The following is a 277,738-nucleotide window of genomic DNA, read 5'->3' as shown; positions in this document are numbered from 1 at the left end:
TTTAAAATGGTTTTGAAGAGTATAATGTGGCTAGAGCCTTAGTTGCAACAGTTTTAGACCTCCACCCAACTGTGCAAATGATCATTACAAATAATGCACCTTATTTAACTTTTCTCTTGCCAGTCTGTGTACTGCCAAAATAGGGTGAGTGAGATTTGCTGATAGAGCCATCAGAAGCTGTGTCAACTGGCTGGCCCAGGGCCTTTTTGTAGAACAGAGATTCTGTCCTTATACAGTTAATTTTAGCACATGTAGTTCAGGGAGATACATAGTTCCTATGTGACATGCTGCCAAGCATTTCCTTATGAAAAGTGATGTTTATAGATATTAATTTAATTTTTAAAGTGACACTTCTCTTAATTGCTTTCCTGGCAAGGCAAGGGAGACCAGGGTAGTTAGTTCTGGGAAGCAGCTGCCTCAGGAGAATTGACCTCACAGTTCATGAGCTGACTAAAACATTGTACCTGCACAAGGAAGCCTTTTCATGCATGCACAATTTGTATGCTGCAGGACTCACCTTTGGTGCATCTACAGCTGTGTGTGAAAATTCATGCTCATCTTTGACATGTGCTGACATCATACAGGTGTTCAGTCCTTCATCAGAGAAAAGCAAACTTAGTAATCTTGGCTTTTGAAAGTAACATATCTGAAGGAATTCCAAGTGAACAGTTCCTCTGCAAGTTTGCAGAGAAATGACGGCATATTAGACTCTATTAACAGTTCTGATCATTATGGTAGGATGACGCGCACAATATACATTTCTTTCCTAGTCACTGTTATTTAGTTTACACAACTATTTTGCACGTGGAAAATATTGTATTTAAATTGATTTGCTTTTTTGTAAACTTCACATGTCATAGTTCCTAATTAAAATGTATAAATTGGGGTTTATTTTTGTCATTACCTATGAAAACTTTCCCCCCAGAAACCTCTTTTATACTGACCAATTCCCCAACCCTTCTGCCCCTCCATTTTTGTCTCTACCCCCCCCCCATGAAAATTGTCTTGCTACACTCCAGCCTCTAAGGCAGCCAGAGTGGTGTCCTCCACATGTTGCTGGGTCCCTGACCATTGGCCATGCTGGCTGCTGAGGCTCATGGGACTTGGAGTTCACAGCATCTACCATGGAAGGAACTCCCTTCTTTGCCCCACCACCAGCCAGACCCACTGGAAGCATTCAGGGCAGATAGAGACGGTCACATGGCTTCTGCTTTGCTTGGGCTAGATTGCATGAGGTGCATCTGAAAGGGCACCTGGCTCTGCCAGAGGGATCAGGCCATGGCTCATTGCATCATTTCTCCTCTGAGTGATTCAACGAACTCGACTGAATGATTAACTGGTCTGCTCCCCCCAACCGGCTGCCCATCTGGCTCTGTGCTCAGGTTGATTTACTCCTGCAAGCTGGCAGGAACCGTACCTGGCATCCTCCTCCCATCACATTGGGCAAAGTGGCACAGCCTGGCTGGTTGCTTGGGAGGATCAAAGGCTCTGGGAACAGAAGGAAATAGAAATGGACTGCCTTCAAGTCAATCCCGACTTATGGCAACCCTATGAATAGGGTGTTCATGGTAAGCGGTATTCAGAGGGGGTTTACCATTGCCTTCCTCTGAGGCTAGTTCTCCCCAGCTGGCTAGGGCCTGCTCAGCATGCCACCGCTGCACAAGCCAGCCCCTTCCTTGTCCGCGACTGCCAGGTGGGGGGCAACTGGGCTGCTTGGGACTATGCAGCTTGCCCACTGCTGCACAGGTGGCAGGGCACGTAACCCCTGAGCCACTCCCTGTGGGGGTGATCTTTAGCTGGCCCTTGACACCAGGAGACATGAGCAGGGATTTGAACTCACAGACTCTGGACTCCCAGCCAGGCTGTCCTGGAACCTGTCCTAAAGTGATCCTTCTTTAATCAGACCCACACCACTAGGAGGCTCCACTCCCAGCCCTCCTAACACACTGCTGTGGCTGCCACTTCCTCCCACAACACAACACAACCATCCCTGAAGCTGAAATTATAAGATGAAATGGGGGTGGGTGGGGGTGATGATGAAATGTATCACCTGCCCTTCTCCAGGAGCTCCCAGGACGAGTCACAACATATAAAATACATTATTACAAATATTATCTCTGCATCTCCCAGAAAGTGGCCAGGGGAGGGGGGGGAGAAACGGATGTCCCAATATCTGCCCCATCTTTTCCAGGGGTTCCCAAACTGGTCCATGGACCAACAGTGGTCCGCAAGCTTCATTCAGGTGGTCTGTAGCTTGTCTGTGGATTTATGGTTGAAGATAGGTGGCGCCACACCCATTGCACTGAATATTCATGCTTACATGTGAGTAATCCCCAGTGAACTCAGTGCAACATGTCTAAGTAGGCCTACATAGGACTGCTGTACATACCCCACCCACACCTCTTTCTCAGGTGACCAGATGCAAAAGGGGGGGGGCTCCTGCGCTTTCCAGCAATTACACATTGAAAAAATATTGCTAATTGTTCAGCAATTGTATGCTAAACTAGCATTGGTGTGTAATTAATGAGATTCATTGCAGATAAACAAAACCACCTTAAGAGGAATTTCCCTTTAAATGTTTTTGTATGGCTTTTAAATGGTTTTACATGGCTTTTAATTGCTGTTAAATTCTAAACATATTTTAAATTCTATTTTTAAATTTTACTGTTTTCAACATTTTGAATGTATGGGCTCCTTTGGGAGGAAGGACAAGGTACCCATTTAATAAAGAAAGCAAACCTGCTTACAAGAAGAGTAGCGGCTCAGCAGCAGAGCATTTGTTCTGCATGCAGGAAGCCCTTGGTTCAGTCCCCAGTGGCATTGCCAGGAAGGGCTGGGAACGGCTTTCTTTGTGGGAGTCCGTCTGGTGTAGCAGTTAAAGTGTCAGACTGGGACCTGGGAGACCAGGGTTCAAAGCCTCACTCCGGCATGAAGACCTCTGGGTGCTCTTGGGCCAGTCAGTGTCTCCCAGCCTCACATACCTCACAGGGTTGTTTCCTTGTGAAGAAAATTAGAGAGACAAGGAAGAGAGGAGCTGAGCCAAGAGCTCTCAGGCATCTTTTGGGGGTGCAGGAACCTCTCCCAAGGCATCTGCTGGGGGGCAGTCAGTGACTGGCTGTGGAAGGAAGGCAGTGCAGCTGGCCTCTGCCCACATTCAGCTCAGTAATATTTGGGCTGATTTGCAAATATGCAAAAGAACTGCAGGTCTCCAGTGATCTCTTATTCCCAAAGGACATAAGAAGAGTCTAGCTGCTGGAGCAGACCAGGCCCACCGGGTCCATCGTTGTGTTCTCACAGTGGACAACCTAAGTTGGTGGCCATCACTGCATCTTGTGGTAGCAGATCTGCGCTGTGCGAAGGAGGACTTCCTCTCGTCTCTCCTGCATCTTCTGCCATTCCGCTTCAGCTGCTGGCTCTTTCTAGCATTATAAGAGAGGGAGAAAACCCTCTTCCTCAACGTCACCATCCATAATGTTACACACCTCTATTGTGTCTCCTTTTACTGACTTACTTTCTAAACCAAGCAATGCATTGTTGCCGGTAATTTCTCACTGCTTGAGGATGTGGAGAGGAAGTAAAGCTGGTAGGAATCTGTAAAATGCTGCTATTAGAAGCATTTTAGGTACTGATGGACACGAAGGACTGAAAGCCATGAGATCCAGAGACTGCTGCAACAGAGGAAGCACATCTAGGGAATGGCTTTACCTGCACAGGGTGGTTTGCCCGCGGCATCCCCTATCTGGATAGAAACAGCCTGTCCCCAGAGATCCATATTCTAGTAAAAACTGACAAACTGACATATTCTATATAAAAACTGACAAATCACCGGGCCCGGATGGCATCCACCCGAGAGTTCTCAAAGAACTCAAAGGTGAAATTGCTGATCTGCTAACTAAAATATGTAACTTGTCCCTTGGGTCCTCCTCTGTGCCTGAGGACTGGAAAGTGGCAAATGTAACGCCAATCTTCAAAAAGGGATCCAGAGGGGATCCCGGAAATTACAGGCCAGTTAGCTTAACTTCTGTCCCTGGAAAACTGGTAGAAAGTATTATTAAAGCTAGATTAACTAAGCACATAGAAGAACAACCCTTGCTGAAGCAGAGCCAGCATGGCTTCTGCAAGGGAAAGTCCTGTCTCAGTAACCTATTAGAATTCTTTGAGAGTGTCAACAAGCATATAGATAGAGGTGATCCAGTGGACATAGTGTACTTAGACTTTCAAAAAGCGTTTGACAAGGTACCTCACCAAAGGCTTCTGAGGAAGCTTAGCAGTCATGGAATAAGAGGAGAGGTCCTCTTGTGGATAAGGAATTGGTTAAGAAGCAGAAAGCAGAAAGCAGAGAGTAGGAATAAACGGACAGTTCTCCCAATGGAGGGCTGTAGAAAGTGGAGTCCCTCAAGGATCGGTATTGGGACCTGTACTTTTCAACTTGTTCATTAATGACCTAGAATTAGGAGTGAGCAGTGAAGTGGCCAAGTTTGCTGACGACACTAAATTGTTCAGGGTTGTTAAAACAAAAAGGGATTGCGAAGAGCTCCAAAAAGATCTCTCCAAACTGAGTGAATGGGCGGAAAAATGGCAAATGCAATTCAATATAAACAAGTGTAAAATTATGCATATTGGAGCAAAAAATCTTAATTTCACATATACGCTCATGGGGTCTGAACTGGCGGTGACCGACCAGGAGAGAGACCTTGGGGTTGTGGTGGACAGCACGATGAAAATGTCAACCCAGTGTGCGGCAGCTGTGAAAAAGGCAAATTCCTTGCTAGCAATAATTAGGAAAGGTATTGAAAATAAAACAGCCGATATCATAATGCCGTTGTATAAATCTATGGTGCGGCCGCATTTGGAATACTGTGTACAGTTCTGGTCGCCTCATCTCAGAAAGGATATTCTAGAGTTGGAAAAGGTTCAGAAGAGGGCAACCAGAATGATCAAGGGGATGGAGCGACTCCCTTACGAGGAAAGGTTGCAGCATTTGGGGCTTTTTAGTTTAGAGAAAAGGCGGGTCAGAGGAGACATGATAGAAGTGTATAAAATTATGCATGGCATTGAGAAAGTGGATAGAGAAAAGTTCTTCTCCCTCTCTCATAATACTAGAACTCGTGGACATTCAAAGAAGCTGAATGTTGGAAGATTCAGGACAGACAAAAGGAAGTACTTCTTTGCTCAGCGCATAGTTAAACTATGGAATTTGCTCCCACAAGATGCAGTAATGGCCACCAGCTTGGATGGCTTTAAAAGAAGATTAGACAAATTCATGGAGGACAGGGCTATCAATGGCTACTAGCCATGATGGCTGTGCTCTGCCACCCTAGTCAGAGGCAGCATGCTTCTGAAAACCAGTTGCCGGAAGCCTCAGGAGGGGAGAGTGTTCTTGCACTCGGGTCCTGCTTGCGGGCTTCCCCCAGGCACCTGGTAGGCCACTGTGAGAACAGGATGCTGGACTAGATGGGCCACTGGCCTGATCCAGCAGGCTCTTCTTATGTTCTTATGTTCTTATGTTCTTAACCTCCATAGTAGACTGCTGTAATGTGTTCTATGTGGGGCTGCCTCTGAAGATGGTTCAGAAAGTGCAGTTAGCTCAGAATAAGGCCGTAGGCAGGAGGCTGCTAACTGAAAGCAGCAAGTGCCATGAGTCTATGACACCCCTCCTTTGCTGACTGCACTGGCTCCCATTTGGTTCATGAGCCCAATTCACAGTGCTGGTCTTGACCTTTAAAGCTCTTCATTGCTTATGGTCAGGATACCTGAAGGATTGCCTTTTCTCCCGCTGTGTTCATGCCCACACATCGATGTCCTCATCTGCAAAGCACGGCATTTGCCAGGCCCCAACAGCAGCAGAGCACCACCACATCAGTCCTGCACAGAGTTGCCAAGTGGATCAGGTGCAGCCTGAGAGGATCCTGCTTGGCATGCCCCTCCCACCACTAGCACGTTAGAGGGGGACCCCCCAGGGGACCACCAGCACTGTTCAACAGAACCTCCCTCTAGGTCCCCCCACCTTCTGAGGAGCAGCAGTTGGTTACCCAGGAGGGGACCTTTCAAAGGTTCTCCCAAGGCCCATTCCCATGCCTTGCCAGCGCCAGACGGATACGCTTGTCTTGCCTTCTTGAGACACTTTTGCTGATTTGTTTCACTCAAACTCTGATGTTTGTAAGCTGCTTTTATAGATACGCTGTTTTAATCTTTTGAATGCATTCATTATTTTTACTGTGCTTAATATTTGATTGGACACCACCCTGGTTAATGTGTTATAAATCATAATAAAAATAACAGATAGGGGCACCTCCTGGTACTGTTGCAGTGGCACCAGCTGGAGTGGAGTTTGCAAAGGGCAACATGAGCTCTGTCACTGTTGAAGCACATTCAGCTGGGAAGGGAAGCCACAACACAGTAGGCCATCCCAAGTAGGTCTGCCCAGGTCAGGGCTGGGGGCTGTTGACATTGCAGCTCAGGAACTTTGCCCAGGGCACTGTACACGCTGGACCTCTGCTAGCGGAACAGAGACCCTCCACCACCAGCTGGGCAGCTGCAGCACCAGCACTAGGCAATCAGCAAGGCAACAAGCCCTTTGGAGCATGCCAGCAGCTGAACCAGTGCCAGGCATTCATTCAGGAACCCAGGCTAGGGGCTGCCTCTGCACACCCTCTCTTGCCCTGCCAGCCCAGTTCCCAGCCCACTTCCTTTCCAGATGACCAGACCTGCCCGCAGAATGGAGATGCTCACTTCCCAAGAGTTGGGCGTTTCCCCACACTGCTTGTGTGAACGCCCAATGGCTGCTCTTCCCAAGAAGAGAGGCATTTGTAGTGCAAGTGAGCACACTGGCCGCGATGGGCCTTCCATTCCCATGACAAAGTCCACCTGTCAGCTCTGAACACAGGAAGCTGCCATATACCCAGCCAGGCCACTGATTCCATGATCTGGCACAGCGTTGTCTACACTGACTGGCAACAGAGCCCAGTACAGGCCAGGGGCAGGGAACTGATGACCCCCAGGCATCGCTGGACCACAGCACCTGTCCCTGACCCCCAGGGCTATTCTGCACTGGAGAACCACAACTTTCTCCCTTCCAGCCTACTCTGGCTGGCAGCAGCTTCCCAGGGTTTCATGTATGGGTCCTCCCCAGCCCTGCCAGGGATTTAACGTGGTCCTTCTGCATGCAAAGCAGGCGCTCTCCCACGGAGCTACGGCCTTACCCCCTCAGCACAGCAGTGTCAGATGCGCAGCACAGGCTCAGATGGCCTCCATACAAATTCTTCTTGCTCCTGTTCCCCCCCCACACACAAACACACACCTGAGTACTGTACACACCACACCCCTCTGCACAGCCTCCAGCCTGGCCAAGCAGCCCCACAGCACAACCCCTCCCAGCAGGGTGCAAGGCCACGCAGGTCACTGAAGGGCAGAAGCTGCTCTTGAAGGTCAGGCCAACCTGCTGCCCTCCAAAAGTTTTAGACCGCAACCTTCCTCATCTACAGCCTGCACAACTCCTCTGGTCGGGGCTGATGGGAATCGCAGTCCAGACCATGTGGAGGACACCAGCTTGGCCAAGGCCAGCCTACCACTCCCAGGCCCTCCTAGGCTGTGGGTCAGGAGCAGGTGCTTCTGGGACTCCCTCCCTGGTCCCATTCCGGGGGGGGTGTCCTTCCTTCCTCCCCTCCTTCCCCAAATCAGAGGCTACAGCCCTCTTTAGCAAAAGAAACCAGATTTATTTACATGATCTCATTTAAATACACCAGACAATAAATAGGAAGCTATCCCAGCTGATTAGCAAGCAATTCATTCGGGTCTGGGCAGGCTACAGCCCTGCTAAGGAAGATGAAGGCCAAACAAGACAGGCCCAGAGGGAGACAAAGGAGGTGCTGTGGCCCACCGCCATGTGCAAGGCAAGGCGACTGCCAGAGCTGTCTCCAGGCACAGCCTTTAAAGTGTGCAGGTCAGAGGGAAAGGAAAGGGGGCTGCGCTGGAGAGAAGCCTCGGTCCCCACTCTCAGCCAGCAGTGCTTCGAGGAGCAGGAGCTATAAGAGATCAGCGCATGAGGGGCAACCCTACGCCAGGTGCCCTCTGAAGCTAGCAGAAGTAGCCGGCCCTCCTAAGCGGCCTCACGCAGCACTCAAAGGGGCCTCTGGCCAGCCCCATCTCCACCCTGGCACCAACCCAAGTTCAGCTTTAAAACATTCACTCCAACCTCTATTCCCAGAAAAAGACTTTTTACAAAACTCCCCATACTGGGAAGTGGGGGTGGGGGGCTCTCATGCCAGACATCTCCCCCCCCCCAAAGTCATGTTTTTTTAAAAAATCCTTCAGCATTCCACTGGTTAACATCTCCCAACATTGCCGGTGACCATTTCAGTGTAGCTTTATTTGCGCAGTGAGAGGAGGATACAAGGCAGCCAATCCAAGAGGAAGCAAGAGCACAGCATGGAGCGAAGTGGCCGGAAGAGGAGGAACAGGAACGCGGGCTCAGAGCGCCCAGAGAGACACCGCAGGGCTTGCTGGTGGCCAAGGGGCAGGGAGGAGTGGACATCGCCACCGAACGCCCCAGAGGCAGCAGGACTCCTCCCCACTCCTCTGTCCAGAGTTTGCAGACATGTGGTGGGGTTTTTATTCCTCACTCCTGGGGACAGATGAGAAGCAGCAGGCAAACTCCTGGGCCAAAGACAAGGCTGGATCCCAACCTCAAGAAGACCCCCGAGGCAAACAGCTCTTTGCTGCTCCCGGCTGCTGCACACACAACTTCCCAGAAAAAGATAAGGCACAATTTGTTCTGTGAGAGGAATCTGTTGCTCAAGGAAGATACCCGGCGGGGCCCCAAACATGCCCAGAGAGAGAAGGTGCAAGGCAAACACCCCCTGCCTGGTGCCCACATCCACCCCATAGCATCCCCCTTCCAATGGCAAAGCTATGCTTTCTTCAGACCCCTCACACAGGGTTTGGCATGATGAAGGCATCTTAGTGATCCGCCCAGGACAGCCTCTTCCTTTAGAAAAGAAAATGAAGAGGACAGCTTGCCAACAGGTGCATAAAAATCCTTCTGTAAAACAGCCCAGCAAAAGTTGCATGTCTATCATGTCACTGGGAAGGGAGATGAAAAGCAGCCAAGTTTTATTAAAATCTGGAACCTCTCTTGGTGCACCTGTAAGAAAATACAAACTTGAAAAGCTGAACATTAGGCAAAGCAGAGCAAACCGGTTCTACAGCACAAGGAATCATAGCCAGAAGATATGGGGAGGCGGACTGTGGCCTGGGGATGCCCCAGCCATGGTGAGGATGAGGGTCTCCCTGTGGAACCCAGAGAGAGAGAGAGAGAGAGAGAGAGAGAGAGAGAGAGAGAGAGAGAGAGAGTTATTTCACTAGCGGCAGGTGCAGGACTTGGCAATCATGTCCTCATACACCTTGTAGAGGATGTTCCCGTTCTGCTCCATCATGAGGACACTGATGGGGCTGTAGGCGTAGGGGACGCAGGAGGGGCGGGGGACACTCTGATTCACCAGCTCATTGATGAAGTTCTGGACAATGGCATGGTTGGGGGAGTTGTAGGCACCATGCAGAACACGGGGACAGTTGCCCTTACAGTACTGGGGCCGGTACCAATGGGGGGCAATGATCCAGTGGTCCCAGCCCAGCTGGCTGAAGCTCACGCGGAAGGGATGGAGGGCACACTCGGTCTGCTTGATACTGTCTGCGCGGCGATAGCTAGGGAGGTCCAGGGCCAGCCTGCCTGCCTGGCGAGCCCGGCGAAGGTGGACGTGACTCCTGGGTGGCATCTCATGCAAGGGAAAGTACTCTGACGCTGGGAGCCCCAGTCTGCCCCGCAGGCCTCGTCGGGTGTCGTTGAGGAACAGCAGCAAGAAGGGGTCACTCAGGGACACGGTGTCCTCCCCGCCAGAGCCAGGTGCCAAGGAGCCCCCAGGCTGCCCCAGGAAGGCACAGGCGTGGCTCACACGGAGCACGAGGCTCTTCTGGCTGGCCCTGGCCTGGACGTGGGAAGAGAGGTCCATTTCCACCCAGCTTTCTTTGGCAGAAGCGGTGACTGCATCCCTCTTGTAGGCATGGGAGGGAGCAGCAAGGGTGATGCTGACCTGAGGGGTGGTGCTTCCGCCAGAGAGCAGCTCAGCTCTGCACACAAACTGGCCAAGAGGGGAAGAGAGAATCTGGGAATAGACCACCGTGGCTCTCACCAAGTGCTCTGCTTGTGGCTGGACTTCTAGGTGGTAGTCGAGGTTCCAGACCAGCCAAGGACCTGCAAGAACAAAAGGCAGGAGTCAGAATCTCAGCCCCACCTCCAAACAGGAGACAGGAGGAGGAGCACAGTCTATAGTGGCCTTCACCAACCTGCTGCCCCCCCCGATGTTTTGGGCACAAATAGGGTTCGGCAGACTGGCCAATTTTGGTTCCTCATTATTTCAGCCACTCGTTCAGTTTGTCTCATTTCTACGTTGGTTTGCAAAACGCTTTTTAGGAAGCCCTCACAAAAATTCATCAGCATTTTACTGTGCATTTCTCTTAGTACATATATTTGCATGCAATTTCCTCTAATGTAATGTATTTTGATTTAATCTGTCATTAATATATGCATTTCCGTGCACACTTTCACCTAATAGACACATTTTTGTAGGCTTTGTTTGGCTGGAGAACTGCATTACAAAATTCAGAGAAGTGCAACTTTTGAAGGACGGCTGCATTTAAGTTCACACAATTTCAAAACCTGGAAATCTGACAGTTTGCATTAAAAAGAGAACTGAATCAAATCTCCGGCCCCCATCTCTTAACTGCACAGATGCCAACTGATGAGAGTTGTAGTTCATAACTTCTGGAGGTCACCACATTGACAATGTCTGCAGACGTTTAGGATCCTCCATTACACGCGGCTTTTTCTCTCTACATGCCCCCTTATTTTGCTTATCCTGCCTGAAGATGAGCTCAGGAGACTTCAGAAGCTAGCCCTAATAAAGGCAACCCTGCTGTGATTTTAGGATCCCCCCCCCAATTGGGCCAACGCAGCTATCTCCAACATTTGCAGACTGGGGAAAAGTGAATGGAAGAAGCCTCCGCTGTCAGGACACCCCAAGCATTTCCCAAAGGTTGCCAGGGAGGGAGGCAGCAGAGGCAAAGTGTTAGAACTAATCACCCTGTAGAAATTTAGCACCTTGGAAACCTAGACTAACTACTTTGTGTTGTAGTAAACCAGCTCATGTCATTTCAATATATGGAAATAGGAGAATGCAACATGTTCCAGATTACCTGACAATCACATGACTGCTTTAAAACATGGCCAGGTTTTTTTTTTGGGGGGGGGTTAATCTGCCACCTCTTGCTTTGATGGGATCAACCGGTTTTTGTGAAAGCTTCAACTTTTCCAAGCCACAGTTCAGCAGATCCTGGAAAAGTTTGAAAAGAGCAACTTCAGAAGCGCCTGGCAAGGCACAGTCTAGATCTGCTTCCTCCAGGGGGAGCCAAATCCGCTCTGCTTGTTACCAGTCTGTTACTTTGTTTACACCTCAGCCCTGTGCATGTTTACTCACAAGTAAATGCCACAGAATTCAAGGAAGCCTACTTTAAGGCAAGCATGAATAGGTTTGTAGCTTTTGTTCTGTACAAGACAGCCTTTGAGATCACCTTGCAGTGGACAGCCAGAGAGCCAGCCTGTGTTTGTCAGCCAATGTAGAATAATCTCACTGAATTAGGACTAGCCTGAAGCCTACTTCTTGCAAAACCCAAACCCTGAGCTGATTCCCCACGGAAGACTGGAAACCATGTCCCACCAGCCCTCTTTAGGGAAGCAAAACCCAGGCTGCAAGTCCGGGCACACAAGAGCACAGGCCTAATCTGAAAAGCATTTTCTTTAACTGGCTTCTTCTGGAGTTTAATGGTGAATCAAGGCCATTCTTCAGCTTTCTCCTCCTCCTCACACACACACACCCAGTCTTTTGCTGCAGAAAGCCTCCCCCCCCCCCCCGGCACCTGCCAGTGTAGCAGCTAATCACTTTACAACAATCCTTAATTGATATCCTGTGTGCCGTTCTTGCAAGCAGTAGAAGCAGGCTTTTGAGTCACACAGGACTCTTCTCTCTGGGCAATTAAGTTAGGCTCCATTACAAACCAGAAGCAAACATGCCCTGTAGCTAGAGATTGGTTTGATTAGGACCCCCTCCCTTCCCCACAAGTTAGTAGCACTCTTATCATCTTAAAGCTATCTAGTTGCCTAGCTCACAAACCACTCAATACCTGCTAGGAAGTCTCTTTCATGGGGGTCTGTTAATTGGAGTGTAAAAGGGTCAGAGCAGGATTCTGGGAGACTCTGTGTGGTTCCCTCACACTTGATAGTCAAGCTGCTCCCGCCGCATATCTACCTACCTGCCTGGTTCTACAAGGTCCTGCAGACTTTTTGATATTCCAAAGGAAGCCAAGCCAATTTTACACAATGGCCCACCCTTGGGAAGCTCCAGAGACCAACCCAAACAGGCACACTCGCAGAGCTCCTCCCAGCTGCAAGGAAATACCCCCTCGCTGGGCTGGCGCCCCCTCCAACTCACCTGCCCTTGGCTGGCGTGCTTTGGCAAAGGGCCGGACCAGGCGGATAGTATTGGTGGCGGGCTGGCGGTTCCTGCGGGGGTTGCCATGCCGGTCAGCCATGCTGCGGTACAGGTCTAGCATGTAGCGCAGCGGCTGTCCCCCCGCCTGTCTCTTGCGCCGGCCCTGAGGCCTGGCTTGGGGTGGGGCCTGGTTCAGGAGCATCTGGATGAGCGGGAGGGAAGCAGCCCCAGAGACAGCCCCCTCTGGATCAGGACCCCCCCTTCCTTCTCCCACAGGGAGCTCCGAGTGCAGGAACAGGGCCAATAGGAACAGGACACCCCAGGGGCATGAGGCACCCAGGGCAGCCATAGCAGGGCCTGGCTGCAGGGAGGGGGCCAGGGGGTCACAGGGCAGGAGCTATGGGGCCCACAGGACCCGGCTGAGCATTCTCTCCCTGCTCAGGGAAGCGCAAGGCCAGGCTGCCCCCCAGAGCCCCACGCCTGCCCTCACAGCACTGGCCCCATGCCAGGGTCCCCCCAAATGGTCACAGCAGGAAGGGCTGACACTCAGTTCACACCACCCAAGATGGGGCAAAGGAGGGCACAAGGAACATCCCCTCTCCCTGCTAGTTGCTGGAGGGCACCAGCCAGTGGGCCAGGCTGGGGGAGCCTTCAAATGCCAAGCAAACCAACTCAGCTAGAGGACCTTCCTCTTCCTCCTCGACCTTTGCCTACTGGGCTTAGGAGGGAGGGGGCTGCTTCCTCCATTTTAAAGGCACTCCATCAGCCAGGATTTAAAGGGGCAACAGACACCCTTGCCTGGATGAGGGGAAGTTTAGGTGGGCAGGCAGAGACCATTCATGCCTTTGGGCCTCTGTCGTCTGCTGCAGCAAGTGGACCCAGAGGGACCCCAAAATACAACATCTGGGGGGATGAGATGGGGAGCACCTGAAAGCCTAAGTGCTTCACTGCAGCCAGAGACAGGCTTTCTGCACCCACAGAAGTGGACTCTGGGGCAGGAAGTGGGGGTTCCCATCAGAGCCAGCCAGCATAGCTAATGGTCATGGGGTGATGGAGGCGGAGGAGTTCAATGGCCACCTGCTGGGCCACCGCTTCCCAACCCCTCCTCTAGCACAGGACAGGCCCTGCCAGAGTGAATCTGCTAGTTCCAGGCCGAAGTTATGGAAGAATCTTGGGCGTGGGGATTGGTGCTGCTGGGTGACGTTGCCCTATGCTAAATGCTGCCTGGCACCACAGTCTTAATTCTGCTTGAAGAAGATGGCAGAAAAGCAATCCCTGAGCAGTGTTCAAGGGCCCTAACATGAAAGCAACCCTCATATTTTGAGTCTGGTGTGGTGAACCTTTTGCCCTGCAGGTGTTGCTGAACTACAGCTCCCATCATCCCTGAACATTGACCTTTCCTGTCGGGGCTAATGGGAGTTGCAGTTCAGCAACATCTGGAGGGCCACGTATGCCCCCTCGCCTGCTCTCTTAGGTGCTACAAGAACACCCTTGGCTGTTTAAATGCAGCTGTTACACATAACTATTGAGCAACGTCCTGCTGCCCCCTATTGGCTAGAAGTGGGCATGCACAACGGTGGGTGTGTTGAGCCTGGCCTGAGTGCCTCTTCCGTTTGAAGAGTCTCACTTTCCTCCTTCTCCACCCACTATCACTTTCAGCCCCACCTACTCTCCGCATCACAAACAACTGGGGTCTTGTATGGTGTAAACTGCTGTGGGCTAGCATTTGCTACTTCATCAGATGCATGAAGGTTATCCTCACAGGGCTGCAAGAGGCTGATCCCAGCTGCCCATCTGGGGGGGGTTCTCATGAAGTCACAAAAAGAATTTAAAAGAATCCTAATGCAACAAAATAAGGAGGAGGAAGAAAAAGAATGGGGGGGGACCCTACCATATGAACAACATAATTGCAGTGTTGCCCAAAAAATAGCCACTGCAATAAAGGTTGTTTAAAAGCAGGCAAAGAGGGCAGACAAACCTCTGTTAAGAGGCGGCTCTGTGACTTTGGTGCCACCACTGGTGAGGCCCTCTCTCTTGTTCTCACCAGCCACACATCAGCTGACAGAGCCAGCCCAAGCGGCAAAGGACAAGAGTGGCATCCCTCTCCCGTTCCTTGTACAAAATCCCATCAGGCTGGCAGTTCAGTCTTGCTTTAATGGGTCCAATGGAACAGCCTCCTCCCCTGTGCTTGAAAGCAGCTGGCTAGGTTAGGGGGCAAAGGCAGACCATGTGGCACACCCAGCTCTGTTCTCCATCAACTCCCCACCCTGCAACCCATCCTGCCTAATGGTTGGGCCAGTCCTGTCAGCTGGCAGAGGGACATCGACGAGGACCACAGGCCTCAAGAAGGCCCGTATAGTTCTCCTGCCCTCCCCCAAGGCCCTTATGTAGACACTGGACCAGATCACACAGCAATCCAGGCTGCAGCCCTCCTGCTCAACCCAGTGGTGCAGTGGCAAATTCTGAAGTGCAGGCTCCCTTCATGATAGTCACTCCATGCCTCCTTCTAAGATTATACAATAAAATGAGCTTCAGAATTCTGTTGTGCAATGAATGTAGTCCGAGGGCATGTCTTTTTGAGGTTAAGCGAGCAGAAGGCAATGATAACTTCCAGAAGACTCTTCTCCGTGGCTAACATGCTCCCCTTTCATGCTGATGGTCTCGTAGGCTGCTGGGACCCTGCTCCCAAAAAAGTAAGGGGTCTATGCCCCCCCCGTTACCCCAGGCGACTACACCCTTAGCTGACCCCATCCCTTCACGCCTGCTTCCGCCTTTGGCGTTAGCTCTCCATTGTCTCGCGGGGAGTGTGTCTGCCTCTCTGTACTTGGCTCCCAGGTCTGAGGGAGGGGGCTGAGCACGCAAGCAAAGAGCTCTCCTATTGCCCCAAGGAGCTTCGAGGCCACCTCTCCAGGGGAAGGGAGTTGGATCCGGGTCCAGGGTTTCCTGCCTGAGTTTGCATCAACATCAGCTGCACCAAGAGGAGGCGGCCTGGTGGAGAAGGCAGAAAGAGGGGCCAGGCATGCAGCAGCTGCCTTTCTGCAGGGCTGGCTTTGTGGGGCCGCATCCAGTAGGGCAGCTGCGGCTCCTGAGAAGCTGAGGCTTCATCAGGCCAATCACTTTGGGGATGGGGGGGCAGGACAGCAGGGCTGCGCAGGCTACAACTACTGTGCCTGCATGTGCAGGCCTGGCATCCGCCAAAGAGATGCCCATCAGGAAGGGAGGGCGAATCCTGCACACCTGTCTCTCAGCAGCCCACCACACACAGGCCCAGCACATGACTGGACGAGGGCTGGGTGGATCTCTCCGGTTTGTTTCTCTCCCTTTCCCATGATTCCATTTATATAATATATGCAATTTTATGCACACTTTCCCCTAATACACACAGGTTTTGGTTGGAGAACTGCATTGCAAAGTTCAGGGGAGTGCAAATGTGAAAGGGTGTCTGTTTTTCATTTCTCATGTTGTTTTGGGCACTGTAGATTAGAATCAAATCTCCTTCCCCATCCGTATTCTGGGCAGAAGGCTGGATCCAGAGTCCAGAGCGGGACAGGCTTCTATCTCCCCCACTCAGCCTCTCTGCCTGGTGCCCTTCGGCAAGTCTGACTCTGCCTCTCAGCTGTAAAGGGGGGGCATCCGTGACTGACTCAGCCGTCTGGTGGCGACTGCTTTGCACACTGGAATGGCTGTAAAGATGATTTGTACTAAGCAAATCGGTGCTGGTGGTGGCTGCAACCTGGCATTGCTCGTGTCTGTCCTTTCTCACCCCTAGCCTGAAATCTTCCAGCTTGGGGGTTGCATGTTTGGCGAGACTGCGCAGCTCACCCGCAAGGCTGTGGTGCTCCCTCTCCGGGCGCCTGGCTGCAGGAGCGAGTAGGCCCTTCTCCTGGTGCTGCCAGCAAGACAGAAGCTGTAGGGATGCGACTGTTGACACGACACGCCCAGGAGCTGAGCACCCTCGTGCCAGCCAGCTGCTGCGGCCCCGGCCTCGAGTCTGTGGGCACCCGGCTGGCTCCCACCCCACCCCCGCCCGTGAACACTAGCAACAGGGCCCCAGAGGAGCGAGTCGGAGACACTCCCTCCAACATCACAGCCGTGTTGTGAGGCTGGCAAAGCGCTTGGCCAAACCGGGCTGTTGCATCATCAGGTGGGGGGAGGTCTGGGACAGGAGGTGAGTCCCAGGAGAAGGGGGGAAGCGGGGGGGCAGGTCTGAGGAGCGCCCGGCGCGCAGGGCAGAAAGGGAGAGCGGGGGATGCCCTGCGCGCGTAGGACCCTCCCTTGAGCATCTGGGCAGAAGTGCAAGAGCACCAGACGCATCTTCTTACCGTTTTTGCTTTCACTTGCAAGGTTTGCATGTAGGTTAAAAGAAAGAAAGAAAATGTTTATTTTGCTTTCACAGTCTCAGCAGCAACAAATGTAAACATGGCACGACCTCCAGGGCGAGTCTGTGCATATGCGCCTTGTCCTCTCTCCTGCAACGAGCAACTTCGCCAACCTGGAAGCCGAACCTCCCTGAAAAGCCCTCCCGACTATGTCCTGAGGGTGGGACTTCCTGTCCCCTTGGTCTCCCCGGCAGCCTATTAGGCTCCCAGGCAGGGACCCCCACCCTGGCACGAGAGGCAATCGAGGCGGTGGCCGTGAGCAAGCGGAGATGCCCTCTGGCTTTCGAAGATCAATGATTTCACGGGGAAATGCATCTTGTCCGATGGCCAGCGGCGCAAAGGGTTATCGGCCAGTCATCAATTAAAACATGCAGATTCGCAGCCCAAAACCTACCTGAGAAATGCTCGGCAGGTGAGTGTTCGCCCAGTGATAGCTCCCCTCGCCAGGTGCCTCGACCAGCCTTCGCCAACCTGCTGCCCTTCAGATGTTGTGGGCCGCTAATCCCGTCCTCCTCAGCCGGCGAACCCTGACCTAGCTGCTTGGCGAGTTGGTCGTCTGAAGTGCCCTGCCAAAGTGGCGAGTGGAACCTCACCTGCTCCCTTCCTGGACTTCTGCCCATGTGCAGAGGCCCGGCAAGGTCTTCTGGAAGGATGAATGCAGATGATGGGATTATCGAGGGTTTATAGTCAGCTTGCCCTGGTCAGCACTGGATGCCCCATTGTCTGCCTCGTTCTTGTTCGTCAAAGAACCAGGGCGGCGGGGGCTCATCTGAAGGGCCCATCTCAGCACTCCTAGCCAATGGGCTGCACATTTAATGCAGAAGGCATTTCCACCCATTTGAGAGGAGCCCTGCTGCAGCAAAGTAAACTACGAGCCCAGCAGCACCGTGAAGTTTGCCTGGCACCGACATTGCGTTCTTTTCAGCGCCAGCTCAAGACTTTCCTTTTCTCCCAGCCATTCTCACGGCATGTGCTGAGCTCTGACCCCAGGTCTTTTACCTCGTTTATCTGTGTTTTACGGTTTTTAAACTTTGTATGGTTTTAAAATTGTATATTTGTTTTTAATGTTCAATGTTCTTCATTTTTGCAAACCGCCCAGAGATCTTTGGCTATGGGGCGGTATATAAATGCAATATATATAAAAAGTAATAATAATTGAAGAGTAACCAATCTTTTGGGCACTGAGCACTTAGAGGCAAAGGTTCACAGAAGCAACTGGAGGCACTGGCTGTCCTTTCAGCCAGCCAGCCAGCAGATATAATGCACAGAAACACCCACAAGGGGCCACGACACCTCCTCTGGCCTCTTAATGGAGCCAAAAGAAGCTCATCCTGCAATACAGTAACCTTTAAGGTACCACAGGACTCTTTGTCGCCTTGATTTGTTTAAAATTTAAACAACTCAAGAAGGATGGTGCATCCTGTACATTTCAACTTTAAACGTACGGTGAACACAAACCATTCCAGAGATCCGTGTGCAAGGGATCTCACTAAACAGGTGCAGATTTCAGAACACTATTCTCTTAACAGTAGGACTCCAAATGAGAATGTAAGAAGCGTCTGCCCACCTCCTCCAGCATCATTTTATCATAATGGCCAGCCAGATGCCCGTTATGGGAAGCCTGCAACCAGGGCTTGAATGCAACACTCTTGTCTCCACTTGCTATTCCCAGCAGCTTGTATTTGGGGCACACAGTTCCCACACTGGAGCTGGTACAAGCCCATTGTGGCTAGCAGCCTTTGATAGCCTTCTCTTCCATGGCTGTGTCTAGTCCTCTTTTAAAGCCATCCACGTTGGTGGGCATCACTAAATCTTATGGGAATGAATTCCATAGTTTACTTACGGGCTGCATAAATAAATTCTTTTCTTCTGTCCTGAATCTTCCAGGTCTGCTGCAGGCAGGATTCAGCAACAACTCTATGTTCTAGAACGGAGGGAATACCAGCAGTGAAATCAAGCTCTAGGGCCGGCTACGGGTTCAAATGCAAATGCCTCCTCTGCCCCTCATGTCCAGGTTAATAGTCTCTGGCCAAATAGCAGAGTCCAGCCATGGAGAGAAAACAATCCTGCATCCAGAGGGACACCCCCCCCCGCGCCTTTCCTGGCCTTCCTGCAGAGTAATGCCAAAGAGCTCTCGTTTCCCAGGGTTAATGATTGGCTGCCTCCTTTTGCTGAAGGAATTGTGGGCAGCCACTGGAAAAGGGGTGTTCTGGGAGCTTTAAGTTCACAGTGGGTACGTGGATCTTCAGAGACAGCTTGCCCCCCCCCCAATTCTGGCTGGGCACATATGCTGTGGGCAATGAAGCCAGCAGGACTTGGTGTGCTTTCACATCCCCACCCAGCAGGTCAGCCTCATGCAGCTGCTCTCTCAGCAGGGTTATAAACTGCCCTTGTGCAGGGGAGAAAGTCCAGGTTCTCGGGACAAAGGGAATAATTCACACGGGACCTGAGAAACAGCCAGGCAGCTGGGCGAGTCACGTCAGAAGAGCCCAAAGGTCCATCTTCTCAGTGGCCAGCCCGATGCATTTTGAAAGACCGCAAGTGGGGCTTGAAAGCAACAGTGCCCCCTGTTGTTGCTCCCCAACAACTGGCACTCAGAGGTGCCCTGCCGCTCAGGATGGGGCTTTTACATTTGTTCTTACATTTATGCCCCACCTTTCTTCCAAGGCGCTCAAGCTGCTATATATGTACATGGTTTAACCCTTTTTAAAAGATGTTTTTAAACCTTTTTTTAAAAAATGTTTTTAACGTTGTTTTGTTTTAATGTATTTTAAAGTCTGTTTTTATGATGTTTTAAAGTGTTTTTAGCATTTCCATTTACCACCCTGGGCTCCTGCTGGGAGGAAGGGTGAGATATAAATAAATAATAAATATAAATAAATAAATGGTTCTCCCCCTCCTCATTTTGTCCTCACAACAACCCTGTGAGGGAGGTAAGGCTGAGTCTCTGTGACTGGCCCAAGGCCATGCAGTGAGCTTTATGGTTATGTGGGGATTTGAACCCGGGTCTCCCAGGTCCCAGTTTGACACCCAACCAGTGCATCATGCTGGCTCTGTCTGGGTGCATCTGGCTGTGAGGAATAACATGACCTTGAGCCCAGAGTGGCAGCCACGTCACGTGGCTCCCAATGTCAGACTAAAAACATCTTTTTCATTGGGCCTTTTTCCAGCAGTGGCAATTAATTTCTTGAGCTGCCAGACAAAGAGGTGGTGGCTTCTCTCTAACCGAGCTGTACTCAGAGTAGGCCTATTGCAAATGAAGGCACCTAAGTTAGTCACATCCTCTCACTGCAATGGGTCTATTCTTGAGCAGGACTAGCACTGGCTTCCACCCTATATATCAATATTTTAATGGGTATTTAATAATGCTTGTGCTCTTTTGTGTTTTGGATTCAAGGGCATCCACCCTGAGGCCCTGCAGTGAATGAAGGGTGAGCTATGAACCCCCTAAATAAACAGACAGCCTGCTGGTAGAGCCCCTATCCTCCATGAGCCTACTTGGCTTCCCTCTGAAGCCAAGGGGAAGCCCCACATTTATTTATGTGGCCAACCCTGCCCCTCCATCTCCTGTGGCAGCAACTCCCAAAGACTGCTTATGTGCTGTGTGAGGGAAGATTCTCCTGAATCTGGTACCACCTTGCAGGGTTATTCTCCACATCAGGCAGAATTTCATAAACCTCTGTCACATGCCACCACCCCCACCACCCCCGGGCACTTTTGTTCCAAACAAATAAAGACACCCAAGAATGTAAGCCGAGCCTTTGCCAACCTGGTGCTCACAGCTGTTTTGGACTACAATGCCCACTGGCCCCAGCCAGCTCAGTGGGAGCTGTAGTCCGCAGCAGCTGCAGGGCACAGGGTTGGCGAAGGCTGCTTGAGTCCTGTCTCGCAGGGAAAGCGTTGCAGGCCCCTGACCCTTCCGGCTGCCCTTCTCTGCACCATTCCCTGCACCATTCCCACTTTGCAAAACCCTTTTTGAGATGGGCAGCCTAAACTGCAGCCACAGAAGCAGGTCTCCAGCCCCACAAGCTGACCAAGCCCTCTTTTGCTGACTCCTCTGCGGGGCCCCATAGGCCACATCCCCGATGATCCCTTCCCTTCCTTCACTGCATCTTCTCCACACACCTCTTGAAGCCCACAAAGCAAGGCCATCGGGTGGGCATCCCAGCTGCGGGGAGGGGAAGGCGTCCTCCTCATGTTGGGGGGGAACCTCTGTCACCTTCCCGATGTGCTTGGACTCTGAGCTCCTGTCAGCAGCAGGCCAGTGGTCAGGCAGGAGGACGGGCCTGGGAGTCCAGCAGCATCTTGCATTTCCCAGCCTGCAGCTTTACGCAAAGCACATGCCCCCCTCTCCCGGCTAGGGTGCCAATCCCCCACAAGGATGGGTGGTGCATGAAAGAAGAGGGGCTTTTATGTGAGGAGACCGCAAGCAGAAGGCATGCGTGCAAGGTGTGCCTCTCCGGGCAACTTACTTCCGAGTAAATACATGCACACTGAGCTGTGTATATATATGCACAGGAGCATGAGAGGGGAGGGCGGTGCACCCCTAAGGAGAGACGTCTGCCTCCTCGCCTGGCAAGCCTTAAGCCCACGGGTTGTAGGTCAAGAGGGGGGCTGCCACCCAGCACAGCCGCCTCCAGGCTCAGGCAGTGCTTCAGTCTGTCTGTTTCCCCTTAGCTGTCTCCACTCCCGCAGAGTTAGACCATCATGCCTCGTTGGGCCTCTGTGGACAAAACGGGCAGAAGAGAATTCTTAAAGGGCACCGACAGCAGATTATCCCCACCCCCCACCTCTTGCAAGCAACATTAGTGGCTACAGAGCGAGGGGGGATTTATGGCAGGTATCTCAGACAGGATGGAGGATACCAGGCGAGGGAGTGGTAGCTACTCTGGAGTAATCGGGAACAAAGGAGCATTATGTGAACACCCTGAACATTGAACCTGCCTTGGGAAAAATCTTGGCACCCGTTGAGAGAGGAGGCGGTGGCAGCAGCTGTGGCAGAACCTGTTCTTGGTGCTCTGGCTTACCTCTGGGAAATGGAGGGAACAAAGGCAGAAAAGTTCACAATCCCTGCACGCACCAGCAAGAGAGTCAGCCTCGTGGGACGCCCTGGGATTTACTTCCAAGGAAATATGCTTAGGGTTGTGCTATAAGACATCTGAGCATGTGTAGAGTGTCATTGGTCAGGGAAGCCTCAGCCAGCTAGGAGCCTCGAGCTCCACCTCCCTTGCTCGATTGCAACTGCTTCGCTTCCATCTCGTGGCCATTTCCACAGCCCAGGGTGCATGGCAAAACGCCTCCCGTTTGCCTCGCATTGTTAATCCGGAGGAGTATCTGTCACGGATTAGAACCACTGGAGGTGGGATTAGAAACAATCCCAACTCCGTTTCTGCTTCCTGAATTCTGTGAGTGGAAGGAAGGCTACGAATCGGGGTTGCCCTCTCGTGCCGCGGCGGATGAGGGCTCCCACACTCCGAATCGTGGGCACGGGCGAGAGAGTTTGTCCCTGACAGCCCCGCCCTCCGGGCGCCCTGTGTACAAACTCAGCTGAAGCGTGTGAAGGGAGGGGGCGCTAATCCGCGGGAAGACCGAGTTTCCGAGCGGGAGGAGGAGGAGGACGACGACGAGGGGCGCCTGTGCGCGCGCGAGGGGCTGGCCAACCAATCCACTCTCCAGGCCGGCCGCGTCCGCTTCTCGGCCCTTGCGCGCCGGCCCACCCACGACACGCCCCGCGCGGGCGCCTCCGTCTGTTCCGTCCCGCCCCTGGAGCAGCCAGACACGTCCCACCGATGCCGAGGAGCCCGCGCCGCGGCCCGGCCGGCACTTTCGTTGGCTGCCGCCGCTGAGGGCTCCTCCTCTGGGGCCGGCCGCCGCCGCCGCCGCCGCCGCGTGTCTGCCCTACGGAATGGTGCCATGGAGCGGCCGTCGGGGGAGGCGCAGCGTCCCGAGCCCGAGCAGCCGCCGCCGCCGCCGCAAGAGGCGCCCCTGGCCAGCCGGCTGCTGGTCTCCTTCCAGTACGTGCACGTGCAGCTGGCCGGCGGCGCGCCCTGGGGCTTCACCCTCAAGGGGGGGCTGGAGCACGGCGAGCCCCTCATCGTCTCCAAGGTGAGCTTTGCGCGGGAGCGGAAGCCCCTTTGCTCCGGCCCGGCCCGGCTCCCCCGCTCTTACACGTAGCGGGCGCCCCGGGCTTTGGGCCCGCCCGCCGGGCAAGGAAGGGCTCCTGGCTTTGGCTGCCCCGCCCCCCTCTCCGCCCGGGGAGCCGCGGTGTGCTGCGGGGGCCCGGCCGCGACGCTGCGCCCTCCCTGCGAGTCAGGGCTGGCCTCCGGCGCCGCGAGCGGGGACTCGCCCCCTGGTCCTCGGGGTGGCCGCCCCCCACGCTTGCCTGTTGGAGCGCTTACGTAGAAGTTGCCTCTCTCGAAAGTGATACATCCGCGGCTCTTTGTGTGGAGCTGTTTGCGCCTAAGCCAGGCAGCTTCGCCCGCCCGGCCGCCCGCGTGCCTTGTGCTCGCCTCGGGAGGTCTGGCTCGCCCAGCAGTAAACCCGGGGCGGGGGAGGAGAGCGCCCGGCCCGGGCTGGCAAGGGGAGGCCGTCCTCTCCTGGGATGATGCAGGCGGGGGCACCGCCCCTTGCGAGGGCCTTCTGCCCGCTGCCTGCTTGGAGACGGGGGGGGGGAGGCAGGTTAGGTGGGCCGTTGCAGGGGGAAGGACCCTGCCGGCGCGGAAAGATTTGGCCCCTTTCGTTCCTTCGGGAAGCTCAGCGCATTTCCAGGCGGGAGCAGGATTGTGCCTGACTGCCGAGCGGGGGCGCTTTCGCCATCGCCTTTTGGGGGGAGGGTCTCTCACCTTTGCCGACACTTGTACTCGGCAGATTCACAGTCCTGGGGCCGCATGCATCCCGGGCTGGGGCCCTCTGTGTTTTGAAACCACAGTGGATCTCTCACTTTCCAGGTGGCCCTATAGATGCCCCTTTTCCATGGGTGTCGCTTGTGTGGCTGGCTGATGCAGCCTCTGGCGGAGGTGGCATTCGGGGCTTGGCCTTCCTGTTGGGGCCGCTGGCTGGCTGCTCATAGCAGCAGGTTGTTGGCTTGGACGGGCCAGCCTCGGGCAGGTGGCTGTTACGCTCTTAGGACTGTGTGCCACAAAGCCACTCAGTGATTGCCATCAAAGCCAGCTGTGGCTTGAGGGTAGGTTGGCATGTTGGCTGCGCACAGCATGTTGATGAGATAAAAACAGCCAGGTGTGATGTTGAGTGGGCAGTGGAGTGAAGGGAGGCTGGTCCAGCAAGAGCCCAGTGCCCCCCCCACCAGACTCCGGCTTGCCCCTTCCTTTTCCCTTGGCTCCCCTCGCTCCCCCTTGCACCATAAGGTTCTTCCGCATGGCATGAGCTCCAGGGGGTGTGTGGCTGCTGCTGTGGCTCTAGTAGGTGGGGATTCAGGCTCAGTCAGCAGAAGGAGAGACCACCCAAGGGAGCTCTCACCTCTCTGCTCTGCTGCCCTTGTTGGGTCATCTCCCGCTTTGGTTAAAGAGGCAAAGCCCCATGGGGTGTGGGAGACTCATCCCGTAGTCTCCAAACTGTCAGCCCATATCTGCAGTAGTCATGGCAACAGCCAGGAGTTGCCAAAGGGCAGGTGACTTGTGAGCAGCAAAGTGCTTTGGCTCCTCGGGGTGGGCCGGGATGTCAGGGAGTGTGGCAACCCTTATGAGAATGGCGGGAGTGGCCGGTGTTATTTCCATCTGGATAATGGGGGGCAAAACTGACAAAAGGGGGGTTTCCTGCTGATAGGGGTAGCCGTTCTCTTCCCCCTCCCTCTTCTGGGACCATGTGGAAAGTCTACCAGTTGTGCTGCCTTAGAAGCCTCTTTGGGGACGTGGAAGGGACTGTGAGCTCGGGAGACGGAGTCCCGCTTGCAAATGCAGCAGTGGCCCTGCGAGCCCCACATCAAAGTCCCTAATCCAACCCCATCCTTTGGGGGCTGATCTGCAGTGTGTTGTTTTCCTGCCTTGCCTTGGGGAGGCTCCTTTGGCCTGAATTTGCCTTAGCAAGAGAGACCTGCTGCCTTTTGGGTTTGGGTTTGGTAAATGGGACTTCCCCCTCACTTAAAAACCTTTCCTGAAATATTGGCTTGCCCCACTTGCGTTGACTGTAACCCTCCACAGAAGTTTCCTTCTCGGCCAGTGGGAAGGCCAATAATACCAGGAATACCAGCAGTGCTCGCCGTGGGGATGTTCAGCGCTCCAAGAGCCCTTATGTGCTGCTGGCAATATTGCAGAGGTGCCAGGCACGTTCCATGGGAGTCCTGTTGGTGCATGCAAGGGAAGAGCCCAGCCTTAACTACCACACAGCAGCTCCCCTTCTTTGCCCCCCTTCCCCAACCACCTGAGGCCCTTCCTGCTTTCCAGGTTAGGTCATCCGCCACAGGTCTGTCCTCTCCGAAAGCTGCATCCGAGGCACTGTGGGCTCAGTCTGCTGCAAAGCCAGGGAGCTTCCCTGGGATTACATCTGGCTAAGGCAACTCTGAGTGGGGCACCTGCCCTGCCTTGTGCAATGCAGATGGCGACTGTCCTCCCCACTGCCTCAGGGGCAAGAGGACTAAGAGCGTTCCTGCTTGCTGCCCGCTTTACAGCTCTCCATGGAGATCCCGATCAAAGGCTTCCAGCCTAAAACGAGTGATGAGCTCCCAGCAATGGGTGTTCTGGAGAGGCTCCTTCACACCTGCAAGAGTGGTGCTGCAGGTGGGTGGGCAGAGCACATGGTTTGCAGAGAGAAGGCCTCAGCCCTTGGCATCCCCGGGGGCAGGGGGTTGGTGGGAGGACCCTGTTCTGTCTGGGACCTTGCAGAGGCACTGCCGGACACAGCAGACTGTCCTGGACTGACTTGGTGCAGGACAGCTTCCTATTTCCCAGTGTCTGGAGAAGCGGGCAAGGCACCTCTTCTGCCTGCAGATGGTCCCCAGTTAAAAGGGTCTGGTGTTGCAGGGTTGGGAAGGAGCCCAACTCTGGAGAGGCGCAGCTGGTTGGAGCAGGCGGCGCTGGGCTCTGAGTAAACCACCATGCCGAGGTCAAATCCCCACCTGAAGCTGCTGTCGGCATCAAGCGTTAAACCTGCATGTGTGAACAGGCCATCAGTGGTGGTGAGTACAGCAGCAGCTGACAGGAAGACTTCAAACTGGGGACAGTGCACTTCACGTTCTGGGCATAATTCCAGATTCTCAAGGCTTCTCCTTAACACCGGAAACAAAATCAAAACTCTTTGAGGGGATCAGCTGCGCCTCCCTACCCCCCTTCCTCCAAGTCTGCCTTGTTTTGGTCTTGTGAAGGTTTTCCTAGGACAGTCCCTTTGCCTAGCTCTGTCAGCTTTACATGGGCAGGTGTGTGTGTGTAACAGATGGGAGTTTGGGCTCACCTGAGCCTGATGGGGTTCTGATGAAGCTCTGGAGCAGGACCTCCTGGTTCCTCCCTGCCACCAGCTGCAACCCCCTCCTCCCGCTGCACCCCAGGAAGCTGCAGACAGGCAGCTGGGAGAGGCTGGAGGCGGCTCAGGAGGCCTCACTTGGGCAAGCAGCAACAGGAGATGTGTCAGGTCCAACATGGGGGCAGGGCAGAGGGCTGCTGCATCCCCACCGAGTCCCTCAGTGGCACTCTGTGTGGTGCTGCTTGCCTGGCTCAGTGGACAAGTCCTTGGGCTGGAACGGTGCCCCTTCCAGGACAGGCATTGAAGAGTCTCTGTCTCCAGTCGCTCTGCGCTTGCCAGATGGCTGGGGCCTGGGATGGGTGGCTCTGTGCCAGGCTGTGGTGTCTCTGGTTGTGTTCCCTGGGGCTGGGCGCTGAGCAGTAACAGCCACTAGGCAGTGAATGATTAACTGCCCTTGTCCCTCTGCTGCCAGCATTGGTGGTGCTGGGCTCCCAGAGCGGCAGCAGTGAGGCCGCTCCCCTGGGTGGAGTGCCCTGTTGACGCTATGGCTGGGTTGGTCCCGGGGGAGGAGTGTCTGAGGAAATATTCCAGGGAGGTGGCGTTTGAGGGGAGCTTTTGTGATGTACCTCCGATTCCCTTGCCTCTCTTCTTCCAGTGAAGTGCCCCTCGTGTGTGCTGGCTGGTCTGTCCAGGCCTGCGCTCAGGACCACTTCAGGATGTGAAGGCAAGAGCTGCTGTTTGGCCTCTGCATTCCTGCTGCAGGATTTAGCTGTGGAACAGCAGCCTTTAGAGTGGCATGCCAAGAGGTGGATTGCCACAAGATTGGGTTGGCACCATCTGGGAGACAGTCAGGCCTGTTCTCTCCCCCCCCCCAAAAAAAATCTATTCCATGCCGACCTGGTTGCGTCAATGAGCTGATCCCGGTTGCGTCAATGAGCTGATCCCGGTTGCGTCAATGAGCTGATCCCGGTTGCGTCAGTGAGCTGATCCCGGTTGCGTCAGTGAGCTGATCCCGGTTGCGTCAGTGAGCTGATCCCGGTTGCGTCAGTGAGCTGATCCCGGTTGCGTCAGTGAGCTGATCCCGGTTGCGTCAGTGAGCTGATCCCGGTTGCGTCAGTGAGCTGATCCCGGTTGCGTCAGTGAGCTGATCCCGGTTGCGTCAGTGAGCTGATCCCGGTTGCGTCAGTGAGCTGATCCCGGTTGCGTCAGTGAGCTGATCCCGGTTGCGTCAGTGAGCTGATCCCGGTTGCGTCAGTGAGCTGATCCCGGTTGCGTCAGTGAGCTGATCCCGGTTGCGTCAGTGAGCTGATCCCGGTTGCGTCAGTGAGCTGATCCCGGTTGCGTCAGTGAGCTGATCCCGGTTGCGTCAGTGAGCTGATCCTGGTTGCTTCAATGAGCTGGCTTTGTTGCAGTTCTGGCTACCACCCATTTGTAAATATCGGGAGTTTCCTCCTCATCTTGTGTGGAAGTGAGCTGAGTTGTGGGCCTGGGAGCTCTTTGCTATCCTAAAGTTCAGCTCTGTGGCAATAGTGAGAAAGGAGAGGATGCATTTCCGCCTGTGCAGGGTCACTTTCTCTAGGTATTCGGTAGCCCTCATCAATATGGTCGGCCTGGAGATGTTGCAGATTGAACCTGGCACCTTCTATATGCAAAGCAGATGCTCTGCCACTGAGCTACTGCTTAACACAGAAATAGCAACATGGTGCCCTCCAGATGATGTTGGATTACAGCTCCCATCACCCCTCACTGTTGGCCATCTTGGCTGGGGCTGATGGGAACTGTAGTCTAACAACACCTGGAGGTTTCCCTCTTAGCTATCCCTGGCTTAACATAATAGCCCAGAGGTAACTAACCTGATTCCCTCCAGATGTTCCTTGACTACAACTCCCATCATCCCTGAGTGTTGGCCAAGTTCATGATGGGAGTTGGAGTCCAACAACATCTGGGTGGTTCCCCACTGGCCAAGCGTTTGCTCTGAGGTCAACTCCTTTCTCCCATGGGGTCTGGCAGGGGACTCTGAGCCAGGGTGGTCTTGAACGTCAAGTATCAAAGGTGGATTCCCTTAATACTTCCGTTTCCTCCTTCCTGCTCCAAACAGCAGCAGCAAAGGTCCTACTCTCAAGGTGTGTATGGTGAAAAGGGACAACCAACATCTGGCAAAGGCTCAAGGCTTCTAGAGGTGACCCAGGTTCCCTCTTTCTCCCAGTAGCTTCCTGTCTAGACCTCCCAGCGCTCAAGCCCTTTTTGTGCATTCCAAATGTGCATTATTTGCATAGAGCATGTTTGGCTGATCATATAGTTGGTGCTAATCCGAACAGCTTTACTGCATTTTGTGTGTGCCTGAGAGATGCTGGGTGGGTGGGGCACAAGTGCCAGGGGTTTTTCTTTAGGGAGTGGGGGTGCCAGAGATATCTCCTTGGTGCAAAGGGAGCCCCTCCCTGGGCTGATGTGGCAGACCAAGATGCCAAGGCCAGCAAGCGTCTTCCTTTCTGCTCTCTGGCAAAGTCACCCACAGTCCGAGCACAGGAACAAGGGCCTCTTTGTGCCATAATTAGCTGGCAGGCTCCCTTCTCTCCCTCTGTGCATGCACGGAGGGCCAGCCCTGCCCTTTCCTCTCCCTGCTCCCTTCTAGAAGTTGGGGCTGGCCTGCCATCAGGCCAGAATGCAGTTGCTGTTGCTTCATTCTCCACATGTTCAGGTGCAGCCCCGGACTCTGGCTACCCTGACAGACAAATGTTGGTTCCAGAGGCCATCTCCTCCTCCTCCTCCTCATCTTTGGCCAGCATTGCCCAGGAGACCTGCACTGTACACATCCTCGGGAGCCCTTGGGGGCTTACAGGGAGTTGGTTGGCCTGCTCTGCCCTTCCCTGCTCCAATTGCAATGATCTGCTGTTAAGACGTGGCTGGCCTGAGAGGAGCCAAGCACCCTATCTTGACTGGTTATTTTCCTGAAAGATCCTGGAGCAGCCTTCCACAGCCTGGTGCCCCCCATCTGTTTGGACTACAACTTCCATCAGCCCCTGCCAGCCTAGCCGCAGGATGCCTGGGCTGATGGGAGTTGTCGTCCAAAACACACAGAGGGCACCAGATTGGGGAAGGCTGTCTTGGAGGCTTGGTCCTCATAGCTGCCTCCAAGGGCAACCTCTTCTCAGAAGTGAAGAGCAGCGGCTGGCAAGAAGGACTGTAGTCCACAAAGTGGGGAGGGGGAGGCCGCGTTTCCTCCCACAGCATGGGGTCTGTGGCTTCTGCCCAGCCAGAGTCTAGCAGCTGTTTTCTGTGGGGGCCACATGTGTGTTCCTCTTCTGAGTTTGCAGTGAAGTGTGGAACAACAGGAATGCAGGAGCACAAGCTGGACAGTGACGGCAAAGAGCTGAACGCTGTTCCCCCTCCTGCTGGAAAAGCGCTTCCAGGCCCTTCTTAGGTTTAGACAAAAACTGAGAAATGGGGGGGACCCCATGTGCTTTCCCCTAGTTCTTCAGGGGGGCTTCTGGGAAAAATATAAAAAAGGGAGAAGCAGGGGGAACTTGGGGAAAAGCCATTTCCTCCCTTCACTTTTCTGTTCCCCCCCCCCCCCAGCCTTCACATCTCTGCTTAGGTTCGGTGTACCCGCCCCACCTCGACCTGGAAAGTCTCAGGACACACCTTCCTTTTCCTACATATTTGAACCCAGTGTTGAATGATGTACGTTAAATCCTTGCATGCTTAGGTAATGTATTTTAGTTTTCTGGTGGTGTGTGTGTGAGAGAGAAAGAGAGCCAGTAGGGATCTGTGGGCTAAGAGTGCCCCATGCCTAGTGCTCTTGGCATTCACCCCTTTCCCTTGGGCATAGCTGCCTGAAGGGTAAGGCAGTTGCCCTGCTCTCCCTGGCTTGGGCTCTCATCTGCCTTGGACTAAGAGGTTAGCAGCGGTCGTCTTCACTCACTGTGCTTGAAGGTGGACACTTTGAACGTGATTTCTTAGGGGCCGAGTAATTGTTATCACTTCACTGGGCAATCCATCACTCCTTCATGGTCAGGTACATAAGACTTGCCTTGTTGGATCAGGACAAAGGCCTGCTGAGTGCAGCCTCTGTTCTCTTCTAGGAAGCCCACCAGCAGGGCCTGAGTGCAAGGGCACACTGCCCACCTGTGATTCCCAGCAACTGGTATTTGAAGGCACACTCCTTCCAACAGTGGAGGCAGAACACAACCATCATGGCTAGTAGCCATTATCCTCCATGAATTTGACTAATCCTTTTTTGAAACAAGCCACGCTGGTGACCACATCACTGCCTCCTGTGGAAGCAGATTTGCGAGTTTAACTGTGCTCTGTGTGACGAAGTACTTCCTTTTGTCTGGCCTGAACCTTTGTCAGTTTTGGCAGATGCCCAGACCTCTTTTGCACCAAGATCCCTCTTTGACCCAGTGCCTGCAGGAAGAAGGAGAACATCGCCACCCAGGGAAGGAGAGCCTGCTGTTGCTGCTGCTGTTGGAACATCACTTCCACCACCCTTCCCAGTGGGACTGCTGCCTGGCAGACGTGCCTCCTGCAGGACCAGGTCCCAGGTACCCAGCCAGCTGTGACTGATTCCCATCACCTGTCCCTCTTGGGAGGGATACATAAGCCGGCTGGCTGAGGTGGCCTGGGAGACCCAGTGCCTGCAGGAAGAAGGAGAACATCGCCACCCAGGGAAGGAGAGCCTGCTGTTGCTGCTGCTGTTGGAACACCACCTCCACCACCCTTCCCAGTGGGACTGCTGCCTGGCAGACGTGCCTCCTGCAGGACCAGGTCCCAGGCACCCAGCCAGCTGTGACTAATTTCCATCACCTGTCCCTCTTGGGAGGGATACATAAGCCGGCTGGCTGAGGTGGCCTGGGAGACCCAGTGCCTGCAGGAAGAAGAGAACATCGCCACCCAGGGAAGGAGAGCCTGCTGTTGCTGCTGCTGCTGTTGGAACACCACCTCCACCACCCTTCCCAGTGGGACTGCTGCCTGGCAGACGTGCCTCCTGCAGGACCAGGTCCCAGGTACCCAGCCAGCTGTGACTGATTCCCATCACCTGTCCCTCTTGGGAGGGATACATAAGCCGGCTGGCTGAGGTGGCCTGGGAGACCCAGTACCTGCAGGAAGAAGGAGAACATCGCCACCCAGGGAAGGAGAGCCTGCTGTTGCTGCTGCTGTTGGAACATCACCTCCACCACCCTTCCCAGTGGGACTGCTGCCTGGCAGACGTGCCTCCTGCAGGACCAGATCCCAGGTACCCAGCCAGCTGTGACTGATTCCCATCACCTGTCCCTCTTGGGAGGGATACATAAGCCGGCTGGCTGAGGTGGCCTGGGAGACCCAGTGCCTGCAGGAAGAAGGAGAACATCGCCACCCAGGGAAGGAGAGCCTGCTGTTGCTGCTGCTGTTGGAACACCACCTCCACCACCCTTCCCAGTGGGACTGCTGCCTGGCAGACGTGCCTCCTGCAGGACCAGGTCCCAGGTACCCAGCCAGCTGTGACTGATTCCCATCACCTGTCCCTCTTGGGAGGGATACATAAGCCGGCTGGCTGAGGTGGCCTGGGAGACCCAGTGCCTGCAGGAAGAAGGAGAACATCGCCACCCAGGGAAGGAGAGCCTGCTGTTGCTGCTGCTGTTGGAACACCACCTCCACCACCCTTCCCAGTGGGACTGCTGCCTGGCAGACGTGCCTCCTGCAGGACCAGGTCCCAGGTACCCAGCCAGCTGTGACTGATTCCCATCACCTGTCCCTCTTGGGAGGGATACATAAGCCGGCTGGCTGAGGTGGCCTGGGAGACCCAGTGCCTGCAGGAAGAAGGAGAACATCGCCACCCAGGGAAGGAGAGCCTGCTGTTGCTGCTGCTGTTGGAACACCACCTCCACCACCCTTCCCAGTGGGACTGCTGCCTGGCAGACGTGCCTCCTGCAGGACCAGGTCCCAGGCACCCAGCCAGCTGTGACTAATTTCCATCACCTGTCCCTCTTGGGAGGGATACATAAGCCGGCTGGCTGAGGTGGCCTGGGGTTTTGTCTTTTGTTTTGTTTTCTTTTGGGTGCCATTGGTTTTAGCTATGGGTGGGTTCGGTTTCGTTTTATATTGTAGTTCTTGGGTTTTTATGTAGTTTGTATGTTGCATTTTACTTGATCTTGTACGCCGCCTAGAGTGGCCGCTTGTGCGGCCAGATAGGCGGCCTAGAAATAAAATTTATTATTATTATTATTATTATTATTATTGATGAATGACTCCATCCTCTGCTGGTGCTGGAGGCATCTGCTGCTCTGTGGATCCGAGGCTGGTGCTCGGCTAACGTAGGGAGGACTCTGCAGGGCTTGGCTGATACTTCACAAGGTGTCTTAAACGTATGGATTCACTGCCCTAAAGTGTGGTGGTGGCCACCACAAGTTTGGGTATGTGTTGAGGGCTGTGGAGTGACTTAGAATGCCCTCTCCTGAAAAATGCCCTGTGCTGCTTTGTGGCACCCCGTGGGAGAACGTGAAGGGTGGGTCCTTTGCTTCTGGGGCAGTTTCCACGGCTACCTGGCTAGCCGGGATCCAAAGGGGCCTGTTCTTCCCCATCCCATGCCTGAGCAGCTTGTTTTCGAGACAGAGCAGGAGCAGCTTCCTAATTGGTGTGCCAGGCCCTGCAGCTCATCAGCAGCCGACTGATGTGCTTCCAAGATTGACAAGGCAGGCGGAGCATCCAGCCAACCCACTCCAGCCCTGGTTTCTCTGCCTCTGTTGCTGCTGCCTTGCCTGCTTTTGGCCTCCTGCACCCAGGCAGGCATCGTGCCGCCTGCCTGCCTCTTCCCCTGAGCTTCCCTGCTCCGTTTGCATGAGACCCCAAGCCTGTGATGGGGAGCCTGCATTTGGAAACTCGGGAAGTTGCCAGGCAGATGTAGCAATGTGGACGGTGTGTGGGAAAAGGATGCCGAATTGGGTGCTCCTCACATAGCCCCATATCCTGAGAATCTCAGCATTCCACCCCCAACCTCCTTTTCCCCCTTTTGATTTTGGTAAGCGTTTCACACATACAGCCATCAAAGTAGGCAGCGAGAATGTAAGGGCAAAAGCTCCTTGGGTAGGAGGACTTCTGACTAGATCTTGGGCCCCCCTCATCTGTGACGAGAAGCAGCAGAAAAAGAAATATACCCTGCATTCTAGGCACAGACAAAAGAGTCCTTCACACAACAGAGAATTTGTTTATGGAATTGGCTGCTACATTTGGGGCAGCCACTAGCTTAGGTGCAGAGGATGTTAGCCATCTGACAGCTATTGATAGGCCTCTACTAAGTCGTGGAGGCTCAAAGAAGCTTCTGGGTTTAGTGTCAGTGGTGTTCTGTGTGGACCAGTGGCTGGCTGGCAACTGTGGGGAGTGCTGCTGCCTTCATGCCTTGCTTGTGAGCTTCCCGGAGGCATCTGATTGGCAGCTGCGGGGAACAGGATGCTGGACTAGACGGGGCCGCCTTGGCCTGATCTGGCAGGGCTGCTTTTGTGATCTTCCACGATGGATCTCAAGGCAGTGCATGTGGGTTCTGTTCAGTTTTGGTTGTTTAGCTTCATGAAACTGTGTTGCTAAGAGTTGGAAGGGACCTTGGCTGGGCAGAAAGTAGATCAGAATCTCCTGGCAGAGTTCTGAGTGATTTGCAGGAGATCAGCGAGGATTCAGACTCCCATTTCTTTAACAATAGCAACAATTAAAAGGCTTTTTCTCTCCCCCCCCCAGGAAGAAAGCTTGGTAAAGGGAGGGGAGAACCAGGAGTGGGTTTTTGTGTGGCAGGACTGTGAGCTCAGTTGTGGAACCAGAAAACAAATGGAAAAGCAAATTCCTGTGCAGGAGTCTGTGCCCGGAGGCTGCACCCTGTCTCTCACTTAAGAGTCATATATGCCCCTCCCTCAGCTGCTGCTTTGCACCTGGCTCAGGTTGGTAGACCTTCAGGGTTCTTGTAAAAAAAAACATGCCCTCTGTCCATCCCACAAGTCTGAAGCCCGCCTGACCCTGGCCTAGTTCCCTTCGCCTGCCCCTCCGCCCATCCCTGAGTCGATCTTCCCATTGCAGCATCCCTATAGAATGCTAGAAGGATTCAGGAAATCATCTTTGCTGGCATTGCACGACTTAGGAAGGTATTAGAATTGGGGGGGGGGGTTGACCACAGGACCTGACATTGTCCGGGTGTGTTGAGTGTCTTGCCGAAGAGTTTTTGAATGGGAAGAAGCCCCCCCTCAAGAAATGCCCATCCAGGCTCTCTCTTTGGGCTATCTGTACTAAGCCAAGCCCTTGCGGGAGGCTGAGGGTCCCTGAGGCAGAGCGAAAAAGGAGGGACCGGGCCGCCCCAGCTGCTGCTGGCGAGGCTTGTATGAATCTGCTGGTGAAAACATTTCTGCGGGTGCGGGGAGGACGAGAGGCTTTGATCTTGGCTTGGCTGGCTGTTGGCGCTTTCCGGGACTGTACAGGCGGGGGAGGATTCAAACTTTACACCTCCGGGAAACGCTTTTGCACCTTGGCTCATCCGCCGAGGTAAGCCTGTAGGTGCCCGCGTGGCCCATTTGGGAGGGACCTCTTGCAGCTGCATATGTTGCGGGGGTGAAGAGGGCAGCGGGCTTCCGGGGAAATTCTCCTGAGAAGAGAGGGGGTTGAACTTGGTGGCCTTATAGGCTCCTTCCAACTCTACTATTCTATGACGCACACCCCGGGGTCTCTGGGCACGGAGCTGGAAAGACACGCCGTCGGCAGCCTCCGCATTAGTCCAGGCCGGCTGTTCCGTCCCTCCGCAGCAGCCTCTGGGCTCCCGGTTACCTCCAGCGGTGAGTAGAGGAACAAGCTCGGCGAAGGCGGGCAGTGAGAGGCCCGCCCCAAGGTCGGCCTGCGCGCCCGCCCGCCGCATCTGGACTCTATTTCCGAAAGGCGTCGGCGGCGTCGAGGACGGGCTGCGGGGCCGGAGCGCAGCGAGGGCGAAAGGGCTGTTTGTTTTCTTTCTGAGCCGAGCTCCGCCTCAGGCCGCCTGCGGAGGGAATGTGCTGATGTGGGTCCATACTTGTGCTCCGGAGCGGCCTCCTGGCTGATCCGGAGCGGGGCTGGAAGTGCCTCCCTTTCTCCAGGGCCAGCTCCAGGCGGGCTGTTTCTCTTCCTCCCCCCCCCCCCCGCAACTTGGCTTCTTTGCGCTGCAAACCAGACCTGGGTCTCCCTCAGAGTTGCGAGGAGGCTTTCTCTCTATGCCCCACACTACAAAGTCCGGGTTATATTACTTTCACAGACGGAGGGGGGGGGGAGAGAGAGAGAAGGCTCTTCATTTCTTCCCCCCCCCCAGCGAGATTGTGATGTTCTTAGAAAGATCCAGTCCTGTTTTGACGACAGAAAAAAGTTCTTTGTTTCCAGTACTTTTTGCCCATGGGCATGGCAGGCCCCCTGGGATAGCTAGCTTCCAGGGTAAGAAGTGCCTTCATGGTCAGCTTTGCAGGGCTACCCAGAGGGTTTGTGGGGCCGGTGTAGGTGTGAAGTTGAGGGCCCTGCTGCTGCCTCCTACAAATACCCATGCATGTGTGTACAAAGCTGGGGGGCACATGCAAGAATTATTGAGTGCACAGACATGTGAGAATTCCCACCTGCAGTTCCTCCCTGCCCTCCTGGCATCAGACAGGTCTTCTGGTTGTGACCTGCTGCTGGCCTTTTCCACTACTCACTGGAGAAGGATTCCTACCTTCCTGCCTTAAAGCCTAGCCTCACATCACTCCTACACCTTTCCCCATAGTAACTGTCCCAGAAAATTACTCTCCAGTGGCACCTGGTCTGGAAAGCTTAGGTGGCATTCACTCACTACTTGAACTCTTTTCCTGAGTTCTTTCTGTGACAAGAACAGGCTGCCTGCTGTGCCACAGAATTCCTCAAAGACTTCCCAGTTTCTTCTCTCCTTTCAACAAACTAACTTTGGGCTACTTGGCCTGGGCCAATCAAGCCTGCCTGACCAAACTTAGCTCTATTCATTCAGACATAAAGAAAGATTTTACCTTACTGTGATTAGTTTAGACTCCCTTACAGTTTGGCTACAGACCCGTTCAACGTCCCAAGGATACATTTTACAGCCAGCTTAAGCCTCAAATTAGCATATGTTCTGTTTCATGCACAACTTTGTAAAATATTTACTTCATGATGAGGAAGAGGTCCCCTTATGTCACAATTATATGTTGAGATTGTGTCATCTTACACCCTAATATACAATTTTCTTCCTTTTATGAAAACTAAACAAAATAACAAGAATTCTGGTGAGCAATGTGGCAGGGTCAAGGCAGGGGCCAGTGGTACATACAGGAACTGAGACGGGGTCACTTGTTTTGTGGGGGCCTGGGACAAATTTTCTCAGCTGTCTCTCCTCTTTGTGCAGCCCTGCAGTGTTACCAAGTTGTATGGCTTGTGCAGGATTGCATAACATAGCAGTCTAACAAGGCAGCACACTGCAACACAGCAGAGCTATTGCAGGCTTTACCTGATTTTGTTCTGTTTTGTAGCAATTCCTATCTTTTGATAAGTGTTCTCTATTTTAGAATATCCATTATTTTTATCTTTCAAAATAATAAAGAAAAGTTTTAAATAAAAAAGGTATCCAGCTGATTTCTTACAGCTTAGGACTTTATTGTTTTATACGGTGTTTATAGTATTTGAAAGTGCTCTGTAACGTTGCTTCAGAGTAAAGTGTTTTATCTAGGTCAAATGACATCAAAGTGAAAATTGAAAAAGAAACATACTTTGAAGCTAATTGAAGGAAGATCATTTTTGTAGTTAGTACCTAGACAACCTGTGGAACCTTTTTGCCACCCTCGCTCATTCAAAAAAGCACAGCCACGCATTCCTATACTTGCTTTTTGCCACCCTCGCTCATTCAAAAAAGCACAGCTGCTGAGCTCAGGTGGATCTGCATCTTGGGCAACTGCTCAGCTCCTTCATGAAAAGCAAAGGTGGGCTGGCCTGGGGGTGGGTCTGTCTGTGTGGCTGAGACCTGCCCCTCCCTGTGTGTCAGCCTTGGTCTTGTCTGGTTGCCTGTATGGTATAGGTGAAAAGGTAGAAGAGGTTTGAGACTACTTGCCGTGGGCCATGGTTGGCTAACAAGACTGGGCATGGGATGGGGGAAGTGTGTGCCTTCCTTGTGGGCTAGTAACTTTTCTGGTCGTCTTTGCAAAGCTGATCTTCACAGCTATTGGAGCTTGCTTCAAAATGCAGAGTTGGAATCCAGCAGCCAAATGGGGTTTCACTTCCATTTCCTTTCCCTCCCCCAAGAAAGCTCTGACAGTCTTGGAGGCAGAGCAGAACAGTCTGGTTAAGAAATAGTCATCAGTTCCAGTCTAAATTATTACAAGAGGGATAGATGATGGACCCCGCCCTCAAAAAATGGCAGCATGTCAAGCTGTATGCACCATCAACAACATTTGGATTTAAAAAAAATCAAATTGAAGACACCAGTTTCCATTGGATGGAAAAAGTTTGTTGCTTTTATACGAGATGGTTCTAGAGCAGGGTCTTCTCAAGATGTTTTGAATTTGAATGAACTCAGAACGGCAGAATTACTTCCAGCGAAATTTGTTTAAATATATCCTCTCCTCCCCCTTGGGGTTGGAGTGCATGGTCAGCAGTTAAGAGTTCAGCTTTAACAACAACAAAAAGGGAGGGGGTTACCATTTTTAAAAAAATTGTTCAGTGGAGGGGTGAGGTCCAGCGGTGGAGCTGTGCTCTTCTTGAGCACATGCTGAAGGTCCACTCCAGTGGCAACGTCACAGCAAAGACACCAGGAAGCAGCTTTTAAGGGGTGTGTGTGTGTGTGTGTGTGTGTTTCCTTTTTCCATTTATTTTGTTGCATTTTACAATGTGTTAATGCAGTGGTTGGCCATATGGTGCCCTGTAGACACTGCTAGACACCACCTCTCATTATCCCTGACCATCAGCCACTCTGGCCAGGGTGGATGGGAGTTGGGAATCCACATTGGTGGCCTCTCTGTTAATGATTCTTATTGTGTTGCCTTGCACTATCTTTGTTATGAGATGGCAGCTTATAAATGCGGTTATCTAAACAAATAAAATAAATGTTATTTAAGGAATCTGTTCCTGGCATTTGGTGATGTCACTCATCACATCCTTTTCACTCCCCTGCCAGCAGGTGTTTGATTTCAGAGGAAGAACGGTGGGGGAGTTGGCTTCGGTGCCCTTGTGCTCTGTAACCACAGGGGTGTATTGTGGGGGAGGGGTCAGTTGGGGGAATCCCCAGACACAGAAGATGATCCATATCCTGGGTGAGGCTGTCCTGATCTCATCTCAGGCTTGGCAAACTCTTTTCAGGTGGGGGATTCCCAGCTTTTTCGACTAAAGGGCTCCTTGAACAGAATTTGGTCTCTCTTTGGGAGCTGCAGCCAGTTCCTGCGTGGGTGTCCCTCTCCACTCCTTTGGTTTGGCAGCACATTATTGTGTCCTGCTCTGAACTAGCTGGATCATCCAGAAGAGGTCAGCGACAACAGGCCTGCCCTGGGTTCCACCTTGGCCTATCCTAGACTGGGGCCTTGTCTCATTCTGTGGCTTGGAGGCACTTGCGGCGCTGGGCCTTTTTGCATCCCCTGAGCCGTTCCTGGACCAATCATGCCATTGCTTAGGGCAGGGATGGGGAAGCTGTGCCCCTCCAGATGTGGCTGGGCTTTGTTTCCCATTGCGCCAGCCGGGGGTGGGGTGGGGGCGGCACTGAGTTCCTTTCCAACAACATCTGGAGGGCCACAGCTTCCCATCCCTGGCTTAGGGAATCAATCTGGTCTGTGCTTTAATTCTTTATGTTCTGTGCTGGGCTCTTTTCTGAATTTGAGAGCGGGGGAGGGCTATCCCGCCAACTCCTTTCCAAACTATCTGGCTTGGGGTTCTCATAAAGGACTCTCGCACTCGTGTGCACACCCCAACTTGCATCATGCTCCTCTCCGCTGTATCGTGTGTGTCTGTGTTTTGGGAAGGACTTGGCAACAACATTTTCCTGCAATGGCAGCACCTGACACAGTTTTGGAAGTGTTGCAGCTGGGTGCCTGTGTCCCTTTGTAGCCCCTGGGGGCTCTCGCCTTGGCTAAGTCCAGGAGGTAGTTCAGTGGGTGCAAATGATGGGGAGCAGTGGCTTCGCTTCCGCTCTGTGCTGAGCTTCTGTTGTGGGGAAAGAGAGAAGCTTGCTCTGGTCAGTGGCCCTTTTCTGTGAGCCAGAGAACAGGGCTTGGGAGCAGCCCTGTAGCTGAATCAGGCCAAAGGGGGCCCATCTACCTAGTTCAGCCTCCTGGCCTCGCAGTGGCCCACGTGCAGGAGCCGAGGGCAAGAATTGTCCTCTCCAGCAACGGGTAATTCAGAGGCCCGTCACCTCTGATTCTGGAGGTAATAGCCAGGACTAGGAGCCAGTGATGGCCTTATCCATGAAGGCTGAACATGGGAGTGTAGGGCAGCCTGACACGAGTGGGAAACTGTTTGGCTCTGCCCTCAAAGTACCTGCATCCCTGGAGTAGACTCGGCCACCTGCCGAAACCTGCAGGTTGGTGGCCGAGCCATTAGCATTAAGGGTGGTGGCCCCTCTGCTTAAGGGTTAAATAACGTCTTGCCCGTGTGCCCGTCCTGCCCCGCTGCTGCCTGTCCATTAGCTGCTGGGTGTGGCCGGGTGGGGACTCCTCTGCAGGCAGCTGTGCAAGGACTCCGTGGGCTCCGGACTGTCCTGCTGGCATTTGGGCAGCACAAAGGGCCCTTGTCTTGGCCAGACCCCGGGGGGGGCAGCTGGGGGAGCTCCCTGCCCTTGCTGTCTCGTTCATGTGACTGTGGCAGCAGGGAAGGGCGGCCCAGCTCAGCTCAGTGCTGCTGTCCCAGCCTGGCCCTGGATCCTCTCCACTTGAGGTTTAGGGCTCTGCAGCCGGCCGGCCTTCCTGCGGGAAGGATCTGATCCCTTGTTTGTCACCCACGTAGGCATCTGGCTCCCTCTCCAGGGCTCTGAGTGTGAGTAAAAAGGGGGTCAAGCAAAGGGAAGGGTCCTGAAGTGCATGTGGGGTGATTCTAAAGTGGAGGGGATCCCTCTCCCTGGTCATGAGATGGGATTGTTATAGGGGTTGTTATTGGGGGCTGTTTTTAGGAACAAAGGGGACCCTGTGGGTGGAGGGTGCAAGGATTTTTATAACTCAGTGGAAAAGTAGGATGCAGGTGTCTTGGGCAAATCCTGCTGCAAAGGGAAGGGCTTACAGCCCTGTTGCAGGCCATGCATGTAGGTGTATCTGCCAGCCCTGTCGTCTGAGGATGAGGTGTGCAGAGAGTGGCAACAATCCCGGATGGGGGGCGGATGGTCTGTGGCTTGTTGCTCTTTGCTGGATTCCTACTTTGAGAATTATAATTCTGTCCTCTCTAGCTGCTGCCAACAGGGAGAAGGAGAATCCCTGGAGGAGCAGAGGGTCAGCCTTTCTCCTCTGCAAGCACTTCTAACCGTGGCTGGTGAAGTTTTGCCTCAGCATTGTTTCTGGGGCTTGTGCAGCACTTAACACCAAGTGCCTGGACTAGAGGATGGCTTGTAGGGAGGGAAGGGCTTGTGGCCTGCAGAGTGAGCCCTTCCGGAAGGCTGCGGTAGACAAGTGCCTGGTGAGCCCTGGGCAGGTTGGGCTGCCCTTGCACTTTGGATAACCCCCCCCCCAAGTGAAAGCTCATCCTGGCCTGCCTGCATGCCTACTCTGACGCGTCTGGCTGTGTCTTTGTCCAGGTGGAGGATGGCGGGAAGGCAGCCTTGTCGCAGAAGATGTGCTCCGGGGATGAGCTGGTGAACATCAATGGGACCCCCTTGTATGGCTCTCGGCAGGAGGCTCTCATTCTCATCAAGGGCTCTTACCGCACCCTCAAGATGATCATCCGTAGGTGAGCGCTTCACAAACATTCAAGAGGTTCTGTTTTGCCCCACATCCAATCCTCCTCTTCCTCTTCCTCCCTTGTGCATCAGGCTTGCAGGTGCTGAAGGTGCATCCTTGCTCCTCCTTAGAGGGGCCTGAGAAATGCATGCCTAACCAGGTTAGTTGGTAAAGGGATCCCCTCCAGACCCGGGTAGTCCTGCCAGGTTTTCCAGCTCCTTTGTCAGATATGGCACTGCCTTGACTGAATGGCTGCTGCCCTCCTGTGGCAGGAATTAGGATTTAGGAATTAGGCTGATTGCTGCAGGCCTAGAAAAACAGTGGGGCACATGGCGCATCTTGCCTTTAAACACTCCCTCCCCCCCCCCAAAAAAAATACTGGAATGAACTAGGATTGGCCAGAAGCAACCAGTGTTTCACTCTCCAGAATATCTCTCATCCCTCCCATAAGATACCAACAGTAAGTTTAGGAGCTTTAAAATTTTGACACTGCAGGACAGAATAATTTAATGAATGTGAAATGCAACATAGCACTCTGCCTTCTTTCGTGGGACCAGCTACAAGTGGCAGAAGAATATGCTTTTGAGCCATGCAGAACTTTCTTTCTTTCTTTCTGGAAGAGAAACTAGTTCACAGCAATAGAGAGTGCAAATATTTACGGACTTTTCCCTAAGTGCACTGATAATCAAAGCTTGGGGGTGGGGAAGAGAAATATTCCCTGCGCTGCTTCCCTTCTGGAGGATAGCAGAGTGAGGCCAGTGGCTAGCTTGCCCATCTCTTTCTCCCTCCTGCTTGCTCCAAGGGTGTGGATATGTCACATGGTCGCCAGAGAACTTTGGGCTACCGTTCTCCCTGGCATACTAGCTGGCTGCTTTGCAGGGTGATGCTCTCATCCCCAGAAGGGAATACACATTTTCCCAGGGTGGGGGGTTGGTCGAGAGCTTGTGAAAACAGGAGGGACATGGATGCTCCACTCTGTGGCCACATGAAGTCCTGACCAGTTCGCTCCAGCATCTGCTGCTGCTAGGAGGGCTCAATCCTTGTTTTGCCTGATGAGAATCCTGTGCTGCCAAACTCTGTGTGAGCCTTTGAATTGGAGTTTCTTTGGTGATGCCATGGCTGCATGGAATATTTCTTTATTTTAGAAAACATCCGCTTTGCCTTTCCAATGCATTTGCATCAATTGGGGGGATTGCGACCATTAAAGAGAGCCAGTGTGGCGTAGTGGTTAAGGTGCTGGACTATGACCTGGGAGACCAGGGTTCGAATCCCCACACAGCCGTGAAGCTCACTGGGTGACCTTGGGCCAGTCACTGCCTCTCAGCCTCAGAGGAAGGCCATGGGGAAACCCCTCTGAATGCCGCTTGCCATGAAAACCCTATTCACAGGGTCGCCGTAAATCGGGATTGACTTGAAAGCAATCCCATGAAAGAAATAAAACAGAACAAAAACTACAATAGGCTCGACATATAAACGTATTCTAAATGAGAGTCCACCACATAAACACCACATGCCTGGCAAGACAAATGCTAGCTGGAACAGGGAAACTGAACCAGTTGGCAAAACGGTGGAAGACCAAAGGGGCCCAAACAGATCTCATGGATGAGATATTCTGCAGTCTGGCATGCAGATCTGGCTGTTGTCAGTTTTGCCATTTGATAGAAGGGCTGCAGGTTGTCTCTGTGGAGCGAGCAGAGAGTTTGGCTCCGGGACCGCTTGTGCTGTGCACTGGGAAACCAGGCTGTGACTGTGCCGCCTCCCCTCCCCTGCCCAGTCCTCCCCCTTTTTTCAGAAGAGGGCTGGCTGGAGAAGCCTGGGGTGTGGGAAGATGTCTGCTCTTGCAAAGGGAAGAGCTGGAGCCAGCAGCATCAAGACCACCTGCAGGGTCTTCGTAGCTATAGGGAAAGCAGCACAGGTTTCTGTTGCCCCTCTGGGCGTGTGGCATTAGGACCGGTGTCACAGGATTTACACGGGGCCCCACAGATTTCCTTTTTCCAGCCTTGTGTGGCACGTGATGTGAACCCTTGGGGCTCTATTGGCCTAGCGCGCGCGCGCGCGCGTGTGTGTGTGTGTTTTCTCCTTTGGGGCTAAACTTGTCTTGTGATCCTCTCTGTTCCTTTGGTTCAGCCGACCCTGCCTGTGCACAGCCAGCCACAGGCCGGCCTCCTCCTCATTGCAAGCCAAGAATAGCTGCCAGCCTAGACAGTTGCAGGGGCTGCTGGCCCCTGGGCTTGTGGCCACTGCTAGTCCCCTGTCACCGTCCTCTTCTCCTGCTCCCCCATGTGCATGCCAAGACTCCTTTACCCCGCACCACTGCAGAGCCAGCAATGATGGTGACCTCATTCTTCCTGCCCTCTGTCCCAGCCGCTTCCTGTGTGGGGTGAGTGTTCAGGCGAGGCTAGGAGGAGGAGGTGGTGGCGGCTGCAGCCATTCCTACAAAAGAAGCCCTGGCACCCCCCTGCCAGGCTAGAGCTGCCTCTGCCCTCTTGGGGAGCCTCCCCACCTCCCAGCCCCCTGACAACCGCAGCCCCCTCCCTAGCTCTGTTGGCCTCCCTCTCGAGGTGTCCCCTGGCCAGCAGGGGGTCTGCACTGTGGGAGGGCCCAGAGAGAGGAGGGGTGTTTGCTTTCCTGAGCTGCCTTTTGTCCCAGAGTCCTGCTCCTCAAAGAGCCAGGAAGCCCCATTTCCCTGGGGGGGGGCGTTGGGCCTCTGATATTCCCACTGTCTGCTCCATGTGCCGCGTTATCTCCCTGGACATCACTTCCTCCCCACTTCCTGGCTGGGAGGTGATGAGAATGGCGTCTGGTTTGGGGATGGGGGGGGGACAGGAAACTCTTGCCCAGCAAGGAGCCCCTCCCTGTTGAATGGGGCTGGCTTGGAGGTTCCAGCCCTCTGAGCGGCGTGTGGGGTGGAGATCTAGGGCACTCTTTTGTCCTGCTAGGTCTCTGCACTGCCCAGGGACAGGTGAGTATGGTGCCTGCACAGCTTGCGCCGAGTTGGTCCCTTTTTGGGAGGGGAAAGGGGTGAGAGGACCCCCCCTCTCTGGACCAAACCAGAGTGTTGCAGGGCTGAATCCCTTTGCCTTTGCTGCAAGGTGCTGAGTGCTGCTTTCCTTGGGGGTGTCTAGGCACGTGCATGTGGCTCCTGTTGGGGCTGGCTCAGCCGGCTGACTCTGCGAGTGCCCTCACCAGGGCCCCCCTCAGCAGACCTCCTTGGTTCTCTTTTTGGATTTTTCATTGGCGTTAGCCAGACAGAGGACAGACAAGGCAGTGTCTGACTCTTAAATCTCCCCAACTTTGGTCTGCAAATAGGCTGTGCTGCCTTTCCTGGGGGAGAGCTGACTCCCTGGGACCCTCTGGCCTCTGTTGTGCTCTGGCTGTGACACGGAGGAGGACTGGCACTCGCTCAGCTGGCCTTGTGTGCCCTTCCTCCAGGGAGCCTGTTGCCTTGCTTGTGTAGCATTGCAGTTAACAGTATGAGCTGTGAGCTGGGAAGTTCCTGATTCAAATCCCAGCTCAAGCCTGAGCTCACTGGCTGGGCTTTGGTAAGCTGCTAGCAGGAACTCAGGGTGTGTCCGTGCTTTGGATGGGACACGGTGGTTTTTCATGGGCCTGTGGGCAAGTGGTGGGTGGGGCTTTGGCAGGGACTTGCACCTTTTCCGGGGCTCTTTGAAGCAGCTCGCAGTCAGCCTCCTCCTTGCTTTGGCCAACGGTAGCCTCTGAGCTCTCTCTGCTACAGGCTTCCCCTGCTCCTTCTCGGACTGGGGCCACATTTGGCCTCCCCGCCCCTTGCCATGCACAACAAAACAGTCTTGCTCCATGCCTGCTTTCTCCCCAAAGTGTCTGCCTTGGCAGAAGGGCTGCGGCTGAGGGACAGAGCAGCTGCTCTACATGCAGACAAGGTCCCGGGTTCAGTCTCAGTGGCACCTCCAGGTGGGGCTGGGAGCCTCCCTGCACAAAACCCTGGAGAGCTGCTGCCAATCAGTGCAGACAGTATGGGGTTAGATGGGCCTATGGTCTGACTCTGAATGAAGCTGCTTCTGATGTTCCCGTGTGTTTCACATCACGGGCTGCCTCTGGGCTCTTTGTGGGGAATGTGTCCCCTTTTCATGGTAGCCCCCCCCTCGCGATGAGAGAGGCAGGCTGGCCCTGCAGTTTCTTACTTGGCTGCCAGTAGAAAATGTTGTCCTGTCTGAGCTGCGCAGATAGGATTGCAGATGCAATGGGCTTGCAGCTCACAAAGCCCACAAACCGAACCCTTAAAAAACAGTTTTTATATAAGAGACTTGGGTGCTTTTTCATTAGACTTCTGATCCCTGGGCAGTTCCCCAGGGTTTTTATTTGCAACCCAGAACAACGGCTGTATGTTTATTAATCCCACCCTTTCCTTCCAGTGAGATTCTTGCCCCTCCCCTGCTCATTGTGTCTCACAACAACCCTGCCAGGTAGGTTAGGCTGAGGGGCGCTGGCTAGCCCAAGCTCATCCAGAAAGCTCTGTGGCCTGGCGGGCATGTGAATTATGCCCATGGAAAAATGCTCCAGTTCACTTCCCTGTTTGCAGGGGAGCAAGTCCAGGCAGGGCATTTTGCCAGCTTTGGGGGAGTGGGTCAACAGTGTTTGAGGTGGGGTGACCAGCACACAGAGGTTAGCTTCCTAAGGCTGCAATCCAATACATGTCAACTCAGAAGAAAGCTGCACTGGGTTCAATGGGACTTGCTCCCAGGTAAATGTGCATTGGGTGCAGCCTAAAGCAGGGAGATCCGCAGTGGCTTCCCATTCTCCCTCCCCCCACCTCCCTTTCCTTTTGGGTGGGGGTGGAGGGGGCTAAGAAGTGGGCTGCCAGCAAAGGCCAGAGATTTTCTGTGGCTGAATGACACACACACACACAGAGAAAGCGGGGCATGGGAAGCTGCTGCCCCCCCCGAGTATTTTCTTCCATCCCAAAATAACACACACACACACTGTTCTTTTTTGGGGGGACAGGTTCACTGCTGTTGCCCAACTTGCCAAAATGGGCTTTTTCAGCAGGCTTAGAGACACCTGTAATTTGAACCCGGGCCTCTTCCTGCCCCCCTCCCCGCCTGTGATAGTCAGACAGAGGTGGGCAACCTGTGGTGGCCCTTCTGATGTTGCTGGGGTCCCATCATCTCCAACCATTGGCCCTGCTGGCTGCTGCCCGGATGACCGGCTCCTGATCCCAGCACTCCCCTTGCTGGCTTCTGAAAAGGGCTCTGGCAAAGGCTGCAGTGAAATGCGGGGGGGGGAGCAGGGGGTTACTTCTCAGCTGGAAGAGGGGCGGTGGGGCTTTGGGTGTGGGAAAGAGGCGACAGGTGTGTGAGTGGGTGTGAAAAGGGGCTGGAGAGCGAGAGGGCAGGGACTCTCTTGGCACAGAGGTGGCCTCAGTCAAGGAGCCACAATTCCAAGGCTGGCAGCGAGGGGGCTCAGGCGGCTCCCTGGGCAGCCTGCAGGAGCGGTCCCCGGTGGCGGGGGGCACAATCTGTGGGCTGCTTCCTCCTGCTCATCACCACCCTGTCTGCCCGGCAGGAGGAACGTGCCCGTCATCAGGCCCCACTCATGGCACCTGGCCAAGCTCGCCGAGGTCCGGACTGAGGCCGCCACCATGCCCTTCCCTGCCGATGCCTTCAGCCTCTCCTGGCCCTCGGGATGCGACACAAGGTGAGTGGCTGGCGGAGGGGGTGCCTGGGCCAGTCAGTTTCCCCCTCCCTGGGTGCAGTTCCTGGGCCCCACTTCTGGGTTGGCACCCCTTCAGCCCTGTGGGGGAGTGGAGCATGGAGCATGTTGCTCCTCTGGACAGTTTGGCTCCGCCAGGTCCTCCTCTCCCCCAGCCCCCCCTGCAATTTGGGGTGCCTCTCCTCCCCCCCAATCCTTGGGCAGCCTCCCTTCCCATTTCTTTTTCCTTTGTCTCTTTGTCTCTTGCATGGCAGCGCAGGAGTGCCTGGTCTCCAGAGCAGGGGCCTCAGCCGGACCCTGGCCGGGTTGCAGCACCCATCAGCGGTGGGGCTGGATGTCCCAGCTGGTCTGTTGTTGGCGGTGGCTGCCCAGCCCTCGTCTGGGAACAGAGAGGAGGAAGAGGAGGGTGTGGAGTTGGTGGCTGTGCTCCAGGCTGCCTCCATCCCTCCCCTGCCTGCTCTGCAGTGCGCGTGGGCTGGCCTGGAAGCTCCCCCTGGCCAGCTGGTTCCTTCCCTTCCCAAAGCCGTTGTCCCCATTTGGAGGCTGGACGTGGGACCTCCTGGGGGTGGCTTCTCCGTGAGGCTTGGCTGGCCCCCGCCCCTGATGCCCCCCCCACCCCTGCCCCGTCTCAGATGCCTGTTTGGGTGGAGCTTTCCCGTCAGGAAGGGAGGTGGTTTGGGAGTCACTGTGGCTGCCAGCAGAGGAGGTAATAAGTTCCAGATCTCTTGCCCAAGCGATGGAAGCAGAGCTGCCAACTGTCTCTGGGTTGGAGCGGAGCGGGCACAAGTCCCCCGTGAGCCCCTCCCTGGCATGAAAGGGCTCTTCCTGGCTCCAGACGGAGCTGGCTGTTTCTCGGGGTGCTGGGGGTGACGTCTAGTTCCCCTCCCCTCTTACACACACACACACACACACACACACACACACACACACACACACACCTGGATTATGACATAAAACGGGCAGTCCAGGAGAAGATGCCTGGAGCATGTCAGAAGGGCCTGGCTGCTGGATCAGGCCACAGACGGCCAGTCTAGTCCAGCATCCTATTCTCAGATGCCACAGCAGGAAGCCCACAAGCAGGACCTGAGGGCCACGGTGCTCTCCTCTCTTGCGGTTTCCAGCGATGGTTATTCAGAAGCATCCTGCCCCAGCAGTGGAGCTAGAACTGGGCCAACCTTAATGTCAGCCCCCCCCCCGGAGGACTCTGTACGGTGAAATCACTGACTGACCCTTTAGAGGAGCATTGAGGGGGCTGTTTGGAGGGTCTGGGGTGCAGGAGTGGGTGCCCCCTGTGGGGCGTTAAGGGGCAGGAATCCTTACAGCTAGACATTCTCATAAGGCAGGTAGGGGGCAAATGAAATTGGAGGGGGCTTGCAAGGGAGGAGGCCTTTCTTCCCAAGGGTGGATTGAAGGCAAAGGGGCTGGTTGGTTAGTCCCCCCATCCCTAAGCCAGACTGGATCAGCCTGTCCTGGCCCTCTGCGGCTGTGCTGTTTGGCTGCTGCCTTTCCTTGACCGTCAAAAGCCTTATAAACCACCCCCATCACCATAACAGCATTTACATTTATTAGATTACTCTCCAGACCCAGTGTGGTGTAGTGGTTAAGGCAGCCTTTCCCAACCAGTGTGCCTCCAAATGTTGTTGGACCACAACTCCCATCAGCCTCAGCCAGCATTGCCAATGGTCAGGAAGATGGGAGTTGTGGTCCAACATCATCTGGAGGCACACTGGTTTGGAAAGGCTGGGTTAAGGTGTTGGACTACAACAGGGTTCGAATCCCCACCCAACCATGAAGCACACTGGGCGACCTTGGGCCAGTCGCTCCTCTCAGCCTCAGAGGAAGGCAATGGGAAACCCCCTCTGAATTCCGCTTGCCTTGAAAAACCTATTCCTTGGGTCGCCATAAGTCAGGAGCGACTTGAAGGCAGTCCATTTCATTTTTTTCTGTAGAAACTCAAGATTGCCTCTGGAGGAGGTGAGCATCAACTCCTAAACTCACAGACGCTGAGGAAGCCCAGGAGCTGCCTTATACTGAGTCAGGCCTATTGGTCCAGCTCAATGTTGTTGACACTGACTGGCAGCAGCTCTTCAGGGTTTCAGGCCGTAGATTTTCCCAGCTGCCATTGAGGATTGGACCTCAGACCTCCCGCATGCAGGGTGGTGCTGTGCCGCTGAGCTGCGATGGCCCCTCCCCAAGCTTGCATTGCTGCATGAGAGGCAGTCACATGCTCGTCAAGAAGAGCCCAGGAACTCAGAAGTTGAAACTAAACTAAAGAGACAGTAAACTCTGGGAGGACTTTTTTGTTTTGCTCCAGCGATGAGGTCAGGCCTGAGGTCAGTGGAGTTGCCCGAGTTGTGCCATTTGCTGTCTCACAGGGTAGGAGGGGGCACTCCCACTGCCCCACCCTGGCAGGGTGTTGATCAAGCCCTGAGAGACCTGCCATCGCTTGCTTAAGTATGACTATGGGTTCGGGTGCCATCCCGGCTGAAATATTGCCCTGTTATTGGTGGTGTCTCTTGCGGCCTCCTGTGGCCTTCGGTCTCCTACGGATAGGTGCTGCTTGGTGGAGGCTTGCTCAGTCTCTGGGCTTTGGTGCAAGGAGCTGCTCCCTTGTGGCATGGTGGGGCCGGCCCCTTTGTTAGACAGCTGGGGCATTTGTGCTTCTGGCACCAAGTGGTCACCTGCTATGCCGTTCTCTTCCTGTGACCATGTGGGTCCTCCCTCTCCTACTTCCAGGGGCGTCACTACCGGGGTGCCGAGGGTGCGGACTGCACCCGGGTGACACCCTGAGGGGGGTGACACCCAGAGCCGCCCCGCCCAGCGCTGTTGCCCAGCAAAGGAACCGAGAAGCGCTCCGGGTCGGCGCAGCCAACTCCTCCTCGGAGGCGGGTGGGTGAGACAGAAAGCAGGCGCCTGCTTGCTGGCGGTGAAGCCGGGACAGGCCTTCCACCGCCAACCTGGAGCGCGTGCATTCGGGAGGGCGCGCGCCGGAGGTCCACACCCCCCCGCACCCCCCCCCCGCACTCCCACTAGTGACGCTGCTGCCTACTTCCAAGTCAGCCCCTGGAAGGAAGGAACCATGGAATGGTCCTCCCCATGTCTGGGCCAGGCCAGAGGTGAATCCATAGCAAGGAGGCAAGAGGGGGAGGGGGAAAGCAGAGGGATGCACACTGAGGGAGATGCTGGTGGCACATGGCCAGTTTAAGGGGAGGGAGGAATGCGGGTCAGCTGGATGGGAAGGTGATCTGGGCAAAAGGGAGCTGGCTTGCTGGCAGACACCCTTGCTTCAAGCCTTCTAACGGAGGTCTCTCTCTCCCCCCCAGTGAGCTCCCCTTGGCGTGGAACCCCTTGGCGCGCCACGGCAGCACAGACAAGAGCAGTTCCCTCGGGAGCATGGAAAGCCTGGACCAACCTGGCCAGACTTACTACGAGGGCAGCCTCTCCCCCATCGACCAGGCCATGGACCAGAACAAACGGGACTCTGCCTATAGCTCTTTCTCGGCCAGCTCCAACACCTCCGACTCTGCCCTGAGGCCTGAGGAGAACAGCGCCACTGAGAGCAACCAGCCAGGCCAGCTGCTGGACCCCCGTTACCTGCAGACGAGCAGCGAAGGCGGTGAGGCCGCGGCTGGAGCAGGCCTGCATTCCGTGGCTACCCAGCCAGCCTCCTGCTCTCGGGAAAGCCACTGTCCCGGCTCTGCTGAAGCCACCTCCACCGCCCCTCCCCAGCCCCCTGTGAGGCAGGACAGCCTGCGAGCCTACAACCCGCTACCAGCTAGTACACACAGGAAGGATTCCCTGCACCCCAAGGGCCGGTGGAGCTCAGACACTTTCCTCTCCGTACGTGGCAGAGAGCCTGAGGGGCCGAGTGGGCAGCTGGCCACTGCGGGTCACACCAAGGAGCCTCTGCCCACTGACCAGTACTACTTGCTGAGCTCTCACACCGACCATTACCTCCCTATGGAGAAGGAAGCCCAAAGCACTGAGTCCCTCCTGCACGAGGAGAGCGGGGGGATCTCCTTGGACCAGCCTTGCCAGGGCACGGGCAGCCAGGCATCCCACGAGGCCAAGCCAGCCAGCCCCAATGGCTGCCCGCCCCCCTGGAAGGCCTGCTGGCCAGGAGCGCTGGGTCACCACCGGCACAGCGCCCCGGAGCATTTGCTGGCCGCCCAGCTGCAGGCCCTAGATGTCTCCCCCAGCCAGGAGGACCCTCGCTGGACGGTCTCTCCACTGCACAGGGAACAAAAGAGCCCCCAGGCCCCAGAGTCATGGCAGAACCAGGGCTCCCCTGGGCCGGCAGAAGTGCCAGGGGAAAGCTCCTGTTCCCCGGCCCACAGCCGCACAGGGCCAGAGAGACCCAGGAGCGCCTCAGTCGAGTTGGGCCCTTCCCTGTCACTGCACCCTGCTGGCGATGCTGGAGCAGGGGGCCTCAAGTCAGCCCCCAGCATGGAGACCCTGATGGAGGGAAGGCGGGACGTGGAAGGGAGCCACCTGGCCACCAGGAAGGGGGGCCCATCCCAACACCGCTCAGCCCAGATGCGTCGGCGTAGTGACCGCTTCGCCACCAACCTGCGGAATGAGATCCAGTGGCACAAGGCCCAGCTGCAGAAGGGCAAAGGCTCTGCTGTGTTGCTGGCTGGGGAGGAGCCGGTCCAGGAGGCAGAGGAGCCCCCTGACAGCCCCTCTGCTCTGCCCCCCCCTTCCCCACCGCCCCCTGCACCTTGTCCTCCTTCTCCGCCCGGCATGGCCCCAGGCAGGGCCATCCCCCCCAGGCGCTGGGGCTCTGAGCTGAGTGTCTTTGCGGGAGGGAGCACTCCTCACAGCCCCAGCAGGGCAGCCCCAGAGCCCAAGTGGAAGGCCCCCGTGCCAGAGCCCAAGGAGCCGCAGAAGGCTCTGTCGCCACCTGTGGGAGGAGGGCACGGTGGCCGCTGGCGTTGGTCACCGGAGCACAAGCTGCAGCCGCACAGTCGGAGCTTGCAGGTGGCTGAGCCGGGCTCACCTTCGCGGCTTCCTGAAGAGGAGTCTGGCCTCCTGCCGTTCGCTGACCGGAGAAAGTTCTTTGAGGAGACGAGCAAGGCCTGGTCCTCTGTGCACTTCAGCCGCCAGCGCGGCAGGCCGGTGGGGTTGCCACTCCCCAGGCCGGCGGAGCACAGCACCTTCCAGCCAGTCAGCTCCGAGCGCAAGGACCAGCGGCGCCACTCCGTGGACCAGTCTTACAGGCCCTCAGTGTCTCCCCCTGCCTACCAAGACTTCCACACGGAGGTGCCCGGGTTCTACAAGCCGCTGGCTCAATGCGGGGGGGACTGCGAGTGTTGGCGGCCCCTGCCCTGCTCATGTGCTGCCCGAGAGGCCTGCGCTTACTGCGGTGGGGACAGGTGCTCCACCTTGCACCAGAGGAACGTGCCGGCAGCACCATCCAGCCACTGTGCCCACCACTGCTACCCTCGCACCTGGAGTCGCTGCGGTGACTGCTGTTGCCCGGCTCAGCACAAGTTCTTGGAGGACGGGGGCTCCTGGCGCGCTAGGAAGACTTTTCAGGCGGTAAGAGATCTGTTGGGCATTTAGGGATGTTGTGTTGTACTGTGGAAGGGTGGAAAACATTCTGAGGAGCTGCAGCCCTCCAGATGTTGTTGGACTCCTGCTGCAGGGGTCAGCGATGGTGAAGGGAGTTGTAGTCCTACACCACCTGGTGGGCCACAGGTGTTCCCCAGGTAGAGTGGATGCTCTGGGCTAGGTGGGCTGCTGGGTCTGGGAGAGTGCAGGCCTCTTCGTTGCTGTCGGGCCACGTTGCTGAAGAGAGAAACCTTCCTCTGAAGGGCATTCTTGCAAGCTTTCCTGGGGATTGGCTTGCCCTCCTTGAAGAGGGGGAACAAATGGATCCTTTGGGGAATCTTTCGGCTACAGGCAGAAGAGAGCCCTGAAGCTAGAGGGAGGGAAGTGTGTGGTCTGGGTCTGTAAATCAAGCCTGAGAAGTGTGCCTTGCAGGTGTAGCTAATCTGGTGCCCTCCAGATGTTGTGTACTACTATGCCCATCACCCCCAGTCAGCATGGTCAGCGGTTAGGAATGGTGAGAGATGTTGCCTACAACATCTGGAGACAACCATATTTGGCTGCCCTTGCAAAACCTGAGTGCGGGAGCACTCTCCACTCCTGCGGCTTCTGGCAACTGGTTTTCAAAAGCAAACCACCTCCAATTATGAAGGCAGAGCATAGGCATCATGGCTACTAGCCACTGGTAGCCTTTTCCTCCATGAGGAAATGTTTCTAAACCTTCTTTTTTAAATAATAGATGTTTAAAGCTTTTAAAAGTGTTTTTAATGATGTTTTGTTTTAATATATCTTCATCGAGATATCCATGAAGACCTCAAGGTCTCGTTCCTGGTCAGTCATTGCCACTTTTGACCCCAGGAGCACATATGCAAAATTAAGATTTTTTACTCCATTATGCACAACTTTACACTTTACAGAATATGCATAACTTTATCCCTGAACCAGCGGTCATGGATGATGGGAGATATAGTCCTAGAAATTGGGAGGGCCACACTTTCCTCACCCCTGCCCTAGTCGGACACCCTAACTGCTATCCTGGCTCTCAGGTGCCTTCCCTCCGATGATGGTGGGACCCAAAGGGGCCTCTGGACTGAGATGAGGGGCAGCTGTTCCCCCCTCCTTCCGTGTGGGCTTCCCGTTGGGGCATCTGCTTAGCTACTGTGGGAAATGGAATGCTCGACTAGTCTGGATGGGCCCCCTTTGGCCTGACCCAGTTGTGGGTCTCATCAGCTCAGTTCCTCTTCCTTGTGGGTTTTGCTCCCCTCTGCCATAAAACTCCCCACTCTCAATCTGTAGGGGAGGCTTACCCTATGCCCCCAGCTCACCTCTTTTCACCTGCAACACCCCACTTCTGCCAGTAATGCAGCCATGCCAACAGCCTAACTGGCTGCATGCTAAACAAGGCAATGGGACATGCTTGTTCTGAGGAGGTATTTACTGGGGCCTCCATTGCTGTTGCCTGGGCCGAAAGGCCGCCTCTGAACTGACCAGCCTCCGGGATCCAACCCCAGCCACCTCCCTCTCTGATTTCTTTTCTCCAGGACTTTCCTGTGGATGAATGGGAGCCTCCAGCAATAAACAGGAAGACAAGCCAGTCGATGAGGTAGGTGGTGGGCGGGAATTTGACTGGAGGGGAAATGCTTGAGGTCGGCTGCTGGGGCTGGCAGACAGAAGAGAGGGCAGCATCCTGGCAACACTGTACCTGCTCTGCTGCATGTGCCAAAGTGCTTTGTGCGGGTGCTTGTCTCGGGAGACACCGGCTTGCAAGACGCTAGACCTTTTCTCCCACTCTGGCCTTGCCCAGGGCCTGTGCGAGGCTCCAAGGCCGGCGCCCTGCAGAGGCAATTCTTGTTGGCTGGAGGGCAGGAGAGCAATTCCTTTTTGCCTCTCTTGAGCTGTGTGTTTGCTGCCAATACATTGTGGGGAAGGATGTGCCTGATTTCGTTTCACTTTGTGGTTGGATGCCATTTGTTTGTGGCATCCTTGGCCCCTCGGTGTTCACCCCATCGGAGATCAATGAGGGCCTTTCTTTGGATGTCCAGCACCGCCCACGAGCAACCCCTGCAAGCGTGGGAACTGAGCAGGCAAGTGTCGAAGCGATCACAGCCAGGAATGCAGCACACAAACAAGTTGTGTGTGGCGACACTGCACAGCCCTTCTCCTGGTCTGAAGGGCAACTGTGCCCATGGCTGTAGCAACCCAGGGAGGTGGCAGAGGGCAAGGCAGACTACTGGCATCTGGAAGACTCTTTTCTGGAAGCTTCTTCCTGAGCGGTTGAGGCAGATCTTGTGTTAACCTAGAGGAGATATTGGGTGGAGCAAAATGCCAGCAAACTTGGCCTTTTAAGGTCCCACTGAAGCCAGCAGTGTGGCCGGGGCAATTGTCTCCACTTTGGACGTTTGTATTCCCTGAGTTCTTTCGGTTGTACCTGCCAAGCATCTGTTTTGATGCTGCTGCTGTGGGCTGAAAATCGTATAGCTGTGTAGCTCTGCAAAGAGGCTTCATGGAAAGCAGCTAAAAATGCCTGTGAATCTGGAAGTTGCCCTTTTTAGTAGCAGATTTCTTTGGGACAGAGACCAAACTGCAGAGCAAGCCAGCATCTAACGTGACTCCTGGCTGCAGTTGAATCTCTGCTTCTTTCTCAGAGCTGACATTTGATTTTAGTAGGCTGGATCTTTGCCAAAATTAATTGAGCTCATTGAGTTCTGCAGCTGAAATCAGTCCACCTTCTCCCCTCTGGGGGGGGGGCGGCTTCCAGACTGTGTTCTGTATGACTGTGTTCAGTGCACTCAGTGTTGCTTGGCTGCTGCTGCCCTCTGGATTGTGCCGTCAGCCTGTCTCTCCTGCTTTTTCCTCCCAGCGAACTTGCCCAGCACAAGACAGGCTTTCTGAGGGTCAGCCCCTTCTGGACCTGCTTTGAGGACACGGAGCGAGAGTGGCCTCCTTCCTGCCGCGCCGTCTCCACACACAACCTCTCCTGGGACTGCGAGAGGCCTGGGCGCGCCTCGGAGGCCAGTGAGGAGGGCCCCGATGAGCCGCACAAGCACCCCCTGCGTGAAAGGGCCTACTCAGAAAGCCACCTCTGCACGGAGGAGCTGGCCGGCACTTCTGGGAGGGAGAGGCGAGAAGCCCCCCTGGCGAAGTGGGAGGAGCCTCTGCGTGCAGCCAAACAGAAGGGCCCACCCCCTCCACGGCCCCCACCCCCAAAGTGGGAGAGGTACCGCCCCCGCCGTGCCTCCCACAGCCAGCTGCTTCCCCCCAGGGCCGGCCTGTGCCCCCTCCTAGAAGACTCCCGCGCCCTTGGCCAGAGCAGCAGTGAAGCAGCCAGGCAGCGGTCCCAGAGCCTCCCTCTGGAGCAGCTCTGGGATGAGGCCGGCCGGCAGCCCAGCCCCCGGCCTGGGGAAGCCCCCTCCCCTGTGGAGCAGGGCACCCTCCGCTGCTCCTACTTCCATCATGGCTCCCCACACCGGACCCCGGAGTGGCCCATGCCGGATGCGAGTGACAGGAGCAGGTCTTCCAGGCAAGTGGTACCATGTTTTGCATCTTGTGGGCTGGAGGTGGTGAGGATCTCTGCTGGGGGAGCAAATAGGGAAGGTGAGGGTGGGTGGGCAGGGCGGAGAATTGGCAAGATGGCCCTGGGAGGGACTAGCTGGACAGAGCCTGGAGGGATCAGCCCCTCCCCCGGCTCCTGTCTCCAGTGATACACTAAGATGGAATGGGCAGCGTGTGCCCCCTTTAAAGCGGTTCAGTTTGTGCCACGCCAAGCCTGTGGCAAGAGACTTCGTAATATATGGAAATGGGGGGTGAGGCAGAGGGAGCACTAAAGAGGGCACAAGTATCAGAAGAGCAGGAATCTCAGGACAAGTAACCCCATGTGTGCTGTTGGCGTTGCGGTGTTTTCTTAAATCAAGAATGGCCCTCCCAATGTCCCAGCATCCTGCACGGCCGAGGGCCAGGGATGATGGGAGTTGTAGGCCAACAGTATCTAGAGGACCACATCACAGGTTTCCTCTTTAAAACAAGACCTGAACATTCCAGGACTGTCGCTGCTTGTGATGTCTGTGTGTCTGTTTATTTCTGATGTGCCTGTCTAAACTTTTAAAAAATAAAATAAAAATCCAAGATTTTAGCAAAAAAGGAAAATAGCAATTCACCAGTACACAGTGTAGGCAGCATCATACGGACTGAAAACACCCCGGCAAGAATCTAATAGGAGTCTGGAGGACGGATACAGCAAATGCTGCTGTTGGCACCTTTGGTTTGTCTCTAACTGAAGCCCAGTTGGTTTTGTGTCTTAAGGCCTGTGAGTTCCCTGGAGGAGGGAGCAATACCTGAGTCCCCGTGGGACAAGGGGCAGAACAGATTGGCCAGAAGAACACCCGGCCAGACGCGGAGCAGCAGCCCCACCGGTCTGCGTAAGTGTGGCCTTCTGCCGGGGATGCCAGTGCCTCTGTCTTCCCAGCAGCTCTGCCAACTGAAATACCCCCTCTGTCTTTTCGTGCAGCCTCTGCAGAGCAGGCATCTGTGCAAGAGGGCCCCCAAGGGGAGAGCTGCCCCCCAGGCATGGTGGCCCCAGCCCCTCCCTTCCGTCTGAACTCGGAGGAGCTGATGAGGGACGTGGCGGGCAGGGACCGCTCCCTGGCCGGAGTGCTGAGCCCCACCTTGGGGCAGGTGACGGCGGCTGAGCTGATGGGCAGCCTCTTCTCCCCTAGTGAGGGCCTTGCATGGAAGGGGCAAGACTGGCGCCCACAGACGGGTGGCGTGGTGCTCCCTGAGAGGTAAGCACTACTTGGTGTACTGGGTTTAAGAGACAAAAGTGCCGGCTCTGTTGATATACAGCAGCAGGAGCCATGGGAGTCTGGGTGGCCTCAGGTGTGAGCAGCAGGAGGGGAGAGCGCTCAGGCCCTGTTTGGGGGCTTCCCATGGGGGCTTCTGGTTGGCCACTGAGAGCAGGATGCTGGATGAGACGGGCCCCCATGGCCTGATCCGGCAGTCGGGCTCTTACGTTCTTCTGTAGAGCAGCCTTCACCAACCCTCCAGATGCTCACATCAGCCCTGTCCAGCTCGGCCAGTGGGATGATGGGAACTGTAGTCCCAAGAACATCTGGAAGGCAGCCAGTTGGCTAGAGTGGACTGTAGATTCTCAGGTTCAAATTTCCCCCTGGCAGTGCATCTCAGTGAGCAGACTTGCACCACTGACTCTTTCTCAGCCTAGCCCACCTCACAGGAGTGTTGTAAGTGTAAATTGGGGGAGGGAAAGAAAGCCCTGTAGGATGGGTTATTAATATAAAGAAATGAACTCAGCAACTGTGGAGTTATGTTTACCTCAAGCCCCAGCATCCATTTTCCTTCCTCTGAGGAAAAGATGCACACAGGAACTGCAAAGAAGGGCAGCGGGCGGGTGGTGGTGGTGGTCTTGTGCCTGGGGTCTCTGTAGAGGTCTCCTCCAGCTGGTGCACCCCCTCGGACACCTGTTCCTACCTATGATTCCCTTTTGTGGGGATCTGGGTCTTGTGGCTGGTGCCAAGTTCCTATAATGCCCCCCACTGTTTTTTTTAATTGTAAATTGATTGACCGTGCAAGATAGAATACATAGCAAATGCTTTAGAAAGGTCTCCTCTTTTGTATTGATGTCAACCATTAGCAACATCTTCACCATTCTTTATTATGTAGGATAGCTCTAATTCGAAAGCTGAAACAAGAAATACAAGTGTTAACCACCTGAAAATATTTATGATGGCCATTAAAAGCAAATCCTTAATTTACAAATAAAATTGTTAAGAAAACCAAACACAAAGACATCAACAGTGCCACCTGGTTTTAATGCATCATAAAGTTGCCAAGAGTCAGAAATCATAAAGGGCTCTAAAAGGCATCGACTGAGCCTCCGTTTCCCCCCACCCGAGGCACTTGCATCAAGTACATTCCCTTTTGCGTGCTTTGTTGTCCCCCCCCCCTTTTAAATGGGGAGTCTTCTGTTCTTCCACTATTTTGCAAGGGCTTCGTCCTGCTGTCCATTTTATCATGTGTAAGTCAAGTGCCGCTTCGCCTGCCCCTTTTAAACTGCTTCTCCCATAATTCCCTCTGTTGATGCAGGCAGCAGAGCCAGCCTGTCTCCCCAACCTGTGCGGGGGCTGTCAGCCCCACCACCTGTTCGGCCTACTACAACATGTCGGCAGGGAAGGCCGAGCTGCTGAACAAGATGAAGGAGCTGCCTGAGGGGGCTGGAGCCAGTTTGGAGGAGGAGGAGGAGCTGGACCACAACCTGGCCCAGAAAAAGGTGAGGGGGGGGCAGCAGGCCTTTCCTTTTCAGTCTCTGGGCCCTGTTGAGCTCTTGCAGAGTGAGGCGTTGGGGGCAGACGTGCCCAGGCTCCTTGGCTGAAGTTGAGCCCCAGCGGCTCGTGTCATTTTGAGGGATGGGCTGCGAAAGCCCTCAGCAGGATCCCCAGTGTATTTGGGACCCTGGTCCATTTCTATTCATAGCCACGGTGGTGTGTTCTTGCTTAAAATTTAATTGTTGTAAACCGCCCAGAGAGCTTCGGCTATGGGGAGGTATACAAATGAATAAATAAATAAAAAACAAATAAATATTCTGCACAAATGTAACCCAAACTCTGTGCACCATGAAAGCTGAATCCTGCAAATGAATGCAACATAGATTTGCATACATTTCTTTGTGTCATCTGCTTCTGCTGGTCATGTGGAAAAGTAAAAGGTATGCAGGATCCTGAACTTCCACCTTGAGCCATCAGAGTCTGCTTGCTCCCTCCTCCCTCCTCAGTCACCTGGGGCATCTGGGAGCTCATGAAGCTTTGCCATGAGGGCTAGAATCATGCTCTTTATTTAAGCAAAATGTAAAAGTCAGCACACAACCCCCACAGCTCTGAAGGCAACTGCCCACAACCATCAGCTTGGGAAGTGGCCTTGCCTGGTTAAGGAGGAAGGGTCTTCTTTGGGAATAACTGGGAGCCTGGTTCCTATGGTGGTTGCCTAGAGTGGGGGTGGAGCTGCTTGGTGGATTAAAGCCTCTGGGGAGGCCTTTTTGCTCCTTGGTGCCGCGGATGCACTTCTGCTGCATCACTGCTGTTTGCAACTTCTGCTGTTTTCTGTGCCTGGTGGGGAAGCTTGGTGCCCTGGCTGGGTGCGAAATGCCCACATCTGTCCCACTGGAGGCCCCCAAAGTTCACTCTAAAGACCAAGGGATGCCCTCATGTGCCGGGGGTGGGGAGAGAAACACTGCCGTGTGTTACACCCATGTGTGCATTCAGAATCCAAGCTCTTGCCAATCTGAGATGGGCCACGGCAGATTTCAAAGCCCAGGAAGGAACTCAGCGAGGGTGGAAGCAAGTTGGCACCCCTGCCTGATCTCGCCATCTGTTTTTCTGAATTTGGCTTTTAAAACGTGAACAACGCCTAGCAGAAGGTTCTAGTCTGCTCTGATGCTGCATCTGAGCCTGAAGAAAAGGAGCTTGCTTTGTTGCTCAGTTTTCCAGCCGTAAGCTGGCCCCGCTTAAGAAAGGGCATCTTCACCCGCTCAAGGAAGAACAGCCTGTCTGCACTGTACACCCCAACCCGGCTGAAGCTGCTCTAACTAGCAGTGGGCTCCCCCAGAAAATCAGACCGGTTGTGGCTTGCAGAGTGTGCTGGGAAGAGGCCCAGCTCTGTTACGGAATTGCAAATCCCAGGATAGCTCGGCTGGGAGGGCACCAATGATTTAAACAAGTTTGAAACCATGGAACTGTCTCTGGCAGGTACAGGGAATGCCTGTGGTCCTTTAGATGGTGTTGGCTTACAGCTCTTACCAGCTTGTGGCCATGCCACACGTGAGCATGCCTGATCTCAGGTGCTAAGTTGGGTCAGGCCTGTTTGCTGGTTTGTATGGATGGGGGACTGCCCACAACAAGTGCACCCCAGCCAGCGCGGATGGTGGCAGTTGCAGTCTAACAACTTCAGGAAGGCCACAGGCCCCACCTCCGCACCCCCAATTCTTTTCCATGATGTGGGTGATGCCTACCAGTTCAGATGGGTTCAAAAGGGGATTTGGGATTTTAACAATAATATTGATTCATTTCATAATTTATATCCCACCTTTTGCCTTAAGACCCCTGAGCAGGTTGCAACATGATTTGGCACATGGAGGACAAGGCTAGTGGTGATGACTAGTTGTGATGGCTGTATGCTGTCTCCAAGATCAAAAGCAGTATGCCTCTGAGATTCTGGGGTGCACAGGTGGGGAGGCTGCTGTTGGGCTTTTGTCCTCCTTGTGGGCTTCCCATTGGGGCATCTGGTTGGCCGCTGTGAGAACAGGAGGATGGACTAGGTGGCCCCCCTTTGGCCTGAGCCATCCAGAGGTCTTAGGATGCTGCAACTCCAACCCCACAACCAAAGCCTTTGCTAACCGTGCCCTGGCCTTGATCTTTTCCCTTCCCAGGTGCAGCTGATTGAGAGCATCAGCCGGAAGTTGGGGGTGCTGCAGGAGGCTCAGCGGGGTCTGCAGGACGACATGAATGCGAACGTGGCACTGGGGAAAGATGTGGAGAGCCACGTCAAGAGAGTCTGCAAGCCGCACGAATGCGAGAAGTTCCGCCTCTTTATCGGAGACCTGGACAAAGTGGTCAACCTGCTGCTGTCTCTCTCGGGGCGGCTGGCCCGGGTGGAGAACGCCCTCAGTGGCCTGGACTCAGATGCCCCTGCAGAGGAGGAGAAGGTACTGAGGGAATGGGGCTGGCAGCGTCCTGAAAGGCCACTTTGGAAGCCGTTCTCTCCTGTGGGAGGGGCCCTTGTTCCCAGACCCGACAAGCCATTTGTCTCCTCCTCGTTATCCCTACCTCTGGTGCCATAAGGCACATCCTTTTCAGACTGCTGTGACCAGCAAAACGAAAAATAAATGGTGCAGAAATGCACCATTATAACCTGCATGGGTTGCGTGTTAGAGGGTTGCAGAATTGTGCTCCTCTTGATGCAGAACGCAGAGCCAAACTAAACGTCAATGCTGTTCACCCTTTCATAGAGCAGGCTTCAACTGGCCTCTTTTATTTGAAGAAAAAGCAGTCACGGACTCTCAAGTAAGGGTCCTGCACCACTTTCCTGCTGAAAATTCTCTCTCCCCTGCCCCGCTGCAATGCCCCTAAAAGAGCTGTTTACTGTGAATGTGTCATTTGACTCTGAGTCACCTTGGTGATGCAGCTTTAAAAAAAATGCTGCACATTGAAAGCAGGTTTAAGAATCATCTGCCAAAATTTGGGGAGTGGGAAGGAAGGGAGACCCCCTCCCCAGCCTTCCTAGCAGATGTCGTGGAGATTTACTGGTGCTATGATTGAATGATAGGGAGCATCTGTAGCTATGATATTTAGAAGGCTGAGGGGCGGGAGGATGTCATGATTTGGGGTGTGGGATTGCAGCCTTCATGAAGGGCCTCCTCCCTCCCTCAGTCTGAGCACTGATGATGTGCCTTGAATTCAGCTCTGCTGTGGTTCTTGAACTGCCCTTTGCTTCTCCAGGGTGAGGGCGGGAGGCTCTTGTGCGTTCTGTGCTTGCTCCGGTCTTGACTGTTTCCTCCCTTCCCCAAACAAGCTGGCCCTCCTGGAGAAGAAGCGGCAGCTGACGGCGCAGCTTGAGGACGCCAAGGAACTGCAGGAACATGTGGCCCGGCGGGAGCGTCTCGTCTTCGCCAGCGTCTCGCGCTGCCTGCCCAGCGAGCAGCTGCAGGACTACCAGCACTTTGTGCGGATGAAGTCGGCCCTTGCCATCCAGCAGCGGCAGCTGGACGACAAGATCAAGCTGGGCGAGGAGCAGCTGCGCTGCCTGCGAGAGAGCCTGCGCAGGTTGCCCAGGGAGTACTAGTTGAGGCCTGCCCGCTGGCGCACCTTTGCTCTTGATGCCACCCGGGGCCTTCTTGCCCTCAGGATAATAATGATCGTTGCCAAAGACCGCCGTGCCAGATCACTGCATCCCCACCCTCCGTGGCTGGGGGAGGATGAGGGGCTCGCCAAAGCACCCTTTGCCGGGAAGACGATGCCTGCAGCTGGGATCAGTTGTTACCGCTGCGCAGGAAGATGGTGCTGGGATTCCTGGAGCCACACTGGAATGCAGGCGCCTGCCCTCCCTCTCTGCCAGCCTGGAGAGGACTGTCCTGAGAGAACTCGCTGCCTTCTGCCCTCTGGGGTCACCCGTGACCTAGCAAAGGAAGCTCTCCGGAGCCTCCCTCCCTTCCCCCATAAGCAGTGGTGTATTCCCAGGTGCCTCAGCTTACTTCACAGCCAGGCTGTGGGACCTCACCTTATGTGCCTTCTCTTCCTCCTGCTGCAGTTTTATTTATTTATCCCTCTCTTAGAGTTGCTTTCCTTAACTTAAGCGAGGAATTGTGCTAGGTAGTGGGTGGGAGTGGCTGTGACCTGTTGACGTAGAACACATCCTTTTAGGCTGCTGGCATCCAATGCTGCCCACGAAGCCCCTGATACATGTGGCAGCCACCGAGGAGGCTGTGCCCTTTCCCTGCCTCCTGGGAGGGGCTTCTCTGCAAAGGGGGTGCTGGGGGCGAGGCCCTGAGCATAGAAGCCGTTGCTGCAGCTTCCTCTTCCTCTTGTTCCAGGGAGACACCCTCCCCTCCCCCCCCCCCCTAAGTGCCTTGATCTAAAGTAGCTCTTCCTCGTTCAAGGACAGGAAAAGACTCTCTGCCTTTCCCAGCAGAGTTTCTAGCTGGGGAGGAGTATTGAAAGTTGTTTTGACCATTAACTCATTTCCCACACTTCCATGTAGGGAAAAAGTTGAAGAACTGTTTGTAGATCACCCTCATTGTCTCTCTCTCTCCCTCTCCCTCTGTGTCCCTGAAGGTCTGAGCTCACGCAAGCAGGCTGCAGCCCCCGCCCCCCAGGAGCCTTTAAAGGAGCTGGTGCACTTTGCAGATCAGCCGCAGCTCTCTTGAGCTGCTGTTCAGCCTCCCAGCCCCAGAATAATAATAATTATTATTTTAAAAAACCCTTCCCACTGATACAGCCAGCCTCACCTTCCCCCCACCCCACAGCTGTGTCTTGGGGGGGGTCCTAGACCGTGCCCATTTAAAAGGATGCAGACTCAGTGCCAGCAGCAGTATGTATGCCCTAAGCAGGTGCAGCCCCTTTCCTTGCAGAAGCCTTGGTGGGGTGGGGTGCGGTCTGCAGTGACCCTTCTTGAGAGATCCTTGCCTGCAGCCCAGCTCTCTCTGGGTAGGCCAGGGCTCAGGATTACGTGTGGGCTGGGGAGCTCTGCTGCAGCTGCCAGCCAGACTGGGCCCATCTCCCCATACCAGTGCCTTAATATGTGCCTGTCTAATGGACACAAAGGGAGGGCCGCCCACGCTAGCTTGGGTATAAATCCCCTTTTCTGCCTCCTCCATAACTCCTGCTTGCAAACCAGGCTTGGGAGGCCTTTTTTCCATATCCATGCTCCTCAGAGGCATTGCATGGACTGGAGTTTAACTTTTACCAGCAAGGAAGCTCCTTTTAGGGGGAGAGGGGACTGCTATGGGCACCACTGTGTTGACTGGAGGGAGCTGATGGTGTCTCTCCCCCCCCTCCTCCCCCACCCCAAAGCACATGTTGCCAAAGGAATGTGCTGGGTTCCTGCCACAGATATTCCTGCCTGACATCCTCTTCCTCTGCATTGTGTTTGGAACAATGTTGGAAGGTCTGAGCTTCTCGGGTTAACCCTCTCTGTGCTCTGCTGCCCTGAGCCCCTCTCATGCCAGAAATAGTCCTGCCAAGGCCTGCAAACTAGCTGCTGTGGCAAGGAGGGGGGATTTCCTAGCTGGCCCTACCGGCTGCTTCGTGGCGTGGCTGCTGTGGAGGGCTGGAGGGAGCCGTTCCGTGGCAGGGGCAAAGTTACTAGCTCTCAGGCCCCCAGAGAGCTCCTGCCCCAGTTGGCCCCCTATGCCCTGAGACTTCACTCTCAGCCTAGCCTCTCTTGTGCAGGAGCGTGCAAATGTCTTTAGAAAGGAGAGCCCCCTTGGTTTAGAAAGAAAGCCGGTCTCAGTTGGGAAGGGCAGCAGCTTCTGATCAGCAACTGGGAAGAACCAGGTCTTGAACTCCCCCCCCTTTAAACCACCAGAGGTGCGTCAGTGACCCCCAGCTGTTGTGGACTGCAACCCCCATCAGCTGCAGCCAGCGTGGCTCTTGGCAAGGGATGATGGTAGTTGTACTCTAACAGCATCTGGATGGCCTCAGGGATCCCCCTCCATGCTTTTAAACCATCCCTACGGCGACCTCACAAGGAGGCTGCTATCTTTGCTTCCCACCCCCCGGCCTCCTCTGCTCTTCAGCACAGCAATAAACATCCTCTGCAGAGCTTTGCATGTTGCACAGAGCGAGACCCTTTTTGCTACCTTCTGCCAAGCAAGTGCCAGAAATATCTTGACAAACTCCTTTGGCCCAGAGGCAGAAAAAGGGCACCTGAGTGGCCCACAGCTGCTGCCTGCTGTCAGGGATTGCCAAGGCAGGAAATGCTCTCTTTGCCTGGGTCCTGCTGCTGCTGCTGCCGTGGTGTGTTTTGTCTTACAAATGAGAGAACATTCCTGGAATTCGCATCGTGATTGAGCAGAAGGTCCGGTGGGAGCAGCGCTGTCCAGCACTCGTTGTAAGGCAGGGGGCGACCCCTGCAAATCCCATGCAGGGCTGTGGGTCACTCCCTTGGAGGATGCAGCCTGCGGCTATGTTTTGCACAGAGGTGCAATGCTGCTGATGTTCACAGCCCTGCAATGAAAGTGGGATTCTGCCTGACCTTTGAGCAAATTTGAATGCCTGCCTTATTTTAACATTTTGGAGTGCTGCTTAGACATCCTTGCCCTTGAAAATAGACTGTAGTTTGATCTTTGGTCCCTGTGGGCATTCTGCTTTAATCTCTGCTGCCTGTGGGGCTGGGAACAAGTTCCCGGGGGTCAGATTCCCCTCCATTCTGGTGTTCCATCGCTTATTGTTTGGTACTGCCAAGAAGAGATGGACTGTCCCTACCGGTGCTCCCAACTGCAGCCTCCACAAACCGTTTGCCTTCCTGTCCATCTTTGCCATTCCAGGCCAGGCTGCACAGCTGCCTCCTGCCCAAACCAGCCCCCCCTTCCTCCTCCTCCTCCTCCGTGCAGGTGGAGCCAAAGTGCCAACTCTGTATGTTGCTATGTTATTAAATGCATGCATTGCCGCTGGGTGCAATTTTGTGCTTCCTACACACTAAAGGAATCGGTGGTTGCTTTCCACGTTTCCACAGTGAGAGCCTTTCAGTTGCATTTCTGACGGTGTCAAATTCTGTTCTGGCAACCAACGCCTCGAGTAGCTTGTGCTTTGGGTTCAGTGGGGGGGGGGGAGGTGAAAGGAGACAGAGAATCACACTTTGCATTATTAAATGGTGCTAATGATGACGAGCCTCTCTGGGTCCTGTGTCATCCTTTGTGCTGAAGAGTGAGGGGGCGCCTCTGGCCGCCTGGGGCAGGTCTGCTGGGGCTGAGTCCACAAAGGCACAGCCTGTCCTCTTTCACCTGTAAAAGGAGGCAAAGCAGAATGTGTGTGTGGGGGGGTTCCTCCATACTGGACAGAGGTGTAGTCATCCAGGGTCTTGGGGTGGCCTTAGACCCTTTACTTTTTTAGGAGCGGGGTCCCAGTAGAGTCCCTATGTCTCCAGCATCATGTGACCCGATCAGCATGAAAGGGGAGTGTGTCAGCCGCTGAGAAGAGTCTTCTAACATGCTTCCTTCTCCTTTCCTGCTGACTGGAAGCAATCAGAGTGAAAGAAGGTGAGTCAACCACTGAGAAGACTCTTCTCAGTCACTAACACTCCCCCCTCTCATGCTTACTGAGTCCTAGGGATGTCTGTTGTGGGAGGAAGGCATGAACAAGGATCTCATTCTCAACCCTGCAGCAAAAAAAAGGGTGGTGGTGGCTGTGCCTAATGTGAAGAGACCCTCCACTTCTGAATTTGCCACTATGCGGCTGCTACTGGATGAAGCTGCTTAATCTCCCGGCTTCCTGAAGGAAAGGCTGCTTGCATTTCTGGCTTGGGGCAGCTGCGCCAGCAGGGGGCTCTGCAGCACAGCATCATGGCTGATGCCTACAAGCACACAAGGCCTGAATGCGGACAGGGGACCATCTCCTTGCACACAAGGGTTGCAGCTCTTGCATCATCACCTGCTTCTTTTGAGGCTTCCGATGACTCACAGTGACAAAAGTCTTTGAAGGACAAAGAACTCCCATGTGACCCTGCCTGGTTTCGCAATCCTGAGGATGGAGTCGTCAGTGGTCCACTTAATGTTTTTGACAAGTAGCTGGTATGTTTGGCTAAGCTATTCTGCCACACATTTCAACCTGCAAACTGGTCCATCCTAAGTGACCCCCTCCCTTGTGGGGGATGGAAGATGAGAGGTGGCGATGCTGTGGCCAAACGTTTCTGGGAAATGCCACTGTAATCATTAAGAACATAAGAAGGATTCTTAATTATTGCATGGTTGGAGGCGGTATGGTGCTGAATACCAGTTGCTGCAAACTGCAGGAGCAAAGAGTGCTCTTGCGCTCAGGTCCTATTTGCGGGCCTCTTCCCATAGGGCATCTGGTTGGCCACTGTGAGAACAGACGCTGGACTAGGTGGGCCCCCTTTGGCCTGAGCCAGCAGGCTCCTAACATGCTTCAGAGCCTGGCTGCTGAAAGCAGGCCAAAGACCCATCTTGTCTAGCAGTCTGTTCTGTCAGTGCTAACAGGATGCCCCAATGAGAATTAAACTCTACAGTCATAGCAAGCAGTACTCATTGACAAAATGAATCCACTGAATCCCGATTGCACAACAGCAGATACAGACAAGCTTTACTGCGGGGGTGGTTCTGTACCCTTTAGGAGCTGTGTGGAAAAGGGAATCTCAAGAGGTGCTTTTTGTCACATCAGACAAGTGCAGCTTTGGATACCCCCTCCCTCCGTAAACATGATGCCATTACTTCCTCATTTATGTAATCATGAATGGTGCAGGGGATCCTGTTGGACATGGGCCATCCCTGCACAACCGGGATGAGCATTCATAGCTGCTGAGAAATGGGATGTTTCACAATCAGGTTTTGCACAACTGGAGGTGACCTTCCACACTGGACAAATAAAGGAAATGAATTTTGAACTTCATCAACCATTTAGCACAAGTCAGGACATTATTTTACCCTTCTCCTCCCTGGATGGATTTTGGGATTTTAGGCGAGAGCCAACTTTTCAAAGAGGTGCCCCTTGTTTGTTTTTGCTGCTTCTTAGAGATTGGGAGGTGGGATTAGATATAGAAAGAGTAATGGCATTTTCAGCTGTGATCCTAAAAGAGCTCTGAGCTTTTCTCATGCTGAGTGTGTGCTGAAAGCCTTGATCATTTAGGATAGGGAGCGGAAGAGTTAATTCCAACATTCAAACGTCCGCTCCAATACTTCTGCATAACTTAGCACAGTCCTATACAGTAGACTGTTGTTGCTATCCTGAGATCACAGAGGTGGGATAGTGGGGCTGAGGGGGTGTCTTTACAAGGGACACCAAGTGAATCTGTGGTAGAGGCCAGACTTGAACTTCCTGGCTTGCAAGTAATTCTGGTTGCCACTTGGCTATCCTTTCAGGATACTGCTGGAAGCCATTGTAGGCTGTACAGGTAATGGGAGGCAGACACTGGTTAAAGTGCGGAGATGGTCTTGTTCCCAGCCAGCTCAATATGGTCTACACTGACCAGCTGCTCTCTAGGATTTCAGACAGTCCTTTCCTAATCCTGAGAGCCAGTGTGGTATAGTGGTTAGAGTGTTGGACTACAACCTGGGAGACCAGAGTTTGAATCCCCACACAGCCATGAAGCTCACTGAGTGACCTTGGCCCAGTCACTGCCTCTCAGCCTCAGAGGGAGGCAATGGTAAACCCCCTCTGAATACCGCTTACCATGAAAACCCTATTCATAGGGTCGCCACTTGAAGGCAGTCCATTTCCATTTATTCCTAGCCTTAGTTGGTGATGGCAGGGTTTGAACCAGGGACCTTCTGCATGCAAAACAGGTGCTCTGTGGCTACCCTGTGGCCCTTCTTAATTCCCAGTGGTGCCCACTCTGTGTTTCTCCTCAAGATGGGCTTGCTTTTAGGGGAGGAGGCAGTCAGGCTCTCCCTGGAAGGAAGAAAAGCTGGTCTGAAGTGCCGGTGTGGTGCTATCTGCATTTCTTGGCGTCAGCAGCAAGACAGAAACGAGTGCCATCTCCTTCACCCCACCACTCCCGGGGAGCCCTGCGACTGCCTAGCAATACAGCCTAATGCTAGTAATAAGCCCATTAGCTGCAGTGACTGACAACCCTGCTCACACACACACACACACGGTATGAGTGGAGGCAGAGAGTGCGGAAGCAGCAGCCTCTCTGTGGGTAGCACTTGGCACGGGGATGACGGGAGAGTTCGTGACTGCTGCTGTCTGAGGCAAGTGCTCTTATGGAACCTGGCGTTCCTATTTTTGCAGGATGCACCCCTCCAGTGGGAGGTCAATGGGCACTTTCAGACTTTCTAGGCCAGCAGTGGTGGATCTTGTCAGCTTCACAACTCACTTGTAGGCCATACCTTTTTCCGCAGGGAGAGGATGAGGATCTTCATATCACCAGGAGTGCTCAGGCTCTGTTGAAAACTGAGGTGGTCTCACGATGGGCCCCAAATGCTTCTTACTGGAGTCTCATGGGCGCTGCTCTTCTCTCTCCATCAGTCCACACGTTCCATTGTGACTTGAAGGACAGTTTCTCTGGACAGCAGAATCCTCCACTGTCCATGTGCACATCACAGCTTGGCAACTAACTGGTGCTATCTGGGAGCTGCTTTAACCCTCTGCTGCCTGGTATTCCCCAGCCTTGCCTGGGGCAGTTCTGGAGTGTTGGTAACTTGCCGGATGGGCTGGGCAGAGAGGCCCTGGGGATCAGCATCTGCTTGCCACTTCAATTCACGTTTTGGCCCTAAGACCTTCACATCCCCTCCCTTTTCTACCTTAGCCCATTTCCTCTCCTTCCACTTCCCCTGCTCTTCCCTCTTCAACCCTAACCAAGGACCACCTGCAACTGCTGAAGAATGGGCCTGGAACCTCCTGCAGGCACAGCAGGTCCCTTACCAGAGGGCTATGGACCTCTCCCCAAATTATGCTGCCATTCGTCATTTCTCTGTTTTTAGCAACTTCCAGAAGGGATGGCTATGCTAATCTGTTGCAGCAACAACAGCAATGGGAGCAATCCTATATATGACCACTTGGAAGTAAGCACCACTGGGTTCAGTGGGATGTACTCCCAGGTAAGTATGTATAGGACTGCAGTCTTGCGGCATCCAAAAGACTTAACAGATGTATTTTTGCTTTCATGGACTAGATTCCATAATACATCTGTTCATCTTTAAGGTGCCACAAGACTCTGGTACTGTTAAATTAACAACACACTTTATCATCTTTATGCCTTCCTCCACACAACAACCCCAAAACTATTGTTGCTCCCATTTCACAGCCTGCAGAACTGAGTCGGAGTGAGTGCTGCCTAGCAATCCATGGTTGATAAGTTATATGACCTTAAATTTGCTATCCACTCTGACTCTCCTATTATGAGAAAAACATAAAGATGAGCCTGGCTACTGGAGCAGGCCAAAGGCCCATGTAGTCCAACACCCTGTTCCCATACTGGCCAGCCAGTTAGTCCAGTGGGAAGCCTGCAAGCAGGACCTGGATACAACAGCAGCTCTCCCCACTTACGATTTCCAGCCACTTGTATTCAGAGACATACTGCCTCTGACAGTGGAGGAGAGCACTATTGCTCTCAGGTCTTGCTTCCTGGCTTCCTCGAAGCGGCACCTGGCTCGCCACTGTGAGAACAGAAAGAGGCAGATGCAGAGGTGGGTGTTTGGCCTGTCGAGCTGGACTAGCTAGATGGGCATTTGGCCTGATCCAGCAACCAGGCTCTTCTTATGTTCTCTGCAAAGGGAATCTGGAAGAGTCAGTTTTTACAGTCAAAATCCAGGCATCTTTTCTGCTAATGCTGTACCTATCCCTGGACTGGGGAATAACAAAGTGTTGCAACACTGAGACTGCATGAAGTGGCAACACAACGGGCCACAATCCAGCACTGTTGGAAGTGGGGCAAGAGCAACTCCTGTTTTGTTCTTTTGTTTATGTTCCAGAAGGGAGATAGAGTGAGGGTCCTCCAGATGGATAGGCTTTGTTTACCTTTTACCTATGATGCTCTGACTGACTTCCTTCTGTCGCTAGACTGTGACGCCTTTAGGGAAGCTTACCTGCCCCTCCTCCTTCTGCCCTTTCCATTCCTTTCTTCCACGACTGTCCGGGAGAGAGGAGACACCCTTTTGTCTCTGCTCTCTCTCTCCTAGCCATGAGGGCAATTCTCAAGCCTGGGTATTGTGCCTCCACCTTAGTCAGAACTAGGTATGCCTTTCTACCTACTATATATTTCTATAAATAAAGTAGCTTTTCTTATTTTACTAAGTCTCAAGTCTCAGTGATCCTGATGCAGGGTAAAAGCCTGCTTTCTTAGGTAAACGCACGCACACGCTGGCACACTCACATTTCTAACCGCTGTTACTCTCTGCTGCTGTGCTGCTTAAACAAATTTAGCGCGCACACAGCAACAAGCACAACAAGGCATTCAGAGTCGGATGGGCAGTTACTAAAGGGCTGCAAATGGTCCAGTATGTAGCTTTTGGTTGGCATGTTTTTACTTCTAAGTGGGACCCAACAGGGCTCCATCTGCATCTTCTACTACAGGAAAGCCCCCAGATCTTTTGGACCATCTCTGCCCCACTCTTCCCCTTCTGGTTTCAGTAGGCTTTCAGGGTATGTAACTGTGCACTGGATCAGAGTGTTGTTCCCTCTGGCCTTCAGCCAGGAACGTAGGAAGCGGCCTTATACCAAGTTAGACCGTTGATCCATTTAGCTCAGTATTGTCTACACTCACTGGCAGCAGCTCTCTGGGTTTTCAGACAGGGTATTCTCTCAGCCCAGCTGGAGATGTTGGCGGCTGACTTGGGGCCTCCTGCATGCAAGGCAGACACGCTGCCACTGAGCAACGTTCCTTCCCCTGACTTCACAATCCTCGCAGGTTCTGCTCATCCTAACCAGAACTGCTACCCTGTGACGGGGAAGTTTTCCTACATTTCGCACCCTGTCTCCGATCAGTGCAGCTTCAAAAGACTTTGCCGGTGGTCCAGTCTGGCCCGTCTGGCTTTCACTACTGCTAGGAAGGTGGGCAGCAGAGCACAGTTTGGATCTGACCTTTATAGGAGTGCATATCTAAGATCTCTGCTTGCCATCACTCTTTAAATCCAAAAGCATGGATCCAGAATAACAGCCACTCCCTGTTGCTGACCTTACATTCTATGAGGCAGACTAGGACCACTCTGTCCATCAGGCTATAGTAGAGGGGCTGATGGGACTGAAGCTCAAGGCCTCTCCATCTGCTCTGCTGAAAGACCAGAAACTTTGGCTGCCTCCTGTGCTTTACATTTTTCTAATCCAGCTGATCATTACATGAACTCTGCAACTAAGAAATCGTTTCTGAGCTTGTTTTCTTCCTCCTCCCTCACAATCTTTTATCCTTTTATGCCATGTCTTTTTGATTGTAAGCCTGAGGATGGGGACTATCTCATCACTGATATTGGTATACCCCTCGGGGAGCCTTTTTTATTTTTATTATTATTATTAGATTGATTAGCTGCTTGACACCCAAAGGTCCCCAGGTGACTCAAAAAAATAAAATGGACCGCCTTTAAGTCGATTCCGACTTATGGCAACCCTATGAATGGGGTTTTAATAGTAAGTGGTATTCAGAGGTGGTTTCCCATTGCCTTCCTCTGAGGCTGAGAGGCAGTGACTGGGCCAAGGTCACCCAGTGAGCTTCATGGCTGTGTGGGGATTTGAACCCTGGTCTCCAGGTCGTAGTCCAACACACTGACTGCTATACCACACTGGCTCTCCCTCAGGCAACTTACACAATGTTAAAACAAAACAAAACACAAACTATAAAAACCTAACAATAAGCAACCACAAAACAACAACAATAGCACCCCCACGCAGCCACAGGAAGGTTTGGCAGCATATTAAACATAATAATCTCAATCTATCAAATGCCTGGGACAAAAGCTACATCTTTACTTGGCAGCGAAAATATGTCAGTGAAGGCACAAGGCAGACACTGGAGTAGGATAAAAATATGCTTGAAATAAACAAGTCCACACCCCATCTGTGTTTTTTGCCTCCTCCCATCCCCTACAACTGTCCTGAACCCCATTGAAAGCCAGGACCAAGAGCTTGCTCTTGGCAAGCAAAAGGAGAAGGGCCCTTGGCTTCAGGTCCTGGGCATCTGGCCAGTCCCCAAAGGAGCAAGCCAGGGCAAGCCTGGGAGAGGGGGTGTAAGGGCTCCTCCTCCCCCTGGACAGCTGCTGGGATGTGGTTCTTTGGCACCTTGGGGATGTTGTTTTAAAAAATAATGTTTTTATTGAATTTTGAATGTAATGCAATACAAGACTTAACTTTTTAAATTTACGTATCTTCATGTAATAACAAAGCAAGTGGAGGAAACAATATTACAGATAGCACACGTGTATGGCCATGGGATATCCAGTGTTGGTCCACATAAGTAAAAATGAGGGTTGTCTTTTTTGTTTAGGAGAAATCATCCCAATATGGATCTTCACAAGTGACGGTGAGAGGCGGAGGGGTGGCCAGTTGCCCTCTCATCGGCACACAGGAGTGATAAAGCGATGCCATCTCTCCTCAAAACTCTGGCCATGGTCTTCTTGTCTCAGGGCTACAGGCCAGCTTTTCCACAAGGGCTCCTTTCCACACCTCTTGATGCCATCTTTGCAAGAGCATTCCAGGCTGAGGGCACGCTGGGGTGGTGAATGCAGATCCAGCGGACGGAAGTTATTCCAGGTTCATTAATCCGGATTAAAGCTCCCCAAAAGCTGCTTGCCCGCACGGTGGACTGATTGGGGGGAGAGAAAAAGGTCCCCCCCTTTTGTGTGTGTGTGTGTATGTGGATAAGGCACTGCAGTCCTGGCTGGGGGAGGAAGGGAGCGCTCGCGGCTGCAAAGCTCAGGCCGGGGGCCAGGAAGCAACACGTGCGGCGGCGGCGGCAGCGCCTGGTGGTGCTGATTGGAGCGTTCCCCCCGCTGGTCCTTTCTCGCCGCCGCCAGGCGCTCAGAGGCTCCGTTGAGCTGCGGCGGGCGGGCACGCGCTCCCCTCCCCCACGCAGCTCTGCGGGAGCCGGAGAGGCGGATCCGTGCGCGGTACGAGGCGGGCAGGCGGACAGGCTCGGGCCAACGCTCGATCCCGTCCCGTCGGCTGCCAGGTAGGTCGTCTGCGTGCCTGGAGGGAGGAGGGCGGCCCGGAGGCGCATCCCGAGCGATTTCGCCGTCGCCGCCACGACCAACCACCTGTTCGCCCGAGCAGCCGCGCGGGGGGGGGGACGTTGTGGGCTCTCTCTAGAAAAAGAGTAGGAGCCCTCCTTCTCCTCCTCCAAAGGGGGTGAATGGAGATGGGGGAGGGGAGGGGGAGAGGGGGAGGGGGGGAGGGGCGGAGAAGAGACGGAAAGACCGGCTGGGCCCAGTCTTGGGGGTCCAAGGGTACAAACGAGGAAGCAGGCGCCGTGCCGCGGCCGGGCGGCCCCTTGGGCGAGTCCGGCGCCCGCCCAGGCTGGCCGGCGTCTCCGCTCCTCGCCGCGTGGGAGCCCTCCCTCAAGCCAGCCCCTCCCTCCTGTCTGCGCGCAGGTGAAGCGAGGCGGGCTCCGGCGGCGGCGCTGAAGATGGCCGGGAAGCTGGCGCCCCCGGGGGAGCTGTTCCTGCGCAAGGGCCGCGAGTCGGTCTCCTCGCTCGAGGTGGACCGGCTGGCTCCCGGCGAGGCGACCGGCGAGGAGTCCTCGGACAGCGAAGGCGAGCAGGAGGGCGGCTCCCACAAGCTCATCCGCAAAGTCTCCACCTCGGGCCAGATGAGGACCAAGGTAAGGATCGGATCCGGCCCTGGGCTTCTGCCGCTTGCGCGGGGGAGGGAAGACGACCAGACCGGACTCCTGGATCAGCCATGACCATGACTTTCTGCCGGGTGAAATCCCCCCAAGGGTGCCCGGCGGCTTCCAGAGCTGGCCAGAAAAGCACCCTTGCCCTAACTCTGTGCCCATCGATCCCCACGTGACAAAACTGCCTTCTGACTGGGAGGGAGGGATTGGGATGGGGTGGCTGGCCAGGCTGTCAGCTGCTCCCCGAGTGCTTCCTGCCAGGGCCATGAGCACCCTGCCTGAGCATCCCTCTGAGGCACTGACTCTCTCTACTGTGCCTGCTGACTCAGATGTGCAGGCCGGCAATGGGTACGGTTTAAATAAGAAGAGTGGGTCAGGGTGCCCTTTGCTCCCAACAGGAGCAGAGCAGGGTTGGCTGCCAGTTTTCCTTGTGCCTCCATCAGGGCCACAGCAGGCGGAGGGAGGCCTTGGGCCACCTTGGGTGGATTGGTCCAGGGGGTTGACCTCTCCAGTGCTTGGTCCTCCCCTCCCCTCCCCTCTGTTGCACCTGCTGAGTCTGAAGATGTTCTGAGGGTGCCTGGCAGAGGATTCAGGACTAATTGCCTAGCAGAGTCCTTCCTTCAGCAAAGGTGATTGGAGCTCAGTCCCCAAATGTCAGCACCCTCTAAAGAGATGTTCCTTGAGGAAAACGTGGGTCCCTGGTGGTGGCTCTGCCGTTTCACACTTCCTGGGCTACATTCACTTCCTCTGAATGGATTTTGAGACACTTCAGTAAAGTCAGCCATAAAATAATGGCCTGGCTTGATTGGAAATAGCTTTAGGATTTCAGTCCTCCATTTTCATTGCTGCTGATTTAAAAAACAAAACCTTTCCAGCTTCGGATGAGTTCTTGGCTGTTTGGGGCAAATCTGAGTGTGGGTTTTGACACACAACACATTTCTTCCGCAGAGGAACACCTGTGAATTGCAAGAGATTCAGGTGGTATTTTTCAGGAATGATCCATTTAGACGCTGGACTGTTCCTACTTGTGGATTTGCTGTGCAGAATCTGTGTGGATCTTGTATTCCAAAACAGCATCTTTTGAGAGCCTTTTTCTGTGAGGGATGGAGAAAAATGATTGTTGTGGAATAGTCCTTCAAGAGGCAGGAACACTAAGCCTTCACCTGCGTGGTTGTGCCTGCCTACGCTGAAAGAGCCGCACAGACTCTGGTGACAGAGAGGCAACTGAGAGAGAAAAGGAGTGAGAGGAAGATGTTTTATTGTTTCTTGGAGAGAAACCAGATCTGAGCTATTACAAAATTATCTGACAAGCGTTCTTTGAAATCCAACCCCAGCCAAAGGTCTGTAGCAGCCTTGAGGCAGGGAGGGTTATTAGTGATGAATGATCAGGTGGGTATGTGTGCAAAGGCAGCAGCAATGCCTATCTGCGGCTTCTCATGTTGGGCTGTCAGTCACAGGACCTTCCAGTGCCATCTTTCAAGGCATCTGCTGGCCCCTGGCTGAGAGGGTGCTTTGCTCTGGGAATGTCAGTGGTGCCTTCTCCATGCCCCCAAAGGAACAGCAGTGGCAGCCGAGGAGCTGGGCGTTGGTGGGTGCCAGTGTGGGGTTTGGGCTGGACGACCACCAGAGTGTTTTCCTGTCTGGATGGCAGTGCAGCTTGCCTGCAAGTGGACAGATGAGCATGGCAAACCAAGCTCCGCTCAGGCGTGTTGCACAGAAGTGGCGTGGGGGAGGAACTGCGAAATATGCCAGGAAAGATGGCCAAGGCAGAGGCTCAGGGGATGGGAACATGGCGAGCCCTGCTGTTAATTCCCTAATAGCATCTGCAGGCTTGTCATTTCTTGACCCTGTTAGCATCCTTCAGAACAGCTCCCTTTTACAAGATTCAGGCTTGCGCCATACACTCTGTGGCACGGACAGGGCACCTGTGCCTCTCTGCTCCCATCAGCCTCAGACAGCGTGGCCCAATGGTCAAGGCCATGGGAGCTGTAGTCGAGCAACATCTGGAGGGCCAAGGGTTCCCCACTCTGGCTTATGGGATACTTTGGGGTGGAAGGAAGTCACCTTGCTGCTCCCGACAGCGCCAGTATCGGAGTGGCTCTGCTCCAGAGTCCAAGCCCAGGTGAGCAAAAGCACCAGCTCAACAAGTCTCACTGATTCTTGTCCCCCAGAGCATTTTGCTCTCTAGTTTTATTGTTTGTTTTCCCATGAAGGGGGGCTTAGTGTTTCCCCCCAATATGGAAAGGGTTAAATCAAGCAATTAGTAAGCCAGGCAAATCCCACCAGATTCCAACCCAGGCCTGTAGGGAAGGTCTGCTCATCCAAGGATTTGGTTGAAATCTCTCTGCCCAGCCCAGTGCCATCTGTATTTTGGGGTTTTTGCCACCTCTACCAAAATTGGCAGTGTCTTGAGGAACCAAATCAGGCCCCTGAGATAGGGGTGAGCCACAGCAATCACACCAGAAAAAAAATGCAGGGGGAATAGAAGAGGCAAAGTATATTTCTAGGTGGGCAAAATATACTAGGTGGGGATGACTTTCTTGAGGGGGTACTTGTCCCCCTGCCCCCCCCGGCACTGCCCTGGCTAGTCATCCAACTGTGCTGCACAAGTGGTGCCCCGGGGTAGAACTTTGGAGCAGAATGAGCAGGAGCCCCCCCAAAAAATGCAGCAGGACATGCTTGCCACTTTGGGGAGTAAGTGAAGTAATATACACAGGGCCATCTAAAGAGGGAAGGCCCCCATAACACGATTACACCCAGAGTCTAAAAGTACCTTCCTGCACCACAACTTCCACATGAAAGTGATCCCAGCAATCATCCTGGCATGTCAGGAAAGAGGTTCCGAGACCTCTCCCCCTCTCCCTGCCTGCTGTACTGGGTTCATAAGCAGGGCCCCTCACCCTAACCCTGCAGCCCACTCTATCTTTTGCAAGGGCTTGACCTTTTGTCTCAGCTAAACGGCAATGAAAATGGGGGAGGATCAGCAGGGACATCTTGGGAGCTCAGGGAGAGTGTTGGATGCAGCTTCAGGTGCCTTCCTTTTGAATGCTTCATGTTTGCCCCAATCAGGAGTGGCTATTGGGATGGTGCTTGGCCTTGTGTGTATGTGTGGGGGGGCAGATCTTGCTTGGGAACTTAGGATGGGAGTCGTTGCTCAAAAGGAGGATTGCGGTGGCTTGGTGCAGCAGCCCAGGTGGGCAAGGGGATGCTGTCCTGATGAGGCGAGTGCTTTGGAAAGATGTGCTTGGGCAGCTCCTTTGTCTGTCCATGGCCTTAGTGCTTAGCAGGACTTTGCTGGGTAGTTGCAGGCTGATGCCTCTCCAGTGGTGCATGCCTGGCTGATGCTATGGGGATGCCACTGAGTTGCTGAGGCATGCTAGTAGGACCGTGAAGAGAGAGGGGAGCTGCTGGGGGGGGCAGGTAGCAGAGCTGCTCTCTTGCCAACTGTTTCACTGGTGATGGTTTGTGAAGCAAAGGCACAGACATGATGGGATTTAGGGGATACATAATATTTGGGGTGGGTAGGAAATTTTGCCTTCCTATTCATTATACGCAGGGGTGTAGTCATTCAGGGTCACGGGGGGTCAGACCCCTTACGTTTTTGGGAGCAGGATTCCTATGTCTCCAGCATCTTATGAGGCAATCAGCATGAAAGGGGAGTGTGTTAGCCACTGAGGAGAGTCTTCTAACATGCTTCCTTGTCCTTTCCTGCTGATTGGAGGCAGTCTGAGTGAAGGGAGGTGAGTCTTCTCAGTGGCTCTTTTGTGCTTATTGGCTCCTAGGGACCTCTGTCATTGTGGGAGAAGACATTAACAAGGATCTCTTTCTCAACCCAGCAGCAAAAAAGCAGGGAGGGGCATGGTTGTAACTAACATGAAGGGACCCTGCCCTTCTGAATTTGCCTGTACACTATCTCTTGCCCACCTTTCTCTGAACTGTAGAGAAATAGGGTGGGGTTCAAATGCAGGATGGGGAGTGTTTTTGGAGGGGGGTTGCAGCTGGGGTAAACAGGTTCATCCTTCCCTCCTCAACTGAGAATCCCCCAACAGTCCCCCACACCACATTTTAAGTTTTTTTTGGGGGGGGAGAACCTCCATTAGCTTACATAGAAGGTTTTTAAAAGCTTACTTGTAGCACTGGGGCCATAAGGGCTGAGAAATAGAGGTTCTGAACCAGTTGGGAGTGCCAGAGACTATAAAATATAGACTCGGGGGGTGTCTTCTGAAGCCTGTATTGAAAACTAATATACGCTGTGTCGGAACATAAGAAAAGCCTTGTTGGATCAGGCCAAGATCCTCTTTCCCACAGCAACCAGGGAACCAATGAACATAGGGGAGGTTTCAGAGTGTCTTGTCATATATTGACAATAACCTTGTGAAGGTGTGTGGGGTGTCTCTGTGAGCAGGGCATGAAAGCAACAACCCTACTTTGTTGTAAGCCCCCAGCATATCATCCTTAGAGTTCAGACTGCCTCTGAACATGGAGGCTCCATTTCGCTCAATGGCTTTTAAATTTTTGTTTGAATTGCAGTTACGTTGAAGAAAATAGAAAGAAAGAAACTCTGTCAGCTCATATATTAACAGAACATCTAAGCATCTATACATCGATTCAGTTTACACATATGGATCAATATATGCCTTTCCAAATGTCCAAATATGTATCTGGACAAAGTTAGTGTTTGTAGAAGGTACACTCAAATGTAGTAAGGGCGTTTCGGTCATTAAGCCATTGCACAATAGTTGGTGGGTGGGTGGCCTTCCAGTGGCCAATAAGGCACATATAGTCCATTCTTGTTGTTCAAAGGCTGATAGATCTCCTCCTCCTTTCTCCAACAACTAGTCTAATCTTCTTTTCAAGGACCACCTAACGCAGAGACACAGCCCTGCATCCTATGTTAGGAAATTCCACATGTTTAATTATATGCTGTATGAAGAAGTGCTCTCCTTTGTCTGTTTCAAATCTTCTGCTCCAGTGGGTGGAATGCTGCGTTTTGACACTGGGGCATCACATATTGCTTCTTTCTACCGTAAGTTGGGGGGTGGATGCCGGATGGAACTCTTTGCTACCCTAAGAAAGAGATACTGCAAGTTCCAAACTGATGTTGATTCTTAAGCTGCCAGTCATCACTGCAAGATTAGAATGGCCTTGGCATACCAAGATGGTGGCCAGTAAGAGGCTCAAGGAGTAACACACTGAGTAAACAGGTGCCATTAGACAGTCTCCTCCAACAGTCTTCTTCTGGTGCATTTTTTGTGGTTTGCAACTAACAGTGGAGAACTCCTTCCCCCGAATGACAAATCTTCACTGGCGAAGGCTTGGCATTCTCCCCCAGGTGAACACATCATTGTTGTCTGAATTGAAAGTGGTTGTGTGGTCCTCTGTGAATTGCCACAAATCACTAGCAGCAGCTGCAAATGTTAGGGCTGGGTCAATGGTTACCTCAAGTCATGGTTAGTAAAAGTCTACAACAATTAAATCTTCCTTGCCCAGAAAAGGCAGGGGTTGCTTCGAGAGGGACTCTTTGTTGAGCATTCAGTGTGATTTGTGTGCAAGGAGATTAGACAACTTGGCTATTTAATGAACATTCATTCTGATTTGTTTGTGGGGAGGTTACCTGACTGTTGCATCAAAGCAAGTGTCATTCCACGCTTGCCAGGGGGCATTTTCCCATCAGTTTCCTTATCACAAGAAGTCTGATCTCATGTGGAAGCAGGTTTGTTGTGCAAGACCTCCCAGTGAGCTATAACCAGAATTTGCTGGAATGTGATTGAATTCCACCCCAAAATAGTGAGAGTCTGGAATTGCCCAGGGTCACTCTGGATGGGAAACCACTGCTCAGCCACTTTCTGAGGGCTTCCTGGTGCCTTTAGTAGGTCATGACAGGTGGCTTGAAAAGTGCTATTCTCTTGTCACAATCCTTGTGCGTTTCCTTTAAGATCTGAGGCAGATCTGGGTAATAGCCAGACTTTGTGTTTTCAAAAAATGGGAGCAGCTACTTGCTTCTGTATCTCCAAAACCTAAGTGTGTGACCTGATACCTGCAGCCCTTAGAAGAGATTTATTCAGTCTGCAGTTGCCATCTTGAAACTGAGTCTACTAGCTAACCTTACAATAACATCAGCCAACCTAATTTTTGTACCTTTGGCTTTTTATTTTTCCTTGTCTCCTCCTCTTCTGTTTGGTGTGACATCTTGCCTGAGGAAGAGTTAAAAAGCTTGCCACACTTTTGTGACATTTTAGTTGGTACTGCTTAACTGTGGACTTCAGAGGTTCTCCCCTGCCCCCTGGACCATCATGGCTACTCGTGCCATTCTATGTAACTGTCATTGCAAGATTTCTGCGCTGAGCTGACAATTGGGCTAGAACACCTCCAGGATCCCTGCCACCTGTAACATTCTATGACTGTCCATCCCTGGCTGTTGAACATCACTTCCAGCTGGCTCTTTCATCTGAATGATGATGCCTTTGTGTACTACATTCATGTTTTTGACAGAACAATCTAGTGTCCTGTTTCTGAAATTACTGCATCATTTCCCCAAAGAAGATGACTTTTATGACCAGTTGCCACTGATGTGGTGAAAGTGTATTTTTTCTTCAGCCAATGTCTTATGAGACCATCTGCTAATATGGTGACCCCAGAATTCTACTATTACCAAAGAGGGAGAAGAATTCTCTCTCTCTCCCCATAACTCCATAAGCCTCATATTCTGAACTACAAAGCACCAAATGCTTTATCTGTTTCCTAATACAGAAGATGCTCCAATCCTCTGGCTGTTTTATGCCTCTTCCAGTTCTATATTATTTTTCTAAGAAGAAGTCATCTTATAACTGTGCATAGTATTCCTAATATGACTGCACCATATATTGATATAAAGGCATCATGACACCAGCACTTTTCAATCCTTTCCCCAGTAACTCCTACCACAAAGCTTCCTTCAGTACTGCACACTGACTTGGCATTGGCAGTGAACTGTCCACCTTGCAGGGTAATCACAGCCAACTGGATCCTATCAGCTATATGAAGTTAAGTTTGGAGAGATCTTTCTGGGGTCCACAGTCTGCTTTGGATTTTGCTATCCTGAATTATCTGGTGCCACTCACAAACTTGGCCACTGCTGACTCCAGATAATTCATGAGCTAGTGAAATAGGACTGGTTCCAACACAGGTCCCTGGGAGATCTCACTCCTTGCTTGTTTGCTTCTAGTGAGAAAGCTACCCAATCTTCCCTATCCTTGGCTTCCTGATCATTAGCAAGTTACTGATGTTGCATGCAGAAGGTCAGTCCTTGGCAGCATCTCCAGGCAGGGCTGGGAGAGACTCCTTGCCTGAAACATCAAAGAGCCACCGCTAGACAACGAGGATCTAGAATAGTGATTCTCAAACGGTGCGCCCAGGCACACTGGTGCGCCCTAAGAGGTGGCTAGGTGTGCTTCAAATATTATGAAAGTATGTTTTAAAAATGAGAAGAAACCTGTTTGTATAGGGTAAGTAATAGTTTTCTATAGTTTATTTTTATTCATAGTTTAAAATACATTAATATATTTTTAATTGTGTGCACGAAGTGCGCCAGAAAATTTTTGTATGTTTTACAGTGCGCCGCGAACCAAAAAAGTTTAAGAACCACTGATCTAGAATCAGTAGTTTTCAACCTTTTCAGATCCAGGACTCTCTTTTAATCCAAACACTCATTTGGGGACCCATTTCTTCATTCATTCATTTATTTTTTACTCTAAATGTCTGCAAATATCGAGTGCTGCTGCTGTTGCAAACAACCTTAGATTGTGCCATGACCCAGCAGGGGCTCCCAATCCACCAGCTGAAGACCAAAGAGTCAGATGGACCAAAACAGATGGTCCATATCTTCAGGTGTGGATAATACCCAACATTTTTCCACAGTGAAGGCTGTTGCAGAGAGTCCAAATGGCTGCTTCCCTGCCTTTGTTCAGTGTCAAAACAGCATTCTCTGCCCCAGGTTTAATTGGTTTTTTTACTTAAATAAGGGTTGCTGTTTTTAGCTGCTTTGTGATCAATGTTTAAGCACTGATGAGGATCAAGATTGCAAAAATATCTATCTATATAACATCTTCATTGATCTGAGGACAATGAACTGACAGAAAGGTGTAGAATCTGTTCATCCTGTGTGCTTGGGTGAAGCAAAAGCTCATTTCCACCAGACTTTTGGGGGCTTTCTTCTTCCGTTGGGCTTCTGAAAGCAAGGAATCCATTAGATGTGATTGATCTGGCTATTGGTTTAGGCAGCTCTTTTTCTAATTGTTTTGCTTTTAACAAATGGCTTAAATGTATTTTTAAAGAGCTGCTATTATACAAGCAGTTTCAAGGGGCTCTGACAGGCAGAAGGGAATGTAAAGGAGACCTCCTCTGTGTCCCCTGGGCCAGTCTGTTTGCCTTGGTAGTGGTGGTGGGGGCTTACTTGTGGGGAGGGGATCACGTCTGCAGCAACAATGCAGGATGAGAATTGGAGGAGTCCTCTTGGGGCTATGGAATCAGCAAAGCACATCCCTTGGTGCTTTACTTGTGATGAGTCACCACTGCAGTCTCCAGCAGAGAGAGAGAGAGAGAGAGAGAGAGAGAGAAGCATTATTGCCTGGAGCTGCCATCTGCCTGAGCCATTGCAAGTCATGAGGTTTTGCTTGTGCTCTGGAGATGCTAGGGTTAACCGTGTGTGTGTGTGTGTGTGTGTGTGTGTGTGTGTGTGTGTGTGTGTGTGTGCAGTCCTTTGCTTCACTTCCACACCTAGATGAGGCGTGCCAAGCTAATCCTCTTAGGGTAGCCCCCAACATCTGCTCTGTTGTACTTTTCACTACAGAGGGATGCACAGGTGTGCCAGAAGCAGGATTTGGAAGCGCTGTTCATGTGGCATAGTGGAGGAGCATGCAGGAGGGATGCAAGGGAGCATTTCTTGTTCAGTAAAGGGTATCCCATCACTGTGGCTGCTCCCAGCACCTTGGAGAGCGCTCCTGTAGCAGAGGCCTTTGAAGCCAGTGAGAATGGCAAGCAGCTGGAATATCTGCACAGGAGTGGAAATCCTGAGCCTAGGCTGACTCCATCTTCAGTTCTAGGCTTGTATTCTATGGCCTGTTCAACAAACTCAGAGCCAGGGCTGGCCCAAGACATTTTGCTGCCTGAGGCAGAGTAACAAATGCCACTCTGTCTCCCCACACCTCAAAGACAAGGTGCACAGTACCCATGGTCAGCCAAGTTCTTTGACCTCCCAACATACAAAATTAGGCTACCATGAAAGAACAGCTTGCTGAAAGCCCAACCATCACCACCACCATGGAGCATCATGGTTTGAGATTTTTTTAAATCCATATTACTGCATCCTAATGCATGGTCTTTCCTGTGGACCAGGTCTTGTCCTTTGCCATCTGCAGGCACAGGCTGGGTAATAGGTTGGTCACAAATGTTGCTGCATGGGCACTGCAAGGGAACCTTGGTCTCTGAACAATGCTAGCAATTCACACCCATTATTTCAGTGGTCCTCGTAACAGCACTGCAGTGTTAGCCAACATTGGTATGCCTATATTAGAGACTAGGGGGGTGATGTGGATAACTTGCCTGAAGCCACCCACCCATTGGGTTCCAGCTTGTGCTCTCAACCTTTGTATGATATCAGGTCTAGCTAATAGTGTGTGGGTGTGGGGTGTGTGTCTGCTTGCAAGTCTTAAAGTTTTACCGAACTCCTCTGCAGGCAGAAGCTGAGGGTTGGCATTCCTGTGTACATCCTTGAAGGATGCTGCCCAGACTTATTGTAGTATCGTGAAACCTCTTCCCCACCACTGTTTGCTCTTCACTGTCCAAATATGATAATTGGCCCCCTGGGGAATCCTTAGTTTTGCCAAATGCATTGAACAGGTATGTCTTAGGGGAGTAGTTAAGCAGGCTTCCTTTCTCCAAAGCAGCCAATGGGCCCACCTGTCAGAAAGTGTTTATTCATTAATTTTATTATTACATTTATATCCCACCTTTCCTCCGAGGAGCTCAAGGTGGCATACAAACATGGTTCTCCTGCTCCTACTTTTATCCTCACAATAACCCTGTGAGGTAGGTTAGGCTGAGAGGCAGCAACTGGCCCAGGGTCACCCAGTGAGCTTCATGGCAGTGCAGGGATTGGAACCCTGGTCTTCCAGGTCCCAGTCTGACACCACTACACCATATTGGCTAACCTTACAGTGTGCTTTCTTTGCCTCTTGCGGCTTCCTCGGCAACCCCTCCCCCTGTGCTTTTGGGTCTTCCAGAAACAGAACAAAACAAAAATCAAACTCTGCATTCTGAAAGGAGCCACCACAATGAAATATGCAGTTGGGAAATGAAAATAAGCAGGTGTGGCTGCCATGCATACTTTTTCCCAATAACAGAATTTGAATTTCCTGGTGGGAGAAACTGAGGTGTTTTTTTCAAGCAGGAAATTTCCATCCCCGTTCTGGTAACGAGCAAACTGTCTTGTAGGCTTCCCCCAGGCAACTTGTTGGCCACTGTGAGAACAGGATGCTGGACTAGATGCGCCACTGGCCTGATCCAGCAGGCTCTTCCGATGTTCTTATGTCCTTATGTCTTCTCCTTGTGAATAAGCCAGATCTCAAGTTCTGATGGAGCAAGCTGAACAGGGGCAACTCTCCTGAGCTGGGTCCCGCCTGCATTCTCCCCACTGGAGGGGCAGGTATCTTCTGCAAGAAAAGAAGGTTGAAAGGTGTGAAGAGTGGGGGAGGGGAAGTGGCCTTTTTCCTCCCTCTGAGCTGCTGCCAGGGGGATGGGCGGTGGGCTAATCATAGCTTAATGAGTTTGGGCTTTGGAGGCTGCATCCTTGCTCTGAAAGGGATGCTCCTCCCTCCCTCAGGGCCAGGACTTGATTTTGCAATAGAAGATGGTGACCCACTTACAGGTCCAAGATCCAATTAGAGGCATTTCAGTTGGGAACCCTTGAGGGGGGAAGAGGAGGAGGGAGACCATCATGTCATCCAGTCAGAGTAGGACTCTAAAGGCAAACCCTTCTCTGTTCTCCCTAAGGCTGGCCGGCCTAGGAAGAGGAGCACAGGTTTAGGAAGGGAGCTATTTCCAGATGAAAGGCCCAACTTAAGAGGCACCTTGAAGCTGGATCAGTCCAGTGGCCCATCTGGTCCAGCATCCTTTTCTCACAGTGGCCAACCAGGTGCCTGTTCTTGGAAGCCCAAAAGCATCACCTGAGTGCAAGAGCACTCTCCCCTCTTGTGATGCTCAGCAAGTGGCAATCAGGGGCATGCTTGCTTGTAGCCACTGATAGCCTTATCCTCCATCAGTTTGCCTAACCCTCTTTTGAAGCCACCCAAGTTGGTGGCCATCACTGCCTCCTCTTGTGGGAGCAAATTCCAGAGTTTAACTCCATCCTGGTTGAAGAATGACTTCCTTCTGTATGTCCTGAATCTTCCAACGTTCGGTTTCATTGGATGTCTCCAAGTTCCAGCGTTAGGCAAGAGGGAGAAAACCTTTTCTCTGTCCATTCTCCACATGCCATCTTGGCACACTTCAGAGCCTCCGGTCAACCCCACACATTTACTAGCCTTATTGAGCATTTGGCCCATCCCTCCCAATGAAGGACGGCGCAGTTTCTCACGGCAAGGTGATGCATAAGCCCTGGGAGGTGCTGCAGCTCAGTGTTAGAGGACCTGCTTTACATGAGGAAGGTCCCAGTTCAACCCCCAGCATCATGTCCAGGCAGAGCATGGAGAGAGAGCCACTGCTGCTCAGGGTAGGCAAGTGAGCAAGAGGATCTAACTGGGAATATGGTATTTATATAGTTTTGGCAACCTGGGACTTAGCACGGCTCCTATAGCAGATGTACTGGGAGAAGGCCCCTCCCCCCTGGAACCAGCTGTGCAATTGAGGCCCCTTTCATGTTTGAAGCCAGAAGGCTTCCTAGTCTCACTACACCCACTAAGCAAAACATGGAGACACCCTCCTCTCTTGTGGCTCCTCCTATCCCTGAGACCTCCTAACGTGGTTCACTGTGTGTGAGGTTCAGACCAGAAAGGTAATGGTCAGTAGCCCTGAGTGTCTCTTGAGGCTTTGGCTTCTGGAACTGGGGGATCCTGAGTGAGTCTTGGTTTCCATTTCTCAACTTGTTTGAGTCTTCTGATAGCAGCAGTGAAAAGATGCCATCACCCAATCCTTAAAATGTTAGCAGCCGACAAATGAATGGGCTTGAAACATCAATCATTTTGGAAATGCCCATTTGCCAAATCTAATGATTTATGAGAGATCTGAAGATAGGTTCTGTGGAGGTGCCTCATCTACTGCTTTTCTAAACCCTTGTCCAATGCAGGTGCCCAAGTCCAAGCCCCCCTTCTCTCCCCCCCCAGTGTTGCTCTGTTGTTTTAGGGTCTCCCAAATTGCAACATGCCACTCTATAAGGGTGGCATGTGCAGGAAAGGAGGCCTATAATATAAATGAAACCTGCCTGCTTGCTCTTGTTCTGAACTTCCACAATGGTGAGATTGAGTGTGACATTGTGTGGCAGCCCCCTCCTGCCAAGCCCAAATCTCTCTCTCTCTCTCTGCATTCAGCTCCCTGATGGGGAGGTGGGCTGGGACCACCTTACAGGCTGGGAAGCAAGGAAGCACAGACAGAGCCAGGGAAATGGCACTACCAAGGGGCACCTTGCCACACCCAAGCCCACAGGAAATGTTCTTGTAGGGTTTTGGCCCTGCTGCCCAAGGCTTACCTCTTGCTCCCTGTGGGGCACAACAGTGAAGGTTAAGAGGCAGCTCTCCTCCTCCAGGTTTGCCATCTCCTGAGCATGCTGCAATTAGCAGGCAGCAGAAAGCCTTACTGTAATGGGCTTTATTGTACTGTTGGAAAGCTTGCAGGAAACAGTTTATTATGCAGATGGGAGGCGCAAGCAAGGCTGGCTGGCGATAAATAAGGCTTATGAGGCACTTGACTGCTTTGTGACAGCCCATCCATGAACAACACGTCGTGATTTCTTTCAGAATCAGCTCTGCATTGTTGTTTCTTTGAAAGGGGAGGGCTGGGAGGTGCCAGTCCCCTTCCTCTCCCTCTCCACCCCCAAGAGCCCTTGGTTGGCATGGCAAGTTGTAGAGATATTGCCTAAATACCGGGCATAGGTGGGGTGTCCTGATACCCAGCAAGGGAGTTTGCTCCCAAGCTGTACACTCTGGAAAGAGCCAGCCCAGTGCATTTATTTAAAAGTATTTGTGAGTTTGCACTCAGTCTTCAATAGCCAGCGCAGTTTTCCAAACTCAGAGTGGAGCATATTGCTGTGAATTTGGCAGGTGCAGGAAGGTGTACATATTTAAATGATTGATCTGCAATTATTGAGGGTAATGCAGGAGATTTGGCAGCCCGTGATACCTCTTCCATTCTGGTACGTGGCCCGGAATCCACGGGGATTCCCTCCCAAATGCCTGGTCACAAGGCAAAGTGTATGCTGCTCTGTAAAAGGTAAATTAAAAAAAATGTACAAATTGCATGGGTGGGAGCCAACAGCCTTGGGAGATGGATATATTTTGTGAACTAACTTGTGATTATTAATGTGGACATCTTGGTTGTGGATTCAGAGGGATCATTCTCCCTCAGTCCCCAGCACCAGGACACCAGGGACACTGTTTTTAAATGATCTTATATCAGTAATGTCACTTTGAGACATAGTATGGTGGGTGGCCATAATGCATTGCACCCACTCCAGGCTCCTAGGAAAAGCCTGCTGGGCAGGTGGGCTGCAAAGGGAAGGAATTTCCTTTCCTCCTAGTCAGATTTGCTGGTGACCCTGAGCGTCATTTGTTCTCTGACTCCTGCTCCCTTTCCATTCCAAAGCCTAGCTGGGAGCAGGAGTGATGATGGACAGCCGAGAACCCTGGTGCATCAGGATGCTAAAGCAGAACGGTCATTCATGGCCCAGAGGTCATCTCAATAACACTTTTTTGACTGTCCTTAACCAAGAGGTTGGTCGTCCTTTTACAAATGAATGCGGGCAGCCTTCAGCCCCTCAGGTTGGCTGAGATTTCTCCTGATGTCACCACTGAGTAGCAGTCATTTGGAATGTGGTTGTTCCTGGCTTCTGTCTCCTCCCCTCTCCCACCCCACCCCACTCCCTCCTTATCAAAATCTATACAATGAAAACAGCTTTGCAGGACAGCAGATGAGCAGCTTGGGAACGAGAGGACTTGGAAGGTGGAGCCACCAAAAACCACCAGCAGGTGGCTTTATAAGCGTGCTATGACCGGAACATATAACCCTCTCTGGTTTCAGGGTGTTGGTAGTGTGGAATGCAGATCAGGGCCCCACTGAGCCACACCAAAAGAAAGATTCTCTCCATTAAAGGGAAGCCTTTGCAAGAGAAGGCTCAGTGCTTAGCAGGCAAGTAGAAACTGGCTCCTTTTCAGCATCTGAACAAAGAGCCCTTTGCCTCGGTGCATGTTAAGCAAACAGGATTTAGAGCATGGTGGAAAGCGAGACACAGGACCATAGTTCAGTGGTGGAGCATCTGCCTGACATGCAGAAAGTCCCAGGTTCAGTCCCTTGTCTCTCCAGGTAGGGTTCCTGCCTGAAACCCTGGAGAGGGGCTGCCAGTTAGAGCAGACAGTATTGAGCTTGATGGACTGATGATCTGACTGGATATAAGGCAGCTTCGTACATTTCTAACCGCTTCCACAGGGGTCTGTCGGCAGGCCCTTTCACAAAGGGCCTGAAATCCTCACAATGCATGAAGCCAGCCTTTCCTATCTGAAGGGTCTAAATGGGTTCATTTGTCTGGTCTTGTGCCCAGAATACTAACGTGAGAATTCCAAAGCATAGCACAGTAACACGAGGTCAGGTGCCCCTGGCAGGTGAAGGTGACCCAGAACTGCAGTCACACTCTGTGCATGTCAGCAACAGTCTAGTGAAAAGGCAACAAGCCCCACAGCCCAGGGAAAAGGCCATGCCGGCTCGATGGCCCACTATCCTCAATGATCTTGCCCAAGCCCACTTTTGGATTGAGAAATTGGGTGAGGTTGCAGCCTGGTAGGCTGTTGGAGGCTGCCCATTAGGTCATCTGGTTGGCCATTATGAGAACAGGGTGCTGGACTAAATGGGCGCCCTTTGGCCTGAGTCCTCAGTATGTGCTTCAGAGAACAAGAATGGTCCTTGCTGTGGTGATCTTGCAGTCTAAGGGCTGACAGACAGGAAATGACAGAAGAAAAGTGGAGGTGGCCAGGGGGGACGGGGAGGATAAACAGAGAAGCAATATGTGGCGTTTCAGGTGTGCGTGCTTGGGCTACATTGCGGTAAGGTAAGGAAACTAGGAAGTTGTGCCAAAAACTTCATGGAAAGCGGGAAGGGCCACAGCTTAGCGATAGAACACCCTCTTTGCATGCAGAAGGTCCCAAGTTCAACCCTTGACAGCTCCAAGTAGGATTGGGAATGTCCCTGCCCGAAATCCTGGAGAGCTGCTGCCGGTCAGTGTAGACCTGAGTGATGCTCTCCTCAGTGAGGGGTGTCTGTCTCCCTCATTATTGACTTCCAGGAGGAATTTAGAAACATTCCTGTTTGCTCAGACATTTGATGGTTGAAGGAGACTGTTCCCAGCAACCCAGAGATCACTGGATAGAATAATGTTTTTATCTGTACCTGTTTTTAATTGCTTTGCTGTTGTTGCTGCTGTTAAAATGTTTTGTTGATGTGTTTGTTACCCTGGGCTTCTTCAGGAGGAAAACAGACCAGGAAAGGAGAACTTTGGCCTTCCAGATGTTGCTGAACCACAACTCTCCTCATCCTTGGTCGTTGGCCATGCTTGGTAGGGCAGTCAGGCATTGTAGTTCAGCAACACCTGGAGGGCCAAAGGTTCCTCCACACCTCGGGGAGACAAGACTGAGCTAGACAGACCAAGGGCCTGGCTCTGTGTAAGACAGCTTTCTGTGTTCCTAAAAGCTGGATTCGAAGGGGTCTCTTTTAAGAGCCCCTTTCGAACAGGTGCGGGCTCTCTCTTCCTCACCCTTGCATGCAGAAACATGGCTTCTCATTGGCACACAGCTCCAAATCCCTGAACTCATGACCTCCTCCCTCTCAACATGGTGGTGGCACTTCTAGGCCAGCCTGAGGGACTATTTTTAGCTGTTTCTCCCCCAAAAGATTGCACCCTTCCACCTCTGTTGTTTTGCTGCCTGGAACTGTTATGAATGACTCAGCCATTGCAGCTTGTGATCAGCAAGCTGACAGTTTAAATCCTGGGCTTGCCGGCTGCCCTATTTGGGAGGAGGAGAAGGAGGGACCTTGCAGTGGGAGTTGGCCATTCCTGGTGACTCCCAGCACTTGACCATCCTTGGAGCCTTCACCAACCTGGGGCCTTCCAGATGTTTTGGACTACAACTCCCATCAGCCCCAGCCAGCAGAACTGATGGGGTTGATGGGAGATGTAGTCCAAATGACTGCAAGGCGCCTGGTTGGTGAAGGCTGTGGCACAGCCAGACTTGGGGTCAAGCTATGCATGATGCTCAGTGCTTTACCCCAAAGCACCTGCAATTTTAAGCAGAAGACTGCACATGTGTGGGTCTGCTCAACTTGTTTCTTCGTGGACTGTTCAAGCTGGTTTTTCTTCCCAAAGGGAGGGGGGAAAGAGATGCAGCACTTGCCTCTTTTTTGGGGGGGGGTTGGCATGATAAGGAAAACAGTCCATAGGGAAAGAGATGAGCACCCCACCTTCCCCAGCATGATTTTTTTTATCCCAAATTGCAGCCTCCTGCAGCTGCTTTGACTAAAAATAAGTCTGTGATGGTGCAGAACCTTTTACCTGACTGGTTACTATGTGTGGTTTGAACCCACCCCTCCCCCAAGGCTAGCATGCAAGGTGGGGAAATGGCCTCATGTTGCTTTCTGCATCTTGCAGTGATCCAGAAGTCTCCTTGCAGAGGCATGCATGTGTGGGGGCATTTGGAGTGCCCATATTATGAGGGGCTTTGATGTTGCCACACCATTGAGCAAGCATCTTGCAGCCTGGAGATCTTTTTTCCTTTTGGCCCCTTGGCACAGCATATTGGGGTCCTGCTTGCTCTCTTCCCCCTCTCCCCATCTTCTTGCCTTCCTGCACCCGGAGAAAGGGCTGTTGCCCAGAGGTGCATTGCAAAGCAGGTGCTTCCCAAGTTCTCAGATTCAGTCCCAGGCAGCATCTCCAGGACCGGTTGGGAGGGACCCCTGCCGGAATCCCTGGAGAGCCTCTGCCAGTCGGTGTTGACAATACTGAGCTAGATGGACTGGTGAACTGGTTCTCCATAAGGCCGCTTCCTATGGGATGACTCACACTGTTGCTTTCTCAGCTCTGCCTCACCCTGAGCACCTCTTCCCTCAAAGGAAGACTCTGGGAAGGAGCAGGGAACTCTAGTTTCGGACACTGTGCATAGCGTTCCATCCTGGCCCTACTCAGAGCAGACCCACTGAAGCTGATGGACATGACTAAGGTAGGCTCATTAATGCCAATGTGCCTACTCTGAGTAGGACTTCCACCCTGTAGTACCAACCTCACTAGAACAAGCATCACATTTGTGTGGCCGCACTTGATTTTGCAACGCTGGTCTGATGACGAGAGATAGGGAGGGAGTGGGCGGAAGTTGCAGAGCAGAACTGGAAATTGCACCCACATTTCCTGAGTCGCACAGTGAGGACAGGCCTGTCATTTTTAGAACAGAGGGGCCGCCCTTGACTTTTCATCCTTCCATCCAGCCCAAGGTGTCTTTTCTTTTGTAGGGTTGTCATCAGGCAGCTCCCCTCCCCCCAAAAAACTATTTTCTGTAAAAACAAAACCAGAGGAGCTTTGCACAGAAAAAACACACCATCGTCTTTTTCTTTAACTCGGGGAGGGGGGAGGCGGCAATGAATGCAATTAAGGGATAAAGAGATGAAACTTTCTGTGCTTTCTCTTTAAAGAAATCCCACCTGAAGCAAACTGGGGCGGGTCATGCTTTGGTGCCTTGGGTGCTATGCGTGCCTGCCATTTCAGTTGTGAAGCTGGTCTAACTCTGCAACTTGCTGGGTCTTCCTGCTCTGCCTCAGTGTCTAACCTGCCTGTCCAGAGCCTTGGAGAAGAAGGCAGTTCAGAAACAAATACAGGCCAGACAATTAAAATCAGGCGGCCAGGCGCTCAGACCCGTCTCCATCTCCGCTTCTGGATTAATTGCCCACACCACCCCATAGTCTCACCAACCCCAAATGAAAAGGATTCAGGCCTGTTCTTTGGCAAGAGCAGTGGCAGGAGCTTCTAGGAAAGTCAGAGCAGGCAGCTGCTTGCCTGTGTGGGATGTCATGCCAGGCTGCGCCCATGCCACCACAGCCTGCCCAAGGGTTTTGTAACTGGCAGTCAGCAGCCAAATGGGCTTGTTGAAAATGAACCGTGGTGGCTTCTCAGGTTTTGAAAGGAAGATGCAACAACCACACATGTAGTTTTCCACCTGGTAAAGGGCAAAGCTAGAGTGGTGGGCAGGAGATGGACTTCTGCTGGCTCCTGCTGGGGGCTCAGTTACACCCTGCTTGGCCCTGAAGAGGCTGGATGGAGAGCCTGAGTCACTTTTGCTCAGGTGAATGACCAGCCAGGGTTCTCTCTCTCTCTTTCGCACACACTCACCCCCACCCCCCAGCAGGAAGGAAGTGGGGCTCAGCCTGGGTGAGGAGGATGGCCTGATCTGCCCTCAAGGAGGAACAGGAAGGACGGAGTCAGCGGCGGGCTTCATTCACACGTGATGTGGCTGCAAAGGGGGCAGGGCAGGGCAGGGCAGGGCCCAGGTCTGGGCTACCAGTACCTGGAGGATAATGTCTCATTTACACATTACATTTTTAGTTTTTGTTTAATTTTTTAACGGTAGACCTCTGGACAAAGGTAATGTGTGGAAGAGCTTCCTTCACGAGAGCGCTGCCCTGCCTCTGGTGGGCCGCTGTGTTTTGTTGCGGGCAGCGCCTCCCCACCGGCCGCTGCTGCCCCGCAAAGCCTCGGGAGGGCGCCAGTGCTCCCTGTGGGGCGTGCGGGGGGGGGGGCTCTTCCTCCCTCTTCTCAGCGTTCTCCTCTCCCATTTCCGTCTGCGGCCCAAGGGCCCGACGGAGGAGCTGTCGCGTGTTTTGGCCCCGCGGCCGGCGCAGCGCACGTGTGAAGGTGTTCAATCTCCGAGGAGATGGGAATGGGATTAGACAGGGCTGCGCAGCCCCTCTCCCCGCGGGCCGGGGCCGGGGGGGCTAGTGGCGCAGCTGAAGCGCCCGCCCCGACGCGGGCAGAAAGCCACGGGGACTTTTCGTCCTCCTCGTGTTTTTGCCCGGCGAGGAAGCTGGCTTTGCACGGGACCCTGTTCGACAGGAACGGACGCGGGACACACGACAAAGCCCCAAACGCCGGCGGTGGTCCAGACAGCGACCTGCTGGCACAGCCTGGGTGCGGCCTTTCGGAGGTGCGTGCTCTTCCTTTCTGCTGCGTTTCGTGTGGAAATGACCAACGGCAGGCAGCGGGTGCAATTTCCCCGGGCTTCGCGCGCGGCCTGCATTCCTCGCCCGCCCTGTCTGGTCCTCCGCCGGCCGCGACTTCCCCCTCCGTCTACCTGCAGCCCGGCGGGCAAGGTAGGCGCGAGTCATTTGCATGCGAGCCTCCCATTGGCTGGCCGCGCTCCGTGCTAGGGGCGCTGGTCCCCCCCCCTCGAACGGTGGGGGGCCGGGCTGGGCGGGCGAGGCCAGCAGGGCCGGAGAGCGCGTGGGGTGTGTGTGCTCGTGGGCAGCCCTCGCCCTTCCTCGCACCGAGGTGCTTGTTTGCACTTTAAGCCCTTTAAGGTGTTTAAGTCTGTACCTGAGAGCAGGCAAGCTCTTAAAGCCGCGTGAAAGCAAATCTTCTCCCTTGGAGGTTCCTTGCCGAAGGGCGCAACGAAGGAACGCGCTGGGCAGGGCAGGCTGCGTTTTTTCTAGCCTGTGCTTGGTTTGTGGGAGGCTGCCGTGACTTGAGGATGCCGTCTGGGTAGCCTGGGCTTGCCCCTCTTCCTGCTGCTCTCCTAGACACGGGCGGGCGTAGTGCTCTAGAGGGCCGCCTGCAGGTGCGCAGGTGCAGAGACGCCTGTCCGGTGCATTGGCGGCTCCGCATCGGTATAACCTTCGCTCAATGGCCGCAGCATTCTGAAGGTGAGGAATGCTTTAGTAAGTTTATGGGCCATAAAGGGGCTCTGCTTGCATCTGATGGTAGGCAGGCCAGGATCATGGGATGCTCCCCAGAGACAGGTGGATGTGCATGCTGTGTGCACAGCTGTTAAGGCAGACTTCCCCCAACTTGGCTCCCTCCAGATGCCCTGGATGACAACTCCCATCAGCCCCAGCATCATGTGGCCGTCCTGGCCTGAGGCTGATGGGAATTGCAGTCCAAAACATCTGGAGGGCACCAGGTTGGGGGAGGCTGCATTAAGGCCTTTGAAAGGAGACAAGTCCCCTTGAGTGGCACCCTCTTCCTTTGGCCTCTCTCTGCACAAGTCAGATTTACTTCCTTCTCAGGTCTCTGGCGGCCCGAACGGGAGAGGTGGGTGAGCTGCTGCCTGAGTGAGCCAAACAAGGCAGAGGCCGGGAGCGAGGGAGAGAAGCCTCAGCCTTCCGCCCGGTGGGGCAGGAGTGGGCATCTGCATTAAGCTTCTTTTTCATCAGAATTGTTCATTTGGACGTATCGCCATTCCAGTACAGCTGGTCTCAGTGTTTTTTAGAAAGTCTAGGGTATCCACCGCACTTCAGGGGTGGTCCATTTGGGTCTTAGTCCTCCTCTCTGTCACAGGCAGAGCTGACTTGAGGGCCCCATCTGCACCCTACATTAAAAGCAGTATTATACGGTTTTGGAAATGTGAAGGCCTGGAAAAAGACTGCAAAAATTCAGGGGGGAAATGATCCCCCCCTGTTTCCCCCCCTGAATTTTCCCTTCCCCCACCCCAGCTATGACTTCCCCCAAAGAATCCCAGGAACTCTAGTTTGTAAAAGGGGGCTGAGAGTTGTGCAGAGATCCCTATTCCCCGCGCAGAGCTGCAGTTTCCAGAGTTTCCTGGGAAGAGGGACTGATGGTTCAACCACTCTGGGAATTGTATCTCTAAGGGGTGAGATTCAGGTGCCTGGTGGGGAAGGGCTGTTGTAGCTCAGGGGCAGAGCACCTGCCTGGCATGCAGAAGGTCCCCGGTTCAATCCCCAGTGGCATCTCCTGGTAGGGCGGGGAGAGACTCCCTGCCTGGAACCTTGGAGAGCTGCTGCCAGTCCGTGTAGACTGTAGACAGTCCTGAGCTAGGTAGACCAGTGAGCCTAACTCCGTATAAGCGGCTTCCTGTGTCCTGCGCTACTCTTCCTGGTATCAGTGCAGGTTGCTGCAGCCATTGCCATCTATTTCCACCGCCAGAGCCTCTGGGCCCTGGTGCAGCATTGCAGAGATGTGCAGTTGAGGGCAGAGCCCAGAGGCGCTGTGGGAGGCCATGGTGGCTGTGGCTGCAGCTGCTCAGCCCAGGGCTTCTGCTCCCGGTGCTGGGCCCTTAATGGAACAAGAATGGAAGGGGTGCTGGTGTCAGCTGCGTGTGGGCCCCCGGGGCCCCAGCATTTGCCCAGCTGTACCACATGCTGGCGCTCGGCCTGGTCAGGTCTGGCCTGGGCACCATCATGCTTCGTGAAAGTCCCACGATGGAGACAGGTTGCTGGTCCAGGCAAGCCAGAGAGCCACTTCCCTATGAAGTAGTGGCGGCCATCAATTTGTGTGGCTTTAGACAAATTCATGGAGGAGGAGGAGGCTATCAACGGCTACTAGCCGCAGTGGCTCTGCTCTCCCTCCGCTGTCAGAGGCAGAGGGCCCCTGAACACCAGGGCTGGGCATCCCAAGGAGGGAGAGGGCTACTCTTGTGCTCAGGCACTACTTTTGGGCTTCCTATTGGGGCATCTGGCAGGCCATTGTGAGGCCAGGCCACTGGACTAGATGGGCCTCTTTGGGCCTGGTCCAGTTCTTATGTCTGCTCTTATCTCTGTTGATACATGTATGTGTGAGAGAGAGAGACTTCCTGGAGTTTTACAAGGGGCTTCCATACATGATAATGAATCTGCTGGTCAAAAGAAGCACTTCCTCACGTGAAGAATAATTAACAAATGCAATGAATAGTTAACTTGCGGCATTCAGCACTGTCCACTGGAATGGACAGCTTTAAGAGCAGATCAAGCAGATCTCCAGAGTGTGAGAGGTCTGTCAGCGTGACTGCCAAACACAGGCTCCCTGCATCCACGGGGGTGTGTGGCAGTCCCCCCCCCCCGTGATAATCCCTAATCTCCAGATTGCCAGCTCTTTCGGTCTCTCTCTTTTTAAAAGTGCATGTTTCTAACATTTGTAGAAACTGAGAAATATGAAGCAAAATGTCCAGGCACTATTCGTGTGTTGTGTGTGTCAGAAACCAGCCTGCTCCCCCACTTTCAGTATATTACTTTGCCCCCACCCCAGAAAAAAAATCCTGCAGATGCCCATGTCTCTGTGTGGAGAAGCAGTATGCCTCTGAGTAACAGTTGATTGGTGGGGAGGGGGTGCCAAACAGGTGGCCCACCTCAGTCTGACACAGCAGGGCTCTTCCCTTTTGTTCTTCCCTAATTTCCTTTTGGGGGCATCGCTAGTTCGTAGGCTTCTCTGGAGTCCATAATGCGATGCAGCGCACAAATTGGAGTGACTGGAGAGCCAGTGTGGTGTAGTGGTTAATGTGTTGGACTACGACCTGGGAGACCAGGTTTTGAAACCCCACATAGCCATGAAGCTCACTGGGTGACCTTGGGCCAGTCACTGCCTCTCAGCCTCATGAAAACCCTATTCATAGGGTCACCATAAGTCGGAATCGACTTGAAGGCAGTACATTAACATTGGTCCTATAAAGTGATCTGACGTCTAGTGGCATCCTTGCAAGTTAAAGCCTGCTGGGCCGTATGCTCTCCCCTCCTGCCCCCCCTGCCCCCCCAGTCCTTTTTCTACACAGCCTGCTGAGTTGATCCTGGTTCAATATGTATTTTATCATTCATTGGTAATTATTGGTCCTGGTTACCTGGGAAAGACACGGCTGGAATAGGATTGTGATTTGCATCTGATTTAAATACCAGTCGGATACTGCAGGCAACAGGTGGGGTGGCGGAGAGTTCAAGGAGCAGCTCGTGTTTGGCAAACAAGGAGTAATCCTTTGCAAACTCATCCCTGAACTGAGCAAAGAGCACCTGGGCATATCGCTGGTGTGCCTAGCAGGAGCCCAGCCCTCTCTCGCAGGCACTGGGACTCCGGTTCTCCGGTCTCAGAAGGCGGCGAATGCGGAGGTAAATGGGACTCTGGGTGCCAAACTTCACATGATGTAGGTGCACCTCTTTCCTTTTTCCTTGTGGGTGGACTGGGTGGGCCCCTTTGGTGGCCTGATCCAGCTGCTGCTGCAGGGCTGGCCTTAGATTCAAGTCTGCATTTATTACTGCAGTCCTGGTGTACTTACCAGGAAGTAGGTGCCATTGGGCTCAGTGGGGCTTAGGAGACATGTAGGATTACACTTCCAGAGGCCCTTGCACATGTAATCCTCAAAACAGCCTCGTAAACTTGGTCAGTGTTGTTATCCCAATAGAGCCCTCGGGCTTAGAGAGGGGTGGGGGGGTGGAGGAGAGGCTTGCAAAAAGGCCACCAACACCCTCACTCCCACCTCCAAGGTCACCCTCATATCAGCAGCGTGTGTGGCAAACACCTTCCTGGTCAAGTGTGCCTGGTGGGTTAATTGATCCTCCTTTAGGGCAGCTTGGAGGATCCTCTAGGATCCTTCCACCTTCTGAAGGATCAGGTTTTTCTGGTTAATGCTCTCTGTGTGTGATTTTGGTGGGTTATTTATTTATTTATTTTAAAATAATTGCTGTGTGTGCTTGTGGCAGTTGTCTTTCCAATAAAAAAAAGCCACCTTTGTCCACCTTTGCTTGGAACATCCCCTGCCTGGTCTAAAGGTCCAAGTCTCACTGCAGTCTTCAAAGCATCCAGAAGCTCATGCAGCAGTCTGAGGGAGGTGGTGGCAGTGTGAGCGGCAGCACCAGGGGAAACAAAAGTCTGCTGATCAGCCGTGCCTTGTGGCCTGTTGTTTCTGCTGCTTGGACTCGCCAAGGGATGAACTGCAGGGAGGCAGCAGGACCTGATACTGTACAGGCAGGGGTGTAGTTGTCCAGGATCTTGGGGGGGGTGTCTTAGACCTTTTACTTTTGGGGGGCAGGGTCCCTATGTCTCCAGCATCCTATGAGACAAATCAGCATGAAAGGGAAATGTGTTAGCTGCTAAGAAGAGTCTTCTGACATGCTTCCTTTTATTGGAGCCAATCAGAGTGAAAGGAGGTGAGTCAGCCATTGAGAAGGCTCTTAGCAGCTAACACTCCCCTTTCATGCTTATTGGTTCCTAGGGATATCTGTTGTTGTGGGAGAAGGCATGAACAAGTATTCTCAACCCAGCAGCAAAATAAGGGTCTCTGTGTGGCTGTGACTAACGTGAAGGGACCCTGCACTTCTGAATTTGCCACTATACTCCTGTGTGCCAACCTGGTGATTTTGCCCACCAACCCCAGCCAGCACGGATTGTACAGCCACGCTAGCTGGGGCTGATGGGAGTGGCAGTGCAAAGTATCTGGAGGGTAGCAGGTTAGTATAGTATGGGGGAGATTTGAGCCTAACAGGCAAGGGGTCCCAGTGCTAGTGGCAGGGGGCAGGAAATTGTCTCTGTGCAGACAACAGAGGCTGGCTGGTGTTGTATGTGAGCAGCAAGTGACCAGACGGCAGTGGCATGTTGGGCCTGGGTTGCTTGTAGAGGGCGTGCACTCCCACATTTTTTAAAATGTGAACTCACACTTGGATTATTTTTAATTTTGTCTGTGTTTATGCCGCTTTTCAAGTTGTCCCCCTGTCCCAGTAAAAGCATCCCACACAATTATGTTCAAAACAGGGATTGATCTTCTCATCAGAACAATCTACTGCCTCTTTATGAAGAATCTAGCTATTATTAAGCTTTCAGTTATTCCTAACCAGATTGCACTAGTCTTGTACCCAGCAGGATCTACCAATGCATGGTTGATAAAAGGTATAGTTCTTAACTTTGCATTAGAAATGAATCTTACTGTTCTGAAACAAAAACGCCATCAATTATTGGAAAAAAATTAGGCCTCCCCTAAAAAAAGTGGTATAGAAGAGGACTGTGATTCAGCCCAGTCCTTGGGGACGCATCCAGACAATGTTGGTTAGAGTGGTGGGCTTGGGAGGGGGGCTGTGCGTGCCCTTCCCTGGAAGGCTCCGATGCAAAGGAGCTGAGTTTTTTCTTGATCTGCCTGCAGAAGAGCGTGAAGGAGGGGCTGCTGCTGAAGCAGACGAGCTCCTTCCAGCGGTGGAAAAGGAGGTACTTCAAGCTGCGAGGACGGACCCTGTACTACGCCAAGGACTCCAAGGTGAGTGGCCTTTGGGCACGGAAAGGATCTTGGTAGAATGCCAAGTTCCACTTAGGAGAAAGGCTCCTCTGCCTTTCAGAGAGAATGGTTCCCAAGATTTCCTGCAGCGGTGGATGAAGAAACTCCTGCTGAGCTTCTCTTCTGAGCACTTGGGGGCCGCCCTCTGTTGAACTCCGACAACCTGACTTAGGGGGCGAGGAGGGAAAGGGTCATTGCGCAGTGGCAGAGCCTCTGCCTTGTGTGCAGAGGGTCCCAGGTTCAGTCCCCACTGGCATCTCCAGGGAGGGCTGGAACCCTTGGGAGCCCCTGCCAGTTTGTGTAGGGCAGACATCACTGAACTAGATGGCCAGTTGGTGTGCCTTGCAGAAGGCGCTTCCTCTGTTTCCAGGTATTCATCTAAGGAGCGACGCAGGGACCTCGATCGTGCTGTCACCTCAGGGTGCTACAGCCACAGGCTCTGCCTTTTTAAAAAAAACAAACTCTTCTAGAGTAGGTGAAATCTATACTAAAGATACGGAGAAATCTGCTCCCCCAAACCTGTGTAGTTGGTACTAGATTGCATTTGGATGAGTAAGGGCCGTCGCTCCTGGGCAGAGCATCTGCTTTGCAGGCAGAAAGTCCCAAGTAGGGCTGTAGATGTCCCCTGCTTGAAGCCCCAGAGAGCCGCTGCCAGCCAGTGTATGGTCTGAGGCATCTTCCTACGTTCACCCATTTGCTTGATCTGTGCAATGTTCTGATTCAGGACAGGCATTCTGAGACTGTTTTAAAAGGGCTGGGTTGACTGGAAGCGAGGGCGGAAGGTACTCCTTGTGGTGGGGATGGAAGGACCGGCAGGCCAGTTCTTGCCTCTGACGTGCCGCTCTTTGTTTCTCCAGTCACTCATCTTTGACGAAGTGGACTTGTCGGATGCCAGCGTAGCTGAAACCAGCACCAAGAACATCAACAACAGCTTTACGGTTTGTCTCCCACCAGGAATTGGCTGCTTTGCTCATGAGGGTGCCTAAGGCTTTTTAATAGCAGGCTTTGGCTCAGCATTCCTGGAAGTCTCTCTTTGCCTCCTTCAGTCCTGCTGGCTTGGGCAAGGATGTACTAGACCAGCCTTCGCCAGCCCGGTGCCCTCTAGACATTGGAGGAAGGCTGTACAAGACTAAGGAGGCAATATTGGGAGCGGTCCTATAACTCTGTGGCAGAGCGCATGCGTGCCAAAGGTCCCAGGTTCAATCCCTGGAAACATCTCCATTTAGAAAGGACTTCTGGTAGCAGGTGATGGGGAAAGACCCGTCTCTGCTCGAGAGCTGCTGCCTGTCAGAGTAGACAAGACTGGCCTAGATGGGGAAACAGTCTGACCTCGTATAAGGTGGCTTCCTACGAACGTAAAATAATGCATGATGCAAAGAGAGTGGCCAGACAGGTGTCTCCCCACCCCAGATTCTCATAATATTAGCGTCTGTGGCCACCCAGTGAAAACCATTGATGGGAGACTCAGGATTTGGCGTCCTCCTTTGCATGGTGCGTAATTATGTTATGGAATTTAGTGTGCAGGATGTGATGAGGGGCAAGAGCTTAAGTGGCTTTAAAACAGATTAATCATGGGGGAGGAGATGCTGACCGTGGCTATATGGAGCCTCCAGGACCACAGGCAATCTACCTCTAAATACATGTTGCTGGGGACAAAGAACAAGGGAGAGCTACTGCTGTCGCACCCTGCTCATGGGCTTTCCAGAGGCATCTGATTGGCCACTGTGGGAAATGGATTTTGGCCTATTGGTCTGATCAAGTAGGGCTCTTCTGATTGTCCTCCTCTTAGGTGATCACCCCATTCCGAAAACTCATCCTGTGTGCAGAGAACCGGAAGGAGATGGAAGACTGGATTGGTGCCCTGAAGTCTGTCCAGAAATGGGAAATCAATGAGGTGACAGTGTGAGAGATGCCCCTGGGGTGGGGTGGGGGGTGGGAGTAGTGCTGGGCCTCGAGGGGGTGCCAAAGAACTGGGGGGGAAGCATATTTGGAGGAGGAAAGAGTTTGCTGTTGCACTGGCTGGTTTTACTCTTATGATGACTCCTGGGCTTTGCACTCCCATGCGATTAATGTTTGATGCAGCCTTCCATAGTATAGGCTGGGGGTCTTGTGGCCACATCTGGTCCCTAGGGGGCACCAGCAGCCTCTTTCCCCAGTTGCTAATCCAGGGGCAAGAGTGGAGCATGCAGGGAGCTTTTGCTAGGGCAACAGGGCATTCCGGCAGCCCGCTTTGGAAGGTGCACTTTTCTCTAATTGGTCCTGCGTCGAGCCTCGTTGCTGACCACAGAGGTGAAGCTGCATCTCTAGCAGAGAGAAGGGGAGGGTCCTTTAATCAGAAACAGCTTGGACTCAGGTCCTTTGTCCCTCCAGGGGAGAGAAATCCTTGTAGTGCAGGGCTCTGTCCTTTCGCATCATCTCCCTTGTCAACGCCCCCTGGTCTCCTGTGGCATTTCAGGCCTCCCAGTTCAACATGGAACACTTTTCCGGCATGCACAACTGGTACGCCTGCTCCCATGCCCGGCCCACCTTCTGCAACGTCTGCCGGGAAGCCCTCTCTGGCGTCACCTCCCATGGCCTCTCCTGCGAAGGTAACTGGCCATCATCATCATCATCACTTGTTAGTTGCTTGTTACATTTAAAAGGCCTCCAAGAACTTTCAACCTATGAAGAGTATAAGTAAAAATACATCATTAAAAAACCCACATTTACACAAAAGCACATGTAATTCATAAAAAGTACACAAAACGACCCCTTATAACAGGAGCAAAAAGCTCCAGCAGCATAGGTAATAGCAATCAACATCATCATAGCCTGTCAAAAGCCTGGCCCTAAAAATATGTCAGTAAAGGTGCCAGGCGGGCATCACTGGGGAGAGTGTTCTGCAAAAGGGGACACTCAGCTGAAAATATCCTCTTGTCTCTTGCCTGTTAACTTTTTCCTTTGGTTAGACAGGTGTAGGAAATGGAAGGGTTATCCCAAGATTAGACTGTAGAGCAGTGGGGTGAGAAAAGGGGGGAATTTGGGGCTGATCTTGTCTTCCCCCCCATCCCTCCCCTTGCTTTCTGTCCTGCCTCTAGCATCAGTGGGAAGGTGTCCACAGCAGAAGGTCAAGCCCTTTGCCTTGCAAACGTGACTGCTTAGGAGCCCACCCTTGGTGCAGGATCATTCCTCCCATCAGGACTGCTGCTGTTAATATATTCTTGTTTTCTATCATGCTGTCATCAACTGCTCTGTGTGTGTCCCGCCCCCAGTGTGCAAGTTCAAAGCCCACAAGCGCTGTGCTGTGAGAGCCACCAACAACTGCAAGTGGACCACGCTGGCCTCCATCGGAAATGAAATCATTGAGGATGAAGATGGGGTAATGCAGAGAATGCTTCCTCACAGCCTCCTTCCTGCATTGTATCTGCATCGCTGCTGGAGTCTGGGTGCTTTGGGGGCAGCAAAGGCAATTGCTGCCTTGCAGTGGCCGCTGGGCCACTGTGCCCCTGTTGCACCTCCCTGAGGCCTTCTGCAAAGGAGATGGCCGGACCTGCAGGTGCACAGCTCCCACATGCTCTCTCCCTTCTCTTTGCAGGTGGCCATGCCTCATCAGTGGCTAGAGGGGAACCTGCCCGTCAGTGCCCGCTGTGCCGTGTGTGACAAGACGTGCGGGAGCGTGCGGAGGCTGCAGGACTGGCGCTGCCTTTGGTGCAAAGCAATTGTAAGAGCTCCTCCATCTCTCCCTCTATTCCCTCCCTCTCGCCTTTCTCCAAGTCTCCCTCCTGCAGCCATTACAGGAGCGGAATCTTGGGTATCTCCCACAGAAACTGTAGGCCATGGATGGGGAGCCTGTGGCCCTCCAGATCTTTCTGGACTCCAGCTCCCAGCATCCTTTGACCACTAGCCTTGCTGGCTGGGACTTGGGAGTCCAACAAAACCTGGAGGTCTGCTGGTTCTTGTCTGTGCTCTAGACTGTATCCAGATTAATAGTAGCTTGATTGGAGCATGTGCTGAAGGATGTAGGGAGGGAGGGCACTTGGGTGCCAGTAGCTCACTTTTAAAAAAGAAAAAGTGGATTCAGCAAATGCACATGAGTGACTTCCAAGCCGTATGGAAGAGAACAGGAACGTTTCGCTTTCCTGTTCCCTTTATGCTGAGAGGGAAGGACAACTGAGGCTGCAGCTGAATGAATGAATGAATGAATGAATAGGGGGAGCACGAGATAGGGGGCCGCACAGGAGGCTTTGCCAAGCACATGGGAGGAGAGAAAAGGCACTTTTGAGGCAAGTGGGTGTGCTGTAGCTTCCAGAAAGAAATGTTCCCCTTGCAGTAGGTAGGTCTATTGCTGCACGTTTAGAAGACCTGGTCCAGTTTTCTGCACCTTCGCTCCGTAGACAGCAGGGATGTGGGAGGCCATAAAGTAGGGGAAACAGCCTTTGATTGGCCTAGCTTAGACTAGGCAAGCGTGCCAGGAAGTCTTCCTCTGGCAAAAGGGGAAATGACTGGGAACTCAGTGCTGCGCAGAGGGTGGGAGGGAGGCTGCAGGGGATGAAAGCGTTTGTGTGGCTCACAACGGGCCATTTACAGAGCTTTGACAGTGGCAGTTTGGAAGGGCTGCCGTAGCTGAGTGGCAGAGCATGTGCTTTGCATGCAGAAGGTCCCAGGTTCAATCCCTGGCGTCTTCAGACAGGGCCGGTAGAAACTCTGGTCTGAAATCCGGGAGAGCTGCTGCCTGTCAGTGTAGGCGTAGTGAAATAGATGGCCCCATGGCCTGGCTTGGCTTAAGGCAGCTTTCTATATTACCAGGGTTTGTTACAAGTGACTTAAGACCATTTTGGCTGTGTGCTTTTTCTGCCTGCCACAGAGGCTTGTGTGGCTGCAAGATCTGCACTCTCCACCTGCCAACAGAAAGGAGCCTTTTTGCCTGCGTTGTGTCTTGCAATATGTTCTAATCAGGCCAGGGGGGTGCATGTTTTTAGTGCCTGGGCTGGCTCCAGGGGGGCAAAGTCCCTCCCCTGTCTCGTCTCTAGAAGTTGCATCTTGCACGAGCTCCCTGGCAGGGTTGTTGTCAATGCGGTGGGTGGCACTGAGTAGCCCCCACTCCCCTGCCAAATCCTGCTGCCTCTGGGAGGACTGTCTATTTATTTCCTTCCTTCCCTCTCCCTGCATCCTGCCCAGGTCCACAGTGCCTGCAAGGAGCAGTTGGGCAAGAAGTGCCCCCTGGGGCAGTACAAGGTCTCCATCATCCCCCCCACCGCCCTCAACAGTATTGACTCAGATGGTAAGTAGGGGAGGCTGGCAGAGGGGGAGGGAGGGGGGCCCAGGCAGACCCAGGAAGGGTCGCACAGGGCACATGGACCGGGGACTCCGTCGTTTTCCTTAACTTGCTGCTGCTCCAGTTTTGAAAGGCCCTTGAGAGCTTCACCGTAAGCAGTGGAGAGGGGGGAGAGCTACCTTCGCTTCCTCTGCCCCCCCAACCCCTGGCTATCTTGTGATGCTTCTCTGGGCACTGCCATTCTCTCTGGGGGGGCGCTATCTGTTCAGCAGTGATGGAGATTGTGATGATCCCACAGCTGGCTCTACCTGTGATACTCCCACCAGGGCCACCACCTGTCAGGATCTTGGTTTTTATTTGTTCTCTCACACGCTCTAGCACAGATCTCACAAGATCCCACTGCTAGGCAGCACTACCAGCCACTTCCTGTAAACAATACTGCCTGAGACTTCGCCTTTAGTCTCCTTCTGGCTTCTTGTTACTATGTGTCTGAGTGCCCTTGCCGTCCACAACCCCCCTGTACTTTGTCTCTAAAGTATACAGCCCTGGGTTGCCCTACATATGCTTGACGATGTTACAATATTTCTCTCTTCACCACTGCCGCCATTTGATACTGTTTCTCTCCAGCCTTTGGTAATTACCCTGCCCACCCTTCTGGTCTGTATCAACCCCAGCCAAGGATCAGGCTTTGGGTAAACCAATAAAATATTTATTTATAAACACCAGGAAATAACAAGATTATGTAAGGTAGATTTAACAAGCGTATGGTTTCATACAGTGTCACTCTTTATGTTTCTGGTCTTATATAATTTGCCTAAATATCAGCCAAATACAATCCAAGCCTCCCTCAGAACTCTGCCAATCACTCCTCTCCAACAACTCCCCCAGAACTCAACTGTCATCCTCTCATTTATACCTTCAGCCATTCAAACACTCAGCCAATCATCATCCAACATTCTCCAGCATTCTAGCCCATGTACTCCCCCCTCTTACTCAGTCACTTACCATATATCACTTAATAAACCCGCACTTACCATATTTACAGATATTAAAATACAGGGACATCACAGAGACACTTGCTGCCCCCCCCCAAATGTGGGGCTCCCACAAAAAGCTCTGGGAGATGGAGGGAGTTGGACTGAATGTTTGACTCGGCTGCCCAGCGCAGCTTCAGTGCCACTCAGCACTCTGCTGAATTGCTGCCAGGCTAGTCTTTTAGGCACTTTCTCCTGGGGAGGGGCCATGGGGGTGTCTTTCCCAGGCCGTGGCCCTGTTCCCTCATGCCCAAGGGACCCGGCCTGGCTCTGGCTTGGAGTTTTTGGCTGCTCAACATGATGGAGCCCCCACCTGTTCTCTCTTCGCTCAGAGACCTGGCTCTGCTTATTTGTTAGTGATTTTGCTGTTTCCTCCAGGGCAGGGGTTCTTAACCTGTAGTCCATGCACCCAGAGGCTTAAGGGGGTCAGTGAACCAGGCACACACACACAAAAATCAATTTCCAATGCAATAAAATTAATTTTATTTATTTATTTATGGGGGTCCACAGCTTTCATCAGATTCTCAAAGGGTCTGTGACCCAAACAAGATTAAGAAACGCTGTTCTAGGTGGTGGGGGGCATTGTGGAGAGACATCCCCAGGCAGCTGCGAAAGGCAGGCTACCTGCCGTTAAGATAATTTCTGTTTTGAATTTCAAAGTCTGAAGTTCGATTTGAACAGAGAGACTTGACGGGGTTGGGAGGGAGGGCGCTAAGCGATCTGGGGCTGGTGGTGAGGGCGATCCCATAGTAGCAGGAAGGGTCTGAGAGTGGACAAGGGGGCCTGCCCAGGGGGGCTGTTTGTTCTGCTCTGGCATTGCAAACCCTGCCAACTGGCTCCGGGCACAGCCACAGATCCTGAGGCTGGCAGAGACGCTCAGCCAGTTATTGATCCACCATTGTGGCGCCACCTTGCTCCATGCATGCATTTTGCTCCTAATCTAATTTCTTTTAAAGTGCCTGCTGACTGCACTCCCTTTGTGGCTTCTCAGATGGTTGGCCTTGTTTTTTTGTGGCTTGTGAGAGGATTTCTAGTGAGAGGGTTTGGAGCAGTTTCCAAACAGCCTGCAGGGGAGGTTTTTGCTGTTCTTGTTTGTGTAAAAGGGTCTGTTCTCAGCCAGGACTGGCTTGCAGCTCTTCACCTGCCTCAGGTGACTCCGCTGTGCACACACGCCCAATTTGCGTAGGCTGGAGAATTGCCCCATCTCCAACATTGGCAAGCTCTGGGCCAGCAACCGGGCCGTTCTGGCACTCTTGGGGAATGAGCTGGAGGAGTGGCTGTGAAGGTGGCTGGTGGCCTGCCCTGCTGCTGACGGACTGGGGTCTTCCTCCTGTTGTGGCAGGCTTCTGGAAGGCCACGTGCCCTTCATCCTGCTCCAGCCCTTTGCTGGCCTTCGTCAACTCCAAGAGCGGGGACAACCAGGGGGTGAAATTCCTGCGCAAGTTCAAGCAGTTCCTCAACCCGGCACAAGTCTTTGACCTGATGAATGGGGGCCCACACTTGGGGTAGGTGCCCTTTCAAAGCTCCCTGCAAGCTCCTCTTCCCAGCTGAGTGGGGCGTGTCCTATGGCTGAGCGTCTGCTTGGCATGCAGAAGGGCCCAGGTTCAGTCCCCAGCAGCACCTCCAGACAGGACTGCCTGCCTGGAACCCTGGGGAGCTGTTGCTGCCAGTCTGTGTAGGCGATACTGAACTAGATGTGTCAATGGTCTGACTCAGCGTATGGCAGCTTCCTGTCTCCTGTGGCAGCCCAGGTCGGCATTCTCTCTCCTGGCCACTGTTGCCCAGAGCGCTCTGTGGAACTGGGCTACAGAGCAGCCTGTCTTTCATGCCAGACTGGGTGGAGCTTCTGTAGAGTTGGGTGATGCCAGCTCTGGTCCTGTGGGCTTATCCTCACCGGTTCAGATCTGCAGGACAAGCTGCACTGACTGCATGCCATTGTGGGACCCGCTCATGTGGGCTCCACTGTGCCAGGAGCTGGCTGCTCCTCCACTTGGTGAAAATGACCAGCTCGGTGGGCAGCCAAGAAAGAACCAGAGCCCAGGCAGACAGGCAGGCAGCTGTCCAGCACATTTGCTGATGCCTTTGCTGGCCTGATGCCCATGCCAACACTTTCCTTTCCTCTTCCTGCCAGGCTGCGTCTCTTTCAGAAGTTCTCTACTTTCCGGATCTTGGTGTGCGGGGGCGATGGCAGTGTGGGCTGGGTGCTGTCTGAAATTGACTCGCTGGGACTGCACAAGCAGGTGGAAATCCATTATTTCGCTGCCACCCCCACCCCCTGATTGTGCTTCACCCCATTTTTACATTGGTTTGGGCAATGGCAGCAATTGGGCAGTCGCAGCACATGCTGCTCTTGCTAGCAAAGACAAGATGAGATGGTCCCAAGATGCTGAACGGCAAATCCTGTTCCCCTTATATACCCAATTGCTGTGCTCTGCAGGTGAGGGCTTCCTGCACATCTCATCTTACCAGGAGGTCCATTCCACACAATATAGTGTGGTGTTAAATATTAGGCAGGGGCTGTGCTGTTCTGTTGTCTTCGGCCTGCTGAAGACCTTCCTCTTCAAACAAGCCTTTTAAGTCGATATATTTTCCCCAGTCTTCATGCTTTCATTATTTTATCGTTTGTGTATTTGCTGCACTGGGTTCCTTTGGGAAGAAGGGCGGGATATAAATTTAGCAAATAAAATAGTCAATTCCATGTTAGGAAGACCCATTCTGTAATCTGAATAAGTTATAGGAATGAGATATATTTCTTCCATTTTGCTAAGGTTTTCCCTTCTCTCTCTCTCACACACACACTCTCTCTCTTTATCTCCAAGGAGAGCGTGAGAGAGTTCAGACTCCTTGTGACGAGGGCTGTATGAACTCTGTGCTGAAACAGATTGCGGATATTTCTCAGAGATCATAGAATCATAGAGTTGGAAGGGGCCTGCCTATAAGGCCCGCGAGTCCAACCCCCTGCTCAGTGTAGGAATCCAAAAGTCTAGATGTCTAGGTCTAGGTTTCGTGCTCAGTGCATTGCCCCCCCCCCATCTGCATAATTCTGACTCCTGGATTTTCATGGAGAGTGTCCTGCGGGAGGGGGGAGGAGGAAGAAAGGGCTGGGATCGGTAATGCATGATACCAGGTCAGCAGGAGCCTCAGCCAGATGTTCTTTGGCTCTTAAGTTTTGAATTGGTGTTTCTTCTCAACAAAAATGAAGATCTGGAGGGCTGACTGTGTGTGTGTGTGTGTGTGTGTGAGAGAGAGAGAGAGAGAGAGAGAGAGAGAGAGAGAGAGAGAGAGAGAGACAGACAGACAGACAGAAGGGGGCTCCTGGCTGTGGGGTGGGCATGGGCACAAAAGGAGCAGGGGTGAGGGTTGGACAGCTAAATTTTGTGCACCTCAGTGGCATTGTATTTCTCAGAGTCTGGAGTGTGGTGATGTCTACCTACAACTGCGCCCCCACTGACTCCCCCTCTTGTTTGTGCCAGTGTCAGCTTGGGGTCCTTCCGCTGGGGACCGGGAACGACTTGGCCCGGGTCCTAGGTTGGGGCAGCCTCTGTGATGACGACACACAGCTGCTGCAGGTCCTGGAGAAGTTGGAACGAGCCACCACCAAAATGCTGGACAGGTAAAAAGCGCCCAGGTCGAAGCCACCTCCCAAATGGTCAGGAGGGCAAAAGGTCCCTGGCAGCCATGGCCTGGCAAAGAAATGGAGCCTCGTGCAGGGAGAGAGGGAGGGAGGGAGGAGGGGGGGAGACACTTGTAGCCGTCAGCTCCTTGAGATACATTTGTTTAAAAGGTCAAGAACATCCACAGCCCCTTTAAATGTGCGAAGGAGGCTCCCTTTCCACGCTGACGCAAGAGCTTTGCCAGGGATTGGGGAGGCGGGGGGAGATGGCAGAAGCAGCCCAGTCCCAGCACTGGTGGAGGCCTGACACTCCGTGACTGGGGCTTGAGCCACTTTGGAGAGGTTGGTGCTTTCCCAGGGGCAGGAGGCAAGGTGGCTGTTTTGTGCTGCCCTCCCCGCTCCCTTGTGCCGTCACCTGCGCAGGGGTCCCCCTGATGTCTCTGCCTTCTCTGCAGGTGGAGCGTTCTGACCTACGAGGCCCCCAAGCAGTCCCCACCAGCCATTAAAGAAGAGGAGGGTGATGATTCCAGCATACAGGTTAGGATATCACTGGGTCCCTTCGGGGTCTGCTCTGAGCAGTCGTGCAGGCTGCAGTGGAGGTAGGCAGACTTCAGGCTTCTGGGATCCATTTTTGTTTTTTACTAGAGCCCCAAGATCCAATAACCAAGGCCAGGTGCAAAAAGCCCCAAACAGTTAGAGTGAACAGGGCGCCTCTGAGCAGATTCTGAGCCTGGGAGTTTGTTTCCTGTACCAGAACTGAATTGGGTGCAGTCTTTTCACATGCAAGTCCACACCTGGATAGATTACTTCTTTTCATCAGCCATTTAATGTAGGTGGGAAAAATTATTTTGTTGATAAACAGTTGGGAAACTTGTCCCGTTCTGCTGAAAATTGCCCAGTGATCTACTGATAGATTCTGCACTAGCTTCTTCCGTGCCTGGGATGAGGAGGGGGCTTTTTGAGCTGAGAATGTAGGAGGTGCAGCCCTTGCCTCAGCATCTGTCCTCCAGCAGGAGCCACAGAGTCCCCCCCCGGAGGGGAGGGGGGCATTGCCTTCTGCTCAGGTGCCCCAGCTTTGCCGTCTTCCACAGACTCAGATTTCCCACTATGCTGACTCCGTGGCATTACACTTGGCAAAGATTCTGGAGTCTGACAAGCACTCGGTGGTGATTTCCTCGGCAAAGTAAGTGAGGGGACTCAGACCCCACCTTTATTTATTTATGTCTGTTTATTAAATGTGTATCTGGGCTTTCCTCCAAGGAGCTCAAGGTAGCATAAATGGTTCCCCCTCCTCCCATTTTTGTCCTTGCAACAGCCCTGTAGGGTAAGCTTGGTTTGAGAGATCATGCCTGGCTCACATTTCCCCACTGAGAGAGAGCTTCACTGGCTGAGTGGAGATCTGAACTTGATTCTCCTGAGTCCAAGTCTGACCCTCAAACCACTACACTGGTCTCGCTTCCCGGAGCTCTGTCTGTCTGTGTGGTGAAAGGCTTCCAGCATACCCAGGCTGTCTGTGGCCTTGTCAGAGAGGCCTGGATTTGCTTCCCACTGTGCTGTGGGCTCCTCAGGTGGGCATATTGCTTGGCCTCAGTTTCTTATTTCTATATTGGGAATATTAGTGACTTATTCATTCATTCATATCTAGGCCCAGTAAAGATTGTTGAAGCACTGTGTATGTTAAAAAGGGATGCAAATCTGCTTAGTTGCAGTCTCCACCACCCCTGGTCTTTTGCAAGCAGCTGATGCGTGGGCAGACCTGAAGTACCACCCCACTCCCCCAGTCTCCTGTGTTCCGGCTGTGTGGGGAGGAGTAGCTGAACTCTTCCTTTTTCAGTGAGAAGTTCCCAGTGGGGTCCCCTCGATGGAGTGGTCTGCCCGTTCTTCTCCTTGTTTGGGCAGATGTGACCTCAACTGTTTTTCACTCCTGGACTATCTCTGTTCAGATAATGGATCCAATGAAAAAGAGGAGGGGGGAATGTATGTTTTAAGATCGACTGAGGGTATCTTCCAGCAGTTTAAAACAATTTGCAGAAAGAGGTAACGACAACATATGATCAAATGTATGCACTAAAGCGATGTGTGATATAAACAAGCTTCGTGTAAACTAATATTTTATTTAAAATAAAAGGCTTGGTTTTTAAAGTCTATATATAGTTGGGGACTGCTGCCTACCCTTTTTAAGCCCAGGATATTTGGGGCGAATGGAGCCTTTGGCATTTCTGTGACTGCCTTGGTGGCATGTGGTTGGTGCACACACACACCTCGTTTCTCCCACAGCTGGAGGTGGCTCTCCAGGCCTGACTACTGTGGGGGGCAAAGAGGGGCTGGTTTTTGTGGGCCCTGAAGGAGGTGGTGTGGAAGATGCGCCTTCAGCATTCCCTTCCTCGCAGCTTCCTCTGTGGGACGGTGAACAACTTTGTGGCTGACGTAGGCAAAGCGTATGAGCGGGCAGCCGACAACAAGCAGGAAGCGGACACAATGGCCCGCAAGGCAAGTGTGGGTGCAGCTCCACTGATTGCACAGTTGGCTCCTCAGGGTGCACGGAGCAGGCACGGCAGAGTGGGTGCAAAGTCCCCTTGGGGCTCAAGAGTGGAGTTTTATGCCCTGGAATCTGCAGCTGCAGCAGCGTAGAAGCTGGTGCTGTCTTGCGAGAAGGTGGGAGTGAAGATCTCTCACATCTCTCGCCTTCCAGTGCGCCATGCTGAGCAAGAAGCTGGACTCCCTGGTTCGTGAGCTGAATGAGGAGTCGCAGGCCGTTGTGGTCCCCGAAGGCACCTCCCCAGCACCCTTGCCCAGCCCTGAAGCCACGGATGGCAGCAAAGGGGGCACCTTCCACCCCAGCCTGGTGCCCAGGATTTTCAAGTCCAAGGAGCAGCTCATCCTGAGGGCCAACAGCCTGAAGAAGGCCTTGCGGCAGATCATTGAACAGGCTGAGAAAGGTGACAAACCAGGCTTTTGTGGCTTCAGTCTTGCTCAGACGCTGGGAAATTTGTGAAAGAGGAACTGCTTTTAGACAGCCTCCTATTGTCTGCTCTGACTGGCAGCAGCTCAGTGGCTGTGAGCCATGATGCCTTTGTTATCCCTTCACTGTTGGAAGCAGTATGCCTCTGGGCGCCAGTTGCTGGAAATCACAAGGAGGGAGACTTGCAGCTGTGCTCAGGGCCTGCTTGCGGGCTTCCCCCTGGGGCATCTGGTTGGCCACTGGGAGAAGAGGGCACTGGCCTATATGGCCCCCTTTGGCCTGATCCAGCCACAGGGCTCTTTTTGCATTCTTGTACAGCGCACAGGCCCACAAAGTGCAGGCATACATTGGCAGTGGTAACGTCTTTTCTGTGGCACTTGAGTCTGGGAGCTCTCCTTGGGGAGGCCTCCCCAGGTAGATCAGCTTTGGCCATGGCACAAAGACCTTTGTTACTTGCCCAGGGTTTTAGTACTGAAACTGCAGCTGCTACCGCCGCCCTGGAGTCTTGGTTGGATGTTGGATGTTGATTTCAACAGCTGAGTTCAGTGCTGTGTCTTGCTTCTGTGCCATTCGTAGTATGTATTACAAGTTTTACTTTAAATCTGTGGATGATGTCAGTTGCTTGGAAAACCGTTGTGACTGTAAGGCAGATTGTGTGTTTAAAGCCCCAAACAAATGGTTCTTCCTTTCATTGCCTCCTTCGGTCTAGCGGTGGACGAACAGAACAAGCAGACTCAGAGCTATAGAAGCATCATGGTGGGCACCAAGAAGGACAGCAACGAGGACTTCAGCAAGGAGACAGAAAAGCTCAGTAAGACCCTCTGTGCTGTGGCTCTGGGTGCGAGGGGTGGGCGGAAGGGGCAGGGGCTTGGGCAGCCAGCTGGAGGGCCTGGTGGGACTGGGGTTGGAGGGATTGGTGACCACAGAGTAAGCAGAGTTTTGTGCTAGCTGTCAGTCTGTCTGTGTCTGCGGGACAGACTCGCTAAGGAAGGGAGCACCTTCATACGCAGGCTTTTGCTTGATCTTGAGGCTCTGGATGAAAGCCTCCCTGTGAGTGGGGCAGCCCTTCCCTCGGCACCTCTCCTGAGATGCTCTTTTGAGGAGTGTTGCTGGCACTGGCAGAGCTGTGGTGAGGGCTGCAGCTGGGTGGTTTGAGGCTTGGCAACCCTCTGGCTTCTTTTCTGACTCCAGAGTCCCGCCGGGACACGGTCATCTCCACCACCTCCTCCATCATCCTGGACAGACCCGAGAGCTTCAGCCCAGTCTACTTCACGGAGGACCCTGGTGCTGTGTGAGTATGTGTGTGTGCACGCAGGCAGGTATCGGGGCCTCTCCTGGGGTGATCTGCTCCTGCCTTGGGCCTTGGCCACTGGGAAATGGGGAAGGCGGTGATGCTCTTCACAAGGCTGGCACTTGGCAGGTGGCTGGCAGCGAAGCCCTTTTAACACCCTGGAAGAGCCACACAGGTAGATGTGAAGAGGAGGACTCTGAACAGGAGGCTTCTGGCATTTATTTATTTTATTATTTGATTCATATCCCACCCTTCCTCCCAGCAGGAACCAATCATAAAAAGACCTTAAATTACATTAAAACAAAACAGCGTTAAAAACATGTTTTTAAAGGGTTAAAAACATATTATTAAAGAAAACATATTAAAAGCAATTGTAACAGAGATGCAGACTGGGATAGGTCTCAACTTAAAAGGCTTGTTGAAGAGGAAAGTCTTCAAAAGGCGCCGAAAAGATAGCAGAGATGGTGCCTGCCTAATATTCAAGGGGAGGGAATTCCCCTTAAACTCTGAACTCTGAACGGGCTCACAGGAGGCTTCTGGCATTGGGAAGGTGATTTCTGTAATTGTATTTATGTCAAGCAGGAACAGGGAACCTCGGGCCTCAGGGGCCACAAATGGCCCTCCAGGATACCTCTCATTAGCCTCGCCACATCCTTGAGTGTCATTGCCTGACTGGAGCGTGTCCATGAACTGCAGAAATGCCTCCTGGTTGCTTGGCTGGAGTGTAGAGAGCGGGGTGTGATTGTGTGCAGAAAGCGAACCCTAACCCTGCCCTCCTTTGTAAGGAAGGGCAGTATGTCAGCTTGATAATTCATAAAAAATAAAAGTAGCTTACTGTACAAAGGCAACCGTTACATTAGTTGCTCCACCCACTTTTGCCTCTATCACCTCCCACCACTGGCATGTGGCCCTCAGAAGGTTGCCCAGAATGACATGTGGCCCTTGGCTGAAGACGTTTCCCCGCCCTGATTTAAAGCAAATGTTTACCCTGCCGCTCTATCTCATAAACGCTCAAGACAGCTGACAATGTGAATGTGTGTGCGTGTGTGTGAATTAAAATCAAAACCTGCACAAAAACAACTAAAACAAGTTACAATGCTAGCAGATAAAACCTAAATCATACTAACCAGATACTCAAAACCGGCTGGGATAAGTAAGTTTTAAGGAGGTAGCCAGAAAAACCAATGGAGGGGCCAGAATGGGTCTCTTTGAGGTAGGATATGGTTATTAGTGTTTAGAGAGCATGATTGTTTCTCCACTCTGTCTTTTTGCTTCTTGAAATATCCAACGCTGGTTGCTTCTCACTGGTGTAAATGGAGGGAAATGGCGAGGAGTGTTTGGGAGACGGAGAGGGTCTTGGGAGATGTCAGCTCAGCAGGGAGTATGGTCGGGAGCCCCTGACTGGCCGCTCTCTGTTCTGGCTGGGGTCTCTCAACAGATGCTCCCCACTGCTGAGGAAGAAAGTCGCTCAGATCCAACAACCTTGAAAAGCCCAGCCTGGCTTGTCCCATTGGCATCACACAGCGAGATGAATGAATATGGATCTGGAAAGGCAGCCAGGACTCTGTGTAATTTTAGAAATGCTTTTAGAAACCTGGAAGTGACATCATTCACAGCCAATCAGATGTGAATGTCCTTTAGCTGTCATCAAGCCAAAATCCCTATTCCCCCGCTCCTGGAACAGGTCTTCTCAAACCATTTTCTAGCTTCTTGTCATGCTTGGAAGGAGGGTGAAGTCAGAGGGGCCGGGCATTTTGTATTCTGAGAGCATCTTGGTGGTTCTGCTTCACTGGACGTTTCTGAACTATTTCCTTTCTCCCATCTGCTGGTTTCAGACAATTCTCTGAAAGATGTGTTATGAATAATTATTTTGGCATCGGCCTGGATGCAAAGATCTCTCTAGAATTCAACAACAAAAGGGATGAGCATCCCAAGAAATGCAGGTAAGGTTAAAGTTCCCCATCACCTGCACAAAAAACCCGAGGACCACGGCTTGTGGCACAGAGATGCACTGGCAGGTGTCTTCGCTGTCATGCTAGCAGGAAAACAAACTTTTGAGCCAGTTTGTTGTGACCCCATCCTCCCACACGCATGTGCACATGTACACGTACACACACATCACATTTGCAAACTGATTAAGAATCTTCCCTCCTTCACAACCATTTCCTCTGGAGTGCTGTGAAATCTCCACTGACCCAGGATGCCAGGAGTCTTTGTTGCACTTCTTGCCTGTTCTGTGCATATGGCATGTGTGAAAAAATGAAGTGCAGGTCCCCATATCTTGATAAAAGTGCCATGGGTGGCAGCACAAAATGGCTGCAATGGGCAGCAAAAAAAAGAGGTGCCGGTTCTCCATCCCGGCGAGTACTGTCACCCACACACGAAAAAGCCCTGGACCTTCAGACCAAGGAGCCTCTGACTGCATAGCCCTTGAGTTGCAAGTGGGGCTAGGCCCTTACAGATGGGGAGGAATGGAAGGAGCCTTCTCCCACCGTGCAGGTGCTCCGAAGAAGGAAAAGAAATGGAGTTTCTGGCCTCTTCTCCTCAAAACTGGAGCATAGGCAGGTGCCTGATGCAGAGTCAGAAGGCCATCTAGCTCAGTGTAACTATCTGCACTGACTGGCAGCGGGTTTCAAAAGGGAGTCTCCCCACCCTACCTGGAGATGCCTGGGATTGAACATGAAACATTCTGCATGCAGAGGAGAAGCTCTGCCACTGAGCTTACTGCCCTTTCCTTACTCTGCCGAGCCTCCAGCTTTTAACTGCAATACCTTGCTGTAAAGCCTGTGCTTTCAGGGCCGGCCCTTTGAATGGAGCTTTGTGCGTTCTTTCACAATTGTGGGTGGAAGTTCCATTTCTGCCTTCCATCAGCGCCCTTTGTTCAAGGACTCTGCAAACTCTCAATAGTTAGGCTTCTCATTGGTAGCCTTGGGGAGCAAGGAAATTAGGCTCCAACGCCTTATAAACCCCGGGCAATCACAGTAGGAGCTGGGCCTAGATAGTGATCTGGAATCAGCACACAGGAGCAACGAAGCACCTGGAGTCTCCAGGAGCTCTGGGAGAGAGCCTAATCGTGCCACTTAATTATCCTTAATTGCTTGCCCTGGAAAGGTCCTAATAAGGCATGAAGGAGACTGCTGATTGTTCTAGCCTCAAGAAGAGATTATGATCAGGCTTTGCCATGGTGGAAGGGGCAGAATCCTGGCTGGTGCACAGAAGGACCGTCCAGGAGTGTGTTACAGCCAACAGACTCATCCTCTACTCCAAGATAAAATATTTGGTGCAGCCGCCACACTGCATGCGGCCTTGTGTGACTCAGATGTGGTGGGTGGAAATGCACCTCTGGCACACTGGGAGGAGGGAGACAAGCCGGGAGTGCCTTTCCCTTTGCTCCTTTTTGCAGCAGCCGCACTAAGAACATGATGTGGTACGGAGTTCTGGGGACGAAGGAGCTTCTCCAGAGGACCTACAAGAACCTGGAGCAGCGCGTGCAGCTCGAGGTAGCCGCAGGCAAGAGCACCCTTAGGGCAGATGTGCAGCAGGAGAGGGTTGCCTGGGAACACCCAGGTCTATCTGAAATGGTGCAGTGGCAGCATCACCCGAGGAGGCAGCCCTGCACCGCTTGCCCAGTCTCTGCAGACACTGCGCAAGCGGGGCAATCTTGTAGGAACGCCAGCCTCAGAGCAGGCATTGGCAAAGCCACTCCCGCAGCAATCCTAGCTCTCTGCCTGCTTCGTTGAAACGTAAGGAGCGGCTTGCCCCCATTGAGCTGGGCCTGCCCCCACCCCATCCCTGCCTTTGCCGTTCCCTCTGGAGGGTTCCGAAGAGGGACGTCCTTGCCACAGAGTCCCTCAGGCTGCTTCCTCTCCCTCCTTCTAGTGTGATGGAGTGCCCATTTCCTTGCCCAGCCTGCAGGGCATTGCTGTGCTCAACATTCCCAGCTACGCAGGCGGCATCAACTTTTGGGGAGGCACCAAGGAGGATAATGTGAGTTTGGGGGTCAGAGGGCACTGAGCTTCCTTTTGCCAAAGCTGCCCACGCGTTTTTCCTTCCTGCCACCACTTACTCAGCGAACGGGGCTTCCCTTTCCCCAACATAGCGCCCCTCCCTTGATTTGTGTGACGGGCGGGCAGGCAGCACAGCAAGCTGCCTTTTGCTAAGTCAGATGACTGGCCTGCCCAGCTCAGTGCTGTCCACACTGACTGGCAGCAGCAGCTGTCCAGGGTCTTGGGCAGGAGATATGCTGGGGATTGAGCCAGGGGCCTTCTGCATGCCAAGCAGATGCTCTGCCCCTGAACTATGACCCCCTTCCCTATAAGGAAAGGTGAGAAGGACCTTTCTCCGATATCACTGGGGGATATTTTTTTTAAGGTGGGAAATCTCTGAATGTGGAGGTGGGACCACACAGGTAGAATTTAAGGAAGCCCTTGGAAGCACTTCTGACACCCCTTTTTCCTTCCAGAATTTTGGGGCTCCCTCATTTGACGACAAGAAGCTAGAGGTGGTTGCCGTCTTTGGCAGCATCCAGATGGCTGTGTCAAGGGTCATCAACTTGCAGCATCACCGCATTGCCCAGGTAAGCCAGTGCCCAAATTTTGCCTGGCCAGTGAGCATACCTGGCTTGAACCTCCCATGATCTGCCCACCAGAAGTGAGTGCAGGTTTTGGTCCTGCCTGCCTGGAGTTAAGAAAATGCTGGGCTGGATTTCTGGGTGTCCTTCATTGCATCTTTCTCTCCCCCCCCCCACTTGTGTCTGCCAACCAGTGCCGGATGGTGAAGATCACAATTCGGGGTGACGAGGGAGTCCCTGTGCAAGTAGATGGAGAAGCTTGGATCCAGCCCCCTGGCATGATCATGATCCGGCACAAGAACCGTGCTCAGATGCTGACAAGAGACAGGGTGAAGCAAATAGCCTGCTGTGGGCAGCAAAAGAGTGCAAGGGGGCATGATACATGTAGCCTGTTTACTTCTTCAATAGCAAGGAAGCTAAATTGTTTGCCAGGGGGGTGGTGTGTTTGCAGGCTGGGAGTCTGGCTGGGAGAAATGTTGCAGCATCTGTGGCTGCCACTGGCAGAGCTGCTCTGAGATCAGAATGATTAGGAGGCTGAATGCTAAAGAGGAATGGGAAACGGGAATATCATGGCTCACAATAAGTTTAGGAAAAATTAGGCTGTGCCTCATAGGCTTTTCTCCTGGTGCCTTGCACAAGTTGGCACAAATCATTTGAGTAGGTTCAGAACTTTTTGATGAAGACAGACAGAAGTGGTGCTGGCCACTAGTGGCATGTGGGGGTCTCCCAAGAGTCCATCTGCCAGCCTTCAGAGGAGACTTCCTTGCCTCCATGGGAGAAAAGTGCTGTAGTCTGTGTGCAGGGCTTGCGGGTTCTCAGGGTGGGATGTGGCTGCGGAGTTTGGCCCCCAGCTGTGGTGCTGTTCCTTCTTCCGGAGGAGGTGCTCACAGCCACACATGTCCCGACAGGCCTTTGAGAGCACCCTCAAGTCGTGGGAGGACAAGCAGAAGGGGGAGGGCTACCGAGCCGCCTCCCGGCCCCGCCTCAGCTCCCAGCAGTCCATGGAGTACGTGACGGACGAGGAGTACGCCCAGATGCAGCAGCTGGCCCAAGCCACAGAAACCCTCATCAGCAGGTGCTGCCTTTGCCCTCCCCCACATGGAGCAGGCCGCCAGGAGAGGCTGCCTTCGGAGGCCCCCCAAAGGGAGGGTGGCGCTGGCGGTCCTACCGCACTTTTGGGGTGGCTGGACTGTTAGTGCCCCTTCCTGTGGCAGTTGCGGGGGGGAGCAGTGAAGGGGGTGCTATCTTCTTAGGGGCATTGCATGAATCAATATGGCCCTACATCTGGGGGGAGCTGCGGGTGAGTCCCTGTTCCTTCTCGTCCCTGGTCTTGCTGGCTGGCTTTGATCAAGTCACTCACTTTTTCAGCCTCAATCCCACATCTGTAAAATGGGAAGACTAGTCCACCACCACCACCTCCAAGAAGCAAGTGAAGAGTTTTAGAGGTGTGGGTTTTCACCCATATAAACCTCAAAATTAACATCTGTCTGTCTTTAACACAGATACGCCTCTCTCAAGGTGCAAAAAAACAGCTTAACAGTTAAAAACAACATAGAAAATAACAGCAAATATATTTAAAAACAGTACCCAGCAGTCACCCGTGGCAGAGACCTATTTATCCAGCCCGTCAGAACAAAAAATGTCTTCACTTGTTTCCGGAAAGTGCAGGTAGTGGGGCCCTTGTCGTATCTCAGCAAGGACGCGGTTCCGCAGAGCAGGGGCAGCCACGCCGACAGCCCTGACCTAGTTACTCTGGACCGGTTCTGAGATCTTTGGAACTCCAGGGAGAAGCTTCCCCCAGAGAGTCAATGTTATTATTGAGTCTTGCTCTAGAGCAGCTCCCAGTGACTTTGTGGGCCTCTCATCCTCTTAGCCTTTGCAGGGGTGCTTGTCCCACCCCTGCAGTCACCACCTCCTTGCAGAAATGGCTCAGCCGAGAGGTCACTTGTTCGGCTGCCTGGGGAAAGTTGCCTGCCCTGCACCAGCAAGCGACCGAGTGGGGCTATTTTCCTTTTTTCCCTTGCAGGATCCGCGAGGCTGCCAAGACCTGCAAGGCCATAGAGCAGGAATTGGCGCATGCTGTGAACGGCAGCTCCCTGGCACTGAGCGAGGCCCTTCCCAGCAAGAGCAGCACTGGCAGCCCTGAGGTGAGATGAGCTTCGACGCGCAAGATGCAAAGTGGCAGCGGATCAGCCTTGGGCCTGCTTTCAGGGGTGGGGTCCGTCAGGCAGAATAAAATCCCAGGGTGCCTGTTTGTGGGGAAGCACTTGTGTGTTCCTGCACTGTATGATGTTATTGGGGTATCTTGGGCAGCAGGAGGGCCCCCCCACAGGTGGGGGGGACCTGCCTAGGAGGATCTCTGCAGGGGTGCATCTATGAAATAACATTTTCTGGTCGTGAGTTTCAAACCAGGATCCAAGAGACCAGCATATCACAGAGGGTTTTGGGGTGTATTCAGTTCATGTGGGGGCTCACCCCTACCCCACTTAAACTGAGAGTACCAGGCCTGGAACACATCTAGCATCCTCTTCTGTTGTGCACTGTAAGGCTTGGCCAATCCTGGTGGGCAAGCTGCACTTTGGGTAGCTGCTCTGCTGTTAGGATCGTCCCAACTGGGGAGCCGTGGAATAGTTCCCTGGAGGAAGATTTCAGAATGGGATTCAGTGGCAACCTTCCCCAACCTGGTGCTCTCTGGAGATTTTGGGCTGCAGTTCCTGCCTGCCCCAGCATCGGATCATGTGGCCATGTTGGCAGTTGCAGTCCAAAACCTCTGGAGGGCACCAGGATGGGGGAAGCCCGTTCTATCGAGTTTTTAGAAATAATCCTTGCACACACTGATTCGAAATGCACACCAGTTTCAGCAGCCTGCAAGAATGGAGAATCTTTAGCCCTTCAGGTGTCACTGAACTACAGACCCTATCATCCCTGGCCATGGGCCCATGCTTGCTGAGGCTGATGGGAGTTGTAGTTCAGCAGCATCTGGAGGGCCAAAGGTTCCCCACACCTGCTCCAACATGCAGGTGCTCTTTTCTATTTTTATATGCTATGTTTCGTAGTCACCCCAAAACAAATGTTCTTTGGGCTATGTTTAGCATCATAATAAAACTGCAAAATACAAAATTAAATCCTAAAACACCTGCCGCTCAAAACACAGCACAGACTAAAAATTTATGCCAGCAGCAAACCACCATTGCGTGAAAACATTCCAGGGATGAAACGGGTGTAAAAAGGATCAGATGTAAAAGGTCTGCGAGTATAGAAGGGCCTTTGCCTGGTGCTGGAATGACATTACAGTTAGTGGCAGGGCAGGCGCTGTGGGAAAGGGTGTCCTGCAAGCAAGGGGCCGCTGCTGAAAAGGTCCTTTCTCTTGTGGGGCTTCCATGGTGTGAAGTCAAACTGGCACTTTGAACTGGGCCTGCAAACGGCCCTCTTGCACCCTGGGCAATCTGCCTGCTGCTCTTAAGGGCTGTATCATGGTCTTCTTGTCAGGAACGGAACCAGAGATCCTTCCTCCTGCTGCTGCTGCTGCTGCTCTGGGAAAGCTCTGGCTGGCAGGGAGCTCTCCTCTTGCGGTCTCCTGCCAGTTCTTAGCAAGCTTTGCATGCTGGTTGCTGTCAGCGTTTTATTTCTCATCCTCTCTGTTCCCTTTTCCTGCTTGATCCCTTCAGTTTCTGAGCAGGAGCACCGCTGTGGAAGTGTCAGTTAGCGTGAAGGCCCTGTACACCGAAACGAGAGCTTTTCTGGAAGGCAAACTGGTGAGTGCTGGACGGAGGCTGGGACCGCTTTCCCTCATGGCAGGGCAAAGGGAAGGGCTTTTGCTGCACTAAGGCAGTGCGTTGCTAGCCTTGGCAGCCTCTGCTGTTCCAGCTGAAGCGATGGGCCAAATGTGGAAGGGGCAAAGGGCTCGTGCTGCCAGGATGCATAGCTGAGGATGAAGCATGAGGTGCTCTAGAGCAGGTGTGGGGAACCTTTGGCCCTCCAGAGGTTGCTAGACCACATCTCCCATCAGCCTAAAAAGCACGGCCAGTGGCCAGAGATGTTGGGAGTCGTCGTACAGCAATGGGCCAAAGGTTCCCCACACCTGCTCCAAAGCCATGAGAGTCCGAACAAGGAAGGCGCTTCTGCAGGCTCCTCCCATTGCTTGGTTGTTGCTCCTTCGGGACTCAAGACTCCGGCATCTCTTATCAGTAGGTGAACACTCACACGGATGCTTCCTTGGTCTTGCATCTCCCTTGGCTTGTTTCATCGTAAGCAAAACACTAAATGCCCTCTGTAGTTTTCGGCATTGCCACTTCCCCCCACACACTCACAGCGTGAGTACCAAACAGGCTGCCTGGGCAGCTGCTGGCATTGCCCCTGTTTTCCCAGAGTGGCCATAGGGAGCTGCGTGTTGCTGCATTGACCCCACTGTTGCCTGCTCTGAGTGGCAGCAGCTGTCAAGGTCTCAGGCAAAGAGAAGTCTTGCCTGCTGCCTGAGATCTTTTGGAGATGCCGTTGGGGTTTGAACCTGGGACCTTCTGCATGCAAAGCAGGTGCTCTGCCCCTGAGCTATGCTGGTCCTTTCTCAAAGAGGAAAGAAAGCTTCACACGGCAGTTCCCAGCCACTGGGCCAGGAACCCAGAGTTTAGCAGGCGTTAAAAAAAACCCCTCCTCCTCCTCCTCCCCTTATGGCAGCAGCTGGACTCCCCCCAGCAAGAGGAAGGCCTGCGGCATCCCTTGAGCGCTGTCAGTGAAGAACTGCGGAAACTCTCTGATATCCACTGGATGGCGCCAGTCATCACCTCTGCGGAGGAGGTGGGTACCCCACGGAGGCAAGACTCTTTTGCTGGAGGATGGCGGGAAGCTGGAGGTGCTGGCCAGGGAGGCTGGTTGGTTTTTCCCCCACGGGGGAAGAGATGGTCCTGGTGAATCTCAGCCTGCTTTTCAGAGGAGGGAGGGGGAGGAGTTTTAAAAGCAAAGGGAATATAATGGCGATTGGGTTGGTTTTGGAGTGGGAGACGGGAAGCAGCAGAGGCAGACCTGCCAGGTCACTGCTTTCACGTTAGTTCCCTGTTGGTAGGAGGGGCCAGGCAGGCAGGCAGGATGTTTGTGCCTTCTGGGTAGTACCCCAGTCCTCCTCCTCTGTAGGGCATCAAACAGGAGACCCCAGGGAGCGGCAACAAAGGCAGCCTGAAGTTGCGGATCAACCTTGCAAAGCCCAAAAAGGAGAAGGAGAGGCTCCCGAAGCAGAAATGCAGTGGTGTCACGCCAGGTAAGGTGTGCTCCGGGCAGCCAAGCTGCTTCTGAAAGGGCAGGGGATGTCTGCCCCCGGAGGCTTGCTTGGCTTCAGAAGAAAGAGGTGGTTGTGGACGTGGCGGCTGGTGCGGATGTTTCAGGCCTTCTTAAAGAGGCTGAAATGAGCTTTCTGATAACTAATCAGTGCCCCCCAAAGCTCTGGGTGCATTCTCTCCTTGTCTGTTCGAGCCCTGTCGCCTTCCTGCTGTTGAGAGCGGATTCCTCTTTCAGAAGTGAGGTGAAGCCGTGAGGGCTGGGACTGCCCCAGGCTGGCTCTTCCGGGCTGGGAACGTCAAAGTGGTTGGCAGCTTGGGCGGCATCTAGCAAGGGCAAAGGCAGCGCTCTGCATGTAGGAAGGAAGGACCAGGCTGCACCCCACTCCCCCCCAAGCACAGGGATCTGCCCTCATGGCTGCATGGTGCCATCTGGAAGGTGTGCCCCCAGGATCTGTTGCAAGGTGGCCGTGAATGCTGAGGATCCAGCTGGCCAGATCAGACACAGCTGCATCCTTGGCAAGGTGGCAGAAGAACCTGTGGAGCACCCCCTGACCTTCCTTCAGGGCACCTCTGGAAAAAATGGGTGCCCCAAGTAGAGATGCAAAGGCCGGGGGGGGGGATGAAGAAAATTTGAAAGAAATAAGTTTCCCTCCCCAATTTTCCCAGTTTTTTTCTCTAGCCCCAAGGGACTGCATGTTTGCCATTAGGCTTTGGGAGAGGCCTCCTGCATTGCAAACAGCAGTGTGGCTCTGGGGTGGGGCACCTGCGATGGCTGTCCGATGTTGCAGGACTGCAGTTCACATCCTCCCCGGCCCTTGGGGATCGTGTGTGCTGGTTGCACAGGTCAGAGTTGGACCCCAGCAACTTCTGGAGGGGCACAAATGTTCCCCACTCCTCCTTTAATCCAACGGTGAGGTCTGGAGGCTCTTCTGGTGGGTTGTGTGTTTAATGGGAAGTGATGCTTAATGGCTTGAGGGCAACAGCCAGGAATGTGCGGCTGCTGCCTCCCTGAGAGGGTGACGTGGGGTGTTTGTAGAGCACCGTGTATGCACACAGAGTTTGTTTTGCTGGTGTTTGGCAAATAGGTCCACTCCCTCCAGTGAAGAAGGGGGGGTGCTTAGGAGGCTGTGAGCTGGACTTGCTTGCCAAGGAACATGGGGCCTCCAGGGCTGGCTGTGGGTCCCTGGCATCCCAGCGTCCCTGGCTGCTCCCTGCTGCTGCTTCTGCCTGCCTGTGCTTCCGATCCCCTGCTAGGCCTTACCCTTCTCCACCTCTTGCATGGCTTCTGCTCTGCAGTGTTGCCCTTCCCGCTGCTGAATCCGACCCTCTTTTAATGTTCCTTTTTTGCCAGTGGACAATTGGGGCCCTGAGGAATTGGCTGCCTGGCTGGAGGCGCTTGATTTAGGGGAGTACAAAGAGATTTTTATGCGCCACGACATCCAGGGCTCCGAGCTGATCCTGCTGGAGAGAAGAGACCTAAAGGTACTCCCTCACCTACCACGCTCCCACCGCTGCTTGGGAAGGGGGGGTGCTGAGCTGCTGGCATGGCCTGCACCCCTGGCTTGTGTTGCAGACCTAGGGAAACGCGGGGAACCTGGATAATTGGAACCCAACTCTTTCCCTGACCCCTTAGGAGCCCTTGCTATGCGGCTTATGCCTCTTCTATTCCTGTAGCTGGAACAGTTTCTGCTGGAGTTGAGTACACTGTAATGCAAAAGCTCCACCTGCTGGTGGTTAGAGAAATTACCACATGGTGTCCTTTAATATGTTTTTAGTGGAGTACTTTTCACTCTGGTGCCTTCTGAATCCAGCTATGCAGAGTGCAGGATCCAAGCAGCATTCAGGAGTAGGCGTGCCCAGGCTATAGCTGCTGAGGAGCCATGTCGTGGTGGGCCTTCCTGTTGCCGTCCTGACCAAACGTCTCCTTTTGTCTTCTCTCCTGCAAGGACCTGGGGATATCAAAAGTGGGCCATCTGAAGAGGATTCTCCAGGGAATTAAGGACACCACCAGCCAGGTCTAGAGATGCTCCTCTCAGGCAGAAGCTGCACCTTTGCTGCGCTCGAAACCTTTCTCTCGACTGCTCCCATCTGTGACCCGCAGCACCTTCGGGTTCTGCAGCTCGTTGCATCTGATCTGATAGCTGGGCATGGCCTGGACCAGGGCGCCCTGGGATCTGCATGCTGCAAGGACACCTCCCCCTGCAGCATCCCATGCAAACAGTTTACATTTCCATATTTGCCAAAGAGTGTGGCTTGGTTGTTTTTTGTCTCTCCTCGCTCCCAAATTTCCCCCCTATGTCTCCCTGTGGTAACTCCTGTGGTTTTGGTTCACGTGTTTGAATTTGTTTTCACTCTAAGCAATTCATTTCCATTCATCTGGGGATGGGGGGGGGAAGGCAACAACTGCCCATTTGCATCATGGGATGCCATTTCCTTGTAGGTCTAGCTGTGCAGAGAGATGGTTTCAGCAACCTGGGTTGGAGGAGGGGGAAAGGTGTCGCCTAATGGAGAGAGTTGATCTGGATATTTAGGCCAAGTGGGCCCCATAACTGGGATTGGGGGGGCAGATAGAGAAAGGGTGGTAGCCTTCAAATAGCTGAGAGCAACTTGGAAGTGCTGTGGTAAGCTTCTGTAAGAATTCCACAGCCGTGGGGTGTGTGGCTCTAACGCCAGAGAGATTCCTATGCTCTGCAGCTGCAGGTGAACAGGCTCTGTTGGTGAACCCTTCTGCAGGTTTTGAAGCAGCCTTCACCAATCTGGTGCTCTCCAGATATTTTTCACCCTGCTGATTGAGGCTGGTGGGAGTTGTAGTCTGAAACATCTGGAGAGTACCACGTTGGGGAATAATTATTTAGCTCAGGGGAGGACAAAGCGGCTTCTACATGCACAGGCTGGGCTGCTTTCTCTATTGTTCCCGCTGGGGCTTCTGTTAAGCCTTCGCGCATGTCAGTTTGGCTGGGTATGAAGGAGGCAAATGGACTGGCATCTTGCTCTTCTTTTTAAATATTTTCCCTCCAGTCAGTTGATCCAGAATGGTGGAATCACAGGCTTTGGCTATAGAGGTTTAAATAATCTAAAACAGTTCCGGGTCTTTTCCCCCTTCACCATCTAACTTTTCTTTAGGCCAATTTTGAGCCAGTGTAGACTTTCAACTTCTGCAGCATTCTTCATCAGGCAGAAATGTTCTGTGTCACTTAAAAGCTTCCCTCTCTAACCAAAAAGGTCATCCTCCTTTTTAGCATTATTATTCCTGTGCTGCTACTGGGGTTACGCCCGTGTAGATTAGCCGTGGGGAACCTCCAGCCTTTGTGCCTAATTAGACTGGGCAGGAGAGGCTGTTCACCCCCCCAAACTATGCCCATCCGCTCCACATCCGACACCATATGTGAGGTAAGAACAGGGCTGCGAAGGAACAAGCAGAAAGAGCCTTAAAGTGTGTTCTCCTGATGGTTCCTTCGCCCTGGGGGGGGGGATGGGGACAGGTATTGGGCCTTGTATTTTGCACCTTTTAACTTTGGTGTCAGATGCAGGCCTGTTGTGATTTGTTTCCGCTCGCTGGCAGAAGTGGGATTTGCAAGCAGCCGCAGCTGGCAGCGCCTGCATCCTCTGGTGGGCTTGGCTTCCCTCTGGAGTGCCTGGGTGCCAAAGCTGGGCTTGCAGGTCCAGCTGATCAGCTTTTGTCTGGGATTTTCCTTCCCTTTGCAGTTGGGGCATCTGGCTGCAGGTGACCACGACTGCAAGGCAGCTCACTACCTGCCCTATTCCCCATCCCAAATCTAGATTTTGGGAAGTGGATATCATACTGAGCCCCCTTCCTTTAATGGGTGGGGTTTTGTGCCCAGTCTGCAGCAGGCCCTGCCTTAGCCAAAGGTGGTGTCTCTCCCCCCCCCCACCTTGGCCTCCATCTTGCTGGTCCCTTTCTTTCACGTGGGTGGGGCAGGAGACCAGGTGAAACATTTTTTACTCTCTGCTCAGCCTTCAGCTCACAGGAGGGCATTTCCTCTGCCACTTCCCCCCTTGCCTGTTGCAGAACTTGCTGAGGCTGTAAATAGTTTGGAGAGAAAGAGAAGATATTTATTTTAAAAGTTTATATATATATAAAAGCTTAATTTATTTTTCACCTGTGCTGTGCGAGTGCACTTTGGAATCCCCGTGTGGGGTTGGAGGCTGGTAACCCCTGGCCTTGAAGGTTCCTGCAGGTCACTGAGCTGCTGCTGCTGCTGGCCTGAGCAGGTAGCTACCCTGGGGGGGAAGCCTCCAGCCCTTGCTGTTTGTTTTTAAAAGCAGGCTTTTTCTGCCTTCCGGCCAGTTTTATTTCAGTAGTGTGCTAACCAAGTCATTGCTGCACAAGAAGCCCCCTTTGGCCTGAGAGGCCCAGTGGTGGAGGGAGTCTGGGACTGGCCTTGAGGAGGGAGACAGAAGAGCGACTCCGGTCAGGCCAGCTGGTTCAGCACACCAAGCGTTTGTGGGAAAGGAAGCCGAAGGAGGTGCCCTTCAGTCCCTTTGCTGGCGGGGGTGCTTGTGGGTGCAGTGGCCCTGTGGCCCTGCCAGCCCTCTCCCCTTGTTCCAAGACCATCAAGGGCCTCCTGGGCTGCCTAATACTCTCTGGCTTGAGTGGAGTCAGCCTCTGGGCTGAACCCTCTTGCAGCCTCCTCCGGTTCCCAGCCGAGCAAGAGGTCTTCCTGCAGCAGCACCCAGAGATGGAGGGCCTTAGCGCGGTGGAACAAGTAGCCCCTGCATGGAGCAGACAGGCGGCAGCAGCGCCATTGCTCTGGCCTGAGAGGGGGGCTGTCATAATGTCCATGTGCTTACAGTGGTTGATTCATATTGTCAATGTGTCGGGGGGAAACCGTGTGTGGGAGGGGAGGAGCATGTATATAGTCCTGAATTCCCCAAGGAAAAGTTAGGTGAGTGGGTTAGGCAGCAGGCCTGCTCATGAGTTTGGGGAGGGGGGTGGAGAGAGAGAACTATAGGCGTAGCGTGCGCACACCTCGCTCGTGCAAGAACAATCCTTCCCACCCATGTGCTGGATTTACAAACTAGAGCTGGAAAAGCCTATCAAAAAGGGATGAGGAATTTGCGTTTCCCTGCAGACGTCTGGGCAGGCGAGAGTTCCTCTACCACAAACCAAGCATGAGCTTCCTGCTGTCATCAAAAAAAACAACTAGGGAAGCTCTGAAGCTGTTGTGGGGAGAGCGCTACTGCCCAGTACAGACCCTTCACAATGGCAGCTTTTCATTGATTGGTAACCAGATTTTGCCTCTAGGGCTTTCTTTTTGGGGGGGGGGAGGCACTGTGAATTTTTGAAGTTTGGTGGAGCAAAGCAGGTGAGATACCAACTCCAAAGGGCTCTTTTAGGGAGCAGCTAAACCAAGTCTCCCTATTTACTATCTCTTACTCCCCTTTTCAGCCTATCAGGACAGCACAGGGAGCATTGCACAGCAGTAGCCCAGCCCCCTGCCTTTCTCCCTGCCCCCTTTGCAACAAAAAGGCCAACAGTGACCAGGACCCAAGCAACTAACTTGTTCACCAAAAATGGCTTCCTCGCCAAATACACTACATGACAGGCAGACCCCCCCCCCGGGTATTACCTTCCACATGCGCTTTACCTGTTGGATCTATGCTAGTGGCACTGCTTACCCACAAATACAGGCAAACCAGTTTCATGATTGCCCCTGATCAAGAGCCATTTTTGAGGGGAGGGGAGAAGGGGTATTAGACTGACACAGCCACATTAGGGAGGCGGAAAGGGAAGTTGCAAATTTGGAAATGACGTGAGGAAGGACGGTGGCCCACCCTCATGAAGCTGGCCACAAAGACTTGCATTTTAATTGCAGACATGACTACAAAATAAACTTGAAAATGGATTTAATCTTTGAACAATTGTCTGCCTCCCCATCTCCATAGTATAGGGCCCCAGCAAAGAGGACTGCCCAGAGAGAAAGCGTACACAGGCTGGCAGGGGGCTGAGGTGGCCCAGAGCCCTGCAGGAAAGTCAGAGCTAAAACATGCCCAGCAGGTGTGCCTGGAGACTCGCAACAGAGCCGATTCTTTAGAAGTGGGTGTGGGGCGTGCTCTTTCTTGCTGCAAACCTGTTTCTGAGAAAGTTCCACTGTTTGACTAAATTCATCCAGGACCACGGCAGCCCAAGCTGATGGGAGCAGTAGTCCAGCAGCAGAGGGCTCCAACAGACTCCTTGCAAGCCTGCCAGGCTGGGAGAGGGTAACAGGGCCGGTGGCAAGTGCAGAGAGGCTGCCTTGAGCAGACAAAGGAGACTGGCCACATCACTAGCATGGGCCAAGCCAAGGAGGGCACAGGCTCCTGGCAGAGCTGCCTGCGGGTGCGGAGGGCAGCAAAGAAGGGAATCTGCTAGGCAGACAAATTGGCAGGAGGTGCCTCGTGCGAAGAGGCAGGGTGGTTGAGGTAGCTGCAGCCCTCTGGGCCTCCAAGTGCCGTGAGGCTTTGGCAACATGGCCAAATGGGCACTGATGGGGGGAGATGCCCACCAATAGCTGAAGGGGCTCAAATGGAGATTTCCCCCTGCCTTTGCAGCCAAGGATTCTTCCAAGGGGAGAGATGCCAGCAACTTGACAAGAGACGTTCTGCATGCAAAGCTGGTGTTGTGCAATGAACTACATTCCCCTCTCCCCAAATGTGGGCTTGCCCTTTGGCTTCCTGAGAGAAAGGGGGGGCATAAGTCCACTCCTGTTTTGGATATAGAGAAGGCGGCTACAAGTATTTCAATAAGTTTTATTGAAACGTTTTCTGTCTTTACCCACAAGAATCCCCTCCCCCTCTACATTTTCTTTTACCTTTTTTCTCCTCCTACCCCAATTCTTTTTTTAAAAAGAAATTATATATATATGTACACATACACAGGCACACAGTCCTTTTGGACTAAGAGCACACATCTATTTACAGGTCATTTACATGCCAGTGGCGTTGCAGCACCTTGGCCAAGGAGCTCCTGTGAAACTGCCCCCAGCGCTCAGCCCAGCAAGGGTTAGCTTTGCAAAGCTTCCTCAAGCACCAGCATGTCGATGGGGGCCATCTTGGCCACCTCAAAAAAGACCCTGCAAAGGCAAGCGAGAAAAAGAGGGCACTGTTAGGCATTGACACAACTCAGGGAGGCCCCCACAGCGGGGGGAGAGGAGGAAGTAGTGAAGGCCACGTTTTAAAGTGCATTAGTCAGCGCCAGTATGCCTAGAGCCTGGCTCTTCCAAGCCCCTAAAACCCAACAAGTGCCCCTTGGCGACAGTATGAAAACTAGAAAGTTGCCTGTTGGCAGCCCTCTTGAGCCACAATGCCAGCCAAGGGAGGGAGATGTTTATGCACCCGCTTTGGCAGCTCAAGGGGCAGCGGGGGAGGAGGAAGGTCTCACCGGTGGGAGTATTTGTTGCGCACAGCCTTGAGCCGGTCGTCGTGGCGGTAGGTCAGCAGGAAGTTGAGCCTCTTCACCAGCAGGGGGAGCTCCTGTGCTTTGTGGCCGCTGTACCATTCTAGTGTGGGACTCTGCGCAACAGAGGAGGGAGTTAAGTGCCCCCCCTGGATTTGCCACAAGGGGCTTCCCCTGCTGCTGCTGCCAAGAAGAGCTTGGCCTCAGTGGGGCCTTATCTGCTGTGTTAGATTTGGGGCCAGCCACTGACCGGGGCTTCACCCTCCACCCCACTGCAGCAGCAGCAGCAGCAGCAGCAGCTCTGAGGCGGCCCACTCACCCAGCCGCTGAGGTGCTTCATCTTGAGTGCCAGGAGGAGGCAGCTGGCGGCCAGCCGAGAGGCGCTCTCTTGCACAAAGTCGTACTCCTGCAGGGTGAGCTCACAGATGAACCGGGCCAAGGTCAGGGTCTCCATGGTGGCATGAGCACACTGCAGCAGGGAGAGAAGGAAGGCCTCCTCGTGAGGAAAGGGCCTGAGGCAGCACCCACAGCTTAAAAGGGAACAGTGCACCAAATGCGCCTTTTGCGCCAGTTTGTGTGTTAATAAACCAGGCAACTCCACACCAGCTCAGGGACTACTCGCAGGGTGGCCCCAAGAGGCTTCCTGAGGTGGATCGCTCTTGGGCCCAGGCTGCCTAGCAGCGGGACAACTGCATCAAGCACGCATGTGCACAGAAGACTCCATCCCACCCTCCTTCCACCAGTTTCCCCTTCTAAATACATCAGAGAGACACAGAAGAGGCTCTTTACAGCAGAGAAAGGAGGAACCCTCCCTCTGAAGGAGGACAGGGACTCGTGGGGCATGCTGGCCAGAGACCCCTTTCCAAAGCAGCTGGCCCTGCCTAACAGAGCCCTCCCCTTCCCCCAGCCTTGCAGCCCATCCCCCTGTAGCTGGACGCTGCAGCTGCACTCCCCTCTCTCCCTCGCCATGGGTGACACAAAGCCCAGCATTCTTAGAAACCTACCTGCAGTAAAAAAAGAGAAAAAGACAACCCTCAGGTTTCTAGCCCTTAAGACTCCAGATACCAAGTCTCAGAGCCCAGTGTGACTTCTGCTACCTAGAGAAAGGAGCAGCCTTACACAAACGTGCAGGTCAAACAACCTATATTTTAGGCTCCGTGAAGAGTACTCCCCCCCTCCACGCACAGGGCTTTTACCTGTTGCATCCTGGGTACTGAAGAGGGCAGGATTCGGCATCCCGGGAAGCCCCAGGAGATGGAAGGAGGGGTGCACCTGGCAGGGCACCTGAGGCCTTTCATTAACAGGACAGAAGGGGGACGTGAACCCCCAAAACACCTGGCCCCACAGTTGTTGCTGCTCACCTTGGCAAACCGTCGGAGGAAGCGATACGCAATGGGGATGTTGATGTCGAAGTGGAGCGTTTGCAAAATGCTCACTTCAGTGGCGAGGAGCTCTTCTCTCTTGTAGGCATCATCACAGATGTACAGGAAGTCATCCACGCAGGGTGGGCAGCGCTCCTGCAGAGAGTGAGAGGGGTGGAGAAGAGATGGGCCTGCACTCTCTCGTTTTGAAAGAAAAGGGCAGCAGGCAGCGAGACAAGGGACACTGAGCTCTTGAAGGACCAATGCTGCCTGGAGGATGCTCCTGGACTTCTAAAACGAGCCCTCAAGTGGGAGAGTCACCTGTCCTCATGATGAGATTCTGCCATGGGGCTCCACAAACAAGCCATGTGATAGCAAGAGGTAGGAGAGGACAGATCTGGGACTGAGGCCCAGCAGAGGGTCTGACATAGACAGTCTTGGAGATCTCCATTATCATCTTTCAAAAGGTTCCCACAGTCGGGTTTTTTGGGGGGGAGAGAGGAGAGCAGGAGGATGGCATTAGATCCAGAGGTCTGGAAGCTAGAAGGCACCAGCAGGAGTTTCCTTCTCCGGAGTAAGGAACCTGCTTCCCAACTGAAGCTACAGGGAAAAGAAAACTAGCGCAAGTCTATGCTAGGAGTGCTTGTGGGGCAAGAGTTGCTTGGCGCTGCCTGCCCCAAGATCTGGGCAGGGAATCAAGCACATCACGTTCAGCAGGTGGTGTCCAGACCCAAGAGGTGATGGGTGGAAGCCACACAGCCAAGAAGCGATGAGCCTGGCAGCAGTGACAGCCAGGGGGAAAGTTAAGGTCCCAGAACTCCCCCATCAGTCAAGCTAAAGGCAGGTGGGCTTTCAGTCATTCCTGCCCAGCCCACCACGCACTGCTTAGGCTCACCTCAAACTTGGAGGCGATCAGGATGGCAGTGGAGCCAATGAGCTGCAGTTTGTCTCGCATGGTGGTCACCTTCACCAAGTAGTGGTCCATCAGCTTGACAGCCAAGTAAAGTGTCTCGTGGGTGAGCTCAAAGTTCTCCTGCAGGGAGCACAGAACAGGCAAGAAGCCAAATCAGATCACTGGCCAACCTTACCCAGTATGGTCCACCGACTGGCAGCTGCTCTGGGGGTGTTCTGGGTGGAGAAGGATCTTTCCCAGCCTTGCTGGCCAAGACCCCTTTCCACCGGAGATGTTAGTCCAAGGACCAGATCTGGGGCCTTCTGCGTGCAGAAACATGGGCCCTGGCACGGAGCCCCCCTCCCCGTTAAAAAAAACAAGAACTTAGCCATGGGTCAACGTTGCTTCCCCTTTGCTCTACCACGGGCAGGATCTGAACTCTCCCCCACCTTGCATTTCACATCAGAGCACTCCAGTCCAATGACCAGGAGCATCTGGGCCATGGAATAGAGATGCTCTGGGCACTTCAAGCCCAGCTCAGGGCAGGGATGGCAGGACAAGCTACACACCTGGCGGATGCGGAAGGCTATGACCTGGCATCGGACCCTGACCTCCCTGGAGAAGCCAGCCAACTTGTGACGGAGGATCCCCTACCAGAAGGACACTCCCCATCGCCACCACACAGACCCTTTGTTGCTATCGGATGCCAATTCATGGTTCATCCAGAGCTTTTTCCTCCCTAACGAGGCTCAATCAAGGGCCTTCCTGTGCTACATTTTTCACCCCTGCCTGTGTCACATGCTGCCGCCACTGGGACACCCCCCCTTCCTCACTAGAAGTGGGAAGAGGCACCCACCTGCACCTCCACCATCCAGTCCACCAGGATAGCCCGCATGTCCGTGGTGATGTCAGGCTGGTTCTTCATGTAATCTGGGAGCAAGAATTTCTCCTGGAAGAGGGGGCGGGTGAGAAGGAGCCTTGGGTGCAAGCAAGGTGCCCCCTCCCACCATGCAGTAGCCACCCAAGGCTGCGTTAAGGAAGAGCAACTCACTAAGAACTGCCCTGCTCTGGGACCAGCCAGAAGGTCTAAGCAATCCACAGAATTGTGGCACCAGAACAGCCACAGACACTGGCTCCGTACTAGAATCTAGACAGCCAGTGTCTTTGTTTCCTCCCATCCTGAACGAGTCCAGAGAATGAGAGAGACACCTCAGCCAGAGAGTCTCTGAGGAAGGACAGGGGAAGGTAGGCCGGATCTTTTCACAAAGAAGAGCCTTGTGGCCCCACCCCACACACAGGAACAACATCTGCAAGGCAATTTGTTCCAGTGACTCGCCCAACTTATTCCAGATCACTGAGTTTAAAACAAGAAGAAGTTTAACCCAGAACTTTAGATCACCTAGGAAGAGCCCTGCAGCTGGACCAGGCTGAAAGGGGTCCACCTGGTCCAGCCTCCGGCTCTCACAGTGGCCAGTCAGATGCCCCAAAGGGAAGGCAGTAGCAGCGCTCTTCCCACTTGTGGTTCCCAGCAACTGGCATTCCAGGGCACACCACCTCCAGCCATGGATCCCCTCACATACATCCTGGCCAGCTACCTTTGCTCCAGAGGCCTGAGCACAAGAGTAAGGAAAGCCCCACCCGGCCCCCAAGGACAGCACTCCTCCCAGCTACCTCACGTTCTCGCATGTAGGTAAAGATGTCCTTGGCATATTCAGCACTGGCATAAGGATCGTCCAGCTGGCCCTTGTCTATATCCTCAACTGGCACCACCTATACAGATTTAAAAGATTTTTAAAAAAAAGTTATTCCAGGTCTCAGGATGGAATTTACAGAATTTAATTATGTTCTCTTGCCTGGAAACGGGAGCAAAATAAAAAGAACCTGGGGGAGTTTGGTTTGATATGCCCCTTGCTCACCTCAGGGAGTTTTTTAGTGGGGAAATCCTGGAGCTCAACTTACTGTTAGATCCACTTGACACTGAGCATCCAGAAGCCTTGTTTTAAAGCCAGGCGCCTGTAGTCTATTTCCACTGATCTGTATCACCCAGGACTGGCCGACAGCAGCTCTCCTGTCCTCAGGCAGAGGAAGGCCTGTCCTTTCATCCCTTTTAACTGGAGATGTAAGGAACTGAACCAGGAGCATTCTGCATGCACACAGCTGATCTGCCACTGAGCTACGCCCCCCCCCACACACATTTCCCCCCTAAGTGCCCACGCTAGGGGAGGATTGGCAGATGTGTCCTGGCAAGAACTCGCAAGAACTGAGCCTGCAAATGTGGACTTAAAAAGCAAGGACAGAGATCGTGGATTCTGGAATGCACACAGGACTGTGAAGAAGTGTGGGGTCCACATGGAGTTATAGGAGATAAAGGCTCGCCACATGACCTTGGTCAGGGCGCGAGGTTCCAGACCAGCACCCCAAGCCATGCAACATATTATCAGCTTCTGCAGCTTGAGAATGCTGAGGGGCCATGACTTGAAGAGTCAAAGAGGCCCAACCCAGAGCAGCTCAAGGGGCGTCTTGACTTTCCTGAAGGAAGTGGGGCTCAGGAAAAAAAGGTGCTATGAGAACACATTCACACACATGAACCCCAATATGGCAAAGAAGTCACAGCATCACTCTTCCAGGATAAAGTCTCCCCAGTTCTAAAAGCACCCACCCGCTCCCCATTGTCTGCAAAGCCATCAAAGAGTGCAGCCATTCCATACCGGCACCACTTGTTCCACTGGTGCCAGTGAAGGATCCGCCTCCTCTGCACTTGCACCCTTCTTGGCAATGTGGTCAGACTCAGCTGGTGCATCCTCAGGGAGAATTTTGTTCAGGGACCTGAAAGGAACAGGCATTGTTTAGAGACAGAAATGGACATTAGGACCAACTGGCTGTCGGTGGGACATTCCATCCCAAGGACCTCAGCTTGCCACAAGAGACAGACACGCCCATTGCAGATTTCTAGCTCAGATCAGGACAAAACACGACTTCCAGCACCAGTAAAGCTGTTCTAAGGCCTCCCAGGCATCACAAATACCATTGTCCAAGCACAGGTATTAAGATGAAGGTCTGCACCTTGCCTCCTACTGCCTCTTTGGTTTCGACACCTTCATAAGAAAATGCTCAGATACAGTCAGTTTTATTTCCAGCTAGAAAGAGGCTTCAAATGAGAAAAGAAACCAGCCCAAGCCCTGCATGGCCAACGGCCAGGGACGATGGGAGCTGTAGTTCAGCAATATCTCGAGGTCCAAAAGTTCCTTACACCTAATGAGAGTCGTTTTTGCTATGCTGGCTCCCAGATTATATTGCTGGAACTTGCATCCTTCAGGAATAATGCAAAATGTATCTAAAAGGATGTTTTTGTGCCAGAGGTGAGAACAGAATAGCAGCTTTGGTGAAAACCATTTTAGGCAGCATAAGAGTTTTGAACATCCTATCAGCATATTCAAAAGCCTTGTAAGTGCTGTCTGTTCAGGCACTGAAATGTGGCCTAGACATGTCTGGATAGGACACTAGTCACAGCTGAGAAGATAGACAGAGATCTGCAGGGCAGGGGGATTGAAACCCCACAATTTGTAGTAGCTCTGACAGCACATGGACGAAGGCACCACTGTACGCTCCAGTGACTGCAGACAGATCTAGCAGAGCCAGAGACCAAGAGAATCCTTGATGGATGGAGCATGCAGCCATCTGTCCAAGGGCACATTCATTCCCCAGAAAGCCACGCGTGCCTCAGTTCAGTAAGACATCTGGGCCCAGGGCCCCACACCACCAATTCCAGACCATCGACCTCTCTTGTGCTAGACTGGCAGAAGCGCCATCGTGACAACGGGACAGACCCCGGAAGTGGAGTGAGGGGAGAAGCCCCCCAGCCTGGCATGTGCTCAGCCTCTCACTTTTTCAGGTTGATCTCGTTGTTCTTAGCAAGGCCCAACACAGCCAGACCCTTCGAGGCCTTCTTGGGAACGCCCTTTGCTGCCTCCTTCCTTCCCAGGATGGGCCGCATCTTGTGAGCCTGCAAGGGAGGGACCAACAAGGGTGTTACCTGAAAACATCTACTCAGGAGGAGGCAGCCGCCTTCTGGTTTTGGAAAGGCGGGGGTGGCCCACAACTCTCCCTCCCTCCCTCAGCCCTGGACCACAGCAGTGGGAAAAGATTCACCCTCCCAGAGGCAGTTGAGTTAAGAGGCGAGATGCAGCAGGGACCTTGCTGTTACCTTGGCCCCAGAGCCAATGGCACTGTCGAACATGGACACCCGAAGGCCCCAACCCCCACTAAGCTAGGGGAGAGAAAAGGAAGTTGAGTGCTTGCCTCCCTCATGATTGATTTTCAGGAGAAATATCCTGTTTGCTCAGGCATTTCATGGCTGAGAGATACTGGCAAATGTGCCGTGCCAAATTAGTAAATGTGAGGATATGCAATTGGTTCTAAATCTTTTTAGATAGTTTTTAACTGATTTTCAGTTGTACAGTTTTAACATTATGATATCTGCTGCCCTGGGCTCCTTCGGGAGGGAGGAAGGGATACGAATTTAATACATACATCAATACTTACATTGGTGATATCGCCGAATGCAGAACGCTTTTTGGGTGCCCCCTGAGGAGAGGAGGGGGATCGCTTTGTCTGAGAGCTCTCCTCCTAGGACAAAGAGAGGAAAGAGAGGCTAGTCAAAAGAGGATTCCTCCCCCAGGCCTGCCTTCACCTGAACTGCCCAAGACCCCTCCCCTACACCCACAGCCTTGTCCTTACAGAGGCCGAGGCCAGGCGGGCGGGGCTGCCTGCGTCTCCAGAGCAGACTCAAGAACATCAGGTGGGCCTGCTTGATCAAGGCCCATGGTGCAAAAACACTGGGAATACAGTGCAGAGTTCTGGTTGCCGACAGCTCAAAAAGGATTATTGCAGAGCTGGAAAAGGTTCAGAAAAGGGCAACCAAAACAATCCAGAGGATGGAACAACACAGAGAGGAGAAGATACAATTCGGGGGGGCAGGGGTGGTTAAAAAAAAAAAAAAAGTGAGTAGGGGAAGGGGGATAATAGAGGTGTAGCCACTTATGTGCAGTGTGGAGAGCGAGATTTTCTGCTTCTCTCATGGTACTAGAACCCAGCTGGGGGTCATCCAATGAAGCTGAACGGTGGAAGATTCAGGGCAGACAAAAGGAAGTATTTCACACAGCACATTGTTAATTGTGAAATGCCGGCATTCATTCCCACAAGATGAAGTGAAGGCTACCAAGTTACATAGATTTAAAAAGGGATTAGACAAATTTATGACAATGTGATCCACAGCTACTTGTCACCATGACTACATGCTACCTCCAGGACCACAGGCCCCGTGAATACCAGCTGCTGGGGAAACAGGACTGGGAGGGAGGACTTCCTGTTGGGCCTCTACTTGACCAGTAGGAGAAATGGGATGCTTGGACAGATTGAAACAGTCCGTCTCAGCAGCAGTTTCTTCTTGTGTCCACCATCCTGGTCACAAGAGTTGACGAGGGACAGGCCATAGCTCAGTGGTAGAGCATCTGCCTTGCATGTAGAAGGTCCCAGGTTCAATCCCTGGTGGCGCCTCCAGGTAGGGCTGGGAGAGCCCCCTGCCTCAAATACTGGAGAGCCCCTGCCAGTCAGTGTGGACCATACTGAGCTAGATGGACCCCAACGGTGTGATTCAGTAGAAGGCATTTTCCTGTGTTCCTAACCAGATGCCTCCAGGAAGCTCACAAACCAGGCTTGAAGCCAACAGCCTTCCCCAGTTCCTCACCAGTAACTGGTAGTCAGTGGTACACTGCCTCTGAACATGGAGGTTCAATCTAGCCATCATAAGTAATAGCAGAGGCTAGATCTCCTTCACTCCATGAACTGGCCTGATCTCCTTTTGCAACTGTGTGGTCCCCCTACCCTAGACCACTGCCTCCAAAAATGACCCAGAATGGCATCTTGCCGCCTGTTTGAAGTTGCTCCCTGGGAGTCAATGTCAGCCATTGGCAGGAGTCTCAGGCCCATACAGTCACCCCTTGACCTTCCTTCCTGCAGCCAGAAGAGCAAACGACCCTGGGCAGGAGACTGGGTGGCAGTGGCACCGTGCACATACACAGAGACCCCTGGCATGTGGTGCAATGGGTGAAGGCTAGGGAAGAAGCCCCTCTCCCTTCTCCCAATGCCCGAACTCACCTGCTCAGCTTGGGCATTCTCCACGGCTACCACTCTGCCCAGCCAGGACGGCTTGGTGCCCGCACTCTTGCCATGACGGGGGAGCGGCATCTTTCCAGCTGTGGACCTTCCCAAGCAAAGCTGGAAATGGAAAACCAGGGAGGTTGAAGCATTACCATCTTGGGAAGCAGCCCTCACTTCATCACTGGGACGGGGGTCCTGTCCTCCTCCCCCACAGATGCTCCAGACTTGGAACATTTTTGACTTGGGGATCTGTCACAGGCAGCTCATTTTAAACTGGCAGGCTGGGTCAGGTTGTGGCAGGAAGCCCAGCTCCGCTAGAGCAGGTGGAAGCTCCCCACCCCAGCAGAGGGAAGCCCAACAGATCCAGCTTGGGCCACCAGTGCAAGGGGAAGAGGGGGACATTTATTTACTAATTAAATTTATGACACACACCGGCCGTGCGTCTGGGAAGCACCCTTGGCTTATAGACCAGAGAGAGGCAGAGGAGCTCTGGCAGGGGAAAGAAGAAGAGATTTGGCACCACTGAGGAAGACGACGTCCAGCGTGCAGCCAAAGGCGAGATCCAGCAGGAGAGAGCGAAGCGAGGCCTCACCCTGCTGCACCGCAGCCCTACACTTCCCTGCCCAGGAGGAAGCCACGCGGAGGAAGGTCGAGGGGGCTTTCCCCCAGAGACGCGCGGGCAGGAGCGGCCCCCGGACGATTTGGGGGCGGGGCTTTTCCGCAGAGCAAAGGGCGGAGCCGCTCCGCCAGGTCCGGACCTGATCCAGAGGGAGGAAGGGACGCCCAGAGGCAGCGGGGAAGGGCGCAGCCCTGTCTGCGGGCGGGCTTGCCCACCGTGTCCCGTCCCGTCCGGAATCCAGCGCGGAGCCGCAGGGAAGAGAGAGCGGGGCCGGAGAGCCCTCGTCCAGAAGGGCCCTGCCTCCTACCGGGGCTTGGAGGGCCGCCAGGCAAGCCCGGAGCGCCTAGGGACGCAGGCGGGGCCTTACCTCCCGAGGTTTCCCGTGCAGCCCACCCGGACGATCAGGATCAGGAGTGGCTTTACCACGGCGGCCCCCTCTACGCTTCCTCCGCTGCACAAAGTGCGGATTTGAAAATTGCTACATTGGCAGAGGGCGGCCACCGATTGGCCCCGCAGCAGCCAATCCGAGCGCCGGGGAGTAAGCTGAGGTTACCAAGGGCGGGGCTTACTGATTTTTTTTAAAGCCCGGCCATCTCAGCCAATGATGGAACGGGTGGGCGCGGCTCCGCCTTCTGCGGGCGGGGCATAGCAGAAACGGCTCGCGTGTGAGTTCGGCCTTCTCCGTTACTGATTGGCTGAAGGGCGGCAGGGCGTAATTTCGCCTTAAAAAGGCAGCGGCACAGAACTTCATAATATCATAGCAGAGTTGGAAGGGTCTTGTAAGGCCATCGTATCCAGCCCCTGCTCAGTGTAGGAATCCAAGTTAAAGCATAGCTAACATTTGACTGACAGGTGTCTTTACTCAGGAGTAAGAACCAACGGAAACAAAAAACAACAAAGAGCTTTGTGCCGCTTTACAAACTACCCAATTTATTGTGGTGTAAGCCGGAATGATAAGATATCATTTATCATAATTCATAATGTCATCACTCAAAGATTTCCTCCTTAGCCGGATTGCGGTCTGGCAACATATTGGAAGTAAGGCCCTCTGAGGGGCCTCCCTTGCTGCCTTGTAAAGGATTGCATGCTCCGCTGCCTTTCTGTGTGGGAGAAGAAAGTACCGTCCCTCTCCTGCCATGAAAAACCTGGACTGTGTCATTCACACGTTGCAAAAATCCCTACTTGGGAGGCCCTTTTGTGTAGGAAATAGCGAGACTCCGGATGAGTTGTCATGTGACATCTGTACAGCAGCTGCCTAGCACCTGTCATTCATGTGCAAAGGGGCTGCAGCTCTGTTTGAAACATGGTGCTAGACGGGTAAACCCACTGTTGGATCAACAGGGAGCTCTTAAGCAGAGCTTGGAAGATTACTTTTAAAAAGTAATAAATTACAGTTACATGTAAATTACAGTTACATGGCCCAAAAAAGTAGTAATTACCGTTACAATTACAATTGTCCTGAAAGTAACTGATTAGTTTACTTTTCCTCCAAAGTAATCACTACAATTACATTTCAGTTACTTAGAAAAGAACGCCTACAAGGTGCTGGCCTTGGCTGCTGCACATCTAAGTAGCCTAAAACAACATTAAAAATAAACAAACACATACAGAGGTAGTAGAATAATTATTTTTATTCATAAGATAGCAATGGTGGTTTCTCCGCTTGTAAGGGTGGTGGGGAGGGGCTGAGGACACTACTCAGATCTTTGCACGTCAAACCAAGTGCCTCACTCAGCCAGCCAGCATAATCTCTCTCACTTAACCACCTCCCAGACCCTGCCCTGCCACCAACTAAGGAACACTCACTCAAGCAAACATTTTCCCCTGAGATGCAAAAAAGTTAAAACACTGCAAATGCAGCACAGTAGCCAGAGAGAGTGGTGGAGGCCAAGTGCAAACACAGTATTCTCTCTCTCACACACACATACGTTGTCATCTTTCACCTCCACAGTTCTTCATCTCCATTCTGCTGCTGCCTCCTTCTCCTCCTTTATCCATGTTCTTGACCTCCGAATCCTTTTCCCCTCCACTCCATTCTTCACCATCACTATCTGTTTTTTAAAATAATTGTTTTCTCCACTCCACCCTATCTCACTCTCCGCCTCCTCCCTCGTTGCCTCCTCCCCATCCACAGAGCATGAGGAAAGAGCGACACTGCACAGAAACCCAGTTTGAGGCACATGATTTTCATCCACAAATCAGAGGAGCAGAAGACTTCCCCTGCTCCCCCACAAGTAATGCCCAAAAGTAATTCTGGAAACGTTACAATTACTCCACAAAAGTAGTAAAATTACTCCTAGTTCTATTACAATCAAAATGTAAAGGAATTGCCCACTCGTTACTCAAAAAAGTAATGAATTACAAGTAATTTGTTACTTGTAACTAGTTACTTCCAAGCTCTGCTCTTAAGTAGGTTATATGATGACCCTACATCCGTGTAAACTGTTTGCATGTATTTAGGACAGTCACGTTCAAAGGTCAACAAGCAGAAAATGGACTCTCATGTCAGCGGGGCGCCTGTGATGGGGCTTTAAAAAGAATGCGAGAGGTCAGCTTTTTAGGAAAGAACTGACAGAATATATATGCGTCTTGAAGAGAGGATCACTCCCTGTGCATCTCTGGGAGTCTGAAAAGCCTGCAATTCAGGTCAAATTCAGTGATGTCGTCTGCATCCCACAAGCTGGGCTCCTGCTGAGAGGAAGGGCAGGATATAAATAAATAATTAAATAATTAAAATAAAGCTTGCCATTCCACCATGTGGGGCGTTGGTTGGCACCACCTCGTTGGCGTTGGATTTTCCTTCCACCAGGAGGCACTATGGTCTATGAGTCAGCAAATGACTTCAGCGGTTTAAATCTCACCGAAGTCCACAGGAGTTAAGATAAACAGCATGCAGTTAGTTTACTTCCAGTTCCCCCTCCACGCCGCCACACACACACACACACACACACACACACACACACACACGGCATTAAAACTGGCAGGGTTCAAAAACCTGTGGGTCAGCACTTCAGCTTCCTAGGACACAGTGTAACTGATCTAAAAAAGGCCATACTAGAAGAAAGGGACTTCAAAGGGAGACTGCGAGGTGAAATTGCAGAATTACAATTTATTTATTTTATTTATTTGGTTACATTTATACACCGCCCTTAGCAAATAGCTCTCAGGGCGGTAAACAGCATAGGGTAAAATGCATACATGGCAATAATAAAATCACAAAAACATATATGACATAAAAACAAATACAGTTAAACAGAAAATAAAAATAAAAACTTAGTATACAAGATTAAAAAGCTAAAAAGATTAGAGTGGTTAAAATGCCTGGGATTTTAATCCATCAGTAAAAACAACAGTCTTGTGATGCCTTGAAGGCTAACAAATTTATTATGCAATAAGCCATCCTTCTCTAGCCTGGTGCCCTCCATATATTTTGGACAACAACGCCCAACAGCCCCATCCTACATTCGAGATAGATAGATAGATAGATAGATAGATAGATAGATAGATAGATAGATAGATAGATAGATAGATAGATAGATAGATAGATAGATCGATAGATCGATATGGTTTCGGGAGGATTGTAAGAGAGATCAGAGGGAAATTAAGAGGGGGGAAAACTACACACAGTGATAATTACATACTAAATAGTGGTAATTCACAAAACAGTTCCTGATGACACAAACACCCTGACATTGGTAAGCCAATTAACACATGTAATGCAAAGGGCGATAGCTCAGTGGTAGAGCAGAAAGTCTGATGGCATCTCTGGGTGGGGCCAACAGAGTCTCCTGCCTGAAACCCTGGAGAGCCGCTGCCAGTCAGTGTGGACAGCACTGAGCTAGATGGACCAACGGCCTGACTTTATATAAGGCAGCTTCCTATGTTACTAATGTGCTAAAATGTTTCCCAGACTGTTACATACTGTTAATTATGTAAGTATAACTGTCTGTGTTTTTGCATTTCTTTCCCCTCTGACCTCACTATTTACACATTCTCAATAAATTCAGTTTAACATTTCATGCATCTGATGAAGTGGACTCTCTAGTCTACAAAAGCTCATGCCATCATACATTTCTTAGCCTTTAAGGTGCTACAAGACTCTTTGCTGGCTTTGCTACAAAAAATTAACACAGCTACTCCTTTGAGACGCATCGATAGGTTCAGTGCTGTCACTTCTTCTTCTTCTTCTTCTTCTTCTTCTTCTTTCCATTTATAGATTGCTTACTATCTAAAAGATCTCCGTGGTTTACAATAGAATACACAAGGTACAATAAAAAATTTAAATTAATTTACAAAGCAAAACAGATAAACAATATCCATATACATAAAAAAATGAAATGGACTGCCTTCAAGTCAATCCCAACTTATAGCGACCCTATGAATAGGGTTTTCATGGTAAGTGGTATTCAGAGGTGGTTTACCATTGCCCTCCTCTGAGGCTGAGAGGCAGTGACTGGCCCAAGGTCAGCCAGTGAGCTTCATGGGTGTGAGGATTCGAACCCTGGTAGTCCAACACCTTAACCACTACACCACACTGGCATATACATAAACACAGTATAAAAGTCAGAATTCACCAAGGGAAGCCGTAAGATCCCTCCTAGCTCTATGAAGTGTCAGAAAACTGTAATCATGTTGACCATGGAGGAGGGCAACAAGCATGTAAAAGGTTATTGCTCCCCTGGTGTGGCTTGCCACCATTTCTCTTGCCTCTCCTTCCGGGGGGGGGCAGTGGGAGAGCCCACCAGCTGCCAGGCTCCAGGACTCAACCTTGGCGGGCCTGTGTCTCCATTGTTCTGAAGGCGGAGCATCTCTCTGGGGGGCAGGTTGTGGTCAGAGAGCAGGCCAGGCTTCAGCTGGGGGCTAAAGAGGGTGGTTGTCCTGCTGATGTTGATGGGGGACTGCAGGTGACCCCCCACAACAGGGAAAACCAGAGGCCCACTCAGTCTTGTCTGCATAGCCCCAGTGACTGATCCTGTGGCCAGGAGGACCTGCCTCTGAGGGGGCCCCCTCCAAATTTTCCTCTCAGGCATCTCTGTCTGTAAGGGCGGCTAGCGGCAGCAGCAAGAGGAGGAGGAGGGGATGGTAGTGGCAGTGGTAGTAGTTGTGGTGGTGGGGAGAAGCCCAACCTCAACCTCTCCCAGGCACACATCCTCCTCATGACTCCATGCAGGATTTATTTGGGAGTAAGCGTCATTAATCGCAGTGGGGCTTGCTTATGAGTAAACATGCAAATGATTGGGTTGCATTACACTATAGCAGACACTATAGCAGATTTATCTTGACAAAATAGGTTGTTAATTTCTTTGGCTCTCTATACAAAGCAACAGTGTTTTTGGATAGCATAGATTCCTTTTCAACCTACCCCTCAGTATGTACGTGAATCAGGACAGGAACAGAAGGCAGGGGGCCACTTGTGGACTGAATTGAGACAATGGGTGTTTATCAACCCCCCCCCCCCATGTGTTAATTGTCTTACCAGTGCCAGGATGTTGTGTTATCAACCACAACTGAGTTTTTCCCCATTTTCTTTTTTCTGAATGGCTACTGTTAATGATAAACACTGCAGTCCAAATCCCATTTGCACCTGGCAGGGAGTGGGGTGGATTGGATGGAAGTGCCCACCAGCCCACTGGTATTCCAAACAATTTCGTCTTCCTTTCCTTATGAGCATTCCTTTGAGCTGTAAACAGCCATTGTTTTTGTTCTTGGCAAAGATGTTTCATTTTGTATCCATGAAACTAGCCCTGACTTCCCTTCCTTGATAGGGATGCTCTGCATTAAGTCATGATGACATTTTTATTCATCTGATTAATATATGAAATTTCAAACTGGCCTCAAGCAGACAAGGAGGAGGGGGATTGTCCTTCATTTGGGGTCCCTCAATTTTCAGTAATACTAAAGTTTTCAAACTTGGTCACACTGAGCCAGAGAAAGCATATTTGGGTTTCCAGCATCTTCAGGGCAAAACAAGTGCATGAAGCATTTTGAAGGAGCTAGACAGAGAAGATAAGACGGAAATCTGCAATTTTGTTGAGCAAAGCAAAATAAGAGTCTAGTATATGAAGACTGTAAAAACTATTGATTTTGGAGCAGAATTGTACTTTTCAGACTTTCATATGCATTACAGTAAAAGCACTTTTGAGCTTTTGAGCCCTTCTAGGATTTTATCTTGCACAGGGCATGTGTGAATAACTTTAATTCAGTGTTCAAGGTCCAAAAAATTGGTTTCTAATTTGACTGAAGGATCAGTCAGGCCAGCAGCAAGTTGTTTTTCTCGGTTACCTGCCAAGGCTCACACCCTTGCAAGGCCCCTCCTCCTCCTTGCTGTTGCTTGCCTGTTCCTCCCCAAGTGTTCAAGCAGGGTCAAGAACAAGCAGGAAGTGCAGCCGCCATTGGCCGTGCCCTCTCCTTCTGGGCCAGAGTGCAAATTGGGCCCAGAAGGAGAAGGGTCAACATATGGGCACGAGAGACAGTGGCAAGGAGGCGAGGCACACACAGAGCATGTTGCCCAAATGCTCCCCCCCAACAAAATCTGGAACTGAGAGCCACAAAAGAGGTGCACTTGTATCACATCCTTGATGCAGGCAACACGTGCCCATAAACAAAAGGATCCTTTGCTCCAGGTGCCATCGCATCTTCAAGTTTCATGCCTGCACTGGGTTGTTGGAAAGGGCAGCCTTGACAGTGGGAAAATGTCTGTGGACATCCATCATACTGCGAATAATCAAAAACTCCCAGAGCGAAGATGACTCTGGCGTTTTGATTGTCATGCCAATGGATGGACTGGTGCCCTTTTGGCTGCTTCAGGTCAAAATAGCTGCAGTGTTCAAATGCTCTGGAAGTGATAGGATGGCGAGGAATTAGTGATGCTGGATTTAGGAAAAGGGGTTGTGGCCCTTCAGGAACCAGGACCAGCTAGGGAACAGCACAGAGAACTGCACCATGAGAGAGGGGAAGAGAGAGATGAAAAATAGAGGGTTGCATCCAATGCTACTCCTACTCAGAGAAGACCCACTGAAATTGACTGTGGTCTACTCTAAGTAGGACTTAGTTGGCTACTACCCATTATGATTATTTATCACATCTGAAACCCTTCCTTCCTGTGAGGCATAGAGAAGATACACAGAAGTTATCTCATATTATCTTCACAACAGCTCTGTGAGGTAGGTGAGGCTGAAAGAGACAGAGAGAGAGGCCCAAGGTCACCCAGTGAGGGTCATGGTGGAGTGGGGATTTCAACCTGGGTCTCCCCAACCCATTTTTCAGCCACCCTACACCATCCCTCCGCAGTAGGTCATCCTCAGGGACTGGAGAACAGGGTCAGAGAGCAGCAGCGCTGCACAAGGGCTGCGCAAGGAGCGCAAGAGAAATACTGCTGTGGGGGGGAGCAAGTGGGGGTGTGTGCCAATGAAGCTGTTTGCGTGCTGAGAGCTCCACCCCAGGACTACTTGCAATGCTGCCTGGGACATGGGGGTCAGATCCTGCGCAGGATGGCAGAAGCAGCAGAGAGCGAGGAGGAGCAGAAAGGCCATATCTGTGTTGGATTTGAAACTGTTTTTATATATGCAAGTGCTTCATATCTATTGTATTGTGAAATGAACTCAAGATGCGTCATGACATAACCCTGGCAACATTGCCAGGAGGGTCTCCTCCAGGATCACACGGGCGGAGCAGGAGGGAGTTACCTGGGCAGGGATCGAGCAAGGCTGGCGGCAGGAGCAGAAGAGGAGCTGCCCTCACTGAGCACAGCACTGCCCAGGGGAAGCCCAGCTGGCTGGCTGGCCTTTCTGAGTGCGGCAGGGCTCACCACCACTCAGTGCTGGGCCAGAGTGGGCCTCCTGTCTGGCTGCTGGGCCTTGCTTCTTTTTTTAGCGCCTCACTTTTGCAATGGGTCACAGAGCAAAACACGGTACTCAGGGGCAGGACAGGAATAGCCAGTTCCTTTTTATTTGCTGCCCCCTCCCCCCGGAGGCCAAGGCACAACCTTTCTTTGCCTGCCTTATTTGTATCCCTTCTTCCAAATTGCCCAGAAGGCCTTCCCCGTGTTACCTTCACAACAACCTTGAAGAGCGGTGAGGCCAAGAGACAGTGGCTGGCCCAGCATTGCCCACTGAACATGCTGGAGCTCAGTTTTTCCTTGTACTCTATACCAGCTTTCCCCAACCAGGCACCCTGTCAGTATTGTTGGACTGCACCTCCCCTGACCATTGGCTATGCTGGCTGAGGCTGATGGGAGCTGAAGTCCAACAACATCTGGAGGGCATCAGGTTGGAGAACACTCCCAAGGAGCGAGCGCAGACCAGAGCAAGGCGTCCCGGTGACAGGCTGGACTGCTCTCTTCCCCCCCCCCCCGCTTTCGAATGGGCCTGAGCTGAGAGGCAGCTGGCTGGAGCACACATGTGGCTGCATCCAGGCAAAAGGGACTGGATGAAGAAGCCAATGGGAATTTGGTGTGGAGAATGCAAAAGCGAGTGAGGAAGGGGAAACCTCCGTCGTGGAAGAAGAGAAAGACCGGGCAAATGTTCCACAGAGCAGCTGCTCCAGAACTAAAACCAGGTTCCTGGAAGTGCAGTTGGAACATCTCCCCCCCCACCACCTCTTCAGCCCATCACAGCTGCTATCCCAAGGAAGATGCTTAGGGCCTTCCCTCCTCTGCTCACTTTCTAATTTTGCTCCTACTCATTCCACCAACGCTGCTGGTGCCCTTTGCTGAGATCCAGCCATGCAAGGCATGCCCGAGACCAGATGTTTGGGTCATATTTTGGTGGTCCCGGTGGGAGACAAGCCTTGGGGCAGGCAGCTGATCACTCCAGAAAACGTGGGCCTTGATAGGAAGGGGAGAAGGCATCCTTTGTCAGCAGCCTGGTTTTCGATGGGGGGGCTCACTTTCCCTTCTGTGTGTGCCTTCAGCAGAGCCATCTTCAAAGGCCCAGATCCGAATGGCAGGGCTTCCTTTGACTGGTGCCTGGAGGGCGGGTGCGTCATGTGCATTCACTCGCGACTTGAAGGGTGCTGAAGATAACCAGAGAGGGGGCTGCAGCTGCCTGCCTGAGTTCATTGCCTGCATCTCTGTGCCTAAGCAGCATGTGAGCTCATGAGTCGGGGGGAGTCTCTTCTGCCTCCAGAGTGGAGGCAATGGCCAAGCATCTGGCTCTCATTATGGCCCTCACATTCCAGACAGCTCTACGCAAAAGCTGCCTCATTGCCTGGGGGACAGCACGCCCATCTGCACCCCTCACCAGGCGCCCAAAAGCGGATGCTCCTCTGCACCCCAAGGCAAGTTCCTCAACCCCCTTTCCCACAGCTGTGCAAACCAGTAGCCCCCACCACCCCCACATTATTGACTCATCCCCATATCCTCAGTTGCAGTGGGCTGAAACTGCTCACCCACGCAGCCCATGAGATCCCTTCCTTAGCAAACAGCCTTCCCTTACCACTTGCTGAACCTGAACAACAGAAGTACTCACAGGCTGAGGCTGCACATGCAGCACTAGGCAGAGGCCACGTTTGACCTGCCACCACAGCCAGGGCCTTGCTGACATGGCTGCCTGGTGGTCAGGCTGGCCCTGAGATTGCTGTCTCTGCATGACCCTCTGACTTCCCTGGTTGTTAAAGCACCCTTGAAACAAGATATGACCTGCATTTCTAGTGTAAGTGTTGTGAGTAAAGCACTAATGCATGTTACAAGTGACCTGAACCGGTGAGGGGGGGAAGACAGAAAGGCAATCTATTCTTCCCTCTGCTGATTCCTCCTCTAAGCTGTTCGTTGTTTTTGCAGGCTTTGCTGCAACCCAGTCTCTCTTCGCTGCCTGTCTTTGTTCTCAGCTAGTTAATAATGGCTCCCTGAGTGGAAACCACATGGCTGCTTCAGCATATATGACTTTACCTCTTTGTAGCAATAACCCTTAACAAACCAGTTATTTCTGCATTCCACTGCTCACTCTCTCCCTCTCTCTCTATACCCAAAAGTAATATAACAGGCTTCCCGTTTGCCAAAGTTGAAACCCATATGTCTTGCAAAGCCTCCTCTTTTAACACTGAGTTACGCTGGCCACAAGGCCTAGATTGATTAGTAGAAAGCTTGGAGCATCGGCCCTGGAAAACATTTCCTTTGGGCAATTGCATGCAAGCATGCTGTAACCTCCAGCATCTTTTGTTATAAAAACAGCAATAAAAGCAGATTAGATGTTTCAGGAGGGCTGTGAGGGAGCAGGACAAAGGTTCTGCTCCTCCAGACATTTGCATGGCTTTCCTGTGACTAACAGTAGACCAGGCAGAGGGAGGCAGAAACTCTGAGGGCAGGAAACAGTCAGCTCTGATGAGAACCTGGTTCTCTAGGGCAGGGGTGGGCAGAAGATAGATGGGGACCAACTGGTAGATCACTGGAGTTGATCAGCAAAGGGTTTTTACTCTCAGTTGTTTAACAGCAACCACAACAATTTATTTTATCTCCCCTCTCCACACACATGCACATCAATTAAGCTGTTGGAAACTCTTATCTGGTGACATATCCACACCATACATTTACAGCACTTTAATAACATTTCAGTGGTCGTGGCATTCCCCAAAGAATCCTGGGAAGTGTAGTTTGTTAAGGGTGCTGGTAACTGTAGCTCTGTGCAGGGGCTCCTAACAACTCTCAGCACCCTAAACCAGCCACAGTGCCCAGGATTCTTTGGGGAAGCCAGGACTGTTAACGTGGTATCAGAGGGCTTTAAATGTATGGTGAGGATGTGACCGCTGTAGATTTTTCTTAAATATGTTTTGTTTTAATATATTTTAAAGTCTGTTTTTAAGCTGTTTTAGAGTGTTTTTAGTGTTTTGTTTGCCACCCTGGGCTCCTTCTGGGAGGAAGGGCGGGATATAAATTTAATAAGGAAATAAATAAATAAAAGCATGGAGGTCACCCCAGGCTTTGGCCCTTGGGGTGCAATAAGTAACTGGCCCCTCCTTCCTGAGCCTTCAACTTGCATCTTGTTCCATCCCCAAAGTCAACATTTTGCAACTGGCCCTGAGTTCTCTCCAGTTAAAAAAAAAAGGAAAAATGGGGGGAAGTACAACCCACAAGCCTCGAGTCTGCACCTGGCTGCTGCAGGGCCCCATATGATTTAAACAAGCAACAGTGCGGGGGGGGGGAATGAGGTGTTGCAATAGGGTCAGGTGGCCCATTTCATTGCCCTGTAAACATGGTGGGCTGGCACTGGCAGTAACCTATCAACAGGCGAAAAGAGGCCTTTCTGCAAATAAAAGAAAGGTCAAATGTGAGGCGGAGATGGGCTAAAATTCTATGCAGGGCTCTCTGGTCCTGTGGACTTCAGGGGTGCAGCACCCTCCCTGTGGCTTCGTACAGCATCACACATGAAAGTATTTCCCATCCAGCAGGGACTCGGGGTTTTCCTCTCACCCCGTCGAAATAATGGTCGGCACAAGGTCTTGGAGGGGCAGCAGCACTGTGTGTGTGCAATGTGAAGTGGTGCACGAGGTACTGAGCTGATGAAGGCTCAGTTTCTACACTGTAAATTGGGGCTGCAGTCAGCCATGATGTGCTGGCCAATGCATGGTGCTGACGTTTGGCCTCAGCCTGCTCAGTCTGTACAATGGGTTGTGTGGTCAAATCCTCCTCCTGATGGTCACGTGCTCCTCCCTTCTCCCTTTTGCTTGGTGCCCTTGGCTTCATCTGCCCCTCTTATTGATGCCTCTGTAAAATCTGGATGTGGAATCACCCTGAGCCTGCATTCTTCCTGCAAATGATATACCGCCTGCCTTTGGCTCAGCTGCTCTGATGTCACAGAACGTCAGGAGTTCTCAGGGCTCAAGCTGGAGACCTTTGGGTCACTGTGCAGTAGCCTTACAGAAATGCAGTTTGGAGCATTTAAGTGCTCTCAGATCCTGATCTGGCCCAGCACACCCAAGGTGGTCACTGGACCCTCTTGGAGAGGAAGTGCTGTAAAAGAGCTTCCTGTGAACGTTAAGGCTTGCCTGAGCATCAAGGTAATCCTGAGTTCTGGCACATTCCTGTGTATACTTTGGTGTGTTCTTCAGGCCTGACTTTTGGTCTTAAGAACATAAAGAGACTCCTTGCTGGATCAGGCCAGTGGCCCATCAAGTCCAGCATCCTGTTCTCACAATGGCCAACCAGATGCCCCTTATGGGAAGCCTGCAAGCTGGATCCGAGAGCAAGAGCAGCGCTTTCGCCACTTGGGATTCCAAGCAACAGAAGCGTAATGCCTCCAACCATGGAGGAAGAGCAGAGCTATCAGGCTTAATGCCTGAACTCATACCCCCCCGCTTGGAGAATAGGCTTATTAGGATGGTCCGCCCTATGAGATTAATGGATCCGGGTGGATTCCTGACAGCTCTTGGGGAATTCCCTGTCCTTCAAGTAAACGATTCTGTCGAAGCTCTGGTCGCTCTTTGGAATAGTTCAATGACCAGGGCTATAGACACAATCGCTCCTGAGCGTCCCCGTACGCGTGCTAGGCTAAAATCAGTCCCATGGTTTTCCAATGATCTGTTGGCGATGAAACGCACTCGTAGGGGTCTAGAGCAACGTTGGCGGAAAACTCACAGCGAATCTGACCGACTCCTGGTTAAAATATTTTCCAGAATTTACGCAGCCGCAAGACGAACTGCGCAAAAGGCCTTTTTTACGGCTTCTATTTCTTCAGCCGTCAATCAGCCAGCAGAACTTTTCTGAGTAGTCAAAGGCCTGCTTAATTGTGATCATTCTCAAACTACAGAAGTTCTCTCTCCAACTCGTTGTCAAGAATTTGCTACTTATTTTGCGAATAAAGTCGATCAGATCCGTTCCGACTTGGACGCCAATATTGATGCAGTTTCTAAGGATGTACCTCCGGCCTCTGTCTGTCCTATTAAGTTGGATTCTTTTCAACTTGTTCAACCTGGAGATATAGATAAGCTTCTTGGAGGAATGAGGCCTACCACCTGCCCACTTGATCCTTGTCCCTCCTTGATCTTAAAACAAGCTAGAGGAGGATTGACCACATGGGTATGTGGGGTAGTAAATGCCTCTCTCCACCAAGGCTCTCTTCCAAGTAGCTTAAAGGAGGCACTTGTACGCAGAGCTTGGAAAAGTTACTTTTTTAAACTACAACTCCCATCAGCCCCAGCCAGCATGGCCACTGGATTGGGTTGATGGGAGTTGTAGTTCAAAAAAGTAACTTTTCCAAGTTCTGTTTGTACGACCATTACTAAAAAAACCCTCCTTAGACTCATTGTGTTTGAGTAATTATCGACCAGTTTCCAATCTACCTTTTCTTAGTAAAATAATAGAGCGGGTGGTGACCATCCAACTGCAACATTTCTTAGTGGAAACGGATTATCTCGACCCACTCCAATCTGGTTTCAGGCCTGGCCATGGGACTGAGACGGCCTTGGTCGCCTTGGTGGATGACCTTCGTAGGGAACTAGACAGGGGGAGTGTGTCCCTGTTAATTCTTCTAGATCTCTCAGCGGCCTTCGATACTATCGACCATAGTATCCTCCTGGACTGCCTAACCAGGATGGGGCTAGGGGGCACTGTTTTGTGTTGGCTCCGTTCTTTCCTGGAGGGTCAGACCCAGAAGGTAATATCTGGAGACTCTTGCTCAGCCCCTTGGCCCCTGACTTGTGGGGTGCTACAGGGCTCTGTCCTCTCTCCTTTGTTATTCAATATCTATATGAAGCCGCTGGGTGAGGTTATCCGAAGGTTTGGAGTTCAATATCATCAATACGCAGATGACACCCAGCTTTATTTCTACTTTCCTCCCGATGCCAAGGAAGCCGTCCAGCCCTTGAACCAGTGCCTGTCCGCAGTGATGGATTGGATGAAGGAGAACAAGTTGAAATTAAATCCAGACAAGACAGAAATGCTCTACGTCAGTCGTGGGACAAATCTGGAAATAGGGAATCTACCTGTGTTGGACGGGGTTACACTCCCCCTAAAGACACAGGTTCGCAGTTTGGGGGTGCTTCTGGACTCGGCCTTGAACCTGGAAGCCCAGGTCTCTGCAGTGTCCAGGAGCGCTTTTGCCCAGCTAAGACTGGTTTGCCAACTGCGCCCGTTTCTAGAGACGTCCGATTTGACGAGGGTAACACACGCCCTAGTTACATCCCGGCTTGACTACTGCAACGCACTCTACGTGGGGCTGCCTTTGAAGACAGTTCGGAAACTTAAACTGGTTCAACGAACAGCAGTGAGAATGCTGACCGGGGCTGGCCTTCGGGCACATACTACCCCCCTGTTACAGCAACTCCACTGGCTGCCGTTGTGTTTCCGGACTCAATTCAAAGTGCTGGTGTTAACCTTTAAAGTCCTACACGGCCTGGGCCCTGCCTATTTGTCCGACCGGTTGTCTTGTTATGAACCCTCCCGTTCACTGAGGTCCTCTGAGGATATGCTTCTTGTGACCCCTTCAGCCTCACAAGCTCATTTATCAAGAACTAAAGATAGGGCGTTCTCTGTCATCGCTCCCAGACTCTGGAATGCCTTACCAGTAGAGGTATGGTTGGCCCCTTCGCTTTTGGCATTCCGCTGCCAGGTTAAGACGTTCATTTTCCGGACGGCATTTAAATTAAATGCAGAATAGGAATTTTAACAAATTATGATAGTAGCATAAGTTTTTTGTATGTTTTTTTTTAACCTTGTTGATTGTATGTATTGGGTGTATTGTATAGTTTTTTATTCTACTGCTGCTGTCCGCCGCTCTGAGTTTCTGGTTAAAATAGAGCGGGCTAGAAATATTTTAAATAAATAAAAATAAATTAATTAACTTCCTCCACGAATGGGTCTAATCCTCTTTAAAGCCATTCCAGCTGGTGGCCATCACTGCCTCCTCTTGGGGGAGCGAATTCCAATAGTTTAACTCTGTGCTGCATGAGGAAGTATTTTCTTTTGTCTGTCCTGAATCTTCCAACACTCAGCTTCATTGGATGTCAATGAGTTCTAGTGTTATGAGGGGAGGATGAAAACTTCTCTCTGTCCACTTCCTCTCCACATACCCCACCCCATATACCCTGCTTTGCTCTTAGTTCCATCTCCTCAGTTGCTCCATGATGCCAATTCCCTACTTTGCCTTTCACTCCAGTAATGTTGCCTGTCTTGTCCTTGACATCCTGGTTCAACTCCTGGCGCCTATTTCATCTTGGGCTGCTGCTAACGCTCAGCCCTGACACAAAGAGGCCTTTTAAGTTTGGGGCCAGGCAGCTGACAGCTTAAGAGCTACGGGGGTGGGGGGGAGATTTGAATCCAAACACACTGAGATCCATGAGCAACTAATGTCGGATAAAATCCCAGGAATCTTCTCTCTCACAGACCAGTGGCTCTTTGCACTGGTCCTGCTTGCGGGCTTCCCATAAAGGGTTGGCCACTGGGAGAACAGGATGATGGACTAGATGGCCCCTTTGGCCTGATCCAGCAGGCTCTTCTTGGGTTCTTATGGGTGTGACCCCCCAAGTTCCCTGTGTGCCATTCTTAGTGCCCTAGAGTTGCAGGTGAAAATCACATAGTGTTCCTGGGTCTACCCGTTAACTGCACCGGCAGGTGGGGGAGAGATGCCAGACAAGTCTGCATCCTGACTTTAAGGGATTTCCTTTGTAGATGTTCCTAAGAGGAGACTGGGCAAATGTTTGCTGAAGAAGACTTGGGGCTAGGGCCATGCCGCCATGCCAGGATTGCTGTTGCCTCGAGGACACAGTTCAAACAAGCTACAGCCCTCTGAGCAAAGGGGGTGACTCCCCACAAGCTAGAAGCACAGATGGGGTGGGAATGCCAGTTGCTCTCAGCCCCTCTGCCTCAGGAAACTTCATCTCTGTGGAGTTGCAGAATGGAAGATGCAAGTCCAGGCAACTTTGAGCAAACATGAAGGGCTTTAAATCCAGGCAAAGGTTGACACAGGATTTGCTGGAGGGCAGTCATGCCCACCCATGCCAACGAAGCACCAGGAAGCAGCCACAGTGGGCGAGAAGGTGCTTGGCTGATCTTTCCCAGCCTCGTGACCAGGAAGGAGGTGGAGTTTTTCTCTCTCCAATTCCACAGACACGAGAGCAACTTCTCTTTTTACAGAAAATGTGCCCCGCTCTCGGTGCTGAAGCCAGCCCCCCCTTTTTTAACCGGAAAAGAACCACACTCCAGATGTTTGGGTCTCAGCCAGGGTTCCTAGCAAGTCCTGTTTTGCTGGGATCAGCTAAACTGCCTGCGGTTGCATCACAAAGAGGAGAGCAGCGTGACTGTGCATGATGATTGTGAGTCTCCTGAAACTAAAATGTGCCACCATTGTGATGGAGAAATAGAAACAGAACTTGGGGGGGGGGCTTCCTGTGGCGATTGCAAGGGGGGGAAATATATATCTTGAAGCCAGCTAAATACCTTTGCAAGGGAATATTATTGTCAGCATCAAGTTAATATGCAATGGGCTTCACAGCATTATTATTTTCCCATAATGAAACAGCTACTACAGATAGTGACGGCTGCATGGCTTGTGTTGTTTCTGCGCTCTTCAAGAAAATGAACGGAAGCTGGTAGTGCAGCTCCAGGGCTAGCCAACCTGGCACCTTCCATCATGGGCAATGGTTAGAGATGATGGGGTTTGGGAGTCCAGCAACATCTGGAGGGCACTGTGTTGGCTACCCTTGGCACCTGCAGTTGAATTATGGCAGGTGTGGGGAACCTTTGGCTTTCCAGATGTTAATAATAATAATAATAATTTTAATTTATAAGTCGCCTATCTGGCCAATGGCCACTCTAGGCAACGTACAACTCAATTAAAATACATCATAATAAATACAGTACAACAATAAAACAGTGACAGTTCAGAGTAGCAGGCAATTAGTCAAAAAGATTAACCCTCCCCGGAAGTCCCGAAGGCCTGTCTGAAAAGCCAGGTCTTCAAGGCCTGGCGGAATACATTCAGGGAAGGGGCATGCCGAAGATCATATGGGAGGGAGTTCCAGAGAGTGGGGGCCGCCACTGAGAAGGCCCTCTAGTCCCCACCAGCCTAGCTGTTTTAGTTGGTGGGACTGAGAGAAGGCCCTGTGTGGCTGATCTTGTCGGGCGGCATAATTGGTGGCGTTGGAGGCGCTGCATCAGATAAACTGGGCCGAGACCGTGTAGGGCTTTAAAGGTTAATACCAACACCTTGAATTGGGCCCGGAAAACAACTGGGAGCCAGTGCAGATCGAACAGCACTGGGGTGATGTGCTCCCGGCGATGACAGTTTGTAAGTAGTCGAGCCGCCGCATTTTGTATAAGTTGTAGTTTCCGGACCGTTTTCAAGGGTAGCCCCACGTAGAGCACATTACAGTAGTCCAAACGAGAGGTGACCAGGGCATGTACCACCAATGGGAGCTGATGAACAGGGAGGTAGGGTTGCAGTCTACGTATGAGGTGTAATTGATACTAAGCTGCCCGGCTCACTGCCGAAATCTGAGCCTCCATGGACAGCTTGGAATCAAGGACAACCCCTAGGCTGCGGACTTGGTCCTTTAGGGGCAGTTTCACCCCATCGAACATCAAGTCAATATCTCCCAACCTTCCCTTGTCCCCCACAAGTAGAACCTCGGTCTTGTCAGGATTCAGCTTCAACCTGTTCCTTCCCATCCATCCACTCACGGATTCCAGGCACTTGGACATGGTCTCCACAGCCAACTCTGGTGAGGATTTAAATGAGAGATAGAGCTGAGTGTCATCTGCATACTGGTGACACTGCAGCCCAAATCTCCTAATGATAGTCCCCAGCGGCTTCATATAGATATTAAATAGCATGGGAGAGAGGATAGAGCCCTGTGGCACACCACAATTGAGAGGCCAAGGGTCTGAAACCTCCTCCCCCAATGCTACTTGTTGATGCCTATCGGAGAGCCAGGGAGATGTAGTTCAACAACACCTGGAGGGCCAAAGATTCCCCAAACCTGCAATAAGGGTTCCTACTTCTGGTAACCTTTACTGAATTATCTTGTGTCGTTCATAGAGCATCCAACTTTTGAATCTCACATAACTCTGTATCAGATGTTCAGTGGCTGCCCTGATATTTAGCTCTTGAGCAGACCCATTTCCTGTGAAAGTCAGTAGTTTGGTAAAACAGCAGTTGCTGTAATGCCTAGAGATTTTAAACCACTTACTGATGTTTTTTTAAAAATATTGAGTGACATAAACATTGATTAAAGAAATAAAATAACACTTCTAATGAACAATGCAAGTTATATAAGTTATTAATGTTTGTTGCTGCATACGTGGGACATTGCCTGCACAGGACAGAACAATGTCTACACAAAAGCAAGTTCCATTGAGCTCAATGAGGTTTTTCGCAAATAAGCATAGGATTGCAGCCTGACTTACATAGGATTTCGAATCAGCTTTAAGACATAGGTAGCGGAAGGGTCATACGGCATGTGTGGCAGGTGTCCAGGTGCCATCGGAGACAGTACCCCGAATACCAGTTCCTGGGGAACACAACTAGCGACAGAGTGCTGCTGCTTGCAGGCGTCCGCTGGGGCGTCTGGCTGGCCGCTATGAGAACCGGATGAACCGGATGCTGGGCAAGATGGGCTCCCTTTGGCCTCATCCAGAAGACAGGCTCTTCTAGTGTTCTGATGTCACCATATTTTTTACCACGCTGGGACCTGCTGTGCATCCTTCTTGGTTGCGGTGTCAGCCTGTTTGTATGTGCAGAGTTCCACCTGCACTGGGAACATGGTGCAAAGAAAGAAAGGGTCTCATGCTTTCCCCTCTGCATTCCTCCCCCCTCCCCAAGTTGCTCTTGGCCCCTCAACATCCTGTTTGCTGCAGTAAATCTCAGGATACAAACAGCCCACTTTGAGTCAGTTCACAAGGCTTTTAGGTTTGAAATGCCAAGTGGAGGGAGGCGAGCAGGTTGCAAGACTGTTGTCTCCCTACATTATTACAGATGTTTCTTGCAATGGCCCAGTAACAGTGCACATATAAATGCAAAATATTGTGCTTACCTTGTATTTTTTATGGTTCAGTGGAAATCGTGGTCACTCAAAGCTGAGTTTTCAATTTCCTCCCTCTGTACCGGCATGTGTGCGTGTGCCAACTCAGGGTAAGTTGCTTCTAGGCCATGGAGGTTTATGGCCCAGTGAATTTGCTTATATTTAAGGTGACAGCAGACTTGTCATTGGTTTTGCTGTTCTGGAATTTGTCATTCTAAGCCACAGCATTGAAGCCATCACCAGGATGGTGACAGCCTGTGCAACAAAAAATCTTGCAAAGTAGATGTAAATGAATGAATTAGCTTTCTGGCCCAAGAGATTAAGGCTGTGTACATATTACCAGCTTAAAATGCAGCTGGGTAATTCTTTTTCTCTATTCTGATCAAAGCTGGTTTGGGGGAAAATGCATCAAAATGCAGTATTTCATAAGAAACAACAGGATAGATATGGATTGTGCCTAACGCATGTACACCACTTCCAAAACCAGTAATGGGAACACTCTGGATGCAGTGCGCACAGCTTAAGGGTAAGCCTGTCTCCTTACAGTGCATCTTGTAGCTTCTCCCTGGGGAATGGGAATTTTGCATCCTGAGAAACTCAAAACAAAAGAAAACAACAAGGAATCTTGTGGCACTGGAACAGCTGTAAAATGTTTTATGGCATAAGGTTTCATCGGCTACACTTTATTGGATGCCTGAAGTGTTATCCCCAGTTGTGAGCATATATGTATATAGGCACACATACACACACACACACACACACACAGTTTGGGGGTGTAGAATTGCAAACAGACCAAAAGGAAATGAAATGCAGAAACGTACTGACAATGATAGCCTTAAAAACAAAGGAGACAATTTACCAGACCAACTGCTGGTGGGGAGAGTGTTTAAGATTGTTCCTGGCAGCTGCGTTTCTTTATTGAGTGGCTTGTTGATTTTCAATGCTACAGTTGAAAACCATTTTTAAAAATGCACTGGGGTTTGGGGGCCAGCCTCATGTTGCCTGTCCATGGAATTGCGACAGACAAAGCTGGGAAATGTCAACAGAAGGATCCACACAAGGATTTCCTATCAGCGGCCTTCCCTCTGATTGGGTGAGGAGTCCAATAGGGCCCTGCCTGGGCACAGCGGCAGTAACGTGTTTGAGCAGCCTCCAGAGCACTGGTGCCTGCTTCCCAGGGGGCCTTGTCCATGTTCTGCAGCTTTCCAAGGCTGGCTTTGTTCCTGTTTTGCCTCTGCTTATCTGCTGTCAGTCTCTGTTGAGCCTTGAACTCCACCCACATCTCAGAAGAGAAGCTCCTCGGCCTGATCTGCTGACGGCCACTTCACACGTCCTTGTTCTCTGATTTGGGTTCTGCAGCGATGATGTGTGGCTGCTGCTTTAATTGGCTATCGATGACCACATGGCCACAATTTGTAAACTTCCTGCAGGTTGTACATGCAACCCAAATGGGAAGCCAAGTGTCTGTATTGGTGCTGCTGACCCCATAGTGAAATGACTTTCTAATATATTCCATGTATCATCTGCAACAGGTCAGATATCCAATAAAATGGAACTATGGTGAAAACATCTCCAACTCATGGTTAGAGACTGTTGCTGATGGATGACCAGGTGCTCCTGGTGGCCATCTCCCCATGTGGTTGCATTCTATGCACCTCCTGAGAAGCTGGAAGCTGCGGCCTTGTGACATGAAGCAGTTGCCGACAGCCACCTGCTGTTCTGAAACTTCACCATCTCCTCAGTGCCTCTCATCTTCTTCAACTTGAGCTCCTGAAATGGCAAGGTTGCATAAGAACATCGGAAGAGCCTGCTGGATCAGGCCAGGGGCCCATCTAATCCAGCATCCTGTTCTCACAGTGGCCAACCAGGTGCCTGGGGGAAGCCCGCAAGCAGCAACTAGTATTCAGACTATGGAGGCAGAACACTGCCATGAAAGGTAGTCGCCACTGATAGCTTCTCTCCATGAATGTGTCTAAGCCCCTTTCAAAGCCATGCAAGTTGGAGGCCAGCACTACCTTCTTTTGTGGGAGTGAGTTCCATCGGTTAACTGTGCCCTGTGTGAAGAAGGACCGTCTTTTTGTCTGTCCTGAACCTTCCATCATTCAGTTTCGTGATTTCACCGTGTGTGTCTGCATGTGGTGTCCATGTGCCAGAGAGCTCAAGGCTGGCCACTTTGCTGCCTGAGGCAAAGGACAAGGTGGCAGCCCCCTTCCATGTGCAGAATCCAACCGACTGGCAGATGAGTGTTACTTCAGAAGTGGCAATGGGGGTGGCATCTTCCTGTGCCCCTAAGGGGAGGATCCTAGTTTAAAGGCACGCATAGCTGTGATCTCCGGGGGGGGGGATGACCATGGAGGCTCTGCCACATGGTAGGGCTGGCCCTGAGGGATCTGCAGCACATCACAGCTTCCCAGCACATGCACATAGGCAATAAAGCACCCTGGTATGTGCTCATCATCCATGATAGTCCACACAACGGTCTCATGTGTGCTCTTATGTAGAAGTGTGTTCTGTGAAGGTTTTTCCAGAAGAGGTGTGACATGGTTTACCACATGCATAGTCTGTGTTGGAGTTGGTGATGGTGGGGTAAGTGGCGTCTGTGAGAGGAGCTCTTTGCATTACTTTATTATTTATTTATTTATTATTTGAGTTATATTCTGACCTTCCTCCCAGTAGGAGCCCATTTATCTCTGCATTCAGTTGTGCACCCAAGATCCCCGTAGAGATTGAGGGCTACTTCATCTTTGCCACAATGAAATTAGGCAGTTCCCCCTCCCACAATGTGGCAAAAGCATCCCAAACCATGCAAGTTCGATTTCCCGCAGATGACTAACTCTGAGCCAGTTTGCCCTCCTGATTTGTGTGGCTGAATTCACACCTGAAGTGGACCTAACGGCTTTATATAAGATAGCATGAGCCTATTTGCCTACCTTTCCCCCTCACGCGGGGTTAATGCAGAGGAGCGTCTTGCCAAGGGATCGCTTGCCCCTGACTGCCCGGTGCTGGGCTTGGCTAGCCGAAGAGGGCTGCTGCCCGTGCGTGAGTGTGTGCACGCGCGCTTGGAAGGACAATAGCCGGCCAGCTCTCCCTTGGAACTGGTTTCCGTTTGGTGACTGGGGGCCAAAAGGTAGCGCGCCCGGCGGCCCGGTGTGGGAGGGGCCGCCGGGGAGAGATGTGGGGCCCGGGAGGCGCCAGAGGAGCGGGGGCTTCGCCCGCCTCCAGCCCCGCCTCCAGCCTCCCCCTCCACGTGCTCGGACCGCCTCCTTTGTTTACCCGACGGGCTGCTCCGGCCTGACCTTGGCCCTCCCTTCGCAGCCGGAGAGGCGGGCTTCAGCGTCGAGAAAGGAGCCCGCGGCTGGACTCGGCGCGGATTCGCTTGCTCTGCGGCGGTGCAGCGGGTCGGGGGCTGCATGCCCCCGTGGCGCGGCGCCAGGATGGCCCAGGCAGCCCCTCCGAGCCAGCAGTATTTCCGGTCCGATAGCAGCGACTCCGCCGCCCGCATGCTGGGCGCCCCCGACGCCGCGGACAAGAGGCGCCGTCGGAAGAAGTGCTGCAGGCCGGCGTGGCTGGCCGTGGCCGCCATGGGCATTCTGGCCCTGCAGATCGCCTCCACCACCGGCCTCTTCGTCTACTTCACCATGTCCATCGCCAAGGTGAGCGGGCGGCGACGGGCGACGGAGGGGGCTGCGATCCGCGGCGAAGATGCCGGCGACCTCGTCGGTCTCCCGAATCCGAGTGGGGAGAAGATGCGGACGGAGCGACTGGGCGGAAACCCGGCCGGCCCTTGGGCGAGGGACGGCGGGGAGAGCCCTTGCTAGCCCCCAGTAGCTCCCCTGCCGCCCCCAGCCCTGCTTTGGGCCCCCTTCTCCGGCCCCATCCGGATTGCACCCTAGAACCTGAAGTTTTAGGTAGAGCCCTAGCTTATTTCCACGTCGGCCCCACTGTTTTCATGGGGCTTTCCCCCAAGAAAGGAGCAGTGCTTTCGGCGCCTCTTGTCGGGGCTGGGAGCGGCGAGCGCGGTTCGGGGCGGGCGCGAGGGGAGCGAGTGCCGCCGAGCTCCGGGCGGCTTGCTTCAGGGTCAGCGGGCTGAGGCTGGCTCTGCGTGGAGAGGCTTCGGAAGAGCAGATCTGGGACGAGGCTCCTTTCGAGGTGCAGCGCTCAAAGATCGACCCCCCTCCCGGCAGTCCCTCTTCCCAGGCTCGGCCAGAATCCCGCGCCGACCTGCTGGAGGGATCGACAGCCCTGCGGGAAAGCGAAAGCAAACTTGCCTCCCCCCGGGCCCCCCTTCGATGCAGGCCAGCCGCGATCAGGGGCCGGCCTGGCTTCCCAGCTTCTCCTCTGGGGCGGCGGCTGCCTTCCCTCGGGAACCATCTGGCTCGGCACAGGGGCCGAAGAGGTTCAGGCGCGCGCGGGGCCGCCCTGCTCGAAAGCCAAGCTCCTGTCGGAGCTGGCGGGGACGGGTTCTCCGGACGGAGGGTTTCGGGCGCCTGCAAGAGAGGCCCGTCGGAGGGCAGGGCGCCCGCGTTTCGAAGCGGCGCCGAGAGGCACACGGGGCGCACTAAACAGCTGCTCAGGGAGGGGGAGGGGGAGGAAGACGGCTGGGAAGGTGGCTCTCCTTCCTCCCGGCCCTTCCGTGCTTTGCATCAGCTTCGACAGTCCCGAAGGCGAGCGCCCAGCACCGCTTTAAAAAAAGAAATGCCACCCGCAGCGTGGCATTTTAAACTTGCCTAAATCGTCATACCGTCATGACTCCAGGGATCAAGGGAGGTTGCATCCGTTGGCCTGACGCGAAGCACCTTTCATTGGGAATCAGCACCACTTTGTTGCAGAAAAGGGGACTTGACATTTTAGAGTGAAAATAACCTCGGCAACCATGGACATGCCCAGCCGCCCCCACTAGAAAATATTTTTTCAAAAACAGGGAGGGAGGGGCCTTGGGCCAAGAGTGGGGGCCTCAGGATGCTCATGCCAGCCCAGGCTGATTGCAGATGCTGCCCCATGGGCTGTCATTTTGGGGATGGCCCCCTGGATTTCCACCTCAAAGCCCTGCCCTAGTTGCACCAGGGGTTCTCTGCTGCCAAGGGGAAGACTACATTTTGGGTGGGGGGGGAGGAAGGAGAAAAGCTCTCTGTGGCATTTCCCCCACTCTGTACAATATGATGTTTCAGTTCCTGGGGAGAGGAGGGACATCCCTGGAATTCCGTGCCTTGGAGAGAAACCTGCAGTTGCCCTTTTGAAATCTGTTGCTTGCCCGTGCAACAGACTTGTTAAAGTCTAAGCACCTTTTAGAACAGGGATGAGAAGCCCCCCATCCCTTCAGACATTGCTGGACTTCTGACCGCAATCAGTACAGCCAGCATGGCCAGTGGTCAGGGAAGATGGATGCTGGAATCCAGCCACATCTGCAGAGCCACATTTTAAGGCAATTTTCACAGGGGATGCTGAAACAGGTGTCTTCATTTTCCCTATAGAATCATAGTGTTGGAAGAGATCTCAAAGGTCATCCAGTCCAACCCTCTACTGATGCAGGAAATCCTTTGGACAGCATCCCTGATAGGTGACAATCCAGCTTCTGCTTAGAAACCTCTATTGAAGGAGATGTGAATGCGAAACATCCATGAAATTTAAAACTGATTGCTAACAACATTTGTGCATACATCCACGGAGTGTGTGATGGGTTCAAGAATTAAGTTGATCTAAAAGTGAGGGGGCTGTAAGAATGCCCACCCACCCCCTTTCTACTTTGGGTGGCTTTGAGGGAGGGCTGGTTTAAATTGGAATTAAGTTTTTAATGGAATCAAAATGGAATCTTTGACATTTGCTTTTCAATAATCTATTCTTCCAGGATGGGAGAAGCCTTCAATTTTGATAAATAATTACATTCTTGGTTCCAGGCAAAAGTCTATGAAAAGTTCAGAATTCTGTGGCAGAAGGCCAGTGTGAAGAGGAAGGTGGTGTTTTGAAGCTGGCTTCTCTTGTTTTTACGGAGGAGGGAGGGGCCGGATTACCTTGAGGTCACAGAACCCTTCACTAAGAAGGAGGCTATAATGGTTGTGTGGGATTCCTGCCTCCCCCATCCCCCAGGGGGGAGGGATGAGAGGGTGAACCATCTGCAACAGGCGGCTGGAGTCAGGAGGGCTGCGGTAGGCCACAATGGCTCTGTCCTGCCTCTGAATGCCAGTTGCTGGAACTGACAAGTGGGGAGGGGGCTGCTGTTGCAGTGGGGAGCTGCTTCCAGGCTCTCCACAGGCGCATCTGACTGGCCACTCTGAGAACAAGATGCTACACTGGGTGGGCCTTGGCCTGATCCAGCAGACTGCTCTTAGGTTCTTAAAAATGTCCCCCATAGGCGAGGAGCTTGCCTGGGGAGGCTGATTTTGCAAACACTGAAGGGTCACTCACTATCGGAGGAACAGGCTCAGATAAGGAACAGATTCTCCCTGCGGAGGTCAAGAAGGAATTTTGCCATCCCTTGAAAACTGGTCTTACAACATCAGAAGAGCACCTTTGGGTTTCCCCATGAAGACCAAGGAAAGTAGGGCTGAGTGCAAAAGGGGTCTCCTGTGGGGTTATGTTGAGGAAGGCACAAGTCGGGGTGGGGGTGTGGAGGGGGAGGGGGATCTGATGTGCTCTATCAGGAGAGATGCAATAAAGTGTTTCTGCAATTGCATGTTTAGGGAGAGTGTGCTTGCTCTGCTTCCTTCCCTCGGACCCACAAGTGGGGGGGGGAGAGGCCACAGCAGCCAACTATGGGAGCAGCTGCGACTGAAGGGGAAGGCAGACATGGCCTGCAGCTGCTGCCGAAGCACCTCCACTGCAGCTGCCCAGGGGTGGACCAGCCCTGGACTTCTTGAGAGGCTGGTTTCTTTGCATAGCCTGGAGTAAAGGTGAGGGTTGGAGAAGAGCGCTGGCAGAAGCTTGAGAAGCGAAGGAGTGGTGTTAGAGGAGGCCACTGAAAGGATAAGGTGAACTACTATGGCTGTCTAGCCTGCCATACCCCTTAGTCTTGGGATGGGTTAGAGTCACACACATGCAGCTAAAACGGTCGTGGCTGGCCTAGGGCAGCCCAAATGGAAAGGCACTGCGACACCTTCTGAGAGAAACGCATGTCTGGGCAAGTGTTGGGTCAATGGGTCAGCTTCCATGTGAAGAAGCCACAGCGGGCGCAATGCTGGGGAGGTGCCTTCAGGAACAGAAAGCCCCCAGCCCCTCCATGGAAAGGCCGTCGCTCACTGGTAGAGTGTCTCCTTTGCATGGATGATGTCACTGGAAAGACCCCATCCTGAGACCGTGGAGGGGCTGCCAGTCAGTGCAGACAACACTGAGCTCGACGGTTCAGTGTCTTCGACACTGTCCCTTTGGGTTCCTGCACCTGTGTGCAATCATTAACTACTGCTGGGAAGCCCATTTCCTTGCAACTTCTTAGAACTGACCCACACAACATCTGCAGGTATCGTTTTCACGCTTGCCATTCAACCTTTGGACAGAGAAAGCTGAGCCTGGCTTTCTGCATATCTCTGGGCTGTGGCAATGTCTCCTCTCTCTCCCCTCCCCCCTCCCCTTCATTGCCTGTAAGCCTTGACACTTTCCTAAAAAGGGGTGGAGGAGCTTGAGGGGAGGATGACAGGCTAATCGCAACAAGGGCAGTATGAAGGTGCAGTGATTGGAAAAGCTTCACTTCTTGATTTCTGCCCTTTATGCAGCTGTTGCAAGCACCAAGCCTCTGTCCATAAAGGCTGGACACCCTCTTCAGGCATGGGGCTATTTCTTCCTTTCCCAGGGGTCCTGTTTATGGGATGGCTGCTGTGTAGTCCCTTAGCAGAAAGTAGGATCTTTAGGAACACTGGCTAGCTTTTGCTTTTCATCTAACAAAGGGCCATCAGAGAATGAGCTGCATGCAGTGGGTTTGTCCAGTGATTTTGTTGCAGGTGCCCCTGAGCACCTCACAAGTTGAGGGTCCTGCAAGTTGGAGAGGCAAGGCCTCAAAGAATATTTATATTTATATTGTTTATATGCTTAGTCAGCGTGATAATCATTTAGAGCTGTCCATCATAGACAGCCTCCAGGTTTCCTTTAATCTCCATTTGCCTTGCAGTGGCTGACACCAACAGGACCCAGCACACTGTTAGAGAAGGTTGGCAAGAGGTATGCATGTGTGTATTCTGTGGCTAGGAAAGGATGGGTGTGGCCATCCTAGTTAAGTTTCCCTGACACTTTTCAGCAGCTTCTAGGCTTTGTTTGGGTTTCCTTTTCCCGTAAATTGCCACATCAAGTTTCCAAGGTTGCGTGAGACAAGCAGGGAACTGAGGGAGGGACAAAGGGCAGCCTCGTAAAGGCTGAAGAGGGCCATTTGCAGGCCAGTGAGGGCAGTGATGGGGAGGCCTTGCCCACACACCCTTTGCAAGGAAGAAGAATGGTTAAAAGCAACACGCCCTTCCCAAAGGTGAAGTGAGTTTGCACGGGTATATGTTGATCGCTCCTTGGCTGCCATATTCACTACAGTGATTGCTTGTACTAAGAGCCATCACGAATTAGGTGTTAGAGCCAGAACTCTCTTCCAACGCAGTGTGTTTCACACATTCAGCTGCAGTGTGTGTGTATTAGCCCTGAGAAGGGGTGATGGTGGTCGTGGTGAAGAGGTGTCCTATATACAAGACCAAGCCACACAGATCTTCTTGGCCACCAGTGGTGCTCTTTAGTTGCTGGAACAGCAGCTCACCTCCATTTGGCATTGGTGCCCTCCAGGGCCTGAGATTCACGTCCTGCAGCTACTAGCAGAGCAGGAGCCCTGCTAGGGGGAAAGGGTGTCAACCTCTGTCTTGGTGAGTAGCCAACTGGGACTGCCATTGTCACTCCCCTACAGGCCTGCTCTCCATCTTCACCTTCTGCCCCCTGGAGACACGCTGCCTGCAGTCTTCCTCTCCTGGGTCTTTACCATGAACCACGAGAGCTCTTCTGTCAGTGCGCTGGACCCCAAAGAGAAAAGCAAGCAGGGATCTTTAACAAACCCTGTGCTGCCACCCAGCGACTTGGTGTCCCTTAACCTAGAAGAGGAGGGGAGGGAGGCAGAGGGTGCATGTCATCCTGGGGGACACCCTCACATGTGTCTTGCTGCCATCTTGTGAGTTCAAGGCCAAGGTGGAATGCTCTTGAGCCCACATGTGACGGGGCAGCTGGCAGCACAGCAGACCTGCTCAGGCAACCATTTTCCTGCTTGGGCTAACCACCCAAGGGGCTCAGGGAGCTTTTTTTGTTTTGTTTTAATGCATCTTGATTGCCCTGTAGTGGGCCATTTGAGGCTGCGCTGGGCTGGGCTGGGCTGGCCCTTCAGACAATTTGCTGAGCTAGCATCTCTAAATGTAGCCAGCGGGGGGGGGGGGAGGTGACACAGCTGTGTTGTGTTTCGAGTTAACACCCAGTGCTCATTTCACAATGCCTGACCCAATTCCGTAGAGATCACTAAAGCAAAGGGGCTGGATGCCTTGTTGAATAACTGGAGTGAGTCACCAGCTGGGCATTTTACACCACACACAAAAGATCTGGCCAGGAGCCTTCTCCCCCCTCCGTTTGCTTGGCAGAAATGGGCCTCCTGACCGGCATGCTTTGGTTCAGCACAGGGTGGGGGTGGAGAAATGAATCCCCTGGAGGGCGCAGGCAGTCTTGCGGTGGGAGAGTCTGCCCCTTCCTCTGCTGGGCCCCCGTTCAGACTTGGAAGTGGGTGGCTTATTGAGGAAGAGATGGAGGAACAGCCCTCTGAAGCTCCCTGCCAGTCAGGCCCTTGGCTGAACTCTACCTCAGGCAAGATGCCACAGCCATTGCTGGCTGGTGGGGAACGGGATTACTCAAGTGTCTTTATTACTGTAAACCAGCATTCCCCATCCTGGAGCCCTCCAGGTATTTTTGGACTGCAACTGCCATCAGTGCCAGCCAGCATGGTTGTACTTTTCACCCAGGACATCAGCAACAGGCACAGATCTGTGTCCTTCCGTTAGCAAAAAAAACAGGATTCAAGGGCCTTGCTGACCTCCGCCTTGGGGAGTTGGGAATTATGCAGCTCCTGTGTATGGTTGTCAGCAGTGTGTGACAGTGGCCCTTTGCATGTGGAAACTGCATGGAGGGGACTCTGTGTTTTGTGCCAGACGGAACTGCCATGCAAAGCCTTGAGAAGGTGCGCAGCAGCACTGCAAGAGTCTTCTTTCCAGGGAACAAGCCAGGCACACGCAGCTGATGGCGCCTCCAGGGATTTCCCCTGTCTAACAGGGCCTCCCCCCCCCCCGTCTTCTCTCTCTCTTTTTCTCAGCTCAAAGCTCAAGCGCAGGGGAGCTCCGAGGAGTTGAGGTGCCTCCTGCTCCTCAATGGGCTGCAGGAACTCTCGGATCTGGAGGAACTGATTGGCAGCCAGGCATGCCTCAAGCTGGCTGGCAACATCAAGGACTATGTGACAATGGTGAGCCCTGGGGCAGATGGAGATGGGGCACCCCGGGCTGCGCCATGGGGGAGAGGGAGCCTAAAAGAAGTCCTTAGCCCCCCTCCCTCCCTTTGTCCCTAGCAAATATAATTGCCTGCCTGGCACATGGATGCTTCTCAAGCGTCAGACTTCCATTGTGCTCACACATTCTACCCTACACACACACACACACAAACACACGCAATGGGGGCTGGCAGGACATGCCAATCACTGTGGATACACACGTTTCTCTACCTGTGTGTGAATTCACTTCTGAAGAAACTCCAGTGGGAGAAGCCATCTAACTTTGGATCAACTTTTGGAAGTGCAGTGAATGCAGAGGGGTGGGGGTGGGCAGGTCACTGGAAATAATTCAAGCTAACAGCACGTGGGGGAGGGGGGCACAGCCCAGGTCTGGTGGCCAAAGCTTCATGTTTGTGGACCAGGACACCCAGCATCCCACTCAGCCACCAGTGGCCTGCCTCTCCCACCCACGCATGAGAGAAGCATGCTCTGTCAAAACCCAGTTTTAAAAACTGGGGGGCCTTCCACTGTTGTTGCCCATCAAAAACACAGGGACTTGGCTGGGGGTAGTGGAGGGGCTCCAGTAGCAGCTGGTAGACACATAATGGCCAATTTGGGATTGCCACACGTGGAAGGCTCTCTCCGCCCTCTGTACGGTTACTTTTTAATTTCCCTTCCTTGCTCCTATTTCAGGTGACTGAGAACGTTATCCGTAAGAGTGCTCAGAGTGGTGAGTCCAAAACAGGGTGGGAGAAAGGAAAATAAATTAGTGTCTAAAATAAAGAATGGCAGATCTTGTTAGGTGGAAGGTGGCAAGCATGCCCGTGTCTCCACAGGGGAGAGAGTGAAGGGGGGGAGGCACTGAAGGGCACATTTTATCTCTATAGGCTTTGCTAGGTGCAGGTTAAGACGTGGGCACATGGCAGGGGGGAAGGTGAGCAGGGAATAAAGGTGGTTCCCCCCCCGCGACATAAAAAGGGTGTATTCTGATTTGTGCTGGTTTCAGTGTCTAGTGTAGGTAAGGTGGCGGCAGCAGCACACAGCATGGCAGTATGGACCTTGGAGCAGCTGCCCTGCGAAGAAAAGCCACAACGTAGCTTAAGAAAAAGGCAGGTAAAAGGGATGCAATAGTGGCTTATAAAAGTGGTGCAGGGAGAGGCATTTCTCCTTTCCCACATTATCAGAAGATTGGAAGATTTGAGACCGACAAAAGGAAGCCCTCCTTTACATAGTACAGTTAAAACTATGAAATTTGTTGACAGTCACTATCTTTAAAAGGGGATCAGCCAAATTCATAGAAGAGGCTTGATTACTGCAATGCTTTATGCACGGAGCTGCCTTTGAAGACAGTTCAGAAACTGGCTTATGCAGAATTCATCTGCCAGATTGCTCACGAGAGCAAGATGGTCCTAGCAACCAATTGTGGCACAGCTGCACTGGCTAACAATTAGTTTCCAGGCTCAATTCAAAGTGCTGGCTTTGACCTGTAATGCATTATACAGCACAGGACCCCAATACCAACCTCAAGGACTGCCTCTCCCCATAAGAGCCATCCTGGACCCTTCTTTGTGGGCTCCCCCGTGAGGGACATGCGGAGGGTGGCAAAATGAGAAAGGCCCCCTGCTTATCAAATGCTCTCCCCAGGGAGGCACGCCTGGCACCATCACTCTCTCTCTTGAGGCACCAGGCATTCCTCTTCTCCCAGGCATTCGGCTCTTAATTTTTGGAGGGTTGTTGATGTTACAGCCTCTTTTTTTTGGGGGGGGGTGAGTTGTTCCACCATCTTACCCATGTATTATGTTTTTAACTTTTTTGTTTTATACTGGTTTTAATATTTTTATTGTATGGGTTCATTTTTATGAAGAAAAGTGACTAATAAATAATAAAAGAGAGGTTTCTTAGCCATAACGGCCATATAGAAGCCTTTGGTTCAGAGGCAATTGAACACCATTCGCTGGGGAGCTTAAGTGGGGAGGGGGGTATTGCACTTGTGTCCTGCTCATGGACACCCTCCACTCCCCCCCCCAGCAGTTTTGGGAAACAGGATCCTGGCACAGATGGGCCTTTGGGGTCCAATCCAGCTGCAGGGCTCTGCTGATGTTTTTCCTTCTCCTGATGGGGCAGCGAAACAAATTGGAAACCCCAAATCTGCCCCAGAGCATGGGTGCCCTTTGCCTGTTGTTTATGTCCTGTAGCCAGTCTTTGTGCCGCATGACTTTCAGGAAAATAGGCAGGGCGGGGTGAAATCTCAAGAGCCACAGGAGGGCAAGCAAAGGGGCTTTTCTGAGGGGTATGGGCTTATGTTTCAGTACCCTGGACCTCCCCCCCCACAGACTCCCTCCACCCATGGCTGTCACATCTTAGCTCTCCAGACTGGCTTCTCCAAGCGCTGACCTCGCTCTCCTTTCCTTTTGCAGCAGACTCCTTGTCTAAGCACATAAACTCCTCAGGTGGGCAGCTAGAGAGCAGCCGGTCGGGCAGCAGACCCACAGCACACCTCACCCTCAGAAGACAGAGCCCAGCGCAGGCAGGTGAGTCTGACCACATAAACCACAGGCTGGGCTGGTGGACGCCTCTTTCTAGAGGGTGTCAGAACGTGCAACTGCTTGTTTGAGCTTCTGTCTCATCGCCAGCGATTCCCTTGGCTTGAATGGCATGTTGAGGCTTCTGCCAAGTCCCTGATTAAGGCCTTTCTGAGCCATTCATGGGCACATGCAAGATCTTGATTCCTTTCCACTGCTGCTGCCTTCCCCCATCTAGTTCTAACAAAAGGACATGAGCGCAGCCTTGCTGGCTCAGAGCAAATGTCTCCTACAGGAAACAGGCAAATGCTCGTAGACAGGCAGAGAAAATGGAGACAGTCACCTCTGGCAGCACATAACTGGAGGCCTGTGAGTGAGCAGGCCTTGATGAAGCTGCTTTATCCAGAGTCAGGCCTTGGTTCGGCTAGCCCAGGACCAGCCAGTCTGACCGAGCTCTGAGGCGGGGCCTTCTCCAGGCCTACAAATACCCAAGATCCTTTTGACGGGAGGCAGCACATGTGCTGGCCCTGAACTTAAGCCTCTTCACCAAGTGCATCATTCACATTTGAAATCAAATCTGTCTTCATGGATTTGTCCATTTGCAGCTCAGCTGCAGAACGAACAGCTGGCAGACATGGTCAGAATGCCTAGCAGGGCAGGCCTTGCTCCAGATGGAAAAAAGGAACCTCTCCTGGCTGCTTGTTCTCATGGAGGAGGTGACGAGAGCAAGGCCCTTCCACCCCACCTTCCCAGGGTGGTTTGGATCATGAGAGAGGGCCCTGGGCTACCTTCATTACCTGTAATCCATCTGGGAAGCAGAATCCTGCCCAGAAAGGCTTTGGGGATTGTTAAGGCCATATAGGTGCCCCCCCACTTACTGATCTTTGCTTTCTGTCATATGAGCTCAGACTCTTCCAGAAGCCCCATTACCCACCCACCCCACTTTGCCTCCTTGTGACATTGTCATCTTTCTCCTCCCCCACCCAGGAGGAAGCCTGGGCCTGTTTGGGGAGCTGCCGCAGTCATGCCAGCACCCTATCCCCTACTGGGCCAACCGGACCATGCACTCGCACCTCCAGAACCTCACCTACCAGGATGGCAAGCTGCACATCAGCCAGGCTGGCAAGTACTACATCTATGCCCAGATCTACTTCCGCTACCCCACCGAGGGAACCCCTTCTCACACCTTGGGCCACCAGCTGGTGCAGTGCATCAACCTCCAGAGCTCTTATGGGCAGAACCTCCTGCTGTTGAAGGGCGTGGGCACCAAGTGCTGGGCCCAGGATGCCACCTACGGGCTCTATGCCCTTTACCAAGGCGGCCTCTTTGACCTCAGAGCCGGTGACAAACTCTTTGTCTCCGTTTCCTCACTGGACGTCAGCTACAATGATGAGGCTGCAAGCTATTTTGGAGCCTTCCGCCTTGATGTGTGAAGTGCAAGGAACACTTTGCAGAAGTGCCTCTCACTAGGAGGCCCCAGAGACACCCCACTGTTACCCTTAACCATAGATGTGACTGTCTGGGCACCTGAGCCAGATGTGCCTGCTTAGAACCAGTAGATGCCCATCAGTCCTTGAAAAGCAGGCCCCGCGAGCGTGCTGTTGCCACACAGGTTGCTAGAGCCAGCACCCCGGTGTTTTCTCCTTTGTTCTTGGTAGAGATGAAAGTATCTCTCAAAGGCAAGAGCCAGGAATTAGGGCCTTTGGGGGACTAGAGATCTGTGGCCCCTCCTGGTGTGACAGACTCTCCGAAGTGCAAAACAACATCTTGCCATCTGTGGATGCAGCAGAGCTTGCAGAGAACGGCTGTCGCTGTGGTTGTATCTTCTGTCACATCTCAAGAAGGGACAAGACAGCCAATGTAGGCTAGCAGACAGGAGACCCTCCACCAAGAAGATAAAGCAGGTAATCTAAGAGGGGCCCAAGGACCAAGAAGGAGGAATATGAGCCAGTCCCTTGTCAGTGTTGAAGGCAAGCTGGCAGGCATCCATGTAGGCTGGTGAGTTGGTGAGGATGCATAGCCCTCGCCTGTGTTTTACCCACCTGTGGCTCCCCTTCTGCTAACCTGCCAATTCTACCACTGAATTCATACTCCAATTGCATTAGAAAATCATGTCAATTACATCACTGGCTCTTTGCCCACTTTGGGATTGCTCATACATGTGCCTTGCTCTGTGCTAGCAACTCAGCTGGCATTTGAATGAAGCCTAAGCTGTTCCAACTGCTTCAGTGAAGGCAAAACATTCACAGCGAATTGGAAGGAATGTAGGTCAGTTGGTCACCCCTTTGCATAGCCCGTAGCCACCTGACAGCACACAGCACACCTGCGAGGTGCTTGGCCACTCCCTCTCTCTGTGGCACACAGGCCCAGCTACCTGTAAACAAACCCTCCCATCACACGCAGGGTGCGACACTGACTAGGCTCTTGAGTTTGCACGTCAGGTTTTCCAGTAATCTAGGTTGAAGTTGCCATGGCTGGCTACAGCACTGCCTTCCACAGCTGGCTTTGAAAAGGCAAAATGGTCAAACATTGGGGGAAGGCTGTTGCCCTTAAAACCTGGAGTGATGGCTGGGTTTGTCTTCCAAGGTGGTGGGAGCTTCCCATTATCAGCCAAAAGGTTGGAGCAGGGACGATGTTGGACTAAAGCGTCCATCTTCCCTGACCACTTGCCGTGCCCTCTGCTGGGAGTCTAACATCTGCAGAGCTAGAGATGCTCCCCACCCCTGGATGAGAGACTTCTTTTCATTTTAAATATGGACACTACATTTTAATTTGTGATTTTTATGGGGAAAGATTCAGAGTCCTGAAAAAGTGCTAGCACAAGGCAGCCTAGCTGGGCACAACAAGGATGAGGAAGCTTTGAAGGAATGTGAAAAATGCCAAGCAACATTTCCTCCTTCGTGGTTGTTGGTCTCTAGGCAGCCAGTCATGTTGCAAGGGGGGAAAAATAAGAGAAGACAACACCCATTACCCTACAGTTTCATGTTTTTCAGAGGGAGATACTGCCCGAGAGAACTAGTTCTGACCAATAACACCCTGCAACTCAGGGGTTATGCATCCTTGATTCAACGCAGGGGGAGCTGCCAGCAGGGAACAAGCTGCTTGGTGTTAAGAGGAACAGGGCACCCTCCTGCTCTTTCCACCCCAGCAGCCCTTCTGCCAGCCATCAGGGCCTGCTCTGCGTAAGAAGCTGCCATAGAACAATTCTCCAACTGTCGCTGACAGTGATTGGCAGCAGCAGCAGCTCCTAAGCAAAGAGGGACCACTGCCCCATCACCAGCTGCCCAACCCTTTTTGCTGGGGATTGAAGCTGGGACCTTTGCATGCAAAGCATGGGCTCCACCAGGGCGCAGAGGTCCATTTCCCATAGGCCTCCCATGGAGGAGTGGTAGCTTAGCGGTAGAACATGGCCTCTGTGTGCAGAAGGTCCGAGGTTTCACCCCCTGGCCTTGTCAGGTAGGGCTGGGAAAGACCCCCATCCGAAACCCTGCAGTCCTGGGCTAGATGGACCAGCAGTCTGATTTGTCATAAGTCACCTTCCTACGTTCCAGTCCCTGCTCCCTCTGCTGAAGGGAGGGAGAAAGTCCCAACCTCTGTTGGGCTGCGATACCTTCCCTGAGACTACAGGGGTTGTGGGGAGCAGGCAGGGGCAAAACCACCTATGGCTTTTCTGTCCTGCCTGATTGGACTCCACAGTCTGATCCAGCAGGCAGGAACCCTAGCAAAGGAGCAGAAATTCAGACCAGGATGCAGGGCAGGCCTCTGGGGGCTGGTGGACATGTGGAATTTGCCCTGGATTGCCAACCATCCACTGTTGCTGCTGTTCAGAAATCAGGCAGGTGAAGCTTTCCCCACAACTTCTCCAAGAGCTGTTTTGTTGCTCAACTTCAGTGCAGTAGGCTGCTGTCAAAAGCAGAGGAGGATCACGAAAAGGTGGTAGCAGCCCTGATTTCCCCTGGGCTGTTGCATCCACAAGCACAGCAGGGAAACTCGTCCTAAAGTCAGTTTGCATCAAAACAAATGTGAACTCTCAGCTCTGGGCAGCCATTTCAGTTCAGCCACTGTATTCTCCCCAGTGTTAGATCTGCCTGGCTCCAGAGGTGACAGAGAAACCCTGCTAGGTAGATGTCCTGCACTCCAGTCTCAGTCCCAGATTTTGGCCTTGTAGATCTAGATCAAAGGACCTGTCCCTACAAAAAACAAGCTATTCATTGCAGGAGCTTGATGTTCAAACTTCCCTTAAAAATCAAGGACAAACTTTCCGCTTCCCTGGCCAGCTTGCTCTTGGGCTGAGCTGCAGCTGAGTTCTCCCTAAGCAACTTCAACCTGAGGCTGCTCCTGCTGCAGATGCAGCCCAATCTCTTCCTTGCATCTTGCTGAGGACAGCAGATCAAAGCCAACAGAGCCACAGGGCTCTGTACCTAACAGGCTTGCCTTCCCTGCACTTAGTTGCTCTTGGCCATGAGTTTGGGTTTCTGCCTTCTCCCCAGAAACTCTGCCAGCTGGAGAAAATCATCATCTCAACAGACAGCAGCAGCCAGGCTGTGAACTAGGGAAAGGGCAATCCAAAGGACACCACAGTGATGGGACTAGAGGTGTGAGCCATGCAGTCAGAGTTAAGCCACCCAGACAGTCCAGTGGGGCTCCAAGAACAGACAGGCAAACAAAAACGGTCTTGATTCTCTTGACTGACACAAACAAAGCTTGCAGGTGACACCAACATTACTCAGGATAGCAAGCTCTAATGTGATCTGTGAGAAGCTTCCCAAGAGATCAATTGCCTATGCCAATCCAGGGAAAGCACAAGAAAAAGCAAAGCAAAGCAAATGAAAAGGGAAAAGCAAGGGTCTTTGAAACCAGACAATTTTAAGGCAGGAATATTGGGAAGCTCAACAAAGACTGCATGTAAGCTGAGCCAGTCCACCGGGGGGGGGGGGGGAGTATCTACTTTAGAGAAAGTGAGAGGGAGAAATGAAACTGCTTGCAGGAATATTAACTTCTGTTCTTTGGGGCCCATGTAAGCAGGCAAGCCCCCAAGGACAATTAATTGCATTCACAAAGAACAACTCAGTCTAATTTGCAGCAGAGTTCAAAATAAACCCAGAACAGGTTTCACATTAATCAAGCACCAAACACAAGACAAGATTGTATTACGTGGAAGACTGATTAACGGGGGAGGTTTTGGGTCTCGGTCAACATTCTTAATTTTTAAAAACTTTCTGAGTAGCCAAGACTCATGACTGAGCCAGGCAAGGCAATCGCTGACCTGGTTCATCACTTCTTACCCAGAGAGCTTTAGGAAGGGCTCCACCAAGTGTGCTGAAAAATGATTACATTAAAATAAAGCAACAGGTTTATCCAGTTATAACATTTCTTTTACTCCTTCATGGAATTTCTCTTTCAATGCAACTTCAAAATTATATAATAAAAGTTTTTTCTTCTAAAGAGAAGATTAATTTCCACAGATTATATAGTGCAATTGGTTATCTTGTAGAAAAAAATAAAACATGATTATCATTAGCTCCATACAGGCAAACTCTGAAGACAGCTCCAGGTTCTTCTCAGTAAAAAGAGAAGCAAAATTTTGGGAGTCCATTCTATGAGTTCATCCGGGGCGGGGGATGCTATACCCAACGCCCATTCCTGTGTTCAATTGAACAATATGGAGTCTGGATCCTGGTTCGCCATTTGTGCAATGTGCTTTAATACATCCTTTTTAGTAATGATTCCCAGTAGCTTCCTGAAAGAGAGAGCATCGATGAAAGACTTCAAAACAAGAGACCTTTTTCCTCTCATCTTCTCATGGGTGACTGCAGCAGGGTAACTAATATGACCTCCAGAATTCAGTCTTTCCTGACTATTAACTAGACCCTATCAACAGCCAGTTTCTGACTGTCCACTTGGAAAAAATCTGAATACAGAATAACTTGGTTTACAATAAGCACATCTAGGTTGCGAAAGATCAAATCCGTTCCAGAACACTGAAAGACTGACGCAGGGAGTCCCCCAAATGACCCACACAAACAGATGTTTTGCAAGGGGAGCTCCCAGGGCAACTTGGGCAGGAGCTGAAGAGGTTCAGAAACGGGAAATGTACATGGAAGCTCAAGCCACAAATACATTAAAAGGCCTCTTATGGAAGTAGCATAAAAAAATGAACAGGGAGTTCATAGTCATTCTTATCACCAGCTTTTTGTTTTGTATTATTGTGTTATATGTGCCATCTGTATATACAATATATTTCATTATTGTCAGCCACTCGCCTTGTCTCCCTTTCTTGACCTTGAAAGGGCCCTAAAGCTCCCCTGCCCACAACGAGAGGCCATTGAAGGCTCAGCTCTCTCCAACAAGCCACTTCATGTCCTTGCTGGAGATGCAACCAGTACGGGGAAGGGCTAGCTCAGTGGCTGGTGCACCTGCTTGGCATGCAGAAGGTCCCAGCTCCAACCCCCAGTAGCATCTCCAGGTAGGCCTGGGACAGAACCCAGCCAGGAGCCCTGGAGAGCTGTTGCCGGTCAGTGGGGACACTACTGGCTAGGTGGACCAGTGGGCCTGACTCAGTCTAGACAGCTTCTTGCATTTCTACCAGTTGTGCTCAGGCACTCAGGCGGCAGGAGAGCCGAGACTGTGACGTGCCCAGCTTGTGGGCTGAAGTGCTGCTGCATCCGTTTCCAAGAAGCACTCTTGGAGCTGAGAGTTCATGAGATATTCCAACTTAATCGACTGATGGCTTGAAAGGTGGGTCACATGCCAGAGTTTTAGGCTGGCACCGGACAAAAGTGTTGTGCAAAGTGAAAATGGGCAAATACATGCCATTTCCAAGAGACCCTGAAGCACCCAAGTGGCCAATGGGCATTTAAGGCAATCCATCGCTCCTGGAGGGACTGTGCGCCCTCCCTCCCTCCCTGTCGCCCCTCTCACCCGTTGTGCGTGACCAGGCACTGGCGCAGCCCAAGTTTGCGGAAAATGTCCACCACAATTTCCATGGGTGTTTGGTCTGTCACCGTGAAAGGGCTGAGGTCGAGGATGCCTCGGAGCTTCAGCATGGACGGGGAACTGGGAGGCAGCGGGGGGGAGTGGTCAGTGAAATAAATAACGGAGCTGCTCACAATCCCATCTTGCTTCTTCCGGGCATTTTCTGAAGAAGAGGTGGAGAGAGAGACAGGAGAAGCTGTTGAGAATGGAGCATTCACCCCCTTGGGGCCTACACCCATGGTACTTTCTACCAGTTGGGCACACACTGCCTGGGTTGCGTGGGTTGGCTTGGAAGTAGAGGATCGTCTTGGAGAACCCTAAGATTTTATACTGCCATAAGTCTTTGGCCAAGATTGTGTGTTCTGACTGCAGCAATCCACAAGCACTGATGTCAAGTGCAACATTCAGTACCTGACTTATGTTTCTAGTCCTCAAAGCTATGAAGAGAGAACTGAAAGCATGTGGGCAATGACAGGCAAGATCTCAGAGGCAGGGTGGGCTGAGCAGCCTGTCCAGCAAGGAGTGAGCTTCAATGACCTACAGTGCACTTTGCCTACCCTATGAGGTAGGCCAGAAGCAGAACTTTGCAAAGTAGATGCACCTGGAGAGTTCCGCTTCCTTTGGAGCAGGACTTGGCGGACTTCCACACAGGTGTTCATGCATATTTTTAGTGCAGCTTCTCTTGGGCTTGGCTTCATCTTTGCTTCCCTTAGTGGTTTGGTATCCAAATTCCTCAACAAATGGCTGAAGATGCGATGCCTCAATGATTGCTAAGGCCTGGGGGGACAATCAAGCCAGCCCCCCACCCCACCCCCACATCTTCAGCTATGTGGAGACACGGACTGGGGTTGTCAGCAGCGCTCTGTGCTGGATACGCGAGAGGCACAACGTAAGGAGAGCCTGTGGGCTGGATCAGACCCAAAGGCCCAGCACCCTGGTCTGCACAGCATCCTTTGGGAAGGGCAGCCCTCAAGCAGGATGTGAACAAAGGGCCGGGTTAAGACGTGCTGAGGCCCTAAGTGATGTCACCTTTAAGAGGCCCCAGAGCATTACCAAAAAGGAAAAGTGTTATTATTATGTAGTTAGGTAAAACTTAGCTCTGTATGTTCTACTTAGAGGCCCTAAACTGTAGCTTACTTATTAGCTTGTGCATAAATCCAGCACTGCGTGAAGGCAGCAGATGCTTCCTCTGCTGCAGTCTCTGAATGTGGAGATTCTGTTTAGCCATTGTGGCTAGTAGCCATTGATAGGCTCTCCCTCTGTGAAGCTGCTGAATCTCTTCTGAAGGCAGAGCTGGACAGGGAAGGAAGTACCACTAAGCTCTTAGGTGGAGTGGGGTGGGGAACCCTGCAAATCAGGTAGGAGAATAAAAACAACCCCAAGTGCACACACACACACACACACTCACCACAGCCTCCACGGATAGACCTGCAGGGGTCCTCCCCTGCTCACTCACCAATGGAGATGATGATGTCTCGCCTGAGAACAAACCCGACGAGTCGCTGGGACTCCCGCGACACCACCACCGGGTAGCCACTGTACGTGGTCTCGTTGATGATGGCCTCTACATCCTCAACCGTCATGCTGTCCTGGGTGAGGACGGTCAAGGGAAGGTTGCAGCGCCGCGGCCTCATGACGTCCATGGCCAAGGTCTTGTGAGAGAACTCCTCCTTGGCCTCCAGGAATGGGTAGCCGTTCAGGCGGATGTGGGCCTCGTAAATGCCCTCACGGCCAATGGCATCTGCCACCCACTTGCTAGTCATGGCCGCGGCCATCAGAGGCACAATATATTCCAGTCCCCCAGTAAGTTCAAACATGATGACCACAAGGGAGACCGTCATGCGCGTCACTCCTCCTGAAACACACATACCCCCAACGTGCTTGAGAGTGGGATGCAAGCCCCTAGGGACATCAACTGCTTGGCCTGGTTCACATGTCATGCTAAACCAAAGCATGGCTTTGTGTGAATGTGCAAGCTCTAGGAGAGGAGATCATGGCTGCAGTGCTCCTGATCATACTGCTGCTGTGCTGACCTAAGCCATGGTTTGGGTTGGCATCTCATCCAAACCCTCTCCTGGACAAACGTTGGTTACAGCTTGCGGTTAGTTTGGAGAGAACTTGAGTTCCAAGCCATAGTTTACCTTAGGGTAGCCCTGTAACAGAACAACCAGAGATGAGCAAAGTGGCCACACTCTCCTCTCCAGGAGTCCACTTTTTTAATTAGATTTTTATTCCTTCCTCCCTGAAGGAGCCCAGGGCGGCAAACAAAAGCACTAAAAACGCTCTAATCATAAAAAGACTTTAAAATATATTACAACAGAACATCCTTAAAAACATACTAAAACAAAACATCTTTTAAAACATCTTTTTTTTAAAAAAGGCGCAGACTGTATTCATCTTACATCACCGTGAGAGCCAGGCCAACAGAAAAAGGGAGGAGAAAGGTACAGTAACTCTTAATACATCAACTTTGGTTTAAATTAAAAGAAAAAAGCAAGTTCCTGGTCCTTGCGACTGTAGAGGAAAGCTTGAACCCTAAACATACAGCATTTGCTGAAGGGTCAGGTGCAGGCTGTAAGTGTAAATAAGAGGCAGCTGGTGGTGAGCATCTTCAACCCAAATGAACTCTGTGTGTGTTAAGCAGTCAGAGCAGAGCAAGCCAATATAATGGCCTCAGCCCCTTCCATCTCTGACTCTATACAGCAGTCTTCACTTCAGGATATTAAGGGCAGCCCTGCAGAATCAGACCAAAGGCCTATCTAGCCCAGCATCTTCATTTCCCACAGTGGCTAACCAGTTGCCTCGGGAAGTCTAGAAGCAAGACATCCAGACAACAGCCTTCCCACTGGTGCTATGTCACAAACACCTGGTATTCAGATATACTCTGAACACAGAAGTTCCATGTAGATATCATGACTGGTATATCCAGCCTCCAGGAATTTGTCTGTCTTAAACAGCACTCTATGTCCCGTGACAGTGAATTCCATTGTTTTATTTCACACGATGCAAAATTCTTAAAAGTTACTTGACTTAAATCTGGTGTTCCCATCATCACCAATCTTGAAGAGTAATTGATGCACCTCTATCCTGGCCTTTGACACACGAGATAATATGTTTTCAGGACCCACCATATTCCCGTGGCTGTAACTTGTTTTAAACTGTTTTAACATTGAATTTTAAATTGTTGTACCCTGCTCTGTTGGGATAGTGAAGAAAAAAAATACTAATGCAGAATTTAAGACTATTGCAAGACATTTCTGTGTAAGCCTCTAAGCAATGACTTGTACCTCTCTGTTCTGTGCATGTGTGTGTGCGTGCGCGCTCATTTTTATGTAATGTTAGCTACTTAATAATAAAAAAGATTTTAAAAAATCAGGTAAGGCTGTATACAGGTGGTGGTCAGAGCACAATAACAACCCTAAAAACCGCTAAAGAACAGGATGCCACCAACAGCAAGCAAGCGGCCTGCTGGTTTGGGTTTTGTGGGCAAACAAAGAGAGGAGAAAACCCCCAGGTGTTTGAAATGAAATGTTCCTTTAGATTTATAGTGCCCCCAAGGAACGGTTTGTTCTGGGCCAACAATAAATTTCATTTCAAGCTCTTGGGAATCCCCTCCCCCGCTGTTTTTTGTCTGCACTGGAAGCCAAAACCCAACCTGTTAAAATGGCTATAGCTCCCAACTCTTCTGCAGTCTAAAAAGCTATTTATCATTAGCTGCATAAAGTAGCTTTTTAATAGGCACCTTTTTAAAAAGCTCTGCTTCTTAGGAGAAAAAGGCCTTGCCATGCTAAATCAAAACAAGTTGCAAAGTTTGTGGCTCAATTGATTTTCATTCCAGGTTAACACGTGATGAATAAGACTGGATAAACGCCAAAGCCATTCTCCAAGCTGGTGCCCTCCAGATGCTCAATCCCAGCTGGCATGGAGTTATGAAGCCGGGGCTGATGGGAGCTGCAGTCCAAAATATCTGGATGAAACCAGGTTGGGAAAGGCTGCCTTAGCTTAATGTTCAAATGGCAGTAACTATTGACAGTTATTCCAAAACTGCCATCTCTAAGCTTGCAGGATGATTATATGGGATCAGTGCTTCAAATAAGAAAAAACTCACTTAAAAAAAACACAACCCACAGCTACAATTCTGCTCTTCCTGCATCTAAAGAACTCTTTTACTGTTTTGCATGGTGTTTTGTAAAGAGATAAGCATAATAGAAATAATGTCAATATTTCCTCATCAGTTGACAAGTTATCACTACAGCATAAAGCACCTGCAGGTCACATTTTGAGGGTTCACTCCTGCTATATAGGCTGACCGCCCTGGCTATCAAACTAGAGATTTTTAGCTTAGGATTCTGGGACCACCAACAGAGCAGCACCAGAACACCCACCGCCAGCCTTCTCTTCTATGCCTGTCACAGATTCCTCTGGCACTCACTCACCAAGGCAGGCAGCTGCCCCCACCATCGCATAGAGGCCAGGAGTGATGCAGTCCGCCCCTTGGCTGCACCAGCCTCCGAAGATGACCCAGTCATGGTGGTAGTATGCCAGCTGCTCCATCCCCACCCCCAGCAGCCGGCCTGCAATGGCCCCCACGGCCATGCTGGGGATGAATAGCCCCGACGGCACCTGCAAGAGAAACACTCGCATCATCAGTGTGCGCACAGGGAGCGAGAGGGCAGCTCGTGCAGAGGGCAAGACCTACAGCAGAGGGGAAACTCGAGTCTTTGGATCTGCTGGGGACAGCTAGGAAGAGCAGTCTGAGGGGCTCTGGGTTTATGGTTTGCCTTTCCCCAAACACAGGAAATGCTGCGCAATGCAGAGAAAAACACAGCCTCTGAAGCCCCTCCCCCTCCCCACCAAATTCTGGGTCCTGCCTGTGGAAGAGGGTGCTCATATCTGCATATAAAATCACATCAGTCTCACACGTAGCCGAGTCATGTTACAGCAACATACCCGCAAGAGTGTTTGCTCTTCCTGTGGGATCCGCTCGGCTTCTGCAAAGGAAGCCTTGGACCATCCTGACTCTTCCTCTCCATCCTCCTGCCCTCTCTCCACTCCGGAATCCTCGTCTCCTCCCCGCAGAATGCTCTCCATCCCAATACTCACCTGCCTCCTCCTGCCAATGTGTGTACTGCATTTTCATATCCTTCCTACATGCATACATACCTCCCCTCCCCCTGCCATGTAGCTTCACAGCCATGTGGAGAGTATGAACTCTTAATGACTGCACCACAAAGACTCTCATAAAATGCCGGGCGAAAAAACATCCCTCTCCCCCCCGCCCCGGCTTTCAAACTGATCTTGCACCTTCACCTTTCCCCACCGCTCCCTTTGCACGCCTCGTCTTACTCAGACTGTCAGGCCGAGGGCAAGCCCCGTAGTTTCCCAGAAATCCCTCCTTTCTGTGCAGCCCTGGCTCTTCCTATGGATGCTCTATGAGTCACCCCGTGTGGGTCCCCTACTCGCCTTCATGCCAAACGTGAATATAGTGATGAAGACTTTCAGGATGAGGGCCAGAGCCAGCTGCCACATGGCTGTGCGGACCCCTGGGCCCGCGGGCCTGTCGGGCAGGTCATCCACTTTGGTGGTGTTGAAGTCGTTGAAATCGTTGATGTAGTCACAGAGCTTGGAAGAGTCCAGGAGGCCACAGTCATTGAAGAGCTCCGAGATCAGCTCGCTGGTGCTCACCCGGGTGTACTCGTTGGGGAAGGCCAAAATGGCCGTGATGGCTGTGACCACGATCACCTCCACCACGGGGTACCTGCCCAGCTTGGTGGTTTTGCGCCTCCTGCACCAGGCGATGTTGCTGCGGATGAAGAAAGCCCCCCAGAGCCCCCCAAAGATCCCCAACAGGATAAACGGCACCAGCTCCAGCAGGTGCCATGGTGTGTGGAACTCCACGTAGAAGAGGACAAGGCGGCTGTTCCCAAAGGGGTTGATGGAGCGCAAAGTAAACGCTGCCACAAGCGCAGCAAAGAAGGAGCGCCAGAGTGTTTTGAGGGGGAAATAGTAGCTGACCTAAGCAGGGACAGCCGGGGGGGGGGGAGAGAGAGAGAGAGAGAGAGAGAGAGAGATGGGTTAGTTCCCACCTATGATGGGCTCTTTGCTTTACTTGGTTCATTGCTGCCAATACTCCCAGTGAAATAAATCACAACTGACTTCTTAGCTCTGTAGGCAATGACGCTTTAACACTGAAAGGCCTGTGCTTGCCTAATACCACTGCAGGAATGTGCAGCTATAATAATATCCTGCCCCTCCTCCCAAGGGTGGCAGACAGAACAATGATAAAACAATAAAAATCATTAGCAGCAGCATATTTATTTGCCTTCTTTCTACAATTATGCTCAAAGTGTCTTAAAGAAAGAGTAAAATCAAAGCAATCTGCACAGTCCTGCCCATTGCTCCTAACCCAAATGTGCACTTAGGTAGGACTTTGCCTTATGCTTCTACCTCAGTGCGGGCTGCAACACTCACTGGCAGTGGCTCTCCAGGGTTCCAGACCTGGGGCCCTTCCTGGCTTTACCTGGAGATGCCGTGGGAGACCGAGCCAGGACCCTCCGCATGCAGCACTTGTGCTTCTACCACTGAGCTCAGGCCCTTTCCCACTTGCACTCCAGGGTGCAACACAGAACCTCTGGCCCTGAAGGCAGCTCTCACGCTCAGCAAGTCCAGCTGCTCCAGACATCATCAAACGTGGAAGCCCCACTTCAAAAGAAGCTGTGGAGCTTCGGCCTGGCTGAGGAGCATCAAGGACAGGCAGACCCGTGCCTCTGAGCAGGTCAAGCGAACAGACCCAAAGCAAACCCCAAAGCTTCTGTTACCTCTTCTAGACTGAACAGGACGCCTCCAATGGGGGCACCAAAAGCCACCGACACACCTGCAGCTGCAGCTGCTGATAAGACCTAAAGAGGAGGGGTGAAGAAAAGCCAAATGAACCCCTTTGTGCTGAAACACAAAGAACTCCACAGTGTAGCCCTGCACATCTTAGCTCTACACTCCTGGAGATAGAAAACTTTCTGGTCCTGCGTGGTTAAATTCAGCAACCCTTTACAAATTGCACAGTTTTATCAATTTTTGTGAAGGGCGCCAGCAGAGAAGACATCAGGAGGTGGCCCAGCCTGCTCCAGTAGCACCCCCCAATTTGGAGACTGTTCAGTATCAGCCACATACCTTATGCCCCTTAACTATCATCAATTTGCAGTTAACTTAAGGGGAACAAATCAGCCAACCCTGGGCCTTGCACAGCTGCATCAGAGGAAGCAACAGGCCGGTTGAAAAGCTTGTTTCATCACTTCTGAGAAATGTTTTGAGGGCCAAACCAGGCATGCATGAGCCTCTTCGCCCGCCTGCCCGCCTCCTGAACCTGAGCGCCTCTGGGCCGCCCTGGTTTTACCTCTCGGCGCTTGGCCTCGTTCTTCCTATACTTGGTGAAGAGGTGGCAAAGGATGTTCCCACAGCAGCAGGCGACGTGGACCAGGGGCCCCTCTTTCCCCAAGCTCAGGCCGGAGGAAACGGCAAGCACAAGGGTGATGGTTTTGATGAGCAGAGTCCACTTGCCCAGGTAGCCCCGAATGATGAAGCCGCTCAGGATAGTTTTGATCTGAAACCCAAACACGAGAGGGTCGCAGCACAGGCACAACGGAGAGCCCCCTCGATGCCTTGGGGCACGTGTGGGAAGGAAGACCCATTTGCATTAACCTGCCCAGCTGAGCGTCTCCCATTTTCAGTTCAGGCAGGCTGGAGTCAAGACTGTGTGACCTGGAGCGCGAAACGTTCTTCCAGACATTTCTTCCCATTAGACTCTTGCTGCTCTCAGTGACAGAGCATTTGAAAATGTAGAGCTAGTAAGAGCACAGACTCCTATTTGGGGGACAGACCACAGCTCAGTGCAAGAGTGCCAGCTCTGCACGCAAAAGGTCGCAGGTTCAAACCTCAGTAGCTCTAGTTAAAAGGACCTCAGGGGACGGGACTGGGCCTTTCTCTGTCTGAGACCCGTGGAATGCTGCTGCCAATCTGAGGAGGCCATACTGTTGGGAGTGAGGCAAGAGCAACTCCTGTTTGGGTTCCAGAAGGAAGATAGAGTTGGGTCCTCCAGCCGGCTAAGCTTGCCTACCTTTCCCTGTGCGCTTCTCTACCTAACGTCCTTCCGTTGTAAACTGATATGCTCAGGGAAGCTGACCTCCCCTCCTTTGTCATCTTCTTTGACTGTCCGAGGAGAGAGAAGACATCTCCTGAGCCACGAGGGCAATACCCAAAACTGGGCACTGCACCTCCAACTTAGTTAATCGGAACTAGGTATGCCTTTCCTATCTGCTATGTATTTCTATTAATAAAGTAGCTTTTCTTATTTTACTAAGTCTCAGTGATCTCAATGCAGGGTAAAAGCCTGCTTCTAAGGTAAATACACACACTGGCACACGCAGCTCAGACACTGAGTATCCCTGCATATTTCCATACTAGGCTAGATGGTCTGTGCTAATAAAAGACAACAGCAGCTTTCTACCTTCCCCGTTTCTGAACTAGGTTTTTACCAGAGTCTCCCTGCCTTGTCTCAAGGGTGCCTCTGTCCGTTGTGCAGAAGACTTCTCCCTCTGCTAGATCCATGGTTGCCTTTGCAAGGCTCTGTTCCTTTTTCTCCCTTGAAGAACAGACTCCTGCGCATGTCCCAGCAGCACCGAAGGCGGCCCTGCCCTCCGGAATGACCCCTCCCGGAGCACCTGGTGCTCTTTGGCCTTTGGCTCAAGCAGACACACCTGAGAGAAAGACAGTCACCAGGCTTACCTCTGGGATCCCTGAGCCACAAGCGTATGGAGCAAAGCCCCTAACGAGCAGCACGGCGAGCAGAGAGAACAGCAGGGCCCAGATGACGTAGATGAAGTAGCTGAGGATGTAAGCAAGCGCCCCCTGCAGCGGAGAGAAACGGGAGGCATGCGACCAGGCCGCTGAGGCATGTACTGGCGGGCAACTGCCAGGCATTCTGCTCCTGCCCTGCTGAGGGTAAACAGGGCTTGCAGGGGGCTTTGAGCAACAAGATAAATCCACAACTGTGTGCATTCAGATCTGCAAAGCGCCCCCCACCCCTGGGGAGCCATGCTCCGGTTACACACCCCTTCTTCCTTGCCCGTCAGAAGCTGCGCCCACGTCCTCCACTCTGGGCACTTGTCCCTGTCCTGGAAGGTGGGGTGTGTGGAGTTCCAGCAGCAGTGTTCGTGGTTATACCAGAAGCCATTCAGGCAGACGCCTTCCTTCAGGTCCGTCATCCAGTGGGCAGAGATGTCGATCAAGCCAGCTAATCCCCCTGCATTTGAAAACCAGGGCTTCAGTAACGCAGGAGTGTGCGGCACGGCCGAGCAGCCAATCGCAGCATGAACCAGCATGGCTCTCCCAGCACCTGCTGCCACCAACGCGGGGAGCAACTTAGAAGTGCCTTCCTCTGCGCTCGCTCTCCCTCTCAAAGGGCTGAGGAGGCAGGTGGCCAGTGGAAGAGCGGAGACAAGGAGGCCACGGCCGCTTTGCACTCTCACCTGCACACAGCCCGATGAGCAACATCAACAGCCATCCTGAGAAAGCGTCGCTGACGCTGTGGATCAGGGCCCAGGTGGACTCTTTGCTTTTATTGGTGATCTGGAAGAAAGGATCAGAGAGGTGGAAGTTAACTTCTTCAACATTCTCTTATGCAAGGGCAGGGTGGGGGTTGGGAGGAAGGAAGACACACACACACAGGGGGGAGGGCAGAAAGAGAGAGCTCCACCCACTTTTTATTCCCCCCTCCGAGGGAACACAGCCCTCAACAGACAAACGGTTGCACACCCCAGGCACAAAGCACTACAGCCAAAGAGCAATTGTGCCCAACATTGGAGAGTGCAGAGGACAGACGGATTTTGTGTGCTGGGAGAAAGACTTGCCTTTTGGAAGGAGAGGAAGGAGAGAGGAAGGGAGGGTGTGGGAAATGTAATGGAGAATTTTTATATATCCACACATATAAACATAGATATTAGAAGGTATATGTTTATGAAATATAAGAAAATCACAAGAAACTAAGCAAAAGGCCCACAGGCCTTTGAGACCCCTAAAATCCAGTTTCACAGAGGCAAGTGAAGTTCAGCCTGAACTTCTCAGCTCATGAAATGAAGGAAACAGGCCTGTGTGTATGATTAACATTTGATTAATGAGTATATTGCTTATAAGCAAGCACACATGTAGTGAGAACGTAACAAGCGCTGGATGCGCTGGTTAGATCTTCCAATGGTAAAGATGGAAGGTTTTAGTTAATATTATTGGGAATTCATATATTCCTATTTTCTCATGTTTCTTTTATAGAGATAGATATATAAGTTAAGAAATATATTCTAAGAGCTGTAGGAACCATGGAAAATTATAAGGAAGCAACAGGTATAGTCTGCCGTGAACTTTAAACAACCCTGACTTGAGCAGTTAAAGGTCCACGTGTGATTAATAAATGGATTGGGTAGGCCTGGCCGATCAGGAACAATGGAATATGCTATTAGAATAGTGCAGTGTTAAGGTTGCTAGTAACTGGTCTCAACTGGCCCAAAAGACATCAGTAAGGTGGGACAGCAGAATAGCAGCAACATCGGTCAAGGAGACAGGGATATATTGGAAATATCAGTCAAGTGGACAGATTGACATCAGTCAAGAAGACAATAGAGCAATGGAATAGGAGATGTTTGCCAAATATGAGTATACATGAGCTCGTTTTAATAATGGTATCTGATTGGTTTAGAAATACTGCAGAAAGTCGTAACCATTATGTAATGTTTAGAGGATATTGTATGATTGGTGTAAGGATGTCACATGCTGCACTTGGTACTGTATAAAAGAGCCATGCAGTCAGTGCCTCATTGCAGTCCTCACCAGGCACTCTGGGAGGCTGACCCTGCGTACGCTTGTACAGAATAAAGGCCTACCTTTTTGCTTCAAATTTCTTCACGGACCCCAGTCCAAAATCCCAAAATTCCCCAACAAAATGAAGGCAGGAGAGTGCAGGTACTCGGCTTGCAAGGTTCCCACCCACACCTTCCATGCACTGCAGCGTCACAACAGGGGACTGAGGGACCAGCTGACCCCTCGCTTGTACAGCTTGCTCCTGTTTTCAGCCTGGCAGCATTCTCCTCGCTATACTAGACCTTCCCCCAGGAAAACTTTGCTGCCTGATGAGGCCTTAAGCCTAGTCACATGCCCAATAAACCCCAGAAATTGATTGCAAATGCCAAAAACCATTATGTGTTTTCTCAACTCTGGTTCTTAAAGTATTATTTATTATTACATTAGATTATTTCAGTTAATACCCCACCTTTCCTCTTGAAGGAGCCCAGGGTTGTAAACACATCAATAATAATACTAACAATGTTTTTAAAAGCACCCTAAGAACAATGAAAAACATTCTCTCAATCACTAATTCCAGAACTGCCAGGAACAGAATCTTCTAGCTATCAAATGCATTAGAAAAATGTTTGATGGTAGCCTCTTGGGATTTGAAATATTGTTCCCACCCCTGCCTCTGCTGCGTGTTAAAGGCACTGACATGCACCACGTAACACTCTGATGTCTGCACTGGAGACATGAGAAGACAAAGCTGCAGAAGAGTTCTCAACACCTTGCACTGTGAAGACGCCCACCCTTGAGCCCCCAGGGAAGGGAAGGTTCAGAGCAAACCTTCCTGCCTCCCAGCTGGCAACAAATTAAGCCCCGAGAAGCTCTGACTGACTCACCTCTCTGTGCCTGTCACGGTCACGAGACTTCTCGCGGACCCAGTCAATGGTATTGAAGTCTTCATAGGTCCCCACGCCAGGGACGGGATCCTCCAGAAAATCCATCATCTTGCTTGCACCATTCATCCCACCTCCATTGCATGAGGAGAAACCTGCAGAGCAAACAGAGAAGAAAGGCTCTTGGCTGAGCACGATGCCACAGCCCCCAAGGGCTGCTACGCCGAAGACTGGCTTGGCTGGGCCGGACCCATGGCGTTTGGTCCTGCACTCCTACTCTAACGGTGGCCACTCAGATGCCCCAGGAAGCAGGACATGATGGAGGCGTTGAGCATCCCCAGCAGCTGTTAAGCAGAGGTAGACTGCTTCTGTATACAGTGACGTTCTAGTCCAAACTGGCCTGTCACTAACTGATTCCATCAGGCTGCAACAGAGAGAGAAATGGGGAGCAGGACTAGTCCACTGGCTCTGCTGAGACCTCCTTCATTTGGTTGCTCCTCTCCCTTAACTGTTTCCATTCCAGTTGGTCATTAAAAGAACTACAATGTAACTTTAAGAACTGGTGCCTGAGTTTGCTTGTTTTCCGCTTCCCTCCTCATCCCGCTTTCCTTTTACGTCATGTCATTTCAATTTATTGATCTTATGTAAGTGGCTTTTCTTGGCTGAGGAGCATGATAAAGAAGTATCAACTGGCCTATCTTCTATGAGACCCCCCCCCCAAGAGAGCCCCACAGGGCTGGTCTCTAGGGCCTTCTCCATCCCAGAACTGGCTTTTCCCTGCCAGTGGAAGCTAGCAGCTGGTTAGGCACTCTGGGCCACTGGATCTTGCATTGCAGTGCCATCACTGCCCCGGATGTTTTGTGAGAGGGCAGTACATAAATAGTCTTATGAACAAACAAGCTGACTGGCTGTGGAGGGTGTGAACTGGGCAAGGATGCAGGGCTGAAGCACCCTCTTTGCCCAAGCAGGCTACACTGCACGCATGCACACTGCACAGTTACCTGCCAAGCCTGTGGCTGGCGCTACGTTTGGGGCCAGTGAGAGCACAGCAAGCTTACATTTTTCAGTCTGTTTATTTTGAAAAAGAAAATTGGGATATCCATTTTTAAATAAATTCAAAAGCTATTAACAAAAAAAATACACAAAATATATCATTCGCAGTAAACACAACTGAGATTATTAAAGTCAGTTTCATAAAATAAAACTAAGAGTGGGATAAAAGAGTTCAGCATAAAAACTAAGGAGACAGAATTTTAACCCACACTCAGTGAAATTAAAAAAGTCTTGAAAGCTCACCTGAAGTGCAATGATTTTTGCTTGATTGTTTTTTATTATATTTTAACTTTCATTCGTGGACTGGAAAAGGTCACCTCATCTTCCAAAGGGGAAGTGGCAAAGTGCAGAAAGCTACGAAGAACTAAGAACAGGCCCACCCTTCCCCCACCTGCAGAAGGCAGACGCTGTGCAGGTACAGAGTGCTGCATCCACAGCCAGCTCAGCACAGCGCTGCCTCCTGCACCTTGAATGTTCATGAGATCATGAGAGAGATTCCTTGCTGCGTCTGGAATGCATCCAACTGGAGACAGGCTGGCGAGACACAGAGTGAAACTTTTTGCTAACAGATCCGGGAAGAAAATCCCACCTGCAGCCATCTTGACATTGTCGGGCCAGGGAGGGTCACGGCTCTGATTCTCCATGCACGGTCATAAACTGCTGTGGCCTTGGCAGGCGCTGTCGAGAGCGGAAGCGGCCCAGGAACTCTCTCCTTGAGACCACAGAATGGAAGGCACAAAGTCCCAAGAGAGCAAAGTTGTCCTCACAAGAAGGCGATGGGGTCAAGTTAATCTTTAAATGGCTCCAGGAGGAGGAGGAAGAGAGGTGGGGCGATGGACAACATGGCCACTGCTGGGCTCCAAACATTTGCTGGAGGCGCTTTCCCCACCTGAGCTCTAAGCAAATACCTAGCTGGGTTACGGACTGCTCTGAGGGTCCCCCAAGGCAGAGGATTAAAAGAGGGTGTGGCCAGTTTGAGGAGAGGCACTTTGCTTCAACAGGTCATGTCTGTCCCCAACCCTGGAAACTGCACACTGCAGCTTCTCTTTCCTGCCTTCCAAAATCCAGACTGACCTCCTTATTGCTTGCAGTCTTCTGTGGTTGAAGTCTTGAAGGCACACAGTGTCCTGCAAAATTGCCAAGACAAGCTGGCTGCTCAAAGCAGCAGCAGATTCGCCTCTCCAGCCCATGTGCTGAATGAGCGAGTCCTCCCAAGGGGGTATCCAAGCAGGAGTCTCTGCCTGGTGCTCCCCTGTCCTTTGGCATGGGGGGGGGGCTGGCTATCCCTGAAGGACTCCCACTTTTTTACAGCAATTTGCATGATGTCATCAGCAGCAGACAGAGAGACACTCTACCTCCATTTCTGCCCCACAGGCAAGCTTCCTGCAATTTCCCTCTTCCCAGAGCAGGATGGAACCAGGCTGGACAGCTGCCTCCACCACCCCTGCACTGGCAGACATGGCTGTCCCTGTGGTGGCCTGGGCGAGGGCGGGTCTCGCTGGGGGGGCAGCTGTCTTACCTTCCTCTCAAGGACTGGCTGGAGCTCCGTCCTACAGACAAGCCTGGGGGCCTGGCCCAGGGAGCCACTTTCTTCACCAGCCTCCTTTCTCCCAAGGCTGGAGCACAGCTGCCGCTGCCAGCGCTGCCAGCCAGATGAGCTCAGAGTCCCACTGTGCTGCCAGTGCATCCGCTGTCCCCACCTGGCAGTCGGCGAGCCAAGTTGGGCAGAAGCTGCCCCCTTGTGGAAGAAGAAAAGTTGCGGCTCTGTGGGAGAAGAAGGAGCTCCTCTCCCTCCTTTCCTTTCATGACAAGGGAGCTGGAAAAGGAAAGGGACTGCCTTCCAAGCCTTCTCCAACCACCCATCCTGAATTTATTCATTCATTCAGTTTATAGCCATCTTTCTACCAAAACACACTCAAAAGCAAAATGCTGGAAGCAAAGTTTCAAGTTCCACAAAACTCTTCTTCAGGTGGTGCTCAAAGCAACTAGATATTTTTTTAAAACGCCTTTAGTTTCTTATAGAATCTTGCCTTACTGTACTTGTGCTGAAATGCAATGCTATTCTCATGGGAAGATATGTTTAACTGGAAATAAAGCCCTCTCAGGAGAGACTGAAAGAACTGGGCATGTTTAGCCTGGAGAAGAGAAGACTGAGGGGAGATGTGATGGCACTCTTCAAGTACATGAAAGGTTGCCACACAGAGGAGGGCCAGGATCTCAATCGTCCCAGAGTGCAGGACACAGAATAATGAGCTCACGTTGCAGGAAGACAGATTTCGGCTGAACATCATGCAAAGCTTCCTAACTGTTAGAGTGTTATGAAATGGAACCAATGACCTAGGGAGGTAGTGGGCTCTCCAACACTGGAGGCCTTCAAGAGGCAGCTGGACAGCCACCTGTTGGATATGCTTTAAGCTGGAATCCTGCATTAAGCAGGGGGTTGGACTAGATGGCCTTATAGGCCCCTTCTGACTCTATGATTCTAGCCCCAACTGGGCATTCTTATCCTTTATGTGTTATTGTTGCTTTGAATACCTGGGAATGTGGGAAGCTGTCTTGCAAGCCAGTCCAATGGTCCATCTAATGTAATGTTGTTTATACTGAGTGGCAGCTGGTTCAGACAGGAGGCTTTTCCCATCCCTACCTGAAGAATGAACGTGGGACTGTCGACACTCACACCTTCCACTGAGCTATGGCCCTTCCCCACTGCGTAAAAGAAGAGCTCTGTGTGGTCTGAAAGCTCATTTCCAGACAAGAGAACTTCAGCTGGTCCAGTGCAAAGTCCCACACAGCTCATTTGCTCCGACCCCCACCCCGTGGAAGCAGCATGGCTCAGAAGATTTCAAATTCTTTTGGATCAGGTGCCAAGGGAAGTAAGAGTTGGCTTAGCATGAGTGAGAATTCAGCAGTCCAGCTCTCAGCTGACTCCCAGGGTGGCCTCAGGGAAGCAAGCTGCTCTTCTCTGCCTTCAGCCACTTCTGGAGCGGAGATAATGTGGATCTCTCTTTACGGGGCTGTTGCTGAGAGTTATCAGGGCAATATGTGCAAAACGAAGTCCAGGAAAGCTTATGCCGTAACAAATGTGTTAGTTTTTCAGAATGCCACAAGACTCTGCTGTGTTGGCTGGCGAGGGTGGCCACCCACACACGGAGGCAGGCAGACAGGCAGGCCTCCCCCCCCCGCTACATCTCAGTGGATCCCTACAAGTTAGTGCCCTCTCTTCGCTCACCAAATGATCGGTCAGGTGGCTGGGGAGGGAGTGATTTGCATCCCCATCAGATCGCTGGGCTCTGTCCACTTCAGCACTGACTCTAATTCACTCCCCCATCCCATTTTGCTCTTACTAAAATTGGTGGAGTCTTTGGGGGCCAGAAAGTTTGCTTGGGGGGCATATCAGGCCCCTGACTCCTGATGCACCATCCTGGGTCACTTAACACTTGGCTAGGATCCTGATTAGTGAAAGGTGCTGTGTGGGCCAGGCAAGGTTCAGGTTTGCAGCCATCCTTCAGTCGCCCCTCACTTTGCCATGCCTTCCTGTGGTCTGGGCAAGGCCTCCTCAGCTAGCCAGGGACAGATGAGTTGGTGGCCACGACCACCATGCATTCATTCAAGGCGACACTGTCCATGTCTTGTCTGGAATGAGACTAAGGCAGCCTTGAAACTGCTGAAGGACAGTTTCCTCCACCACCCCGCATAAAATGAGCCCAAACACATATCGTATTTTGAACCAGAAGCAGCCATAGAGTTCAATCAACAGGAAGCCTTTGATTAGACAAGGAAGTAAAAGGACTAGAGGCGACCTCAGGATTACCTTCCCCCACCTCTCTGTCCAAAGGAGGCACATCGTCCACCATGGAGAAGTCCAGCGTCCCCCCTGTGACCTCCACCAGTTCTTCATCGCTGGTGCTGCTCTGAAAACTCCCACGCCGAAAGCTTTTATTTTCCATAGCCAAGTCGCCCAGGGCCTGCGGAGAGGGGAGGGGGAAAGAGAGGGGTGTTACTCCTGCCAAGCCAAACATGCAGAAGGCAATATTACTTAGGGTGGGTCTGCCAGGCCAGTCTGAGCGGATGAAGAAGCTGCCTGGCCATTTCATAAGGAAGGCAAGTAAGTGTCTCTTCAGGGCAACAAGGCCAGAACGCTGCACAGCACAGAACTGGGTCTCTGGGATCTGGTCCAGGGGCAATCTTGGGTTTTCAAAGATCATGGCACAGTCAGTGTGTGCTGAAGGCTCAGACAACGCTGGAAGCCTCCCAGAGAGAAGGATTCTGCACTCTCCATCAGCTTGCCCTGACCCCTCCCTCGGATGCAATGCCCCTTCTTGCAACTGGGGGGAAATATTCTGAGTGATTTCAAATACAGCAACTTAAATGAAGACAAGCAAAAGAAACCTTTTGAGAATGTAACTTTGATCAGCGAGTTTAAAAAAAGTGGCAGGTGCTAAGAGTAGGTTTTTCCAAGTTGTCTAAATGAGCCCTGAGAGAAAGATTTCTGATATGCAGGGCACATAACATCTCAGTCAAGAACATCTGAGTTTATCAGCACAGTTAATGCTGATGCAAGGCCAGATGCCAACTTTCCCTGAGGTGAGAAGTTCAAGCCCCAGAGCAGATAGTTTTGAGCCTCTCCTGGGACACTTAGCAGAAGTTTTAAAGAGTAATAGACAAGCTATGCAAGAGAGCAGGAAAGGGCTTTGAAATTTACTTGAAGTTCAATTAAGGTCACAGAGACAGTCCGTAAGAACTTGGCAAGAATTTTCCTGGGACACCCCAGCTTCTTGTACTGGCAACAAGTCTTAACTGAACAGAAAAGGCTGCTCTGCAGGGCATAAAATGTTTTGTTTTTTAAAAAAGAAAAGAATGGAGAGCTGGTAGGGGGCTGTAGGGGTGTGTGTGAGAGAGATACAACAAACCAAACACACTTTGTTCAACTGTAGCCATCTTTAGAAACAGGAGCAGCAGTTGCCCATTGTTGGGAAAACTCTGCAAGTGCACCCCCAATGGGCAAAGGGGCAGACTGCAGGCCCCATGACAAGTAGGCAGAGTAGAGACTCAAGCTGCCTCTCAGGAGCATTGCTGTTCTCTGCTCTGAATTAGCCACCATGAGCAGAGAAGAGCCCACGACTCTGGAACTTCTGCCATTGCATAAACAGCTACAAGGCAGGGGGCAGGGAAGGAAGGGGAGGCCAAGAAAAAAGAGGAGAGGCAGTTAGATGGGGGAGTAAATGAAACGTCTGCAGAGCAAACCATTTGCAGGTTTACTGAGTGTCAAGAGGGCAAGCGGCACTAAGAGTGTGCTGGGCCCACGGGAGAGCTCAGAGAGAAGCCCAGGTCGCAAGCATGAATGCGTTTGGGTGTTTACATAGAATTTGGTTCCCTCCATTCCAGCTTAAGCATTCACTGTTACAGTCTGTGAGGCGCTATGCACACTGATGGCATAACTAATTTAAAGAACCCCCACCAAAGTGAGTGCAGGATCGTAAAACAAAAGAGTCTTAAAAGCAGCACACCTGGAGCAGGACAACCGAACGGACCCACGTTAAGAAGGGCCAGGCCTTTGAAAAAGCCCCTGCAGTAAAGCCTGCCTGGAAGTGGGAGGCAAGGAGGCTGGGCATACCTCACCTGGGAGGCCGTCCCACATTTCCAAGTGCCATGGGTGGAGATCCCCTCACCCTCCCTTGCACCCACGCGCCACAAATCTGTCAGTGGGAGCAAAAAGAGGAGTAGCTCTGAAACAGAGCCAGGTTCTCAGGCAGGCCCGTAATGGAGCAGGCAACCCCAAAAGTGCACTCTGGCACCTCAAAGTGAGCCTGGAAACAGAACTGGCAGCCTGTGGAGCTGGAAAAGGGTCAGCCTGATCCAATCTTACTGGTCCGGGGCAAAAACCTAACAGCTGCATTCTGGACCTAGTGAAGTAATCAAGGGCAGCCCCATGTAAAGCACATTACAGTACTCTAGCCTGGACAGAACTAGACCATGAGTGGCTGTGATTTAAATGCTACATTGATTCTTGGCAAGATGGAAAGGCAGCTACAGAAAGCTTCAAATGTACCAAGACTCCAACTTGTGTGGGCTTTCCCAAAGTGGAGTAATCTGGATGAAGCACAAGCAGGGGAGGCCAAATTGGGCAGAAAACGACATTACAGCAACATTACAGGCCTGGCTGAAAGTCTGCGGAGAGAATAAGTTAGTGGCAACCGAGAGGTGGCAGGCAAGTAAGTCGTTATATTGACGTTTGTGGCACAACTGATGGCAAGCCATTTTGCAGCACACACTAGTCTTGTTCCAAATGCTGGAGAGTTGTTCCCAATAAATCAAGCTACCAATCTTAAAAAGAGGAAAGCCAGCTGAGGCAAGAAGAAGCCTAGCCGGAAACTGATTGGGGGAAGTGCACTGCAGGTGAAGTGGGAGGTTTGTAGGAGACCAGCACCTCTGGGAGATGTCACAGCCACAGAACCAGCTTGCTGCACTTTCATGAAATTGTAGCAAATGTGCTTTGAAGGATTACCTTGAATGCTCTGCAAACACTCGGTGGAAGAAAAACATTCAACTGTGCTGTAATTTCGTCTGACTGCAAACAGTTATTAAAAAGAGGCAACGCAAAGCAATTGGGCTGTTGTGTCAACACCTTTGAGGCTTGACTGGATGCCAGCAACAGCCTGCAAAAAAGCACAAATGTTCACGCTGTGGCTTCAGTCACAGAATGAGAATTTCAGGCCTTGAGGGCTACTGGAGGGGGGAAGTCTTGATAGCAAATAACTATTTCATCATGGTTAAGGTTTGCTTTCTTACTGGGTATAAATAAGCAAAAGCTACCTGAGAAGATATGAACAGGTACCTGAATAAACACTCAGAGATAGTGCCACCCCCCATGCATTTCAGGGCATAATTTATTCTGCCTTCAAAGGCAGATTTATTTTTTTTGCAGCAGCATGTGCACATCACACAGTTGACATCACAATGCCAGCCCATATCCCCTCACCCTTTAATCTGGATTTAACCTTCTGCAGAAAATCTGGTAAATTAAAATACAGTAGGGCCCCGTTTATACGGCGGGTTCCGTTCTGGACCCCTGCCGTAAAGCAGAACCCCATTAACTTTAACGGGCCGCATCGCACGAAAATAACGCAAAAACGGCACGAAACGTTGCAAAAGGGGAAAAAACCCTTTAAAATAGAAAATGAAAGTCACCGTATCAGCGGAACGCCTTAAAGCAGAACGCTGTAAAGCGGGGCCCTACTGTAACCTGTTACACATCCACAATTGCCACTGGTGTGGAAGCTCATCAGTGCTTTTAATTTTAAAAAACTGGTGGGCTGTGATGACATTTCCGTGGGTGGCCTCTGTTGCCACTCCCCACTTCCGCCTGCTCCTCACCTGAGCACAACTGAGCCATGTTGCTCCCAGAGCCCAAATGACAGCAGCGTGCTTTCCCCTGCCAATTCCCACATGCTGAAGGCACATTGGAGTTTCAACAACCTGGTTCAGGGGAACTGCTGCTCTCTCAAGATCTCTCTACACAGTCCAGATGGGGGATTACCCAAGAAACAAATGTGATCACAGTACATACAGTGAGCTTTAAAAAAAATTAATATGGAGCTCTTGCACAATACCTCTTTATCAGAATGCTGGTATTTCATCGCTGCTGTGGTTCTTCCGGTGGGTGGATAGGGAATATGTAGTGGTGCTGTTATTGGGGACTTTTTAGGGATATTGCCACCTCCTTTGCCTAACTCGCCAACTTAAACAGGCAATCGATATAGCTAAATATCATTTCTGTACATGACCTCATATATATACACACACACACAATTTATACACACACACATATAGACACATACATATACACACACAAGTAATTGTGATTAAAAAAAGAGCTTTTTATTTTACTAGCAAAAAGGTTCAGCTTCCGCCTTCATCAGCTGCTAACATGCAAATGCTGTTACCAAGATGGCAGTTATAGAGCTTTGAGGATGGAATGCCCAGAGGGGCTTCATTTGCAGAAGCTCAGTGACGCTTGTACTGTCCTGCAGGTTAAGCCCTGCGGTGCCAGTGTGTCCCAGGAGTATATCCAGAAGTTCATCCTCTTAAGTCAATGCTGCTGGATCTGTTGGCATCTCTATAGCTGTTACAGAGAAGTCCAACAGGCTGTGGCCCTCAGAGACTGTGGCCCTTAAAATGTTCTGCAAGTGCTTGCTCCACTTTTTTAGTCAAGATTGCTGATTTGTGATATCTGAAGTATGTGTGGGGGTCAGTTGTAGTTTTTCCTACGTATTGGATATGACATCCTGGTTTTTTTGCATTCAATGGCATATATTATATTGCAGGACCTGCAAGTGATGTTTTGTTGGATGTAACATGTTCCGCCCATCCTAGTGCTTTTGAAAGTAGCTGCCTCCATGAAGTACACACAGCTGATACAGCATTTGGAGTGACGGAATCCAGGATTACTGATAAGTGGCTTTATATATCTATATCTATATCTATGTGTGTGTGCCCGCACACACGCACGCACACGTGCACACGGGCCCTTTTTGGCCTAGCAGATCAGATCTTTGTCTCCATCACCCCTGCAGGCCAAGTTTGACAGGTGGGCTGGACCATCCACTAGTCAACCATCTGACTCCACAACAATGTCAGGTGACTGACAGGTGTCAAAGTGCAGTGCTTTGCACAGCACTTTCCAAATGCTCAACATTCAGCTGACTGTCAGGTACATGAAAAGCACAAGGCAAACCAGCAATGCCCCACATCAGGTGCCATACAGAATGCCAGGTGTAGGTCAGATGGGTGCCGAAACAGCCTCATGGGCTAAATGGGGAGGGCTGACAGCCCAAACATGGCCCACAGGCCAGAGGATCTCCATCCCTGGGCAACGTCTGCTCTTGAGCATGCATCTGGCAAACTGTCTTCTTTTTAAAAAGGAGCACAAGCACAGGTACAGAAATACTTGCATGCATGCGCAGAATGGAAAAAGGTAACAATGGAGGAGTGATTGAGGGGATGGCAACAACACCACAGCAGGGATACATTCAGTCAAGCTTTGCCAATTGGTGCGGATATCAACAAATATCCGCCCCTGGAATTCTCTGTACAATTCTGGTCACCTTACCTAAAAAAGGAAATAGTAGAGCTGGGAAACATCCAGAAAGGGGCAGCCAGAATGATGAAGGAGCACCTACCCTAGTAGGGAAGGTTACAACTTATGGGGCTTTGTAGTTTGGGGGGGGGGAAACAAACCCAAGGCTGTGGGGCTGGAGAAGGGGTTTGATTCCGTAGCAACACTGCACAACACAATGCTACCTCTGGAGCTGCAAGTCGCAAGATGGTGCGGCCTGCTTCCTTTAGTGAAGCACGGAGGGCTTCCAGGCAATCTTTGCCCACCTTCTTTTGCTGTTAAAGATACTCCTAACCGTAGCAGGAGTAATACATGACCCAACACATGGCTGTGCAGCATAGCAGGAAGCATCCTAGGAATTCAGCACCCCATCACACCGATCTGCAATGAACCATAAGCCATTCATATTTTTACTGTGGTAGTGGCAACAAAGAACGAGACCCAACTAATGGCATGGCACGTGCATCAGAGTCACAGCCTGGGAACAGAAGCGCTGTCTTTGGTAGTGCGCTTCTGTGTAGGAGCCTCCCTTTATTTTATGCACTGTACATTTCTGACCCCCCCAAAAAATCCTTAGAAGCCTATAAAACAGATTATAATGCTAAACATTCCGTGTTAAAATGATTTAAATTTCTAGCCCTGAGAGGGTAGCATGAACAAGGTGTTGTTCTCAGGAAATGTTCTGGGGGAACACTGCATGCTAGAAGAGGCCAACACTCTCTGGAAACTCTGGGCAAAGGAACTCCAACGGCTCCAACAAAGGTCTTTTGTGACAACCGCTGGGCTCCTTCCCCCGTTTGGCCTCCAGGGGTCACTCTCCTCCACCAGACTGGATGCACACAAGATCAGCATTCCAAAAGCCCCAGACTCCCTGGCTATTGCAGCAGTAACACTCCTTTTTAAAATATGATTCACGGATGCTCTTATGTCACTTAATGACTTGACAGCTGAATATGCAAGCAGCTTCCATTGAAGACTTACCCTTGTGCTTGAGGTGGTCAGGCCACTTGAATGCTCTGCCCACAGACCCAACTGCAAATGCCTCATTCACCACGTGCAAATCACCACCTGATGCTGCTGTCACTGAGTGACAAACACGCACGTGAATGCACCCTTTAAACATTTAACTTGTAGCTTACCTCATCTGATTTAAAACATGTCGATCCTCAGGGCAATTATGAAATTTTAAAAATTACTATTGATATTTTTTTTACAGGTGGAGAACCACCCAGGGCTGCGTATGAGACTTTGCTGAAGCCACGCTGCAAACCCATGGCCAAGACTGCAGCTCTGTCCCAAGACAATCACTACCTGTTGGCTCACACAGCAGTTAGCAAGTTCAGGTTAAAGGGGATATAGCCTGGCCCTGCCCAACAAGGCCAGTCCTATGACTGTGCAACCCTCTTCTTCTTCTTGAACTCCTGCACTGATGCTATCCTTCACTGCAGGGTAAGCATTTCCCTACTGCAGCTTTGTTGGCACACAGTCCCACTGCAGCTTAATTACACCAACAGCACAAGTCATGCTGAACATAAGTTGCAAACACCCCATGCTCCCGTTTATTCTCTTTGCTTGGTGCACCAAGACGTTTAAGCTGCATGGTCTACAAAAAGGTATCATAGGCTAACCTGGAAACATTCCCTAAAGGCAGCACCCCCCCCCCAATACACACACAGTTGGCACTCTGCAAGAACAGAAATCTATGCAGCAGCACACATACGCAACAAAGCAGCACAACTCAGCTGAAGTTTCTCCACGTGGACTAGTACATGTATCTTTGGGAAGCCAACAACAATATCCGGCTCCCTTCCAAGGTCGTGATGCCTTTAAGAGAAGTACTGGCAGTTTTATGAGCTATGAGCACTTTATGTGGACTGCTTCTTAATCCCCAGGAATGGGAGCATTTAAACAAAAAGTACAAACACGTTCTCCAAGTCGCTGGAGTAAGCAAACAGAGAGAAGAGAATGGAACCCTGTTTTTGAGAGATCCAGCAAAAGCACCCAGTGAGCATTCTTCCCCCCCTCCCACACGAAATGCAGTAGGAGAGTCATCATCAATAGATGCATTCATCTTCCCCATTGTTAACTGCCACCATTTAAAAAACAACAACAAGCGATCCAATTCTGCCCAGTTAAGAGAGATGCTCTGAACGTCACAGCAGGTCAGATGGGAACATATTATTCAGCTCTCCTGTTAGCTTGAATCTCTTGAAAGACGTCTGAGGGGTTTAAAGGCAATTTTCCTGTTGATCCTAGAAAGTACCGGATGGCCCTGTGCTTATTATTCCTTCCTTCTCCTTCCACATGCTGAATTTCCTTTGGCTTGCTTTATACACCACTCGCTAGCCGGCTCCAGGAATAAGGGACACTTTGTTCTGCCTGAAACTGCTGTGCAAAGGCTCACTTACATCTGGGCCATTCATTGTTCACTGGAGGATTGTTCAGGGCAACTGTGAACAACACACATTCTGAGGTTTTCAGCAGCATCTAGACATAATTCCCCAGCCAGCTGTCAGTACCTGTCATTTGTGCTCTTATTTGCTTTCTTTCCCAGCAGCTGGTATTTTAAATCTGCAATCGTGCCTCTGTCCACACACGTGCACAAACACGGAAAGTGTGTCTGCTAACGCTAGGCAGGTTCCCCAGGCTATGCAGGGTGTGAAATGGGCCTGCCCCGTGACTGCCTAAGCCTTACGAGCATCCCAAGGTATCAGAAGCTTCTGCTTTACATTCAGTCCCACTGTTGAGCCCCCTAGCTCAATAACTCTACTTTGACAGCCAACAGCAACTCTCCAGAGTTTCAGGAGGAAGCCTTTCCCAGCCTTATTTGGTAATGCCAGGCACTGAACTGGCAGCCTTCTGCATGCAAAGCATGTGCTCTGCCACTATGCTATGGCCCCTGCACATCCTAAACACACAAATGCCTGCAAATAATCCAGATTTTAAAAACACCAACCTGATGTCTCCTGGCCTTATCCTGCATGTACAGGACAGACAGCCATTTTGCACCTATAATAAAGCCAAGAATGTAACAGCAGCATCGAAAAACAGGTAAGGCTGAAATGCATTGAGAAACCTAATTGGCTTTGAAATACCTTAAGCCCCATTAAAACAATAATAACCCTCCTCCTAATGTCATTGCTAACATGTACAATCTCTGCCCTGTACTTCCCAATGCTTTTAACTATTCCTGGGAAACATGTTTTCCTGGTTGTTTGAAACTGCTCTTTGCCCTGACACTTGCAGGTTTAGGCTCTGTCTTCCAGACAGCGCTGGGACCTGCACTCAGTCTCTTGAAGACCCAGCTCACAGATTCACTGGGCGAGGCCTCAGCAAGCCACACTAGATGCTAGCTCACCCTTCTGTTTCCTCACTCCTTTTTTCTTTTAAGGCAATAGTGATCTCTCTCACGACTGTTGCCAGGATCAACAAGGCAAAACCAAGCCACTCCACACAATCCATGTTAGGAAAGCATTTGCACCAATACAAGACTTTATTTAGAGAGCCATTTCAAGGAGTGTGGATAACTTTTTGCTTTCCCACAAAGACTCATCCTGGACAGAAAGAAACTTCAGCTCCAACAACCGAATACCAAGAAAAGAGACTTTACTCCCAAAAAGGCAAACAAACATTAAAAGAGAAGATACTCAGAGATATGGTAAATTCCGATTACAAGCTAACAGCTGTTTTTAAAGAGTCCAAGGCAGATATGTGACTGCCTTTCCATAAAGAACTCACCTTATTTTTCGCAAGACTCCTAACTGAACAGCCGCCTCTGTCAGTCCCAAAATGCACTCTTATTTATTTAACAAAGTATTTATAAGCCAGACTTCCCTAAAAGAACATCAAGGAGACTTACAACATATAAAACTTTATAAAAGTAAAAACCAATAAAAACATCATTAAAAACAATAATAAAAGCATCAACAAATACTGCATTGGTTGGAAGAAGAAAGAATCATGTTACATGGGCTATCCAAATAGCGCTGTAGTGTGGCTGCACCTACCCTTTGGAATTCCCTCCCTTTAAACATTAGACAGGCGCCATCTCTGTTATATTTTCAGCACCTACTGAAGACCTTCCTCTTTCAACAAGCCTTTTAAGGAGAGACCTTAACCCAGTCTGCGTTGAAATAGCTAAAAAATGTTTTTAAAGTTTAGATGTTTTTAAAGATGCTTTGTTTTAATGTTTTTAAAGTTGTTTTATTTCAATATATTTTAATGCCTGTTTTTATGATGTTTTATGGTGTTTTTAGTGTTTTTGTTTGCCGCCCTGGGCTCCTATTGGGAGGAAGGGCAGGATATAAATTTTATTATTGTTATTGTTGTTGTTATTATTGTTATTAATAATAATAATAATAAAAATTAGCAGCAGCAGCAGCTCAGTTTTCAAGAGATGCTTGGGGAAAAAAGGGATGGTTCCTGCCGAACCTCAATTGAGGACCCTTCCTTAGGGTTGAAGGGTGAAGCCCACTCCACAGTAGTGTCAGGCTGGCACAGATTGCACAGCAGGAGCTCCCAGACCCTCCAGATACAGGCGGTGTGGGCTTAAATAGGCCCACCTGCCTATTACATTAGCATATCAGTGTGTGCACCCCGCACATGCCTTCCACCACCCAAGATTGCAGCAGGGGCGTCCCTAAGGGGGTGATGCTCCCACTGCTATCTTGGGCGATGGCAAATGTGTGTGTACAGTGCACAGGGGGGGCACTGCTGCCAGAGGTAGGTGGGCCTATATAAGCCCTGTGCTGCCTGTGTCAGGAACGGGTGTTGGGCAAACGGCACTGCAGGCCCGAGCAGGCTGGTACTTGGGGCCCAGTCATGCCTGGCACCACTGCTGGGCGTGGGGAACCACCAAAATTGCCCCATCAGAACATTTCAGCGACTGAGACGGAACACAGGGAGTCAAGCAGGCCTTAAGGTACTTTGGGCCCAAATTGTTTAGGGCTTTGTGAATTAACACAAGAACTTGAACCTGCCATCTTACCCTTGGAGGTTACATCCTTAGAGTTCAAAAACTTCCTGATGCAAGCAGAGCGCCCCGCTGCTCTTCTGAAGGCTCAGGTTGGCCCAATCCCGGGATTTTAGCCATTCATTTTAAACAGGGGGGGGGGGATGCCTTAGGGAGATATCTTCAGCACCAGACTGATGTTTCCCAGGTAAACTTTCCTTAACTCCTCCAGAGTCATTCAATTAATGAGTTCTTCACACTGATGGACTTGACTCTATGACTTCTTCAAGGTCAGTCAGTCTGATGAACTCCTAAGTATGGGCATCATGTTCAGAGAATTCAGCTTTTTTAAGCAGAACATGGATTTTCTGATGCCATAACCTTTCTGACTTGCATTCTTAAAGGGACACATACAAGAAAAATGTTTCACAAGAAACAACACTTCTCTGGCATTAGTCTGGCAGCTGTCAGACTAATTATATGACTGATGTGCTTGATTTATTTCTTTCTCCTTGCAAAAAAAGAGCATGCAAAAGGCAGAACTCTCCAAGATCTTTTATGGAGGAACCTGACAGGCCAGGGATGTGGACCCCTACAGATGTTGCCTTGACTACAGACCCAATCATACCTGACCATTAAAAAAAAGTTGCAGTATTTGTTTTTACTGTACATAATCATTGCTGGAGGCCCTGATCAATTTTGGGACTGTGGTGTGCGTGGGGTGGGGAGATGGTGTTCTATTTCCTCCCACACTTCGGTCCAAATGACCATCTCCCCGCAAAGGCATCATTTGGCATGAGAGGAAAGCTCCTAGAGAATGAATTCAGTATTTAGTAAAATGAATTCCGCAGTCTCCTTATACAAAGTCCCCAAAGGATATGGGCAAAAGAACTACCTGACCATACAACTTGGTACAACATGAACACTATTAATGACTCTCCATATTTTTGCTTCATGATCTTAATTCCAAGTTAGAAGGTCTATCGACTGACCTTGGTTGCAGCAAAAAAAGAAAAGAAAAAAGCCTCCAGTCACATATTCAGCCTCCTCTCAAAATATATTTCCCAAAGTGTTCCCGTTTCTCCAAGGATAAGCTCTGGAGGCTCCATACACAATTTCACCTTATTAAGAAAAGGCCCATAGTTTGCCAAGAGCAACCCGGGGGTGGGGTGCAGAAAAACAGGGAAGATGAGACAGCAGCCATTTAAAGAGGGCACTTGCTGCAAGCCACTGACTCAGGCAAATTGAGGCATTTAGCATGCCTGGCTAACTTCTGGAAACAGAAACCTTCATGCTGGCTATTTTCTTGTAATACACCATGTGCTTATTAATGTCAGCATGCAGAAGTTTCCTTGCAAACATTTACCTAAAAGCTCCCAAAATCCATACCCTGAATATGAGCAGAGTTACAAAGAGAGACAGCCGCAAGGGAAAGTATGCCTGACAGTGAAGATGCTCAGCCCCGGAGCCAAAAGTTACATAGTACCTCCAGTGCTGGACGCAGTATACCTGTCTGGAGAGGACCTGTGCCAGACTTCAGGGGGCCCTTGGAGCAGTGCCACTGACCGACCTTTCTTCTAAAAGCAGGGCAAGGCACCTGCCTGCCGCCACACGCAGGGCAACGTCCCCCTCTACCCGTCTGTCAGTACCCTGCCTGCTCCTCAGTCAGGCCACAACGCCCACCTTGCTGGCCACTGTGTGTGGGGCAGCAGCACCACCACTCCCCCTGCCTACCACTCACCATCCTCGGCTCAGGCATCCCAAGCTCAGCCCCCACCCACAGCGGCCAGCCAGCATTTTTCATTACCAAAAATCCATTGCTCTGGCCTACAGGGTTTGCAGCTGTACAGTCCCAGGAGATCTTTCAGATCTAAAGCAGGGGTGACGAGCCTCCGCCCCACAGGCCCCCCATGCGGCTTGTAAGGCTGTTTCAGCCAAGCTACACCTTTAAGGTGCCCAATACCTGATGCCATATATGTGGGGCAGGTAAGGTGGGGCTTTGCAGGCTCTGTTGATCCCCTAATCAGCGGTGCCTGCAAACGCCCTTGTGCAGCAATTCCCAAGTGGCCAATCGGCATTTTGCTTCCCCTGCACCGACAACCAGCTGACCAGCCTGTCTTGCAGTGGGTGTGAGTACGTAGAAGAGGAGGCGGCCCTGCCAGCCAGATCCAGTTGCCCACCCCTGCATTATGGGTAATTAAACATGGTGGCCGGCCATAACAGATGGGGCTGACAGCCAGTGCTGTCCAGGGTCCTGGTGGGGATGGTGCTGAGTAGCAGCGCAGCAGCAGCAGGCCAATGGGAGCCCCTCCGAGTCCGCAGGGCCTCAGCCGGTGCCCAGCCTGGCTGGCTGACCCCTGGCACCAGGCCTGCCTCTGAACACCAGTTGCTGGGAGTCACAAGTGGGGCGAGCGCTCGTGCCTTGCTTGCGGGCCTCCCTGTGGGAGAACAGGAGGCGCCTTTGGTCTGATCCAGCAGCCAGGCTCTTCTCATGTTCTGAAGCGTCAGAGTTACCAAAGCAACCACAGCAGACATGCAGGAGGAGTGCAGAAGTCAGAGCCCCATTTCCACACCTGGGCAAGGCAAGAAGGCTGCAGGGCTAGAGCACAGAAGAGAGCAGGCAACCAAGAGGCACTGGGAAGAAGAGAGGGAAGACCAGCCTTTTGTGGGGCCGAGGTTTTTTCCTTGTCTGCCTGCCAATCACAAAGGAGCCATGTTGGCCAGCCTGGAGTGGAGAGCATGACTGCCTGCTTGCCTGCCAGTGTAGGCAGGCAAGACCAGGGTTCAAAACCTCCCCTTGACCACAAGTCACAGGTCACCTTTGGGCAAGCCAAATGCTTTCTGCCATACAAAGGAGCTACTGGAGGCCCAGGATATGATCCAAAGCGCTGTGCACTGTCGGTGCCACAGCTGCCTGCACCCAGCCTACAAAGACTCTCTGGCCCCAAGATGCAAGAGAAAAGGAGGCCTCCCCTGCTGCCAATGCTCTTAGCTCTCTAGGCCAGGCCCAAACTTCTCATCTGTTGACATCATAATCTAAGCACAGCTCAGACCAACGCCTGGGATTCAGTTTCGTATGAAACCCACTTTAAAACAGCAGGTGGCCCCAAAAGCGTGAGGGCGGGGATGTCAGCACTGATAAACACAAACACACACATAAACCATCATGCTGACCGTGTGCAAATTCTATGGATCCAGGCCAGTGTTGTGGAGCAAAAATATTTCTGGACAAACCTGAATAGAGTGGCTGCAACACTATGGGTGTGTGGAAAGGCTCAGACACTGACAGAAAGCAGCAGAAAGGCCTTGTGTGCTCCCCCCCCCACAGCCCATGTTTAAACATACACCAGTATGTAGAACATTTAACACGAACTCTCTCAATGCAAAAGAAGCAGCGAATTGGTTTTCCAGGAAGCCTCTGAGAAAGCCAAGCAAAAAGATTGCGTCAGCACAGAAGCAAACAATTCCGCTGATTGCTTTTCCCTCTGAAATGTTTTGCTGCCTTTCCAATGAAGGCAGGGGCATCTGTGGTCACACAGAGTTCCTTCCTCTATGCTGAGTAAGCCCCAAAGCCTCTTCCTTAAAACACTGCAGCCATCAGTCAGCATGCATGCGTGCAAGGAGCCTCAGCAAGGTATATCTGCCTGTGTGGCAGGCAGAATGCTCATAATAATCATTAGTAAAGATCTGAAGAAACACCAAGCTCTCTGCAAAGGCCTAGACAGCAGGATTTAGTTATTTATTTAACATGCTTATATCCCCCCTTTCCCCTAAAAGGAGCTCATGGTGGCATACCTGGTTCTCTCCCACTCCCTCTCCATTTCGTCACCACAACAATCCTGCAAGGTAGGTTAGGTTAGGTTGAGAGGCCCAAGGTCACCCAGTGAGCTTCATGGATGAGTGAACATCAGAAGAGCCTTGCTGCATTGGGCCAACAGCCTGTCAATCCAGCCCAGCACCCAGTCAAGAGGAAGCTTACAGGCTGCACATGAAGGCAACAGCTCCCTCCCCGGCTATTACTCCCTAGCGACTGGCATTCAGAGGCCCCCATTGCCTCTGATCCTGGAAGCAGCAAGGGGCCCTCATGACTAGGTGATGCACCTGCCCTCCCCAAGCATACCTCATCCTTTATTTTTTATAGCAAACGGCCACACCCATGTCCTGTGGCCATGAGTTCCATAAGCTAACGATGCCTGGTGAGAAATATGCCTTCTTTTCCTCCTGCCAATCATTTTCACTGGCTATCTCAGAATTCTGGTGTTGTGAAAGGAAGAGAAGAAAATGTATATATATCCATGGAGGATTGCTGTTCCAACTGAAGGTCTCCCACGCAACAGCCTTCCCCAATCTGACACCTACAGCCATGTGGGCTGGAACTGATGGGAGTCAGTCCAAAACACCTGGAGGGCATTAGGTTGGGGAAGGCTGCCGCAGAGGGCAAGTACAAGAGGTAATGCAGGTCTTGGGATCCCAGCCTAGATCCTTGACCTGGCAAGAGCAATATTTGCAAACAAGGTGGTGACAAGCCCAAACAGGTTTTTCCTTCCTGGCTTGGGGAGATTCCCTTTGGCAAAAAAATGTTTGCAAGATGTCTCAGAGTTGGACTATTTCCTTTCTACCTCTAAGGATTGTGGGAAATGGCATCCCTCCCACAGTACTTACAAGCTGCAGATGTATGGAAAATGAAGCAGTGAGATGGACCATTGCACGATCAGCATTCAGCCAATGCTGACGCTGGAACTGAGTAGCACAGCCTAAAATGCCAACACTATGGAGGCTGAATGGATCCAGTTGTTGGTCGCTGAAGCTGAGCTATGCATAAAGATGAACAGTGTAGACCATGTGCCTGGAACAAACACATTCTTAGCTGTGGTTCTGCCAAGCTCAAAGCATCAGCAGCTGGCAACGTGGGTCAACGTTTATGCTTTGCTACTTGGAAGTACAAAAGTGAAGCTGGAATGTTGCAAGGAGGAGCAAAAACAGGGAAAGTTGAGACTGCCTGGGGCAGCTCCCCTGCTGCACCCCCGCCACTGGCCAGCCTGGGCAGGGACTGCCTGCAAATGTGGTTGCGCCTGCTTGATGCTGCCCCACTCACAGCTGCCAAGAAGCACCCCATACAGGATGCCAGATACTGAAGCAACATGGTGGCGTGGGTAGGGCAGCTGATAAAAAAAAACTAGCTCCCTCCCTCTTCCCCACTGGAAGAAAATGCCAAAGTTTCTTAAGCAACCAGCACGACGCTTCAGGTTCCAGGGATTCTCTCCCCCCCCACATCCCCAAGAAGAAGTCAGATGTTTACAGCTGAGTCCTAGCTAGCAGTACAGGAAATAAGGAGCTGAGCACCCATTACTGGAGCCCCTCTAGTTTCAAAGAACTCCTGCGAGGAAGCTTTTCTCAGGATGGGGCTTCCCAGACTCGCAGCTCTCTCCGTGGCCTTCCAGAGAGGAGGACTGGCAGTCATTTTCTCTCTCTCCCACTGTGCTCTCTAGTAGTCAAACGTGTTACGTGGCACAGCAAGAACCTGTCCATCCAGAGATGACCATGGGGGAAAAAAATACACGCATCTCCATCAGAGAAACAATCTGTACACAGTAAGCCTCCCAGGGGCATCGTAATACCTCTGCACGTGTCTTGGGTGCTCTCCTCTTTGGGTACGGATCCTCCTCTGAGCAATGTGGTACTACCAAGGAAACGCCAAGATTAAAGGAGGCAGTGATTGTTGACTGGCATCCCCTGGTTCTGTCTGAGACAGGGATGCATGTGTCAGATAAGCAAAGGCAGCCATGCTGCAACTTCAGCATGCACTAACAAACACTTCCATGGACATCTGTTGCCAGTGGTTTACACAGCACTTTTAATATTCACTTTTGCCTTTTCAGGCCTGGATGTGAACCTCACACTATTCCTGCTCTGTGGATGGAGAAGCAAGGCTGACTGCTAGGACTAGCTACAGGGATTCTAGCCCAAGTTTCCCAAACCCAAAATTAGATCAAACCTGTGCTACAGAGTCAATATTTAGCTTTATTTGGCTGAACTTACTGTTTCTTATCATTTTTAACTTCCCCCGCCGCCCCCTACACAAAGTCTACAAACGCAACAGGCCAGCCAACACAAGCACCTACAGCTAACTTACAAAGCAAAAGACATTATGCAACTGTAGCATTTGTGTCATACTTTTAAGAACGTTCGTAGCGCTTCATGTGCCTCATCTCAGCCCTCCCTACAACAACCCTGTCAAGTAGGCTAGTGTTAATATCCACATTTTCCAGACGGGTAGGGGGCTGAGCTGAGAGAGTGGCTTGCTGGAGGGTGACTAAATAGTTTAGTTAAGAGTAAAGAAGTGACTATGGTCCTAACAGCAAGGCAGGGACATCAGAAGAGCCTGCTGGATCAGGCCAGTGGCCCATCTAGTCCAGCATCCTGTTCTCACAGTGGCCAACCAGGTGCCCCAATGGGGAGCTCGTAAGCAAGGCCTGAGTGCAACTCCCCCCTCCTGTGGTTTCCAGCAACTGGCATTCAGAGGCTTACTGCTTGTTTCAGGTTTTTCCACACTACTTTTCTCTTTCAGGTATTAGCTTGATCAGCTACATTCCATGCCCTGGAAAACAAGTACCAGAAGAGGATATTTTCCAAGCCCATTTAAAAACCTCAGAGCCAGTTCTGTCTCCTGCACAGGCCTTGGGGTCCGGGGGGGGGGATTTCAAGTTTCCAAAAGCCAGCCCAGGAGTTCCAAGAACCCGGGAATTTTTCAGAACTATTTTAAGCTAAGAGACTGTTTTGTCTGATTTTTCAAAAAACCAAAGTCAACAGAAAATGACATAGCAAAACTCTTCTGAGTGCACCGTCACGACAATTCCTCCTCTTATTCCATGACTGCTAAGCTTACTCAGTCCTTAGTGAGGGACCTTGTCTAAAGTTTTTTGAAAGTTTAAGTACACTATGTCAACCAAATCACTTCTATCTATAGGCTTGCTGACACTCTCAAAGAACTCTAATAGGTTAGTGGGACAGGACTTACCCTTGCAGAAGCCATGATGGCTCTGCTTCAGCAAGGCTCGTTCTTCTATATACTTGGTTATTTTATCTTTAACAATATTTTCTACCAATTTTCCTGGGACAGACATGAAGCTAATCGGTCTGTAGTTTCCAGCACCACCCCTCACAGAAGAAGAAATTCTGGGGTCACTCACACACAGAGGGAACAAAGGAGCAAGACAGGCTCCTGCCACCTGCTTGCGCTTCGCACATATTTGAGTGTGGCTAGCAAGTGGATGCAAGTCACAAGGTGTTAAGATTTTGCGTGGCTTTGGTTTTCAAAAGAGATCTATACACTTGGGCTGAACATGCTTATTTCACCTTCCTCATATTTATGAAGCTAACACAGTAACTAAATTGAGTTTATGTTTACTCTGTGCCATTGGTAAATCTTAGCCACAATACAAACAAGTCTACAGGCACATCAACACAAACCAGAAAAAAAATCTGCTAATCCAGGCAGCTTGAAATTCTGAGTCAGTCCCTGGAGAATTCCCACTATGCCTCTTCAAGTTGGCTTAGGACCCCAAAGCTACACCTTACCTCACATAACTAACAAGTCAGACACACAGCTCTGGGAACTGTAGGGAAGTTCACAAAACTGACAATGGCAGGCTCCCCTCACCCCCTCCCAATAATCTGTATTACCAGGACAGCCTCACCAAAACATGTCTTGCCATCAGTGCTGCGACATAAGAACGTGAATCCAAACTGCACCCTCCCCCAGCCTGCAACTTTTAGAAACAAACAAATTACACACACACACACACCACACACCCCTTTTACTTCCACATTAATAGCAAATGTGTGAAAATGACAGACTTCCCAAAACAGAAATGCAAACAAAAACTTGTAATTTCAAAACCAAGTTGAATAAATATTTTTGTTAAGATTGTGATTGCCACTGTTATGCCTCAGTTTGGGTAGATTGCAGAGATCTCTCCTCCTCGTCATCCGCACTGTCAAGTAATGTCCATAAGAAAAAATAAGAAGCTGAGCAGAGAAGGCACATTCTCAAAAGTCAAAACCTTCACCAAAGTTGTTTGCTCTTTCCTACTTCCTTTTTCCAAGAAATTTCAAAACAGAGCTAAATGAGGAGCTGACGTTGACATACCCACACAGAAGATCTGGGCTATCCAATATCATGCATCTCCAAGATAGGAGGATTGCCCCCTTCGAGATCTATAAGAGTTCTATCAAAACCATGGGGGATGTGCTTTTAGTATTGCTCTTTAATGTACGATGACCCCTTCTCCAAGACAACAACACCCCAAAATCATAGATCCATACCTCCAGGAGAATGCCCCCCAAAACCCTAAGAGGGCTGTTTGTTCTGTTTTAGGGTATTATGTATTTATATTTATGTTTTAATGTGCTGTAAGTTGTATTAGAGTAAGAAATCTAATATAACATCGGCAGCATCCTTTCCAGACCAAGGCTTTTTTCTTTCCACACAGTCTTGTTCTCTTGCTCACACCAACAAGTGTCAGGATATGTAGAAAGGAATACAGAGAAGAGGATGTATCTTCCTAACAAAGCTTAGGACCAAAATGCAAGTGGGACACCAACAGAATTGTAAGACTGTCGCCTTGGAGGTGCCCAAGCGCCACAGCTGGGCCAATGCTTTCCTTACAGTTCAGGATCTTGTAGATCCATCTATTACAAAAAAAAGTAAAAAATTTAAAAAATTAATTCAATTTGTAACAATTGTTTGAATAAAATTTACTTTTAATATACCAAATGTGATAATTTTATGCCAAACCAACTTGTACATAATTACATTTGATGTTCCTGGAGTAACAAAGTGACTTTCAATCTGTAAAAAGTGCTAATATTGCATTTTTTCAATTTTTCTGACAAAAATGTTTTTTTCCATGGCTTCTGGAAATTTTACATCTCTTGGTGCAGGATATATAAATTTCCATTTCTTATGGAGATTGATCACTCTGCTCCATTTCAAACTTTTGTGGGAATAACTGAGAACTAGTAACCTACTTCAGTTTTGTGACATCTTCCCTCTTGGGAAGCTCTTGATGCAGGGAATGTCTACAAGCCCCCCCTTTCCCCATGCTTTCTGTGCTCCAAATAATTCTCCAGGAACTCATTTTGGTTTGAGACAACCTCACCAGAACCTCTGCTACTTTCCTGAGCCCCAAACCAAGCAATCTAATGAACGACAGCAGGACAATCGCCACATAATCACCCCCACCATATCCGGTCCCTCTCACAGAATCGCTCCTGTTTTTTTTTATTGCATCATCAGCACTTAATGCCAGCGAACAATTAATACGCGCTCCTACAACAACACACAAAGCAGTCATACATTTACATACGTGGTGGCAGAACCAGAAACGCAAGAAAGTCCCAAGACAGGGCAAGAACAGCTTCCTCTGCCACTTCTCAACAAATGCAGAGACTCCAAAAAAAACAATTCCCACTTCTCTTGTTAGTGTCACACGAGCCACCCAGCTGCTGGCCAGCTCCTTGTTGCTGTCAAATGACTGGTTTTGTGGGACAGAAACTCTTCTTGAAGGCTACCTACCTGGGGGAACTGGGGTGGAGACATTGCCATGCCATTTAACTTAACTTTGCCACAATGTGAAAGCAAAAGAGTTTTGAAAAGCTAGAGGACCAAGAGGGGCGGGAAGTGCTTGCTGGTACTGCAGTTACTTTTTAAAACTATTTTATTTAGCGTTCTTGTATACCACTCTTAGTCAGATATGACCTCAAAGCAGCGTATATCAAAACAAACATATCAACAGGGCTGACAAAAACCGTACAATATAATTAAAACAAAAATGTTAGCACTGATGCAAGGATGCCTGACGCAGCCCCTCAGCTAACTTGGAAAGGTCTGGGGGAGAAGCCTGAAACAAGAGCACAGCCCCTCAAGGAGGACCAGGCAAATGTCAAAGGGACATGAAACGACAGGGAGAATGAAGTCCAAGGAGATGGAAGACCTGCTCTGTCCTGCTGGCGAAAATGCAGGATCTGGAAATGATGCCTCCTAAGGGGCTGCAAGAGACTCCTAGAGGGCTGCAAGGAATTAGGAAATGAAGAAGAAAAACGAGAAGTAGTCGTAGTAGCAGCCAGCCTCCCGGATCAGAAATGGCCTCCAGGAGAGCGGACACGTAGGCACCAGACCCCCCTCGCGAGCCTTCCCCAGTACTCGGAATCCAGAGCAGCACTGCCCCTGACCATGGAGGCTCCACTCTTGGCTCGTGCAGTTAGGGCGACGATAGGCCCTTCTCCCTTGCACTGCAGTCCGCCCAGAGAACTTCGTTATGTCACAACGAGACAACACATTTCAACCACCTGCCCTTCAGAGGCCCCTTTCCCGTGGGCGATGGGGCAGAGGAGAGAGCCCAGGGGCCCACCTATGGGACGCCGTGGCACAGGACGAGGGGGGGTCCTGTGGGGAGCCACAAGCGCCCACCCCGCCCCGACGGGGCGCAACGGAACTCGGGGAGGGGGCGACCATCCCGGGGTCCCTCCGGGGGCAATGGGGAGGGAGGGGCTGCCTCGTGGGGCTGCCCCAGTGGCCGGCTCGGGGGGGCAGCCTCTTGCGGGGCCAGTTTCTGGGTGAGGGGGAGATGGGAGCCCCACCCGTGGGGCTGGCAAGGGAGACGGGAGGGAGGCTGCCTGCCTGGGGGGCCCGACCCGATGGACGGAGCCCCCCGTTCCTCACCTGGCGGGCGCTGGGCCGGGGGGGTCTCCTCCTTCTCTTCAGCGGGCGGGCGGCCACCTGAGAGGCGAGGGCGGCGCCATTTAGACGTCCGCACAGCGCCTCACGTGACCCGAACGGCCGCCTCCGGAGACGGGGCGGGGCCATGGAAGAGGGGAGGAGGAACGACTTTTCTCCTCCCGCCGCCGCTGCGCTTGCGCACAGCTCAACGATAAGCTGGCGCAGCCGCAATTCGTGCTGAGAGGTGAGAGCGCCATCTTGAGCGCGGGTCTGCCAGTCCATCCGCCCTTCTCCCTGGGCGGCGGGGGTGAAAAGCAAAGAAGATAGATGTCTTTCTCTTTTTATTCCCCAGTAGCCCCCCCCCCATTTCTGGGTTCTTGATAAATTTTTAAAAATGTTTTTTTAAGTTTTATTTTAATATGTTTTCAATGGTTGTTTTGTTTTAATATATTTTATGGTCTGTTTTTATGATGCATTAAAGTGTTTGTATAGATACATAGATATATAGATAGTTTTGAAATCAACAAACCGAACTGCACCCAGGCTTGCTCTGGATCCCTATAAGGATTCTTCCGTTCATTACCTAAAAATATATGCACGTAATTGTTATTAATAAAACATATGTTTTTATTTTACTAGCAAAACTTTTCGGCTTCTGCCTTCATCAGCTGCTAACATACAAATGCTGTTACCATTACCAAGGTGGCAGTTACAGAGCTTTGAGGATGGAATACTCAGAGGGGCTTCCTTTGCAGAAGCTCAGAGATGCTTGTACTGTCCTCCAGGTTCAGGCCATGTGATCCCAATGTCTCCAGGGAGTATATCCGAAAGGTCTCCCTCTTAGTTAGTGCTGCTGCATCTGTTGGCATCTCTGTAGGTGTTATGGAGATGTCCAACAGGCTGTGGCCCTCAGTATTAAAATGTTTTGCAAGCAACTGATTGCTCCACTTTTTATGTCAAGATTGCCAATTTGTGGTATATGTATATATATATGAATGAATGAATGAATGAATGAATGAATGAATATATGGCCATCAGGCAGAGAGTCAACAGGTGAAGCTGGAGATGGTGAGGTGAGGAGAGGAGAGGTGAGGTGAGGTGGGGTGGGGGAAGTAGCTAGAGGAATTTCCAAGGAGCCCCACCAGCCAGGAAGAAGGAGGTGCCTGCCTTGAGCCGTGTTGAACAGGTGACCTCACCCCATGCCGGGTTTCTGCAGTTGCTGAACTCAAAGTGAGTTCATCACGACAGATCTAAATCCAACAGTGCTCTGAATTGTTGGTCTCAATATGCTACAAGACTCGGTGTTGTTTTTCCATATCAGGAATAAACTCAAAGAATTAATAAAAACGAAGAATTAGGCTGCAATCCAGCTCACTTCTACTCAGAAGCAAGCTCCATTGGGTTCAATGGGACTTACTCCCAGGCAAGTGTGTATCAGACTGCAACCTTAATCACGGAATTAACAATGTATCGAATCAGTACAATAAAACTCAGTTTCTAATGGCACATTGTGGCAGAATAAATGCCACTATGATTTGTTTATTTATTTAGACATTTTTGGGTACCACTGAACATTTTGGGGCAAAAATTCCTAAGCAGTTTACAGAAATCATAAAACCAGGACACCATAAATACAATAAAGTACAGATAAAGATCAGACTAAAATAAATACATGTAAAGCCTATATTTTAAAAGAGAAAGTCAGCAAATGGGTAACACTTTCAAACATCCACTATAATGGCAGCAGTGAATAGCAGTTCACAATTAGTTTATCTAAACTTTAGAAAAAATTACAAGCAGCAAAAAACCCACAAAAAATTCAACAAAGGGTCCACCACCCCCTCCTTAAAGTCCAACATCAAGACTCCTTCTTTTACCTCAACAGACTAACAGGGCTGGCTCTCTTCTGGAGATATTTAAAATACTAGGTGCAGAAAGATGTTAGAATGCAGGGGTACAGGTGACTCTGCCCAATTGTAGGGCTGGAGGTGCTGCTGTTGCTGTTATTATTTAGTAATAATTAATAATTGTGTTGTTGTATAGGACCATCATTACACATCCCATAGTAACAATGACGATGATGGTATTGGAATGTATGGCACCTTACAGCAGGGGAAAGTAGCAGACCAGACAGTTTACGTCCCAGAGGGACGACAGCCATGTTGGTCTGTGGCAGCAAGGCCAAAACTGGAGCCTTGTGGTACCTGAAGTCAGCCACAGATTTCTTAATGGCAGAATTGCACCAGTAGATGCATGTGCAGGAGTGGGTGGGCTCAAGTCCCGCCTGGACCTGCCACAATAACCCTGCTAGTTCCTAAGGTTTGCAAAGAGTCTTTGTTTTTTAATGTTTAACAAGGGGGTTGTGTGGGTGAGGTAAAGGATGTCCAGAGATGAATGTTACACAGTTACATGCCTACTCAGTAAGACTACAGTCCTATCCCATGTCAGAGAAAGACCCATCGAACTCAGTAGGGCTTCGTTCTGAGTACATGTGTATAGGATCACACTGTAAGTGGGTTTAGGCTTTGGAAGCCGCAGGTGTCTCCTGCTCCTCTCTGTGCGTTGTGCTTGGAGGGGTTTGTGTGTCACACAAGACTTTTCCGTCTTTTGCAACAAACATGGTAACCCCTCTGGAAATTGTTTGTGTGCGTCGTGCTTTTTCCTTTAGAAAGTTCAGAGCTGCTTGCAGGGGGGCTTCCAGCTGTTTCTCGTACAGGCATAGTAATCGGTTGGATCCCAGGTAACCTTTGGCCAAAGCAAAAGCATTTCCGGTGTTCCAGGGTCCACTGGACTGGCAACCCTTTCAAAGAAGCCTCAGCAATACAGTACTTTGGCTCCCCCAGGTGGTATCACAGGGTATCTCTAGGATGATACAGAATGAAATGGAAATGCACTGCCGTCACGTATCCAGAGGGGGTTCACCATTGCCTCCCTCTGAGGCTGAGAGGCAGTGACTGGCCCAAGGTCACCCAGTGAGCTTCATGGTTGGGTGGGGATTCGAACGGTCCAACACCTTAACCACTACACCACACTGGCAACACAATTAATAAAGAAATCCCTGTAGGTAGGTAAGGACCTGAAGAAAGTCCTATTGAAATTGATGGGGCATGTTTTGTTTGTAAATGGTAAGTGTTAAAATATTTATTCTCACAAAGTATATTTTAAAAAAATAAGAAAAAATGTATGGGACTCAACAACTGAACTCTTCAGTCGTTCCAATTTCAACAAGGTAGGCAGTAATTTTCTCTGAATTTCTGTGATTATTTATAGTGGAACCTACTTTTTACATATATATGGTTATTCTTTGTATGCAGGGAGCTCTTCCTGCACCAGTTCAGGCTGACAGCCTTTCAGCCTTGGCTGTTTCTTCCCCAGTCTCTGAGGACTGTCAGATATCTGTCCTCCATTTCCTCTCTTTCAAAGGAAAGTAGGCAGAACCAGAGCCAATGATAGGCAGAGCAGACTAATTCGCGTTTTGCCCCATCTTCCTGCCTACTGAATTCTAAAATGGCATCACTAATGCTAAGGAGGGCAAAACTGACTGGAAGTGCCACCTTCTGGGCTGGATGTAGGGAAAAGGGCAGGCGGGGGAGACTGGCTGAGGTTGAGGGGACAGTGCCCAGTTTGCCCTGATGAACCAGCCTCCATTGCTACTCAGAAGTAAATTGCACTGACTGCGTACTCTCGGCCTTAATGTACTCTAAGCCCCATTGAAGTTGGAGGTACTTCTGAGTAAAGATGCCTGGAATCCCAGTGGGAGAGAGGGAGAATGTATGTGAAACCCTTTGAGGACTTAAAGAAAGCCCTAAATGGTGGTGTTAGCTGAACAGACAGTTTCCCCCCTGAATTTAAGGTAAGGTATACACGCATGTGGAGATGGCAAAGCATTAACTATACATGCAGAACGAAACTGGACTTTTGCCTCTCGGAAATGGTCAAATATTGAACACCTGCATTTAGCCCAAGAGCAGCAATCACTTTGGTTATACTCATGGATGCTATTACTGTTCATGCAAGAGAGAAGCAGTGGTTTCTCCTGTGGGAAGGTTACATATTCAAGATTGCAAACCTCTTTTGAAACGCAGCAGAGCACTGAAATCCATTTGTGATATGGCATGAGGAAGGAAAGGTCCTGCCATTTGAAGGAAAATGTGAACATTTGCATTGAGCATCAAGACCAATGTTGAGTTGGCACCATCAGGCACTTGCTGATGGCCTGAGCTCTCGGAGGGGCCTCCACAACCAAAGGGAAGGAAGGGTGGCACTGCCATGGAGTACACCCAGGGGTGATGCCAAGGGCCTCACCAAACCTCACACCAGCGCTGTTTTGACATGAAAATGTTACGGTACAGCTGCCCTTTGTCCACGGCCCAGCATCTTCCTGGGCTGGGCAGCCTAGATCTCCACTAATTTCTGCATTGACAAAAAAATAAATGTGGAAGTCCCAGCAGCCACTAGATGGAGCCAGGCCTATTCCTTCCTTGCAATAGTTGTTCAGGCAAAGTTTTGACATCTTGGAGGGTGTGGCTCATCAGATTCCACCCTCCCACTGACATTTGTTTTTGGACAGGTAGGGATACTCTGGAGGGGGGCAGCTCTTCTTTGCCCCACTGGCATGCTTGGCGCAATGGGCCTTCCACCATGGTGCCCCACCCCCATGTGCTATATTGCTGTGGCTGGGAAGTAGGATGTTGCTGCCCTATGCCCTATACCGTTCGACCCCGTCTGGCACAGCAGACTGGCAGCGCCTCTTCAGATCTCCCTTCCCCTCCCTGGAGATGCCAGGGACTGACCATCAGGGACCTTCTGCATGGCTAGGGATTGTGGGAGTTGTAGTCCGAATCATCTGGTGGTGACTGGGTTGGCTACTCCTGCAATAAAGCAGCATGTCCTATTCTGGAATTAGGAGATACATGAAATATATCATAAAATTGACTTGTAATATTTTAAATAATATTGAATTCTTAAGTAAGACATATTTGAAATTATACAACAATTATATTAATGTATGGTCCCAGGCTATGGTCTGAAGGCACTGGGGCTGCCACTGAAGCTCAGTGGGTTCTAAGTCTGGTCAGTAAGTGTCCGGATGGGGGACTGCCTGAGAACCACATCCTGGATGCCGCCTTCGATTTCTTAATGAAAGAAAGGCAGGGTATAAATGTAGGAAGATAAATAATGTACCAGTGGACTATGTCTGTAAACAAATTATATTTGAAAAATGCAAACATGGTGCTTTTTTTTTTTGCAGACCCACCACCACGCTATGCTTAGTGCTGTGGAAGAGTTGGGATCTAAGTTCCAGAAGTGCCTCCAGAGGAAAGGTGCACATGATTGCACATGGCAGCCAGAGTCGAAGCACATGCACTGTCAAAATGACATTAATTTCTTATATATATGAACTTAATTATGGATGTTTTTATTGTCTTCCTCCTTTACTGTGAAATTGCTTTAAGACGTTTCATATGAAGCAATTCATAAGTACTGTGAACAGATCAAATCAAATACGTTGTTCCCTTCCCTGCCCAGCATTTTCTCTGCTGTTCTATGGAAGTTGTGACTGCTTCTTGATGGGATGAGTGAGGTGCTTCTTGCTCATCACCTTCTGTCACTTCCTGGCAGCTTTCAGGCCAATCATCCTTTGCTATTGGGAGACTGACATCACCGTCCTGACTGCTGCTACGAGCGTGTTACATCATCACAGGGGATGTGATCTCTAGACAGTCCAAATATGGAGCCACTGGCATTGGGCCACTCCAAGGGTCATGGAGGCAAGTCATAAGTTCAGTCTTAAGTTCAGGATCAGGCAAAGGTCTTGAAGAGGAGCCAGGTGAAGCAATCCACTCGGGTCCAGGACAGATGCCTCTTCCCCCTTGCATGCCTTCCATGATAAAAGGCACCTTAAAATTAGCACAAAAAACCCCCCACCTCCAAACAGGCCTTCCAAGAAGGGACTGGCCCAGGAGAGACTGTACCACTTCCTTCCCTGGGCGTTTGAATTGGCTTTTTTTCATCTGCCAAACTCCTCTCACAAACAATTAGGACATTTCCCATCAATGTTTAACCTAAATATGCTATTCTGCTGCTAAACCCCATTGTTTTATCTTGTCCTATCTGCAGTCAGTTTGTTTACTTCTCGCTGATATCCTTTCAAAGCCCTTAAAATGTTCAACATTTTTACATCTTTTTTTTTAAACATAGTAAAAGAAAAGACAGCTGAAATGCAGGCAACAGATAGGAACAGCATCATGTGACCACACAAGAAGACAGATTATTAAAATAATGATAGCTAGAATAAGACAACCTGAGGAGAGAACTGCTAACTTTGGGGAGAATTTTATTATTATTACCACATGTATTTCCCACCTTTTTTCCTCCAGGGCACTCAAGGTGGTGTATGTGGTTCTTCCCCCATCCCAATTTTAACCTCACAACAACACTATGAGGTAGGTTAGTCTAAAAGTGACTGGCCCAAGATCATCTAGAGAGTGTCATGGCTGAGTGGAAATTTCAACCCGGGGATTTCAACATAGGTCTTGCATGTTTGTTTTAAAACTTCTGATTTTATTTATATTTTGATAAAATTGTATGTCAACTTGTTTTTTATTTTTACAGTATTTTTAATGGAATGTTTCTTTATGGAAACCACTTAGAGATTTTTGTTGATTAAGTGGTCTATAAATCTTGTTAATTACATCAATAAACAACTGATTCATATTTATTACATGTATATCCTGCCTTTCCTCTCAAAGAGAGCCCAGGGTGGCACTTGCATATATTTTCTGTGGTCTAAGCATCCCTTCATCCCTTTTTTCGGGGCCAGCCCTGTCATTAGACAGAGTGAGCCTCAAGCAGTAGATGCTGAAGGCAGGGAGGGGTGGAGAGGTGTTGAAGGACAGAGCGGGGTGTGCCGGTGTCTTCTGCCCTGAGCCCCCCAAGTTGGCTCACTTCCTTGAGGTGCAGTGGTGGAGGGCGCTGTCCCATCCTCAGTGTTGGAAGTGAGGTTCAGCTGCCCATCTGGCTGTCTTTTACACATGGAATAGGAGGGTGCACCATATTGCCCTTCTGTCCTGGCTCAGCCCTTTGAAATCACACTCAGGGTCATTGACATGCTTTTCTCCATTATTTTTAATGCAAAAATTAACTCTAAAGTGGTACATAGATCAGGTTACAGATTACACAGGTCTCTACTTGGCATGGCTAGTCAAGCAGATGTTGTTACAACAATTTGACACACACCCTGAGATCCCTTGAGGAATCTCAGGGTGGGCACATTCCTTGCACCGGGACGGTTTCCCAGATTGGGATTGGGCTAGCAAACAAGCACTCCTACAGATGGGGTTAAAATCAGGCACAGTCTGTTCACTCCTGCGCATATGGCGATATGTCCTTGGCAATGGGGATGGAGAGCTCTCTGCCTGTTCTCCCGCAGGTCCCATCTCCGATTCTTGTGCCACCAGGGCAGTGCATGAGGCGTCTCTGGAAGCGCAGCAGTGTCCAAAGACAGTGTGATGGGAAGCTCTCCCTCAGACTCAGTCGCGCCTACCACAGCCTGTGTCTTGTAGGCAGGGCTGTCACAGGGCAAGCTACTGAAGTCCTCCTCCGTCTCACCCCGCTCCGACTGCAGACCACTGGGCCCTTTTCCCGGATCCCAGTCTCCTCCTGTGCTCCCCTCTGTCAAGAGTTCTTCACGGGGCTCACAACACCTTCCCCCTTGGGCAGCAAAATGCCTTGGCCTGGCCCTTATTTGCTCAGATCAGGTGTGGGGAACCTTTGGCTCGTCAGAGGTTGCTGAACAAAACTCCCATCAGCCCTAGCAAGCATGACCAGTGGCCAGAGACGATGGGAGCTGTAGTTCAGCATCCTCTGGAGGAGGCAAAGTTCCCCTACAGCTGCTTTAGAAGACTATATCATATGCCATGTATATCATGGCAAGGTGCCAGAAGAGGCATAATTTGTATCAGTGCTGTTGCTTGAAGGAGTTAGGCTCTTGCTAGCCCAAAGGGCTCAGAGATGACTTGTGTTGAGATGGTTGTCCCAGGGAGCCTCTGAATCAGCCTTCCCCAACCAGGTGCCCTGCAGATGATTTGGACTACAACTTCCATTAGCCCCACAGCACAGATTGGCAAAGGCTGCTCTAAATCTTTTTCAGCAGTGCTGGTGACTAAAAAAAATACATTTCTGTCAAGAGGTGATTGCATCCCCCCTCACTGCTTGTGCAACAACAATGAAACCTCCATCCGGAGGGAGAAGGGGAACCAGCCGTGAACTTTTTCACCTCATTTACTCGTCCGTCTTTGTATTCTAAGAAACACTCCGATGACGCCCAGATCAAAATTCCTCCACCGTGACAGTTTCAAGAGAGGACTCAGCCACATGACTCCCAGCCTCCTGCCCCACAACACCCACTCTGTTTACATATTGCTGAGAAGCTGCTTCACAAAGGGGAAATATTAAAATAGAAGTGTGGCATCTGGGCACGCAGAGAAATGGAACAGTTTCCCACAGCAGGGAACTCCCATCACACACACACTCAAGCCAGGCCTCTGCAATGATTCATCGCAAGCTCTGCACCTCACTGCATGGAGACCACAGCGCCAACACTTAATCTGTGGTTTAACTTATGGAACTCACTGCCACAAGAGAAAGAAGGCTGCTAGTCTAGCTTAGAGAATTCAGAGGCGGAGGCAGAGGCCTACCAATGGCTGCTGGCATGACAGGAACCTCCATGTATAGACAGAGACAGTCTCTCTCTGCCTACCAGGCACTGCCAATGTAGGTGTATATATGCAAAATTTGGAAATAATTACTAGAATTTAAATAGAAATAGTGTACATCTCACCATAGTAGAAAAGACTGTGACCTGTGTGCCTGCTCACTCTGCTGATCAGGTGCCAACTTGGATATTTCAGCAGTCCTGCTCTGTAATTTTATGACTGTAATTTTGCATAACGTAAGAAGAGCCCAAAAGCTGAATCAGGCCAAAGGAGGCCCATTTAACTCAGCTCCCTGTTCTTTCAGTGGCTCACCAAACACCCCAAAGGGAAGCCCACAAGCAAGACTCAAGCGCAACATGGCCACCCTATGGCCTGGTTGGCACATAACAGTGAGCCAAACGACAGTGGCTTACTGTGAATGTGCAAGCATGCTGTTGTCCAGAGATAAAATCTTCTGACTGCCTGACTCCTCCCCAGATCTTGCCACTCTGGTGCTAGCCAGAGCTAAGCCATGGTTTTACTCAGAGTTGCATGTGTACTTGGGTTCATGGTTTGTCTTGCTCCAAGTAACTCAGGTTTCCTCTTGCTTTACCACTCGTGGTTTGTTTAGGGGAGACAAACTATGAGTCTGGATCCGCAAGCAATGGTCTGCCAAGCCATTGCTTAGTTCTGGGTAACTCAGCAGCAGCAGCACCAGGGCCAAGGGAGGAGGGAAGTGGCCACACTTTTCTCTCTGGGCACCAGGATGCATGCTTATGGACAGTAAGCCCATAGTTTGGCAAGCTGTTGCATGTTATTGAGGCCAGCATGTGCCTGAAATAATTGGTGTGATGTGCTGGGGAAGTCAGCCACACAGGAACCTCAGAGAATGACCTCTTCTAGTCCCAAGTGGCCAGAGGGGGCATGCCCTCCCCTCATTTCCCCTTCCCCACAATTGTTATGTTCATCTTTATGGCTGATTCCCAGGGCCAAGGCCCACCCTGTTCCCTACAATGGGACCCAAACAATGCAGGGAAGTGATCCAGCGGAGGTGGGGGGGGGGGAGGGAGGGAACGGATGCGGCCACAGAACACTGAAGGTTGCACGGTGTCCCTGGATGCTTCAAAGGTGAGATCTCATGCCTGTGGTGGTGAAAGAGGAAGGATTGTGGTAGGTGAGCCATGCCCACTGCAGGAGCCTGACAGAAAGGTCTTCAGGCATCCCCAAATATACATCTTCATATACCTATGAATATTGTGCCCTTTTGGAATTGAACTGGGAGGGGGGAGATGCTGCAAAGCACGTTCAGGAAGAACAACAACAAGGACCCCATCAAAGACTTTTGAGGAATACAACCTAGAGATTAAAAAAAACCTGATTAGTAAGAAAGTTACTACTGCAATGAAATACACCGCAATGAAAGGCACATAACGTTTGGGGAGGGTTTGCCCTGACCGGCCAGCAGAAATGAAGAATTAATTTTAGGGATTGGGGGAGAAATTCAATTCAGGTCACATTTAAAGATGAACCTGCCTAATTCACACTTTCTGAAGCAATATGCAAACCAAAACACAGCCATCCTTTGAAATTTGCACTTCTATGAATTTGGCAACGTAGTTTTCCGGCCAAGTCATGTGAACAAAAATACAGATACAAGGGTAGAATGCATAAAAATTCATATATTGGTGAAAATAACATACAAAAATGTATTGTATTAGGGGAAATTGCTTTGCAAAAATGTGTATGAGGCAAAATTGCATAGAAAAATGTGTATATTAGGAGAAACTCACACTAAAATGCTGATGAATTTTCACGAGGACTTCTTAAAAAAATCCAGACTGATGTGGAAATGTGGAGAACTGAATTTAAGACTGGGAAAACAAGAAACCCCAAACTGACACATTTGAGCATCCCGAGCTATTATCCAATCTTCCTAAATAAGAGTCTGTAGAGATGGGCCCTGGTGGGGAGACACAGCAATGCCTGTGTCTGTGATGGCTGGGGAAAAATGGCTTCCATCCCAATTGTCTCTGTTGTGCATAGTCTATCGCCTGGACCCACATCACGTGATCATGCAGAGAAAATAAATGGGGATAGGATGTGTGAACTCACCCCCTGAGTGAACTGTCTACAAAGGTCACTGATTCATAGGGTCGCCATAAGTCGTAATCGACTTGAAGGCACATAACAACAACAACAAATGAAGGAGGTCACAGGACCCTAGACTAGTAGAGTTGGAAGAAGGCCATCAAGTCCAGCCCCCCTGCTCTGTGCAGGACAGGTGATCACATTCTGGCTACTGACTGCAGAACTAACTTGTTTGCAGGGCTAATTCCTGGGAAGGAATTTCCCTTGCCTCCTTTCAGCTTCTGTCCCAGGGCAGGGGAGGTTCTGAATGCTGACTTAGAGGAACTGTACGACACCACCCATGGTGCAGAGCGAAAGGAGAAAGACAGGGCAGAAGGGGGGCAGCAGGAGAGTCCTGTGACCAGATTCTTTTCTCATTCCCAGCAGCACGCTCAGGGAACTTAGTCATACCGGGCAATTTAAGAAGAACTGGCTTGCTCCCTGCCTGCTGCAGACTCGTGCTTCTTGTAGTAGCCTCTCAATGTACATTGCAAATACCTCGCTTTCCCCCGCCTTGTACCTGCCCAAACTTCAGGGCTTTCTTTCTTCTTCCCTACCATTCCTTTTTCCTTTTGTATCGTGTCCTCTAGGCAGAGACTGCAGGCAAGGGACACCTTCTCTCTCTTTTTTTACATGATTTTTAAATTAATTTTCATTACAGGTATACAAAGAGTCAATAGGTATAGGTTGACACATATCACTATAAAGGAAAATGTATACTCCACACCCAATTAAAGAGTTCCAGATTTCCTGGGAGGCAGATGAAAGTTGCTGTTGTAATTGATGTTTCAAAGTGTATGAAATAAAGTTCCACCAATCTGTACAAAATGCATCAGGTTTAGTTTGTCCCTGAAGAGAAAGCAGAGGGTTTGTGATTTCCCCCCAGGATTCCCCAGGACAGCAATATTCCATGTGATTTTATGCCACAGGGAAGATTTAGTTTTTCCAGCTGTTTCCACTCCTGGGCTATAGAAATCCATGCCACCTCCAAGGAGGGACCACTTTATCTTAATGTTTGTACGGTACCGAGTAAATTATAAGTGCTAAATCTGATGGAGGCAGACACACAGTTCCTGAGTGGAACCAGCTTTTCTTGCGGGTTCCCACGAATGCAGAAGCTGCTCTCAGCTGGGGTTTAAAATGCCCAAAAGGTTCCCAAAACAGCTGCCTGCCTCTTTGTTGCAGACTACCTACGAAAGAACCTGAAGCTCCCCAGGGACCCAGCCCCTCCGGGGTTTTGCTCCTCTGTGGGGAACCCCAGAAGAGATAGCATCCATACCATGTAAGTGAAGTGCATGACTTCTCTGTTGTTTGTTAAGGTGCTGGGAACTATAGCTCTGTGAGGTGTAAACTACAGTTTCCAGGATTCTTTGAGGGAAGCCATATGTTTTAACTATGCTTTAAATGCATTGTGCAGATGTGGTTGGTGCCCCATCAGTTGCGTCTTCAAGGAGTTAGATAACATGCCATTCACACCCTGGAATCAGGACTTAGCAGGATAGCTACTTAAAGGCCATAAGCTGGCAAGCTCTTCACTGAGAGAGTGCCACCTCTAATCCCTGGAAAGACTCCTGTGCCTTGTAGTAGACATTCAACAGGTGATTTCCTTGCTGCCCCCCCCCCGACAGGAACTGCAGTGATAGAAAGCAAGCTTGTCCTGGTGGGTTTCTGCACCTTAGGTAGGCTTAAAGGCACAAGAGCATTCTAGGGGGGAAAAGGCAACCGTCCAGTACTCTCCTTCTTTCCTGATGCAACTGTACTGCAGAGCAGAGCACCACAGCAACCAAGCTAGAAACAGACACTTAACAACATACTCAGACAGGGAGTGAAAACCGCGAAGGCTGATGATGGCGAACCCCCAGCCACCTCGCTCCACGTGGAGCAGAAGGCACTTACGGCCTTGACAGGCATGTACTCTCCTCCACACTCAAGTAAGATTACTGTGTCCCATTCCTGGACAGGAAGGGTGAACATTGCAGCAGTTGAAGTGGTGGTGGTGGAGGAGGAGCCTGGCATTCCACTTGCCCTGCATTGCAAGAGTTGCAGAGCCTCTGCATGCTCTCACCACCAGCAACAACTGCATGCTGAAGAAAGGATGCCGAACCTGATGACCGAAGAATCAAAATGCTGTGCGACGAGAAACAACCACAACAAGGCCAGACTGCGGGAGAAGCACACACCTCCACCCCCCTGGAACTGATTCGCAACAGATGCAGGACATGGCAAAGGGCGCCTTGCTTACACCCTCTCTAGCATCTTTCTCTGGACACCTCATGTGGTCATCTACACTGACCCTGTGATAAAGGAAGGCCAGAGGTTGCCAGCCTCGCATTATCCCACTATCACTTCCTGTGAATCCACAGCACGGACTTCATTGGGGGCGCCTTGATTGGGGTTGTCTTCTGGAATATGCAGCTGGCATAGCCCCTTCAACAGTCTAGATGGGCACACGGGTCAGGGTGGGAGGGTGGAGTGGGGGTGGGAATGTCCCAGTGGATGCTGAACACAGAAACAGCCCCTGCCTGGCGGGATGGAAGGAACCCAACAAAGTGATGCTGAGAACTGAAAAGGCTGTACACACAGGCCAACCTCCCCCAACGTGGTGCCCTCTAGATGCTTTGGACTACAGCTCCCAAAAACCCAGCCAGCACTCCTGGCCAGGCCACACTCCTGCAGCCAATGCCACCCCCTTCCTACTGTAAGGCGCTGTCCCAGCATTTCGCAGTCATGCACTGTGCGGGGGGGGGGAAGCCAGCCTTCCCTCCCCACATTTGGGGTTTCAGTGTATATTTATAATATTGGCGGTTGCTTGGCAATGGCTGCGCTCACGTTGCACTTCTCGTGGGTAGCAGATGTCTTCTGGAAAGCCTGACATCATGCGTGGCGACTGGGGAGGAAGTGGCTTACCTCAAGTAAGGCTCTGCGAGCTCACAGATTTGCAAGCCCAGCAAGGAAAGGCCCTTTCTAGCCAGGGCTTAAAATAAATGCTGCACACTCTCTTCCCCCTCCCTGCAAATATTTCTTGCACAGTTTCACCAGTCCGCTCACATGCACCGCCTAGCCCTGCCAGGCCCCTTGCCCTGCCTCCTGCGTACTCTCTCTGCTGAGAGCAGCTGCCCCCCCATCTCTTCCTCCGGTTTCCTTGAGCAGCTCTTGGCGTACTTCCTCACCTGCCTCACCTCTACAGCAACTTCAGTTTAGACACAAACCTGGACTTGCTCGCTCAGCCATTGTTCACTTTTCATAGAATCGTGGAGTTGGAAGGGGCCTATGAGGCCATCAAGTCCAACCCCCTGCTCCATACAGGAATCCAGATTAAAGCATCCCCGGCAGGGTGAGCAGCATGACGGGGAGACCAATGCCAGATGGACCCAAACGGGTTGTGTGAATAAACCAGCATACATTTTGACCAGAGACCAACGGCTGTTCATGAGCCTTCCGGGTTGCCTCCCTACTTGGAGGAGAGGCCAGCAGGGTCCATGGCAGAGCCTTCTCTGCAGTGATGATGATACCCTAACTGACAGTGAGAGAGATGCCTGTGTGTGTGCTCTGTGTCTGTCCAGGATTTTGTTGGCATGTATGTGCTGTGGCACTATGCGATCTGTGGGGTCGCCATGCCCATCACTGGCATGTGGGCCCTGGTGAACTGCCAACGTGGCCTTCAAGGCTGAAAGGAGTCCCATCCCCCCCAACTTTAGAATCAAGCTCCTAAAACCCCCATCCAGCCCACTTAGCATTTAAACACAACTCTAAAGCCATCTTATTCTCCTCTGCCTCTGAAATGGCTTTCATCTCCCTTTCGGCTCTGGCTTTTGAGTGTTTTATTGTGCGAAGTCATTTGACTGTAAATCACCTGGCCTTTGTTAACAGAAAGGCAGTTGCACTCTCATTATTCCATTTCCTAATGTGACAGTGAGAGAGAATTGCCTTGCTAGGCCACACACACACAAAAAGATGTCATCAAGCTCCCCACCCTCCATTGTTTTAGCTTGGTTAGTAGAAAAGACCATGACCCCATCCTTGCCCCCTCTAGGCACAGGGCCTTGCAAGATGCAGAGAGACCCTCCAGAAAACAGCTGCTGGTCAGAATAAAACCTGGCAATTCTGGGCTAGATGGACCTAGGCTTGTTTAGCCTTGAGAAGACTGAGGGGAGATAGGATAGTGCTCTTCAAGTCCTTGAAAGGTTCCCACACAGAGGAGGGCCGGGATCTCTTCTCGATCATCCCAGAGTGCAGGACACGGAATAATGGGCTCATGTTGCAGGAAGCCAGATTTCCTAACTGTTAACAGCGGTAGGACAATGGAACCAATGACTTAGGGAGGTGGTGGGCTCTCCAACGCTGGAGGCCTTCAAGAGGCAGCTGTTGGGTATGCTTTAATTTGGATTCCTGCATTGAGCCTTATAGGCCCCTCCCAACTCTGCGATTATATGATTCTACCAATGCAGGGGATGGGTGGAGAAGAAGAGGGGAAAATAAGGAAGCAGCCCCTTGCCGCTGACCAGATGACCCAACAAGCCAACCCTCCAGGCCCTGGTGCCACCCGGCTGCAAACCCACCTGGAGTGCAATTCTGGCACCTGTTCATCTGCAACCGCTGCACAGTAATATCCCTCCAGGGACAAGCAGATGGGAAGTTTAGACAGAACCTCACATTTTGGCCCAGAGAACAGGCAGTACCATCACTGGAGGCTGAAGACACTCAGATTGTCTGCAAAAGCTCTGTTTATTTAAATAGTTATGTACAAAAACATAAAACTGGAGAGATGCTGCCATGCTATTTTACATTATTTACACTAGAATACAGTCATGGAGGAAAAGGCACCTGGTCCAATCCAGCACAGACCTGGGAGCCCAGAGTAATGCGTGGTTTGTCTCTCCCCTGCCCCTGCCCCCCCCCGTGCCCGGTTTTCCTCATTCGTCTCAATGGAAGGGGGAGTCAATACTTGCTCCCATTCCTGCTGTCTCCATTGAGAAGAACAGGGAAGCCCAGGCACTCTGAAGCATCATGTGTGTATTGGGGTACACAAAAAATGAATTTCGGAAGCAATTCCTGGGTTTATGGTTGAGGGAGAGGATTGGAGCCACTCCCCCAGTTTTAAAAATTGTCCTGGCAATTGGAAGTGAAGAGTCTTCTCTGATCAGTCTGGCTTGAGATCCCATTGAGCCTCCTTCTGTAGACAACCGGAATCCTACACGGCCAAGGTCCTGCGTTCTCCAGCTCTCATCCAGAGCCTGCCATGATCTGAAGCCAACAGCTCTCCTTAGAAGTGTGTAGCTATTTATGCAACCTCCCCCAGTGGGGAAAGAGGGATGTTGCAGGTTTTCACATACAAGCTCGTTCTTTTTTAAATGCAAACTTTAAAAAGGTTTCCTGTGCCTTATTGTTAAGGGGGAGGTTTTTTGTTTTTTTTAAAAAAACACAGTTAACAAGAACAGCTGAGCCAAGTGGTTAAGTAGTTAGAACAACCCTACATTCTGGCTGGGATCTTTGCTGATAACCAAATTGTGCCATGCCACAAGGTCCATTCGCCGGCAGCCCTGAAGTCAGAGTGGGTGACCCATGAACTTGAACTTGCTGTAGTGGGTCTAGTGCCAGCAGTGCTCCTTCGTCCTGCCCATACACAGCGAGACAGCAAGGCGGCGCAAGAGGGGATGCTCGAGTCAGAACCCGCCTCTTGAGGAGACAGCAGCAACTCACATCTCTGCAACACAAAGGAAACAAGAGGGTCAAAACAAAACATCTCTCTTCTGTTTCCAGGCCTGCCTTGCCTGGGTTGTGGCACCTAGGACAAAGCCTTCCCCAAACTGGTGGAGATGTGAAGGCTTGGGTGGGAAAAACAGAAAAATTGGGAAAGGGAACAATTTTTCCTGCTTTTTCCCCAGGTCCTTACAACTCTAAACTGGTGCCCTTCAGATATTGTAGGACTACAACTCCCAATAGCCTCAGCGAGCACGGCTGATGGTCAAGGATGATGGGAGTTGAGGTCCAGCAGCATCTGGACAGCCACAGGATGGGGAAAGCGTAGCCATTGTTTCACTGTGACTGAAAAACCTGCATATTCCATGTCCTGGCCAGCACCCTGAAACGTCTCATAGCATGTCAGGACTCACAGCAGACAGACCAACATGTTGGTATTCAGGCCCATTTCACAGCAGAAGGGCAGACAGATCAAGCACATAGAATAAGATTCTTCCTGTATATGTTGTGCCCAAAAATTAATCAGTGTCCTTGTTTAATGAGAACAAGCCAAGAGTTTTTCCCCTTAAGAACTATCAAGATTATTATTACAGAAACTCTTTTTTGACATAACAGTGACCACACAGCAAAGCACTGCAGCCAAAGCATTTCCACCAACGCTTCTGCACAGATGTTGCATTGCAAGGCATGGCAGCAGTGAGAGACCCCCCTCATACATACCTTCCAACACCCTGTCAAGGTCTGCAATGAATTCTTCCAGCTCTTGTGTGTCTCCAAGTTTAGCTACAGAACAAAGGCATATGAAGATGTGAACTCATTCACTTACACTGACAAATCTTAATCAAGTTCTTAAGAAAGTATTAGGATCGGAGGACACTGAAAAAATCCTACATCGTAAACCTTTGCTAATTTTTTAAAAAATTGTCTGGCTAATGAAGTTGTAGTCCAAAACATCTAGAGGGCACCATGTTGGGAAAAATGGAAATGGACTGCCTTCAAGTCGATCCCAACTTATGACTACCCTATGAATAGGGTTTTCATGGTAAGCGGTATTCAGAGGGGGTTTACCATTGCCTCCCTCTGAGGCTAGTTCTCCCCAGCTGACTGGGGCCTGCTCAGCATGCCACAGCTGCACAAGCCAGCCCCTTTCTTGTCCGCAGCTGTCAGCTGGGGGGCAACTGGGCTCCTTGGGACTATGCAGCTTGCCCACGCACATAACCCCTGAGCCACTCACTGTGGGGTGATCTTTAGCTGGCCCTTGACGCCCAGGAGACAAGAGCGGGGCTTTGAACTCAGACTCTGGACTCTCAGCCAGGCTCTCCTCCCCACTGTGCTATACGGCTGCCTTATAATTAAGGGCACTAAGCAAGCTTTAAAAGCTCATGTTAGACTAATGGACCCCGATTTATTTTTATTTAAAACATTTCCATCCATCCCTTTTACCCTAAAATAGGGCACTCAGGGCAGCTCACAATGAAATCATACACAATAAAAACACAAAAACATTAAAATAGATAAAAATACATAAAACATAGTTAAATCTAGGGGAGTGATATTTTCTTTTCACTTATTTATTGAGTTTACACCCCACCCTTCCTCCCTAAGAAGCCCAGGGCAACAAAGAATTTAACAAGGAAAAGAAAAACATACTGTATAGACAACACTGAGCTAGACTAACCAATGGCCTGACCAATCTTCGTAACAGATGCTTACCAGGAACACAAAACCAGAGCAGCCCCTCCCTTCCCCCGGAGATGGAACAGGAGCCCAGTCTGCTTCTTTGGTATAAGGCGGCTCCTTAGGTCTGGCACAGCGCTTGCCAGTCCTCTGCACCTTACCTCTGGAGGAGTGGGTTGTCGCAGTTGGCGGGGTGTTGAGGTCCTCCTCACTGGTGTTCAAGCTGCTGCCAGGAGATGTGCTGCTGCCTGCAGGAGGAGCAAGAGGAAATGGGAGTAACTCTGCCATGATCTTCCCAGGAGGCCATACAGAACCCAGCAAGGGGCTTCCAGCCCTGGAGTGCAGCCTCTGGTGGGCGGGTAGCCTGCTCTGCTCAGACTGCACCTGCTGGGGAGGGCACTTATGCATGCTAGGAGGGAATGTGGGGTGACATTATCTGTGCCAACAGGTGTGCAAGGAGAAGGCTAGGAGCTGACAGTGAGTCAGGGGGTGGGGGTGAGAAAGCCCCTTGAGTCAGAAACAGCAAAGGGGAGGGGTTAAAATGAACCCTGCCCACCACCCGTTGATAACGGGAAAAGCCTACTTTGTTCCAGCCTTCCTAGACCACTTTAACCAAGAGTTTTTGGAAGCCCAGGGCCCATATTGTACTGTGGGGGCTCTAAGAGGTCTCTCCGTGCAGGGACCACAACTGACAGCGAAATGAGCCACACACAAGGCCTGTTGATGGCAGCAGAGACAGACTGACTGCTGTACCCAGCCAGAGAGGCAAACTAGATAATGGCCTGGCAGGGCAGAATTCTAGGGCTGCCTCCCTTGGCTATCTTTAGAAGCCACTGCCTGTACTTTTGGAGGTGGCGGCCTGGTCAGCAGGATGCCTTTTCTTGGGTACCAGCCCAGAAAGAGAGAGAGAGCATTATGCTGGCCAGCAGACGAGGCAGCCAGCCAATTGTTACGCTCACCCAGGGCAGTCAGAAGTCCTGCCACAGAACAGGAGAAGAGAAATATACAGCCCCTCTCTCACCCCCCCCGCCCCGTTTCCTGCCGTCTCACTCACTTCCTGACTCATCAATGCCGCTGTCATACATGCCGGGGAGGGTCCTTCTCTTCAGCTCCTCCAGGTGCTGCTCATACTGAGACGGTTCTCTCCTGCCGAAGTCCTGGACCACCTGGTCAAACTCCACCAGGAAGTCATCAAGATAGTCGGTGGACAGCACTGCAGAGGGACACAAACACACACAGGCTGAGCGCTAGTCAACTGCAACCCTCCTGCCAGGGCCAGAAGCTCACGAGGCTGTCCCAGCATCTCCCTTCCTACGTCCCTGTATGTCTTACTGCAGGCCTTGCGCCAGGAAGAGCAAGTATGCAACAGCGTCCATTTAGTAAGTCAGCAGCAGAGACTGAAGGGAAACCTCAGCCTCATTTATTAAGGGCAAGCTTCCCTTTCTAGGCAGCCAGTTGTGTAAAGGTGTGAAACCAAAGGTGTGAAACCACACAACTAATTGTAACTGAAGGGGCAGTCAGTCACCCAGGCTCTCAGGGGATCTTAGACCCCTTACCTTTTTGGGAGCAGGGTCCCAGTGTCTCCAGCACCCTATGAGCCAATCAGAGTGAAAGGAGATGAGTCAACCACTAAGGAGACTATTCTCAGTAGCTAACACATTATCCTTTCATGCTAATTAGCTTCTAGGGATGTCTGTTGTGGGAGAAGGCACCCTCAGGAAGGACTGAAGGGTGTGGAGATGATGACAGAGAGCAAGTAAGTGAAGGGGTGTGGCATGACTATCAGGAAGGGACCCTACACTTCTGAATTTGACACTACGCTCCTGGGGGCAGTGAAACAGCTAGGACTGTGGTTCGATATTAAAGAGAAAGAAAGGAGGATCCAAACGTTGGCTTTAATCAGGATCCGCTTCTGTTCAGGGCACTCCCTTCAGGCGAGAGGGTTTGCACAAGCAGGCCAACCAAGGCAGCAAAGCTTTGATGGAAGGGGCAGGGGTGGCGGCACAGCAACTTTCCACCCGCTCAGAGGGCCCTGTGAGGTAGGCAGGCCTGCCAGCTGGCCACCCAACAGCCTTATCTTTCCATCTTCTTGTTTTGGGAAGAGGCAGGTGCACTCACAGACAATGGGGCCTCAATGCACTCATTTCCCTGCGCCTGCCTGTCCACTCACCCAAGTGATCACACCAAGCTAGGAACGGATGAGAATTTCGATTCAGTTTGCATTTCAAGAAGAATTTATCAAATTTGCACTTTCCAAAACAATATGAGAACTGAAGCACAGCCATCCATTGAAATTTGCATTTATTAGGATTTTGGGATGCGGTTCTCCAGCTAAACAACATTTACAAAAATGCATCTATCAGGGGCAAGTGTGCATAAAAATGAACACACGAGTGAAAATAACATGCAAAAAGGCAAGAAATGATGAGAAATGGCTTCCAAAAGTGTGTCCCTTTGTCAAAACTGCCTACAAAAATTGGTTTATTTGGAGAAATTTGCACTAAAATGGTGGAGAATTTTCAGGAGGATTTTTTTTAAATTCGCAGATTACTGTAGAAATGTAGAGAACTGAATTTAACATTGGAAAAATGAGAAACTGAGAGAACTGAGACAGCAGATCTTGCCTTCCCTACACCAAGCCCTTCTGCAGGAAAGCGAAAGGACTGGCCGCCTGCTTCAAAAGGGGCCCTCTGGACCTACCTGAGCAGCTGGGAAAGATTTGAGGGGGAGAAAATGGGAAACGTGTTTTCTACACAGGGGTGAGGCTGGGGGCGGGAACCTCCCACATTCACCGCTATCTGGTGGGGAGAACTGAAGTGCAAAGTTTATTCTGCTCAGACTTTTGTAAGACGCGCACTCTGGGGGGACTTCCACGTCATTTTCCGCCCACCTGGATTTGTTTTCCTTCTCCCACGAAAGGCGAAAAAAGAAGAAACCACGAGCGCGTCTGCCCAAAATTCGGTTTCTCTCAAGCCGAAACACACCTCAAGCCATTTCCTCGCATTTCTTCAGGCAGGCGACGGGGGTCACCCCTGTTGTCTGGGAAGCGGCCCCCTCAGTTAAGAGGGGGCGAGGGCCGCTCCCCCTAGAGATGCGCCGCGGAGCAGATCCCCGCCGGGGGCTGTTGGGACGGAGGGCGAGGCAGCCAGCACAGCTTACCTGCCCAAGTCTGGAAACGCCGCCGCGGAGCAGATCGCGGTTGCCACTTCTGCTGCGCTGGACTCGGGCGGCCGCGTCTTGTGTGAATGCGCCTAGCCAAACACGCGGGAGGGCCTCAGGCACCGACAGGCGCCGAAGTGCAGGGGAAGGGGGGGAGCTCCCGGCCGGCCTCGGAAGGAGAAGACTGACCGACGGCCCACGCGAGCGGGAGCCACGAGAGGCGAGGTGGAGGGGCGGGAGGCGGCGGCAGACGGCCCGCCAAGGCCGGGAAAGGGAATTTCTTGCTTGGACCTCTGCGGCAGCCCTGCCAGTGGCAGAGAAGGGACGGGTCGGCCCCTGCCCCGAGGGGCTGCCGCTCCTCACAGCCCAGCCTGGAGGGCTTCCCCTCGCCGCTAGCCCCGGTCGAGCAGCAAAAAGCCACAGCAGAAGCGCAGGAGCTTGGAAGGGCGGTTGGAAAACCGGCCTGGCGAAGACTCGCAGGGGCGCGATCAACGCCCAGCGGCTCCGGTCACCGATGAACTCAATGCGCCGCTGCCCTTCGAGTTAGACATCTGCGGGCGACTTTCTAAAGCGCTACTTTGCAAGAGGCCTGGAGACCCGCTTTCGGCCCACCCTCGTGGATACCCTGAGGCAGAAACATCCCGATGCCGAAGGAGTCTTTGCTGTCCTTGGGACGGGCTGTTTCAGCCCCAGCAGGTTTGCCGCAGGCTGGACTGCCCCGCGCCTCTCCGTCCGCCAACTCGCGGCAACCGTCCGCAGCAGGACCAGAGCCGTTCACGGGGGCGCGTGCGCGCAGCAACTCCGCGTGAACGTCAGAAAGCAATCGGCGCTCGGCCATGAGACACTCCCCCCGCCTCCCCTCTTCTGCCGAGGCACAAAAATATTCCCCGCACATACACAGCAGCAAGAGAGTGCGTCCTGACCTGTCTCGCTCGCGGCTCGGCCGGCCATCGCGCTCCCTTGCCAGGCTCTGCTCCTCCCGAACGTGGCAAGTTGAAAATTAGCAAAGGCTCGGGAGCGGTTACATTTTGTGCTCTAGGCCCCGCCCCTCGCGCTGCCCGCTCAGCCAATCGCCGGGCGAGGCGACCAAGCGGAGGGACTTTTTCTGTGAACGGAGGAAGGAAATGAGCACACCAAGGTGCTAGTCCCTAGGGAGAGTGGGAAAGGCCGGTCGGGGGAGGGGTGACCCTGATTGCAGCGCTGCGGGACATTACCACCAAAAGTAGGCGAAGAGGCCCTCGAGCAGGTGCAGAGTGCTGGTCACGTCATGGGGCGGGGAAAAATAAATAATGACTAAAATGAAGTCTTTTCTGGCAGTGAAGTACCCGCTTGCTTTGAGTTCTCCAAAGGAAGACGAGTCTTCCCTTGGGCGGAATTAATGAACCCACCGCTCAGAGTACACGTGCGGAACTCCCTGCCACAAGACCTGGGCATGGCCACTGGGCTGGGATGACTTTGTATAAGGGGATTAGGCACATCCGTGGCGGGAGGAGGAGGAGGGGTCTGTCGACGGCGCTGAGCCGAGGCGGCGGAAACAGCGAAGGAGGGCAACCGGCTCCCTCCCAGACAAACTGCCCCCCCCGTTGTTGGGGGTCTGCTGGAGCTGAAAGAAGGGCCTCTTCGCCCGCTCCGTTCCCCAGAAAGGCACTTTTTGGCCTCCCCGGTTTTTTCCTTAGCGTCCCCGCACGCTGTTAGTCCTGAGGAAACCTTCAGGTCCAGAGGGAGAGGGCAGTGGGTGCCACGGTGGCTGCCGGTTGCAGCGGGGTGCGAGTGGGAAGCAGCGGAGGAGGCCTGTTGCTGTCCTGCCCCGCCTATAGAATCACACATCTGGAAGGGTACCCTGGAGGTCATGGAGGTCATCTAGCCCAACCACCTGCTCAGTGCACGGGAACCTGCAAAGTGCCCCCCCACTTTAAGCCTCTGCTTTAAAGCCGGCTCTTGCTGAGGCCTCGGCGGAGGCATCTGGGTGGCCGCTGTGGGGCAACAGAGCAAGGGGTGGATTCAGGGACCTTTGGCCTGAGCCAGGCGGCCGGGCTCTTCCTCCATCCCTCTCTGTAGGCAAAGGTGAGGTTCCTGACGCCCTTGCAAAACGTCAGCCTTGCGCAATCCCTGTGCCTCAGGGGCTGCGGACGGAAGAAAAAGCTGAAGAAAGAGAAAGGTCTCCAAGTGGGTGGTTGGGAGGGCGGGGCCCTTGCCCGACACATTGGAAAGCCGCTGCCAGTCAGTGTGGGCAGTACTGAGCTCCATAGAGCAATGGCCTGGCTCAGTGCCAGGCCGATCCCTGTGCTCCTGAAGGGAAGAGGCCGCGGCATCTTCTCGGGGCTTTTTCGTCGGGGGTGGGAAGCCAGATGAAGGTAGAGGAAGCAGAGAGGGGGCACCAGAATTCGCCGTGGGCTCCCTTGGGAGGAAGTGCGGGGTAGAAATTGAATAATAAATAAATAAATGTCCACTCCTGGAGGATCACCCAACGCAGCTTGTCAGGAGATTCCAGACAGGCAAAAGAGGGTCTTTCTTCACACACTATGTAATTAATTTATGGAACCCGCTGGTCCAAAATGAATTACGTTTACTGGCTGTCCTCTGCTAAAGTTCAAAGAAGTAGCCCCCCCGAATTGTATTAAGGCATAGTAAGTGTGCAGCCGAGGCTGCAAGTCCTCCAGCCAATTACGCGGGAGTCACTCCCGCTGGCCTCAACAGGGCTTACTTATGAGGAGGCGCTGTTAATGCGGAGTGAGGACTTGTCCTCCTTCGCGTCGTCCAAAGGTGCTTTGCTATCTAGCCAGGCACACGCGAAGGAAGGGAGGAGCGAATCGGTGCAGGAGCACCTCCTGGCGGTCAGAGATGTCGGCCGCGGCTGCCTGCGTCGGTCTTTGGGACGTCAGATGGATTCTTTTGAGTAGTTGAAAAGCCTGCTTTAAAAAGACAACACCTGTAATTATTTTTTTAGGAGGGGGGGAACGCTTTGCAACAGGTAGTATGGGGAAAATAAGGGAGAGGGGGGGAAAAAACACCAACTTCCCATACCGGGAGTCGAACCCGGGCCGCCTGGGTGAAAACCAGGAATCCTAACCGCTAGACCATATGGGAGGCCGCGAGCGAATATTTCTTTTTGGTTCTTTTCTCATACGTAATTCTTCTGCAACATGCTTGGAGCAATTCGATGGGTGCCTTCCCACCCTTTAGGAGCCCAGCCGCTCGGTGGAAATAACTTCTCCCTCACTGACGCTGAACGGCCAGCGTCGCCAAGGAGGGCGACGGCATTAGACCAAGAGGCAAACAAACAAAGAGAGGACCCCAGCCTGAAAGATAAAATGTAAAATGAAACCCCCATGTTCAGGGGCAGTGTACCGCTGAATGTCAGTTGCTGGAGGGGCAACCAATGGGGCAGCTTCCAGGGCCTCGTGGCTGGCTCCCGCTGGAGACAGAATACTGGACCGGGGAAATGGTTTGGGTCTGGTCTACCAGGGCTCTTCTCACGACCTTAAGGGCTAGGTGCGCCTCGAGCCACCAGCTTCCGTGGGTCCAGTCCGGGGCGCGCTCAGTTCGCCAGAGGACTGGGCTACCGCTCAGCTGAAACAGGAGAGGAAGGGGGGACCCAGGCCGCGACTCGGTGGGCGCTGGCTGGGGAGGAGGTCCCATCGCACTGAGCCGGGCTTACTCCCAAGTCAGCCTGCGGAGGAACCTGCGGCGCTTTGCAAATGCAAAAAGATGTCCGGTGACCCGTCTGAAACCGGAGCGCGTGTCAGGAGCAGGACCCCCTCCCCCGTACGGGTCCACCAGCATCCGCCCTCCCCTGCAGGCCGGGGGGGGCAGCTTTTTGTCGGCCCTGCGCCACTGCTCTTCTGCACGAAATGTACCGGGCAACAGTGGTGCAAACTGGGGTGGCGTTCAACCCCTGGAATAATTAACGACCGCCCCCTCCCGCCGCTCTTGCGCATCGCTTCGCTTCCTTCCAAGGTATTGCTGTCCCTCGGCCCGGGAGTCCTGCTGCGATGGCACCCGTGGCGAGCCAGCCAGACCTGGCGGCAGCCTTTCTTGCACGTGGGAATGCTTGTCCGGCTGGCTGGCTGGCTTTCTGCCAGGGGCAGGGGCAGGATTTACTTATTTTCTAAGTTGTCAACTCTGAGAAAAGGAGGGAGGAGGGAATCCCCTCCTTTTCGCCCCCTTCCGCTTCCCAAAGACGGTTAGGCTGCGATCCTACGCGCCCTTGTCTGGGAGTAAAGCCCCACTGACCCCAGCAGTGAGCTTAAACGTTTGCGGGATTGCACAGCTGCATATTTACTAGTAAGTCAGTGTCACTGAGCAGAAGAGGATGGGGCTTACAGGGAAGTGCGCATAGGATCGCAGGCATATGAGTGCTTATCCAGAAAAAGCCCCCCTAGGCTCAAGGCGCCGTGTATGTGAGAGGTGCCTTCAAATCGATTTCGACGTATGGCGACCCTATGAATAGCGACCTCCAATAACATCTGTTATAAACCCTCCTGTTCGGATCTTGTAAGTGCAGGTCTATGGCTTCCTTTATAGAATCAATCCGTTACTCACAGGTAATTTTGCAACCTTGGCGTGCAACCTGCCCTTAAGAGACATGGCCTCCTCGGCTTCGCTCATGATGGGTTGCCGCAGCGTGCTGCTCTAGGCGGTCGGGTCTCTATGACCGAGGCGGCCACCAGTCACCTGACGGCAGGGAAGGGGACAGGGAGAGAGTGTAGGAGCAGCTGTTCACGTGACTGTCCCGAGGTACCGCTGTGGGCTGGGCCGTCCCGCGCTGGGTGAGCGGCTCACGCGAGGCCGAGGCTTCGAGGCCTAGCAGCGGAGTACGTCGGGGAGGGAGCGGGAATCGCGTTCTGTGCCGTCGCCGGTTCTCTGGCTGTCCCCGCCGCCGGCCCAGTTCAGAGCCAGAGGTGAGGGAAGGAGGCAGCCTGCCTGCCTGGGGGAAGAGGAGGCAGGCGGGGGGCTCTGGGTGCGCCCCCAAAGGAGCCCCGCGCCGAAATCATCCCCGCTGGCTCTTCTTGTGGGGCCGTCCCCCAAGGAAGTGGCTCGAAGCCGGCCAGAAGGAGTGGGGGAGGGCAACGGTAAACTTGTGGAGGACTAAGGGGGAGAGAAAAGGTGCCGGGGCTCACTAGGCCTGCCTGGGATGGGAGACCCCTTCCCTCCTCTCCCCTGCTGCGTGGGAGGTGAAAGGCGCTCTGCACCAGCTCAAGGACACTCGCGTCCACTCAGGTTTTCTGCCCGTCAGGAAAGAGGTTCTGGGGCTGAGCCCCCCGGGAAGGCTCAGCTATAACTAGAGCGTGAGAGAGAGAGCGAGAGAGAGCGGGGGGTTGTGCCCCCGGCCCAATCTGTTTTCTCCCAGGCATGGTCTCATTTCCCACAGGTCAGGTGCCAGCCTGGGAAAGGTTGCTCCAAGTCCCACAGGTTGTGGAAGTCTGGCTGGGACAGCTCTTGGCCACTTTGCCCCAGAGGGAACGCAGACATAGAAGGTGCTTTGGTGTTGGGGTTCCCAGGTGGTGAGTTGCAGACTGTAGCATGTGCAGATGTCTCTTCAGGGGCTTATTGTTTTGTGTGTGTGCTCATGTAGCCAGTGAAACGGCATTCTTGCTGTTCATGGCATGTGGCTTCCTGGGGTATGTGTGGGTGAGTGTGAACGTTTTAAGGCCTGCTGCTAATAAACAGTTCTGGGGCTAAATCTCTGGGTTAGGAGTTGAATAGGAAAGTTGCCTTCATGTTGGCCCACTGGGCACCCTTGTGTCACACAACCTACCGGGCAATTGTGCCAAGAGTGACACCAGGACGCTAGCTGCCTGGTATGAATGGACAAGCAGAGGTGTAGTCATCCAGGATCTTGGGGGAGCGCCTTAGACCCCTTACTTTTTGGGGAGCAGGGTCCCTATGTCTCCAGCATCCTATGATCCAATCAGCATGAAAGGGGTGCGTGTTAGCCACTGAGAAAAGCCTTCCAACATGCTTCCTTGTCCTTTCCTTTGGATTGAAGCCAATCAGAGTGAAAGGAGGTGAGTCAGCCACTGTGAAGACTCTTCTCAGTAACTTACATTTTCCCCTTTCATGCTGATTGGTTCCTGGGGATGTCTGTTGTTGTGGGGGAAGGCATGCACGGAAAAGACTGAGGATGATGATGATGATGGAGAGCAAGTGAGCGAGTAAGGGGGCATGGCTGTCGTGAAGGGACCCTGCACTTCTGGATTTGCCACTATGCTACTGGTCACAAGGGGTAGAGGGAGCATGTTGAACTAGCTTCACTTAAAGGTTTCCCTTCGCCCCCACAAGAAGCAGCCATGGGCACGCACTTGGGTGGCTTTGAAAGAGGATTAGACAAATCCATAGAGGATAAGGCTATCCCATGGCTGCTAGCAGGGGCACTAGGCTTCCAAATACCAGCTGCTGGAAGCCACAAGAGAGGCGAGTCTGTTGCCTTTGCGTCCTGCTTGCGGGCTTTCCGTGGGCATCTGGTTGGCCACTTTGAGAACAGGATGTTGGACTAGATGAGCTGCTGGCTTCTGCTTTTGCTTGTTCTCGTATTTTGCCTAGGACAAAAGGAAAGGCCTCATGTGCTTTGCCTCAGGAGGGCTGTTCTCCACTGGCAGGGGAAGTGCTTCTTTGCTGCCAACATTCCCACAGCTGTAGGTGTAAGAGGCATGGAGCCTTGTGACTGAGGCACTATGAGCACGCAGCTGACAGCCTGCCTGTCGTCTCTTGCTTTATCTTTGCAGGTGTGGGATGCCGAACACAGCCATGAAGAAAAAGGTAAGAGCTGGACTTCCCTCTGCCTTGACTTTGGATAAAGTGGAATGATGTTTCCCTTGTGGGGGTTGAGTGACAGAGCAGTTTTCAGAGTTCATTCCTAGGCAAGCTCATTTTCCCTTCCCAGGGCAGTGGAAATTATTTTGTCTTCATCAGGGGGCTGTTGAGAAGCCATCCTTCTTGATAATCTTGGCCTCTTCTCTCCTCTACCCTCCCTCCACACCAGGTGCTTTTGATGGGGAAAAGTGGGTCTGGGAAGACCAGCATGAGATCCATTATTTTCGCAAACTACATTGCACGAGACACACGGCGCCTTGGAGCTACAAGTAAGAATCGCTGCTCACTGGGTCTTGGTCTTGGGCTCTGCTGGGTTTTGCTGCGGTTCCTAAGGTTGCCTGTTTCAAAGTGTGAGGCTATTTTGTTTTCCTCCCTTTGTGTGTAAATCGAAGTAACTCGCCAGAATGGTTTGTGAAGCCCAGGACCACAGCAGTCTGGATGGGGACAGTGAGGAAGGTCTGCCAAGAAGCGCTTCAGCAAATGGGATGGGGAGTCGTCACTGTAGCAGGAGTGGCTAACCCAGGGTCCTCCGGATGGCATTGGATTACAGCTCCCAGCTCCCCTGCCTGTTGCTCTTGCTGGCTGGGGATAATGGGAGTCCAACAACTTCTGGAGGAAACCAGGTTCCCCACACCTGCCTTGTAGGAAGCCAGAGCCACTCAGTGCTGCCTGGCTTCCTTGTGCTTACGTTGGATCCAGCTATGCTCCAACTTTCCCTCTTGATGCTCTAGTGGAGCCTCCCAGATAAGCCAAGGATGTCCTTCCATGTGTAGCCTTGGGGTCATGCAGAGAGAGGGCTTCGGAGATCATTCAGAGCATAGCTGCTGCTTCCTGGTAGGATGGAAACCTTTTCATCTTCTCCTGTTGCTTCCTTTCTGAAGTGGGGTTAACCCGACTAGCGGCAAACAGATTCAGGAAAATCTTAGAGAGCCTCTTGTTCCGTTGTCATCCCTCCAGCTGTTTTATGGGGTTCTGAAAGGGCTTCATGTTTGTTAGAAGGTGGGAACTGACAGGACTTCTTGCACCCTGAAAAAGGCTTTGGGAACGGTGGCATTCTGGATGGGCAGGGATGGGACTTACTTCTCTTGCAAATGGGCTCATGTTTGCCTGTGCCTAGCAACAAAGTAAGCATCGATTCTGCACTTCTATTCATAGAATCATGAAATGACAGTGCTGTAAGAGGCCTTGGAAATCATCTAGCCCAGGAATGCCTAACCTGTGGTTCTCCACATGTTGATGCACCACGTCTCCCAGTTAACATGGCCGTGGTTGGGGATGATGGGAATTGTAGTCCAGTCTCCTCTAGAGGGATGTAGGTTAGCCACTTCTGATCTGGCCCAACTTCCTGCTCAGTGCAGGATCTGCACTGCAAGATGCAACAACAGCATCCCTCACAGATGGGCTGACCAGCCTCTGCTTAAATATTTAGCCAAAATCTGCTTTCCTGCAACTTCCACCCATGGTTCCTTTTCCTACCACCTGGAGCAAGAGTGAACAAAGTCTGCTCCATCTTTTACATGGCAGCCCCTCAGATATTTGGAGGCAGTTTTCATGCTTTCTCTTAAAGCAGGGGTGGAGAAAGGGCCATTTTGATAGGTGGGTGGGACACACACCTGTCAATCACCTGACATCACTCTAATGTCAGGTGACCCACCTTCAAAACTGCTTGCAGTAAGTGCAAATCAGCTGTTCAGCACTTACAGCAAGACTTGCTTTGGAAGGTAAATGGATATTTTTTGGGGGGGGCGGAGGACATGACTCAAGCTGTGCCTGGAGAGGAAAAAGCTTGGAATCACCAGCTTGCATTCAAGTTGGTGATTTAAAGCAGGGGTGGGGGAACCTTTTCCAGCCTGAGGTACATATTCTTTTCTGGGTAATTTTTTTTGGGGGGCAGAGACAAAAATGGGTGGAGCAATGAACATTTTTTTGGTAACCTTTGTACAGTAGGTTAGTTGCTGCACATGCTCACCCACTCTTCTATATCCTTCATGCAAGAGGCAATGTCAGAGTTTGAGGATGTGCCCCAGCCAGGCAAAAACACTCAAAGAGCATGCAAAGCAAGGCCAGGGGGGGCTGTGGCTGCAGAGAGTCCCGAGGGGCAGATAAAGAAGCTTGGAGGGCCAGATTCAGCTCCTGGGCCTGAGGTGTCCCAACCCTGTTTTAAAGGAAGAATTCATAGAATCACAGAACTGTAGAGTTGGAAGGTGCCTGTGAGGCCATCGAGTCCAACCCTTTGCTCAGTGCAGGGATCCAAATTAAAGCATAAGAATTGATCCCTGCTTGTTTGTTCGTTTCGTTTTAGCTGCAGCTGGACATTTCCTGAGCCTGATGTCTTATATGATGTCAGGCATGGGCAAGGTGGTGTGGTTTGCCCCAAGCCACCTGGACCCACAGGCTGGAAGTTCCCCACTCCTCCTTTTAGGCCTCCTCTTCTCCAGACTAAGCACCCCCCCAAGGCTTGCCAAGCTGTGTGTGTACATGTGCAAGTACATTTGTGCTGTTCTGTGGCTTTCTAAAAGCTGCTTCTGGTGGTACTGCTGCTACTGCTTGTGTCATGCGTTGGCAGTGCAGTGACCAGCATCCTCGGGTCTTCTTGTTTTCCAGTTGATGTGGAGCACTCGCATGTTCGATTCCTGGGCAACTTGGTGTTAAACTTATGGGACTGTGGCGGGTAGGTACTTCTTTAATTCTTGCCTTTCGATGTTTGAGAGGGTGGCCATTGTGAGTGGGCATCTAAAATGGACATAATAGGTGCAGGGAGCACTTGAGTTGGGTTTTGAACAGAAGTGAGCTTGAAGCCTTCCAAAAATGCACCCCGGCCTTGCTTTGAGAGCCTTGGAAACTGCAGCTCTGAGACCAACAGCTGTATGAAGCGTAGGAGAAGGAGCACCTTGCCTGGAAGTCTGGAGGAAAGAGCCCAGGGGTGGGGATGTCTGGAAAAACAGAGGCTTCTTGCAGCTGTACTGGTGGCTCAAACAGTTTTCCCCCCCTTGGCTTCTCTTCCCTTTCGCAGACAGGACACCTTCATGGAGAACTACTTCACCAGCCAGCGCGATAACATTTTCCGCAATGTGGAGGTCCTGATCTATGTCTTCGATGTGGAGAGCAGAGAGCTGGAGAAGGACATGCACTACTACCAGTCGTGCCTGGAGGCCATTCTTCAAAACTCGTCCGATGCCAAAATCTTCTGCCTCGTGCACAAGATGGACTTGGTGCAGGAGGACCAGCGCGATCTGGTGAGGAGCTGTTCATACCGAAAAAGTTGCTACGGCTGCATCTCTTCCTCCTCTCTCTGGAGTGACTCCAGATATTTTTTTACTTGCAAGGGTAACCTCTGGAACTGTAGCTGCTTTGGGATAGCTTCAGGTCACCCTCTTTCCCGTGTCTGTGGACTCACACAGCCCTGAAGGTGCAGGGTGTCAGCTTGCTGTTGTCACATTTGCCAAAGGCAGCCACAGCATCTGGGCTCCTCTCTTGTGCAAAACTCCCTCCCTCCTCCTTCCTTGCCAAAAGTTCTGTGTTCTCTGCAAACAGCTGTTTGTATGAATGGAATTCCTCAGTTGTAGAAATGGAGAGAAGGCGATCCAGTCTCTTGCTGACCTTCTGACAGGCGGTTCCTTTCTTCCTTCCCCATGCAGGACTTTTGTTGACCTGCAGCCCCCTCTGCTTGCCCACCCAGCAGGGAGCATTGCCTCCTAGCATGTGTATTTGCCCTCCTCTTACCCCTCCCAGCCTCCCAGGCAGTGTATTGGTTTTCAAGAAGGTTCCGAAGCACCTGCACATCAGCAGGGTTTGTCCTTACCTGGAGGTGGTGTTGAATTTTTCCTCCACTAGATTTTCAAAGAGAGGGAAGAGGATTTGAAGCGTCTGTCCCGCCCGTTGGAGTGTGCCTGCTTCAGAACGTCAATCTGGGATGAAACGCTCTACAAGGTTTGTCCTGCTGTGTCTGCCCTCCATGTACGCCCTGCAGAGCTAGTATAGTGTGGGTGGTTAGTGTTGGACAGGCCAGGAAGACCCAAGTTCGAATCCTCCCCCTTCACCCTCAAAGCCTAAGGGATGCCCTTGGTCCTGTTGTCGCCTAGCCTGCCACTCAGGGCTGCTGTGAGGATAAGATAGAGAGAGAGAGAGAGAGTGTGTGTGTGTGTGTGTGTGTGTGTGTGAGAGAGAGAGAGAGAGAGAGAGTGGAGGGTGTCATGTCTGCCAGCCTGAGCTCTTTGGAGGAAGGGTGACCTAAAAATCTAATTCTTCATTATAATAATGTGGCAGTGATGTGAGCCGCCACTTGGACAGTGCTCAGGTGCCCCTCCCTCCCTTAATCCCTCAATATTATCTTGGGGGGAAAAGTGTGCCCTGGGTTAGTGTAACATTGTAACCTGTGCAGCCTTTTGGCCATGAGGTCAGGCCTCATGGTGTGCTTTCTCTCCCGTTGAATTGGCATCCCTTCTCCTGGTGGTCCTTGGATTTGCTCTGACTGCATGGCTGCAGGCTCTCGGCCTAGTGCCATAGAGCCACCTCCCACAGCATTAATGCAGCCTCTAAAGGCTCCCATCTGTGGCTGCCCAGGGCGGCCTGTGTTTTGCCTGGGGATGGCAGCACCTGGGCATTCCATGCCTAGTGGGCGTGTGGCTGTTTTGCTAAGTTGCTAAAGAGATACACCAGAAGGGCTTTCGTAACTTCAGGGGAGAAGATCAGGCTTGTATGTGAGGAAGTGTGGATGGTTTTTAATAGGATTATTTCTCATTACAGGTAACAACAGGCTCTCTCTCTCTCTCTCTCTCTCTCTCTCTCTCTCTCTGTGTGTGTGTGTGTGTGTGTGTGTGTGAGTGAGAGAGAGAGAGAGACTGCAGATTATAACATTGGATGTGCAGTTCAGCTTCTGGAGAATCCTTCTGTTTTAATTTTTAAAAGAGCAAGTTCTATCCCTTATGATTACAAAAGCAGGCTTGAAAGTGCGTGGGCATCACATCTTGAAATCTCAGGCACCCCTTAAGTAGGATTCCTAGTGGCTGGAGGTTCTCCACAGTTCCTTGGGTCTCTGCATGGCTAGCAAACCCAGAATATATGATAACAGAAAGGAAGGTGGAAAACCCTAACCCTTGTTCAAGTCTTGGGATTTGAGTTTATGGCTAGAGTATGCGCACCGCTTGTTAAAACTTGCAGGAAAACTGTAAGAAAAACTTGGTCTGCACGTAAGTTGGGCCAGGAAAGGGATACGTTTGCTAGGATGCTGGTGCGATATTCTTCCTATTGAGGCTTTCAAGGAAAGTTTGAGGGGCTGCTGGGGATGTTTTGAGTAGCTTAATTACTGTGAGGCCACACAGAGCGCTTTACAAAACACAAAAAATACTTGGTTCCCCTTTCTTAAACTGAAAAGAGGCACCAAGATCCCAGGAGCTGTTCTCAAGTGTAGGTATGGTGGTGCCCTACCTTCTGATAGGTTTGTGTGTGGATCATGTAGTCCACCCCACACAATGGGATGAATTTGACGGGTCCCTTGCCTTTCCCCCTAAGTCAACGCAACCATAGACGGGTCTCCAAAGGTGCCATGAAACATTGTCTTCTCCACGCCTGTTCTCTGGCTCCACAACAGAAGTTTGGACTGCACCTGCGAGAACTATGGCTCCTCTGACCTGTTTGCCCAACCAGAGCTTTAACACACGTTGCCTTTTCAGGGGGTGAGATTTTGGGGGAGGAGAGGCTGAGTCACTGAATGTGGAGTCGAACCTCTGCAGCTTCTGCTTTAAATGGATCTCTCTGCTCCATGTTCTGCCCCGCTAGTAATTTCCTCAAACTCCAGTGGACTTGAAAAAAAGAGCTGCTTTGGCTGGAGCAAGTCTGCCCCCCCCCTCTAAACTTCAGACTTGTCCCATGGGCTATCTGCTGCTTAGCAGCCACCCTTGGGGCTGTGGCTGACTCTTGCGCCACTTCTGCCATGTGCCCATGGAGTTGGTGGCTAATCTGTGCTTTCTCTTTGGGCAGGCGTGGTCCAGTATAGTCTACCAGCTGATTCCCAACGTCCAGCAGTTGGAGATGAACCTCAGGAACTTTGCTCAGATCATTGAAGCCGACGAAGTTCTTCTGTTTGAAAGAGCGACTTTCCTGGTGAGAGCGAGCGAGCACTCATGTCTCTCTCTCTTCTGGGTTTAATTGGCCCACAGCAGAGAGCCAGCCCAGAGCACGTGATCTCATTCTTCCATGCAAGAAAACCAAAGTGTTTGCTCTGGGGTTCCCATTTTCCAAACAGGAGTTTGTTCAAGGAAGGGATGGCCAATGACAAGATAGCGACTCTGTTCTCCCAGAATCAAGCCTGGTGCTTTAGCCACCATTTGGTCTTGCTTTTCCATGGGGCACCCACAAGGTCTTTGCCCCACCTTGATGCAAAGCTGCATGGGGGAGGATACCCAGATTTCTGGGGGGCAGAGCTTTCTTTCCCATAGACTTGGTGGGATGAACATAAAGCTCCTCCCCCCTCCCAGGAAAACTGGTGGTGTTTCCCGTTCTGCAGTCCAAGAGTGATGTTCTCAGATCCTTTCTGTTTTTTGGATAGTATGTGGAAAGTGCTCTCCTGACACCCTAAGACGTCTGGAGGGTCCTGAGTCTTTCTCTCTCTGCATCTCCCTCTATTGGCTGAGTCTCTGCCATGCAGGTGGAGTGCTTGTTTCTGTTATGTTTTTCTGATGGAACTAATGGTGTCCATCTTTTTCCTTGGACATGACAGGTAATTTCCCACTATCAATGTAAAGAACAGCGTGATATCCACAGATTTGAGAAAATCAGCAACATTATTAAACAATTCAAGCTTAGCTGCAGGTGAGAGCATGTTACTTGTGACTGCTGTTTGGAAAACTCTGCCTTGGGCCAGAAGAAGGTGCCTTGGCAGTGACTCCATGGGTGGCTCTGGGATTGTTTTCCACAATGAGCTTCCTTCCTTGCTGAGTTTACCTTTTCAGTCATTTTCTGACTTTGGAAAGTGGCCTCCTAAACAGGCCAAAATGATCCTCTGGCACTGGGGGGTGATTCTCTTGCAGTTTCCTGTACAGTAAGATTTATGGGGGGAGGGAGAGTTGACCTTCAAAGAGGATTTGGGTGGTTCTTGCAGTTCCAGAGCATGATTGAAATCCCTTCCAGAGCCAAATCCAGTCTGCTACTTGCAGAGATGCTGCTTTTATTCAGAGCCCACTCTGACTGCTCACCAGGCAGAAATCGCCTTTTTAAGGGTTGACTCCCAAAGATGGATGACAGTACATGCTCTGGTCTGCTAGTGGCAAGGTTCTCATTGAAACAGCTCTTGTGTGAACTGGCCCGAATCCACACACCCCACAGTGGTGCATCCGTGTAACTCATAAGATTTCTCTAAACTGTAGAGAGCACCTGTGGATTGCAGGCTGACCGGTGTTCTTCCTTCCTGCCCCCCCCAGTAAACTTGCTGCATCTTTCCAGAGCATGGAGGTCAGGAACTCCAATTTTGCAGCCTTCATTGATATCTTTACGTCAAACACTTACGTGATGGTCGTCATGTCGGATCCTTCCATACGTAAGTTTAAAAGTGCTGTTCTGGGGCCCTCCCAGCTGCCTTTTTAACAGAGCCTGTTCTGCTTCTGTGCACACCCCCCCCCCCAAGGACACTGCTGTGGTTCATCTCGCATCGTCTTCTCTTTCAGCTTCTGCGGCGACATTGATCAACATACGCAACGCCAGAAAGCATTTTGAGAAGCTGGAGAGGGTGGACGGGCCAAAGCACAGCCTGCTCATGCGCTGAGCATCTCCCAGGCGCGTACGGATGAACTGCTCTTTTCCTAGGAGACTCTCTAACATTGTGGGTGTCTATTTTGTGGGCTTTGAAATGGGTGTGCAGCTTTCCACCACAATCTTGTTCTTTTCTCTTAACGTCGGATGCTGGTCCGCCAGGCGATGTGAGGGAGGCACTGTGGACCTTCTGGAACTGCTGCTGGGAGCATTGGGGAAGGTCTCCTGCGGAGGCATTTGGGGGGGAGGGATTTGCTCCTGGCCTGATAGTTACTTGCAGCCAACCCTTTCCCACCGCCTTGCCATGTTCCAACTGATGTTAAACTACAAAGATGGAGTATTTACTATTTTATCAACAGGTTGCTAGAGTACATTTATAAAACTTCTCCTTGTCTTCAATCATGACAATAAATTTTGTTACCAGGGACTGAGATTCCAGAGCTCTGGGATGTTGTGTGTGTTAATGTATATATGTGCATTTTCTTCTTCATGAGGATTCCTCTTGTTTTGTCCATTACAGGCCATGAATGGTATAAGTTCCTCATTACCACTGAGGACAGCAGGCACAATTATTCTGAGCCTTGCACACCCACCCGTTGTTTAAGGCTGGTTCTCACGGGATCCCTGGGTCTGCTCTGAACTGCTGTTGTGTGATGTGGGGGGCACTTCAGCAGAATATTCCAGAAAACGTGCAAACATCCCAGGGTAACTAGCCAGAAAGGAGGTTCTCGTCATGAGGTGCACTGCTCCACACACTGCCATCCTCTCCTAGGACTGGATTTTCCTAGAGATTGTACCTCTCTAGTTTTACTACAGCTTCGGAGTTCATTCCATTCAGAAAAACAGAACACAGCTGACTGTATCCACAAGTCATTTAGAATGCGGTCAGTTTAAATATCACCCAAGTAATACTGCATTCTGTCCAGCAGAGTGCATTGTGCTGCTGAGGTCGGGTGCATGTGACCCTAGATGGCTGATGTCTAGCAGCCCTATGTGCAAGTGGGAAATAAAGTTACTTTTCAGAAAAGTAAGCTATACTTATCTTATTTTGGGCAAGTTACTTCCATGGATCTTGTTTAAAGATAATAAAATGGTTCCGGTTTTCATAATCTTCATCTCTTGCTGGAGCCTGGCCAAGTGAGTGAATTGTACCAAGTACAGAGTATTCAGAGCTTCACCCCATTGCTCTCTTCCCCATGGGCCTCCCGCCCTACTTCACTTACAAACTCTCTCTCTAGGCTTGCCACAGTAAATCAAATGCTAACAATTTCTGGCTGGTTTTTTTGCCCTGAATCCACTATAGATCCCAATAAGCCATACTGGGAAATTCCCAAGAATTTCTGCTGCTTCCTGCCGGTAAGCCTCTCCTTTCCCATGGATGCTCATCAATTTTCACAGGGTTACTGGCTTCACTGGGTACTCCACTGCTATGCTGATTGGTTGTGATGATTTAAAGTAGGAGGGAGCTTATTTCTTCACCAGAGGCTTTCCCGTGAGCTGAAAATCCTTAGGCCAGCCTTGTGCCTTCCAGATATTTTGGAGTACAAGTCCCATCTGCCTTAATTCAAGCAGCCCACCCCAACTCTTTTTCTGAGTCGCCTCAGAGCTGTGATCCGTCAACACATCCTGTAGCCACCCTTGTTACGGTTCACCTTGAAGCACTCTGTTGTTTTGGTACGGACCTGAATAAATGCTTCCTGCTCTCTCTGAAGATTTTAACAAATGAGCATCCCTTAGAAGAACAGCCTGCTGGATTGGGCCAGTGGCCCCTCTAGGCAGGCATCCTTCCTCACTGTGGTGCCCCTTGTGGTGCCCCTCGGGAAGCCCAGAAGCCGGACCCGAGTGCAAGAGCACTCCTGCTTCCTGCTGTTTCCAGCAACTGGTGCCTAGTGGAGGGATCATGGCCAGCAGCTGCTACTCGCCTTATCCATGCATTTGTCTAATCCTCTTTTAGAGCCTTCTCTGACTCACTGCTGCCCTTATATCTACCCAGGATGCCAACCAGGCACTGCGACCAGCTGGATCAGGCCAGTGTGATCGTCCCACTAAAAGGGCAGGCCTGGCTGGGTGGCCCTGCCTGCCATTTTAATGGAGGAGGCCTGTGCCAACGCTGGAAGGCAAGCCGAGGGGAGTCTGGCCAGCAAGGATTTGCCAGCCTGCTTTGCCCTTGGGCTGGGACCCCTCCTGGTGGGCCTGCCATAAGCAAGAGGGGAGCGGGTGGCAAAGGCAGAGGTGGCACTCCCTGTGGCATGCTCCAGTTGCTTTTTATACCGACCCGAGGAGGTTAGCCCTTAGCAGTCCCTGAAGAAGTAGGGGGCCGAGGGCCTGGCTTTGGGGGCCTGGGGGTGCTTATGGCACTTCTCCGGCCATGGGTCCCACCGTGGCAGCTGCAGCCACAGCACCCACGCCAGGGGGATGGGGAAGTGGGTGCCACAGGCTTCTCGCCCCCACTGCAGCGATGCTCTGGGATGGCGGGTTTCTCCTTGGTGTCGGGTTTCCTCTTCAGGAGGCGCTGCAGTATCTGCTTGTCAGATCGCTCTCTCCAGAAGTCGTCTTCAAAGATCTTCAGCTGCGCAAAGTGGAGGGGGAGGTAGAAGGAAAACCAGGCCATGAGGCTTGGGAACGGAAGTGCCTATGAAGGAAGTGCTAGCAGGAGTGATTTATCAGAGCAGGGAAAGGGGGTGATCCATAAAGGGCTGGAGGAGGAAAGCAGCGCTCCAGGGGTGCTGCTGCTGCTGGTCTCCCTCTCTGCCATTGGCTAAGGTGGATCACTGGCCAGGCTGCTGCCCTGTAGTCAGTGTTACACTGTCCCTGACACAGGAGATTGTGTGTGTCCAGGATTCTTGGGCCCTGGCCTTGACTCTCCATATCATTCTTGGGAGAGATGAGGCACTTAGCGCTTCCCAGCTGGAGGTTGAAGAGACTCCGCATTTAATGGATTGACAGTACTGTATAGGAGCCCTCTGGAGACTGCGCATATCCTAATACATGGCAGCAGGTCTCATAGATCACTGTGGCGGGACTCCCATCCAGATGTGCAAGGACTGCAGTTCCAGGGTGGGGGAAAACAGAGATTCCCCCTCTCCAGCCCTTGACCCTGTCTTCATCTCCCTCTTCCCTGACTTTCCTGCACTCTGTCCTTTTCCATGACTCTTCCCTCTGGAAGGGTCCTGAGTCTGGAGAGATGGGCTACCCATGCTACACCCTGCGAGGCGTCAAGTCAGTCCTGTCAGGGAGCCTCAGCCCATCACTCCTGCAGCTGCCCAGCCTTGGCCCAGATTCTGGAGGGTTTTCTTCCCAGTAGGAGACTCCCTCGTGCAATGGCAGCTCCTGCAGCTGCAGCTCCTGCTGACAGGCGAAAGGAAGAGGTGAGCTTACCTGCTCCTCCAGCAAGGCCATCTGCTGCCTCATCTCCTCCTCTTTATTCTGCAGCTTGGCATTCTCTGCTTTGATTCGCTGCCGATCCTGTTGCTCTGTCATGTATTCAGCCTTGTAGATTTCTGTCTGCAATAAAGCACAGCACAGAGCCTTCCTGTCATCATCATCTGCAAGGGTCTGGATATGTGATGTTCCTGAGGGTGAACACACAGAGCCCTGAGAACTCTACCCTGGCATGCAGCTCATCTTGCTAGGGCTGAAGCTCAGGGTCTTGTTCTGGAGGTCCTGGCTGGACACTGTGCAAGCAGGAAGGTAGACTAGATGGATCTTTTATTACGGTTTTTTAAAAATATGGGTCTCCCGTTCTGATGCCACAAGGTTTTATGGTGTCCTCTCTCCCATTTTTTCCATTTTGTAATTTAAAAATAATTAAAAGAAAGTTAATTATTGATTGCTCCTGCAGATCCCACACTGTGATGCCAAAAGGATTTTTGGCCTCTCCAAAAAAATTTTTTTAATTAAAAACATTTAAAAATGTAAATTACTTTTTTTAAAAAAAATCACTAACTGCTCCCATAGGTCCCACACTATAGTACTGTGGTGCCAAAAGAGTTTGCGTGGCCCTCCAAGACCCCCCGTCCATTTGTTCATTTTTTAACTATAGACTTTCTGGGTTCCCCCCCTTGTGCCCCACCCCACCCCCACCCCCGTCACTCCTCCTTGCCGACTCTTCACGCCACACAAGACAGGGCCCCGGGGGACAATTTCTCCAGTTCCTGCTGCTGCTGCTGCTGCTGCAGCCGCAATCCAAGTGTTTCCTTGGTGAGCTCTTGACATTCTCTCTTTGAGGTCGCCTTACCTGATACTTCAGGGCCACCAGCTGCTCCTTGAGATCAGCAACCTTCTTCTCAGCATCTGAGGTGCTGCCTCGGCTCTGCTGGGCAAAGCGCTGGTGATCCTTGTCTTCGGTGCTGCTGCCGCCACAGAGCCGTGGAGATGCTTCCTCGTGGGGACGGTTTGTTACGCTCCCCTTCCTGGGAAGTGCATGCAGGGGGGCTGTGAATTCCTCCCAGGGGAGGGGCGCAGATACTTTGGATTCCTAAGGAAGGGAACAGGAAGCCTTCAGGACATGCTTTAATGCAAACACAGGAACTCTGCTCAGAGGTCTCCTTCACCTCTGGGCACATTCCAGTCAGTCTGTAATTATGTTTGTTTATCTGTGATGGGGTGTGGTGTGGTGTGGTGGGGAGGGGAGTTCTAGCTCCTCAAGGCTCAGCTCGCCCATCTCAAGAATCTGGATACGGCTCTGTGAGACTGGAGCAGCAGGGCTGCACTCCTTCCTTTCCTGGATCTCCCAGGACCCTGCACCTGGACAGCCATCTGTCGGGAATGCTTTGGATTCCTGCATTGCACAGGGGGTTGGACTTGATGGCCTTATAGGCCCCTTCCAACTCTACTATTCTATGATTCTATGATCTCTCACCAGTGACAGCCACAGAGATGTATCGGGAGTAGAAGCCACCGGTGGGGATCCGTTGGCAGCCCAAGGGCCACATTGCCTTCTGGGCAACCTTCCAGGGGCCATGTGCCAGGGGTGGGCAGGGCCGGAGGCAACAGCGGGTGGTGGAATGAATCGGTCACCTTTGGAGGGGTGCACAAGTTGGCCACCACTGGTCCTGGCGCCAGCCTTCTCTCCCCTCCCCACAGGTCAGCGGAGGCATCGGAGGCTCTCTTGGGACTCGCTGAGCGCGGGCGCATCTCCCGGCTGTGCATCGTTTGGCCGTCCAGGCGCCACAGGTACTCCTGCCAGGCCTGGCTCCATTTCATCTCCTGGAAGAGGATGTGCTGATAATACTCCCGCTTTCTCTGCAGCGGAGAGAAGAAGAGGAATGAAGGGGGATGGCAGAGGCACTCAGCAGCTCCGACGGCGAAAGGCCAGGCTGGATGATTCAGTCCAGAGCCCCCCAGCCAATGCCCCTTATGTCCAGGGAGACCAGGATACTAAGCCCCTCTGCCCCCCCATGAGGCTTGCTCCACTTCCCCCTCCAGTCCTTTGTATCTCAGAAGCCAGCCAGACCCCCCACCGCCTGTCCTGTTCGGCCTGATCCAGCCTAAGGCCACATCCACACCACACGCTGAAAGCAGTGTGGTCCCAGTTTTAAACTGTCCAGGCTTCCCCTAAAGAATCCTGGGAACTGTCATTTCCGAAGGGGGCTGAGAGCTGTTAGGAGGCCCCTGTTCCCCTCGCAGACCTGCAGTTCCCAGAGCTCCCTGGGAAGAGGGAGGGATGGGCAAACCCCTCTGGGAATTGTGGCTCTGTGCGGGCAAGAGGGGCCTCTGCTAACAACTCTCTGCACCCGTCAACAAGCTGCAGTACCCAGGATTTGTTTTGGGGAAAGCCAGGAACTGTTTAGGGTGGGATGATCCTGCTTTAAATGTCTGCTGCAGACAGGGCCTCCCGTGCTTGGCGCAGGGCGTGGGTCGGCCCCTGCCTGGCCTCTGCCCCATATGCCCACCTGCTCATGCTCCAACTTTGCAGAGAGCTTCTGGACTTGCATCTTGAGGGCGGCCACCTCCTCTTGCAGGCTGCCCACGTTGTGCTGCATCTCCAGTTGGGTGGCCTGGTAAATGGCTCCCCACTCCTGGTTGAGCTTCATCAGCTGCAAGAGGCGGAGAGGGAGGGAGCTGCTGCATTTGTGTTTTTCGGGGGAGAGAAAAAGAAGCAACCTGCCCTCCCTTTTGGAGGCAGAGGGCCTGGCAAGGCGCCCTGCTGCTGCTGCTGCTGCCGCCACCTCAACCCCTGTTGTTGACCCCAGACAGGTCCTGTTTTCTGGTACAGGCTCCTAGAGAACCACTGCCCCTGTTTTGCCAATTTGGGGAGGGAATGAGAGGAGGACTGCCTCTTTAACATGGGTGTTGGTATGCAATCACAGATCATTCACATGGGAAGAGAATCCTAATGTGCTTTCTCATATATACAGATGTTTGCTTTGGAAATGTTATGAACACCTGTCCATCTGAGATTAAAAAAACACACACCAACAAATCATTAAGCTAACGCTTCTTAAAAATCAGCATTGCAATAATGCAAAGTAAGCTGATTCTAAGGGTAGACACACACTCCCTGTTCTGCCCGCTCCAGTGCGTCTCCACCTCTCTTCTGAAAATGGGGCCACATGATGCAAGCCAAACCCCGCCCCTTTTTACTGTAGAAACTGGTAGGAACATCTCGAGTGTGTGGTTTTTTAAAATTTGCTTCAAACAGATTTTGCAACTGATTGGTAGATCAACCTGTTGCCCCTCCAGGGGTAGGCCTGCTAAGAAGGGCAGCTTCAGCCTTCCTGAAACACAACCACAAGCTCTGTTTCCCTAGGTTAAAGAAAGGTCAGGCTGTTCTAGGTGGGAAAACAACAAACACAAAAGACTTGCCTGGAAGGTGCAGCCCCTTGCTGAGATTAAAAGCAGCCAAAAGCTTATACAGCCCCGCCCCTCGCTCAGGAAGGAAGGAAGCCTGAGAGAATACTAAAGAGTTAAGCCCCAGCTGATAGCCATCAGCCTCAAGTAACACATCATTGGCTGGCAGCAGTAGCTGGGAGGAACCAGCCACACATATAAAGTCAGAGCACCCTAGCGAGGGAGCCTGCTCCACGAGCTAGAGGGAGCCCCAGCTGACGAAGCGTCAAGGTGAGTTAAGGCGAGTTAAGCAGCAGAGCGAGTTCGGCAGCAGGCCGAGGAGGCCAGGGCCCCCTACTCTGCCCATCTGTTCCCTGACCTCAACTAAACCGCAGTCTCCAACCCATTGACATAATAAACCTTAAACAAAACTATGCAGGTAAGAATATGTGGGGGCTTTCCAGTGTTTTGCACCGCCTGCAGCATGTACGACTATCTGCCTGTTGGACAGAAGTCGTGGGTGTGCTCTCGGTGCAATGAGCTCCTGGCTCTCCGGGATCAACTTCATTTCCTTGAGGCCAAGGTGGCGGACCTGGAAAAGCTGAGAGAGGCAGAGAGGTGTGTGGAGGAGGCCTTCAGGGACGTTATAGCTGTGTCCCACTCCGACGATGATAGCTCTCCTGCTATCATGGAGAACGATGGTCTCGGGGAAGGAGAGCATCCAGCTGAGGAAGAGGGAAACGATCCCTTAGAAGGGACCCATTCCTTGGGGGATGAGCAGCTATCCTCTCGTGCCGAGGATATATCTCCAGGGGGTGGAGGGATCCTTGTAGTGGGTGATTCGATCATTAGGAACATAGACAGTGGGGTGTGTGATGGGCATGTAGACCGCAAGGTGTTTTGCCTGCCTGGTGCGAAGGTTGCGGATATCGCCCGTCGTTTAGATAGTTTGGTAGACAGTGCTGGGAAGGAGTCAGTGGTTGTGGTGCACGTTGGCACCAACGACATGGGGAAATGCAGCCGTGAGGTCCTGGAAGCAAAATTTAGGTTGCTAGGTAGGATGCTGAAAGCCAGGACCTCCAAGGTGGCTTTCTCTGAAATGCTACCAGTTCCACGCGCAGGACCAGCCAGACAGGCCCAGCTTCGCAGTCTCAATGCGTGGATGAGACGATGGTGTCGGGTGGAAGGGTTCGGATTTGTTAGGCACTGGGGAACATTTTGGGACAAGCCGGGCCTGTACAAAAGGGACGGGCTCCACTTGAACCAGAATGGAACCAGACTGCTGGCACTTAAAATTAAAAAGGTAGCAGAGCAGCTTTTAAACTGACTGAGGGGGGAAACCCGACAGGAGCTGAGAAAGGTCCGGTTCGGAATAAACCTCCCCCCTGGGATAAAAACGAAAGAAATGATGAAGTTTTAAAAGGGGTAGGCCTAGAAGTAGGCATTGTGAGAGCAGGGGCACAGGATATAAATTCAGAAGAGCAAGATTACCACAGGCCTAACCACAAGTGCCAAAGACACTTGAAGAGAGACACTGCTTACAAGTGCCTGTACGCTAATGCTAGGAGCCTCTGAACCAAGATGGGAGAACTGGAGTGCTTGGTCTTAGAGAAGAGCATTGATATAGTGAGCATAACCGAGACCTGGTGGAATGGAGAAAACCAGTGGGATACGGTTATCCCTGGATATAAACTATATCAGAAGGACAGGGAAGGACGTATTGGTGGCGGAGTCGCTCTATACGTGAAAGAAGGCATTGAATCCAGCAAGCTCGAAACCCCAAAAGAGGCAGACTCCTCCACAGAATCGTTGTGGGTGGTGATACCGTGCCCCAGGAGGGACTTAATACTGGGAACGATCTATCGTCCCCCTGATCAAAATGCTCAGGGAGACCTTGAGATGAGATATGAAATTGAGGAAGCATCCAAACTAGGAAATGTGGTAGTAATGGGTGACTTCAACTACCCGGACATAGACTGGCTGCATATGTGTTCCAGTCATGACAAAGAAGCAAAGTTTCTAGATATTCTAAATGACTATTCCCTAGACCAGTTGGTCATGGAACCGACCAGAGGGACGGCAACCCTGGACTTAATCCTCAGTGGGGACCGGGGCCTGGTGCGAGATGTAAGTGTTGTTGAACCGATTGGGAGCAGTGACCACAGTGCTATTAAATTAAACATACATGTAACTGGCCAATTGCCAAGAGAATCCAACACGGTCACATTTGACTTCAAAAGAGGAAACTTCACAAAAATGAGGGGATTGGTAAAAAGAAAGCTGAAAAACAAAGTCCAGAGGGTCACATCACTCGAAAATGCTTGGAAGTTGTTTAAAAACACTATATTAGAAGCTCAACTGGAGTGCATACCGCAGATCAGAAAAGGTACCGCCAGGGCCAAGAAGATGCCAGCATGGTTAACGAGCAAAGTCAAGGAAGCTCTTAGAGGCAAAAAGTCTTCCTTCAGAAAATGGAAGTCTTGTCCGAATGAAAAAAATAAAAAAGAACACAAACTCTGGCAAAAGAAATGCAAGAAGACAATAAGGGATGCTAAAAAAGAATTTGAGGAGCACATTGCTAAGAACATAAAAACCAACAACAAAAAATTCTATAAATACATTCAAAGCAGGAGACCATCTAGGGAGACAATTGGACCCTTGGATGATAAGGGAGTCAAAGGTGTACTAAAGAACGATAAGGAGATTGCAGAGAAGCTAAATGAATTCTTTGCATCTGTCTTCACAGTGGAAGATATAGGGCAGATCCCTGAACCTGAACTAACATTTGCAGGAAGGGATTCTGAGGAACTAAGACAAATAGTGGTAACGAGAGAGGAAGTTCTAAGCTTAATGGACAATATAAAAACTGACAAATCACCGGGCCCGGATGGCATGCACCCGAGAGTTCTCAAAGAACTCAAAGGTGAAATTGCTGATCTGCTAACTAAAATATGTAACTTGTCCCTCGGGTCCTCCTCCGTGCCTGAGGACTGGAAAGTGGCAAATGTAACGCCAATCTTCAAAAAGGGATCCAGAGGGGATCCCGGAAATTACAGGCCAGTTAGCTTAACTTCTGTCCCTGGAAAACTGGTAGAAAGTATTATTAAAGCTAGATTAACTAAGCACATAGAAGAACAAGCCTTGCTGAAGCAGAGCCAGCATGGCTTCTGCAAGGGAAAGTCCTGTCTCAGTAACCTATTAGAATTCTTTGAGCATGTCAACAAGCATATAGATAGAGGTGATCCAGTGGACATAGTGTACTTAGACTTTCAAAAAGCGTTTGACAAGGTACCTCACCAAAGGCTTCTGAGGAAGCTTAGCAGTCATGGAATAAGAGGAGAGGTCCTCTTGTGGATAAGGAATTGGTTAAGAAGCAGAAAGCAGAGAGTAGGAATAAACAGACAGTTCTCCCAATGGAGGGCTGTAGAAAGTGGAGTCCCTCAAGGATCGGTATTGGGACCTGTACTTTTCAACTTGTTCATTAATGACCTAGAATTAGGAGTGAGCAGTGAAGTGGCCAAGTTTGCTGACGACACTAAATTGTTCAGGGTTGTTAAAACAAAAAGGGATTGCGAAGAGCTCCAAAAAGACCTCTCCAACCTGAGTGAATGGGCGGAAAAATGGCAAATGCAATTCAATATAAACAAGTGTAAAATTATGCATATTGGAGCAAAAAATCTGAATTTCACATATACGCTCATGGGGTCTGAACTGGCGGTGACCGACCAGGAGAGAGACCTCGGGGTTGTAGTGGACAGCACGATGAAAATGTCGACCCAGTGTGCGGCAGCTGTGAAAAAGGCAAATTCCATGCTAGCAATAATTAGGAAAGGTATTGAAAATAAAACAGCCGATATCATAATGCCGTTGTATAAATCTATGGTGCGGCCGCATTTGGAATACTGTGTATAGTTCTGGTCGCCTCATCTCAGAAAGGATATTATAGAGTTGGAAAAGGTTCAGAAGAGGGCAACCAGAATGATCAAGGGGATGGAGTGACTCCCTTACGAGGAAAGGTTGCAGCATTTGGGGCTTTTTAGTTTAGAGAAAAGGCGGGTCAGAGGAGACATGATAGAAGTGTATAAAATTATGCATGGCATTGAGAAAGTGGATAGAGAAAAGTTCTTCTCCCTCTCTCATAATACTAGAACTCGTGGACATTCCAAGAAGCTGAATGTTGGAAGATTCAGGACAGACAAAAGGAAGTACTTCTTTACTCAGCGCATAGTTAAACTATGGAATTTGCTCCCACCAGATGCAGTAATGGCCACCAGCTTGGATGGCTTTAAAAGAATAGACAAATTCATGGAGGACAGGGCTATCAATGGCTACTAGCCATGATGGCTGTGCTCTGCCACCCTAGTCAGAGGCAGCATGCTTCTGAAAACCAGTTGCCGGAAGCCTCAGGAGGGGAGAGTGTTCTTGCACTCGGGTCCTGCTTGCGGGCTTCCCCAAGGCACCTGGTTGGCCACTGTGAGAACAGGATGCTGGACTAGATGGGCCACTGGCCTGATCCAGCAGGCTCTTCTTATGTTCTTATGTTCAGGTGTGGCCAAGGAAATGCTTTGATCTGGTGACTAGTGTGTTTACAGCCTCAGAAAGCTTTTTTAAAAACTGCGGGGGGGGGAGAGGTTGACTGACCGACCAACCGATGGATCCTGCACAGAGCTGAAGCCCAGCAGTCCTTGTTGGGGAGAACATTCTCCAACTTGGGCACTACCTCTGAAAGGGCCCTGAAGAAGCTCACAGATAGCCTCAGATTCACTCTTAAAGCAGGGGTGGGGCACTTGGTACCCTCCAGGTGTTACTGGGCTCCCGAATCTCATCATCTCTGAGCGCTGGCCATGCTGGCTGGGGCTGATGGGAGGTGGAGTCCAACAACACCTGGGGGGCACCAGATTCCCCATGCTTGCTTTACCTGGAGTGGCTGAGGATTAAAACTGGGCTTTTTTTGCATTCTGGTCATCGTGGGGCTATTCCCCCCCTCCCCGCTTTAAAAAGATCCATAGGTGAAGTGAGTTCATGTATAGAACATCAGAAGAGCCTACTGACTGCTGGACCAGACCAGTAGCCCATCTAGTCCAGCCTCCTGTTCTCACAGTGGCCAGATGCCCATTATGGGAAGCCCACAAGCAGGAGATGAGCACAATAGTGGGAGGATACGAACCAAAAGGGACATAGTAGCCTACAGTGTCTGCCAAGCCCTTGTTTAGACTCCTGCATCAGGGCCTCTCCAGACATCCTTTTTATTGCACATTCATAATGATTTGTGCTCATGATGCTACTGTGTGTGTGTGTGTGTGTGTGGTGTGTGGGTGTCACACGCAGGCCCACTTTCAATACTGTCTGTGCTGGCAAAAGTTCTGAGGCAGTCACGCTGCTTCATCCCCAGTTAGCACATATCCTGTCACTTCCTGCTAGTCCCATAACATTTTATATTCTGGTTTATTTTTGACCCGCTTTTGTTGCAGACAGAAATAATGTGGTCGCATTGGTGAAAGCATCGCAGAACAAATGAAGGCAGAATAAATCCACCATGAATGCACTGCTTTTGGGTCAAGAACATGTTGCACAAGACTCCTGCCATAAAACACTGGTTGGGAGGGTCTGTAAGCCGGATCCAGCCGTTCTGGTCCTCAGCTCTTCCTCTGGACTGCGTCTTATCTAGGCCCACAGCTGCCAAGGCTCTCTAGGTTGGCTCCTATCAGTCTGCCCCCACCCGGGCACCCCAGAACCATTCCGCTGCCCCCAACATGGCCACCTCCTTGTTGATTTGCCGGAGATCTGTGTTCCTGCTGAGCAGGAGCAACTTCTCTTCATCAGCCGAGGTCACTGTCATGTTTTCCGAGATGTAAGTGGTGATTTCCTCCGAGTCGCACTTCTCTGGCCCAGCTGGTCCCACATGTGCTGGTGGTGGTGGAGACTCCTGCCTAACACAGAAAGGATGTGTGTCAGAGTGTACTTAAGGGGTGTGGGTGTGCATGCGCATGTGTGAGTGGTCATTGGGATGGCTTCCATTCCTAACAGTCAACACCCACCCAATAATCCCACTCGCTGTAGTTTTAGGGTGACAAAAAATCCCACAGAAGATTAATTGCATATCGAAAGAGTCAGTGTGAAGCCACTCTTAACTCTCACTGGAATCAAAGCAGGTAGGATGACATCATCCCCTCCCCCTGCGCCACCCCCTGGGATTTCCCAGCCTCCCTTTCCCAGAAGAGCTTTTGCACAACATGGTGTGCACAACATGGTGTGTAGGACAGGGCTATCAATGGCTACTAGCCATGATGGCTGTGCTCTGCCACCCTAGTCAGAGGCAGCATGCTTCTGAAAACCAGTTGCCGGAAGCCTCAGGAGGGGAGAGTGTTCTTGCACTCGGGTCCTGCTTGCGGGCTTCCCCAGGGCACCTGGTTGGCCACTGTGAGAACAGGATGCTGGACTAGATGGGCCACTGGCCTGATCCAGCAGGCTCTTCTTATGTTCTTATGTTCTTAAACTCATTCTGAAAGATGTTGCCTACTCTGAGCCTTTTCTGGGGAAACCGAAGGCCTTTTGGCCTACCTCCTCCGCCTCTTTCAACAATTGCATTTGCCTTTAATTAGCTAGTGAAAGCAACATCAATCACTCTGGGAAGGCAACTGGCCCAGGAGCCACGCAGTCAGTTTCCCTGGCTGAGCTGAGACCACCGATGGCTCTTAGCACCAAAGCTCAGGCAGCATCCACAGGCATCTTAAGAAACAGGGCTGCAGGTGCCATAATGGTGAACTGATGGACATGTGAGCGTGCAAAGCCTCCATCTTTTGCTGTATCCAGCCAATGATCAGTTTAGGAAATGGTGCAAGGAGATGAAGATGGCATCATCAAGTCTACACCGTGGCCCATTTCACACTTCTAGGATATTTCCTTAAGATACAGAGGGATAAAAGAATTCTACCTGATTTCCTTTGCTATCCTCTTCCCCCCAAGAGGCTTCTTCGGCTTAGAGGTCTGGGCTGGGTGCTGATTTGTTTCTGGGCCAAATTCAGTGCCTCAACAGCTTGGGACCAGCTTACTTGGAGCATCTCCCTACCCCATAAGTGCCCGCTCAACTTGGATCTGTGGAAATGGCACTTCTACAAGCAGCACATAATGTTCATTCTGCACTGCTTTGTAGTGGCGACCCCTACCATCTGGAACACCTGCCCATTAACATTGGGTAGGTACCTTTGCTGAATAGTTTTTGGCACCTGCGGAAACCTTTATTTAAACAGCCTACCCAGACATGTTATTTTAGCATGTACATTCATTTTAAAACTGCTGATTTTATATCTTGATAAACTTTATGTCAACTTGTTTTGGACATTTGATTTTATTGGTATTTTAATGAATGTTTTCATATTGTTTTATGTAAAGTGCTTAGAGGTTTTTGTTGATTAAGGGGTAAATAGATATTGTTAAATAAATAAATAAATCCTATGACCCACCTGGGAAAAGTCAGTGCAATGTCCAGCTCGTCAGGTGTCTGGTCTCCACGTTCCAGGGTGAGGTCCACAGGGTCCCACTGCTTCTCCACACCAGCCTGGAGGTCCAGGTTGCCATGCTGGAGTTTCAGGAGAGCAGCCGTCTCCATGGCAAGGGGTGAAAATGTTCTGGGGAGAGGAGCTCTGACAGAGGCAAGGCCCCTAGCACTTCTTGCAACTTGGGAGGCACAGCTCAGATGCTCAGGTTCAGACTCTCTCTCCCCCGCCCCTCGCATGGCCTGGCCTAACCAGGAAGTCTTGCTGCGGAGTTTCAGAGAGGAAAAGAGTCACCGTCAGCTGCCGGCTGGCTGGGGAGGAAGTTCTTCAGCTGCAGCCACAGTGATGGATGATTTCTCAACTTCAGGGCCAGATCCTATATTGGCTCGCTTCATGGCCTGACTCCCCAAGCAGAGATGGTCCCCCCCAGGGGATCATGCCAATCAGGGCAAAAAAAATGGAAATGGACTGCCTTCAAGTCAATTCCGACTTATGGCGACCCTATGAATAGGGTTTTCCTGGTAAGCGGTATTCAGAGGGGGTTTCCCATTGCCTTCCTCTGAGGCTGAGAGGCGGTGACTGGCCCAAGGTCACCCAGGGAGCCTCAGGGCTGTGTGGGGATTCGAACCCTGATCTCTCAGGTTGTAGTCCAACACCTTAACCGCTACACCACGCTGGCTCTCTAATCAGGGCAAGGAGGAGGGGAATTTCCCTGGGGAGCTGGAAACTCAGAATGTCCACCCTCAGGGCCTTTTGCTAGCATAATGTTCAGTGCGCTTCCCACAGCATCTGTGAGACAGAGTGATAAAGCACCTTTAAATTTCATTGACTGGGCAACCAAAGGCTTGCTGTAGATCAGTGCCCTGGTGTCATCACCACAGAGATATGGGGAATTGTTAACGCACCCTTGAGCAATTTGTGAAAACCTTCTCGGCCCTGCCTGGCGCACTGGGTGGATCTCAGATTCCTATTTATGAGGAGCCGTGGAAATGGCCAGCAATGAGTTCTGGGGCCAAATAGATAGGGAAATCCACTGTCTTGGGTCTCTGAGCAAACATACATATCTGTAAAATGGGCAGAGCCAAACCTGGACTGGGGATATAACAAATGGAAGACATTCATGTGTTTGTTCTTAAAAAAAAAAAGTCTGTACCACTTTTCATAAGTTGAAAAGGTTTTGTGCTTGTTAAATGAAATGCGTAAATAACAGCACATATCAATAGTAACTTTTTGCTGCCAAGAGGTCAGTTGCTAGTCCTGTCTGGCCACATGGATGGGGCAGCTTCTAAAGCTAACCTGAAGAAATACCTGTGGGTGGATCAGCTTTCCCCCTGACATGGAAGCTCTGCTTGGAGCAGTTGCATGGCAGGCAGAGATTCAAGCAGTGCTGGAGCTGCTTTAGCTGCATGAGCAGCTGGCATGGATGGACATCAGCTGAGGGCAAGCTGCCAGCTGTAGCCCTCTGCCAGGGCCACCTCCAGGTTTGCGTGGTGAACGTTCAGCATGCGCCCGCATTGCTGCAAAACGTAGTGATGGATAGCCCGGCTCCTCTGTTGTCCTCTGCCCTATAAATGTCTGCTGTTCCAGGTCCTGTTGGCACAGAGCGGGCAAAGAGGGTAGGAGATGGTAACCCCAGCAGTGTGGGCAGGTACAGGGAGTGGAGTGGTGGCTGGGAGGAGGAGGAGGCCTTGCGCCGTTGGCAGCTCCCTGGCCATGCCATCTGGGGCTGCCTATCCTGTTCCCTCCCACACTCGCGGGCCTGCCCCTCTGGGCTCCAGCCCCATCCCTGCCTGGAGGGAGAGGGTGGGCAAGCGGAGTGCCTGCGTCCCCTTCACTACTGCTGTGATGAATGAAAGCAAGGAAGAAGAGCCCACTGGTTCATGCCATAGGAAGGGCTCCGAGGAGGTGCTCTGCAGACCACCCCTTCGGTTGCATTTTATCGGGCCCCAGGACTGAATCAAGCGCAGCAGTCTCTCAGCACATCATCTCCTTGCCTGCTGGGGAAAGCGGCACACGCAGCATCCCTGCACGTCACACAACTGTTGCGGGCAGCGGAGTGGAGGGCCAGGGAAGGGGTGCCTTCTGCCTGCTTCACATTTAACCTGTAAGGTTTCCATGGAAACATTTGCTCTGGTGTGTAGCTCTGGCCCCAGTTCAGCCAATGCCACTGTCAAATGGAGGGAGATAGCCTGCATACCTGTTATTTCGGCCACTGTTGGGGGAAAGGGGGGGATTTCCTCTATCATGTGACTGAGCCAAAAATATCCTGGCTGTAGGGAAGTTGCAAAACCACCATCCATCTCTTTCTCCTCCTTGCTTTGCAGAACTGGAGCTTCAAAACAGGCTTGAGAACGGGGGTGGGAGATTTTGTGGCAGTTGACTTGTGGTAGTAGGAGTCTGAGACACTTAAAAGGATCAACAGAACATACACAAGGATTTGGGTAATGTAAATATTATTTGGCGAGAGAGAGAGAGAGAGAGAGAGAGAGAGAGAGGTGGCCCCTTATGAACAAAAAGCAGAGACACAAGAAGCCAGTTGCAAGTGTGCCAGAGTAAGTTATCCTGGACAATGGCAAAAGAATAATACAAATGTATAACACAACAGTACAATAGTTCTTTCAATGATGAAAAATTGTAATGTTGCAGAATGGCTATTTAGCCACGTAATTAATGTCATCTTTTCATAGTATATAGCCAGCAAAATCTGTTTTGTCTGCTTCTCTGGAATTTACAAAGTCCCTTTGTTGTAAGCATCAGAAAGGACAGGTGGGACCTGCAACAAAATGTTGCAGCATGACAAAGTGCATAAGTGTATAGAGAAGGAATAAAGACAAGTTGTTCTCCCTCTCTCATTATACCAGGAACCACCTGGGCCCTCCAAGGAAGCTGAACGTTGGGGGATGCAGGAGAGACAAAAGGTAAAAGGACTTCTTCACATAGTTACACTTTATTTTTTAATTAATTAATTATTTGATTATATCCCACCCTTCCTCCCAGCAGGAGCCCTGGGCGGAATATGTTACCACAAGATGTAGTGACAGCCACCAACATGGATGGCTTTAAAAACGGATTAGATGAATTCATGGAGGAGGAGAAGGCTATCAATGGCTAGTAGCCACAATGGCTATGTTCCACCTCCACGGCCAGAATAAGTGTGCTTCTGAATGCCAGTTGCTGGGAATCACAAGTGGGGAGGAGGCTGCTCTGCTCAGGTCTTCCCTGCATTGAGGCATGTGGTTGGCCATTGTGAGAACAGGATCCTGGATTCAATGGGCCCCCTTTGGCCGGATCCACCAGCCAGGCTCTTCTTGTTAATATGAGTGCTATTACGTAGTACATACAGTATACGGTTGTTGACCTACACCAGCTGAATCTTGATTTGAGAAACGTTTTTGAATTGGCATTCATGACATCTACAAAAGTTCTTATTGATTCACACGCTGATCAATAAGTGACTTCCCGACATGTTTCTTCTCATATGGAAATTGGATGATAGTTTTCAAATTTGTTTTCACAATTCATGGGTAGTGCATGATGAGGATTCAGCCAAGACATCTTTGTGGGCCATTCATCACCAGTTTGTTATTCTTCTGTCATTATCATGATTTATTTCAATTATGTTTCACTGGAGATGAAGAGGGGGCAACTGACCAGCGCCCTTTTCAGAAACACTCCATGGAAAGAAATCCAAGAGGCGTAAGAGACCCAAGGGAGGTGCATTGACATTGCCCCCCTTCCCTGCAGACTCTGCTGCTGGGAGTGGAATCATTTGTGGCATAGTCCTCTGTGATCATTGTTACAGGACAGAAGTGTGAGTGTGGATTAGGGATAGGAAAGAATATCTAAATCAGACAGTGCCAGATTTTGACTCAGTCTGATGGTCCGCTGTCTTTTTGGACTGGCACTAATTTCTTGCGGTGGGTTGCAACTGTCATCAGCACGGAAAAATCCGGTCTAAAATATTACGTTATTATCTTTGTAATTGGCTGTCCTCTAAGTTGATGCATTCTTTTGAATGCAAAAGGGCACTCGGCATATTTGTTTGGCTTTCTCTTGTTATATAAATAAGCCCGAATGCTGTGGCCAGAGGGGGGATGGCGATGCTTAATTGCATTGCAGTGCTTGGTGCACCTGCCATTGGCATTGCCCATCCCGTTGCTACATGGCCTAAGTGTGCCCACATTGTCATCGTCAGAGGGAATCCTCTAGGCTACCATCCCAGCCTTCCTCTGGCCAACTTTTAATTGTTAAGCAAAACTGGCTGAGGCAAGAGACAGACTCAGTGGGCAACTATCTACCTAATTTAAACAGAAAAAAACATGTGGAACATTATAAGCATTTTAGTTAAAAATTGTGGGGGGGGGTTGCTTAAAAAAATCAGCGGATTGGCAATTGCGAAAGCAAACTGGAACAAAAAAAAGTCTGATCAGGAAGGAAAGAGAGACTCTTGGAATCCAAGCGGATCGGAACTAGGCAGCGAACCTCATCCCTAGTGTGGGTGTGCTTCTGCCAAGACTCCTGCGCCTTTAACGGCTGCACAGCATGAAGAAGTTCAACAGGTGAAGCAGTTCCTTGTATGGAGACATAATAATGGAGAACTTGCCTACTGAATTTACCTCTGTCATGTAAATTTGGCTGTTAAAAATGAAGAGACCTTGGGCCGTGCTACTCTCTCTTACCCCCAGCAGGGAAAGGTTATTGGTGGCCACTGAGATTGCTGCCTTCTTTCCTGGAGGGCTGCTTCTGCTTTTAATAAATATATGATCAACAGGAGAAGCTGCAGGGTTGGGACTGATACCTACCACACTGTCACGCTGCTTCTACCAGGAGAACCTGGGCTGGTTGAGTTTCTGCTGATCACACAAACCAGGGGGAGCATGAACCTCCTCAATGCCCATTGCTATGGTTGTGCTTTCCCTCGGCTAACGGCACCTCTCTCCTGGTCCAGCCGCCTTCCCTCCTCCCAGGAGCCCATGTCTTCTCAGCTCCATGCAGGAACAGGGGCTGATGCAAGAAAATAAAATTTCCTTCTCTGCCCTTCTGGCTCTTGCTTAACACTGTTGGGAGTCTCTACTAAACTGCTCCCCCACCAAATCATTGACCTGATCCACACATGGCATTTTCCCTAGGGTGGGGAGCAGGCAGGAGAGTGAACAGGAAAGTATAGACCAGGATCACATGTGAAATTTGTGCAACATGGAAGCACTCAAAGACAGAACCACATCCTCAGAGATCTTTGCTGCATGAGTTTCATGCCTGGTGGTGTGCATGATCGTTGCCTCTGCCTTCACCCCAAATTCCCACTGTGGACAATGTGAATGTTGCACCAAGCAATTGTTTGAAGATACTGTCAGGGCTTCTCCCTGCTCTTGAAGCTGCACTGCCATCTTGTGGCCCTGAGTTGTATGGCACCAGGCAGCTTTTAGCCTACTCTGGGATGAGAAAAAGTAGTTGCCAGCCACAGAGACCTGTACCCAGAGGGGCAATGCTCCCCCAGAGCTGTGCTTCACCCCACCGCCGGATTTTTTTGGGGGGGGGGAATTGTCTTCTTTTTAATTTGTGGGACAACCACAACCTCCATTTAAAGAATGACAGCTTGTTTTAAGAATAGGAGCAGTTCAATAGGACCCTCTGAAAAATTCAGTGAACAAGGCAGAGCCTCATCTGGAAGAGCCCCTAAAAGCACACTCAAGACTTTCCTTGACTGAGGGTGGATTTTTCATGATCACAATCACCCTATAGTTACTTAAGTGAGTCTGAAGAAACAACCTGTATAGGAACATGATGGACCATGGTATTCCCGATCTCTATGTATGGATGTGAAAGTTGGACAGTGAAAAAAGCTGATAAGAGAAAAATCAACGCATTTGAAATGTGGTGTTGGAGGAGAGCTTTGCGGATACCATGGACTGCAAAAAAGACAAATAATTGGGTGTTAGAACAAATTAAACCAGAACTGTCACTAGAAGCTAAAATGATGAAACTGAGGTTATCATACTTTGGACACTTCATGAGAAGACATGATTCATTAGAAAAGATAATAATGCTGGGAAAAACAGAAGGGTAGAAAAAGACGAAGGCCAAACAAGAGATGGATTGATTGCATAAAGGAAGCCATAGACCTGAACTTACAAGAACTGAACAGGGTGGTTCATGACAGATGCTCTTGGAGGTCGCTGATTCATAGGGTTGCCATAAGTCGTAGTCGACTTGGAGCCACATAACAACAACAACAACATAGGAACATGACCCTTGAAGAGTTAAATATTAGAACTTTGTATTATGGACTAGAGTTAGACTCCACTCTTTGGACTTTCCTTTGCTCTGCTTTCCATTTCCATTTTTAGTTGTGTTGTCTACCCAGCCAGCAATAAAGAAGCATGTTTGTTTACCTGCAGTAAGAAAGAAGAGTTTGTCATTATATTAGGGAGGCCCGGAGGGCAGTGACAAGATCAAGGGCCTTCTCAGTGGTGGCCCCCGAACTATGGAATAGTCTCCCCGAGGAGGTTCGCCTGGCGCCGACACTATCATCCTTTCGGCGCCAGGTTAAAACCTTTCTCTACTCCGAGGCTTTTTAATTTTTTGTTAATGATTGTAATGTTTGTAATTTGATTTTAGCCTTTGCTGTTTTTAGACTGTGAAATTTGATTTTAGACTGATGTTTTGTATTATATTGTATTTTATTGTATCTATGTTCACCGCCCAGAGAGCTATTGCTAGTCGGGCGGTATATAAGTTTTAAAAATAAAATAAATAAATAAATATTATTATTATACTGAGCAGAGCTATAATTATAATGAACAGAACAGGACTGTGTGCTTAGTGCTAAAGTGTGAACTAAAGAGATAAAGTGATCTGAAGAAAATGGCTAGCCTTTACTCTTAAAGCACACACTATACTTACAATCATACTGGCTATTTCTTCTTCTTTTTCTTTATTACTTGATGCCAAGGATGAAAACAGCCCTATAGGAATAGAAATATTGCTGTGTACACTACAGTTAGCTGTAGGCGGGTCAGAGGAGACATGATAGAAGTGTATAAAATTATGCATGGCATTGAGAAAGTGGATAGAGAAAAGTTCTTCTCCCTCTCTCATAATACTAGAACTCGTGGACATTCCAAGAAGCTGAATGTTGGAAGATTCAGGACAGACAAAAGGAAGTACTTCTTTACTCAGTGCATAGTTAAACTATGGAATTTGCTCCCACCAGATGCAGTAATGGCCACCAGCTTGGATGTCTTTAAAAGAAGATTAGACAAATTCATGGAGGACAGGGCTATCAATGGCTACTAGCCGTGATGGCTGTGCTGTGCCACCCTAGTCAGAGGCAGCATGCTTCTGAAAACCAGTTGCCGGAAGCCTCAGGAGGGGAGAGTGTTCTTGCACTCGGGTCCTGCTTGCGGGCTTCCCCCAGGCACCTGGTAGGCCACTGTGAGAACAGGATGCTGGACTAGATGGGCCACTGGCCTGATCCAGCAGGCTCTTCTTATGTTCTTATGTTCTTATGTTAGCTAGCCAGTTGGCTGGCCACCTAGGCTGTAACTCATGCCTAGTTTCTTCAATATGTGTAGTTCAGCATGAGGCCTTTTCAGGGCTTGTGGACAGAAAAATCACCCCAGCAACCAGTAAAAAAAATAAAATCCAATTGCTTCCTGCAGTTTCCAATTGCTTAGTTCATCCTTTATGTAGCAGCCAGTTAAAAAGCTTTCCCTTGATTGTCCAGCAGGAAGGAAAATGTAAAGGTCATGGAACAAGACTAGAAAGAGGACTGTGATGTCCCTATAGTTTGATAACTGTAAATATGGTAAGTGCGGGTTTATTAAGCGATATATGGTAAGTGACTGAGTGAGAGGGGGGAGTACATGGGCTAAAATGTTGGATGATGATTGGCTGAGTGTTTGAATGGCTGAAGGTATAAATGAGAGGATGACAGTTGAGTCAGGGGGAGTTGTTGGGGAGTTCTGGGGAGAGTAGTTGTTGGTTGTGGAGTGTGGATTGGAGTTGGTTGTGGGTTGGATTATATTTGGCTGGTATTTGGGCAGAATATATAAGACTGGAAACATAAAGAGTGACACTAAATGAAACCATATGCTTGTTGAACATTCCTAAAGTAATCTTGTTATTTCCTGGTGTTATCAAATAAATACTTTTATTGGTTTACCTAAAGCCTGATCCTTGGCTGGGGATACACAGACCAGAAGGGAGGGCAGGGTAATTCCCAAGGCTGGAGGGAAACTGCATCAAATAAATGGTGGCAGCGGTGAAGGGAGATATTGTAACATCGTCAAGTATCCAGAGCAACCCAGGATTGTATGCTTTATAGACAAAGATACAAGGGGGTTGTGGACGGCAAGGGCACCCAGACACAAAGTAACAAGCCATAGGGAGACTAAGGCAAAGTCTCTAGCAGTATTGTTTACAGGGAGTGATTGGTGGTGCAGCCTAGCAGTGGGATCTTGTGAGATCTGTGCTAGAGCGTGTGAGAGAACAAATAAAAACTGAGATCCTGACAGGTGGTGGCCCTGGTGGGAGTATCACAGGTAGAGCCAGCTGGTGGGATCGTGACAAGGGACTCTCAAGGAGCATTAAACAAACACACCCTACAATATTTATTTTCTCTCTGCCCTTCCCTAAACTTGTAGCATGGACAGGCTTGTTTTTCAGTTGGAATCTAAAACTGACATACCTAATGCAGCATCAAAGCCAAGCTCAGGATCCCATTGTCATTACCAAAGTAGTTCAGTTCATGAAGTATCAGAACAGAGGGACAGACCACAGGTGAAAGGCAAAGGCAAGCTTTTGAGTCTGCTATTCCTGGGGATTTCTCAAAAAAGGAAGAGACAGTTCAACCAATTAAATTTCATTCATGTAAGTTAACACACTCTCTGGATGGGAGAGGTCACTGCCTTTCCCTTCCCCAGGCCTGGCCCTCATGTCCTCTACAGGGGTGGGGGGGTGCAACTGGATGGTGCTATGCGCCTCCACCCCCAGTGCCCCACCTAGAAATGTGGCTACCCCACCTGACAAGGAAGGCTGGCTGCAAGGATGCAGCCACCTTTTACAACTCTCCCCCCCCCCGCCGCCTTTAGCAGATACAAGGGTGAGGAGCAAAATCAGGACCACCACCAGGAAATGCTGACAACGCTTGCTAGCAGGGATAATGAGGAGGAGGAGGAGTGAATTCTCTGCCCAGCCAGCACTCCATGTAAACTCCTGCAGTCCTGCAGAAGCAGACCCCTTTTAGACACAGTCGCCTCTTAGGTGCCCCCCTTCCCTGGACAGGCAGAAGCCTTTTCTGGCATGGAGATTCCGTGATGGAAAAGCTGCTCCCTGTTCAAAACCTGCCTGTCATGTGGTTATTAGAAGCCCAGGGCTTCTACTCAAAACAACGGTGGCAAGCCCAGAATCACCTTGGGCCTGGGAAATGTGCCTCCCAAAGGGCCCAGCAGGGGGAGGTGGCTGCCCCTGGCGGGACATTTGGGCTTCTCTGGACCAGGGTTGCCAACTAGTTGGGGAGAAGGAGCCGTGACTGCTCCTGTGCCTTTGAAGAGCAGCTTGACTGATGTGCAAAAACAGTCAGAGATGCATTTCATGGCGTGGAGTTGACCTTCCTGTTTTCGGCTCATGGAGCTGCTGTGAAGGACACAACCAGAAGGGCCACTTGACCCGTTGGCAAGCAAGGTTCTGGAGATGGCAGAGGAGAGAAGGGGGAGGGGGCCTGAGGTGGGGAGAGTGCAGGCAGAGCTGCAGGGGTGTGGTCAGGGGGCCCAGGTCTCTGGCACCTGCCCCATTTCTTTACATTTTGAAATAAAATGTTTCTTATAGAACAGGCTGGGCTTCCAGAAATGTGCAATGCCAGCGGGGCACCAGCAGCCACCCACCATCCGAACAATGTCCTGGGCGCAGGGACCTGTTGGCCAGCCCTCATATCTCAAGAGTAAGCCCTGAGAGCAAGAGCCAAAGTTTAGTTCCCTCCTCCCGCGCAAGAGCCTACATTTCTCTCTGTCTCCATTGCACGCACACTTGTGCCCCTGGGCTGAGCCCCAATCCCTTGAACACCAAACAAGGTCCCTGCACAGCCCAGTGAGCGCCTGCGTCTGAAGCAGATGGAACCACTCACGCCACCCGGCACTGGGGCTGGAGGTTTGGGGTAGGAAAGGCAGCAGCAGCAGCTTGTCTAGGGAGGGAGGCCTCTGGAAGAAGGTGAGTCAGAGCAAGGGAAAACCTGGATCCTTTCTCAGCAAGCCTGCAGGAGGGCCGTCCTCCCAAAGGGCTCTCTGCTGCTTCCAATGCGAAAGGAGCCGCCTAGGGGCTTTTCAGTGCTGCTCCTAGGAGGCTCTGGGCTCAGCCGATGCACTCCCCGGCCATCTCCGGACCCAGCTCTGCTGGGGAGGATCCAGCAGTACAGAACTTGGAGGCACATCTGTTGCCATGGCAACCCTGGATAGAATCAGAAGTCTTGGATTGGCTGCTGGTGATGTCACTTTCTGTCCTGCTGGACCACCAGAATTAAGGGAATTCCTATTCCCTCTCCCCCATCCCCCCAGCTTTCTGGCTTCCTTGTGGCATGTTCTTGCTTGCCAGAGTGAAACGGATTGCAGTTAAATTTATGCCAGGGCCAGAAGAATGCTTATCTCCATTAAAGAAAGTGGTTTGGTCCATGCTCAGATTTCAATTTGCCACCATGTTTGGGATGTAAAAAGGAATTCTTCCCATGTCTGGCGTGTAGATTCCTTTCTAGTGTAGCATATAACATGACTCCCTCACTCGAGCCACTCC

The 277,738-nt window shown here is 51.5% G+C and overlaps 10 protein-coding genes and 2 non-coding genes across 32 annotated transcripts; 6 read left to right on the top strand and 6 right to left on the bottom strand.

The window, feature by feature from the left end:
• Positions 1–7,694: 7,694 nt before the first annotated feature.
• On the bottom strand, positions 7,695–23,476 carry BMP15 (bone morphogenetic protein 15). 5 transcript variants are annotated; one of them, XM_061598955.1, is made up of 4 exons: positions 23,320–23,476; positions 18,765–18,845; positions 17,316–17,564; positions 7,695–10,249 (listed from the first exon to the last, which is right to left on the bottom strand). In XM_061598955.1, the coding sequence occupies exons 1-4, from the start codon at positions 23,348–23,350 to the stop codon at positions 9,360–9,362; spliced, it is 1,251 nt and encodes a 416-aa protein (XP_061454939.1). In that variant the 5' UTR covers positions 23,351–23,476; the 3' UTR covers positions 7,695–9,359. The 5 variants fall into 5 exon arrangements, with proteins under 5 accessions (XP_061454939.1, XP_061454941.1, XP_061454938.1 ...); XM_061598957.1 differs by lacking the exon at positions 23,320–23,476 and adding an exon at positions 21,949–23,118; XM_061598954.1 differs by lacking the exon at positions 23,320–23,476 and adding an exon at positions 21,394–21,424.
• Positions 22,275–65,592, top strand: SHROOM4 (shroom family member 4). Of its 2 annotated transcripts, XM_061598952.1 has the most exons (11): positions 22,275–23,026; positions 41,046–41,197; positions 46,729–46,860; positions 50,199–52,416; positions 53,967–54,028; positions 55,286–55,945; positions 56,725–56,840; positions 56,930–57,203; positions 58,522–58,705; positions 60,857–61,132; positions 61,999–65,592. In XM_061598952.1, exons 1-11 carry the CDS (start codon positions 22,835–22,837, stop codon positions 62,266–62,268), a joined length of 4,536 nt encoding a protein of 1,511 aa, XP_061454936.1. In that variant the 5' UTR covers positions 22,275–22,834; the 3' UTR covers positions 62,269–65,592. The 2 variants fall into 2 exon arrangements, with proteins under 2 accessions (XP_061454936.1, XP_061454937.1); XM_061598953.1 differs by lacking the exons at positions 22,275–23,026; positions 41,046–41,197 and adding an exon at positions 44,083–44,149.
• An 8,121-nt stretch (positions 65,593–73,713) lies between these two features.
• Positions 73,714–76,097, top strand: LOC133371280 (diacylglycerol kinase eta-like). Its single transcript, XM_061598505.1, has 4 exons — positions 73,714–73,755; positions 74,174–74,403; positions 75,367–75,467; positions 75,974–76,097. The coding sequence occupies exons 2-4, from the start codon at positions 74,209–74,211 to the stop codon at positions 76,095–76,097; spliced, it is 420 nt and encodes a 139-aa protein (XP_061454489.1). The 5' UTR covers positions 73,714–73,755; positions 74,174–74,208.
• A 17,086-nt stretch (positions 76,098–93,183) lies between these two features.
• LOC133371532 (diacylglycerol kinase delta-like) lies at positions 93,184–129,735 on the top strand. Of its 4 annotated transcripts, none has more exons than XM_061599075.1 (29): positions 93,185–93,836; positions 99,741–99,851; positions 100,727–100,807; positions 101,659–101,763; positions 102,325–102,457; positions 103,121–103,227; positions 103,444–103,569; positions 105,027–105,129; positions 107,500–107,662; positions 108,289–108,397; positions 109,631–109,770; positions 110,226–110,307; positions 110,862–110,953; positions 112,161–112,260; positions 112,463–112,709; positions 113,442–113,543; positions 113,924–114,023; positions 115,859–115,966; positions 117,427–117,523; positions 117,903–118,010; positions 118,486–118,599; positions 118,788–118,922; positions 119,502–119,668; positions 120,620–120,740; positions 122,262–122,348; positions 123,271–123,387; positions 123,721–123,844; positions 125,215–125,345; positions 125,810–129,735. In XM_061599075.1, exons 1-29 carry the CDS (start codon positions 93,567–93,569, stop codon positions 125,882–125,884), a joined length of 3,555 nt encoding a protein of 1,184 aa, XP_061455059.1. In that variant the 5' UTR covers positions 93,185–93,566; the 3' UTR covers positions 125,885–129,735. The 4 variants fall into 4 exon arrangements, with proteins under 4 accessions (XP_061455060.1, XP_061455059.1, XP_061455058.1 ...); XM_061599074.1 differs by having other exon boundaries at positions 93,186–93,836; positions 123,268–123,387; XM_061599077.1 differs by lacking the exon at positions 93,185–93,836 and adding an exon at positions 97,644–97,716 and having other exon boundaries at positions 123,268–123,387.
• An 829-nt stretch (positions 129,736–130,564) lies between these two features.
• CCNB3 (cyclin B3) lies at positions 130,565–140,821 on the bottom strand. Of its 2 annotated transcripts, XM_061599080.1 has the most exons (13): positions 140,658–140,821; positions 140,104–140,160; positions 139,669–139,788; positions 138,055–138,138; positions 137,397–137,515; positions 136,221–136,338; positions 135,184–135,282; positions 134,369–134,461; positions 133,516–133,653; positions 132,621–132,776; positions 131,579–131,728; positions 131,245–131,375; positions 130,565–130,936 (listed from the first exon to the last, which is right to left on the bottom strand). In XM_061599080.1, exons 3-13 carry the CDS (start codon positions 139,756–139,758, stop codon positions 130,867–130,869), a joined length of 1,248 nt encoding a protein of 415 aa, XP_061455064.1. In that variant the 5' UTR covers positions 139,759–139,788; positions 140,104–140,160; positions 140,658–140,821; the 3' UTR covers positions 130,565–130,866. The 2 variants fall into 2 exon arrangements, with proteins under 2 accessions (XP_061455064.1, XP_061455062.1); XM_061599078.1 differs by lacking the exon at positions 140,104–140,160 and having other exon boundaries at positions 130,567–130,936.
• Positions 138,999–139,068, top strand: TRNAA-UGC (transfer RNA alanine (anticodon UGC)). Its single transcript has one exon. It is a non-coding gene; the product is annotated as a tRNA-Ala (tRNA).
• A 21,329-nt stretch (positions 140,822–162,150) lies between the features above and the next one.
• Positions 162,151–178,485, top strand: LOC133371279 (tumor necrosis factor ligand superfamily member 10-like). Its single transcript, XM_061598504.1, has 6 exons — positions 162,151–162,273; positions 162,370–162,891; positions 169,539–169,685; positions 170,403–170,439; positions 172,127–172,240; positions 173,219–178,485. The coding sequence occupies exons 1-6, from the start codon at positions 162,151–162,153 to the stop codon at positions 173,662–173,664; spliced, it is 1,389 nt and encodes a 462-aa protein (XP_061454488.1). The 3' UTR covers positions 173,665–178,485.
• On the bottom strand, positions 177,320–216,918 carry CLCN5 (chloride voltage-gated channel 5). 4 transcript variants are annotated; one of them, XM_061598365.1, is made up of 14 exons: positions 216,775–216,861; positions 198,491–198,641; positions 195,797–195,950; positions 190,936–191,087; positions 188,728–188,827; positions 188,311–188,501; positions 187,985–188,107; positions 186,597–186,803; positions 186,025–186,105; positions 184,670–185,221; positions 183,643–183,829; positions 180,663–181,061; positions 179,153–179,369; positions 177,320–177,971 (listed from the first exon to the last, which is right to left on the bottom strand). In XM_061598365.1, the coding sequence occupies exons 3-14, from the start codon at positions 195,930–195,932 to the stop codon at positions 177,881–177,883; spliced, it is 2,436 nt and encodes an 811-aa protein (XP_061454349.1). In that variant the 5' UTR covers positions 195,933–195,950; positions 198,491–198,641; positions 216,775–216,861; the 3' UTR covers positions 177,320–177,880. The 4 variants fall into 4 exon arrangements, with proteins under 4 accessions (XP_061454349.1, XP_061454348.1, XP_061454347.1 ...); XM_061598364.1 differs by lacking the exon at positions 216,775–216,861 and adding an exon at positions 199,596–199,721; XM_061598363.1 differs by lacking the exon at positions 198,491–198,641 and having other exon boundaries at positions 216,775–216,916.
• A 15,382-nt stretch (positions 216,919–232,300) lies between these two features.
• Positions 232,301–239,150, bottom strand: RGCC (regulator of cell cycle). The gene is made up of 5 exons (XM_061598124.1): positions 239,054–239,150; positions 236,026–236,184; positions 235,133–235,219; positions 234,015–234,077; positions 232,301–233,298 (listed from the first exon to the last, which is right to left on the bottom strand). Exons 1-5 carry the CDS (start codon positions 239,079–239,081, stop codon positions 233,291–233,293), a joined length of 345 nt encoding a protein of 114 aa, XP_061454108.1. The 5' UTR covers positions 239,082–239,150; the 3' UTR covers positions 232,301–233,290.
• A 1,845-nt stretch (positions 239,151–240,995) lies between these two features.
• Positions 240,996–253,129, top strand: LOC133371117 (ras-related GTP-binding protein A). Of its 9 annotated transcripts, none has more exons than XM_061598118.1 (11): positions 242,810–243,031; positions 243,502–243,607; positions 244,856–244,889; positions 245,113–245,212; positions 247,548–247,614; positions 247,957–248,179; positions 248,778–248,873; positions 250,923–251,045; positions 251,662–251,753; positions 252,362–252,477; positions 252,605–253,129. In XM_061598118.1, the coding sequence occupies exons 3-11, from the start codon at positions 244,863–244,865 to the stop codon at positions 252,700–252,702; spliced, it is 942 nt and encodes a 313-aa protein (XP_061454102.1). In that variant the 5' UTR covers positions 242,810–243,031; positions 243,502–243,607; positions 244,856–244,862; the 3' UTR covers positions 252,703–253,129. The 9 variants fall into 9 exon arrangements, with proteins under 9 accessions (XP_061454106.1, XP_061454105.1, XP_061454107.1 ...); XM_061598117.1 differs by having other exon boundaries at positions 243,502–243,634; XM_061598122.1 differs by lacking the exons at positions 242,810–243,031; positions 243,502–243,607 and adding an exon at positions 240,996–241,061.
• On the bottom strand, positions 241,146–241,217 carry TRNAE-UUC (transfer RNA glutamic acid (anticodon UUC)). Its single transcript has one exon. It is a non-coding gene; the product is annotated as a tRNA-Glu (tRNA).
• LOC133371116 (uncharacterized) lies at positions 249,685–267,194 on the bottom strand. The gene is made up of 7 exons (XM_061598113.1): positions 266,924–267,194; positions 265,222–265,390; positions 258,584–258,727; positions 257,709–257,933; positions 256,927–257,166; positions 256,068–256,193; positions 249,685–255,258 (listed from the first exon to the last, which is right to left on the bottom strand). Exons 1-7 carry the CDS (start codon positions 267,067–267,069, stop codon positions 254,974–254,976), a joined length of 1,335 nt encoding a protein of 444 aa, XP_061454097.1. The 5' UTR covers positions 267,070–267,194; the 3' UTR covers positions 249,685–254,973.
• Positions 267,195–277,738: the final 10,544 nt, after the last annotated feature.

Source organism: Rhineura floridana, chromosome 16 (genome assembly GCF_030035675.1).
Source record: "Rhineura floridana isolate rRhiFlo1 chromosome 16, rRhiFlo1.hap2, whole genome shotgun sequence".
In the NCBI taxonomy this organism is placed as follows: domain Eukaryota; kingdom Metazoa; phylum Chordata; class Lepidosauria; order Squamata; family Rhineuridae; genus Rhineura; species Rhineura floridana.
This window is presented reverse-complemented; position numbering and strand designations above follow the sequence as displayed.

Coding starts and splice junctions, on each gene's coding strand:
- LOC133371116 (XM_061598113.1), bottom strand. CDS start 267,069: ATGGAGACGGCTGCTCTCCTGAAACTCCAGCATGGCAACCTGGACCTC. Junction 256,194..256,926: donor TGGTGGCCCTGAAGTATCAG/GTAAGGCGACCT, acceptor GCTTTATTGCAG/ACAGAAATCTACAAGGCTGA. Junction 255,259..256,067: donor TGGCCTTGCTGGAGGAGCAG/GTAAGCTCACCT, acceptor CACTTTGCGCAG/CTGAAGATCTTTGAAGACGA.
- CCNB3 (XM_061599080.1), bottom strand. CDS start 139,758: ATGCCGCTCCCCCGTCATGGCAAGAGTGCGGGCACCAAGCCGTCCTGG. Junction 137,516..138,054: donor CATTCGGCGATATCACCAAT/GTAAGTATTGAT, acceptor CCTCCCTTGCAG/GCTCACAAGATGCGGCCCAT. Junction 130,937..131,244: donor CGCAACAAATACTCCCACCG/GTGAGACCTTCC, acceptor TTGCCTTTGCAG/GGTCTTTTTTGAGGTGGCCA.
- SHROOM4 (XM_061598952.1), top strand. CDS start 22,835: ATGGAGCGGCCGTCGGGGGAGGCGCAGCGTCCCGAGCCCGAGCAGCCG. Junction 58,706..60,856: donor ACAACCTGGCCCAGAAAAAG/GTGAGGGGGGGG, acceptor TTCCCTTCCCAG/GTGCAGCTGATTGAGAGCAT. Junction 61,133..61,998: donor CCCCTGCAGAGGAGGAGAAG/GTACTGAGGGAA, acceptor TCCCCAAACAAG/CTGGCCCTCCTGGAGAAGAA.
- BMP15 (XM_061598955.1), bottom strand. CDS start 23,350: ATGTATCACTTTCGAGAGAGGCAACTTCTAC. Junction 17,565..18,764: donor AGAATTTATTTATGCAGCCC/GTAAGTAAACTA, acceptor TCATCCTTCCAG/AAGACCTTGCCGGGCCTCTG. Junction 10,250..17,315: donor ACCTGCCGAGCATTTCTCAG/GTAGGTTTTGGG, acceptor TTGTTCTTGCAG/GTCCTTGGCTGGTCTGGAAC.
- CLCN5 (XM_061598363.1), bottom strand. CDS start 195,932: ATGGAAAATAAAAGCTTTCGGCGTGGGAGTTTTCAGAGCAGCACCAGC. Junction 191,088..195,796: donor GGACAGAGAGGTGGGGGAAG/GTAATCCTGAGG, acceptor TTTGCTCTGCAG/GTTTCTCCTCATGCAATGGA. Junction 188,502..188,727: donor GCTCATCGGGCTGTGTGCAG/GTGAGAGTGCAA, acceptor TTTCAAATGCAG/GGGGATTAGCTGGCTTGATC.
- LOC133371532 (XM_061599074.1), top strand. CDS start 93,567: ATGGGAATGGGATTAGACAGGGCTGCGCAGCCCCTCTCCCCGCGGGCC. Junction 103,570..105,026: donor GCCTTTGGTGCAAAGCAATT/GTAAGAGCTCCT, acceptor CATCCTGCCCAG/GTCCACAGTGCCTGCAAGGA. Junction 118,011..118,485: donor GAGGCACCAAGGAGGATAAT/GTGAGTTTGGGG, acceptor TTTTCCTTCCAG/AATTTTGGGGCTCCCTCATT.
- RGCC (XM_061598124.1), bottom strand. CDS start 239,081: ATGGCCGGCCGAGCCGCGAGCGAGACAG. Junction 236,185..239,053: donor CCGAGCCGCGAGCGAGACAG/GTCAGGACGCAC, acceptor GTCCCTCTGCAG/TGCTGTCCACCGACTATCTT. Junction 235,220..236,025: donor CGGCATTGATGAGTCAGGAA/GTGAGTGAGACG, acceptor CTCCTCCTGCAG/GCAGCAGCACATCTCCTGGC.
- LOC133371117 (XM_061598114.1), top strand. CDS start 242,781: ATGACCGAGGCGGCCACCAGTCACCTGACGGCAGGGAAGGGGACAGGG. Junction 247,615..247,956: donor AACTTATGGGACTGTGGCGG/GTAGGTACTTCT, acceptor TCCCTTTCGCAG/ACAGGACACCTTCATGGAGA. Junction 251,046..251,661: donor TTGAAAGAGCGACTTTCCTG/GTGAGAGCGAGC, acceptor TGGACATGACAG/GTAATTTCCCACTATCAATG.
- LOC133371279 (XM_061598504.1), top strand. CDS start 162,151: ATGAGCCTATTTGCCTACCTTTCCCCCTCACGCGGGGTTAATGCAGAG. Junction 170,440..172,126: donor CCGTAAGAGTGCTCAGAGTG/GTGAGTCCAAAA, acceptor TTCCTTTTGCAG/CAGACTCCTTGTCTAAGCAC. Junction 172,241..173,218: donor ACAGAGCCCAGCGCAGGCAG/GTGAGTCTGACC, acceptor TCCCCCACCCAG/GAGGAAGCCTGGGCCTGTTT.
- LOC133371280 (XM_061598505.1), top strand. CDS start 74,209: ATGGCCGGGAAGCTGGCGCCCCCGGGGGAGCTGTTCCTGCGCAAGGGC. Junction 74,404..75,366: donor CGGGCCAGATGAGGACCAAG/GTAAGGATCGGA, acceptor TTTCTTCCGCAG/AGGAACACCTGTGAATTGCA. Junction 75,468..75,973: donor GGATTTGCTGTGCAGAATCT/GTGTGGATCTTG, acceptor ATGCCCCCAAAG/GAACAGCAGTGGCAGCCGAG.